The sequence below is a fragment of the Eurosta solidaginis genome, chromosome 5, assembly GCF_040869045.1.
Source record: "Eurosta solidaginis isolate ZX-2024a chromosome 5, ASM4086904v1, whole genome shotgun sequence".
Classification (NCBI taxonomy): domain Eukaryota; kingdom Metazoa; phylum Arthropoda; class Insecta; order Diptera; family Tephritidae; genus Eurosta; species Eurosta solidaginis.
Genome location: NC_090323.1, coordinates 215,152,451 through 215,401,946, shown reverse-complemented (window position 1 = coordinate 215,401,946; position 249,496 = coordinate 215,152,451). Strand labels below are relative to the sequence as shown.

Sequence of the window (249,496 nt, the reverse complement as noted above, 5' to 3'; positions counted from 1 at the left end):
AATCAATTCCTTTGCTGCGGAGGAAAGGAATTGATTTTTTTCCTCAAGTGCATGTAATGGGGAAGCGACGGGTATTGATTACCTAAAGTAATCATTACTAACCTGCTCTGCTCGAGAGAAGAATATTTTGTAGGTTGATATGTAGTAAAATTTTTCCTAAAATTTCATTTTCTTGTTTTTTATTGACGAATTACCGGAACTTAGATGCCACACCTGTTAAATATTTATAACTCTTAGTTAGATATTGTATGTACAAATTAAAAGCTTTTGTGCCATAAAAGTTTGCCGCCTGCACTTGTCTAACCATATTATGTTTTTGCGACAACTCGTAAGCTTTTATAGAACGCATACGAGCTTTGTTATTAATTGTGGTTTTTGTGGTATATAAATTCGAAAAAAAACTAAATAAACTTTATAACTGCGTTGTGAGGATATACTTTTTTACTTTGAGCTTGTTATACTATATCTTATTATATAGATTAAAACGTTATGATATGCGATAATTTTAACCTACACAGTATTTACTTTAGTTGTATTTGGAGTAAAATTTTTTTATATTGTAGGTTGCCATAATTGGCATATTGTTAAAATTGAGAACCTTACTTGAATATTCTACATATGACACAAAATCTCGAATAGATATGGAAATATGTTTTTAGTATTACGGCTGACACTTTGATCCATTTGTACCAAACACCGGCCTTTTCTTTACCATTTGGTCCCTTTTTTCTCGGCAACAAGTAAAAGTAAGAGAAATCCGCCTTGATTGGGACAAATTTTAGCACACTTTTTTTACTAAACTGCTACCTGATGCATACTGGCGTTACAATAGAAGTTCGAAGATATCGAAGACAAAGCACGAGAATAAATAGAGTAGAAAACAGTGCAAGTTACTTTAGGTTAGGTTTAAATGGCTAGTCTGAGTGGACCTCACATAAACAGAACGAGTCCATAGCGTTCCTACAATTGGCTCAACGAGCAAACTGAGAACTGCAAAATAAGTGGAAAAGATGGATTTGATGGTGAATGAGAAAAAACGAAATACCTGCTATCATCAAGCCAAAAGTCAGTGCATTTGCAACCACGCCACTATTGACATCCCGATTTTCGAAATAGTAAAATACTTCATTTATTTGGGAACCAGAATTAATACCAACAACAACATCGGCTTTGAAATGCAACGAAGAATCACTCATGCTTTAGACCGACTAGGCAATTGTAAAGTAGAATTCTCTCTAGGCAAACGAAAATCATGCTCTACAAGTCACTTAACAAACCCATCCTGCAGAAGCAAGGACCATGACAACATCAGATGTGGTGGCTCTGGAAGTGTTTGAGAGAAAAGTTCTTCCAAAGATTTTCAAACCTCTACGCATTAGCGACGGCGAGTACGGAAGAAAATTTAATGATGAGTTTTACGAACTTTGCGCCGACATCAGCGTAGTTTAGCGTATTAATCTTTAACTACTGAGGTGGTGGTAAATTTTACCCCTCGTTGTTTGTTTTCTCTCTTACTATCTTCAATTGAGCGCTATGAATTTCATTCTCTTGGTATCTTCTCTTTGTCTTATTAGTATTATTCAGTTGTGTTTGGACAGTCGTGGGTATTGTATAAGCAGACATATACCAGGGCTGGTGTCAAAATTACCGCTGGTCCGGGTTTACGTATTACATAATTTTACATATAACATAACATCATTTTTGTTTGTTTTCCTTTTTGTGATTATAATGTCATAAATTTGGCTGTGAAAAGTGCCTCTATGTGTTTTTGATTTTTTTTTTACAATTTTTTAAAGTTATGTTTGTGCCTTTTTTTAGTGTTAAGAAAAATGGCTCTGAAACAAAGTCCTTGTTTTGTTAAACTAGCAGTTCGATTACTTTAAATTTATTATTTTATTCATTTAAAAATGTGTTTTATTATTCCATTTAAAAACAAATAATTAAAAAAAAAAATTGTTTCGTTGACAAAAATTATTTATATATTATAAAGGGGTAAAATTTACCCCCACCACAATAACTACGCCCAAATATTTCACCTCAGTAGTTAAAGGCTAAAAGAAGTCGGCTACGCTCGCTAGGATATGTTATGCGAATAAAACATCATGCTCTGGCTAGGTGAGTATTTTTAACGGAATCCGCCTATGGAAGCAGGAAAAGAGGGCGGCCTAGGACCAAGTGTAAAATGATATCAATTCCCTGGGTGTGATTAATTGGCGTTAAACGGTAAAGAACCATTTAATTAAGTAAGTAAGCGTATTTAACTTTTGAAAGCTCAAGTAAATTATTACATAAATATAACTTACCATTTAGTTTTATTAATTTGCTTAAATCAAACAACACTGAAATTCTTTTATAAAGTTAGCACTTTTTATTTTCTTCATTCATTATTTATTTTACTGTGTTGTTGATTTATAATTATTGTTTACAATTATCAATATTATATTTTTTTTTAATTAGACAATAATATCTCAGATTACCGATAACAATATGCACCGACTAAGACAAGAAAATATTGTTTTTTTATTTTTTAATAAAAAAAAAAAAATATTACAATATGCCATTACATGCTTTCTTTTTTTAATACCGAATACATATACGCAAATTAAACTGACTGTTAACAAAATATTTGATATAAATTTTAAATATTCACGTATTATAATCGAATATTTAATTACATATTTTTATTATTCATGCATATATTTGATATATATATATAATAATTGAGTATAAAAAAACTAAGAACATACATATAATTTTTACTTATAAAACATATACTTATAGTTTTTGTGTTACGTAAGGTCTTCCGCAGGCAACTCGGCTCGTCGTCGCATCGTACTTTTACTGATATTGCTCAAATAGTAAGGATGGCGATACGCTTACAGTTCCGCGAACAATGTGACATACGATTGTCAAAGTACGAGTTGCCAAATTTCAAGGCGAATTCACTACCAAGTCGTGCTACCCCATCAGCTGATTGCTTCTTCTTGTTATTTTCCAAACGACGCCTCGGTACAAAAATATGTCAGTTAATATAGATCCATACTAAATTTCTTTTGACTTGAAATTCTTCTGCATGGCGAATCGGGTTGTATAGATTTGCCTTGGCATGTGTTGTGAAAATGTACGGCGATAAAGAAGATTTTAATTTGTTAAATTTGATTATTACAAGAAAAATTAAGCGTTTTACGTTTTATGTATATTAAAGGGGCCTTAATTTCACATAAAAATAGAAGATATTGTTTGGGTCACTTCGGGGCACTTCACACTCAGACGGCTCCAGATGTTACAGTCTTAAATCTATACAAGTGAGACGTTGATTGTTTCAATACGCCAACAGATTTCCAGCCATTAAAGTGCTGTGGGCGTGATTTGTCATGCCCAAGCTTTTCTCTAATATGTGCCATTTACTTTAAATAGGCTGCTAAGCTGGCGCCACGTTACACTTGGTAGGCTGAGCTAGTAATATTTCTATATTTTTTCTCTAAGTTCTCCCAAGTAACGATTAAGGGACAATTTTGGTTGAATGTGAATGGAAGCTAAGAGCCTTTTTCGAACGTCAAACCAACGGATTAAGTGTATCTGTAGGAAGTAAGAAGTTTCGATTTATAGAAACTAAACAAAAGCTCGGTGGTTTAAATGTTTTCTCCATTAGCTGAAAAAGGGATACAGCTCGATACAATTATCTTTCGTTGGTATATTTTATGGGTTTTTCTAGCTGTACCACCGCTGCGTGCTTCCATATTGCAGGAATATCAAAGAAGGACCGACAAACATGCGCCAGGTAGCTAAAGTCCCTTCCACCAATGTCTATTAACTTTGGAATGAATACGATTTAAATGCCCTTAAGTCGTTGGCCTTTTTGATGTCTTTCACAATATATTTGGCTGTGACGTTAATTGAATCAAAATGTGTTTCTGTTTGTGCATCACAAATTGTTAAAGCGTTTGAACTTAGCATCACTGTTTGGCTACAATTTACACGCAAAAGCGAGGAATTTTTCCTCGGCTTTTTATGTAGATCAGAACCAGCCGTGTGATTTTCATGGCAGGTCCTTTATTTAGAGACCCCGTGGACTGAGGGACCTCATTTGCTTGTACTTTTTTTGCAATTGAATAATTCAAGTGCATCCTCTCCGCAAATTTACTGGAGCCGCAATTGTAAGTTAGATTTTCTTAAACTAATAAATTTTCGATGTTCTCACTCAACGAAATAACCTGAACGATTAACTGAGAGGAATAAAGATATGTGGTCAGATGCTTGTGTCTGCATCAGTCGCTGGTTAACGCAGTTCATAAACTCTACTCTGAGGATTGAGATATGAATCAGGATGGCTGTTAGGTAAAAGTCTAGTTGAGGGGTCGACTGCTAATACGATACCAAAAATATCAAGAGAGGTGTCAAAAGACGCGTATATCCCATCAACTGATTGCTTCTTCTTGATATTTTCCATACAACGCTTTGGTTCAACATCAGTGTTTCTAAATAATTTAAAAAAATTATCACCGCTTTTTTTATGTATATTAACAAAAATTACACACTCTTATATACACAAACCTAAATAAATATGATTTGTTTGTCTATATCATTCAACTTATTGTTTTTTTAGTTGCCCTTATGTAGCTGTCATGTCATTATTACTTCTGTTTCCCGTTCTAATTTTTATTATTTCACTACCCAATATTCTGCGCTAACTTAGCTTAAAATTTAATAAATCTACGTATATTTCAATTCTAATTTAATTTATGTTGTTTACTTAATTACTTTTAAGTTTCGTGTTGAGTTTTTTAAATTTGTTTATTTCATTTTATTTATTTTTTATCTCCGTTTTGATTAAGTCAGTTATTTCTGTTATTACTAACTAGTGTTACTTTAAATTATGGATAAATGTGTTTTTTGTATATGCTTAAGTAAGAATGTGTGTGTTTGTATAATTTATAATTTTTTGTTTGTAAAACTTAAAATAAAAAAAAAAAAAATAAAGAAATCAGCTCTAAGCTCATTTAATGTAGTTTAATTTGCATGTTTTGAATTCTACTAATTTGATTAAATTTTTGTCAGAAAATATCATGGATATTTAATTGCCCTTGAAAAATATGCATACATATATCAGCAGCCGAGTGGAAAATCGCGCTATCTCGGTTGATGATTCCCTAAAGTACTTATTCCCTACAAAGGAGCAAAAGTTACCCGATGTAAGAATTTTTTATTTAATTCCATTGATTGGGATATTAACTATAACCTGTCTCATAAGAATAGTCAGAGAACTCTTGTGAATCTCATTTCAGCATGATTCTGCTGAAAATGTGGGTAATCTGCTCTTATTTAAGCACGCAAATTGATTAGTTTTTCTACACATTTAAATTAGGAAAAGTAGTCACTCATACGCTGGAAACTGTAACAGAACTTAATATACCTTTTCAGGCGGTGAACTTAGTTCGGTATTTTATTTTTGCATAGACAGGGTAATTTTCTTTGTTTCTAAAATATTTTGATTTTCAATTTACGGTTACCTCGAAACATAAAAACTCATATTTCAACCAAGAGTTTTGTTAGCCTTCCACGTCTTAATACAGTGTGGCGAATATAAGTAATTCCGGCACACCTCTATGCCGATCACGGTTGCCATGTTTTCATATGGGACCAAAATTCATGGAAAAAAGACCAAATTTGTGTTTTACTTTATTGGTATACAAACAACTTGGCACTTTACTACAGTGTCGTATTTGTTGTTAAATTAAAAATTTTAAGATGTGTCCTTGGTTTCCTATATAAAATTCTAATAAATATAGCCAAAATGAGACACTTTGAACCTATTGGTTTCCTTGGACTCATTGAACACGATTTTTAAGAGGTCGGATCTTTTTAATAGAGCGAATCACTGTTAAAACTATATAAATAACAAAGAGCTACTCTCAGGCTGAGCAGGTGGAACGGGCGTGAAACCGAACTTCACGGATATCTTGAATGAGTTTTCTCTATTTAAAAAACTTATAAACATTTATAGAAAAGGCTGGACATGGCAATAAATTTTGAACGAAGATACTTAAAAAAAGCAAGGGCAATCGTGTTAAATGCAATCTAAATAAAAATTTTATTAAATAATGGCTGCAGGAAAAATTGTTCGAATTTGCTATTATCGTACTAAGACGTTGTTGTTGTTTTTTCAACGAAAAAAAGAAAATTCTTCCTGAATTTGCATTAATTGATATAACTATTAAATAAATACACATTCCTTCCTGAACCAACAAAAAATCTCTCTAAAACTTAAAGTTAGATCCACTCGCAGAACGGAAAGTTATCTCTTTAACTCAGAACTAATTACAAAATTTGTCAAAATTATGTAAGTAAAACTCTTCATTTTAAGTTAACTCTGAGTTGAAAATATAACTTAACTGTCTGCAAGTGGGCCTTAATATTTAATTAAGAAACGCATTTTGAGAGAAATTTCGATTCTTTAGTATTGATCGACACTGTACATAGTATGTGGTTTAGTGTATGTGCTTATGAGTATAATACGTAAGACATTTATCATAAACATAAAAACTATGTTCCTTTGTTATGAATACACGAATGATTTTGTTACGGTTACCTCATCTTTAACTGCATTTCCATACAAGCGTACTCTTATTCTGTTGCTATAGAGGTTATCTAAGATTTTAGTTTCATTATTCATGCACTTAGTTATGTACTAATTTATCTGTATTATTTATATTTCTGTTATATACCGTATCTATGTTTATTTCGCATATGGATGATTTACATCGGGATTTCGCAACAGCCTACTATTCTGACTGTTAGGCATTGTTGTAGCACTTTTATCATGATTGCCTAATATCTTTTCCGTTTCTTGTCGACTATTGGCCATTATACGTCGAATATTGGTGCGCAGGTTGTACGTCAAAGGCGCAGTTACCACGCGTGTTCATGTCAAACTTGGCTGTGTGCATTCATGTGCATTGTTTCAGCCTATGATGCGGCACTCAATTGTCCAGCTGGATAATACTGCAAAGAGTCACAATTGAGGTACTGTTTGCACATTAGTAATGGATTTATAAATATATTTAAAATAAAACAAAACACACTTCTTAAAAAGTTGTATATATAATAAGGATATATCTAGATATATGTGCATATAAGTAAAGATTGTGCATAGGAAGATGTGGTAGAAGAGCCAGCAGATAGGAATTACACTTCGATAACGGAGCGGGTAGTGCTTGGCTTGGCAACCCATAACAAGATCGAAAGGGTGGTGAAGATTTTAATCATGACAGATTCCCTGTTATGCTACAAATTTCGAGCACAACGATCGTTGTGTTGCAAAAAATAATGTAACGAGTTCTGGGGATTTCTAAAAATTATGGACCTTCTGCCTTCTTCGAATCGCTGAACTGTCGAATAAATAACTCCAATACTAAGTATTGCAAAACGGTCTTTATATACACTACTTTGGGAGTAGTACAATTATACTTCAGTATCACATAATTCACAAAAACGTGCTTAAATCAAACTGATTAGTTTTGCGCTGCTTTTATACTCTATGTTTCCTCGTCCTCATATTTCTCAGAAGGTTTAAACGCTTCACCTTCTAGAATAGTTGTATCTTGGTTATTTAGTTATATATGTGAGTGTATGTGTGAGAACAAATCTTAGCTGATAACTACATGTGTGTACGTGATATATGTATCTCTTCACTCTGCTTCCGGTTTTTTTTTTGTTGTGATTATTTACTAACAGCATAGTGATGCTAATATTCGTCATAATATTATTCGATGGGTGCATAAGACTGAATTCCGTACCCCAATTTTGGACAATTGCTTATGTTGTTTTCCTACCAAAGACGGAGCAGATCTGTCATATATATTACCTAGACTACAGGTCCATTAGCTTAACGTAATTACTGATCAAAACGTTTGAGAAACTTCAACATGGATGGACAAGTGCTCTCCACAACACAACATACCTAGACCAAAAACGAGTCGTTGAAAATGGCACTGCATACGGTTATTAAAAATTTAGAAAAAGCCTTGAAATATAAAAATGACGGCTTAGAAGTCTTCTTATACATTGGCGGGGTTTTAAAAAATGCTTCAAAATGGCCGATCATGGATTGCCTTTATTATATTGACGCAGATATAGGCCTAACCAAATAAAGTCATGAAAGCAGTAGACAGGGACACGCTGCAGGGTGGGGTGTTATCACCTCTGCCGTGGACGCTGGCTATCAGCCAAGGACCAAAAAAACTTACGGCGTACGCAGTTGATGTTGCAGTTGTCCTAAGTTGGAAATACCTTGTAACAATTAGCTTTTTGATGGATCGGGCGCTTTGGTCTATACACGACTGGACATCTTATGTCGGGTTGATCGCAAATGCTCTTTTTTAGTAAGAGGTACAAGGTCCCATATTGGCCACCGTTTGGTTCCAAATGAATGGAAGGAGTAGGGTCTAAGTTATACTGTGCTTACCTGGAAATAAACAGATCGTACAAACAGCAAGATCACTGTCCAGTTTTTCAGACGGAAGTAGTAGCCGTGACTACATCAACAGAATGGCTAGACCAAACAAACTTAAACTGCAGCCGCCAAAATTTTTTTGCTGGCACTCAAGTAGCAACTAAGGCGATAATCTGGAACAGAAAATTATATCAAAAAGTATTAAAGCGTAAGAAAATCCTGAAAAGAATCGGCATAGGGAGAAGCATACATCTATATTGTGTCCCAGGACATATGGAGAAAGATGCGAATGAAAAGGCGGAAGTTTGCTACGTAAACGTCCCAATTCGGTTGGGAAGGATTAAGAAAAAGGCTTGTACATAAGCGCGGGCTGCAATGTCCAAGATCATGTGTGAGTCTTTAAACCTTATACAAATTAAGTTACTCCTATCATTAGAGAAGATGACATTACATTAATGACGGGTATTCTGATTGGAGACTTTTTTTGTCGTCACATTTTTTTAAATTGGCCAGTGATAGTAAATTTAGGAAGTGCAGGTTGAAGGACGAAATAATCTAACACATTTTGTGCTTGTGCTTTGCGCTTGCCAGGATAAGGCTTTAACTATTAGGAGCGATATAGCTGTCAGATCTAGTAGCAGCATATCGCAAATGTCCTTGAAAACTGCTTGTATTTACCAAGGGGGAAGGAAATTATATGTAAAATAAGTAATGGTTTTTGATACGGTTTCTCTTCTTTGGTCGTTAGACAAACCTTTGGTAACACTATGGGCTCTTTAAGTCTATATGAGGTCCTCACGGACCGGACAGTTCAATCTAACCTAACCCGTAAAATATATATATACCTTCTCAATAACATATCGACAGCTTTTCTGCAAAAAAGTTAAGTTATGTCGTTGACTTGCTGCTTATGATGAAGTTGAATACTTATAAAATGACGATTGTGTGTGTGCAAATCCTTCAATAATAAATAACTGCCTTTTACTCCTCTTACTTAAAGCTATCTCAATAGGAAAAATACTTTTGGCGCTATTTTACAAGATCATCTAGCGGTCAACATGGAATTGATGGTAGTTAGCATGGAAGCTTTGTTCTGTATACAGAGTTTGGCGTAATTTGGTAATTTTGTACTTCTTTCGTTTGACAAATGACACAAGCTGTTGACTCTATCTAAGACTGGTTAATTTACTATATGATATGGCAGTGAATCCTGTTTCTCATCTATGGAGTACTGAAAAAGTGTATTGCGCTAGACAATAATAAAATATCTTTCAACTGGTGTGCAATTTATTATTTACCTCGCAACCCTGGGGTAAGGAATTGTTAGAGGTTATCACAAAGATATTTTGTGAATGGAATGTAATAGCAAGAGCTTGCAAATTCCTTGGATATATGCCCTCTTTCGAAAAAACCGTAGATACTTTGTATGCATGTATACGACGGATTCGTCAAATAGTTGGCAACAGAATAACTAAGTAGGCTCAATGTGTATATAAAAACTAGTGCCTAGTCATTTCTCGGGCAAAAAATTCAATGGTACTAGTTTCGGAGACGTGCCGGATACATTTTCAGCAAAGGACATCACCAAAATCAGTAGCCCCCCCAAATTTTGGGAAGATATTCTATCAATACGAGAAGAAAGCAATGTTGAATAAAATAAGAAGTAGTAGTAGAAGAGAAAGTGGAAAGGGAAGAAAAAGGAGATGTAAAAGCTGCTGTAGCTGTATGAGTGAAACCACACATATAAAGAAAGAGATACGATGTTGTAGAATTATAAGCAGAAGTAGAAAAAAAGAAGAATAAAAAGAATAATAATAAATTAGTGGTAGAAGGATAAAGGAAAATAAAAGAGAAGGAGAAAAATGATGACAAGAAGAAGTTTCAGGAAAATTGAAATTAATAATTAGAGAAAATAGAGGGAAAGAAGATACTAGGTTGGGTTAGGTTAGGTGGTAACTGCCCTAATAGGGTAATATCACTTGGACAACACGAAGGGCCGTTAGGATACTACATACAAATAACGGTGACGTAGTTATAGCTTCTTAGAGAATCGTCGAGGGTAAATCCTCTGCTATAGCAGGATGGGGTTTCCAGTATATTGAGACGTATCGCATGGATTTCCATTGGAATGTGTACTGTCAACACTCTAATGACCATTGATAGATGAGCCTTAGTGAAACCAGTTATTTAGGCTACCCTGCAAGAGGTGGTATCCGCTCAACGTTTGTTGAGCTTTCTCACCTATGGAAGAGTAAACCACAACGAGTGAGAAAGCGATAAGAAAAGAAGAATACGAAAAAAGAGAGAAAGAAAAAGTGCACATTATAAAAAATATTCCAGAAGTTTGGCGAAGGCAATGGCAACACTCCAGCGTGCCGGCCTACTAACCAAAGGACCTGAGTTTAAGGCACGTGCAGATCAAAAACATAAAATACAAGCAGTTCAAGGGTATTTCCACTATTTATAATGTTCTCAACGAAATAAAGAAGTAGAAGGCGAAATGGGAGAGAGAGGCTCGACCTAGATCTTAGATTTTTGCTTACTTGTAGGCTCATTAGCTATATCATGGCTAAAAATACAACTCAATTTTACAAGCTTTAGCTATTCGAACGAGTTACGTAACAAAGTTTCCTTAACCAATAAGAGTTGTTATTTGTAGCAAACCATATCAAAGTTGGCCACTAAATTGATACCTCATTACCACGCACCTGCTTCAATATGCAAATAGAACTCAAATATTAACCACAGATTGTTGGCTACAATGGCTACTATATGTATGTATGTACATATTATGTGGCACTATCATATCATGTGGAATTATCACTTCTAATTACGTATATATGTGCGAGTGTATGTACGAAAGTGGTAAGTATGTGTTAATATTGTGCAGACGTAGCGGAAATATAAATGGACATCATTCAATAGGACCTATACAGCCTACCACAGCACGGCTATACAGTATACCACAGCTTCTTAATTTATGTATGCAATTGAGCCACATATGATAAGCAGGACTCGTTTCAGGCTAGTAAACTTAGCGATATGCTGCTTCTACGAAGGTTGGGTCAACATTTGTGTTTTTTTTTTTGTAGATTTTGCACAACATTCCTTTGTAATTATCTTTTTCAATTCGGTTTTATCAGTCATCATAAGCGGCAGATATAGCGTTAGCAGCTGCAACAAGGCTTAAACCCTCCGGGCAACTTGAGTGCAGGCCTTATAGTCATAGCAGTATATCGCCATCTAAAATAGGAGGAACGGACTACATGGTCCCGTAGCTGAGCTTCGAGGGACATCTTGGGGCCACAATAGAGACGGAGGGTAGGCGAAGAGTACAGAACATATGTGAGCGCGGCTTAGTTTTTGAAAACCTTTTCTGATAGAAATATTCATAGGTGTGTCCTAAATCAGAAAGGTAGGTAGTTAGCTTCATTGGCCGTCATATGGTTAAAGTTACAAAACATAATTGAGTGGCAACCCCTGTGGCAAACGGTCTAACTGCGTGCATGATGGGTTTGAGAAAGGAGGAGATATAGACGAGAGCACGATCGATTTCCGCAAAATTGATCTCGTTCTTTCTGGTTGGAGATATGAAGCTGTAAAGACGTTCTCGTGAGTTAATTTTTTTATTGTCCACGGTGCATGGTCACCAAGTAACGCGGTCATTGGTAAACGAAAAAAAAAATAATTCTTAAGAAAAAATTTTAATAAAACGGAAAAAAAAAAATAATAAACCGCGGCTATTAAAAGTAATAATTAATCCCTAGTGCTGGAAAGGAGTTCCTCGGCGTTCCTGAAGCAGCGAAATGGACAAATTTCATCAGTCTACGGACAGAACCACGTGCCACCCAAGAGTTCCCTCAGGTTTTAGTTGTTTGGGCGATTTTAAGACTAGCTTTTAAACTAATTTAATGTGAACCTAAAACTAAAAGGCTAATTTAAATTTAACTTAAACTACCCTAAAAGTTGTCTTAACATTACCTTAATGTTACCTAAAAACCTATATTGATATAAGTGTACATAAAAGAAAATGAAAATGTAGAAAAACCTCAACAGCAATAGAAAAAAAAAGCGGAAACAATTAAAAATTTAATATAATTTTCATTAAAAGTTTACAATTATCGAAACAAAAACACTTTAACTTATTTTCCGCTATGAAAGTGAATATATTCCTCGGCATCTAAACATGTGCACAAATGCATATAAGTATATAAATACATGGGTATAGAAGAAAAAAAAAAAATGGAAATTTGACTAAATTAACTTAAGCGAACGAAAGCAAAGGGCATAGGAGTAAAAATACAATAAAGTTTCTTATATAAAATTCGTAATATTGGGTCTTAAAACCAAATACCTATATATTACTTTAAAATATTGCTATTTCAAGGTGATTTCATGAGACGCTCCCTATCAAAAGGAGGTAACTCAGTTTTTTAAAATCCACCATAAAATGATTATTTGGCAACGTCTAAATCTGTAAAGTAAAGTTAGGAGCAATTAACAAGACAAATGTATTTAATATAAAGTTGTTTCTTCTTTCACATCCAAATTAATTTGGTGTTGATTTCTCAAAAGGGGTTATCTTGCAATATACTCCCTAATTATGTTTAAGAGTAAATTACGTTTAAAATTAAACAAGAAACCCTAATTTGGTAGCGCCATGCTTTCCACTAGCAAAGCGAATTGTAGGTATTTTAGTTTTTAATCAACGATTGGTGGGTTCCTTGTAAAAAGATAGAACTTAAAAACAATGTAACTGATAGCAATAATAAAGAAAATATAAAAGAAAATATATATACATATATATATATATATACCTACTTAATTAAATGAGAATTAACTAATGAAAGCTTAGACCTGTTCAAAAAAAAGAGAAAAAAAAAAAAAAAAAAACCCCCCATGAGATAGGGTATTGTCATTTTCTGGTTGCAACGAGAATTTACGCATATACATATATGTGATTAGTAAAAGAAAACGCGCAAAATTCTGATAAGAATTCAAAGTAAAGTTAAAACTTGTGAGAGAAGAGAGAATTTACCTATTCATTTATCTAGCAACGGAACTCACGGGCGCCTGCTGACAACGTTGGAGGTCATGGTAAGTACTCTTTAACTGATTCTCTCTTAATTTTGCTTTTCATTTACAATGCGTTTGTGGAAATAGAGTCGCGTATGGAGGGAAATAAAGTAAAGAAATTTAAGTTTTTGCACATACATAAGAGAGTGCTCGCGATACTCTCCTTCTATTTTATAACTATCGGCATAGTTATAACTATTTGTCGTTGCCACTACTAAAGTTTTTTTTTCTCTTTGAGGTATTTTTTTTTCTTTCTTCGATTCCAATTAGAATTACATACATACATTATAACATATTCATTAGTTCTGTTTCTGTTTAAAATTGTAAATTAGGAATGCATAGCGTAATGCGTATGTATGTAACTTAATTTATAAATGTTGATAAATATCCCGAATGTATTAGGGATGCTCGAAAATGTTAATTTAAAACCTCTGAAATATTGTTCAGCGATTTGACTAAATTTAAAGCAACATTTATATACGTACATATAAAACTTGAATAAATATGTAATTGAATTGTAACATTTTAAAATGAATCGGTGCTAATTTTTTTATTTAAAAAGGATGTGAGGTGATCTAGGTCTTCTTTAGGTATGGTTGGGTTTAGGGATTAACGTCAAAAAAAAAAAAAATATTTCTCATGGTTGGGTAGGAGGAGAGAAAGGAAGCGGCTTTATTGCTTCCCGGGTTCGATCGGCTGCATCACCGGTTTATTCCGTTTCCGGTTGTCTGTCTTATCTTTAGGGATTTTCGGGGTTAAAGTGTTTAGATTTTTTTGCCTGGTTCTATTCAAATATGTGCATGAATTTCTTTTGTGTGTTAGGTTGACCCCTGTACACATGTGACAAGCAAGGACCACCCCAACCCGGCGAGCTCAGACCTGGTTTTAGCTAGCATGCACGCTTCGTCACGTACAGGACCTCGTCAGAGGTAGCTTAGTCTGGTTAACTCCATCACAATAAATGGCGTCCAAGTGTGGGGCCCCTAAGAGGTTTATCTCTTGAGGTCCTTTATAAAATTTGTATTTTTTTTTGGAAATTTGCTCTTGATTTGGAATTTAGTATCAACGATAGCTTTGGCCTATTTACTAACCAATTAAGAAGAACTTCTAGTTTTCAGTTGATTGGAGGTGTTTGGAATTAGGAAGAGTTAACTTAAATTAGTTAATCTAACCTTTCGCAATCTAATCGAATTATTATAAACATATATTTTCTTTTAATTCTGATGTCATGACTTGGAATTGGGGCAACTGGGGTTTCACCGGTTCCGTAACCAGTCAAGCAACAAACTAATGTCGAGGGGGGGTAAAATAAATTCATATAATGTGGAAATATCAGTCAAACACTGCTTTGAGTGTTAATACCGGTTATAAAGAATTTATTTTAATTCAATTTAATAGTTAATTTAAACGGGAATGCTAGATCGAACCAATATTTTCTACGGATGAAGGCTTAACTAGAATCACTCTCACATCCTTTTTTATTCAGATGCGGAAAGCTACTTAGTACAACAATTTATATTTCATTCTTTTACATTAAATTTGCAAAGAGCAGGGTGTAAAATTTAGAGAAGCAAAAAAAAAAAAAAAATTTTTTTTTGATTAGTTGATTTTTTTTGGTTAGAAAATAATAATGGCAGTTCGGCATAGCTCTGATGATTTAGTGAACTTAAATGGTCAGTATGGAATATGTACCATTTGTAACGAGGAAATCTCCGAAGAGAATGGTTGCATGACTCCTTGCCAACATATATTCCATCGAGCTTGCATAACTAGGTGGTTGACTGAAAATAATGCTTGTCCTTTATGTAGGCGCTCGTGTGAAACCGAATCTTTAAAAAGTTTCAACGAGCAAGATCCAACAACAAGTTTAGATGCTTCTACTAGTCAAGGTGCAATACCAAGACGAGAGGGTCCGTTGACAAGGTCTAGGGGTAACGAATTGTCGTCAAATACTCGTATACCGAACCAGGGGAATTGGCGTGGTAGGAATCGTGGAAATCATACACGAAGTCCGCAACCCTCAGGTCAGGGTGTTAATCAAAAGCATATGCGGAGTATGTTAGAAGAGTCCTTCAGGGAATACGAAGAACGTGCATCTAGACAAATACGAGAGGAGATCAGTAGGGCAGTAGCAGACTCTCTTGGAAGTAACTTGAGTAACCTGAATTTGAACGCGTCGCGTCCCGGTACTGAAAACCATCGAGTAGTAGGTGAAAATGGGTTACCTTCTGTTCACGAAAATCGCGAGAACGTGAATGCTGTACGTTTTCGTTCTAATGGGGATACTCTTCCAGTATCTGTAGCTGCGAAGATAGTTTCCGGTTGGAAACTATCATTTGACGGGTCGCTCGATAGCATTACGGTAGATGAGTTTATATATAGGGTTAACGCTTTAACTCGGTCTACTCTTCGTGGGGATTTCAATATATTATGTCAAAACATTCATGTGCTGTTTGAAGGCAAGGCCAAACGCTGGTTCTGGCGTTATCATCGTTCAGCAAACGCACTTGATTGGGCAGACATATGCGATGACATGCGTAGATACTTCAAAGATTTTAGAACAGATTTCGATATATTAGAGACTATTCGTAATAGGAAGCAGAAAAGTGGGGAATCGTTTGAGACCTATCTTGATTCGATTATGAATATAGCAGACGGATTGCGTAGACCTTTAACTGAACACGAGATGGTTGAAACTATTATACGGAATTTACAACCTGACATTCGTTTAGAGCTTTTGCATCTGGATATTCGCACTATATCCGAGCTGCGAAGATCCTGTCGACGACGCGAAAATCTTTTCGCTGAGATGCAAGGAAAATCTCAACAAACGAGGCCGTTTTATGGGCAACGAAGGCAGGTAGCAGAGGTGGAAGAAGTTGAATTAGAAGAAGTTTCGGCTCTCGATAGCAACCATGTTCCCAATTCAGTGGAACCTAGAAAGTGTTGGAACTGTGACGAACTTGGACACGACTATAAAAAGTGTATCAAACCTAGGCGCGTTTTCTGTTACGGCTGCGGGCTGATCGCGTTCTTCTTACCGAATTGTCCTAAATGTAACAGTTCGGAAAACAGAGTGAGGGATGTCGGCAACAGGAGCAGACATCCCAACTGACAATCGGGTGCCGAGAATCGAACATTCCTGTAACCATCCTTAAAAATGATAGACAAGTTTCCAGACCTATTCCACCGTTGTTCCCGATTAAACCACTCCATCAAAGACTTTTAGCTTACCGACAAACACGAGAAGAGATCTTTAAACGTACTCGATCTGCGGAGAGAGCACGTAAGTTTTGGTCGACAATAAAGTCGAAACAAAAGAGTTTAAGTTCCATTTCTCAAATCTTCCAACAAGCAAATGATCTTAGACCATATGCTTCAGTAACTATTTTTAATAAAACCTACCTTGGATTGCTTGATTCAGGAGCGTCAGTTAGTTGTATCGGTGCTGATTTAGCAACTGAGCTGTTAGCTGAAGACAAAGGCGTTAAAAGGATACGGTCATGTGTTCGAACAGCAGACGGTTCTAGACAAGATGTGGCGGGTATAATAAAACTCAACGTGACGTACAAGTCTGAGTCGCATCTGATCGAATTTTATTTAATCCCTTCTCTGGTTCAAAATCTATACCTTGGAATAGACTTTTGGAAGGCATTTAAGATCACAGTAAATGTTATTAGCGAAGTTAGTATAGGTGGATCAGTTCCCAATAGACACGCTTTAAATTGCCAACAGGAATCTATCCTTAACTCTGCTATAGCATGTTTTCCAAGTTTTGAAGTACACGGTCTCGGCAAAACCTCACTGGTGGAGCATGCCATCGATGTTGGTGAATCTAAACCCGTCAAGCAACGGCATTTTCCGATTTCGCCTGCAGTAGAGAAACTGATGTGCGACGAAATCGACCGTATGCTATCGCTTGGGGTTATAGAGGAGTCCAATAGTCCGTGGTCTTCACCAGTGGTTTTAGTTCGTAAACCTGGAAAGGTGCGACTTTGCTTAGACAGTAGAAAGCTTAATGCTCTTACAGTGAAAGACGCGTATCCTCTGCCACACATCGAGGGTATATTGTCCAGGTTACCACGAGCGGAATTCATTTCTAGTCTGGACCTGAAAGATGCCTTCTGGCAAATCCCTCTAGAAATGAATTCTCGCGAAAAAACGGCTTTCACAGTGCCAAATCGACCACTATACCAATACACTGTGATGCCGTTCGGCCTGTGCAATGCACCCCAAACGATGTGTAGGTTGATGGATCGCGTTATCCCATACAATCTTAAAGAGAATGTTTTCGTTTACTTAGACGATCTGCTTCTGCTGTCCGAGAGTTTCGAAGATCACATTAAGTTACTTAGAGAAGTTGCCGCTCACATCCGCAAAGCTGGTCTTACGATAAATATCGCAAAAAGCAAGTTTTGCTTAAACGAGGTGCGCTACCTAGGCTACGTTGTTGGGAAAGGAACACTAAGGACAGACATTGAAAAAGTATCAGCTATAGCAGACTACCCGGTACCAAAAACTGTGAAGCAACTTCGCAGATTTTTGGGCATGGTAGGCTGGTATAGAAGGTTCATTCGCAATTTTGCTGAGGTAACGCATTCCTTGACCGAACTGCTGAAAAAGGCAAAGACTTTTACCTGGTCAGACGAAGCGCAACGGTCTTTTGACGACATTAGAGACAAGCTTACGACTGCACCTTTCTTAGCCAATCCTAACTTTAAAAAACCGTTCATTATTCAATGCGACGCTAGCGATCATGGCGTGGGTGCCGTTCTAGCGCAAGAGAATGATGAAGGCGTAGAGGTACCCATTGCGTATATGTCACAAAAGTTAAATAAGGCTCAACAAAATTATTCCGTGACAGAACGTGAGTGTTTGGCGGCAGTACTGGCTATTAAAAAGTTCCGAGCGTATGTGGAAGGGCAACAATTTACAGTAATAACTGATCATGCGAGTTTGCGCTGGTTGATGAACCAAACCGACTTAAGTGGACGTTTGGCCAGGTGGGCGTTAAAGTTTCAGGGGTTTGATTTCACTATTGAGCACAGGAAAGGCAGTGCTAATGTTGTACCCGACGCTCTTTCACGCGTTCACTGCGAGGATGAGATAGTTGCGGTCATTGAGATAGATTATGCACCAGACATCGATCTAGCTTCAGAAGCGTTTGATGAACCAGAGTATGTTGAACTGAAGGTGAAATTGTTAGAGAATTCAGAAAAGTATCCCGACTTCAAAATCTCAGATAAATTCATTTATCATCGTACTGAGTTCTATTCCGGCGATTCGGTTGAGGAGAATGCTACATGGAAATTGGTTGTTCCGAAATCTCTTCGAACAGAGGTTTTGAAGCAGGCGCATGACATTCCCACTAGCGCACATGGAGGTGTAACTAAAACGGTAGAAAGGGTGCGTCGTTACTTCTATTGGCCCGGTTTATACCGATCAGTGAAAGAATATGTGAACAACTGAAAGGTGTGTAAAATGACTAAGTACCCTACCAATGTTTTACGTCCACCAATGGGAAAGATTAAACCCGTAGAACGGATATTTCAACGCCTATATGTTGATATAATCGGTCCCTTTCCCAGATCGAAAAATGGATTTATAGGCATTCTGGTTGTTTTGGATCACCTATCTAAATTCAGTTTCCTGTGCCCCTTAAAGAAGTTCACGACAAGTGCAATTGTAAGGTTTATGAAGGAGCAAGTCTTTGATGTGTTTGGTGTACCGGAATTTGTGGTAAGCGACAATGGTAGTCAGTTTCGGTCGAAGGAGTTCGATGCGTTTTTGACAAAGTGTGGGGTCAAGCATACGCTGACTGCGGTGTATTCGCCTCAGAGCAACGCTTCAGAGCGCTTGAATCGCTCCATAAATGCGGCCTTGAGGGCGTACATACAAAGCGATCAGCGAGAATGGGACTGCCACCTTAGCAGCATAAATGCGGCACTTCGGAACTCCTTCCACCAATCGATAGGTTATAGTCCTTATTTTGTTTTATTTGGGCAACATATGGTGATGCACGGCGATTCTTATGAACTTTTGAAGAATATTGAAATGACCACTGAGGGCATAGCAGAAACCAATCAAACACGTGCCGACAAACTTTTGGATATTCGAGATATTGTTAGGCAAAACCTGAAAAGAGCACATGATCGCAATGAATATCATTATAACCTACGGTCACGGGAAATAACATACGAATCAGGGCAAGAGATTTTACGTAGGAACTTTGCACAAAGCAATATGGCGAAGCAATTTAATTCAAAGCTTTCGAAAACATTTCTCAGGGCTAGGGTTCGAGAAAAGCTGGGTTCGTCATACTATGTTTTGGAAGACTTAGACGAGAAGATCTTAGGTACATATCATGCGAAGGATATGCAGCCATGCTAATTTACCGCCCTTTTCAGCTCCCGTGCAAAATATATGCTCCACATAGTTTACCCGGAACCTGATTTGTGAGCGCGGCTTAGTTTTTGAAAACCTTTTCTGATAGAAATATTCATAGGTGTGTCCTAAATCAGAAAGGTAGGTAGTTAGCTTCATTGGCCGTCATATGGTTAAAGTTACAAAACATAATTGAGTGGCAACCCCTGTGGCAAACGGTCTAACTGCGTGCATGATGGGTTTGAGAAAGGAGGAGATATAGACGAGAGCACGATCGATTTCCGCAAAATTGATCTCGTTCTTTCTGGTTGGAGATATGAAGCTGTAAAGACGTTCTCGTGAGTTAATTTTTTTATTGTCCACGGTGCATGGTCACCAAGTAACGCGGTCATTGGTAAACGAAAAAAAAATAATTCTTAAGAAAAAATTTTAATAAAACGGAAAAAAAAAATAATAAACCGCGGCTATTAAAAGTAATAATTAATCCCTAGTGCTGGAAAGGAGTTCCTCGGCGGTCCTGAAGCAGCGAAATGGACAAATTTCATCAGTCTACGGACAGAACCACGTGCCACCCAAGAGTTCCCTCAGGTTTTAGTTGTTTGGGCGATTTTAAGACTAGCTTTTAAACTAATTTAATGTGAACCTAAAACTAAAAGGCTAATTTAAATTTAACTTAAACTACCCTAAAAGTTGTCTTAACATTACCTTAATGTTACCTAAAAACCTATATTGATATAAGTGTACATAAAAGAAAATGAAAATGTAGAAAAACCTCAACAGCAATAGAAAAAAAAAGCGGAAACAATTAAAAATTTAATATAATTTTCATTAAAAGTTTACAATTATCGAAACAAAAACACTTTAACTTATTTTCCGCTATGAAAGTGAATATATTCCTCGGCATCTAAACATGTGCACAAATGCATATAAGTATATAAATACATGGGTATAGAAGAAAAAAAAAAAAAATGGAAATTTGACTAAATTAACTTAAGCGAACGAAAGCAAAGGGCATAGGAGTAAAAATACAATAAAGTTTCTTATATAAAATTCGTAATATTGGGTCTTAAAACCAAATACCTATATATTACTTTAAAATATTGCTATTTCAAGGTGATTTCATGAGACGCTCCCTATCAAAAGGAGGTAACTCAGTTTTTTAAAATCCACCATAAAATGATTATTTGGCAACGTCTAAATCTGTAAAGTAAAGTTAGGAGCAATTAACAAGACAAATGTATTTAATATAAAGTTGTTTCTTCTTTCACATCCAAATTAATTTTGTGTTGATTTCTCAAAAGGGGTTATCTTGCAATATACTCCCTAATTTTGTTTAAGAGTAAATTACGTTTAAAATTAAACAAGAAACCCTAATTTGGTAGCGCCATGCTTTCCACTAGCAAAGCGAATTGTAGGTATTTTAGTTTTTAATCAACGATTGGTGGGTTCCTTGTAAAAAGATAGAACTTAAAAACAATGTAACTGATAGCAATAATAAAGAAAATATAAAAGAAAATATATATACATATATATATATATATACCTACTTAATTAAATGAGAATTAACTAATGAAAGCTTAGACCTGTTCAAAAAAAAGAGAAAAAAAAAAAAAAAAAAAAACCCCCATGAGATAGGGTATTGTCATTTTCTGGTTGCAACGAGAATTTACGCATATACATATATGTGATTAGTAAAAGAAAACGCGCAAAATTCTGATAAGAATTCAAAGTAAAGTTAAAACTTGTGAGAGAAGAGAGAATTTACCTATTCATTTATCTAGCAACGGAACTCACGGGCGCCTGCTGACAACGTTGGAGGTCATGGTAAGTACTCTTTAACTGATTCTCTCTTAATTTTGCTTTTCATTTACAATGCGTTTGTGGAAATAGAGTCGCGTATGGAGGGAAATAAAGTAAAGAAATTTAAGTTTTTGCACATACATAAGAGAGTGCTCGCGATACTCTCCTTCTATTTTATAACTATCGGCATAGTTATAACTATTTGTCGTTGCCACTACTAAAGTTTTTTTTTCTCTTTGAGGTATTTTTTTTTCTTTCTTCGATTCCAATTAGAATTACATACATACATTATAACATATTCATTAGTTCTGTTTCTGTTTAAAATTGTAAATTAGGAATGCATAGCGTAATGCGTATGTATGTAACTTAATTTATAAATGTTGATAAATATCCCGAATGTATTAGGGATGCTCGAAAATGTTAATTTAAAACCTCTGAAATATTGTTCAGCGATTTGACTAAATTTAAAGCAACATTTATATACGTACATATAAAACTTGAATAAATATGTAATTGAATTGTAACATTTTAAAATGAATCGGTGCTAATTTTTTTATTTAAAAAGGATGTGAGGTGATCTAGGTCTTCTTTAGGTATGGTTGGGTTTAGGGATTAACGTCAAAAAAAAAAAAAATATTTCTCATGGTTGGGTAGGAGGAGAGAAAGGAAGCGGCTTTATTGCTTCCCGGGTTCGATCGGCTGCATCACCGGTTTATTCCGTTTCCGGTTGTCTGTCTTATCTTTAGGGATTTTCGGGGTTAAAGTGTTTAGATTTTTTTGCCTGGTTCTATTCAAATATGTGCATGAATTTCTTTTGTGTGTTAGGTTGACCCCTGTACACATGTGACAAGCAAGGACCACCCCAACCCGGCGAGCTCAGACCTGGTTTTAGCTAGCATGCACGCTTCGTCACGTACAGGACCTCGTCAGAGGTAGCTTAGTCTGGTTAACTCCATCACACATACTACGCACGTGTGTACCGATTGTTTCCAATCTACGGGTAGAATTGAGTCTGCTGTTTACTATGTCGATTTAGAAATAAATAGATCTTACCTGTTGCCAGATTATTGCAGTATCTTACAGGCAAACATTGTAGCTGTAAAGAAACCAGGGTAAATTTGGGAGGAAGATGCTTAAGCAACAATCGCGTAAATAAATATATTGATATTCAGTGTTTGTTGAAGACGATAATCTCAAACATTATTTCATCAGTAAGTGTCCTGGAATACAAGGAAATATTTGAGAGACTTTGAGCAGATCGGACCGTACATCTTTAGTGGTTTCTTGAATATAAAACAATAGAAAGCAACGAAAAGCCGACTTGACAGAAGAGGTGCAGAACTCCATGGATCGATGGTAGACATCCCAAACTATTTGGGAAAATAGAGATGAGTTAGATATGATCCATCGAGCAGGAATGGCGTGGACAGAAGCGCGGAGCTGCAAAATTTCTTCGTAAGGCTCACAAGAAAAGACTTAAGACTCACAGTGGGTATACTAACTGGACATTTTCTTCTGGCAATACATGCTTAAAAGTTAGGCCTTGTCGGTAACAGCAAATATTGGAAGTGGTGGAATGTATTTCATGTTCGCTTACTGCGCTTATGAGGCCAAGGTTCTAGCTACTAAGGGTGGCAGAGTTGCCCGATCACGAGGCAGCAAACAAGCTGGCTCCTATGATTACTCTTGTATTTGCTAAGAGGACGGAGTTAGTTAGAACATAAATTCTGATACTTCATTGGATGGATACCTTCAGATACAGGTCGAGAACACTTCGATAACAAACCGATAACTTTTCGATAACAAATCGATCACTAGCCGACAACAAGCTGCCAATGTTACACTCCGACAACTCTTCGACAACAAACCGGCAAGACCTTCGTAAAAAATAAAACTTTTTGATGACAATTTAATTTATTTTCGTTAAAAAGTCGTATGATTTTTGATCAAACTTCTATAAAAAATCAGAAATTTTTTTTATAACAAGTCAATTACTCTAATACAAAAAAATCTATAACAAATGGATAAATTTTCTATAAGAAATGAATAACTTTAATACATCTTTTTGAAACCAAACCAAAAACTGAACAAATACGTTTCTTAAGGATAGCAAATTTATAGCAATCCCGTAACAAATCGATAATTAAAAATAACTGATTTTAAGTGGATAGTAAACCGATAGCTTTTCCATAGCGATGTTTATCGATAACAAACCATTAGCAATTTAATAAAGAACCGATAGCACGCCAACCGGTTTCCGTTTTGGATACACCTCTTCCCTCTTCTTTGTCCCACTACTCGCAAGTATTAAACCTACTATTATCCTACGCTTACATTTTGAATTCCCCAATACCGTAAGCAACGATGTTCACACATCAATAATAGGCTAGTATAATATTAGAATAATCTTGATAAAAATAGGAAAAACAATAAATCAGAGCATAGTTGGTCGCAAAATTCATACTAGTTTCGAAAAAGTTCACATGAGTGTAGTTTACTGCAGCTCTCACTGACTTCTAAGTACAATCAATGTATGCGTCATTTACGAAGCTACCTGCATATACAAAATTGTAAATTAACGTGGTCACCAAACGACAGATATGCTCACGTCAGTCATTAGTTGAATGAAGCTTTTGGGCGTGCCCAAGCACCAGACGTGAGTGTTGCTGTTGTCCACTATCCTACTGCTTGTTGGCTGATATTAATGAACGTGATGACTATTCAGCCATGCGAACTAGGAGAACAAATAGGCGCATCGAATTGAAAGTACAAACGTGCATTTCTCTATTCAAAGCACACCACCCTCCATATAAATTTCAATGATTATATTGCACTGAAACATTCAAGCAGAACGTAGTCTTCTTCTTTGTGTGATGTTATTATATATATGTGTGTAAGTTTGTGGACGGATTAGGCTTTACTCTTCGAATAGTCGTTGTTGCACTACCATTGCTAGATTATTGACGAATATGTATCTATGCACGTATGTGAGTTCTATCCTAAATAGATACAGAATGAACTGCCCCAGAATCCCGCTAACTTATGTTGATTACTGATTTGTTTTTATTTGCTATCTTCTACTCATCAGCCTGCCAAACATTTCGTAGGGTGGGCAAATTCCATCTAGAAGAATCGTATTCCGGTAGAGGCAACAAGAGTAGAACAATTGCCGATGGAAGAAGCCTGAAAATGAAGCGGAACGTAGTGTTGACAATCTGATACACACACAGTGGATAATTCATCTTGGAGAAGAAATGGGTATTAAGGAAAACTTGCCTGAGATGCTCATTAAATTTGTGATAGTTAGCGCGAGCACGGAGGTTAGTATCCCCTTCTTCGACTCGGTATACATTGTGACTGCAGAGTAGAATAGTAGTTCAAGTGCTTCTTGGTGAAGTGCTGCCCAGCTTCCGGCGATGTCTAGGAGGGAAACTGGACTTTTGCGAGGGTAAAACCAGGCAGCGGAGTTATGATCAAACATAGTTGATATTAAGATCATCAGAAGAGGCTTCGCAGAGGTAAAGCTTTTCTTCGTGCTTTCTGTAACCAAGAACAGCATAGAGAGCAAAGTTCGAAAAGTGCAGTTCACCATCCATTTCGACGTAGGGTACGCAATATGAAAATGCTCTCTTCCCAGCTTAAAAAGATGACGATAATGTGGACCACATTAAGAAACCCATGAAGTGTTAGAGAAAACATGATGGTAATGTGGAACACAACCAAAAACGCTATCAGGAGTTTGAGAAAAGGTGATGGAAGTTTAAAGAGAAATCAATCAAAGAAGTTTCGAGTATGGGGAAGCTCGTCTGAATGAAGATTTTTTAAGGAATTGCGATAGATCAAGAACAAGAAGCTCCAAAGTTATAATGGATCTGTTTGTAGGCTGTAGTTAAAACCAAAGGAAACCAAAAGAGAATACCGGAGGAGTATAAACCTCCCATGGGCTAATAAATATATGAATTAGAAGCGTCTAATAGTGTTGAGTGGCAATTCTTTATTATTTAACATACAACAACCACTGTCAGAACGAAATCTTCCTTAGTTTAACCGGGCTGTTTTCTTGGACAAAGAGACAGTCTTCAGTAATATTCTGTTAGAAGCATAGACGCAAAAGATCTTTTGTAAACTGGGTAGGGTCGGCTCTGCGATTCAAACTGATAAGCGCTAAACTGGGAGCTTTTGGGCTACAGCACATACGTGAAGACGGTCTCCGCACTGTGATGTTCTGTCAACATTCCTGGCTGTGGGGCTATCCAGAGAGATAAATGGTCATACTTTCAAATGCTGTGAATGTGATAAAGCCCTCATTTTTAAATAAAACGGCATACCAAGTTACCATATAGCTTCTGGAGTTGAGATTCTGATGGGAGCACACGTATGGGCACTGCCGTATAAATATCAATTTAAATCACTACTGTATCAGACAAAAACGGTCTAAATACTTTTTATGACATAGACATCTAAGGCTTCATGGACGGACTTAAAACGGAGTGGTTGGTAGGAATGAAGGTCTTTTCAAAATTGCTTCAATTTCAATATCTATGCCTGAATTCATGAGTGTCACTTTAAAGGATGTATGTTAAGCATAAAGATACAAATACTGTCGGTTAGAATATAGCCACTTTCTCTAATAGCCAGGCGTCTCTCCAGCCTGTCGGATCGTTATAAAATTAATAGCCAGGCGGCTCTCCAGCCTGTCGGATCTTTATAAAATTAGGTATAAGTGGTCAATACAGCGACCGGGTCATGAATTTAGCACGCCAATATAGCTTTTTCCAGATTCGGGTGCCAGGACATCGTAAGATAAGGAAAACAAAATGACCGATGAGTAAACATAGCATGTTCCGCTTGTACTCATCAAGGATTCGATCTGGGTATGCAATCCTTTATTACTTCAAAGAGCAGTTGACCATCATACCAAGAAAAACTCTCTCTAGGAATTCTTAAAATTAATAGAAGGGATATACATTAAGATTAGGTGCGCTATACATGGATAAAAGGGTTGGAACTGCACTCAGTTTACTTCTTTATTTTTTGTTCAATGGGGGCCTACTTAACAGATCAATGTTTACGGAATTGATGAATAACATAACTTATCGTCCTTAAACAAGCTGTTATATGAGAAAAGAAGTTTTATAAGAGTAACGAATTTTAAGCCTATATTAAGCCGGATTTTCGTTTTTCTTGGAGGTTGGGATAACGCTCTTCCCTCAAATGACTCAATAAAATTAGACCTATCCTGCTCATGTATCCACATCACGTGGGATCGCCATTGGGCACAAAGTCACAGAGGAGAAAGGTGATTTAATCATTTCTGTTTCATATGCACATTTCTCTACGCTCCCTTTGGGCACGCATTATTCGCGGCATCATAAGAAACCAGATTTTACTCACAGCAGTCCATCAATGCATGTCTTTGCACATTGGGAAAACTGAATTATAAATGGAAGGCTCTTTCTAAAAACTGTGTATACAGTGGGTCTTTCATTGTGAAAACGAGAGTAATGAAATATTACTTGTTCTGCGTTTTCCATCACGGCGGGACAGTGTGGACAGAAAGGATCCTTCTCTATCATATATTTGTTTAAATCCTTGTGAAAACCGCCAAGCCTGCTTTTAATCTATGTAAAGTAGTAGTGCCGTGCTCCCGCTTATACCATCCTGATTTTTCCCACAATTCTTGTCACTCAAATATTGTTCACGTTACGCTTTTCTTGGCACCTTCAAATGATCCTGCAATTCCAATGTCATACAGAGCGGTTATTTCACTTTAAAGTAGATATGCCGAGATAACCCGCTTCGTCGGACATCGTCAGATAAGCATTTGATATTCGTATAGCAGTAGTACGGTGGATTGCTAGTGTATTATTTGGAGGGTTACGTGCCATAGTGCTGCTGCATATAATATTATCGAATTGGTTGCGTTAGATACAAGCTGATGGTTAGCTTCATTGGGCATTATTCGCCTAAGGCCTCCTCTAGCTTTACACATTCTATCTCCCATCTCCCTTAAGTGCTTCTTAAAAGTTAGTTTTGAGTCAATGTTAACTCCTCAATATTTAAAGATAAGACTTTGAAGTTATTAGAAAATCTGCTATGATTAAAACTTAATCACTCATAGTTCTGTAGATATAAGGTAGGCTACCTTTTTGCTTACAAGTATAGATAAAAATTTGTATGTATTTGTAGACGTGCACTCCATAAATACCACAACAACTAATATGTATTTTTAACTTACCCCAACACGTCCATTATCATATTCTCTGTTCGCTTGAATTGTCAATTTCGCTTTTGAATGCATGCCGTCTGTTAAAGAATTTCTTTGAAGTGAGCCACCACCGGACGCTGAACTCAACATCGAACCATTCGCTTTTTGCGCTGATGATTTGCTACGAAAGCAAAACTCAATGATTGCCACAAAAACAGCCACCAAGAGTCCACCAATCAGTATATAAAATATACCAGCAACATTACTCAACGACAGTTCACTGCCAAATGTCTCCTGATTGTGTTTATTCAGTTTGCATTCCGTTTTGTCATACCACCGCTTATTGCGCAATTTTATCAATTCACCATTTTCTTTCAATGATAGTACAGCCAAATTAATCGGATGTCTATGTGTATGATTGGGTATTTCGGAATATATAAATTACGAATGCAAATACAAAAAAAGGACGAAAATAGAAAACAAAAAGAGCACAAAAAAGTTGATCAATAGATAGTTAGATGATTAGTTGGTTGTTTGATTGCGAGAAATTTGATAGAGATTAGTGGGATCAAAGGAGTTTGTTAGTTAGCCATTTGGATGATTTTGGTGATATTTTTTTTAATTTTAATGTCATGATAACGGTGAAGTTATTTGTTGTGCGCATTACATTGCAAAGATGAAATTGCAGTGATGTTGTTGTAGATATTGTTGTTGTGCATATTTAGTAGTATATCCATAATAATTCAAACGTTAGAAGAAAAAGAGCAAAGATTAAAAATTTACAAATTAGTTAAAGAGCTGAAAACTCTTAATTGAATAGTAGACGGAAAGAGCAGCAACAGAAGCAGAGTTACTAATATTGGCTATAATTTAGAGACATAGGCGTTTTAAGGGGTATTCTGATAATTTTCCTTAGGATTGTTTACATTTTTGAGCTAGTGTGGTATTGAGTAGTCCTATTCCGGAAACTCTAAGTTTGTCTTACCGAAAAATCCAAACAAAATATTTTCTATTAACCTTGCAATTATCGAGAAATATTACAAAGTAATCAAAACAAGTAAGGACGGTATTGTCTTCGGCTGTGCCTAAAGGCGCGTGCATGTCAGAGATGCGATAAGTGATAAGAGCGTCGATAAGAGCAGCGACAAGAGCATAGCGTCAAGCTTTAGTTTTGTGTGGTGTATATAACAGAGCTGCGATAAGAGTGTTAGTTGCATTTGCAATTTAAGTTTTGAAAAGTGAAAAGCTATAATAATATTAATAATGAGTGATTCAGAGGAAGAAAATATGTTGGTTTTGCTGCCTACTGCTGCATATTATCATCTACATAATACTGTAAGGGGAAGACGTCACTTTTCGGCGCATCCTATTAACCAAGCAAGACTAGAACTCGGAGAATTTCACCATCTCTATAGTAGTTTGAGACAGGATCCAAAAAAGTTTTTCGAATATATGAGAATCACAAGCGATACATTCGAATATATTCTCTCTCAAATTTCAGATCGACTGCAGCATAATTTACAAAACTGGCACAAAAGACCAATCTTGCATGAGGAGCAACTGATGCTTACAATGAGGTACGTACGAATAATTTTATTGGAGAAAAATTAAAAAATTCATTGGTAAATAATAAAAAAATATTATAGAAAAAAAAGAAATTATAGAATAGAATATTGTGAATCTAAATCGGATATTCATTGTTTTATGCAATGTCATCACATCTAGCCGTGATGTTTTCAGTGCTACATTCAATATAAATAGGTATAGATTTATTAACTAGTTCATGTGTTAGCTGCAATACTTTCATCCTGTATTCTAGTTTATGGCATGAAGACATATTTTTCAGATGTAGCAATAAACTTTTAAATAAACAAAGATCTTTTTCATCCTCATCTTTTTTTGCTCTCTTTTCTTGCAAAAATCGAATTTTTCCTTTTCCGTTTCAAGCAATGCATTTCCAATACCTTCTTCTAAACGCTTGGCCTTTCCTGGTTTTCGAGAAGAATTTAAAGGTTGGCGTGAAAATGTGGAGCTTCAATTTCTCTCGTTTCTTTTGAAATAGCATGTTGCATTTCACTTTCATCATCATTTAAAATTTCATCCATAAAAAAATTCATAGATTCATCTTCAACTATCGCTGGTTAGTTCCTGGTGGATTTCCTGGCAGCAAACTGAACTTCTCAAAAGGACAGATTATCAAAATACTGCCACGAACCATTGTAAACCGCCAATTGAGCAGAACCAGATTTTGGTTTGGAAACGCTTGCCAACGTAATTCTATATTTGTCACGTATTATTTCCTATTTATTGCGAAATATGTACCTGTACATGCTCAAATGAAAACAAATGGTAAATTTTTGTTGTTACTATTATTATTAATTACTATGTATTATTAAGCTTAAATTGGCATTTTAAGCAACAATTTTACAATAAAAACATGAAAAAATATTTTTGCACTTGTTGTATTGAATTGTTTGGATATCTCTTGCCACGATTTATCCAAAACTAACCTGTTGTGGTGATTTGGATCTTTTTGATCCCAAATTGCAGGTTTTAAAAATACAGAACTTATAAAATATTCTGTGTCCATCATCGGTAATACGAAGAAATTACTGACCTACAATTTCTATGCTCTTATCGATGATAGCGAGCGAAGAGTGAGTTAGCGCGCTGCTCCGACATGCACACTATCTATTATCACTTTCTATTAAAATACTTGCATTAATTTTCTACGCTTCGCTCTTATCAACGCTCTTATCGTTTATCGCATCTCTGACATGCACGCACCCTAAGACTTCACACCTTTCATGAATGGGGTTAAACAATAATCTTATCCCATTCGTAATAACCAAATAATCGGCTGTATAAGATGTGAAATACATAGTGAACAGATGTACATAACTAAGAAATTTTTAAGATAAAGGGAACAGAAATGACAGTTTATATGGGGTATATACTATATATACCACCGATCTCTATAATTTTTTCAAACAAAAATGAATGCCCTATACGTAAGTACGATGAAATTTGAAACATCCAATACTGTTTTCACACAGACGGCTTATTGAATAATAAAGGCAATTTTCTACATTAAGACGCTTATTGAGCTCAATCTTCCCTACAAAATTCGAATCTATTATTATTTCATTAGTAGCTAATCGAATGCCTAATGAAGTCAAAAGCACAATGCAACTCTGTTGGCAGCTTTCCGCTTCCGTTTCCGCTTCTTAGTTTTTGGTGTGTTCAGTGTTTAAAAATGTCATTTGTCAAAGCAAATGTCATTGTCTGCATGGCGGAACGATACAAGGTGGCCGCATCGAACAGCTGATTATAACCTTTTTTATTTGATTTGATACATCAACCACCGGCGCAGTACGATTTTGACATTTGTCCATCGAATTTACAAGTACATGGAATTTTTTTTTGTTTGTAGGTATGTCACCATGCTCCCACCTTGTATCGTTCCGCCATGATTGTCTGTCTCATCCTTCATACTAATCGAGCAGTTATTTCTGTGTGAAAGCAAAAAATTTACGATTTCATTAGCAGGTGAAATGAGATCATTAAGTTTCTGTGTGAGAACAGTATATCTGTTGAAATGGGCAGTAATTACGAAAAGCTTTTTATCTGAAGAATTAGTTGTGGGGGATATATGCTATATATACTACTGATCTCATCCATTTTCTCAGATAATAATATGTGCATATACGAAAGTATATGGTGATAGATGAACATGGCTAAATCAACTCAGCTCTTCATTCGGTATACTTAGTGATGGTTGTATCTATTTTCCTTTAAGGACAGACAATTTTGAGATTCGTGAAGAAGTTAAAATACAATTTCATTTTAACGAAACGTATATAAACTAGCGCTGATATGTGTCTGAAATAAAAGGTATTAGAAATACGGCAATGAAAACTGAAACTCCTGGGACAGATCTAATTTCTTGTCACTGAAATGTGTTTTCGTAAAAACCGTCTGCTCTTTTGCGATTATTTAAGTCGATTTAAATGATCCGGAATTGCGTTCAAATATTCTGCTCATGTATTCATCTCATTTCAGCCGACTGTCACTCATCACATCTCATACGATTTCGAGCATACTTTTCATCGTAGAAAGATCAGATTTGGCACGTTGGAAAAGTACGCACCTCAACTTTATTTCTAAAGCCAAAGACATTTGCAATAATCGAAACCACCGCTGAATTTTACAAGGCTTAGACTATACCCGTGGCAGCAATGCTTGTCAGTTTTTTCCTTACACCGATATAACTTGATTTACTACATAACGGCGGTAGTAGTTTCAGCCCGCGGTGGTCCGTGTAGGATTTGGTTCGGGTGCGGCTGTGGAAGATTTGGTTCTTGTGGTGGCCGTGGTGGGCGAAGTCGTTTTCGTGGGGGCCGTGGTCCTTGTCATGGAGGAAAAGAAGACTCAAAGGAATGGGTTCCCGTAACAAAATTGGGCCGTTTTGTACATGATGGAAAGTCCATCAACTAGAAGAGACCTACTTATATTCTTTGCCAATCAAAGAATTTGAAATCATCGATTTATTTATTGGTACAGCACTTCGAGATGAAGTTTTAAAAATTATGCCTATTCATAAACAGGCACGTACGGGCCAGCGTACGCGTTTCAAGTTACTTGCTGCTATTGCTGACAACGATGGTCATATCGGAATTGAAGTTAAATGTAACAAGGAAGTAGCCACTGCTATACGCGGCGCCATCATTATGGAAAATTGTCCCTCGCACCCGTTCGCCGTGGCTATTTGGGTAATAAGAATGGCAAGCCCCACACACACCTTGCAAAGTTACTGGTAAATGTGGTTCCATATCCGTGCGGTTGAGTCCAGCTACTCGCGGTACTGGTATTTTGACAGCATAAGAAATTGTTAATTATGGCTGCAGTTGCCGATTGCTATACGTCTGCTCGTCGATCAACAGGTACACTCTTCAATTTCGCAGAAGCAACACACGTCGCTATAGCTAAGATTTATGCTTACTTGACACCTGATTTAAGTAAAGAGATGCCATTGAGTGCCACTCCAATTCAAGAATTGGCCGATTTCTGGCTTAAAAGCCAAACACCGTTGGTCGTCAACAAGTCGAAGTCAATAGTTCTAACCTGCTTCGTCAAATTGTATTACCTTGCAAAAGAATAATGATTAATCGTAAAAAAGGCGACTAAAATACCCAAATCGTTTCAATGGGATGCCAGCGCCATTTATAGCATCTCGAACCCAACTTTTAACGTCACCCACTCGTGTCGAATCCTGGTTTTTTTTAGCAGGTGAGGCTCTGGCGACATCAAGGTCCTACGGAATACAATATTTCGGAAAATTTCACTTGGGGTCATCATTTTTGAGACGTTCTTTAATCAATCAAATTAAGAAAGACACAACAAAGAAGACATATATGGGTTATACACGGCGTATACGTGATATTTTTAAAAAATTTATTATTGGAATAGTGAAATTCGATTCGCAAACGTATAAAAATTCAACATTGAATACTCGATAATTTAATTATTCAAATATTTTAAAAAGCTCTTTTACCAATCCCACACACTAAACCTACACTTGTATTCTATATCCTACAATCTATATTCTTCCATCCAGCCTTTAACTGCTTAGAAACACTTTTTTGTAATTGAAAATATTTGTTTCTAAACTTTTGTGCTACTTTGCCCAGGACCTGAGCCTAGGATCCTCGATGTGATAGGTGGAGCACGCTGCCAATATACAACGACGGCCGACCAGAGCTCCATTTGCATTGGAAAATTTTTTATATCGCTGTCACAACAATTTTAATGGGGTTACACTGAAATGACAGCCCTTGGAGTCGCTCCGGTATATAGAACTGGCTGCCTTGGGAAGCGTTTATATCGCCTGTCTGTTGTTTCAGTTGGCTCCGAGTGCGTACGTGACGACGTAAGATTGGGGACTGCACATATTGTGCAACAGTAATTGTTTACCCAGAATAAGAGTCACATTCGTTTCTTACATAACTTCAAATTAAAATTTTCAAAAAAAGAGAACTCTGAACCAAATAAGAAAATTATGAATCTTATTTGTTCCAAAATGCATAAACCGGAAGCTATTCTAACAAGGTTTTAGTAAAGGCATGAGAACGATAACTGAAAGTTTTAGTGAAGAAACTCCAAAAGCGTACATCGGTTTAGCTCATTTCATGCGACTACTTTCATGATGCCTGTTGCTCTTGGCAACACTTTTCTTTTGATGTTGCTGACTGCATGTTAATGTGGTGATGTTATATTGTATGTATAAATTAGGGTGGTCCTTAAAAACCAAATACACTACTTCACTTGTATCTCACATATTTAAACGTCAATTTCATGATTAAATATATAGGTTATGTTGCACGACAGCTGTACTTTTGAAAAATAGCCCATTTTTAACGTTACTATTGCTGTTGTTTTAGCTATAAAACACTTTGAGAAGGTTTTCGACAGTGGTCCCTTGCCGGATATAAATTCAATACTTTTCGGTAACATGCACCATTAAGGTACCAGCCCAACCATCTCGGAAACGATTTGTTACCATCACATTGAACCTCTAAGTCATCTTACATCCCGAACGAAATATTTATGCCTCGTCCAAGAAAACGCTGAATAGATGATACCGGTTCATCGTTCTCCATACAGTTTATACAGCTCGGGTTTTCCAGTGTTTTAGGGTGCACTGTATGGATCTCCATATATCAGTGCCCTGTTCGTACTCTAATAACCATAGTTCATCTAAGTAGTAGTAGTCAGTAAACCCCAACAGCTCCGACGGGCATTTGGAGTCAAGAACAGGCCTGGAATATCTCGATATGTGGCAAAAGCTGGTATCAGCCCAGCATTTGCTTAGCTGGTTCAAGGTCCACCAGTCAAGAAGCACAGAGAGCAAGTTAGCATTGGAATCTCAAAATTTTCACTGGCAGACACCTTCAATACGACAGTGCATTTCCGGGCCAAGAGAGCAACATGAAAATTGCCAAGCGATAGTCTTTTGCTTTTGAGCCTAAATAATTTTTATCAATGAGTTAGATGCCCCAGAAAGTGGAGTCATGCAATCTTCTATAGTCTTCGACCTCACGGTTGCAAAGCTAAGCACTTTGATGACCGCCTTACTATAGATGTAGATATTGGAGTCTCTAACAGTAAAAGTAGTGAATAACAACCCATCAACTGCATCCATTTTAGCGGCGACCTCCGCCTGAAAGAGAAATCATTGATCGGGCAGCCTAAATTTCTAGCTAATACCGAACTCATGGCAGAATATACTCGTTTGAACTAAGCCGCTGTGCAGTAGTCTCTTTTGCAAGGTATGAAATCAAATTCGGTCAGTATGCTTGAGTGCACGTCATCCACAAGCATATATGTATCTCGCATCACGAGGACGGTTTGGCACCTGGCTCATCTATAATTCCCATGATGGCAATCGGATACAGTTTCAGGATTGCATCTAGCGCCAGTGTGAAGAAGTTTCTTGTGCTTTGAAGATAATCGGCTGGATCGCGCTGTATGGTAAGGCCAAGGTAATGTACCACCCTGGGCGAAAGCCACCAGCTTTTGCCATTTGCGCCTCGACAGCAGTACGAAGCAACCTCTAAATTAAGCTTCAGACCCTTGAATATAGCACCAGCAGTGTACCTAAATCGAGGGCGATCTTAATGCAAACTATTGGTGGACGGTACCACGAACTTATTGGGAAAAGTAAAGTTCGCTTGGTATATCGCCGCCATCATTTGAATTAGTAATCTAATATTTAGTATGAGAAAGGATTTAGATGACTGGGAGTGGGTCTGTTAGTAGTAGTGAGAGTGGAAGTGGGAATGGGAGTGGGAGTGAGAGTAAGAGCGAGAGAGAGCGAGTGAGAGTTAGAATGGAAGTCGCCCTTCCATTTAAGTCGAATTAGAAGTGAAAGGTGGAAAAGTGAATAATAGAAGAACGTGAATAGAAGAGGAAAACACGAGGAAAGTTTCGAGCGTGATAAATGGAAGGGATGGCGACTTTTTAAATATAGGCCAACAAATTTTCAAGCAGAACAACGTCTGCCGGGTATGCTAGTTAAAAATATATTTCAAAATAACTTTTGGTTTGCTAATTTCTTCTTAATACCAAAAAGACTTTGTATGAATGATTACTTGTGACTTTATTTTTATATTAACTAAGAATACGGTAGTTCGAAAAAAAGCAAATAATATTTTTGGTAAGCATACAAATTGTTCCTCTTCAGCAGTACAGACTCATCACATTCCAAACATACATACATATGTATGCACATCATCATTTACATCTATATTTGCATACCTTAATGGCGATCCGATTGGCGTTGCGATGCCAAAACCCCTGGTATCGAGATTACGACCGACTTTCATTGTATCGCAAGGCTCACTAGCATTAACGTATTCATTCTTTGGTGATTCCACAAGTAGCGCATATTTGCCTTTTGATGTACGTACACGACGTATGCATTCACCGTATGTACTAACAAAGACATGCTCACGCGAATTCATATACTCCCACATCTTGTTGTGTAAGCCGATTTGGGATCTCTGAAAGAAATGATTTACATGCGTAACAAATTTATACACTTATTTACATATAAAGTGATTCATTATAAATAAATATGTATATTATGTGTAAAATTATAGTTGTAGAGTAAGAGCACTTGTGGTCGGACATGCCGCAATAGTTGGACACTTCAAAATTTTAAATTCAAAATAAGAAAATCGTTGTTTTTGCAACTGCTACTACAATTTTAAAAAATTTCATTGAATCTATGCTACACGAGAAAATGTTGAAACGTAAAACTATGTGCAAATTGCATTTTTGGAAAACGAAATTCAACTGAAGACCATAAAAAACTTTTAATTTTTGGACTGTACATACTTTCGCTCTTTTAGATGAAGACTAAAGTTATTTACTTTTTGTGAAAAATGTTTTTCAAAATTGATTAACTTCGAAGGCGGATTTTGAAAATTGAATGACCACGTCTCTTGAAGAAATTCGCAAAATAAACGTGCTTAAAAAGAAACCAGCGGCTACTTATAATATACCCAAATCAACTTTATTTGACCGAGTTTGTAGCAGATTTACGTAAGATCGATGTAGGAAAGATCCTGTATATTTCCTGTCCTTAAAAGAAGAAAAGTTAAGGCATGGGATTTCTATTACGCAAAAGATGACCTTGTTCAGAAGATTTTTGAAGATAGCTGAAGAAATACCCCATTTAAGGAGCATAAACCAGGCAAAACTTTGCTGTAGTAGCTTTTCAAAAACAAACTTCTTATATTCAGCCATCAAGATAAAAATATAAACAAGGCCAAAACAGTCGTTAGCGAAGCCTCTATTTGGCAATGATTTTATGAATCTAAATAATACCTTCGAATAGCTGGGCAAGAAGACGTCATGCAAGGTCCTTCTCGAATTACAAGCTTATGAGTTTGCCCAAAAATTGGTTAAGTTATTCAGTTCAGTTTCTGAAAAGCTAGCTGATGAAGAATTGAAATTCAGAAACATGTCTTAGTAACCATCACCCACAGCGGGTTGGAGGATCAGAATATACCCGCGGTAGGTATGCCTGTCGTAAGAGGACAAATTTGGCCAAAAACCACATTCAAAGGGCTGTGTAGCGCAACCCTTCAGGTTACCAGCGCAATATATAGCTTCTCCAAACGCAATTGTCAACCTCACCTATCCGCGGCGAATCCGGTTTCACTAACGACGAGGCTCTGGCGACCCCAAGTTCCTCATTGAACTTGGGAGTGGGAAGGGAGGGAATGGCCTGAAGGTTTAATGTGGCCATATAAATCGTTCCCGAGATGGTCGGGCTAGCACCTTTATGGTGCGGTGGTACCGGAGCGTACCGGATCTGTATCCGGCAAAGGACCATCACATCGATAACACTCCCCAAAGCCTTCGGGGAGTAACCTTATCGCTACAACAACATCAACAAAAGTAACCACCACCGTGTGTAAATTTTGTAATTTATCTCTAATATCAATAACCAAAAAAAAAAAAAAAACAAAAAATGGTTGTTTTATATGCGATGCCTTCAAAACACTATTCATGCTATGCAATACTCTTAGGACCACTCAAAATGAATTGGGCACAAACTGTAGGTCAGTGGCAATACAAAGCTAACAATACAGACTTTTGTCCGTTACTTCCAAATGGCTTTCCAAAACTATTCTATCAGTCTACCAGGCGGTAAGGTTGAACTGGCCAGTCCGTGAGGACCTCACATAAGCACAATAAGTTCATAGTGTTACCAGAAGTTTGGTTAACAACCAAACTGATAAAAACTATCAAAACCAAGACTTATGTTATAAAATAATTCCGTTCTCTTGCAAATACTAGAGGTTTTTATAGACCTATGACATTTTCTGCTTCTAGACCTGATAGCAATGCAACGCTAGGGTCTCAGCCTTCCCTTGTGTCCCCCTCGTACCTGCGCTTCCTGCATCTGATATCAGTTTCAAGGCATAACTAAGAAGCATGTGACGGCCGAAGGCAGTGTCCAGTCAGAGTATCTATCATGGACCTTCAGTTACTTATTTTCAATGGTAAGTGTAATTTTTTGATATAAGTTTATAAAGCCTGCATATGACCTTCGAGATTTTCTAGCTCCGCGCCTTTCCTGCTAAGTCGATCATGTAGAACTCCTGTCTTATTTTAATCTCGCTCAATCTGGTTGATGCGACAACGGTATGAACTTCGAGCAATGCGCTCTATTTAGTCAGCGTATCCGCTTTTTAATTTCCATTTATTTCAATATGCCCAGGCACCCAAAAAAGATGTGCATTTCTCCCTATCTCGATTATTTTCAGCGATATAGCCTTAATTGCTGCTTGGCTGTCAACATAAGAATGAAAGGGCTGCAAGATAAGCTATTTTCCTCTTCTGCTTTAGTCAAGGATACTACTTCCACATAAAAAATACTACAGTGATCTGGAAGCATGTAGGATTTGTTAATTTTCAGATCTGAGCAGTCTACCGAAAACCTAGCACTTTTATCGTGGCTCTAGGAGACCAATAGAAGCACAGGTGGGAAGCGTCTTATGAGAAAAAAACGCTCCAAATTTCAAGAGGTAGGTTCACAGTTTGACCTTTTAGGTTATGTAAAAAGTAGCTTGTGTTTTGGAACGTAATCAACGTCGAACTTAATTTGTCGTCTGAGTCATACCATCCTATGACAGTGGAAGCAATGTGTGCCAACTTAAAGTAAGATGCCAGCTTTTACTTTATTATAATTTTTTCATTTTATTAACGTAAATTGCACAATACTGGTATAAAACTGGCAAAAATACAAGTATGTCATTAAAATATATAGTAAATCTGCAAGCATTCGCTTACATATGCATACACTTGCACACACACACACCCACACCCACACATGCTTGCATAGTAAGTTTTTATACTTTGGCCTACAGACACATGGAGTGCTCAACTAAAAATAGCTTTCGTGACGCCATTATTTTTGGCCTAAAAAGAGATGTTGGGTAAGGAATTCCCAAATGCTTTCGTTGGTCAAAAGAGGGAGAATCTTATGAGTGAATTTATGTTAACGGCTTATAACTATGTGTATGGAGGGGGAAATAAATTCCTAGAATTTTCATAAATCGCACAATAATTGTGTGGCAATGGTGGTTAGTGAATTTTACTGATGCTTTTATGAGTAAAAAAAAACATTCGTAGAAAATTCAAATAAATTAATAAATTTCGTGCTACGATGAAATATACGTTGTAAATACTTGCATGCATGCGACTATATGTATTTATATATGCACATATATACATATTATTTAGTGGTTCCAGATGATGACACAAAAATTTCTAAAATATTTCGGCATAACTTGATAAAACCATAAAAAATGTTTAATAGTATTATTGGTACAACATTTTCCCTACCAAAGTAAGATATTTTCTGCGAACAAATTGTAACCAACATTTGTCTTAATCAGTAAAGTTGTAGACAGAGTTTGAGCGATCTCGCGATTTTTGAGGATGAACGTGATCTGTGACTATAACCTTTCAATCACACCAGTTTTTATTGATGACTGTGACTGGGGGCTATGCTTGAGTATGTTGTTGCTATTATTGGTAAGTGTAATTAGGAATGGAAAACAGATGCTGACACAGTCAGTGGGTGGTCCATACTCTTTCTGAAAGACAAGATTGTGAACGATTTAGTTACCTTGGTGTTGCTAACAATTATCGCGAATCAGGACGGCGAAGAAGAAAGTGGTGGATGCAGACTTGTCTGTTTAAAACAGCAAAGTGGAATTAACATTGGTTGTTATGCCATTCTATGTGGATCTAAGATTTTCTATTCCTCTATTTTTAGACACATTTTCAGGTGTCTTTCATGAGTTTTCTCAAAATTGTTATACAGCATTTAATACTATTTCGCGTCAAGGTAGCGAAGTAATACAAAAAAAGTGCTACCAAAGAAACATATTAACATCGCAGAAAAAGCTATTATTTGTTGCATAGAAAAAACCGTTATTTTTGCTCAAGCGATTGATGAGTGAGTGACGTGTAGCGCAATTATTTTTGACAGTCAACATTTACAAATATAGGGAACTAACGGCTATAACAATGCAACACGTTTATATCTACACAACTCTTTCTATTTATTACTGTTATCTACCAGTAGAACATGTCTGCATACATACACATACATGCGTTGTATGGGTGTATATGCTGTTATGAGTGCGCTTCAGTAACCAATAAACCTTTACGTTCATCCATCCAACAAGTAATATGAAAATTTATTTTTTATTTATCAGAATCCCACACAACGAAATTGATCGAAAACGAATATTTCCCATCCGATTTGAAGCCATATGCTAATTTCCGGCTTCTAATATTTATCCCTTGGATGTGTTCAAAACTTCTGCTTTGAAAAGGTTTTAGTTTGAACTAATATGTTCGTCGGATTAAACGAGCATTGAAGTATTGTACTTGGAAATAAGGAACATTGTCATAATTTCAAGAGAAATATCAAAGATTGGCTGGTATCGGCACAAAAAATGCATGCAAAACGTAAGTTAAGCTGCGTATTAGTGGTTTAGGAAAAAAAGCGCAAACTTTCGAAGGAAAGTTGTATTTCAAAGATGCTCGATTTTGGTTGGTTTACTTAAATTGATGTAGATGTTTGAGCTAGATTGCAAAGGAATATTCCTACAAAAGTAAAGCTTCTTATATACTAAGGACAGTTTTCAGCGTTATGCAATTTTATAACTTCCATGAAAATGAAATGGTGTATTTACTTCGTCACGAATATCAAAATTGTAAGTCCTTAAAAGGAAGTAGACAGACCCACCAATAAGTATACCGAAATTATCAGGATGAAGGGCTGAGTTGATTTACCAATGTCCGTTTGTCCACCTGTCTGTTTGTATGAAAACTAGTCCCTCAATTTTTCAGATGTATTGATTTAATTTGGTGAGCGGGTATATTTAGATGTCCGATTAGACATTTGTCGGAACCGGCCGGATCGGACCACTATAGCATTATCCCCCATACAACGGATTTTTCAGAAACGGGGATTTTTGTCATATCTTCCTCAATAAATTAGATTGAAGCGTCGTATATTGCACATATTATTTTCTGAAAAAATGGATGAGATCGGTAGTATATATAGCATATATCCCAGACAACCGATTGTTCTGATAAGAAGTTTTCGTAATTACAGCCCCATTTTAAGAGCTAGAGGCTTCAAATTTCAACGAATGCTGACATATAGAGCATTTATTGTTGTCTGAAAAAATTTTATAGATCGGTGGTGTATATAGCATATATCTTACATAACCGATTTTTCAGAAAAGAAGCTTTTCGTATCTTTCCATTTTAACAGCTAGAAGCTTCAAATTTCAGCAAATGCTTACATATATAAGATGTAACAGAGATTGGCGATATATATATTTTATAACCCATATAAAATGTAATTTCTGCCCCCCTTTTTTGCATCGTCACACAAAGCACCTAAATATTTTTTAGTTTATATTGTAACGAATTTAAGAAAATTCCGCTTATTTGAAACCTTCTGCTAACGTTCGAATCGCTAAGCTGTTGAATAAATCACTCCAATATTCTGTATTGTAAAATGGTCTTTATTAGACTACTTTGTGAGTAGTACAAATATACTTCACAATTATACTTCACTTCGCAACTGATAGCGTGTTTAAATTAGACTGATTCCTCAGCTTGCGCTGCTTTTATACTCTCTGTTGTTTCTTTCGCATATTTCTCCACCTTCACCTTTCACCTTCTAGAACTCTTGTATCACCTGCTTGGTACTCTGCTTTATAAGTGCATGTATATTTGTAGTTTATAGCTATATGCGTGTGTATGTGTGAGTAATTCTTCGGCTGATGAAATCTGCGTGTGTGAGATAGCTCTTTGTCGCTGCTTCGTGTTTTTGTTGTTGCGTGATTATTACTAACAGCTTAGTGATATTAATATTCGTCAAAATAATAAATCAAAACTAAAAACATGAAAATAAAATAATAAAAAAAAAATTTCATGTTAAACGGTTTTATTGAAAACAATACTTACATTAAGTAATAATAATACTTAAAGCTAGAAAACAATTAGGTAGGTCCTAGGTACTAGTCAATACACTCCTCATCAATCTAGGGCGTTGATCAGACAATTAAATAAAAGCGTTGGGCGCGTGAAATTTCTGAAAATGTGAGGCGTAGCATAACCTGATTAAGGTTCAGTTGGTCTTATATATGACTATCAATAGAAATTTATCCTCTGGGGCGTACCACGACATTGCAACATGGAAAATATTCACAGCAAGCCTCAAATTTCATTGGATTAACCATGAAGCATACTCAAAAGCAAAGGGAAAAACAATTCCCTACAACGGGATATGGGACTTAAAATGTAACCGCGGCAGATATGCCTATCGTTAGAGGCGACTAAAATCCTAAAACTATTCAAGTTGTTGTATAGCGGAATCCTTTAAAAGAGATGCCAGTAAAATTTATAGACCCGTCAACCAAATTGTCAATTTCACCAACCTAGCGAATTCCGTTTCTATAACAGGTGAGGCTCTGCGAACCCCAAATTCCTCATGAAACTAGGGATGGGGTGCGGATTGGCCTAGAAAGTTGAATTTGGTTAGTATGACCGAGACGATCCATATCATAATTTAATGGTGCTTGTTACCGCAACTATCGGATCTGCATATGGCACAGGGCCGTTATGGTATCTAACGTTCTCCAAAACCTCATAGAAGTTTCTTTATTGCTACAAAAACAACAACTATAGAAAAATCGATCGACATTCATTCTCTTCTGTCTGGTCAATTATGATTGCTCAACTGAATCGAAGTAGTTTTTCATACTTTTTATACTCCGCGTGCTTTGCACACAGATTATATTAACTTTGATTATATAACGGTTGGTTGTACAGTTATAAAGGAATGGAGATAGATATAGACTTCCATATACGAAAATCATCAGTGTCGAAAAAAAATTTGATTGAGCCATGTCCGTCCGTCCGTCTGTCTGTCCGTTAACACGATAACTTGAGTAAGTATTGAGATATCTTCACCAAATTTGGTACACGAGCTTATCTGGGCCCAGAATAAATTGGTATTGAAAATGAACATTTTGGAAAACAGAAAAAACCTGATTATTTAGTAAATAATCCAACTAGAATGTTGAAATTCGACGTGTGGACTGATATTGAGGCTCTTGATAAAAATTTGAAAACATTTTTTAAAATTGGCGTGGCACCGCCCACTTGTGATAAAATTAATTTTACAAATATTATTAATCAAAAAATCAAAAATCGTTAAACCTATCGCAACAAAATTCGGCAGCGAGGTTGCCTTTAATAAGGAATGCTTTGAAGGAAAATTAATGAAATTGGTTAAGGACCACGCCCGCTTTTATATAAAAGATTTATAAAAGCGTCGTGGATGAATAAAGTAAGCTATATCTTTGCAAAAAAGAGCTTTATATCTATAGAATTTTACTTTTTAAATTGAATTATAACATTAAATTGGAAAACGCTAAAATTTTTGAAAATGGGTGTGGCACCGCCCCTTTTTTCTAAGCAATTTTCTATGTTTCCGGAGCCATAACTCGAAGAAAAATTAACATACAAAAAAAATTAACATATCGTCATGAAACTGTGTACACATATTTTCCTTATAACAGAAAACATTTCCAGTAGAAATGAATGGGAGTGGTATAAGACCACGGCAACTTAGATGTAAAACAAATTTAAAAGGGTGGCAGACTAGAATAATAAGCTATAACTTAGCAAAGAATAGTTTTGATATTTCAATAATCAAGTATAAGAGAAAATGGGGAGATATTTTTTTTTAAATGAGCGGTGCCACGTGTTATGTAGAAAAGTAATTTATATGAAATGAGATGTGCAATTGAAGCTCACGCTAAGTATATAATGTTCAGTTACACCCGAACTTGGACACTTTTACTTGTTTTTTTTGGCAGCAGAAAAATTTTTTAGATAGTCAATGAAGCAAAACAAATTTAGGTAAAAAAGAATTAATTTTGATAACACCGGTAACGCAGCTACTGGAATTTTAAATCCTATATTTTTTTTTTTTTTTTCTAAAATGCGGGCCGTTTTTTCAGTCATTCATCAGCTTGGGCCGAACGACAAACATTCAGGCGTCGTTACTGCACATCGTAATGATAACAAACATATGTACATCCGCATACAAATGCAAATATGTAAATGTGAATAGCTTTATCTATCTTCGTACCAAATGTGCATGCATATTTACCTGCCATTTCACACCCCCAAAATCTCTGTTTTTTCACTTGACTGTAGCCCTTGACTTCTGACAAGAGCATGTGCGCCTACGCTGTCAATTCAATTTGTTATCTGTTGTCGGTCTCAGCTTATCTCCCTTTGACATACGTACATATGCGCTCCTTCTTTTAACAAAATTTTTATACTCAACTGAGCAGGGCTCACAGAGTATATTAATTTTGTTCGCATAACGGTAATCCGTAACGGCATAAACTAATCGAGATAGATATAGACTTCTATATATCAAAATGATCTGGGCGAAAAACGAAATTCATTTAGCCATGTCCGTACGTCCGTCCGTCCGTAAACACGATAACTTGAATAAATTTCGAGGTATCTTAATGAAATTTGGCATGTAGATTCCTGGGCACTCATCTCAGATCGCTATTTAAAATGAACGTAATCGCCCACTTTTTCGATATCGAAAATTTCGAAAAACCGAAAAAGTGCGATAATTCATTACGAAAAATGGGTAAAGCGATGAAACTTGGTAGGTGGCTTGACCTTATGACGCAGAATAGAAAATTAGTAAAATCTTGGACATTGGGCGTGGCTCCGCCCACTTTTAAAATAAGGTAATTTAAAAGTTTTGCAAGCTCTAACTTGGCAGTCGTTGAAGGCATCTTGATGAAATTTGGCAGGAACCTATTACTATATGTACGCAAAATAAAAATTAGCAAAATCGGATTACGAACACGCCCACCTAAAAAAAAAATTCAATATCTTTACTGCATATAAGTAAATTATGTCAACATTCAATTCCAGTAATGATATGAATGAAAAATTTCTGCAGGACGAAATCAAAAGCCCTTGGAGTCATGGCAGGAATACTGTTCGTTGTATTACATATATAAATAAAGTAGCGGTACCCGACAGATGATGTTCTGGGTCACCCTGGTCCACATTTTGGTCGATATCTCGAAAACACCTTCACATATGCAACTAAGGGCCACTCCCTTTTAAAACCCTCATTAATACCTTTAATTTGATACCCATACCGTACAAGCATATTCTAGAGTCACCCCTGCTCCACCTTTATGGCGATATCTCGAAAAGGCGTCTACCAATAGAACTATTGCCCACTCCCCCTCTAAAATACTCTTTAATACCTTCCATTTGATATAAACACACTCCAGGGTTGCGCTAGGTTTTCCGGGTTACCCTAGTTTCATTTTCCTACATGGTGATTTTCCTTTGTTTTATCTCCAAAGCTCTCAGCTGAGTATGTAATGTTCGGTTACACCCGAACTTAGCCTTCCTTACTTGTTATTTTTCATAATTTTAATTGTTCTAAACTGGTATTGATATCAGGCATTTACATACATGGCAACGTGAAATCCATCAAAACAAGCAAGGAAGACTAAGTTCGGGTGTAACCCAACATTACATACTCAGCTGCCAAATTATAGCTTGCAAAACTTTTAAATTACCTTCTTTTAAAAGTGGGCGGTGCCTCGCCCATTGTCCAAAATTTTACTAATTTTCTATTCTGCGTCATAAGGTCAACCCACGTATCAAGTTTCATTGCTGAGTATAAAAATGAATTTATTGCAGTAAATTTTCAAAATAAGTAAATATCATTATAGAAGAAAAAAATTGGATTTATTTTACAAAATGCTTTTAAACGAAGAAAGTGTGAAATTATAGAAAAAATCTACTAAATTTACTTTTAAAGTACGTCTTTCATCTTCAGCATACCCCTTAACAGGGTAAAGAAGGAAGGAACATTTAAGAACCCTAGGTCTGCAAACTTAGCGAACTGTGCGAAATTCCAGAAAGATGTGAAACCCAAAGAGATTGCCAATGCAAAGAAATGAGATGAGTCTTCTTAGAAGACGGGTAAGTGAAATGTTAAAGCTGGCAAAGATCGTGGAAAGCGGAGCGCCATGAATATAGGGATCTGTTTTTAGAATCAACAAGCATGGAATTTCTAGTGTCTCATGGAAAAAGTGCTGTACGGATTCCGAGTGTGCATTGCAACAACGCAGCTAAGGAAGTCATAGATAGAAGAAAAATATTTTAGAGACTAATTAGGAAAGAGAACAGAGAATAATTACGTAGGAGTGAGGAGTCCTTTGAGGAAATTTTCGGATTTTCCAGAGATAAGACAAGAATCGCGCCGTCGGACACCTTCCGATAAGCACTTGCTATTCGTCTAGCAGGAATTCTGTAAGCTGCTTTTATATTTTTGTAATTTTATATTTCAATATTATCAAGTTGGTTACGTTTGACAATAGCTGACGGGTAGCTTCAACTTTTCCCCTAATGTTAGGCACAATTCGCCTTAGGCCTCCACTAAGTTTAAAAACTTTCCCTCACACCGCCATGAAGTGTCACTTAAATATTAGTTATGAGCCAGTGTTTACTCCTAAATAATTCTAGTGAGACTTTGAATTTATATGATTATATCCTTTGGTTAGGGCTAACTAATCCGCATTCCGCTTTGGGCTTACCAAAACTACTTTTGTCTTATTGCTAGCCATATGCATCGATATGTTCGTCAGTCACTCATTTATTTTTCTAACTGCTTGAAGCAAGTCCAGTTTCTTGACCGATTTGCATGCCCCCGGAAAGGTGGATTTGTAATATTCCACCCGTTATGTTCAACCTAACCTAACCATACAAACCAATCTCAAATCCGTTTTAGAAAGAATTTGTAAATGCTAGAAAATTTTTATTTGGAGTTCTATTTACTATTTCGAGTTCCAGTTCTTGAAATGATTGAATATTTTTCTTAGAATTTTGAAATCATTGAAAAAAGCTGAATTTACGAAATTTCAAAAAAAGAAAAAAACATCCCAGAACTCGTTTTGCGCTGCTGCTTTATATATATGTAGATAGATTTAAACAAACATACACTTAAATTTCCTATGCAATGCACCGTACTTACTCTGAAAAAGTCCCAGGTGGAACCATGCAAGAGCGTACCATACTGCACTTCCGTTTGCATAGCTAAATCTTCAGGTGAATTGATTGGTGTCACCATTCGTTCGACAGTGAGAAATGCTGCCAAATTGGCTGTATACAATGAAATAAAAATGAGCGTGAAAAACCACCAAGCGACACCAACAATGCGACCGGATATGGAACCTGGTGATATGTCACACACAACCTTGTTGCATGAAGGCAGCTAAAGCAAACCAAAATGAATTCAAAATGCTAAACTCGTTGACTGCTGCGGTAGCGGAGGAGCCAAGCCCAATAACGCTTCCGGGTATACCACTACCAACAACACCAATATTAGCTGGACTACCCGTTGCGCTGGTTGTACCAGTCATTGGACCTGCTACAGGTACACCACCAATTATGCCAGGAGGCTGTTGATTGGCCAATTGATCGTGATGTGAATGCGAATCAGCTGAAAAAAGGATGAGAAAAAGCAATATGATGACGATGAATATTATGGAAGTACAAATTGTGGTCGAGTGGTAGAAATTGGTTGTGAAATTGGAAGAAAGGCTTAAATTAATTACATATTCATAAAGTAGCAAAACCTATAAATGTAGAGGTGTACACGTATTTAGCCAAAATATGATTGAGCTTACTGAATCTTCTTGTAGCTGCATTATGTCTATGTGTGTATGTGAGTATGCATTTGCTTGATAAAATTCTGTGCTAACAAAGCATTATAAGACTCTATGTGCATATACATACACCCACACACCTTTTGTTCGACATTTCAATCCTCCTATAATCAGAGATTTCATTTAGCTGTTACTTATAAGAATTATTTCGGTTTATCACGGATAACAACCGATATCCAATTACAAAAAAGGGATTTTTCAGTGGGATACGACTATTCTTGAAATTTTTCGGTCGTTCCAGTGAAAAATTTATATTATCAAACATTTTTCTTTTTCCTTAAGTTTCTTTTCAAACTGTTTTTATTACGCTACCGAAGTAGGGTTCGATAATGGAAAGTCTCTCGTATGCCCTAAACTAACTTAATGCACACTTATTTTGTATTAATTGGCGCTTAACCGTCTAAACGGTTATGTCCGTCAAACAAGGCGCGCCAGTCGCTCTTTCACCCCGCCAACCGGCGCCAGTTTGTCACACCAATGGAGTTTAAATCGTTTTCCACCGGGCCTTCCAACGGATTGGGGGCCGCCCTCTACCTCTGCTTCCATAGGCGGGTTCCGATAGAAACACTTTCTTGGCCGGAGCATCGTCTTTCATTCGCATAAAATGGCATAGCCAACGCAGCCCCTGAGTTTTAATTCGCTGAACCAAGTTGATGTCTGCTCGTACAGATCATCGTTAAATCTTCTTCGATACTCGCCATCGCCAACGCGTAGAGGCCCATAAATATTTCGAAGAACTTTTCTTTCGAACACTCCCAAAGCCGCTTCATCTGCTGTTGTCGTGGTCCATGCTTCTGCCCCATATAGCAGGACGGGTACGATAAGTGACTTGTAGAGTATGATTTTCGTACGCCGAGAGTGGACTTTACTTTTCAATTGCCTACCTAGTCCAAAGTAGCATTTATTGGCAAGATTGATTCTTCGCTGGATTTCAGTGCTGATGTTGTTGCTAGTATTGATGCTGGTTCCCAAATAAACGAAGTCTTTTACTATTTCGAAATTATGGCTGCCAACAATAGCGTGGTTGCCAAGGCGTATATACGCTGACTCTTTGCTCGATGACAGCAGGTACTTCGTTTTGTCCTCATTCACCATCAAACCCACATTTACCGCTTCTTTTTCCAGTTTGGAGTAAGCAGAACTAACAGCGCGGGTGTTAAGGCCGATGATATCAATGTCATCATCATATGCCAGTAATTACACGCTTTTATAGAATATTGTTCCAGTGCGGTTAAGTTCTGAAGCTATTATAATTTTCTCCAGCAGAAAATTAAAGAAATCATACGATAGGGGGTCACCCTGTCTGAAACCTCGTTTACGTTCGAACGGCTCGGAGAGGTCCTTCCCAATTCTGACTGAGCTGATGGTGTTGTTCAACGTCAGTAGTTTTAATTAAAAAGTTTAAATATCAGAGGGCTTTTGCGGAACCAGGCTAAGAGTCTCAATGATAAAATAAAAGAGAAGGGAGATCAGAATATACGAGGGTGATATCTGGAACAGATAATTGTACTGAAGATGGCACATCGTTGAAATTGGTTTGTGGTGTTTTAAAAACAGCCATAACAGCAGCAGCAGCACTCAAAACATTCTGATACTGTACAGTGATTTGTTTTCGCTTAGCTGCGCTTTGACTGTGCATTTAGAAACAGTTTGAAATTTACAATATGATGGATATGTTCGGAAATGGGGACCACTGTGTACATAACAATTTGATATCTTATCGCTCAACTCCCTGAGAGGACATCTTATCCAAAAATGTGGACACGTTTTTCTTGCGCATAGATTAGTACTAGGTTGAAAGGTCAAGCACAATATATTTAATAGAAGTTGCAGTACATCGATGCCTTATAATAAAAATAAGAACGTTAGCGAAATATAGACTTTCAAATAAATCAAAGTGAACTAAGCAACTGATTTTGCCATGTCCATCCGCCCGATCGTCCGTTGGTCTCTGAACACGACAACTTGAGTAAATATTCAGTTATCTTAATTTAAGTATTCTTAAATTTTTAAAAAGGGGCTTGGCACCGCCCATGTCTGATTAAATCACTTTTAAAAATATTATTGGTCATCAATTAAAACGGCTTAAGTTGCCATCACAAAGGTTTTGTAAATTGATTAACTTTGTCATAAGAAATGAGTGTGGAATAATTGAAGGAATAAATAGGGGGCCACGCCCACTTTCATATAAAGGATTTTAAAATAGATCTTCTGCTTTGTTAGAAGGAATATTTTTGCGAAAAACGTGAACAAGAAAATTAATAAATACAAATTTTTTCGGAAATGAACGTGTTAGTTACCAAGGATTTTCTCACGTTTTGGGAGCCATACATTGAATACCAATTGACGTATCTACCTACACGACCTATCTACGTACTTCAGTACACATATTTTGCTTATAAGCTAGTATATAAAAGGTGCTTAGAAGGATCATTTTCGAATATAATATTGTATTTACAACAAGAAAATTTTGAGCAGCGCTTCTTTTACGTTTTGAAAGTGATAACTGGAAGAAGAATTTACATATCGATATATTTATTCCTTACATACATACATAATAATCTATCTAATAAAAATGGACCAAGTCGCTTAATAAACATACAAAGTTTTTTTTTGTACTTTGTGTCAAAACTCTGAAGCACTGTATGATGTAAGGTCTCAGCTGATTATTTAATCTTCTTTTTCACCCGAACTAAAACACACTGTAGGATTATCAACTTAGTAAAATATACTTAACTTTTGTAAATTATTTTTATGTTATATTACTTTTAATCTTATTTCAAAATGAAAATTTTCTAATCAGTTATCTTTAAAATTTAAAAAAAGTGAATATAGTAAATAATAAATAGAATAAATTGATTTAAGTATATAGTTCAACACTATATATTTATGGCGATCCTTCCATCGAACCAAAGGAATTGTATAAAAACTATTCTTCGTGTTATTTATTAACAAATTTTGCTTAAAACCCATCCATCCGTGACGACAACATACGAGAAATTCATTCAACAAAATGAAGATCGGGATGGTGTGCGCCTGAACTTGAATGTGTGGCTATCGAGTCGAGTCGATACGGAGCTCTTGGTTGTGCCGCAAACGTGTCTTTGCCTGTCAATTAAGGAACAGCAGGATCTACCGCCTATGCAATATTCGTTGATGTAACACGTCTGTATAGAAGAAACTGGGACATTTCTGGACTAAGAAAACAATGTAGATAATTTGATATCGAAGAAAATTATAAGATATATGTATATGACTCGCTTGCGTTCAAATCAATTAATCAACTTTTTTGGTATACTTATTTGTTTCACGTGTGCTTATTGTGCTTTATTGCTCACAACTACTGAAATTGCTAAAGAAGATCTTATCCTTTACTTCGTATTAATTATATTAGCTGTTACAATTTTATCTCCTAATGTATGGACAACGACATTGTCACGTTAAATTTGGATTTTAAATTCAATATCAATATCAATTTATAATTTTAACTCCAACATCTACCTGCCCTCAACATTTGTTCGTTGTTTAAATCTTTCGTTGAACCAATTTATAAACAAAATATTCAATATATATTTAATACAAATTATTGATAAAATTATTAAACATATACAAAAATGTAATTAATTTTTCTAAATTATAGTTTCGTTAAGTACATTTGAATTATGTACACTGCTTCCCCAGTTCATTTTCAAAAATATTTATACACAATCATTATCATTTTACAACAACTTCATACAAACTCCACAAAACAAATAGATTCATATTTAAATTATAACCTCATTTTCAATTCGAAAATAACAAAAAGCACTACAAAACAAAACAATAACTTTGATTTTTAAAATAAAATCAAAAAATTTTTTACAATTTTAAAAAATCTAAAGATTTCTTAAAATAATTTTTATCGACATATTTTGTAAATATCAGTTATGTCATATTGAAATTAAAATCATATAAAAACTCAATATGAAACACATTAACATGACACGAATCATTGAAAATTTCATATCACCCTCAAACGAATTAAAGAAACAACTTTTCATTTCTTATCAACAACTTGGACATACATTATGCAGAGTACAATATTATATTGAACATATATTCTGCATAATACTAGTTTTTAATTTTTGAGTAATTGTGCGCACAAAGCTGCCATCTACTATCACTCAACCTCATTCTAGATTCTTCAAATACGTCATTATAATTGACAATATTTAACAAACAGCTTTTAAATATTTTTAACCTCAACAACATAGCAATAGCATAACCAAATATTAATATACATAAAATATTATAACAATCAGTAAACAATAACAACACCTAAAAATAAGCTATCAAGTACATCGAATAATCAAAAGATTGAATAACTACATCAATACCAACATAAATTTTAACGCAATTAACATAAAAATACATTTCTCAAAATTCTGACATATAAAAAAATACCATATATCTACAACACAAAATTCAAACATTTTTCAAACTACAACACAAAATTCTTACAGTAATCAATATACACTGTAAATTAACATTAAAAAAAATAGAATAAATTTTTCGTTTCACTGGAGGGGGAGTATATATAGGATTATCAACTTTGTAAAATATACTTAAGTTTTGTAAATTATTTTTATGTTATATTACTTTTAATCTTATTTCAAAATGAAAATTTTCTAATCAGTTATCTTTAAAATTTTCAAAAAGTGAATATAATAAATAATAAATAGAATAAATTGATTTAAGTATATAATTCAACACTATATACACACAAGCTAAGATTTTGCCATGGAATTTTTTTGGCAATAAAAAGAAAAATTAAAAAATTGGTGTTGTTATATCAGCCTACTGACATGTAAGACGGCGGGTTCGAATCGAGCTCAAGGCCTAACAATAATTATTTTATCTTATTATTGTAATGATACATTTTTTTCTTAAATGAAGAAATTCTTTAAATTAGAATAGAGGAAAGAGAAAATTTAGACAATTGCCAAAGCTCGTTGAATAGATCCATTTCGGGAATTGCCAAATTCCTTCATCGGAAACGTTTAGCCGCCGCTGCTATAACCATTCAGCCATCACAGCGATTGTTTGTTTGTCTTCATTATTTCTACTTATATTAAATAAAAACGAGCCGGACCCATGCGCATCTTGCGCAACAAATATAAAAGTCTCATATCAAATATCAACAGAAATCAGCTGTTCTATCAATGAAATAGCTATAAACTTACATGCGCTTGCGCTGCCATCTGGCGAATGTTAGCAACTGCCGGTAATGTTGTGTTAGTTCTAATGAAATATTCACAATAGTGCCATAGTACAAATATATTCCTTTGTGTGCTCACAATCGTTAATTTTTAACAAATTATTTTTATAAAATATAGCTAAACAAAAGAACTATGACTAATAGTGCCAAAAGCTCGCTAATAGCACGAATCCCCACCTTTACAAACAAAACTTTATTTATAGAATTGAATACCAAATAAGAGCGACAAAGGGACCTGTAGATAAAAACAGGAATTATAAATAATATACAAGATATTGAAGTAGTTAAAAATCTTAGCGGTTTGTTCTCAAATCCAATTGGATGTGAAAAAACGAAAAATCAGTCCAGTATAGATCAGAGAAATTTAATTTAATTAAACAAACTTTTTTTGCCTATACTTCTATAAAATTTATTTCAGCTATACCACGCCACTGCACATTTGTATGTGTTTCGGTATGAATACGCCATTGTATTGGTGGTGGTTTACGACGATTAAATTGGGCACCTATGAATGCTTTATATCGTACTTTGAATGCCAAACAAAGTTATGCACTTCATCGTAGCCACATACCAAAGCCGGCTATGCCATGTTATTTGTTGTACGTATATTGTAAAAGGTATGTGGTATGGCATTTTTGGCATCTTCTATTAAACTTAAAATTTTTAGTAGTATTTTCGTCTTACATATTTTATATATGCATGTGCACTCAAAGCGAACATTTGTAGCATAAAAACCCAGTATGGCTTAGTTTGCTATGGATTTTGGGTGCTTTGAACTCAATCAACTTCAGTTCTTCATATATAGTGCTTTGGTGCTGTTTAAAAGCATTTCTTTCCGATTTGAGCATTACTTAACAGATGAATGCAAATTTTATGTACAGTAAGAAGGAAGTGGAATGTAACTGTAAACTGTGAATCTAGTACTGAATATCACAGTGCATTCCACAGGGTGACAAATGCTAGTGCTTGAAAAAATATATTTATATATCAGCACCGCGAGATATGAGCATTGGGGCATTTTTATTTTATAAAAATAAAAATAAATGTTAGGCGCGATAACCTCCGAAGAGATTTTAGGCAGAGTTTTTCTTCCAATTTGCGTCGTGCTCCTTTTAATTACTCCTAAGGATTGGCGGAACGGGATCTATGTGTTTCATGCCGACAATGAACGGCATCTACAACACAGATGAGTTTTCACTGAGAGCTTTTCATGGCAGAAATACACTCGGAGTGCTTGTCAACCACTGCCGAGAGACGACCTCGCTTAGAAAAATTTTCTTCTAATTGAAAAACCTAGTTTCTTAAATTTTGATGTTGCCTCGCCCGGGGCGTGAACCCCGGATCTTTGGTGTGGTAGGCGGAGCATGCTACCATCACACTACGGCGGCCGCCTGTGACTGGTTTTAAATACACTTATCTTCATTTCTATGCTCGTATGTTACCTGCTCGCTTAATTGGCGCTTAACCATTTAAATGGTCATGAGCTTCCAACTGGTCGCGCCAGTCACTTCTTCGCTAAGCTAAATGGCACCAATTGGTAACACCAAGGTAAAATGTGTCCACGTGGTCCTTTCAGCAGAGTGGGGTTGACTTATAATTTTTCTCCCATAGGAGGGTTTTGATAAAAATATTTTCTTAGCCGGAGCATTATCTTTCATTCGTATAACATGGGCTAGCCAGCGCTAGACTATGTTGCTATCTGCGTAAATCTCGTACAGCTCATAGGGAAGTCTTCTCTGGTAATTTCCGTCGCCAATGCGTAGGGGTCCGTAAATCATTCCAATAACTTTTCTCTCAAACATTCCCAGTGCCGCTTCATCTGATGTGGTCGTGGTTCACGTTTCTGCACCATAAAGTAGGATGTATACGAAAAGTGACTTGAAGAGCATGATTTTGACTATCTATTCCAAAGTAGCATTTATTGACAAGAGAGTAATCCTTCGAAATTATGGCTGAAAATAGTGGCTTGGACGCCAAAATGCAAATGCCCTGACTCCTTCCCTAGTGACAGCAGTTATTAAGGTTTGTCCTCTTTCTCCACCCAACCCATCCTTTATCTTTCTTTTTCAAGTTTGATGTAAGCAGAACTTGCGGCGCGGGAATTCAAGCCGATGATACCAATGTTACCAATATAAGCTAGTAATAGCCCGCTTTTATAGAATATTTTTTCAGAGCGGTTAAGTTATGCAGCTTTTGCTATTTTGTCCAGCATCAAATAGGGAGGAATCATCCTTTCCAAAACCTCGTTTAGTTTCGAAGAGGTCCTTGCCAATTCTGACTGAGCTGATGGAGTTGCTCAATCTTATTTTGCACAGCCGTATAAGTTTTGTGGGGAAACCAAATTCAAACATAGCGTATAATTTTCTGATTGACATTGCAGTCATTCTAAATGCTGGTTCCCAGATAGACGAAGCACTTAAGAGCTGCGAGTTTATATTTTACTACAGAGACCTGCCCACCAATCGAGGAATGGGCCGCTCCTTTTTCTAAGGGAACAGCAACTATTTCCTATTTGCAGTAAGGCCTCAACTTTCTTGCCTCTTTATCCAACTCATGGAAGAGCTGACAGCGCATTTGTTATAATCAACTATTTCCTATATTTTGAATAGTTAAAAATTTTGTGTCATTGACGGTAAAATTTTAGCAGCATATTTTTCAAGAGGAAGTGCTAGCCGGAATTTCACTAGAACTATATTTTCTAAGCGTTAAAGTATCTATATTCTAAACCTTTGATGGGTGAAACTTTTCAAGCTCTTGCTGTGACTTATCAAGCTGTGGAACTAAAGTACCGTTTGTCTATTGCACGTGAGTTGTAAAGTCGAAACGCCGTTATAAGCAGAGGTATATACATAGCAACATACATATCAGAGAAATACATTATGCTTCTAACATTTTTGAGAAGCTTTTAAGTTTGTGACTTGCTTACTTGAAAAGCGAAAAAAAAGTTTGCATTGTTATGTGCTTCGTTCAGGGTGCGTAGTCATTTCGTTGTCAAATCGGGATGATTTCCGGAACATTGTGGGATCCTTCGGGAGATGCTACAGTTTAATTTTAAGATATTTTGGGGATCGTTTTGGGTATTTCCCTTGGGTATCTGGCTGTCTTTTTGGATTAACCTCCAGGGCTATTTAGGGTAAGTAATTTCGCGATAACATTTTGGACTATTTCGAGTTTTTCCAGGGTTCATAAAGGCTTATTTTGGGATCATTCCGAAAATATTGACTATTTCGGAGATCTCAAGGAGTCATTTGGAGGTTGTCCAATGATACCTTCGTGATCAATTCGGGCGTCATTTTGGATAATTTCGGAATTAATTTGGTTTCAGTATAGCTTAGAGACTTTTACAGGCCATTTTGCGGTAACCAGGTGGGTTTTAGAAGAGATTTCACAATCTACTCTGTGCCACCGGGACCACTTGGGACTTCCGGACGTCGCTTCATACGTATTTTGAGTCCACACAGAATAAAGTCGGCAGACACTGCCATAAACTAACGCTGTAGCACTAAGCAAAAAAAAAAAAAAAAAACAAGTAAGGAAGGCTAAGTTCGGGTGTAACCGAACATTACATACTCAGTTGAGAGCTGTGGAGACAAAGTAAGAGAAATCACCATGTTGTAAAAGGAACCTAGGGTAACCCTGGAATGTGTTTGTACTAAATGGGTATCAAATGAAAGTTATTAAAGAGTATTTTAAGAGGAAGTGGGCCATAGATCTATAGATGGACGCCATTTAGGGATATCGCCATAAAGGTGGACCAGGCGTGACTCTAAAATTTATTTTGTATGACCCATGTCAAATAAAAGGTATTAATGAGTATTTTAAAAGAGCGTGGGCCTAAGTTCTATAGATGTAGGCCTTTTCGAGATATCGCCATAAAGATGGACCAGGGGTGATTCTAGAATTTGTTTGTACGATATGAGTATCAAATGAAATGTGTTAATGAGTATTTTAAAAGGGAGTGGGCCTTAGTTCTATAGGTGGATGCCTTTTCGAGATATCGCCATAAACGTGGACCAGGGGTGACTCTAGAATATGTTTATACTATATGGGTATCAAATGAAAGGTGTTAATGAGTATTTTAAAAGGGAGTGGGCCTTAGTTCTATAGGTGGATGCCTTTTCGAGATATCGCCATAAAGATGGACCAGGGGTGACTCTAGAATTTGTTTGTACGATATGAGTATCAAATGAAATGTGTTAATGAGTATTTTAAAAGGGAGTGGGCCTTAGTTCTATAGGTGGATGCCTTTTCGAGATATCGCCATAAAGGTGGACCAGGGGTGACTCTAGAATTTGTTTATACGATATGGGTATCAAATGAAAGGTGTTAATGAGTATTTTAAAAGGGAGTGGGCCTTAGTTCTATAGGTGGATGCCTTTTCGAGATATCGCCATAAAGGTGGACCAGGGATGACTCTAGAATTTTTTTGTACGATATGGGCATCAAATGAAAGGTGCTAATGAGTATTTTAAAAAGGCGTGGGCCTTAGTTCTATAGGTGGACGTCTTTTCGAGATGTCGACATGAAGGTGGACCATGGGTGACTCTGGAATTTGTTTGTCCGATATGGGTATCAAATGAAAGGTGTTAATGAGTATTTTTAAAAGGAGTGGGCCTTAGTTCTATATGTGGACGCCTCTTCGAGATATCGCCATAAAGGTGGACCAGGGGTGACTCTAGAATTTGTTTATACGATATGGGTATCAAATGAAAGGTGTTAATGAGTATTTTAAAAGGGAGTGGACCTTAGTTTTATAGGTGGATGCCTTTTCGAGATATCGCCATAAAGGTGGACCAGGGATGACTCTAGAATTTTTTTGTACGATATGGGCATCAAATGAAAGGTGTTAATGAGTATTTTAAAAAGGCGTGGGCCTTAGTTCTATAGGTGGACGCCTTTTCGAGATATCGACATGAAGGTGGACCAAGGGTGACTCTAGAATTTGTTTGTCCGATATGGGTATCAAATGAAAGGTGTTAATGAGTATCTCAAAAACGAGTGGGCCTTAGTTCTATATGTGGAAGCCTTTTCGAGATATCGCCATAAACGTGGACCAGGGGTGACTCTAGAATGTGCTTTTACGATATGAGTATCAAATTAAAGCTATTAATGAGGGTTTTAAAAGGGAGTGACCCTTAGTTGTATATATGAAGGCGTTTTCGAGATATCTACCAAAATGTGGACTAGGGTGATCCAGAACATCATCTGTTGGGTACCGCTAATTTATTTATATATGTAACACCACGTACAGTATTCCTTCCAAGATTCCAAGGGCTTTTGATTTCGCCCTGCAAAACTTTTTTATTTTCTTCTACCTAATATGGTAGGTGTCACACCCATTTTACCAAGTTTTTTCTAAAGTTATATTTTGCGTCAATAGAGCAATACAATTACCATGTTTCATTCCTTTTTTCGTATATGGTATATAATTATGGCATTTTTTTCATTTTTCGTAATTTTCGATATCGAAATAGTGGACGTGGTCATAGTCGGATTTCGGTCATTTTTTACACCAATACAAAGTGAGTTCAGATAAGTACGTGAACTGAGTTTAGTAAAGATATATCGATTTTTGCTCAAGTTATCGTGTTAATGGCCGAGCGGAAGGACAGACAGTCGACTGTGTATAAAAACTGGGCGTGGCTTCAACCGATTTCGCCCTTTTTCACAGAAAAGAGTTATCGTCCTAGGAGCTAAGCCTGTACCAAATTTCACAAGGATTGGTTAATTTTTGTTCGACTTATGGCATTAAAAGCATCCTAGACATATTAAATGAAAAAGGGCGGAGCCACGCCCATTTTGAAATTTTCTTTAATTTTCGTATTTTGTTGCACCATATCATTACTGGAGTTGAATGGTGGCATAATTTACTTACATGCTGTAAAGATATTAACTTTTCTTTTAAAATTTGAATTTAAAAAAAAATTTTTTTAAAAAGTGGGCGTGGTCGTTCTCCGATTTTACTAATTTTTATTAAGCAGACATAAAGTGATAAGAGTAACGTTCCTGCCTAATTTCATCATGATATCTTCAACGACTGCCAAATTACAGCTTGCAAAACTTCTAAATTACCTTCATTTAAAAGTGGGCGGTGCCACGCCCATTGTCCAAAATTTTACTAGTTTTCTATTCTGCGTCATAAGCTCAACTCACCTACCAAGTTTCATCGCTTAGTGCGTATTTGCTAATGAATTATCGCACTTTTTCTATTTTTCGAAATTTTCGATATCGAAAAAGTGGGCGTGGTTATTGTCCGTTATCCTTCATTTTAAATAGCGATCTGAGATGAGTGCCCAGGAACCTACATACCAAATTTCATCAAGATACCTCAAAATTTACTCAAGTTATCGTGTTAACGGACGGACGGAGGGACGGACGGACGGACGGACATGGCTCAATCGAATTTTTTTTCGTACTGATGATTTTGATATATGGAAGTCTATATCTATCTCGATTCCTTTATACCTGTACAACCAACCGTTATGCCATCAAAGTTAATATACTCTGTGAGCTCTGCTCAACTGAGTATAAAAAACACATATCACAAATGCCCACAAATCTGCCGCTAAGAGACTTTTGGAAGTTGCAGCTCTGGACTGCCTCACGGTCAAAGTTTTTAAGCATCGGAAATCCCGTCCGACTTACTGCTTTGGATCGCTAAACATGTTCGATGGCTTCTTTAACCCCTTGGGCGGTAATGGTAATAGGCGACCTCTGATCTACAATGTTGTTTTTATTATAGCAGTCCTTGCCTAAAGCGCTATCGATACCAAATTTAGTATTCTTAGGAACTTTAGCGTTTCTTCCGCATTGTTCTTGTATTTTGAAACTCTCTTGAAAACCTGAATGAAATATGTCATGCAGTTCTCTGGAATATATATAGAGTTGTATGTGCTTATGCACACAACATATACGAAATGCATGTGGGCAAAAGCTTACAGAAATTAAATTAAGGCAGAGCTTTCGTCTGATTGATGTGCTACTATAGCATCACACCACCTACACCAACAAATCGAATTTGTTTTGAAAGTTAGGCAACTCATCGGTGTTTGCTTGGCATGAAGTAAGGATGCACCTACGGACATATTTACGTACATTCATATATAAATATGTGGATAAATTTTTTGTTTTTGGATGTATTCAATTTTTGTGTGAATATTTGCCGAACCATCCACAACACGCTATGTCGCTGTAATTTGTGACTTTGATGTGTAGCAAGATTAGAAGGCGTGAATTGAATGAACGCATCCTAATTGAAAGGATTTGTGATTTGTGGCCAGGATTGCTGTTAAATTGCCAATTGAATTGGGAGACACACGAATACATATACAAACAAGCACACACAAACACATATACACACAATTGGCAAGGACACATGGGACAAGTTTTCATGAGGCATTAAGCTAACGTTGTTTGGAAATAAATTTGACTGTCGATTTGTAAAAAAGAAATGCAAATATAAAGTATAGCAATGGTAAATACGTTTGAGTGCCAAGCTTAGGCACACAAAGTGAGTGGTGATTTGTTCAAAAGGCGTTTAAGGAAATTGGAAATTTAAATAAGAATTAAGTAGGCTGAAACAAGATGTCACAGGGTGAAAATTCTAAAGAATCTAATATCCTCATGGTTGTGGGAACTTCCTCTTACACTGATATGTTAAATTACAGACATAAGGAAATTAAGAAAAACTTAGCTCTAAAAACAAAGCGATAAAGATGTTCCAGTAGAGAACTGGGCACTGCCTTCCGGCATCTCATGTCTTTGAATTAGGCATAATCAGTGATAGCAGATGTAGGAAGTGCGGTTTGGAGGAGAAAATGATTCAGCACGTTTTGTTCTTTTCCCCTGCGTTTGTAATGCCAATAACCCATCTGTAAGGAGTAACACAGCTGTCAGATCTAGCCCAAGTGGCTAAGGCCCTTGAAAGCTTCTAGTATTTGCCAAGGGGACGGAGTTATTCTATAATACAGGTATTGGAGCGGCCTGTTAAACATAACTTTACCTTTACGTAGTGAAGAGAGCATCTATGCAAATTTATAAAACTTCGATAACAAATCGATAACTCCTTTATACTTTTTCGATAACATATTTATAACAAACGGATAAATCTTCTACACAAAACCGTTAACGTCTTGATAACAAGTTATCGCCATATTTCGTTTCGGATTCGGTTTGGGCTTTCCTTTCCTTTACTTTCCTTCCCATTCCTTTTCACTCCCCTCTTTTCCTTGCTTTGCTTTGCCTTGTCTGCTTTACAATACATCACCTTGCCTTGCTTTGCTTTGCCTTGCTGTCTAAGTTAGTTCATATCAGATTTACCACGTATATAGTTCTCACATTACGTTACACTGTATTGACTGGATTTACGTTTACATTCGTTACCGTGAGGAAAGACGTGTAACATAAAACACTTTTTTCATTATCATTATTTGCGACTATTATTACCAGATGCTAAGATGTAGAACAATAACCACTCTTGCTCAAGCTGAGGAGATGCTGAGTTCCCTCAAGCACAATGTTGGCCTAACCCGCAATATTGGGTGCGACCTCACATATCTCGAAAACCTTACTAACTGCTTTACAGTCTGAGGTCAATGTAATACTCACGGCCAGGGCCAATCTTGCCTAGAACAGATGGTCTTAAAGTAGCAAATTGTTTTTGTGTGTGGATTCAACGCACACGCCAAACATAGGCAAATTGTTTCAACGCCCAGCAACGGGAGTGTCAGCCAAGCTGATTAATTCAATACGATAGAGCCTACGAACACTCTCTGAGAAGTAAATCCGTCGGATACACATATCTGTTGCGTTTGCGAGCTAGGGGATGGGCTGCCTTTTCATATTCACTGCGAGTGCCTGGTGGCCGCCTTACTCTTAATCTCTTCGCGATATGTACTTAAAAGCTTGAAAGAGCACTTAGATACAATAAAACCTCTAAATACAGCAATGTGCTGAAATAGTAAAAACAATAGATCTAAATAAAGACGCTTTGCATCGAGGCTTTATAATAATAATAATAATGTACAGCCGATGTTAGTCCTTGCACAGAAGTAGTATGTATGAAGGATGGAGATGCAACAATAGCCCCATTTGCTTCTGGGCGTTTTTAGAGTCGACCAACTTTGAAATCGCTTCTTTGTTGTAACAACACCTTACTTTGTTAAGCTTTAATTTCTGTAAGATGAACTAGTTTTTGGTGCATGTGATAAGAAGTTTTACATGGTGTGCGAACTCTTTTATCCGAGATATAAGTAAAATGCAGACAAATATTTAGGCAATTTTCGATTAGTTATAGGATAACTGTAAACCTCTTAAGAATGATTCAGTGTGTACTATAGGAGTTTATAATTTACTTCAGATCGGAACACTTAAGGGCGAGAACTTTCTAAAATACCCCAATTAATTGACCACGCTCAAGCAAAGCAACAGCTCGGCCATTTACCTCGTATTAGAGTAATACTTTGACAAAATGATGCAAATGATCCACTCGACTTTTCCAAGGTCGCTGAAAGAGTTGCATTGATTACTGTACTACAAAAGCTTATATTAATCACGCCAAAAGTCACAAAATCCAATCAATTCCATAATGCAGTAATTTCCGAAACTCAATAATTAAAAGGAAATCCCCTGTTATGCAAGCTGTAATTTGGCAGTCGTTGAAGATATCATTATGAAATTTGGCAGGAACGTTACTCCTATTACTATATGTATGCTTAATAAAAATTTTAAAAATCGGAGAACGACCACGCCCACTTTAAAAAAAATTTTTTAAGTGTTTTGCGGGGCAGTGTGCATCCGGGGAAGTCGGGCGTGTGCGTTGCAAATAAAAGAGAATAAATACCGAATTAGTAAATCGTAACCACAAGTTTGTTTACAAAATATAATTTTATGGAAAATGTATAAAGGAATTAGCGACGAGCTACAATATGATTATGAAAGTGAAACACTCACAAACTTCCTGGTCGTCAGGAAAGTTAATTACTTCACAATATAAATAGCAATTCCGATTTAATATGGAGTAGTGCAGAACGAAATTAATGGAAATACAAAATGCACTTGACACATTCAAATTTATCAAAGTGATTACTTGCAATCTTACTGCAAGTGCAAGTAGTTAAGATATAAGAAATTAACACTTGGCAATTCAAAGCGTACAATTATAATTTTATTAATTCAAATGCGCACGGATTAGCGCAATTATGATGCGGAAAACTATATATGTCAATTAAATCGACAACTCACTGTGCATTTGGAAAATTCACATTTATGAAAATTAATAATTTGCAAATATTTATTACAATGAAAATCGCACTTAGTAAAAAATGGAAAATATGGGAAATGGGTGGTTTATATTACTCACCTGCGGCTAGCTGCTGGCTTGTGAACGTTCCAAAATAGAAAAGAACAATTTAAAACGAAAAAGGTCCGCACCACCTGCCGATAGCTAACTTTCGTCGAGTTTTTCCCCTTTGAAGTTAGCGCTCGGCAGGGGTGGGCCGTTACCGGTAAATAATAATATCGCCAAAAATGTGCATTAGGGTGGTAGCGAATATTTAGGCTGGTGGCCTAAACATGCCGGCCCCCTTGCGGCGAGCAACTCGAAAGAACAAAACAAAAAAAAAAAAAAACTGATGAGTACGCCAGCAACCGTCCCAAGGCGTGATAACTTGAATAAATTAGATAACTTAAATAAATTAAAATTCCAATGTGATCTCCTGTGAACTACCGGTCTCCACTAATGCAGCCTCTCTGGGCGGAGCTGTGAATAAAAGAGGGAAAAGTTAGTGTTCAAGTACGTGGGGTTGCTTGGCTTAAAATGCACCTTGTGGTATAATTAAAGTTTCGACGAAGCCGAAAATTGTGGCTTGGGTGAGGAGCCCGCTGACAGTCGACGCGGGTGTGCCGCCGACCATAATACTGGCGTAGACGTCGGCGCCCAAAGTGAGCAACACTGCCGACGATCGGTAAAATGTCGGATCGGCCAGCTTCATGAACTGGAATGGGGCCGCTACCGACGGGTCCAGATTTGCCGTGGGGTTTAACCTGGCATAATTTGCTATTACGGTGGCTTGGGTCGTGATCTTTCCCGCTACCCCATACTCCCCTCGGAGAACGACGGTGCATAACGAAAGACGTGCGGTATTTTTACGCTCCATGTGTAGATCCTTGTACAGATTGGCATCGATAATGCTGGTGGGAGCGCAGGCATCTAACAGGGCGCGGACCAGGTGTAAACGGACTCCTGCCTCAATTCGGACTATGGCTGTCGGCGCGATGGCGATCAATGCTCGAGTTATAGTCGATGCCGCTAAATTGTCCCGGAGTCGACCACTTCTGAAGCCAGTGGGGATTTGTTGTTGCCTCACGTGAGCTCGATGGTTGTTGCGCATCTTATTTGGGGCCGCCCTCCCAGTGAACTGTCGTGACAAGCGGGACGGACGCGGTTCCGCGTCGTCACGCTGTTTACCAGTAGGGCGGTGCGATGGGCGGAAAGGACTTGTTTCCGTGCCATCCCAGATTTGTAAGCGTGCGAACGCGCCGCGCATTGGAGAGCGGTTCTCGGGTCTCTCATGACGTAATGGTGGCCGGAATCGCGGCGTTTCTAAGCTGCCCGATTGGGCTACCGCTGCTGCATTGGCCAGCCTCTCTTCTTCCTCGACTTGGTGGGCCCATGATTTCGTTTGCTCCGTGACATGGATGGAGAGGACCCCATCCGAGCTCGCATCGTCGTCGTCGTGCTTGCTTTGAGGTGGCGACGGCTGATCCTCGTCCATATGTAGCGTCGTGTGATGTGGTTCACTGCAACGTCGGCATCGGTCGTAGCTGGGGCATATTTCCAGGCGGTGGAAAGGGGATAGGCAGTTGGGACAATAGCGGTGAATGAGTATTGCACGTAGTCGCTCCTCAGTCGACATACCACGGTAAATTGGGCACAATCGCACTCCGTGCGCTTTGGTGCACAGACGGCAAGCGATGGTGAACGCATTGGGGCGTGCCTCGGTTTTGGAGCGTTTGAATGCAGGAATGTCTGGAAGTGGTAGCGTTTAGTAATATCGCTGAATAGGCTGGTTGGGTGACTAATGGCCGGAGACCAGGGGTCGATTCTGGCTGACATATTGGTTGGCGTACTCGGGATAAGGGATTCATGTGGAATGCATATGGTATCACGGTAAACCCGTGTGTTGTCACGGCTCCTTGTAATTGCCCAACAAAAATTTGGTCATAAAACTTACCCACGCCCATGCAAATGTGACTATGAATATAACCTATGACCGTAAAATGACTAGTCAAATGACGTGGAATGACGAAAGCGTTTTTTTTTCAGGGTGATAGCTGGTGCATACGATGATCCCTTAAGCGACGTCGTGCAGATAAAATGTGCGACAGCTGTAAAATGGCCTTTATTCGCTGCCTTGGAACACTCTTTGTGTTGATTTGGGCCATGTTGTGTGAGAATCACAAATTGTGGTGTTTTTGGTGATTTCAACATAACCCTGGCGGGAATAGCCTACACTATTGAGTGTGGCAATTTGTAGAGCTGTCAGCTGATAACTCTTCCATTCATTGGAGTGAGACGGCTGTGCGGTACTGCCAATTTGGCAGCGTAATGATACATAATGGTCATGTCATGCAATTATTTAGGGAAAACTCACGTCTGAGTTCTAACGCGACATAAAATTTATAGTCTTTTCTAAAAATTTTAATTTCTCCCTTGTTTGTAGTATCTATGGCATTTGTGTCCTTGAGCACCTTCACGACATGAGTTCTGATGCGACCTCAACGCTGATAATTATTTCTGGAAATTTTAATTTTTTTTTTTGGTTTTGGGTTTTCCTTTAATTACTTTATCAATCTTAAAAATTGTATTGTAATCTCCCATTAGCTCTTCCACCCTTAAGTTTACGCTACTAAACAACGTTGAAGGGCTTGGAAATTTTACGGTCTTATATAATTCGAAGTTATTTCTTTATAGTTCACGAAACAGTCTAAACTAAATTGGAGTTGAGAAGAAGGTTTAACTTTTCCAAATGAAAATAATAATGGCAAACTGATTTAAGGAAAATAACTATTTTGCTTATTTTTCTTAATGTTTTTTTGTTTTTAATAAAAGGAAGCCCATGATAAACAAGCCAGAGCGCGCCTTCTTATCTAGGTCTATATTTTCGCGATTATATATGTGTATTCTGATTTTGTTCACGGACTAACACTCGGGAGTGTTGGATCTCATGGATCCGAGTTGTGATACCCTTTGGATCGCGTGCAATGTGCTTACTGCGTAAGAACCGAAAAAAGCAAATGTCATCGAGTGGCAACCTTGTTTCGTTCATTCAAAATGACACTAATTCATGGAAATGAGTATAGATACATTTTGAATGAATTTTCACTATGAAGAAAAACTTATGATGGGTAAGTATAAGTATGCCAGTATCGTTCCCATTTTATAATTTTATAAATTTACTAATTTTTTTATTCTTTTATTTCATTTCAGGTACACAGCTACAAATTAACGATAGCTAACTTTCGTCGAGTTTTTCCCTTTTGCAGTTAGCGCTCGGCAGGTGTGGGCCGTTACCGGTAAATAATATTGCTAAAAATGTGCATTAGGGTGGTAGCGAATATCTAGGCTGGTGGCCTAAACATTAAGTCAAATTTTAACAAAAAATTTAATATCTTTACAGTATATAAGTAAATTATGTCAACATTCAACTCCAGTAATGATATGGTGCAACAAAATGCAAAAATAAAAGAAAATTTCAAAACGGGCGTGGCTCCACCCTTTTTCATTTAATTGGTTTAGGATACTTTAAATGCCATAAGTCGAACAAAAATTGACCAATCCTTGTGAGATTTGGTAGGGGCATAGATTCTATGACGATAACTGTTTTCTGTGAAAATGGGCGAAATCGGTTGAAGCAACGCTCAGTTTTTATACACGGTCGACCGTCTGTCCTTCCGCTCGGCCGTTAACACGATAACTTGGGCAAAAATCTATATATGTTTACTAAACTTAGTTCACGTACTTATCTCAACTCACTTTATCTTGGTTTAAAAAATGGCCAAAATCCGATTATGACCACGCCCACTTTTTCGATATCGAAAATTACGAAAAATGAAAAAAAATTCTATAATTCTATACCAAATATGAAAAAAGAGAAGAAACATGTTAATTGGATTGGTTTATTGACGTAAAATATAACTTTAGAAAAAACTTTGTAAAATGGGTGTGACAACTTCGATATTAAGTAGGAGAAAATTAAATAGTTCTGCAGGGCGAATTCAAGAACCCTTGGAATGTTTGCAGGAATACTGTTCGTGGTATTACATATAAAAATAAAATAGCGGTACCCGACAGATTAGGTTCTGGGTCACCCTGGTCCATATTTTGGTTGATATCTCGAAAAATCCTTCACATATACAACTAAGGGCCACTCCCTTTTAAAATTCTCATTAATACCTTTAATTTAATATCCATATCGTACAAACACATTCTAGAGTCATTCCTGGTTCACCTTAATGGCGATATCTCGTAAAGGCGCCCACCTTTGGAACGCACTCCCTTTTAAAATACTCATTAACACCTTTCATTTGATACCCATATCATACAAACATGTTCCAGTGTTACCCTATGTTCATTTTGATAAATGGTGATTTTCGCTTATTTTGTCTCCAAAGCTCCCAGCTGAGTATATAATATTCGGTTACACCCGAACTTAGCCTTCCTTAATTGTTTAGTCTAAGGTTGTAAGAACTGCACACGTCCTTCGACAGTTTAAAATAAAAAACTTTTAAGTTTTGCAAGCCGTCAAATACAAGCCGTTTGTATTATTTTTCTTGAACGACAACGCCCACTTTTTAAAAAAAGTTGTTTAAGGTTTTAACCATCACAAAATTTTTATTATATTTATGAAATCTAAATGTTACTGATCTCCATTTCGGACTGTCCGTTTCGCTTTGTTATTCGACTTAAGGCAGAAACGCTACGTTCAATAAAGATATTATTATAATTACTTAAGGAAATTTTTAAATGTCCGTATTTCGTTAGCCGAAAAAACAAAAGGCAGTTGATTTACTACTCACACTATTAAACCAATTCCCGCTACGGCACTCAATTTGCATATGCATAGCAATGTTGCGAATAATGTAAAATGTTTAAAAATTGTATTCTTAAATATGTCAAAAACTGATGGGCTAGCTTCATTTTTAATGAATTTTCTGGGATACGCCCCGATATCTCAGATACGTTATTTTTAACAAAAATTAAAAGTTACCTATTTTCTTTTTTTTTTTATTAGTAAAGTCGATATGAAAACGTGATTTTATAAATATACCAGAAATATTTACTTATAAATTTGTATGCTGCTGCCTCTGGTTATACAAATAAACATAAAAACGGCTGCTAAAATAAATGTTTATAAACATTCTTGCTGCAATTCTTATGTACATATATATACCAAAAACATTTTCTAAGTATTTCCATTTGAATAAATATTCAAACTAAGATATTAACTGCAAAGAATTAATTTGTCTTATAAATATTTGCTTAGCCACAATTTTCCCAGAATAATTTTTGGATTTGGTAATATATAAACATACTGAGACGTATTATGCGTAGATCTAATAAGAGAATATATGTTTAAATGTATTAAATAAGCCCGATATGGGGAAACAATTTTTTGTATCAGAAAATGTTGGGGATGAAATATATTAGGCTTTTCACGTTAAGTGTTACCAATCGCAAAACTTGACATTTTCAAATTAAAGTTAGCTTCGTGGAAATAAAGTCATTGAAGGGTTTTATTAAATAAATAAAATAAATACTTGGTGCGATTTACTTCCGAGAAAGCCAAGCTCGTGATCCAATTTGCGTCGTTCTCCTTTTTATTTTTTTCTACAAAATAGATGGACGGGACCTACGAATTTATGCCGACTCCGAACGGCATCTGAAAGGTAGATGAATTTTCACTGAAAAGCTTTTCATGCAAAAATACACACGGAGGATAGAAAATCCTTTTATAATCGAAAAAACTTGTTTCCAAATTTTGATGTTACTTTTCCCGGGAGTTGAATTCAGGACCTTCGTTGTGGTAGGCGGAGCACGCTATTACCACACCATGGCGGTCGCCATATAGTAATAATAAGAGCGACAGAAATATGAATTGGCTGTCTTGATACAGGGCGAATAAATTTAGCTTTTTATACCTTTCATGAACATGAAATGGTATATTAACTTTGGTCCGATGTTTGTAACGTTGAGAAAAATAGAAGATAGACTCACCATTAAGTATACCGAATTGATCAGGGCGACGAATTGAGTTGATATAGCCATGTCCGTCTGTCCGTCCGTTCGTCTGTCCGTCCGTCTGTCCGTCCGTCTGTCCGTCCGTTTGTCTGTTTGAACGCAAACTAGTCCCTCAAATTTTGAGATATCTCAATGAAATTTGGCACAAGGATGTATTTTTGTATTATATTAGATATTTGTCGGATCCGGTAGGATCGGATCACTATAACATATATCTCCCATACAACCGATCATTCAGATAAGACGAGTTTGGTCATTCCTGCCGAAATTTAGAAAGTATACACGTGAAACTCGGTGATATATATTCTAATATATCATAGAAGATATCCTGAAAAAATCACTTTGTTCGGAGCTATATATAGTTATATCCCATACAACCGATCGTTCAGATAGAAAGATTTTTGGCCATTTCTCCCTTAATTTAGAAAGTATAAACGTAAAACTCAGGGATATATTTTAATATATCATAGAAGATTTTCTGAACAAATCACTTTGATCGGAGCTATATATAGTTATATTCCATACAACCGATCGTTCAGATAAAAAATTTTTGGCAATTTCTCCCTTAATTTCCGATATAAAAACGTTAAACTTGGTGATATTTATTCTAATATATCATAGAAGATTTCATGAAAAAATCATTTCGATCGGACCTATATACAATATATATCCCATACAACCGATCGTTCAGATAACTGGGTTTTTTGCTATTTTTTATTTTATATTTATCTTAAAAATCGCTTAGGTATGTACATATATTCACTATATATTTCTTATCTTATACATCCGATTATTTGGAGAATACAAAAGTGGTTGTTATTGTTCAGCCCCATTCATGAAATGTATAAAGTCTTCGGTACAGCCGAAGACAGTCCCGTCCTTACTTGTTTCATTTTCAAATTTTGTAAACTTTTGTTATCAATTTTTTCTCTACAGGAAAACAAAAGTCACATTGTTGGCAATGTCAACTTGTAATGCAGGCTGGATGTGCGAAGGATTGAGGCCCACCGTAAATAAACTGATTGGACGTTATCAGCAGAGTTTTAGGCCTGGTAAATCTACCATCGACCCAGATTTTCACTTTGCGCGTACGAAAAGAAGTTGCCTATACACCCCTGTCTGACTTTGGTTTCCCCGAGAAACCTATGCGGGTATGCAAAACGATGTTGAGCAATACCATCAGCCCAGTCGAGATTGAGAAAGACTTCTCTGGCCCTTTATAAACAAAACAAGGTTTCAGATCGGGCAACCTCTTTCGTGAGATTTCTTTAATTTAATACTGGAAAATATAAAAAAAAAATTTCTATAACAGCACGTTCTACCAATGTTGATATTATCGGCCTGAATACCCACGCCGTAAGTTTTGCTTACTTCAGATTAGAAAAAGAAGCGGAAAAGATAAGTTTGATGCTGAAAGAAAACATAACGATGCATTTTCTGCCAACAAGCAAAGATTAGGCGTATTTTCGCCTTTGACAACCACGCCAATATTCGCAGCAATAATCTTTAATTAGTAAAAGACTTCATTTATTTGGAAACCAGTGTAAGCAAAAACAACAATACCAGCTTTGAAATGCAGCGAAAAATAATTTTTGCCAGTAAGTGCTACTTTGAACTGAGCAGGAAATTAAGAAGCAAAGGTCTCTCGGCGTTCTAAAATCATGCCCTAAACGTCATGTACATATCTTATCCCTATTATACGGATCTATAGATGCTGGCGTCGGTGGGTACCGAAAAAGGTTTCATGATGAACTGTACGAGCTTTACATAAACATCAACATAAAAAATAAATGTAAAGCGCGATAAACTGCGAAGAGATTCTAGGCCGAGCTTCTCTTCCAATTTGCGTCGTGCTGCTTTTTTTAATTTGTTTTCCTACAAATTGTCGGAACGGGCCTACTTGTTTTATGGCGACTCCGAGCGGCATCTGTGAGGCAGTTGTGTTTTCACTGAGAGCTTTCCATGGTAGAAATACAATCGGAGTACTTGCCAAACACTGCCGAGGGGCGACCTCGCTTAGAAAAATTGTCTTCTAATTGAAAAACCTTATTTCTTAAATTTTGATGTTGCTTTGTCCGGGGTGTGAACCCAGGGCATTCGGTGTGCTAGGCGGAGCACGCTACCATCACACCACGGTGGCCGCCAACATCAACATAATCTGTGTAAGACTAGGCCATGTTATGCAATGTGTTGATTCGGCTAAGGGTGTATTTTTATCGAAATCCGCCCACAGAAGCAAAGGAAAAAGACGGCCCCAAGACCGCTGGAAAGACCTGGTGAAAAGCGTTTTTAATTCCCATGGTGTAACGAATTGGCCCCAGTTATCATAGCGTAGTAGCGACTGGAGCGCCTTGTTGGATAACCATAGCCGCTTAATTAGCTAAGCGCCAATTAAGTAATCTTGTAAGTATCATAGCAATCCGTTCATATTTTGGTTATTTGTTACGTATCCTAAATATTCACCAACCTTTGTTGATTTTGAAGATTACACTCATTTTGAGTGGGAACTATTTAAGTGAAAAACTTTTGTAAAAAAAAAAAAATGTTATCTATAAGCACCGGTACCCATTTTGATGTGTTTATTTTGGCGTGAAATAGGTTGATCTTCAATAAAACAGTGTGCTAGTTCTTTAAAAATCTTGGTGGATATAGGTGATTTCATGTCGTCAAAAAGAAGAGGAATAACAAACGCTCCATTATAAAGACGATACATGCAAGATGTCGGCTGCGGTTTGTTTCGACGTGCGCATTTGTTCACCAAATTTCATGGAGATATTTCAAAAATTTTTAGGTCCTTGCGCTCGTGCAAACAAACAGATGGTATGATTTCTTTTCTAGGCCTTTGTAAAATTTTCCTAACAATATTACAACAAAGGATTTAGGCTTTCTATTAGATACAAATCAGACTTACTTTTATAAATTGGATTTTCTCAAGTAAAACAATTTTTTTTTTATTAAGATGTTTGTTCACTTTCTTTTCTTTAAAGGTATATTTGTTGTGCTTTTTTAGTTCATTCAAGAAATCATATCAAGTGATACACATTTCGCACATTTGGCTTTTTGGGTTCATTTCAATTTCATTGCATTCGCAAATATGGGAGTGAGTACTAATTATACCTTTCATGAACATGAAATGGTATATTAACTTTGGTCCGATGTTTGTAACGTTGAGAAATATAGAGGATAGACTCACCATTAAGTATACCGAATTGATCAGGGCGAAGAACTGAGTTGATATAGCCATGTCCATCTGTCCGTCCGTCTGTATGTTTGAACGCAAACTAGTCCCTCAAATTTTGAGATATCGCAATGAAATTTGGCACAAGGATGCATTTTTGTATTATATTAGACATTTGTCGGATCCGGTAGGATCGGACCACTATAACATATATCTCCCATACAACCGATCGTTCAGATAAGACGATTTTGGTCATTTCTGCCACAATTTAGAAATTATAAACGTGAAACTCAGTGATATCTATTCTAATATATCATAGAAGATATCCTGAAAAAATCACTTTTATCGGAGCTATATATAGTATATATCCCATAAAACCGATCATAAAAACCTTAAACGTGGTGATATTTATTTTAATATATCATAGAAGATTTCCTGAAAAAATCACTTTGATCGGAGCTATATGTATATAGTATATACTTATCCCATACAACCGATCGTTCAGATAGAAAGATTTTTGGCCATTTCTCCCTTAGTTTCCAATATAAAAACATTAAACTTGGTGATATATATTCTAATATATCATAGAAGATTTCCTGAAAAAATCATTTCGATAGGAACTATATACAATATATATCCCATACAACCGATCGTTCAGATAAGCGGGTTTTTGCCATTTTTTATTTTATATTTATCTTAAAAATCGTTTAGGTATGTACAACTGTTCACTATATATTTCCTATCTTATACATCCTATTATTTGGAGATTACGAACGGGATACGATTATTGTTCAGCCCCATTCATGAAAGGTATGAAGTCTTCGGTACAGCGGAAGACAGTCCTGTCCTTACTTGTTTTATTTGTGATAAGCATTTCAGATTTCATTTCACTGTTGATTACGTTTTATACTTTCATTTTCACCTTCACTTTCATTTGACTTCCGTTTTTGTCGTTGTTATTATATTATACTAAATGACATGCCTTTGATTAGCTTCACAACTGTTGCCATTTTATGAAACTTCGCAAACCAACAACAACTTGTAGAATTGTATGTGTAACGATGTACATACATTCACGAATGTATGTGTAAATATTTGTGAGTATACCACAAATCTGTTTACCTGAAAGTCTTTGGTAAATATAAGTATGTACCCAGCTAGCATTTTTTGAAAATTTTGATCAAAAAATATTCAAATACCATACCCCAAGATGATTAAAAACGTTCAAATTTAAAAGCATTTTCTGTTCGAAAATTAACGTATCGTCGGGAGAAAAATGTACCATAAATGTGATTATTCTTGAATAATCATTTGTGATTCATATTTCGAAACGCTTTTTATTCATATTTGATATCATTGTAAAATTGAGCTTTAATTGTTTTAGAGTAATATTTGACTACTTTTCAGAGTCATTTTCTGATCATATTCGTGAACATATTTCAATCGTTTTGGTTGAGATTTTTGAATCATTTTTGAATGCGATTATGATGCATTTATTCTTCATATCTCATTCCAAATAGATACCACATAATAATCTTATTTCGTCAGGGGAAGAAATAATGCGGAAGTGAGCTATTTGAACCACAGGTCACTCGCAAACAAACTTGACGTATATACACCTGCGACTACAACATCCAGCATCAGATATGATAGTCAATATCTTAAAATACGATACGGCACGGGATGTTGAAGACATATCCAGGTACATATGTCAAGAGAGTTTCACTTACCTGGTCAAATAGCTCACAAAGTTTGTATTGTCCACCTATTACGGATTATTCGGAAGCCGAAGGTGGAAAAATGGTTGGGGAAATCTTCGGGCACGAGCAGCATTTGCATTACATTGTCTTGAAGAATGTCTTAATAATAAAAATTTTATATATGTACATATTTTTTCTGAACTTCATGATTGAAAAAATGTGTATGTGAAAAAAATAAAGTTTTCAATGAAAAGTAAAGTTTTAACAAGTACAAAACTCATTATTCAGTCAACAAATATAGTCAGAAAACATTCAGAAAGCTGATTGAAAAATTATTATAAATTTTTGATCACCTAAAGTAAACACATTTGATTCAAATATGATTCCAAAATGTGATTGAAAAACTATATTCAGTTTTTGATCATCAAAGGTAAACATATTTAATTATTTTTTTGTTGGTTTTTATGAAATATTAAAATTTAATCACAAAACGACTTCAAAAATGATTCCAAGAAGTGATCGAAAAATGCTTTTGAGTTTTTGATCATCAAAAGTATTCATATTTGATTATTTATTTTGTTCAATTGTATGATAACTCATTATTTAGTCAGAAAGAGTAATCAAATTGTATTTATATGTAGGGAAATTGAAAATTTAATCATCTAAATGCTGAGTGGGTATGCTCTGTTATAAAATAATTCGTTTTCATATTGCTTAAAATACATGAGCAGACTTACATGTGTATAACATACATATTTACAGGTTTTCGTCTTGTTTGGCTTTAATTCGCTTGACTTACGTAAAGACTTTAATGCTAGCTTAAGTTTCATGTGAACGTTATTCGCACTCATATTTGCATTTAATATCTTTATATCAGAGTTAATTTAAAACAGAAATTGCGTGTATATATTTGTGACCTGGCGGAAGAAGCACTAAACCAAATATCTAGGAATCATTCTAGATGTTAAGTTGTCGTTGAAGCTGAGTGAGAGTGTGAAGAAGGCATCGACTGCATTTTATGTGTACATGAGGTCTATCGCCCTCTCTATCTCTCTCATAAGGTATCTACAGCGATTGTTAAGCCTCACCTCTGCCTCCAAATATAAGAGGCCGTATTTCAGCTATAAAAGCCAATAATAACGGGGCTTTTATGGCTGCAGTGTATGTAATTCTGCACATTGCATTTTTATATCTGGTGGCGAAGAAACTAACGTTAACAACTGCAACGAGGCTCAATGCATCGGCGCAGCTTGACGGTCATAACAGCATAGCGTTATCAAACCCTTGACGAACAAATAACAGAGTTACGTACAAGCGCTTCGATGGGTGGTCCCTTTAGCATACAACAGATGTGAAAGGTTGGCGGAAGAGCAATCAAATGGCAGACAAAGCGATATACATATACACCGATGGTTCCAAAGTAATTAGTGGAGTAGGGTCTGCGGTATATTGCGCAGATCAGGAAATATACAAATCCTACAAACTTCCAAACCATTGTTGTACAGAATAGCTGGACGCAAAAACCTTAAACTCTACCAGCGTCAAATTTCTCATTATCTACCTAGCAGCAACTAAGGCTGTAATACCGCATAGCATAACATCAAAAAGTTTGTTAAAGTGTAAGTAATTCCTGAAAAGAATCGGAATAGGTAGAGGCATACACCTATATTGGGTCCCAGCGCATATATGAATAGATGGGAATGAAAAATCGGATGACCTAGCTAAAAGGGTGCACCCAATGAAGCTTGCTCCACAAATATCCTAATAAGATTTGGTGAGATTAAGAGAAGACGAGAGCTGCACATATTTGACCAAGCAGGAAAAGCGTGGAGTTAAGCGCAGTTCTTACAACCTTAGGCTAAAAAAGTTCTTTTATCATTGAAAAGGGGGAACTTTAGGCCTATAATGGGTTTCCTGATTTGACACTTCCATCTAGCGTCACATGCAATAAAACTCCACCTCCTCAGTGATAGAAGATACAGAAATTGCGGGTTGTGAAGGGAAACGATAGATCAAGTCTTGTGATCGTGCCCTGCATTTGCCAGGATAAGAATTAAGCTGTAAGAAGTGGTACAGATGTCAGATCTAGACCAGGTGGTAAAAGTCCTAGAAAGCTTCTAGGGTTTGCCAGAGGACAGAGTTATTCTATGCCATAGATATTGGTTTTTGATAGGATTTTTCAGTTTGGTGGTTAATCAAACTTCTGGTAACAATACAGACTCATCAATCTATTTTATGTCCTTGTGGACAGGCCAGTTCAACATAGGCTTACCTAAACTGGTAGATATAGAAATTATTCAAAATTATAAAACTTTGATAAGAAGGTATTAGGAGTGGCACAGCTATCATTTCTAGAAGCAGAAAGTAGCATAGGCCTCAGAAAATTTCTAATATTTGCCAAAAGGTGTAAGATATTTTATAACATAAACCCTGGTATCTGAAAGGGCTTTTCTGCTTTGTTCTTGATGAAACTATATGTAGCATTATGAAATCACTCAGTCTATGTTGGGTCCTCTCTGATCATCCAGTTCAACTTAACCTCACCAATATATATAAACATTTGGATGCGGTGATATAGTTGTAAGTGGATGGTCTACAAAACAGATATTTCCAAATTTAAATGACAGAAAATCTTTAAAATATTTCTAAGGCAGGACCTCCTCTCAGCATATATTTGCCATAATTCTCGAGAAAAGTTTTTCCATGAAAAGTGTTTAATCAACAAGTAAGGAAGGTTAAGTTCGGGTGTAACCGAACATTATGTACTCAGTTGAGAGCTATGGTGATAAGAAAAGGGAAAATCACCATGTAGGAAAATGAACCGAGGGTAACCCTGGAATGTGTTTGTATGACATGTGTATCAAATGAAAGGTATTAAAGAGTATTTTATGAGGGAGTGGACCATAGTTCTATAGGTGGCCGCCATTTAGGGATATCGCCACAAAGGTGGATCAGGGTTGACTCTAGAATTTGTTTGTACGATATGGGTATCAAATGAAAGGTGTTAATGAGTATTTTAAAAGCGAGTGGTCCTTAGTTTCATAGGTGGACGCCGTTTCGAGATATCGCCATAAAGGTGGACCAGGGGTGACTCTAGAATATGTTTGTACGATATGGGTATCAAATTAAAGGTATTAATAAGGGTTTTAAAAGGGAATGGTGGTAGTTGTATATGTGAATACGTTTTCCAGATGTCGACGAAAATGTGGACCAGGGTGACCCAGAACATCATCTGTTGGATACCGCTAATTTATTTATATATATAATACCACGAACAGTATTCCTGCAAAGATATCAAGGGTTTTTTATTTCGCCCTGCAAAACTTTTTCATTTTCTTCTACTTAATATGGTAGGTGTCACACCCATTTTACAAAGTTTTTTCTAAAGTTATATTTTGCGTCAATAAACCAGTCCAATTACCATGTTTCATCCATTTTGTTCGTATTTGGTTTAATTTTTCGTATTTTCGATATCGAAAAAGTGGGCGTGGTCATAGTCGGATTTCGGCCATTTTTTATACCAATACCAAAGTGAGTTCAGATAAGTACGTGAACTGAGTTTAGTAAAGATATATCGATTTTTGCTCAAGTTAATGAAGAAGGTCTGAGCCACGCCCATTTTGAAATTTTCTTTTATTTTTGTATTTTGTTGCACCATATCATTACTGGAGTTGAATGTTGACATAATCTAATCTAATATATATTATAAATGGCAAAGTTTGGATGTGAAGATGTTTGGATGTTTGGATGTTTGGATGTTTGGATGTTTGTCCAGACGTTTGTCTTTGTGACTCAATCACGCAAGAACGGCTGGACCGATTTGGATGAAATTTTGCACACATATAGCCAATAGTCTAGAAGGATCTACTAACTACATATTTTTTAAAAGGGGCGTGGTCCCCGCCCCCTAGGTTCAGTTATAATTTAATTATTATATTTTTTCGTCTTTGCGACTGAATCACGCCAGAATGGCTATACGGATTTTGATGAAATTTGGGACACAGACAGTAGTCTACTAGCGAAATTTTTTTCGAACATGGAAAGAGGGGTCGGGGTCCCACGACCCCTTCGAGAAATTATTTTTCAATAATTTTTACACATTATAACTTTACGTATACTGGCCTTCACCAATATCACAGACTCAAGGGGTCAAATAAGTCGAGGGCTTACAAAGTAAGCAGTGACACCCTCCGCCCGCACACCCCCCCTTTATCTCCACCTCTGGTGTAAAATCTATAAATTGTTATAACTCAATATAAATTTTCTCCTTAATCAATAGTTTTTGGTATCTGGTACATACAGAACGAGATCTAGACAATTTTGGAGGAACGATCAGTGGTCCTCTCCTCTACTCCCGCCATCCGCCCTCCATCAATTGTTTTTATTAGCACGCTTTTATTAGCTTTACCTGTATGTTTCTATGTAACTTTTTATTCGCTCCAATGCGCCTGCTGCCTTATTAACATGGTTTTATAATTAGCTTCACCTTATTTGTAATCCCGTAAGGGTCATATCGAGACCCTCCGGGATCATTTCTGGATGGTTTTCGGGATCGGTCCGGGATTACGCCGGGGTAATTTCGGGACTTTTTCGGGACTATTTCGGATCATTTTGGGACCCTTCCGGGATCATTTCTGTATAGTTTTCGGGATCCGTCCGGGATCCCGTCGGGGTTATTTTGGGACATTTTCGGGACTATTCCGGAATCATTTCGGGACTATTTCGCGATCATTTGGGGACCCTTCCGGCATCATTTCTGGATGGTTTTCGGGATCCGTCCGGGATCCCGTCGGGGTACTTTCGGGATCATTTGCGTACCTTCGAGAGATAAATTCTTGATGGTTTCCGGGATCATTACGGGACTTTTTCGGGGTCTGTTTGGGTCCTTTCCGTAATCATTCCTGGATGGTTTTAGGGATCCGCCCGAGATCCCGTCGGCGTCATTTTGGGACTTTTGCGGGATCATTTGGGGTCTCTTCCGGCATAATTTCTGGATGGTTTACGGGATCCGTCCGGGATCCCGTCGGCGTCATTTTGGGACTTTTGCGGGATCATTTGGAGTCTCTTCCGGCATCATTTCTGGATGGTTTACGGGATCCGTCCGGGATCCTGTCGGGGTCATTTTGGGACTTTTGCGGGATCATTTGGGGTCTCTTCCGGCATAATTTCTGGATGGTTTACGGGATCCGTCCGGGATCCTGTCGGGGTCATTTTGGGACTTTTGCGGGATCATTTGGGGTCTCTTCCGGCATCATTTATGGATGGCTTACGGGATCCGTCCGGGATCCCGTCGGCGTCATTTTGAGACTTTTGCGGGATCATTTGGGGTCTCTTCCGGCATCATTTCTGGATGGTTTGATGGCTCCGTCCGGGACCCTGTCGGGGTCATTTTGGGACTTTAGCGGGATCATTTGGGGTCTCCTCCGGCATCATTTCTGGATGGTTTACGGGATCCGTCCGGGATCCTGTCGGGGTCATTTTTGGATTTTTGCGGGATAATTTGGGGTCTCTTCCAGCATCATTTCTGGATGGTTTTCGGGATCCGTCCGGGATCCTGTCGGGGTCATTTTGAGACTTTTGCGGGATCATTTGGGGTCTCCTCCGGCGTCATTTCTGGATGGTTTACGGGATCCGTCCGGGATCCTGTCGGGGTCATTTTGGGACTTTTGCGGGATCATTTGGGGTCTCTTCCGGCATCATTTCTCGATGGTTTACGGGATCCGTCCGGGATCCTGTCGCGGTCATTTTGGGACTTTTGCGGGATCATTTGGGGTCTCTTCCGGCATCATTTCTGGATGGTTTACGGGAACCGTCCGGGATCCTGTCGGGGTCATTTTTGGACTTTTGCGGGATCATTTGGGGTCTCTTCCGGCATCATTTCTGGATGGTTTACGGTATCCGTCCGGGACCCTGTCGCGGTCATTTTGGGACTTTTGCGGGATCATTTGGGGTCTCTTCCGGCATCATTTCTGGATGCTTTACGGGATCCGTCCGGGATCCTGCCGCGGTCATTTTGGGACTTTTGCGGGATCATTTGGGGTCTCTTTCGGCATCATTTCTGGATGGTTTACGGGATCCGTCCGGGATCCTGTCGGGGTCATTTTGGCACTTTTGCGGGATCATTTGGGGTCTCTTCTAGCATCATTTCTGGATGGTTTTCGGGATCCGTCCGGGATCCTGTCGGGGTCATTTTGAGACTTTTGCGGGATCATTTGGGGTGTCCTCCGGCATCATTTCGGGATGGTTTACGGGATCCGTCCGGGATCTCGTCGGCGTCATTTTGGGACTTTTGCGGGATCATTTGGGGTCTCTTCCGGCATCATTTCTGGATGGTTTACGGGATCCGTCCGGGATCCTGTCGGGGTCATTTTGGGACTTTTGCGGGATCATTTGGGGTCTCTCCTGGCATCATTTCTGGATGGTTTTCGGGATCCGTCCGGGATCCTGTCGGGGTCATTTTGAGACCTTTGCGGGATCATTTGGGGTCTCTTCCGGCATCATTTCTAGATGGTTTTCGGGATCCATCCGGGATCCCGTCGGAGTCATTTCGGAACTTTTTCTCGACTAATACAGGATCATTTGGGGTCCCTTTCGGCATCATTTCTGGATAGTTTTAGGGATCCGTTCGGGATCCCGACGGGGTCATATCGGGACCATTTGGGGTACCTACCGGCATCATTTCTGGATGGTTTACGGGATGCGTCCGGGACCCTGTCGGGGTAATTTTGGGACTTTAGCGGGATCATTTGTGGTCTCCTCCGGCATCATTTCTGGATGGTTTCCGGATCCGTACGGGATTCCGTCGGCGTAATTTCGGGACTATTAGGGGGTTATTTGGGGACCTTTCCGGCATCATTTCTGGATAGTTTTAGGGATTCGTGCGGGATCCCGACGGGGTCATATCGGGACCATTTGGGGTACCTACCGGCATAATTTCTGGTTGGTTTTCGGGATCCGTCCGGGATCCCGTCGGGATCATTTCGGGACTATTTCGGGATCATTTGGGTACCTACTTTCATTATTTCTGGATGATTTTCGGGATCCGTACGGGATCCCGTCGGGGTCATTTCAGGACTTTTTCGGGATCCGCCCGTGATCCCGGCGGGATCATTTCGGGACTATTTCGGGATCATTTGGGGTACCTAGGTGGATAGTTTTCGGGATTCGTCCGGGATCCCGTCTGGATCATTTCAGGACTTTTTCGGGATCATTTGGGGTATCTTCCGGCCACTTTTCTAGATGGTTTTCGGTATCCGTCCGGGATACCGTCAGGGTAATTTCGGGACTATTTGGGGATAACTTGGGAACCTTTCCGGCATCATTTCTGGATAGTTTCCGGGATCCTTCGGGGATCCCGTCAGGGTCATTTCGGAACCCGCGACTAATGCGGGATCATTTGGGGACCCTTTCGCCATCAATTCCGGATGGTTTTCGTGATCCGTCCGGGATACCGTCAGGGTAATTTCGGGACTATTTGGGGATAACTTGGGAACCTTTCCGGCATCATTTCTGGATAGTTTCCGGGATCCGTCGGGAATCCCGTCAGCATCATTTCGGAACTATAAGGGGATCATTTCATTTTTCATCTTTCTTTAAGGGGATCATTTCACCTTCCAGCATCATTTCTGTATACTTTTGGGGATCCGTCCGGGATCCCGACGGGGTCATTTCTGGCCTATTTCGGGATCATTTTGAGGTACCAACCGGCATCATTTCTGGATGGTCCGGGATCCGTCCGGGATCCCATCGGGGGAATTTCGGGAATTTTTCGGGATCATTTGGGGTCCCTTCCGGCATCATTTCTGGATCGTTTTCGGGATCCGTCCGAGATCCCGTCGGGTTTATTTTTTTACTTTTTCGGGAAAATGTCAGGGAGTTTCGAGACTGTTCTTGGATCATTTGGGGTCCTTCAGGGATAATTTCTGGATGGTTTTCGGGATCCCGTCGGGGTAATTTCGGGACTTTTTCACGACTATTTCGGGGTCAGTTGCCCTTAAAGATCATTTCTGGGTGGTTTTCGGGATCCGTCCGGGATCCCGTCAGGGTTATTTCGCGCCTTTTCGGGACCATTTCGGGATCATTTTGGGACCCTTCCGGGATAATTTCTCTATGATTTTCGGGATTTGCCCGGGATCCCGTCAGAGTTTTTTCAGGACTTTTTCGGACTATATCGGGATCATTTGCGGACCGTTCAGGAATCAAATCTGGATGGTTTTCGGGATCCGTCCGGGATCCCGTCAGGGTCATTTCGGGACTTTTCGTGACTACTTCGGGATTATTTTGGGACCCTTCCGGCATCATTTCTGGATAGTTTTCGAGGGTTGTCCAGGATCCCGTCGGCATCATTTCGTGACTATTTGGTGTCATTTAGGGACACTTCCGGGATCATTTTAGGTCTCTTCGAAACCGGTAATTCAGCACACATGGCCGTGGATTTACGGCAAATTATTCGTAATTAAAATTCCGTATGTTTTATCTTTAATATATTACAGCTTTTTCGTTCTATTTTTAAATGAATCCTGTAACGAACTATTACAACTATAATTAAAATTTTTGTAATATTTTAACCAACTAAATAGCCGAAAAAGCAACACTGCTTTCATTTAAAAACTTCTTTTTGGTTTTAGCTAATTGTAGTTTCACTCCTTTGTTCTATGAGTAGTAATTCTTTCACCCCTGTCATATCAATTAATTTAACTTAGAAACAAAATGTATTTTTTTTAATTCGAAAAAAGTGTATTGTACTATTCATGTAAGCGTGGCCATCAGCTCAGTTAGTTCTTTTTTTTTACTGTATTAAAAAATAAAATACATTGACAGAAAAAACTTTTAAACAGACAACTTGATAAGCAGGCTACCGTGAATAGCACATATATTTTATTTTCTCCTTGCGGACGGGGCCGCGGGTAAAGGCTAGTATATATTATAAATGGCAAAGTTTGGATGTTTGGATGTTTAGATGTTTGGATGTTTGGATGTTTGGATGTTTGGATGTTTGGATGTTTAGATGTTTGTCCAGAAGTTTGTCTTTGTGACTCAATCACGCAAGAACGGCTGGACGGATTTGTATGACATTTGGCATGCATATAGCCAATAGTCTAGAAGGATCTACTAGCTATATATTTTTCAAAAGGGGCGTGGTCTCCGCCCCCTAGGAACAGTTATAATTTAATTATTATATTTTTTTGTCTTTGCGACTGAACAACGCCAAAACGGCTTCACGGATTTTGATGAAATTTGGGACAGAGATAATAGGCTACTGGCGAAATTCTTTTCGAACATGGAAAGGAGGAAGGGGGTCCCACGACCCCTTCGAATAATTACTTTTTAACAATTTTTACACATTATAACTTTACGTATATTGACCTTCACCAATATTACAAACTCAATGGGTGAAATAAGTCGAGGGCTTACAAAGTGAGCAGTGATGCACCGCCCCCCCCTCCCCCCCCCCCCCCCCCTCCTTTCCCACTCGTGCAAAATCTATAAATTATTATAACTCAATGTAAATTTTGTCCTAAAATCAATAATTTTTGGTATCTGGCTCATACAGATCGAGATCTAAACAATTTTGGAAAAACGATCAGTGCTACTCTCCCCCCTCCCGCCATCCGCCTTCCATCAATTGTTTTTATTAGCGCGCTTTTATTAGCTTTACCTGTATGTTTCTTTGTAACTCTTCATTCGCTCCAACGCGCCTGTTGCCTTATTAACATGGTTTTATAATTATCTTCACCCTATTTGTAATCCCGTTTGGGTCATATCGAGACCCTTCCGGGATCATTTCTGGATGGTTTTCGGGATCCATCCGCGATCCCGCCGGGGTCATTTGTGGACTTTTTCGGGACTATTCCGGGATTATTTTGGGACCCTTCCGGGATCATTTGTGTAGTTTCCGGGATACCGTCGGGGTAATTTCGGAACTTTTTCTCCACTAAGACGGGATCATTTGGGGACCCTTTCGGCATCATTTCTGGATGGTTTTCGGGATCCGCCCGGGTCCCGCCGGGGTCATTTCTGGACTTTTTCTCGACTGATACGGGATCATTTGGGGACCCTTTCGGCATCATTTCTCGATGGTTTTCGGGATCCGTCCGGGATCCCGTCGGGGTCATTTCGGAACTTTTTCTCGACTAAGACGGGATCATTTGGGGACCCTTTCGGCATCATTTCTATATAGTTTTCGGGATCCATCAGGGATCCCGTCGGGGTCATTTCTGGACTTTTTCTCGACTAATACGGGATCATTTGTGGTAGCTTCCGGCATCATTGCTAGATGGTTTTCGGGATCCGTCCGGGATCCAATCAGGGTCATTTCGTGACTATTTCGGGATCATTTGGGGTACCTTGCGGCTTCATTTCTAGAGGTTTTCTGGATCCGTCCGGGATCCCGTCGGGGTACTTTCAGTACTTTTTCGCGACTAATACGGGATAATTTGGGGTAGCTTCCGGCATCATTGCTAGATGGTTTTCGCGACCCGTTCGGGATCCCGTCAGGGTAATTTCGGGACTATTTCGGGATCATTTGGGGTACCTTCCGGCTTCATTTCTAAATGGTTTTCGGGATCCGTCCGGGATCCCGTCAGGGTAATTTCGGAACTTTTTCTCGACTAATACGGAATCATTTGGGGTAGCTTCCGTCATCGTTGCACGAGGATTTGGGACACTTTTCCTCTAGCGTTGGCGGTCTGCAGCCCTTGTGCGGTGCATCGAATGGTTCGTCGTGCGATGCTGGGTGCTGCTGAGGGAATGTTTTTTCCCGGGCCAGAACGGGGTTGCCTGGTGGCGGCAGGGGGTGCCGGTATGGCGGATCTGCCAGGCCGGGGTGCCTGGATGGCGAGGTTGGCGCTTGGGGTAGCGTCCCGCCGATGGAGTAGGGAGTGATGTCGCGCTCCACAGATCCGGCATCTGTCGTACGAGCTGCACTCGCTGGTGATGTGAGATAATGCCAAGCAATTCAGGCAAAACTTATGGGCTCATGCAAGCATCCATCTCTGGGGTGGTTTCATTTTTTTGAATATGACGCAGTTCCGAAGAGCGTGCTGACGGGTGCATATGCGGCACCGTCGGTAATCCGTTATTAGTGTCGAGCCGCGTGATTCATTGGCGCGGTTGGGAGCTACGATCTCCGACCGCACTGGTCTTCGTGACGACGACTGATTTGCACGATCCATAGCGATCTGTAATTACAGTTGTAAAAGTATTTTAGTGGAGAGAAATACTGATACAGGGGATTTCAGCTGGCATTATGTTGCAAAATACGACATATTAGTGACAGTGATGTGGTAAGAGTGGACAGAGGTAGTTTGAGAGTAGCTACGAATTCTCCGGGGTTGCCCGAGAGGGTGGGCTTTCAGTCTGAGGGAGGAAACAGAGCTTGACAAGTGGTCGTGTGAGGGTGCCGGTTTGAGTACGAACGTCAACAACACGTATATGGCCGTCAGGACCTGGATGTATTTTTTCAATACGTCCAAGGTGCCATTCAGTCGGGGGAAGTGAGTCGTCGTGAATGCAGACACACTCACCGACCTTGGGTTCGGGTTGTGGATTTTTCCTCTTCTGCCTTTTTTGGAGATCCTTTAGATAGTCTTCCTTCCACCTTTTGCTGAACTGATGATGTAAACTTTTTACCCTGTCCCATCGGTTTATAAGAGATAAATCCGCGTGATCCACTTCAGGGATAGCGAGGATGGGGCTACCTTGGAGAAAGTGGTCGGGGGTCAGCGCGGTATACTCTGTGGGATCTTGGGATAAAGGTGAGATAGGACGAGAGTTTAATACGGCTTCAATTCTTACCAAGAGGGTGGTAAATTCTTCAAATGTGAACTTGTGGGCTCCTGCAGTCCTCTTGAAGTGCAGTTTGAAACTCTTCACTGCAGACTCCCACAAGCCGCCCATGTGGGGAGCTCCGGGCGGAATGAATTTCCAATTAATGCCCTGGGGAGAGTATTTTGCGATTACTTCTTGAGAGGCAGTTTTCATAAAGTCAACAAACTCCTTTTCCGTCGCTCTTTTAGCTCCAATAAACGTTTTGCCGTTGTCACTCAACATTGTGGCAGGATATCCACGACGTCCGACGAAGCGAGCGAATGCTGCGAGAAAGGCATTTGTTGTTAGGTCCGAGCACAGCTCAAGGTGGACAGCTTTTGTCACGAAACAGACAAAAACGGCCACGTAGCCTTTCAGTAAGGTGTGAGACCTTAGCAAGGAGGCTTTTATTTGAAAAGGCCCCGCAAAGTCGACACCGGTAGTGGTGAAAGGCGGAGCGTATGTGCATCGTTCCGGGGGCAAAGCCGCCATGATTTGCGATCGCATTTGCTGCTTGTGGAGGGTACAAGTTTTACACTGATGTATGCATCTCTTTATGAGGGGTTTGAGTCGTGGAATATAGAGATCCTGTCTGAGGAATTGCTGCATGAGACGTATTTCGGCGTGGAGGAGAAGCTCATGGAGGTACTGTATATAGAGGACAGCGAATCTTGATTTTTCTGGGATAATAACGGGATGTTTTTCGTTGTAAGTCAACGTCGAATGAACTAATCTACCATGAACCCTGAGGAGCCCGTTTTCATCGAGGTATGGGTTGAGGGTTAGTAGAGAGCTTCTTTGATCAATGGGTTTTGCATTTTCCAAGCATGCTCTTTCGCGAGGAAAATATCGGGTTTGCGTTAACGTCACAAGTTTATTTTTCCTTTTGCGGAGATCTTCATGAGACAGAGAGGGAGTGTAAGCGGGTTTAATGCCTCGAATTCGGTCCTTGAGATTATTAATGAACCTGAAGGCATATGCCATGACCCTGAGGGCGCGTGGAAAAGAGGAAAATCGATCCAATACATCGGGGTCATCTTCAGCTGAGTATAGTGCTTCGACTCGGCGCATTTCAGGCGGGTTGATGCTGCGGGTAGATGGGTTTGGCCAATCTTCGGGGGGCTGGGTCAGCTACGCAGGGCCATTCCACCACAGCGAAGAATTCTCCAAGTCCATGGGTTTGCATCCTCTAGTGCCCATGTCTGCTGGATTGTCGCGACTGCCTACATGCTTCCAGGAGGCGCCTTCGACGAGATCCATAATTTCAGCTGTTCGATTGGATGCGAAAGTTTTCCAAGCGTGGGGAGGCTTTTCGAGCCATGCTAACACAATTTCCGAGTCAGACCACATGTAAAGATTTTTAAGAGAGAGCTCGAGATGGGATTGTACGACGGCGATTAGTCGGGCAAGGAGTAGAGCTGCACATAGTTCTAGTCTTGGAAGACTGGTAGTGCGAAGAGGGGCAACCTTGCCTTTAGCGACCAGAAGGTGGGACGACGTGGTGGCACCGTGGGTTGTTCGCAGATATATAGTGGCCCAATATGCCTTTTCTGACGCATCGCAGAAACCATGAAGTTCAACCTGCTGGTTCGGCATATAGTCAACCCATCGAGGTATCTTTATATCTGAGATGTTGGGTAAATTTTTTGCGAACTGCGTCCATTTAATGAAGCGGAGGGGCTTCACTGGTTCGTCCCAGCCAGTTCCGTCTATCCATAGCTCTTGGAGTAAAATCTTGGCCTGAATCATAATCGGCGTAAGCCACCCTGCGGGGTCAAAAAGTTTTGCGACCGAGGAGAGAATTTGTCGTTTTTTATTAGCGGACGAGAGGGGTATTGAGTCCACTGTATACGAAAACGTGTCGGTCAGAGCGTTCCAGTGTATGCCGAGAGTTTTGGTGTTGCTTGCTTTCTCGAATTCCAAAAGATTGGTATCTAGCAAGTCCTCTTCTCTGATATTTTTTATTATACTGGGGTGATTGGCCGTTATTTTCCGTAATGGAAATCCTGCTGACGCTAACACTTGGATGACTTGGGAGAGAGATGTTTCAGCAGAGAGAATTTCATGGCTGCCAGAGAGAATGTCATCTACATATGTTTCTTTCGTCAAAACAGGGACGGCTTTGGGGAAAGTTTCCTCTACATCTTTGGCCAGTTGGTGAAGAGTACGTATGGCGAGGTAAGGGGCACAGTTCACACCAAATGTGACTGTTTTCAGACGATAGTCTTTTATGGGGTCGCTCGGAGATGAGCGAAAGACGATCCTCTGATAGTCTCGGTCGTCTTCATGCATTATGATTTGACGATACATTTTTTCTACGTCTCCGTTAAAAACAAATTGGTAGGTACGCCACTTGAGAATCAGAAGCATCAGATTGGGCTGGAGGGTAGGGCCGGTATACAGAACGTCGTTAAGCGCATGTCCAGATGCCGACTTCTTTGAGGCGTTAAACACGACCCGCACCTTTGATGTCTTTTTCTCGGGTTTGACAACTGCGTGATGAGGAAGATAAAATGAGAGGCATTTTCCTCCGTCAAATTTTTCATAGGAGCCGGTTTCCTCCATATGATCGAGGGTGAGGTTTTCTTCTAGAACACTATCATATTGAGACTTTAAATCCCCTTTCTTCTGCAGACTTCTCTCCATTCCAAGAAACTGGCTTAGAGCTGAAGACCGAGAGTGGGATAATGAGATTGACTCTGCGAAGCTGGGTTTAAACGGCAGCCTTACGATATAACGACCGTTATCATCGCGTGAGGTTGTGGCTGCATAGAAATTTTGGCAAAACTCGTCTTCTGGGATTATTTGGGGTTTGGTGGGAACTTCCTCCAATTCCCAGAATTTAAGCAATAGAGAGTTAAGACCTTCGTTCAACACTTCTGACACTTGCATGCAGAAAGCGTTTACCATCACAGGAGCTCTACCACTCAGACTCCATCCAAAAATGGTTTTCTGCGCTAGAAGATGGGGGGAAAGTTTCTCAGCGCCATTTTGGATTATTTGCGGTATTACATCACTGCCTAGGACGAGATCTATTTGCGAGGGGGAGTGACAGTTCGAGTCTGCGAGGTTGAGGTGTGCCCATTTTGCTTAAAGCTCGCTAGTGAGCTTAAGCGAGGGGAGCATTTTAGTTAGCCGGGGTAATACTATTGCCTCTGCACTTATTCTGGTTTTGAAATCGGGGGACACCAAAGTCAGAGAGCACAATTTGTTTGAGGTCTGAACTATCTTGCCGCCCATCCCTGATATTTCAAATCTAGAGGGTTTGAATGGGAGTTTGAGTCTATGTTGGGCTCTGGTAGAGATAAAGGTTCGTTCAGATCCCTGATCGACAAGAGCTCGTAGTTTAAAGATTTCTCCTTTATGCTCTACGGGAACGATAGCCGTGGGTAAAATTATTTCACAATCGTTTTCGGAATAAAACGATTGCACTTGGCTTTTCTGCGAGCATGAAGGGCTTTCATCCAGAGCATTGGCTTGATCGGGAGTATTGCCGGGTGAGACTGTGGAATTCGTGGTCATGGCTTGTAAGGCTGTCCTTTGCAATCGTGAGGGTTGTCTTTTCGGCACTTGAGATGTGTCTTCGTGAAGAACTGAGTTGTGCCGATCTTGACATTGATTGCAAGTTTGAGTACTGGAACAGTCTTTCAATATGTGTGACTGAGAGAGGCAATTGAAACACATATTGTTTTCTCTCATAAACCTTCTGCGATCAGAGGTTGACAGCTTCTTAAATTTGAAGCAACTTATAAGGGGGTGAGATGAGGTTTTACACATAGCGCACTTGTACATTGTTCGCTGCTCTGTCATATAGACTGGGTGTGGGAGGTCGATCTATTTTGAAAGGGATGCAACTGCTGGGGTTTAAATGATGGCCTAGCTTGTGGGGTGGCTTTAAATTTATTTGGTCGCCATTGATCGACTCGCTCTACGACTTCATATCGAGTTGTGAGGAACTGGTCCATTTGTTTTACCTTTTTTTTTATGGCAGAGGTTATGAACCCTGCATCAACAAGCCCCCCAATCCCCACATAAAAGAGCTCTTTTAGGTAGGCATTAGGGTGTGTTTTAAAACTATTCCTTTTTTTTCTCATAACTCCAGCTGGTTAGACAAGAGTTTGGTATTTCTTGGTGACGGAAAGACCCGGGAACATAGTCCCAAAAGGATATTGATCATAGATATTTTTATAATATACGGAATATACATGTACATTGTGATTTTTTTTGGTTTATTATAAAATTTGTATACGTTAGAAATACAGTTTCCATACGTTTATTTTTTCTGCTCCTATAAATCTGTGTAAATTTATATATGTACGTTTTTTTTTTTTTGCGAGATAAAGCAAAAAACCCAGATGTGGTAAATTCAAATTTGCATGTATGTGTATGGAAGTTAAGTGTTTGAAGGAAAATATTGTTTAATTTAAACGAAGCTTGAGTCTTTGTGAGTAAGATTTTTTTTCCTTCGTGTGTAGAGTTGAAGATCATGTTAATTATTAAAATACGTCATTGAATTGAAAAGAGCAGTAGTATGGCTTGCTGATTTCTTTTTGGGCGGGGTGTGAGGATGGCAGGATGAAGAGGTAAGTAGAGGTGGGTGGAGCATGGCATTAGGGTGACCGCAAAAATGAGGTGAGCGGTCCAAGGTTGGGTGGGCTTCTTGGGGTTTGAAGGTGTGTGGGTAAGAATGAACGATGAGGAGATATGAATATGTGTCCGTCTGGCTCTTTGGGGGGGCAGGGTTAAGGACCACTACCCATTGTTACACTGAGCTAGTAAAGGGTACCCCAAAGAGCCGAAAGTAGGTGTACGTGACAATATTTATATGGGACCAGTTAGGAAGTTCTCTTCTTGAAGTAAGAGACTGCTCCCATAACGTGACTGTATTTTCAGGTAGTTTAGAGGTAACCAGATAAATAAGTATGGGGTCCCAGTTATCTGTGGAGACTTGTTGCGTGGCGAGAATTTGAAGGCAATTATTTACCGACGATTGCAACCTTTGAATGTCTTCACTTTTTTCCGTGGTGATCGTTTTTAAGTTCATTAGGGCCCGTATTTGATTATCTACGAGAAATCGTCTGTTCTCGTATCGGGCCTTTAGGGCTTCCCACGCTAAGGCAAAGTTGTCGTCAGTCAAGGGAAATTGGTTGACTATTTGAGCTGCCTTTCCTTGGGTTTTGTATCTGAGGTGATACAATTTTTGCGCTTGGGAGAGTTTGGGATGGTTAATATAAACGGCTGTGAACATGTCACGAAATGAGGGCCATTTTTCATAACCACCATAAAATATTTCGGTATCGCAGGGAGGGATTTTTAGCGAAATACCGGAGTTGTCAGATGGAGCTGGTGTGCCGGTGGGGGGAGCGGGGGCATTTGCTTGTTTAAGCAAGTGAAGCTGGTCTTCGATCTGGGCTTTTGTGTCTTCGTATGCTATGAGACAGGTCCTGTATATGCTATTAGCAGATGTTGGAAAATCTTCGGGCAGGTCCTGATCTGGGTTTCGACAATCTTATCGAAGACGGTTTGGACTCTATTCCAAAATTTGTCTATGTTTGAGTTTTTTACTTTGAGTGAGGACTCCGTGTTGTCTTAGAGCGACGTCGACCTAAACCGAGCACAATATTCCAGAAAATTGTCCGTTTCGGATGTAAATTTTTTGGGGGCAGACGAGATTTTAAATTTTTTAACTCCTTGAGTTTTGGAGTCACCTTTTTTGGTTTCATCGTCACTCATTTTTGAGCTTTGTTTTATGTCGCTTAGAGTTGAGAATTAATAAAATTTAACTAAGAGAGAAAAAACTTTTTTTTTGAATAGAGAGTATTTATTTGCTTTTAACTATGTGTGAGGGAGTTACGTTTATATTCACGTTAAATAGCAAGAGAGAATAATTTTCAAAACCAAAAAAATTTTTTAGTTAAATTTATTTGAGGGGTTTGAGTATGTGTAAAACCTAATAGAGAGAGGGGGACAAATTTCCGAAGTAAAGAGGTTTTAATTAATTTGAAATTTGAGGGTATGACGAGACAAAGTTGACCACTGTGCCGCGGTGCACTGTATTTAATATGTATATATGCGTGAGGGTTAAATATACGTGGGAAAAATACAAATATATATATATGTAAATATGAGTAATTATTTTTTAAGATTTTCACTATCGATATTTTAGTGGACTGTATATATGGGGATACAGAGTGAAATACTAAATTACTCGGGAAAATTTTTTAGCTTTACACAAGAGAGATATATTTTTTAAACGCTAGTGTACGCACTGAACCACTCTTGTACCACTGTATGAGATTTTGTTTCACCGCTTATGTCGCTTTCTTTCTTTTGTTTATCCGTATGTATGTATACGCAAGTATGGAGATTTACAAATGTTTTTTGCGTTTTATATTAATTTAAATTGGGAAAAATCAGAAGTTAGCAGAGGTTGTGCAATATATTTAATTAACGACAAGAGATATTTTAATTTAAAATGAGGAAATTTTAAATTATTAAGAGATTTGTCGCATTAAAATATAAGGGGTGCTTTTAGCAAGTGTGCCCACTGTAGCTAACTGTTTAGTTTTTCTTATTTTGCTTTGCACATATACCGTACTGAGTTTTGCAATAAGGGGTTATTGCTATGTGTATATATATATATATATATATATATATATATACGAAATGGTATGTGCAAATTTAGTGGGAACTTGAGAAAATTTGGCGGGATATGAGGATTATTGGCGGGAAATTGTAATCCTCGAAAATGAAAATTGCCTTGATTTTTCTCGTTTATGTGTATTTTTTCCGTGATTGGGTTGTATTATATCTCATTTAATACTCACGGTTTACGAAAAGGGCGAAGGTACTTGCGTTTTTATTGCGCTGGTTTCCTTAGTGGCGTCGAAGGACTACTGTTTAAGGGGGTAGGCGATATAAATTTTACCTTTTGGTGTATGTGGCTGCTGCGGATGCGGAGGTGATGGCGATGATGTGGTGCTTTGATGGTGGTTGTATGGTGGTTGCGGTGGTTCATATAATAGCTCAAAATCACGGATTTTCTAATCCTGACTGCTATATGTGAACTGGCGTGTCTACACGAGTGCACTGCGAACGACACATTTGGATGGTTATTGATACCAACTAGTTAAAGAGCACGGTTTCACAAATTTGGGGAATATATAATAAACGTTGTATTGTTTGTTTTCAAATTCACAATTTATTTATTAAATTTTAAAAACCAAAGAGCAGGCACACCCGGGATAGCAAATTTCGAATGAATAATAAAATCTGAAAAGAAATGTCAAAACAAAAATTATATATATATGTACATATGGCACCTGTCAACACATCAGTTGGGGTTGCCAGAGGGGCGAAATATGTTCAAGCATTCATTTACAAGTCCATAAGTGCTAATCCTAGTTTAACATGAGTGTTACGTATAATGGTTATACGTATTTTAATTAATTCATGAATAGCTCAAATATAATATAAAGGTATAAAATATGTAATGAAGTACATATTTCCACGTATAATAATTCATAGATATACGTTTAAATTCAAATAGGTTTAATTCAATAAAACATATGCAATAAAACATATGGAAGCGTGTAATAATTAAAAAATCGTTTATAAATTCAGCTCTTAAAATAAAAGGGTTGGTTGTTGGCGACTACGACAGTCGCTCAAACACCTTCTTTTAAAAGTGGGCGGTGCCTCGCCCATTGTCCAGAATTTTACTAATTTTCTATTCTGCATCATAAGTTCAACTCACCTACCAAGTTCCATCGCTTTATACGTCTTTGGTAATGAATTATCGCACTTTTTCCGTTTTTCGAAATTTTCGATATCGAAAAAGTGGGCATGTTTATAGTTCGATATTGTTCATTTTAAATAGCGATCTGAGATGAGTGCTCAGAAACCTACACACCAAATTTCATTAAGATACCTATAAATTTACTCAAGTTATCGTGTTAACGGGCGGACATGGCTCAATCAAATTTTTTTTCGATCCTGATGGTTTTGATATATGGAAGTCTATATCTATCTCGATTCCTTTATAACTGTACAACCAACCGTTATCCAATCAAAGCTAATATACTCTGTGAGCTCTACTAAACTGAGTATAAAAATTGTGTGGCCCTAGAGTAAGTCTTTCGAAGTTCGGTTGGAGAACGTCGTGTTTCAAAGCGTCTCTATCTGAACATAAATTCAATACATTTAGGTCTAAGGAGGAGCGATTGTGATAAAAGTACTGAGATGTTGACATGGAGAGCTTGACATAGTCATAGTAGTCATAGTGTTTTGGGTTTTTTCCTTCAGGTGCGCCAGGCTGAGTGGGCAAAGTTCTTGTACCTATTCCCCAGAAACTTCAATTCACTTATGCTATTATTATTATTACTATGCAGATCTACTAGCGCGGCTTGCTCATTTGTCCCTCCCGCGTTCTCGTTCGTTCACGCTGGTCAACGCGAGCACTTTAGATCAAAGAGGCGTCAATAAAACGATGTGACGTCTGGCTTAACGACAAAGAGACAAAGGGCCTCGTGGGTGTAACTCCGGCTTTTTCGCTTTAAGGCGTGGTTAGGTTTTAAATGACTGCTCACCAAGAGGTGCATGTGCAAGCGAGCGTCCTTCATGGATAAATCGCCTAGCAATATAAATATTTCAGTGTATGAGTGTTTGGAAACCGACACCTGAAAATGTACTTACAATGAAAATTAAATTATAAAGAAAAAAAAAAAAACACTAAAACAAGGCAAGTATGTATGTATGTCAATTAACCTTTTAAGAACAACGACAAAATTTCCATAACAAATCGATAACTCAGTTTAACGAAATTTTGAGAATTATCAAAAAAATTGTGGCCATTTTTTGAAAAAAAAAAAAAAATATACATTTGTGATAAATCGATACTTTTTTGATAATAGATCGATACATTTTTGATAAATAAAGTTTTCGGCAATAAATCAGACCGACTTATAGGGAAAAAATGAGAGACACATTGATAACTACTGTTATCAATAACATATCGATAATTCTTCTATACCTTGTTGAAAAGATTAGTATAACAAAATACTTTATACAAATGTTTTCACATTTAAAAGGAATAAAGGCACTCCTAGTTTAATGATACAAACAGATAGCTCGTCGATAAGAGTTCGATAGCACGTTATAACCCGTCCATAAAAAACTGATAACTTATCGCTAACAAACCGTCTACACTTTGGTTGCAAATTGATAGCACGCCGTCCGGTTTTTGATTTCCTATCTTCCGGCTACGCTAGCTAGGCCATTTTATGCGAATGAAATATAATGTTCCGAATAAGACAGTAAAAAGAAAAAAGGGCCCCACCTCGCTAGCAGAAAAACGATTTAAATTCCCTTGGTGTGACCAAGGTTAAACCGTTAAGCAACAATTAAGTGTGTAAAAAGTAAATTCAATAAACGCAGCTGGCTATACTATGTGACAACACTACAAACAAATATCTCCATGGAATTACCATGAAAAATCTTTTCAAACCTGTACTAATTGAAAGCAAAAGGACGTCTAGTGCTCTCATATCACTGATATTCACTGATCGTAATACTGATATGTATATATGTAAATTACAGACTGTGCCTGCTGTCAAATAATCTGAGCTGTTTTAAATATGTATGTGAAAAGGGCACAATTTTGCAACTTTGAGGTAAACATTGTAGAAGTTGTTTGAAAATAAGATTTAACTTGTTTGATTGTGGTGAAGTGTTCCAGTTTATAACCAAATTCACAAACTGCAAAAATATTCAAATTATTTCATTTCAATTTCAACAGTAATTTCGTATCTATTATGAATCTATATATATTAGAATACTTACATGCTTGTCCCTACCTATTTTAGTATATGTGTGTAAAAGTTTTTACAAACCAACAAATGTGAAAGTATGCGAATTAGATTGTTTGTAGTTCACTTGCTATCAAGCTAAAAATTTCATTTTGCTAATGCAATTTGAAATACTTTGGCCTCGTTTTTTATAGAACTTATACATACATACATATGCACATATGTATTTAAAAATAAATAATGAAGTCTAAGTTCAGGTGCAACCGAACATTACATACCCAGCTGTACACTTGAAATGCTGTTGTTTTTTGTTTTGTGTGCTTAATAGTGTTACAAAGCTGCTTAATAATACATATGGGGTATTCCATCCCATTTCGACCAATTTTGAACCCGACCCCTTTAGAATTGGCTGAGAGTTTTTCTTCTTTTTCTAGCTTACGAAAGACGTTTTTCAGAATTTTTTCAAATTTTTTCATCCAACTCAAAGAAGTTATGAATTTAAAAAAAAAAATCGTTTTTATTTTCAAAATGCTATAACTTTTTCAAAAATTTACCGTTTGGTATCTTTTTTTAAATTTGTTTTTAAATGTACTTTTCGGAAAAAATACAAAAAAAATTTTAATTTTTTATTTGTAATTTTTCAGTTTTTCGAGATTTTTCGAATTTCGCCATTTTTTTTTTCTCATGAAAACTTCAATCAATTCTGCAATCATCCCCACTAATCCCGGAATGGGCCGTTTTTTTTATTTAATTGAAAAAAAAAAAACTTTAAAAATTTTTTTGTATTTTTTCCGAAAATTACATTTAAAAACAAATTAAAAAAAGTCCCAAACGGTCAATTTTTGAAAAAGTTATAGCATTTTGAAAACAAAAACGGTGCCCAACTCAAAATAAGTAATGAATTTAAAACGGTGTTTTTTTCAAAATGCTATAACTTTTTCAAAAATTGACCGTTTGGAATCTTTTTTATTAAACATTTTTTTTAAATGTACTTTTCGGAAAAAATACAAAAAAATTTTTAAAGTTTTTTTTTTCAATTAAATAAAAAAATATAACAGAAAATCGGCCCACTCCGGGATTAGTGGGGATTATTGCAGAATTTAGTGAAGTTTTTTATGAGAAAAAAAAAAAATGGCAAAATTCGAAAAATCTCGAAAAACTGAAAAATTACAAAAAAAAAAAAACTTAAAAAAAACCTTAAAAATTTTTTGTATTTTTTCCGAAAAATACATACAAACAAATTTAGAAAAAAAAAAGATCCCAAACGGTCAATTTTCATTTTGAAAACAAACACGGTGTTTTTTAAAAATTCATAACTTTTTTTGAGTTGGATGAAAAAATTTGAAAAAATTCTGAAAAACGTCTTTCGTAACCTAGAAAAAGAAGAAAAACTTTCAGCCAATTCTAAAAGGGGCCGGGTTCAAAATTGGTCGAAATGGAATGGAATACCCCATATACATATGGTTCTATTATGAGCTAATTTGTTTTCGAGCTATGGCTCCCGAAACATAGAAAAGTGCTTGGTCATACAAGGGGCGGTGTCACTCCCATTGTTTTAAATTTGAAGTTTTTCCTATTTATAGCTAAAAATCCACTTGGGAAATGAAATACCATTGATATAAAGGTCTTTTTTGCAAAGATATAGCTTATTGATTCATCCACGACCCTATTAAAAATCTTTTGTATAAAAGTGGGCGTGGTCCTTAACCGATTTCGTTACCTTTTCTTCAAATCATTCCTTATAGTTTGCCGAATTTTGTTACCATAGATTTTACGATTTTTGATTTTTGATTAATAATATTTATAAAATTGATTTTATCACAAGTAAGCGGTGCCATGCCCATTTGAAAAAATGTTTTAAATTTTTATCAAGAGTCTCAATATCAGTCCACACGTAAAATTACAACATTCTAGGTGTACTAGTTACTAAATAATCAGGTTTTTATTGTTTTCCAAAATGTTATATATATAAAAAGTGGGCGTGGTTATCATCCGATGTCGTTCATTTTCAATACCAATCTATTCTGGGTCCAGATAAGCTCGTGCACCAAATTTGGTGACGATATCTCAATATTTACTCTAGTTATCTTGTTAATGAACAGACGGACGGACGCACAGACGGACGGACATGTCTCAATGAAATTTTTTTCGAAACTGATGATTTTGATATACGGAAGTCTATATCTATCTCGATTCCTTTATATTTGTACAACCAACCGTTACACAATCAAAGTAATAATACCCTGTGTACAAGTACAGCTGGGTATAAATATGTATATCTAATATTATATTATATAATATTATATTATTATATTATATATATATATATATTATATATTATATATATATAATATTATATTGACACACGTTTGGCTTAAATTATAAAGTAGTAAAGTTAGTGTGAAATTGCAAACATTTTATATTCATTCTATCAGACCCGGCAGACGTTGTTCTGCCCTAAATTTGGCCTATCTGCATACATTTTAATAAGCTTTTTCCGTCTAACTCTGCCCTAGCCCTCTACACTTTTTCCTAGTCTTTTTATTCACTCCTCAAAGTAGGCGTTCTAGGTGCGTATGCGTAGTAATTAATAAGCAACTTAGGGTAGTACGAGTTCGTATTGCATTGTAGGCGTATTGAACGATTTTATTTTCAACAAAGTAAACGTTTGAATTTATTTTGAGATATTTTTCATAACTTCACGTAAACTTGTGTTGACAGACAGAACAGCTTCGGCGATGTGCATTGTTGATGGCAATTAATATAGGTAACTAATTTAGGTTGCGATAAGGGTGGATATAAACTAGGGTATACATATTCGGTGTACTGTACGTGGACGCTGGTGCTCAGCTCAGCTCCTAGTGAAGTTTTTCACGAAATATTAAGGGGAGATGTGCATGTAACAGGAATAGGGTCGAGTGAGCTTAAACTCTTTCAATGACCTTGGAGTTTGCAACATTTTCTACTCTGGAAGAAAAAAAAATAGATCCTGCAGAGTTAGTATTTAAAGGTTTATTAAAATTAGTGCATTTGTTAAGAGTTAACATAAGAGGTCATCGACTAACTACTACATAGGTAGAGATGGCAAGATTATTCGCAAATATTGAAATAATCGATTAATTTTGACCAATTAATGATTTCATTGTATCGTAGACTTTCTTTCAATTAATTGCAATTTTAATCGATTAATTGACAAAATAATCGTTTTTACACACATGTTTTCTGTGCTTGGCAGCATTGTTTCTTTGTTTATTCTTACATCACTAAGATTCTTGTTCACTAACATTGCGCAAAATGGCTCCTATCAAAAAAAAAAAAAAACAAGGAAATATTTTATTAAAGAAAAAACAACCTGGGTGTAATTTTTGCAAGAAAAAGTTAAAATTTTCAAACAACACATCAAACATGTTCCAGCATTTAAAATTGAAACATGCAGCTGAAGTTGATAAGTTTTTTAAGGTAAGATAAAATAGGTAATTTCCTTCAAAGAATGGGTGCGTAATTCATTATTTTATAGCATGATTCCAGAACAAACGAGGATGACAGTGAAACCATAGATGAAAATAGTGTGAATACTGTGGTCGATATGACAAATGAATGCGAAGGTAGCACAGATGAAATGCCGAGTAGTAGCGCCAGTCAGCCAAGTAGCCGGCCAAGTCAGTTGAGTAGCACCGCCAGTCAACCATTAATTTTAAAAGCATTTACCAACATTCAAAGCTATTCCTCCGGAACGAAAAACAAGAAAATTACACATGGAATCATGCGCATGATCGTCAAAGATAATTTGCCGTTTACCTTTGTCGAAGGTAGGTTTTGTGTTCATTAATTATTCTATTATTTTATTCTAAGAAATTTAACTTTTATTAAAGGTGCTGGCTTCTTACACTTTATGAAGCAAAATTTCCTACTGCCAGCAAGGAACACGATAAAGACTAAAATTGATAAACTGTATGAAGAGGAAAAAAAAAATGTCTGTCATTGCTTTCAAATCTGCATTGTGTAACACTAACCACTGATATATGGACTAATATAGACATGAAAAGTATGCTGGGAATAACCGTTCATGGGTTGCTTGAAACAAAGCGATTTAATGGAACAATTGGTGTGTATAAATTGAGTAAGTCCCATACAGCTTCTCATATATCTGAGATTTTGTCCGATGCAATGAAAAATATTTCTATTGAGGAAGATAACGTTAAGGCTGTTGTCACATACAATGCAAGAAATATTGTCAGTGCAATCTATGAAAAATTCGGAAAAAAGCGTCATATTCCATGTTTCGCCCATACGCTGAATTTGGTATGTTCGAATTCATTAGATATTTCTGCTGTACAAGGCATTATTTTAAAATGCAAAACAATTGTGAAATAATTCAAACGCAGCGTTAAAGCTAATGACGACATACGAAAGGTGCAAGCAGCCGCTGGCGTACCAGAGGGTAAATTTTTGAAATTTTTACTAGATGTAAATACGCGCCGGAATTCCACGTATTATATGATAGAGCGGTTCATCAAACTTAGCTCCTACGTCAGCCAAATTTTGTTAAATTATCCGGATTCTCCGCCCATGATAACGTCAAGAGAAAAGGATGAACTAATGGAAATATGTACAATTTTAAGACATTTAGAGGCCATGACAGTGCAGATAAGTGGCGAACGACATGGAACTCTCAGCCAAATAATACCTCTAGTTCATTGCGGTCATGAACAAATTTCGAAAATTCACCCATGTCAACCAGCAGCACAAAAACTGAAACAAGAAATTTTAAAGCAATTTGATAAAAGATTTGCGACCATAGAACAGTCTTTCCTCTTAGCTGCACCCACTATCTTGGATCCAAGATTTAAAAGGGTTAATTTTAAGGATCCGGTGGCTTTGGCGTCGGTATTAAGATACATTCATGCTGAAATAACCGAAAAAATGTCAATATGGAAACAGCAAGTGAGTCAGCGGTGGAATCAGGACATGATTTTGACTTATGTGCTCCACACAAAACTCTTGCACACAAAAAAAAAGAGAGCATGTGACGATGTGCAACCTCAAGATGAGCTCACTTTTTATTTAACCTCCCAAGTTTTTCCACTTAAATCGAACGTAGTAGATGCTTGGGATGACAAGAAAACAGTTTATCCCAAACTCTATGAAGTCTCTAAAAATTATTGCCACTTGATTGGAACATAACTGCCTGCGGAACGGTTGCTTTCCAAGGCTGGATCCACCGCAACATTAAAAAGAAACCGTCTATCAACTAAACGGCTGTCAAAACTATTATTTCTACAAACTTGGCTAAAAAAAAAATAAAAGAATTTTTTCAAGCAAATTGTTTTTAATTATTTTAATGCATTTTCGTAGCTTTTTTAAACAGAAGACTCAGTTGTTTTATCATTATATTTTTTAAGTCGGCAATTAATCGATTAATTCTTATTAATTGCAATTAATTGCAATCAATTATTTTACTTTTGCAATTAATCATATAATTAATTAATCGATTATTTTAATTTTTTTGCCATCTCTATACACAGGTAATACTCTTAACAAAAAATGTACAATTTCATTTTTGGTGATCGCTGATTTAAAATATAGCCTTAGCTCCATATTAAAATCAAATACGTTTCAAGTTAAAATAAAAACTATGACACGCCCTTAAATTCTAAACAAACTTTTATACAATTTTTGCTTTTTTTATTGTTGTTATTGTAGCAATGCTTCGCCCCACCTAATAATTGTGACCGATCACAAATTGTCATCAATATCCTCTAACGGCAGTGCAAGGAAACTTACTGTTTCAATAGGGGTGGACTATAATGAAAGGGGTGCTAGAGGCGTTGGTTCCACATTACAATTAAAGAGATGGTTGGTGTCATGTGGGGACACATTGCAAGCGGGGCATAAATTTTGTATATCGGGGTTGATTCTGGATAGGTAAGAGTTTAACCTGTTACAGTATCCAGAACGAAGTTGAGCTAGAGTGACTCGCGTTTCCCTGGGGAATATGCGTTCCTATTCCGCAAGTTTTGAGTACTGGATTCACCGGGCAATTCCTGGCATAAATGTCCGACGGCTGTTTGTGGAGTTCACCAACGACCTGCTTGTGTTTTTTGCTTCATACGGCTGAGTTCTCAGGTACCGTATTTCCTCAAAATGCTTACGGAGATGACTCCATAAGTCTCTAGGCGGAGTTGGCTCATCAATCAGATGGCTGTTGGGATGCCCAAGTGTCTGGGTATTCAACAGGAACTGTTTGGTTAGCATCTCATTTCTCTCCCTGATGGGGAATATTCTTGCCTCATTATGTAGATGGTGTTCCGGGGATATAAGAAGACAGCCCGTGGCGTTTCTGAGAGCAGAATTTTGGCAGGCCTGTAACTTCTGCCAGTGGGTAATTGGTGCTTGTTTTGGCCACTTTTTGGAATACTAAAAGTCTGAATTTTCCAAATAATGATAAAACTTTTTATTTGTATTGATATTATTATTTCGTCGAAATATTTGTTTAGTGGAATAAAAAGAGCAGTGTAGATCAAAAAAAGATGTGCAAATTATCGGGTGGAAAAAGAAGCGGTAAAGATGGGTTTGATGGTGAATGAGGACAAAATGAGGTACCTGCTGTCATCGAGTCAGCGCATACACGCCTTTGCAACCGCGCTACTGTTGGCAGCCATAATTTCGAAATAGTAAAAGACTTCGTTTATTTGGGAACCAGCATCAAAATTAGGAACAACATCAGCACTGAAATCCAGCGAAGAATCAATCTTGCCAATAAATGCTACTTTGGACCAGGTAGGCAATTGAAAAGTAAAGTCCTAACTCGGCGAACGAAAATCATACTATACAAGTCACTTATCATACCCGTTCTGCTATATGGGGCAGAAGCATGGACCATGACAACAGCAGATGAAGCGGCTTTGGGAGTGTTCGAGAGAAAAGTTTTTCGAAAGATTTATGGACCTCTACGCTTTGGCGATGGCGAGTACCGAAGAATATTTAATGATGAGCTGTACGAGCTATATGCAGACATGAACATAGTCCAGCGAATTAACCCGCAGCGGCTGCGCTGGCTAGGCCATGTTATGCGAATGAAAGATGATGCTCCGGCCAAGAAAGTGTTTCTATCGGAACCCTCCTATGGAAGCAGAGGTAGAGGGCGGCCCCCACTCCGTTGGAAGGACCAGATGGAAAACGATTTAAACTCCTTGGTGTGACCAATTGGTGCCGGTTGGCAGAGTGAAGGAGCGACTGGCGCGCCTTGTTGGACGACCATAACCGTTTAGACGGTTAAGCGCCAATTAACTAAGTAAGTAAAAGTTTTCAGACTAAGCATCTAAAATGTATAGGATCACAAAATTTTCCGATGAACTTTTCATTTAAGTAATAAGTACTTATTTTCAGGAAAATTTATTTCTACATAAATAAACTGGCCAAAATTTTTTAGCTAAGTTAAATATATATTTTTTTCATGCACATATTTCATATTTATTTCCATGCACTTAAATTGAAGATTCCATGAGAAAATGAAGCTTCCCAGCAGCGAATGCGGAAGAGAGTTGTGTAAATATTCAGTTTTGCACTGGAAGTTATTGTAATGCTTAACAAAAAAAACGCTGAAGTATGAGGTAATGTATTTTAGGGCCAGATTATGCATAACTCTGTGACACTTTGCATCGCATTCATGGGCAGTCACATTCACCAAGAATTTTACATCAGGTGTGCTGTAAATCACTGCGGTGAATGAATGCTCTTATGTCATAAGAATTCTCGTTTACAAGAAAAATACTATTCGTTGTTTTATACATAATATGCCCCTAAATTAATTTACAAATGGCTGCTATTATTTCAGAATCCCCTATGACGGAATTATGTAAAAGCGCGCTTAAAAAGTGTGCAGAAGGTGGCAATTATCCCAACGAATTAAATTAAATTAAAATAGCTGGCTTTGTTAAAGCTGCCACACGATTAATGATTAAAAATGTTTTTTTTTATAAACGCTTATATTGGCTTCACTTGTATGTATGTTTGTTTTTAACTCTGTAGGCTTTTTTTTTTTGCGGGAGGGCTGAAAAATGGCTAATGCACCATAATTGCTGCCGTCGTAGCAACCGTGTGTCCGTAGATTAAAAAACAGCCCCATTTTGAAACCGTCGCCCACCCCGGTACCACTTTTGCACTACTTCAGGGTGGCTTTCCATATTTCTCATTTCTTAAGAGCCTACTGTTGTCCCTGTGTCCAGGTTCCCGCCATTTGCTCTGACGGTCCATTTAATCGCCACTGCTTCGACTGCGCAATTCTCTTCGCTGCCTCTCAGCATCCATCAGCCTTGTCATGACTATAAATACCATTTTGTTCAGTGCAGTCCAACATTCCTTCCTGTTACACATTTGTGAAACTAAATTTCTCGTGGTATGTTCCTCCCCAAAAACTCTATGCAAGGTGAGTCTTTCCTCGTGAAAACGGGGCAGTGGAATATGACGTGTTCTGCGTTTTCCAACTCCGTGGTTGGAGAAAGGGGATCTTCCTCTATCGTACGCTTCCATAAGTACGCTTCTCTAGGCTAGGCGCGCAAAGGAGAGTTACACCCATCAAGCGGCAATTATTGAAGACTGCATGTGGTTAAATAACTCGCTACAAAACGAGTTGTGCTTAATAACAGAGATACGAAACTTCGTGTTAGGGTTTGTTTTTTAGTTTTGTTAAACTATATTTATGTTATTTAAATAATAGCTGCTATTGCTCATAATTGCTTAATAAATATATATTTTTTCGAGTACGCTCTAACAAAGCGAAATCTTGCATACAATTCTGCCACCCGTGACGATGGAACAACCCATATATATTTCCCTATCTGTGCAGTCAGTTTTAAGAGAACATGAAGCCAATTGTTTTGTATACAACTTTTTATTACTATGTTAAATTGTTGTTATTATTTCAATTTCCGCTAAACAATTTTTATATATTACATATGTATGTACATACAAGGTGTGAGAAAATTTTATCCAAAAATTTGTGTATAAAATTAATGTAGCAGAAATTGTGCTGCTTATAAATGAGAAAAATTTGGCAAAAAACTTATTTTCATATTATTTGCGTGTTTGTTGTTGATTTTCATTTTGTTGTAGTCTTTGTGGTACATAGTTTTAGTTGCTTCAAGTGTACAAACATATACCATATATGAGTTTTGCATATGTGCATGTATATTTCCTTGTATGTATGTATATAGCTTGTACGTGCTTGTATGTTTGCGTAACTTTGGATTCAGTGCAAATTTAAAGTTTTCCACCCCATCAACATTAAACAAACGCCAAGAGCGAAGTGCAATAGTAGCAAAAAGTAATGGCAAAAAAAAACAATAATAACAACTGCAAAGTGTATGTAGAGCAACCAACATCTCCATATAGTAACAATAACTAAAGGATTTACATAAGGGCAAATCCATAAACGCTCACTCTATATTGGAAACAGCGTTTTAGGCTTTTCAAGTCGGAGTCTTATTTCCACCCTTCAAATAGTGCTTTAAGATCAGTTTTAAAAAGTGAGGTGAATAACTGAAAAAATATGTTCTGTGTACTAAAACAATCAGGAAGTTCTTTCATTATAATGCAACATATATTCCCAAGTAAATATTTAACATAACGTCTACATTAGACTGGGTCGATTTATTAACCTATATCGCGCCATCGATTTTTCGTTAGGATTTGGGCTCAGGAAAAAAAAGTTCCACTACGTATACCCAAAAAAATAATTTTTGACCCTGCAAAATTTCAACGATTTTTTATGCATTTTTTCATTTTCAAGGCTCCAAATCATTTTTTATGTATTTTTTTTCATGTCAATTGACAAATGTAAAATTGGTAAATGCAGTTAAAAAAAAAAAAATTTCTTTTACGGAGATTTAGAAGAATTTTGGTCGAAAAATCGATTTTTTTTTTCAGGCTCAAAAAATATTTTTTTGGGTATGTGTAGTGGAACTTTTTTTTTCTGAGCCCAAATCCTAACGAAAAATCGAAGGCGCGATATAGGACCCAGGTTAATCTACATAGATGGATATTTCACTTACCTTCTTTTGATGATAAAATTTGACATAATAGACCTTGGGCTATTCTTAGAAATTTCTAGGGCTTTCAACAATGGCTCTAAACGGGCGATAATAGAAAGTCTTAATAACATTGAAGTACATCAAGCTCTAAACCGGGCACGTAATACATGTTACGTTCCGTGATCGAAACTCATTTGTAAATCACAATAGCTCCGAAATGGTGGATCGGATTAATGACACATGATACCTAGCGATAAGCAGTATTCAAAAGATAAAACAAAAATATTATAACTTTTAGAAATAGTTTGACAGTTGCATAGTTGCCACTTGAGTGAAAACTGTTTTCAGGCACTGACCGTAACACGTAGTATGAGACCAGATGGATCGGCTGCATGTTAAATTCCAGCAATATTACTTCAAAAATAGGACTATGCGAGGCCACAAAATCGATTAACAGAAGCACGCCGCAGTTCGAAGTATTTTCACATGTAATGTGGACGCTGTTAATCTAAAAATAGCTCAGACGATTCGACGAGGGATCCATCAAGTGCCGTTGCAGCTTTCATAAGTGGAAAGTGCCTTCCAACAGTTAACTTTTTGATATAATGTCGAGTTGCCTGCGAACAGAAAGAAGAGGAATATGGTGTTGCTTACTAAGAGGTAAAGGGTCTCAAATTGGACTAGGCATTAGCTTGGAGAGGCGACACATTGTAAAAAATATCTGGGAATAATTTTTGATGGTAATCGGTCGTTAAACTTGAACGTGAAAGAGAGAATGGAAAAGGCCTCGACGGCACTTTGTGGATATAAAAAAATGCTGGGGTATATGTGGGGTCTACCGCCCTGTCTCTCTCTTTTGTTGGGTATTTGCATGGATTTTAAAGCCTTTCCTTTACTATTGAGTATTTGTTTGGTGAACGGTCACAAAAAAAACCTACCTAAAAATTATAGGGGATATGTAAGGTATCAAAGCTTGGCATAACGCGAGCTCTGAAAACAGCTCTGAAAACAGCTCCTCAGCTGCAGTGATGCCATTCTGCACGTTCCATGTGTATATCATAGCAGTAAACAAAGGACATGCGCTTCTATGGGCCTCCTAGAGCTACAATTGACGGTACGTTGGCGCAAGGGGGCTAAAATGACAGATGAGGCCATACAAGTATACACCGATGGTATAAAAGTTGTTACGTGCTGGTTTTCACCGGCGGTGGAGCGAATTTAAACTCTCGGGCCGACCTACTCCCTCACTCCCATCCGCTTGGCATGTCGGGGCCAGCGCCGGTACGCTTGCGTTTTTGCACGAACTAGCTCGCCGGACTGTGGGGTGGTTCTTGCGCCGCCCCCTATCATGCACCGCACCATACAAAAAAATCGTACCGATCTACACTTTTCACACCCCAGGGATGTCTCATCATCTTGGCCCCCCCTTGTCTCTCCTCCGTGCCCGAACCCCTCATCTGACCACCCCTGAAACCCCCGCTTGGCCATAGATGTTAGTTGGTCAACCGCTCTACACCCACCCTTCCTCGGCCGGCTGCGGCGATGCTGCTGATGTTTTGCCGACCCCAAAACTCATCCCTCCTTACCTTTTCAATCCTCACCCGCCCATGTCCCCCCCTGTGTCCGTCCGTCCCCCTCGCATCTGAAATAAGAAGTCAACTATTTTCAATATTAAATTCAACAATGCATTATAAATTTTATTGCCTCACTTCCGAACTACATGCTATTACAGCGGATGTGTACGAAATTCGATATTTGAAATGCGCTTGCCTCTTTGCTTCAATGCAGCTGCGCGTCAATATCAAAGTGTTTAAAAAGAAATTACATCTGAGTGATCTTACACCTATTGACCATCGGGGTCGGTTAACAAATTCTAAAATCTATCGATTGAGACATGTGCTCCTGTACTTATATCTAATGAAAATGAACTCTGGACTCCAACAGCCCGCCTCTTCATGAGCTTGCTTATCCTAAACTATGGGTGTTCGCATATGCGTTTATATTTAGGTGTGACTTGAGCCTTAACTTGGACCTAATGTGTGCATGGGTGTGTATGTTTCTGTAACCCCTGTCGACCAATCTCATATACTGCATTTACGCTCCCTCCCAAGACGAATGGGCTTACTTTCATCATACACGCACATGCATCCACTTGGCTCCACACAAGCATGGCTTTATTAAAAAAAACGATAGTATGTATTGTGGTCAAAGATAGCATTAACGCAAATCGGACATGACCTCTAGGTTATGGCCCCATCTAATCCCTACTCCTCGTTGGGTGGCAGCGGCCCAAAACAGGCTTAAATTACAGCTTATGTTCCCCTCACTTCCCTGGCCTACAAGACGTCTTGGGTTACAGGTGAATGGGACTTGGCCTCATTACGCCAATGATGAGATGTTAGTTCTTTTTTTTGCCTAGTACCCCTCTTGGGAGTCAGGTGATGGCACCACTGACCTGAGGCTCACGCCTCACAATAATCTCAAATTTTATATGGAATCAAAGTTCCTTGGGTGCAACCGGACCAATGCATGCGTAGGCATGCACGTCCTCTCACAATACGTTTAAACTTTCTGTATAATTAAGTTTTTACGTGTAATTGAACTTATGTGTATGTAGGCACGGGTGCCCTCTCAACTTCCCCGCCCCTGCTTACCGCTACCCTGCCTATTCGGGTGCACAACCCGCATACATATATACCCCGCTTCAAACTTGCTCCCCTTACAACATATACTACATCCACTACCCCTCTACGCTTAACCTACGAAACCTGACTCCGATAGGTGCGGGTGGTACATCCACTGTGGCCCTGGTGTGTTTGGGCGTTCTTGGTCGTGGCGGTGATGGGGTTTTATACATGCAGGTGGTAGTGGAAGTCGTGGCGGTAACGGGGCATGTATTGCGTGTCTTCGCCTTGGTGGTTACAGTCGCCGCAACGCGGTGTACAATGGCGATGGCACCGTCGTCATGTAGTGGGCTGTGAAGCCACGCCATGGGTATCGTTATCTTTGCGTGGAGGCCTCCTTTGTGCAGGTGGCACTGCTGCCTGCGCTCTTGTAAGGTGTAGGTGCGTCCGCTCGCTCGCTTACCCCCCGTTGTCAACCGCTAAAATCGCCGGTGTGCCGTCTGTTATCCGCCGAGGACGCCGCCCGACACTTCCACGCTATAAAAATGGTTTCCGTTCGCTTGCGACCCGAAATAATCGCACGGATTCCTGGCTCTCCGCTTCCTGTTCCGGGGAGCCCTTGGTGTACCTGAGATTTGCCGCGTCCTCTATGGGATGCCGCTAGATTCCCGAACGGAATTTTAGTTTGCCGCTGGGTTTACAATGACCGCGCTGCCAGAATTCCACGATGAAAAGGCGGAAATAGCGATGACCGAGAGTTGGCTGTGGTTGCCGCCTGACAGCTGTCATTCTTGACACGGCCCGCAAGTAAAGAGGTTGCCAGATCGTTTCTTGGCTTAACTCCCATAGGGTGACCGCAACAGGGCGAGTGCTGCAGCCGAGCTCCGCTCGGCGATGCCCTCGAAAGGCCGGTCAATCAGTTGGTCCCTTCCTTATAGCCGTATGTCATTTGCATGGTAGACTCCCACGGGTGTCCCGACGGGTCTCCTAGTTCATAGAGGGCATTCCCTTTCGACGCTAGCACCATAGAGCGGAGGTATTTCGGCGCGAGCTTCGCGTTGTACCCTTCTGTGGCGTTACTTAGTTTGAAGTTCCGCCGGTAAACTATCTCTCCTTCTCGGTACCTGACCGGTCGAGCCCTCGTGTTGTATGTTTGCTGTCCCTTCCTATGTGCCTCTTCCAGACTGCGGATCAATCCTACTCGCATCAGGCTCATCCGATCCCCCCTGTGTAGGACCCTCATGTCACTTTCTCGCAACGCTTCCAGTCGCCGTAGGGTTTCGTAGGCTTTTCCATGTTGAATCATCGACTGTCCGAACACCGCTTTGTAAGGGTCAATGCCTATGGCCTCGTGCACCGCGCTTCGCAACGCAAACGCCGCATGCGATACGTGCTTATCCCAGGTGAGTTGATCCGCCCCAATAATATACGTCCTAAGCATGGCCAGCAACGAGCGATTCACCCTCTCCGACGCGTTCGCCTGTGGCGCGTAGGGGGCGGTTTTGACGTGCTTCATCCCGTATGTGGCGAGAAGTCCCACAAAGATGTCCGCCAGGAATTGTCTCCCATTGTCCGAATGCAGGGTTTCTGGAACGCCAAAGGTATGGAATATGTCCTTTTCGAGATAACTTACGACGTCCGACGCCGTCGCCTGTCGCATTGGTTTACAGAAGTCTACATATATCCTCTGGAATGGTCTCTCAGTCACGAAACGGTCGGTCATTGGCGGACGAGACGACTGATTCGGGGCTTTGGAGCACTTGCATAACTCGCACCTCGCAACAAGGTCTCGAACCACTCTCGCCATTCCCTTCCGCCGTTTTCAGGCTCTCTCTCAGCTTCCCCAACTTGCTTCCCATCCTCTCTGCCCAGGCGCGCGCCACTGATCCGAAGCAGCTAATTGACGCGCCGCTGTCCAGCAATCCTTGCATTTTCGTTCCTTCGATCTCCACTTGCACGTATGGCCGCTTATCGTTCGCGTCGCGGATTACGGTCTCCTCGATCGCTTTCGCCTCGCGTCGCTTCTCGCGCGAGCGCCTGCGCATATCGAGAACCTTCCGCCACCTGCGGCTCGTCCCCGCTTCTGACGTCCTAGGATTGCCGTCCTTTTCGCTCGTGGACTCCAACTTCGTCGAAACTCCGAATATTCGACTCCGCGCAGCATCGTACCTGGCTTGCCTTTCGCCAAGTGAAGCATATTGCGACGGTCTGCTCGTAGACTTCGCCTCGTTGTTGTCTTTCAATACTCTATTTTGGTTCGTTAGAAACGTATGGTCTCGTCTGGTTAAAATCGTGATAGGGTTTCCTTCACGGATGTCACTATCGAAATTTGATGCGCCTATTTTTCCGGGGTCAGACGACGCTGGCAGGGTTCCCCGGGTTTCCCGCCGTTCTCCTGGTTTTTTGACTGACAACTCCAGCACAATTGGGCTGATTGCACTTATAGCAAACCATGCCATGAAGTCTACCGTCGCAACCGCGGCCGTTGACTCTTCCCGGTGATTGGGTATCCTTTTCCGCCGCATTGTCGTCCGTCGAGGTCCCCCCGCTCGTCGGCCTGTCCCTTGCGGATCGGTGAAATGCCTCGAGTGTCTCCGACCCCTCTTCGCTGCGTGCGTCCTCCAGCTCGTCCAGGGCCTTCCTGCGGTACGGCTTCGCTTCGTAGTCAGCCAAGTGCTTTTCCGCTTGTCGACATTCCCTCCTAAGGTCCTCCAACGACTCAATACGGCAGCCGAAGACTAAATTTTTGATCCTGGGCTTGAGGTTTCTCCGCATTAGGTTAACCAAACTCAGCTCCGGTAACCTTGTCCTCATCGTCAGCTCTATACCCCGCACCACAGCATAATACTCCTCAAACTTTTCGTTGTATTCCTGCTTGCGCTCGTTCATCGCCTGACGAATTTCTTCATCGCAATCCGCTTTGCGAAAATATTCCACTATCGCCGCTCGGAATGCCTGGACGTTCACAGCGCTGTCATCCGGATGTTCTTCAGTGTACAGCCAATACCACTCCTGCGCGTGGCCATCGAGGAACAGATGAAAATTCGCGTACAAGTCCCGCGACGAGATGTTGTGCTTTTTACGGAGCGTGTCGACTCGGAATAGGAATCGTTCAATTGGTATTGCCTTCGGTCCGCCATCGAACTTCAGGTGCCAATCGCGTATGGTTTTCGTCGCGCTTTTTTCGCAGCGCGCGCCCGCCTCCACTCGACGTTCCGGGGTTGGACGCGCTGATTTTCGACTCGCGCTGTTCAGTTGCGCGCCTCCGCTTTGCTCTTGCTCGTCGGCGCTCGCGCTTGCCGCTCCAGCTTCCGTGTGCAACAGCCAATCGTCGCGCTCTGATTCTCCCCGATCGCGTGCGCCTGTGCCCTCTAGCGTCGACAGTCTGCCCGCCAAACCGTTCATGTCCCTTCTAAGGGTCTGCATGGCATCCTTGACCGCCTCCGTGGTCGAGCGACTCATCTCTAATTGATACTGCACAAACATCATCTCGAACTTCTGCATTAGTGCGCTGCTCATCGCATCGGCGGTTGCGTTGTTGGGGCTGGGATCCACTTTCGGCGCGTGCGTTACAGGGTGCGACTGGTCCTGCTGGTCTCGCGTTCCGGCTTCGTTGTTGTTTTCTTGATTGGAGCCCGCTCCCGTGCCGTCCTCCTTCACTTGCTCCGGTGACCCGTTCTCATTGTCGGTGTTTTCGTCGACCTCGCCACCCGTAGCGGTTCGAAGCCCTGTCCTCTTCTTGGTCATCTCCGTATCCTGCTATGTGCGACGCGCTGTATTTCCCGAATTAACTTCCGACTTACGCAAGAAGACTACGGCGCTCCCTCGAGGTCACTAACGTGTCGATGCGACAAACCCACCGCCGGCTATGGGACTGACCACCTTACCGCTGGCGCGATGTTACCGCTATTCTTTACCCTGGCCCTCGGATCGCCGAACGGCAGACACAAGTACCAACGCTTGAAATTTTATAAAACAAAAAAAAATCCTAAGGTGTATACCGAAGCGTGATTTTATACTTCTCAAAAAAACTCTCAATTTAGGTCGTCCCTCCGGGAAGGTAGACTTCACTTAAGTAATACTGCAGTGTCAACCGTGCTCCGTCAGCTTGGTCAACCAACTCCCCCTAATAAAACTTTACCAACCTAAATGAAATGAAAATCAGGTATATATACGTGATTGTATAAACGTGTTTATGAATATAATGCAAAATGTAATGATATGCAGCAAGTTAAACTAAAACGAAAACAGTGACTCATTCCATTTCAGATACGATGAGCCTGTCCTACCTAACGTCGTCCGTCTAATTCTGTCCCCCCTCTAGCTGTAATCTCCTGTTCCATTCCAGCCCTAGATACTATTAGCTGGCGCTGCACTAACCACCTAAGCTACCTAGTTAGCCTGCCCCCCGATTGGAACCTTCCCGCGAACACTATCGTCCGCTCTAGCACTGGCAAAACGAGTTATTCGCGATCGCGATTCTCAGCGATGAGCCTGTCCTACCTAACGTCGTCCGTCTAATTCTGTCCCCCCTCTAGGTGTAATCTCCTGTTCCATTCCAGCCCTAGATACTATTAGCTGGCGCTGCACTAACCACCTAAGCTACCTAGTTAGCCTGCCCCCCGATTGGAACCTTCCCGCGAACACTATCGTCCGCTCTAGCACTGGCAAAACGAGTTATTCGCGATCGCGATTCTCAGCGAACCAAGCCAGTCCTCTGCCACTGTTGTCCGGATCGAACCTCACCAAAACAAGCTGACAGACGAGCGACTCCATTCACTATACCCTCCCAACCTCGATACTATTGATCAGCTCTACTGGAGCCAAGTCAAGCTACCGACGTTTCGAAAACAAAAATGATCTAAATTTGAATTTGGAAGTCCCCCCTAAAGAAGATGCGAATACCTCTGAAGTGTGTCCGACTATTTTATTTAAGGTCCACCAAGCTGTGGGCCTCACCGTTGGGCGCCATTTCTGTTACGTGCTGTGGCGGTGGAGCGAATTTAAACTCTCGGACCGACCTACTCCCTCGCTCCCATCCGCTTGGCATGTCGGGGCCAGCGCCGGTACGCTTGCGTTTTTGCACGAACTAGCTCGCCGGACTGTGGGGTGGTTCTTGCGCCGCCCCCCATCATGCACCGCACCTCGCAACAAGGTCTCGAACCGCTCTCGCCATTCCCGGCCAAAAGAACTTGCTCTTCAGGCGATACAGGGTCTTCGCCATGCCACCGTGTCCAACCGATCGATCGGAGTGTGCCTCTTCTAAAAGGTGTTGTCTCAATCCCTCGGGCACCCACACTCTCCACACCTATTCCTCTGACTCCTCCATGCATCTCGGCTGCACTCTTTTGTAGACCACACCATCCTTCACGCGCAGATCCGGCAACCGTTCGGAGTTCTGTTCTATGTGGCACTTCAATGATGTATAGGCTTCATTGGCGAACTCGGGCGACGCTAAATCTATGTCGGCTTCCCCTTCCAGCTCGGCAACCTCCTCCATATGCATCCTGCTCAGCGTGTCAGGCACGGTATTTTGCGATCCCTTCCTGTGTTCGATTTTAAAGTCGAACCTTGCAATTATAGGCTCCACCTCGCTAAACGTCCGGATAGGTCCTTTTGCCCCATTAACGACTTCAAGCTCATGTGGTCCGTGATTATGGTAAACGCCAAACCCTCTATGTAAGCTCGAAATTTCTTCACGCTTACAACTGCTGCTAAACACTCAAGCTCGTTAATTGTATAGTTGCGTTGGGCCGAATTCAGCTTTTGCGACATGAAGGCGATAGGTCTTTCGTTGCCTTCTTCATCCTTTTGAAACAGCACGCTGCCAATACCTTGGGTCGACGCATCACACTGGACGTAAAAGTGTTTGGTGAAGTCCGGATTGACCAATACGTCTGTTGATATTAGCGCCGCCTTTAGTTCGTTGAACGCCTCGACCGCTTGCTCCGTCATCGCGAACACTTTTGCCTTGCGCAAGCACTCAGTCATCGGGGCGGCGATGGTGGCGAAATTTGGTATGAATCGCCTATACCACCCACACATGCCCAGAAATCGACGCAATTGTTTTACCGTCGCGGGTATTGGAAATCCGACAATCGATCGCACCTTATCCGGATCCGTCTTCAGCTCTCCTTGCCCCACTATGAAACCGAGGTATTTAAGCTCCTTCTGGCAGAATTTCGACTTTTGCAAATTTATTGTTAGACCTGCATTGGCGAGACATTCGGCCACCTCCGTCAGGTGTATCAGGTGTGTCTGGAAGTCCGAGGAGCATACCAAGAGATCATCTATGTACACAAACACATTCTCTCTCAAACGCGCCGGGATCACTCTATCCATTAACCTACATAGTCGCTGGCTCGCATTACACAACCCAAATGGCATCACCTTGAACTGATAGAGCGGCCTCCCAGGGACCGTGAATGCCGTTTTTTCCCTTGATGATTCCTCCAGTGGGATTTGCCAGAACGCATCCTTAAGATCGATGCCCGAGACGTAGTGAGTTTCCTGTAACCGTGCCAAAATCCCTTCCACGTGCTGCGTTGGCTAAGCGTCCTTTTTGGTGCGCTTATTGAGCTTCCTCATATCCACACACAATCGCTTCTTTCCCGGCTTCTCCACGAGCTCTATAGGTGAACTCCACGCACTGTTGCTTTCCTCGATGACATCCAACCTTAGCATGCAATCGATTTCCTCATACGCGTACTTCTGTTTGACGGGCGACATCGGGTGGTGGCGCTGCTTTATGGGTATAGTATCATCGGATACCTCGATTACGTGTTCCATTAGGTGAGTTCTACCGAGGCCAAGTTCTTGGAATGACGGAAAAAGTCTCTTCACTCGCTCCAGTTCACTATCTTGGGCCGCTGACAGCTCAATCTGCCCCATGGTTGCCTCCGAATTGGAGACCCAGGGGCAGATTGAGCTGTCAGCGGCCCAAGATAGTGAACTGGAGCGAGTGAAGAGACTTTTTCCGTCATTCCAAGAACTTGGCCTCGGTAGAACTCACCTAATGGAACACGTAATCGAGGTATCCGATGATACTATACCCATAAAGCAGCGCCACCACCCGATGTCGCCCGTCAAACAGAAGTACGCGTATGAGGAAATCGATCGCATGCTAAGGTTGGATGTCATCGAGGAAAGCAACAGTGCGTGGAGTTCACTTATAGAGCTCGTGGAGAAGCCGGGAAAGAAGCGATTGTGTGTGGATATGAGGAAGCTCAATGAGCGCACCAAAAATGACGCTTATCCAACGCAGCACGTGGAAGGGATTTTGGCACGGTTACAGGAAACTCACTACGTCTCGGGCATCGATCTTAAGGATGCGTTCTGGCAAATCCCACTGGAGGAATCACCAAGGGAAAAAACGGCATTCACGGTCCCTGGGAGGTCGCTCTATCAGTTCAAGGTGATGCCATTTGGGTTGTGTAATGCGAGCCAGCGACTATGTAGGTTAATGGATAGAGTGATCCCGGCGCGTTTGAGAGAGAATGTGTTTGTGTACATAGATGATCTCTTGGTATGCTCCTCGGACTTCCAGACACACCTGATACACCTGACGGAGGTGGCCGAATGTCTCGCCAATGCAGGTCTGACAATAAATTTGCAAAAGTCGAAATTCTGCCAGAAGGAGCTTAAATACCTCGGTTTCATAGTGGGGCAAGGAGAGCTGAAGACGGATCCGGATAAGGTGCGATCGATTGTCGGATTTCCAATACCCGCGACGGTAAAACAATTGCGTCGATTTCTGGGCATGTGTGGGTGGTATAGGCGATTCATACCAAATTTCGCCACCATCGCCGCCCCGATGACTGAGTGCTTGCGCAAGGCAAAAGTGTTCGCGATGACGGAGCAAGCGGTGGAGGCGTTCAACGAACTAAAGGCGGAGCTAATATCAACAGACGTATTGGTCAATCCAGACTTCACCAAACACTTTTACGTCCAGTGTGATGCGTCGACCCAAGGTATTGGCAGCGTGCTGTTTCAAAAGGATGAAGAAGGCAACGAAAGACCTATCGCCTTCATGTCGCAAAAGCTGAATTCGGCCCAACGCAACTATACAATTACCGAGCTTGAGTGTTTAGCAGCAGTTGTAAGCGTGAAGAAATTTCGAGCTTACATAGAGGGTTTGCCGTTTACCATAATCAGGGACCACATGAGCTTGAAGTGGTTAATGGGCAAAAGGACCTATCCGGACGTTTAGCGAGGTTGAGCCTGAAATTGCAAGGTTTCGACTTTAAAATCGAACACAGGAAGGGATCGCAAAATACCGTGCCTGACACGCTGAGCAGGATGCATATGGAGGAGGTTGCCGAGCTGGAAGGGGAAGCCGACATAGATTTCGCGTCGTCCGAGTTCGCCAATGAAGCCTATACATCATTGAAGTGCCACATAGAACAGAACTCCGAACGGTTGCCGGATCTGCGCGTGAAGGATGGTGTGGTCTACAAAAGAGTGCAGCCGAGATGCATGGAGGAGTCAGAGGAATCGGTGTGGAGAGTGTGGGTGCCCGAGGGATTGAGACAACACCTTTTAGAAGAGGCACACTCCGATCGATCGGTTGGACACGGTGGCATGGCGAAGACCCTGTATCGCCTGAAGAGCAAGTTCTTTTGGCCGGGAATGGCGGGAGCTGTTCGAGACCTTGTTGCGAGGTGCGATGCATGATGTGGGGTGGCGCAAGAACCACCCCACAGTCCGGCGAGCTAGTTCGTACAAAAACGCAAGCGTACCGGCGCTGGCCCCGACATGCCAAGCGGATGGGAGTGAGGGAGTAGGTCGGTCCGAGAGTTTAAATTCGCTCCACCGCCGGTGAAAACCAGCACGTAACAAAGTAATGAAAGGAGTACGGTCTGTGATATACTGCGCTGATCCGGAAATAAGTAGATTCTATAAGCTGCCAGATAATTGTAGTGTTTTTCACTCTGATAGCCAAGCAGCATATAGACAATAGTCTCGCATAGCGCAATCTTCTTCGAGTCTATAAAAGGGTAAGTAATCCCTGAAAAGAATCGCGATAGGGAGAAATATATTCCTATATTGGGCATACTGGGAATACAAAAATATATGGAAATGAAAAAGCGGTTGAGTTTACTAAAAGGTGGGCATAAGCCGACGCCTGCACAGTAGTGATTCCAATTAAAAGAAGGCACGACATATATCGACCAACTAACGAAAGCATGAAACCCATAGTGCGCTGCAAAATGTCGAAAATTATATGCAGGTCTTACAAACTAAGACTAACAAAGTTACTCTTATTATATAACAAGAGAAGACTGCAGGTTCATGATGGGTACTCAGACTGGACTCTGCCTTCTGGCGTCACATAATTTTAAATAAAGATTGGTCAGTGATAGCAGTTTTAGGAAGTCCGGTTTGGAAAATGAAGCGATTGAGTATATTAGCATTAGAAATAAAAACAGTCAGCTGTACTTGTCTAAGAAAGCTTCTAGTATTTTTCAAGTGGACGTAGTTATTTTATAACTAAGGTTTTGGTTTTTGGTAGGGTTTCTCACTTTGGTCGTTAAGCAAACTGCTGATAAAACTATGGGCTCATTAAACCTCCCAGACTCACCTGTTCATCCTTAAACCGATGACTCAAGCTTTTGTTATAACTGTTATATAATATAAACCAAATTCAAGTGAAACATGTAAGGAAGGCTAAGTTCGTGTGTAACCGAACACTATATCCTCAGCTGCCAAATTACAGCTTGCAACACTTTTAAATTACCTTCTTTTAAAAGTGGGCGGTGCCACGCCCATTGTCCAAAATTTTAATAGTTTTATATTCTGCGTCATAAGGTAAACTCCTCTACCAAGTTTCATCGCTTTATCCACCTTTGGTAATGAATTATCGCACTTTTTCGGTTTTTCGAAATTTTCGATATCGAAAAAGTGGGCGAATTTATAGTCCGATTTCGTTCATTTTTAACAGCGATCTGAGACGAGTGCCCAAGAACTTGCGTACCAAATTTTATTAAGATACCTCAGAATTTACTCAAGTTATCGTGTTTACGGACAGACAGACGGACGGGCGGACGGACTTGGCTAAATTAATTTCTTTTTTCATCCAGATCTTTTTGATATATAGAAGTCTACATCTATCTCGAATAATTTATGCCGTTACGGGGTACCGTTACACGAACAAAATTAATATACTCTGTGACCTATGGCCAGCTTAGTGTAAAAATTTTTATCATTCTATCCAACTCAGCAGTGGAAACGCCCATAAACATAACAGTAACTACGACATCCATGCTCTTTGGGTTGCTCATTCATTCATTCGTTCTTTCATTTCTTTAATTTTTGACTATTTGGCAAGTTTTATATTTGGCTAAAATATAGAAAGCTTATAAAGTTTAATGTAGGAAACCGGCGAAAACTTTTGTTGTTAGAAAATTGAACTTCTATGTTTACCAAAGTGTTTGCTTTACCCCTCATTCTTCAATCGAAATCACGTAGTTCCATGTGCTACCCACATGTTCTTATCTATTAGTTAGTTAGATTAATGGTTTGCTTCCTCCTACATCAACTGTCATAAACTAAAAGCAAAACAGTCACCAATTGAACTCTTGCCCCTCTGGCCAAGTGTTCTTGTTTCAATTCTTCAAACAACTTTAGAATTTTCAGATTTTCTCTTTTTGTTTTCTTAATCCGTAGTAACAACTGCATCTTGCCTTTGTTGTGCTACTGCAAGTTCTTACTTTTCTACAGCGAGTTCATCAAACTTTTTCTCTCTCAGCAAAAGCGACATTAGACTAAGCAAATACGCTAAAAGAAAGCTAACCTAGAAATACCAACTTACTTGTAGTAATATGACTTTGTTACATCGTAAAGCAATGAAAAAGCTTCCTTCCATCTTTGTGGTGGCGAGTGGAGTGAAAATGCGAAATATTAAAAACGTTCGCACTCCGGTGTGTGGGAAACTGTAGAAGAGATTTGCAGAAATCTGTCTGCAAACTCAAATACTTTTCGCAGATTTTTTTATTGCCTTTATTCCAAAGTATAATATCAAGTAATTTTTGTGAAAAATTAAAATGTCCCAGCAGCATGTCGACTTTTAGCACAACTCAGCCACTTTTGCATAGTAATGACCCAGCTTTATAACTTTGAATGCGTAGTTATTGTTCTGAAAGTTTGAAAACGCAAAGCATAGTAAGGTTTTGAGTACGAAAGAAAGAAAGTCAAGATAAAAGATATTAATATTGAAACGCACAAATTCCATTAGACTTTAGTAAATAGCAGACACTTGGTCAAATCATCTAACATACGACGGCTAATTTGCATTAGTTGAAAATAGTTTTGTAATATGCAAATATTCACGAAAATATCGCAATCATAATAAAGATATTTAAATATTTTTTGATATCCTCCCCATATACGTCTCTTGTTGGCACACTTATTATAGTAGTACAACTATGTATTTTATATCAAAATCCAGCACAAAATTTCCAAAAATTAGATCTGTGATAGATCAGGCGCTTCTGAATATACATACCTGGACCACTAAAAACGGGTTGACCGCCAACGCGGAGAGGACGCATATGGTTTCGTTTAGCAAGGGGTATAAGGTCAAAAGGTAGACCTAAGCTAGGTGAGTGACTTCATAAACAAATGAGCCAAAATCCCGCATTCTGGAATTGTTGTATTTGTAATCGAATTTGAAAAAAAAAAAGTTGTATGACGTAGCGCTTTTTAAATTTTTCGATTTATTACATTTCCCTCATATTTCGCTACCAGTGTTCGGAGTATTTAAAACTATTACCTGAGTAAACGACTACGCCGGAGTAAAAATAAAATTTTTGTATATATTTTTTCTTCATTTTTCAAAGTGTGTTTTTGTCATGAAATGTCTCTCAGAAAAAAAGTTATCTGCCTTATCAGATGCACATGGAGTCCGCCTAAAATGTGTAGGATGACCAATTAATGAGCCCATTAGCACATCACATTCTAGAAGAAAAGTAGTCTCTATCTCCCCCTTACATATTTCATGCTCTTTCAATGAGAGGCGGTTTAAAGACCAGGGCAGATTACTGTAGGAACGATAATGGCGACTTGGCAACTGACGTAGAGAGTGTGGTGGAAGATGAACCCGATACTCCGATACTCCGATGATGGATAACACTCTTTGGCATCCAACTACGGCGAAGTGAGATTGGCATATCGCAGCTAAAAAATCACAAGGTGCAAAGTAATGACGGGATACCCGCCGGGTTGTTCCAACATGGAGGCGAATAGTTGGTATAAGATAAAGAAGCAAAAAAAGTGGGTCTTGCGGTAAATGTGGACAAGGCGAAGTACTTGCTGTCTTCGTGGCCTTTGTAGCAACGTCACTGCTGACGGATATAAATTCGAGATTGTGAAGGCTTTCGTCTATTTGGGATGAAAATACAATGTCGGCTTAGAAATCAAGCGGAGAATAACCCTTGCCAACAAGTGCTTCTTTAGGCAATTGAAAAATAAAGTCCTCTCTCGACGAACGAAATTCTCGCTCTACAAGTCACTCATCATACCTGTCCTGATGTATGGCTCCGAATCATGGAATGTGTCGAGAGAAGATGAGATGGCTCTTGGAGTATTCGAGAGAAAAGTTCTATGGAAGATTTATAGGCCTATCCGTGATGTCGACGGCGAGTATCGAAGGAGGTATAATGATGAGCTATATGAGCTTTTTGCAGATATGACGATGGTGTAGCGAAGGAAAACAGAAAGCTTCGCTAGCTAGGAAATAGAAGACTTTTGCTGAGTTGTGAGAGACAGTAGAAGGAAGATTTGACCTTGCTTGGTACTCCCAATTGGGGACTTTTATCGCTAAACAGGGTTAACTGACCTTACTGACTCAACGTGCATCAGTTTTATATAAAACTTCAAGAGTGTTGTATGTTGAATTTTGACAAAATCTACAGATCGCGTACGGACACATTTTGTGCTTAAATTTTACTCCTTGTATTCTCATTCCGTACGAAAAGGTACAAAAACTGTGGGTAAAATATGAACAAACATGTCCTAAAATACGAACAATGAATTCACGTCATTTCATCCAATCGTCGTTTGCAAAATATCATCTTTTTATACATATGCAATGAAAATTTCTACAAAAAAAAATTATGTACTAATGCTATTTACTTTTCAACTCGACCCAAATAAACCTTTGAGATAAAAAAGGTAGTAGGGGGTACGAGCGGAACAAAATACTCCGATTGGAATAAAGTCTGAAAACTGCGTCAGCAACGAAACATGTTGTCAAAAGCGTGACGTCACAGCGAGAAAATTTATTTTACGACTAACTATGATTTTTTTGCTTCTCATTTTTTAATGCGGGATCTGTTTATTGGTACATGGAGTGACTCTACAGGAGAAACCTTGCACATAATATCTAGGTATCATTATAGACAGTACGCTGTGGTGGAAACTCTACGTGGAGGAAAGAGTGAGTATGTACGTGGGGTCTGTCGCACTCATTCTAACTTATTGGGTATTTTCAGCGATTGTGAAACTTAACTTATACTATGTTGCTTGGTGGGCAGCCACACAAAAAAGAACCTAGCTCAAAAATATAAAGGGGGTATGTATGCTATTAATACTTAGCATTACGGGAGCCTTGAAAACCACCCATATAGATGCACTGCTCGCCATTCTGCACATTCCACTTGTAGACAGCAGTTAAAACGGCAACGAGACTCAGATTATCTTGGCGGCTTGAAAGCAGACCATGGGGCCATATTTGTAAATTGTTATCAATAGCAGGAAAAGCAGACTATTTTATTCCAAATCTGTGCTTCGAAAGGGCTCTCAGAGCTACAATAAAGGTGATTGGTTGGCGATAGGGTGAACAAAATACGGATGCGGTGTTACGCGTTTACATCGATGGTTCCAAATTAGTGGAAGGAGTAGAGTCGTCTGTGGTATTCTGTGCTCATCCGAATATATATAGATCAAGCTACCAGATTACTGCAGCGCTTTTTAGCGGAAAGTAGTAAGCGTAACCAAAACATTAGTAACACTGGAAGAATAGAGCCCTATAAAATGATCCGCTCTAATGAAATCGCATTCGAAAAAAATAAACGAGATACAGATTTTTTCTTAAGAGGCACTTTGGAAAGTGTGTAAGTAATTTCAGCTGCATTAAATGCAATTCCATCGCAAAACAAACGATGTAGTTTTGCATTAAATACATGATGGTGGTTATAACTTCAAATAAATAAATAATACATGCATACGTACAATAACGGCCAGCAACTAACCCTGTCATCGAGTACCAAGTATCTGGGACTAAAAATTGACAGCAAGTTGAATTGGAAAGTATGCATCGAAGAACGGGTACGGAAGGCCTGCATCGCCTTCTAGGCCTGCAAATCAATGTTTGGCAAGAAATGAGGACTCAAGCCAAGCATGATACTTTGGATGTACGAGGCGGTGGTGCGACCGGTGGTTACCTATGGTTCCATAGTATGGTGGGAAGCTCTAAGTAAGGGCTACAAACTCACCAGCCTGCAAAAAGTCCAGCGCACTGCGTGCGTTTTTGCCATAGGGGCCGGGCGCACTAGCCCCACAGCTGCTTTAGACCCCATTTTGCACCTGCTTCCGATCGACTTGCATATACTTTGTACATCGTCACAAACCGCACTGAGACTTGGAGAGTCTGGCTGTTGAAAGGATACTGGGCATAGTAATATCCTAAAGAAATTTCCGGATGGTACATGTAGTACCGAGACTGATTATTACCCTCGCAAACTGAAGTTTGAGTACGGTTGTAATACCGCCATTCCAAGCAGGAACGAGTGGAAGAGAAATCCGGGCATAAGGGTCGACGACATCCAAATCTACACTGACGGCTCCAAGATGGAATCGGGAGTGAGGGCCGGAGTCTTTTCTGAGTCCCTAGATTTGTCTGCACCATTCAGACTCCCACCGCACTGCAGACTCCCTAGCGATTTGGCAAGCCTTCAAATCACTGGAGAATTGAATGTAGCTGGTAAAGTTTGCATCCTGTCGGATAGCCAAGCAGCGATAAAAGCGCTTTCCTCGCCACACATTAACTCAAAATTAGTGTGGTCTAGTAAGCGACTCATATCCCAGTTATCCACCAATCTAGAACTACGCGTTATCTGTGTCCCGGGTAATAAGGGGATAGATGCCAACGAGAAGGCCGCCGAGCTAGCACACAGGAGCTCATCGAAAATGAACGAGGAAATAACCAGTGTCGAAGTGGCATACCCTTAGAATTAGCCAAGGGGAATATCCAAAGCCTCTACTTGAAGAAAACGCAAACAAAGTGGAATAACATCACCACCTATGTGATATCAAAATCTATTTGGCCAAACTATGATGAAAAAAGGACGAGAAGTCTTCTGAAAAAATTCAGAGCTAACACACGCAAACTGATAGCAGTCTGCACCGGACATTGGGCAGTAGGTACAAATGCGGAAAAGATGGGCATTCCGTATAACGAGTACTGCCGAAGCGGCAAAGATCCAAATTCCAGGGGACAGTAGAACACTTTTTGTGTAAATGCCCAGCTCTGGCTAGAGCCCGGCTAAGGTTCCTTGGGACTCCGTCTCTAGAAGACCTCATAGGATTATTTTTGATAGCAATCTCCAATATTCTTAATTTTATCAACAACTCTGGCTGGTTGTAATACATTGACCGTAACATTCCGTAGGTTTTTAGACGAGTTACATGGCATCAAAACGGCAACCACTTCACCTACCTTTCTACCTACCTACGTACAATAAAGCCACTTATACACTAAAGACTTAAAGCAAATGCTTTTTTACTCACGCAAATTTCCTGCGATAGCGGATCCATAAAACTGAATGCGCCCGGTGCCTGCTTCACTGGTATTCTTAATCATTATCGAAATGCCTAGTGACATGAATGGCTTGCTGAAATCGATGACACGCTCCCGCTCGGCGGTAATAGTCATGGGAGCGATTGCAATATCCGCTTCCTGCGTATGTATGTGGACACGCGCATACACATTCGTACATGCGTCGTTACAACGATGAAGTTGTTCGATTTTATAGATTTTTTCATTGTTGTTGTTTCTAATGTTATTTTATAGTTGTTGTTGTTGTTTTTTGGTCATAGGCACGAATAAAAATTTTTTGCGCAATAAAGTCGTCCAACGATAATCATTTTGTATGTAAAGAGATAAAAACAAGCAGCAATGTCATATAAAGCACCAGGATTGCGTTGATTGTGGCAGTGGTGGTGGGTGATGCAAGAAAAAAAAAAAGAAAAAAAGATGGTTGAAGGAGAAAAAGCAATATAAAGGAAAAATGTTGTGAATGCAAAATGAAAGTGTTCAGGCAATCGGAATAAATTCGTGTGCAAACAATTTGGCAGACGGCCGACACGTGCGTCGTTTGATTGTATGTGTATGTGTGTATTTACTTACCCGTCGCACCAGCTTGCCGACCTTATCATCCCAACTGCCACGAACTGTTGGATTTTCTGAACCATAGGTACCATCTTTGACCAAACGTAATTCATCTATGGAATAAAGGAATCGTATTGATGAGAAGTGGTCAATATCATGTGGAGCAGAAAATAACCGCAAGTAGAGAAAGAAAGAAAGGAGCTTTATGATGTCGCTCTTAGAGATATTCTATAGTGCAATAAATGTACATGCAATTTAAATTCTAAAGGATTAGCAATAATTTACAAAATCACTTTCATGCACTATCACAATCGAGAAGAAGTTGTAAAAAGGCACGCCACCGGGAGCGTCCTATCTCCATTATTCTGGGTTTTGGCAGTAAACGAGCTTCTGGTAAAGCTATGAGGCAATAGCTAACTGTGGTTACGTAAGCGGTTGACCTAGACTGTACAGCCTGAAGATCGATGGAGTAGTGGGAAAATAAACTTTTCTGGGGAATTTCACTGGTTAGATGGTTCACGAGTTGACCGAAGATCAAACAAACACACTAGCAAACTAAAAAATTAGCTTATTTGAAAGCGTGTTTGAATAACTACTTAGTCGCGAAGAAAGTACGACTGCCGTATTTTGCAACACAACGAAAAAGGTTACTAGAACTTTAAATGGCATACTAAGTATTGAACGGTAAACGACTTAAAGCCGTAACGTAAGGTTTTTAGATATAGCTTTTGCTCATAACTAGGTTTAAGTACATTGGAGTCACAAAAAACAAAGAGCTAAATTGGAAATTCAATACTGAAAGAGGAGGAGAGAAGGCGTACGTCGCCTAACACTCGTGTAAAGGTTAATTCAGCAGTAAGTGAGGCCTAAAACCCAAAATTATGACGTGACTAACACAGCCGTCTTGATCCCCATCTTATCGTACTAAGTGATAGTGTGGTGGCTGGCTACAGGACATGCAATACAACATTTAAAAACCAAACAAAGTACAACGGGCTGTCTGTGTACGGATCTGGTCGTAGCAAGTAGACGCGCTGAACGTTGCCCTTAACCAGCTGCAACTGGAGCTCCATATATGCTTTACATCTACTACATTTGCCATTAGAATCAGGAGGTCTGGATGCTGAAGCGAGGAGCAGTGTGGCCACAGAGCGGTATTCTAAGAAGAGTACCTGATGTATATTCGACAACCGATTCTATTTCGCCTAAATTGAACTTCGACAAGAAATTTAAGGAGATGGTACTCTTGAAAATGGATTGGTTAGCTGACATGATATGTAGGGGAAGTTTTACCTCACTATTCACTGATGGCTTCAAAATGGGTGGCCATGTTGGTGCAGTGAGGTTTCTCCGAAATTCATCTTCCAAACGCAGTAAGTATCTTTCAAGCGGAGCTACTGGGAATAGAGAAGGCCTATTGATTTCTGTTGTAGAACTCTGTAACAGGTTTCTGGGTATGCATATTCTAAGATACCAAGCAGCGTGTCTTCTAAGGCCGCCAAAAACCGTAAAAAGATGCTGCGCAACACAGCTAACTCAGTGACCACTACCCATACAAATGTGCCATATGAAAGAAATATATACTGTGATAAAAAAGCGTTTGAACTGATAAAGACCGGTTTATCGTTAGACATCACTGAGGCAACTGTGGTACATCGAACCCAAAAAAAATGATATTCTTACCCATTACAAAAAACACGCTTTACAATACTTGTAATCCGCGGTCTCATCAAAATAGTTTGCTCGGACTACAAACAAAAAGGACTAGAGGATTTACTAAAATTGTCTAGAAAAAAATATTTAGGATGGTAGCCACAACAAAAGCACATTGGCCTTTGGGCTCCGCGCAGAAAAAATGGTAATTCCTTTCAACGACAATTGCAGGAGATGCAACGGAGAAGGTTGTAAGGAAACGGTTACTTATTTTCTCTGCGAGCGTTCAGCGCCACAATTATCAGATACAGGACCCTGGACGTTTTCTTGCTTTCCGATCCAAGTGAGGTATCAAAATAAAAATGCCGCCTAAAGCATAAATCGGCACAGGAACCAACCAATCAAGCTTTTCAAATAAATTCATGTTTATTTATATCAAGTAATTTCAATAACTTAATTAGGTAAGCTTAAATTCGCCCTAATTCCAATAAAATATTCTTTTAAATCTTCCCCAAATACTTTCACATGCACAAGTATTCCTCTCAACCTAAATGGGCTTGTTGTTAATTTTATATAGCAAACAATAAATATAAAAATTTATGGCAAGTGCAACATAAGAACTGCTTATCTTTGTATTATATATAGGCAGCCTGAGTTAATCAAATTTCAAACACTCAACTCTTTGCTAACACACAAACTAACTCATAACATAACATACTTTACAACAAAATATTATAGCTATATATACTCACAATAACCCTCAAAACGGTCATTGCCTTCCAATTGCTCACCACTACTGGGACGTTTTAATATAATATATGGTTCTTCGAGTAATGTTGTAACGATATATGTACGATTATTTTCAATATCAATATGTGGCCGTAGATGCACAAACTTGGCTGAGAGCGGTTGAAAGCCACCATCATCTCTCCGTTCGGCCATTTTTGCCATAGCGCTATTGAACGTCATTTCGACAACGTGTAGTGTATAGTTTACACGTCGGCCATCATCGTTGAATTTGATATCGCCTGTGAGACCTTCGATTTCCACCTGTTGGGCGAGTTGAGTTGATTGAGCGAATAAAACATGTAAAAGGCAAAAAAAAAAGAAAGGAAGCAAAAGGACGAAGAAGGAAAAGGAAGATCATGACATAAAGTAAATAATGGTTTTATTGTCAAAGTAAAGTAGTAAGAACACTATAGTTCGTAGACGAACATGCAAACATATATGAAGATACAAGCACCCATATGTACGTGACATATGTGTGTTATTAAGTGTGTCAGGGCGAGCAAACAAGTAGATTGCTCATTTAGCTGTATGGGTAAAAGTATATGTCCATATGATTGTTTGCCTGTCACTGGCACAAATTACGATTTGTTGGCGTCTTTGTCGATTTAATGATGCATAGCTTAATGGCCGATTAAAATTACCGAGCAGTAGAAAACTTTAATTGCTTCGACAACACGTCGTATACGTAACTAAATATGGACATAAAGCACTATGCAACAATTTTACAGTCATTGATAGTGTTCGGACTTGAAAATTTTACACGTTGGTGGATTTGGGAAATAGTTGATAGATTCCGTTTACGTTTTAAATATCTTCCAAAAGGGAAAACGTTTTACTTAATGACTACGGATAGGTAGGTTGAAGTGTCAGGTGTTGCAATACCAAGCAGGAAAATTCGCAACCTAGAACGTACTAGTAAATGGTTTCCAATAAACCAACTTTCGCTTTTAGAAATTGAGTTTTGTTTGCGAGCGTATTTCTTATTAGGAAACACATATTTTTTTTATTATAATTAGGTATCGATGCACTGCGACTTATATTTAGATCTAGTTTGCTTAACCTTTCTGATGGAAGGAATGCCCATTCACATTCTCTGCGAATGCATCGCTTTGGCAAGGCAGAAACTCTCCCGTGCAGGTGACGTAACTCTTAGTTATTTCGTGACAATTGAGGCACTTAAATGCTTAAAAAGTCTCCACATACTTTAATAGGCTTTGTATGCGGATGATTTTTATGGATTTAAGTCCCTCTATATCACGAAATAACTAAGAGTTACGTCACCTACATGGGAGAGTCTCTGCCTTGCCAAAGCGATACATTTGCAGAGAACGAGAATAGGCCATTCTTCCGTACAAGCGACAGATATGTATTTTAGAGAAAATTAGGTTGGGAATACTAAGGTGATATCGTAAACTACAGTGCCCCTCATAGTACCGAGTGATGACCTCTGTTTAAATGAACGAGTTGTGCTGACGCTATCATTGCTGTAATCATTAATATTTTGGGATTCAGTGTTTTCTGAGCTGCTTTGTTTCCAATTTACTTATGTCTTCCCTCGCGTGCACTTTTTTGAGTTTACGAAAGTGTTCTAGACAATAAAATATTGACCCTACTTGGCCAGGAAGTCTGCATGTTCATTACCATTATGTCTCTGATGGTCAGAAACCTTACCCAACAAAACCTTGTTTTCGGCTTCCAGATACCTTAAGACTACTTTGAACACATTTTTGGCCATCTGCAGTACCAAGTTCTACACTGCTTTGGAAAAGAAGGACGCTGTCTGCAGGGCTATGCTACGTATGGGTCTAGCAACGCGCGGTATGTTGGAACATTATCGGGGGGCGAAGAAGGATAAGACAAGTCTATTTGAAAAAAAAAAGGTGAGACGGAACGGCATTTGTGCCAGAATGCTGGCTGATAAGAATACTACCCGAAAATTATACCGAAAAATCCGGCGGATTAAGGATAATGGCGGCCGCTGACATACAGATTATGCCTTAGTGTGGCCGGAATACTTCTTTATAGCGCTAGCTAGCGAGGGATAAGAAAACCGATACCCCATGCCAATGATGGAAAACACGTGCTAACAACTGAGTATGGCGAAGATTTGGTAAAGAGCATGCACCAACTCTTATGCAGAATATTGTTGGATGAACGCATGCCTACAGATTTGAAGTTAGGTGTGCTCTGCTCAAAAGAAAGGCAATCCGAAAAAAAAATAATAATTTTAGGGCGCGAAGAGATTTTAGGCCGAGCTTCTCTTCCAATTTGCGTCGTGCTCCTTTTTAATTATTTCTACAAATTGCCTGGACGCGACCCACTTTTTTATGCCGACTCCGAACGGCATCTGCAAGGCAGAAATGCACTCGAAGTGCTTGCCAAACACTGCCGAGAAGCGACCCCGCTTAGAAAAATTTTCTTATAATTGAAAACACTAGTTTCTAAAATTTTTGTTGGTGCTTTTCCCGAAAACCACGCCAATTATCGTGAATCGCGTGTATGGTTCTATCTAGCGTAATGATATGACTAAACGTAGCGAAAATAAATCCAAAAGCTTCGCTGGAAGGGTCATGTTATGCGAATTAACGAAGACGATATGGCGACGAAAGTATTTCGGTCGCTACCACAGTTTTGAAAAAGAGGAAAGAAGAGACCTTCGCTGAGTAGGATGAGGCAGGTTGTGGAAGACTTGACCTCTTTTGGTGCTGCGAATCGGCGTTAATTATCGCGAAACAGGGACAACTGAATGCCCAAAATCGCTTAGGCGGTTAAACGCCAAACATGCTAGGCAACAGTGTGAGCACTTTTTAGTTATGTTTTATAATTTAAGCAACTTTTTTGACCGAAATGAAGATCAACAAAAAATATCTCTTTGGGTGAATCGTACTAGATGATGTAGGTCACACGTTAGATCAGCGGTTTACAAAACAAGCAAAGCTTCGAACTTAGACTCAACATTTTCTGTTGTTTGTAGTATGTGTGTTCAAAAAGAATGCAGAGAAGAAGTTTAGCATAAAATTTACGCATGAGTTGTTTACTAGCCAAACTGTCACCGTGCTCGCACTACACGAATGTGAACGCCGAACAGTTTCTCGAAGCTCTTAAGTGCACCACTGCGTTAGAATAATCATTCTGGCACATAAATTCTAGTAGCACTGAGTTCTGGGCATATGTTAATGACATTAATTCCTTTGTTATCTTTTTATTTTCCAAATGCATATACATATGTATATAAATGTAGGTAAGTGTATAGATATAAAAAAGTTTTATATATGTTTGTGCGCCCGGGAAAATTCGATATCCAATTAAATTGTGTGTTCTTGTAGGCAATTAAGCACAGATTTTTCTTTACTTTCTCATTTGGCATCGCGCTCAATTGAACATAAGCGCTTGTGTATATGTATATATATATATATTACCATGACGAAAGGTGCTCATTATTGCTTTTATGTTGTGCGTGATGAGCATGTATGTATATTCATACATGTGTATGAGTGTAGATGTCTGCTTTTTCATAGATGATGTGATGTTAATTTATGTCGTTACTCAAACAAGCAATCCTATGAGGGCAAGTCAAACCAATGTGCACTTAAATGGCACTCAGCCAAGCAGATAAGAGAGGAAATACTTCAAACGAAAGTTATAATATACTCAATATTATAAGTGTGAAATAAGGAACTTAATTCTCAGATTTAAGAAAACTTAAAAATGGACATAAAACAAAGTGGCAGTGATCGAAACTTCTTAGTGAATAGTGAGAAGGGCCGCTTAAACAGAAAAATATTGCAGAGCAACTAGGTTAGGTTAGGTTGAACTGGCCGGTCAATAAAGACCTCACATAGACTGAATATGTCCATAGTATTACCAGAGTTTGTCTGAAGATCAAACTGGAAAACCCCATTTAGGTGCCAGGACATATGTTATAGAATATATCCATCCTCTTGGCAAACACTAACAGTTTTCCAGGACCCAGCTTAATTGCTGCCTCGTTATCTGGCAAATCTGCCGCCCTTAATAGCTGGAGCCTTGAGCTGGCGAGCGCAGGACATGAACACAGAACGTACGCAACCGTTTCTTCCTGCAGCTAACACATCCTACACTTGCTGTTACTGACGAAACCTAACTTATAAGCATGTGATGCCAGAAGGCAGTGTCCAGTCAGTATGCCCATTGGGAGCCTTAAGTCTTCTCTCTTCAGAAATATGAGCCACTTTGTGAGTCTAGTATTAGGATTTGCACATAATCTTAGAAATTTTGCAGCCCCCCGCTTTTGTCCACGCCTTTCTTGCTTGATGTATCATATGACACTCCTGTCCCTTTTGATTTCTCCCAAAGGATTGGGACGTCTATCGTCGACTCAGCGAGTGTTGCACCCTCCTTTGCCAACTCATCGACCTTTTCGTTACCTTCTATCACTTTATCACCGGGAACCCAGTAAAGATATATGGTCAGGCCTGAGCAACGTTGTTTCAATGATTCTTTACATTCCAGAACACTTCTTTATGAAGTACTGTGTGAGATTATGGCCTTAATCACAGCCTGACTATCAAAATTGACGCGAATGAAGCTTAAGCACATTTGCTCCAGAATTTCTGCTGCTTTCTTCACTGCTATAATTTCCGCTTGAAAACGCTACAGTAATCTGGCAGCCTGTAGGATCTACTTATTTCGGGGTCGACACAGTAAACCGCAGACCCTACCCCTTCCATTAATTTGAAGCCATCCGTATACACGTGTATAGCTTGTTCTACCATTTATGCACCCCCAACCCTCCGACTCAATTGTGGTAACAATATCTCTTTCGTAACTCAGGCACGGATCATATATTTTATTTGCCTGATATTAGATGGCGCTATACTGCTGTGACCATAGGGACTGCACTTAAGCTGCCCCGAGGACCTAAGCCTCGTTGCCGTTGCTAATGCAATATTTTTGGACGTTAGGTTAGAATGGCATGCAGTGCTTCTGTCGGGGTAGCTTCTAAGGCTCCCGTTATACTAATTATTGATACTATGCATAACCTCTCAAGTTTTTTGGTATACGGACTTTTTCGTGTGACTGTCCACTAAACAAGAACCCCATAGTAAAGTATGGGTTTGCCAATTGCTGTAAATACCCAGTAAGAGAGTGATAGGCTCAGGTGTATCCTAGCATCCACTTGCAACCATAGAGTGCCGCGGATGCTTTCTTCGTTCTTTCTTCCACATGGAGTTTCCACGACAACTTACTATCTAGTATAATTCCTAGATACTTTGTGCTATATTTTTCTTGCAGGGTTACCCCTCCGTGATTCGGCTTAGTGCAAATAGGGACCTTACATTTCGCAGTAAAAAATACTAGATCGGTTTTTTCCGCGTCGGCAGTTAACCTGACTCCAGATGGCCAGGCATGCACATCCCGCAATTCCTGATCTGCAGAGCAACTAATATCTACTAGAAAATTTGATTTATTTCAAAAGTTTTGTAAAATTCCTGGAAAACGTCTGATTGACTGAAAGTGTTAACATCGTTATAACAATTTGTTTGAGGACCAAACGGAAAGATAGCAGGAATTAAGTAATAGAAAAATTCCCCCTTTTGGCAAAAACTAGAAATTTTACAGTTTCTAGCTTAAATATTGTCTCGATATCTGGCAACCCTTCCACCCTCAGTAGCTGAAGCCTTGATATGGGATCGCAGGACATGAACGCATAACGGCATCAACCATTTTTACCTGCAGCTCGAACTTCCTACATTTACTGTTACGAGCAAGCACAGAGGCTGCTTAGGATGGCAGCGGCCGAGCTACTAATAGGTCTTTAAACCATCATGACTAGCCCTATCTATAAGGCAAAGGAGGCGTGTCTCAGAAAAGAACATACTGGTGCAAAGTCTAGGACTTCGACAGGCAAAGCCACTGATATGAAGATACAACTCAAAGCGTTATAAAGTCATGACTAACTTTCCAAAAAGCAGCCTTGGAATTTTAGCAGGCATATGCACAGGTCACTGCAGACTAAAGAACCACATGCATAACAATATACCCAATGCGGTGTAATAGCCACTGCCGGTTTTGTGACAACGAGCATAAGACTGCGGAATATATTTTGCTTTAATGCGATGCAATCCGAGAAGAGGAATAAGGATCCTTTTATTGCTAAACTTAGAAAAAAGACACATACTTTTTCTTAAGTCGAGCACCATTCTGCATTTCCTCAGAGAAATCAGATTGCATGAGGTGCTCTGCAGAGAATGAGAACACAACAGACCAATTGATCACAGTGTTTGTCTTCACAACAATTTATCTATCTATCTTAGTTGTACACTCGTATAATGAACCCAAGATATAACGAATAATGAATGACTTATGGAACTTCTTCAAATTAAGTGAGACGACTGAACGAGAATCGGGTTTTGAGTAGCTTTACACAAGGCATTGGTACTTAGACACTTTATAAACTGAAAAATGAAAAAAAGTGTTAAATTTGTTACTTGCGCTTGAAATCTGACACATAATTTACTGTGCACATAACTATTGTCAGTGCATGTGTTCATTTTACTCTGTGGAATATCCTCCGCGGCCACATGCTCTAAACTTTGACACCATCACCTTTACAAAAAGCACTTCGTTCAAAGTAAACAATGCGCCTCAATAAACTTAATAGTTTCGTTCGTGCTTTTCTTCTATATAACCCATACTTATACGCCCAAGCACAGTTAGTATTTTACCTTCGCGTGTAATGTGTTCTGTTCACTTTACCATTAAAAGGGTTTAAAAGCATAGAGTTAGTCTTCCAGCTGTTTAACTGACAGATAACCCTTGCCATGCTTTTCACTAAATATTTACCAACTTCATTTATGTGTAGATTTGTTTGTTCGTTTGTGGATAGATGTTAGCGAGTAAATAAATGGACACACCTATATTCCACGGATGTAGAACACAATCTCGACTATCAAAATCCCGAAAAATATAATCCTTAAAGACATATCAAATCATGTATATTGGAACGATTTTCCGTCATCCCTTGTCAAATTTGATTTTGAGACAAACCGGTTTCGGCGTGGGCCCTCATCAGTGTAGATTTACGTTCTGATCTGTTGTTGCCGTTTGTCCTGTATTTATAGTTCGTAGGTACATAAGCAGGTATTGTCAAAATTGATGCTTGTGTATATTTAGTTATGTGTATATGCTGTGTGTTCAATCAGAACCGAGGGTGGTTTACTAATCGATTTGTGTGGCTGACTGGCGTAGGTACAAATCCGTGACTTTAGGCGTTTAACCTTCTTTGCGGGTTTGTTGTTTTGGCGTGTTAATTGTTTTGTTTTTATTAGTTGTTGTGTGTTTGTCTGTTGTACCTGTGTGATTAAGTTGTTTCCTGTAAACAAGTTTTAAAGGCTCGAATATTGTCTCAGAAATTGTGTTTATCTGTTCGTTTATTATTCTACCGTCGAATGTTTTCTGCTTGCAGATTTCCTTGTTTGCGAGTACATTGAGACGTCGGCCTTTTGCTTGTATGTGAAGAATCCTAACTGTTTTATTGATATTTGCTGGGGAACATTCATTCTCGACCATGTTTGTCGCGAAGTTAAACTCGGGTATAATGTTTGGATTCCGTATTTTTTTGTTGTAATCTCTAATATGTTCTCTGAACCTCGTTCTTATTTCCCGTTTATATTCCTGTTTGTCCTATGTAACTATGCTGGCATCCGCAGGTAAGCTTGTATACGCCGTGGCTGCTAAACGGATCCTAGAAGTTACTGTTAGTTCTTAGTTTTCGCCATAGATCTTTCGCGAATCACATGGTCGAGAATGAATGATCCCCCGCATACATCAATAAAACAGTTAGGGTTCTTCACATACAAGCAAAAGGCCGACGTCTCAATGTACTCGAAAACAAGGAAATCTGCAAACAGAAAACATTCGACGGTAGAAAAATAAACGAACAGATAAACACAATTTCTGACACAACATTCGAGCCTTTAAAACTTGTTTACAAGAAACAAAGGGTTCACACAGGTACAACAGACAAACACACAACAACTTATAAACACAAAACAATTAACACACCAAAACAACAAGCCCACAAAGAAGATCAAACAACTAAATTTACGGATTTTTTACCTACCCCAGTCAGCCACACAAATCGATTAGTAAACCACCTTCGGTTCTGAATGGACACACAGCACATACACATAACTAAATATACACAAGCATCAATTTTGATAGGTGAGAACAGATCACAACGTAAATTTACACTGATGATGGCACAATGCCGAAACCGGTTTGTCTCAAAACCAAATTTGACAAGGGATGACGGAAAATCGTTCCAATATACATCAGTTATCCTCCCTGTCGGAAAATCAACAAAACAATATAAGTCACATATCAAATCCCAACACTACCCAATTTATAAACCCTACACGACCGAATCCAATTTCGGCTACGCTATTTACAGTGTTTCTATGCAGAACGCTTTTCTGCGCAATGTGTAATACTGGAATTTAAGTAAATTTGTCTGCATTGTGCATTGCCAAGCTTTGAGGACCATTATCAGGATTTGTTGTATCTTGATGGGCATATTTAACCATAGTGATTATATGAATGTGGTGGTGCATGCACATTGAGCTCTTTTACATGTTTACCTTTCTCAAATAGCGCGAAATTTTATCACCATGCTCCCATGGGTTAACCCAACCCTTGAATGTATTACAATCGAGCGCTCATGGTGTATTGCAGGCATGCTTAACGAACGAAACGATATCATTTCGTTACGATAATCAACGCTAATAAACGGAACGAAGTCACTTCGTTTCGTTTATTAACGTTAAGATCGTCAAATTAACGTTAATTTGACGTTCTTAACGTTAATAAACGAAACGAAGTGACTTCGTTTCGTTTATTAGCGTTGATTATCGTAACGAAATGATATCGTTTCGTTCGTTAAGCATGCCTGGTGTATTGCCACCTCCATTGTTGCCACCTTCATTTCCTCCACCACCACCAATGCCGATACCAGCGCCACCGACCCCACTACCACCAATTCCACTACCCATGCCACCGGAGTTGCCAACACCCATCATACCCATTGTGCTGCCATAAGTGTTTGTTTACTACGCCGTTGTATGTTGTTGCGAAATTGATCGGGTTTCTTGCGTAATATTTTGTTGAAGGCTTCGACTAGAATGAATACAGCATCGTACATTAGGGCAGCTTGCGCCTGTGGGGATGTTACAAGAGAATAAAAATATGTGGGTATGTGTGGTAAAATAGAATTAAATATAGTATTTAGCAGAAGCGTATTTTTGATATTGCTGTGTGTGTGTGTTGTCGTTGTTGTTACTTTATTTTGTTTTTTTGGTTGATGTACCGGAAAAGGAAGGATATGTTAACATTTAATGAGGAAAATGTTTGGCGCTTTTGTTATATCTAGGAAATGACTTCTAATGTATATTGGTTTGTAGGTGTATATTTTTGTATTTGATAGTGTTAATGTAGGTGTATTCACCTGCTGTTATTATATTTAAAGTGTTTATTTGTATTTGGTTAAGGGAGTGAACGAATTTTTTATGAAGCTCCTGGTCAGCTTTGCGGCATTTGTGTCTGTTTCGCGCTACGCGTCTAATTGTTTTTTAATATCAGCTTATTCATTGTTTACTTTTACATGCAAATACGTTTAAGTACCTGATTATGTAGGTACTTATGCCAGTATGTGCATTTATCGTGCGTTCAGTGGCCCTGTCAGAAGGGATATGCTTTAGGGGACTTTTATCTTAACAATGGGATAAAGTTTGATATTTAAATATTTTTGCTTACCGTATGGCGGAATCAAAAATTCAAGAGTAATGAAAGAGTAAACGTAAGGGTAATATTTGGCAGTGGCTTGACACATGTGAAAATTCAGAATGTAAGCGGTGGGTAATATAGGAAATTATCGGAAAGTTATCGATCTTGATTTCGCGTCCATACCCATCGGTGATGAGTGAAATCAAGAAAAGAACGTTGGAAAAACTTTGCAGTTTGGGTACAGGGGTGTGGCCTTGGGGTAAATACGAGAACATTGATCTACTACTCTTAACGAGGAAATACAAACTACCCACCTTTGAAATGCCAGGGCTAAATGGGTAGCAACTAACCCGTACACTCAGAAAAAAACTTCTCCCGATTGCAGATAAATGGACATGGCCGTGCGTGGAAGTGCCATTTAATAATAGCACTTTAGAAATTTTGTCCTCATTCGCATGGCCAAATTTCTTTCTCCATTTGAACAATTTTTCCTCATTTTGAAGAAATTTTGGCCATGCAAATGAGGATAAAATTTCTTAAGTGCCATTTCATTAAAGTTTTTTCTGAGAGTACATATCTGAGACTGACAACCGGTTTTAAAATCATAGCACTCAAGGTCATGTTCGGTAAGAAATGGGATCTTAAATCGAGGTGCGATCAGTAATGACGCATTTCTCCATAGTGTGGTCGGGAGCTCTTAGTAGGAACTACAATCTCATCGACCTACAGAAAGTTCAGCGCATAACGTGCGTTGGTGCCAGAGGAGCCTACCTACCACACCTGCCCCATTGTAGCTTAAGACCCCATCTTAAACCTGCTTCCCATTGGTATGCACATATTATGTACATCGGCACAAACCTTAGACTAAGGAAATCTTGGTGCTTTGAGATACACAGAAAGGGTATAGCAGTTGCCTTCCGTTTTCTTCCTACCGGAACTTTGAACTTTTGAACTCCAAAACAGACTTTAAGCGTCAGGGGCGGAGATAAAAATATCACCCCAAGTGGGAGTGATTGGAAAAAGGACACGGTTCCAGCTAATAAAGCCACACTTATCTACACCGATAGCTCTGAAGTGGACTCAGATGTGGGGGGCTGGAATATGTGGTAGCTGCACCATGCACTAGCTCATAGCACAGCCTTGGAGATAGCTTAGGGGAAATTCCGAATTTTTCGTTGAATAAAGCTCAAAAAAGGAGGAGCACCATGGGCTGTGTAATTTCATGAAATATATGGCCAGGATTTCAGATGACTATACCGCATAATGACCACTGTAGGAATTATAAAGACGTCACTGACAAAGAGAACGTTGAGCATTTTCTAGGTAAATGCGCGGTTCTAGCTAAAACACGTTTAAATTCCTTCGGTAGGCCATCTTCGAAAAATCTTGGTAGATAATTGACGAATTGTTTTGATGTTAGTAGGTTCAACCGAGTTTTATGGCATCAAAATGGCTTTTCGTTAGCTACATGGACGCCCCGGGTCGCAGATCTTATAGCAATACTTTTCTATTTATGATCTATCAAAACCTTGTCGACTCGGTTTTAGAAAATTATCATAAATATATTTTCGAAAAACAAATGCTTTATTGTAAAACAATATAGATTATTTATTTTGAAAACTGGCGACATGCTATCAAAAAATTATCCAATTTTTATCCAGCAGCTATTGATTTTTAACAAAAAATTATCGATTGGAAATCCAAAAGATATCGATTTTGTATTTGTTTCATCGGCTTGCTTTGAAATATATACCAAAAAAACTGTATAATAAAGTCGATGACACATTTTAAACCTATCCTCAAAAAGTCTATAAGAAATCAATAATGAGTCGCTGAGTCGGTGATAACAAAGCGATAACTCGACGATAACTATTCGCTACTCATAGCATTCCGATAATAAGAAAATATCTTATCGGCATCGGTTGTTAAGGTTGAACTTCTAAACCAATTTTTAGTTCTGCATTACAATTTTTCCCACAAATGAGCGAATGTGCATTTTAGATACGTGGTTAGCTGGGAACCACCTTGCCTTGTATAGTTTTAGGAAATTTAAATAAATGTGTTAGAAGGAAATTGAATTGAAAGAAGAAATTGAAACAGTATGCTAAAATTTAATCGGTTGGGGATGGAGAGGATGACGCGAGGTTAAGTAAATAGGGTCCCAATGACCCAGGAAAAGGGGGCCGCCAAGGCAGAAAAATCGAGCGGTCCTAGGCAGGGTGGACTACTTGCGAGGGCGTGCGTTAAGGGCCCGGACCTCTCGCCCTGAGTTAGCTGGGGGACATTCCACCTTGATTGCGCAAAGGGGTGGATTCACCTTCTAACAGGTGTACGTGACAATTATTATTAATATGGTATATGTCATATGCCGATTGCGAATGTAATGTGCTACGAAAGATGAATATTCAGAGCTGTTTTTCTTTACAATCTAAGGCCTTTCCAAATAGCTGTGGAACTGCCTACCAGATAAAAAAATTTTGTAAAATATTTTGATATTGTCAATTTGCTCGATCACATGAGTTAGGCGATCATTTGTAGGTTAGGCCATAATATAGCCACTAAACCAAGGCAAGCTCCACGTGAGCTATATTTTTCATCATTTTCGCATCATCGTACCATTATCTACATCCACTTTAGTTGAAAGATCATTTTCAGACAAGCAGTCATATAATAATAATTAAATGATGCTAAACCACTTAGGCCACACTGCCAGAACTCACGCTGTCCTGAGTACTTAAGTTTCTTCAAAGTTCTCAAATCAATGCCACTAAAGATACGAGTAGAAGATACAGCAATGAAATGCCGTTGCTTGGGTTGTTTCACATCTTCCGCTATGCTTATCGTTGATAATATTATTTTTTAATAAAAGTTATTTTTTGTCAGTCTTGCAGTAAAATAGGACCACAAAGGGGCAGCTAACCTTGACAAGCACAATGACTGCCAAATGAGAGAGTGAAATCTATGAGCTCCACTTGCTTATCTGCGTTACATATTTTGGACAAAAAAATATCTCCATTAAAAAAAAAAAAAAATGTAAGGCGAGTTAACCTCCGAAGAGATCTAAGGCCGAGTTTCTCTTCCAATTTTCGTAGTGCTCCTCTTGATTTTCCCTTCAAATTGGCCGGACGGAACCTACATGTTTTATGCCGACTCCGAACGGCATCTGCAAGGCAGATGAGTTTTCACTGAGAGCTTTTCATAGCAGAAATACATCCGAAGCGTTTGCCAAACACTGCCGAGGGGCCATTCTGCTTAGAAAAAATTTCTTCTAATTGAAAAATTTTATTTCTTAAATTTTGATGTTGCTTTGCGCGGGGTGTGAACCCAGGGCATACGGTGTGGTAGGCGGATCACGCTACCATCACACCACGACGGCCGCCTATATATCTCCATTACGATATCTGCATTCACTGTGCTTAGCATCTCAACATAAACATGAATACCACGTGCTTTTGTAGACAATCTCTGGCTCTTTATTTCTGCGAAAATAGCAGTGCAGATATGTCTTCGTGCACTGGCATACATACAAATTATGTATATGCTAATATACTTAATTTACATGTATCCCAAATTACGCTATATTGTAGTGAACATTACATTCTCCTATACTCCATATAGAATATCAATAGCACATACTGCATTTGAGAAGTCTTAAACCAAAACGCAAAAACTCACTCAAAAAACAGATTTTCAAACTATACTTGTGATAACACAGCAGATATGGAAGAACATACGAGTAGCAAAAAAATTTAAATTTAGCGGACAACTAGATTTGAAGCTAAGACCAATAGTATTTTGTATATATTGCGTTTTGGTTTGAAAAAAAAAAATTATTGCGTTATGGTTTAGAATTAATTGGATTTTGTGTACTTTGGTATGAATATTATTGGCTATTTATAGAATTGGCAGTTGTTTCTATTATTCTAGTGAGCTTGGAAAAAATGATGGAATCATGTCTATCATTTTTGACATATTAGTACTCCAATAAGAAGTACATGGTTCAACTCTAACCCTGCTTGTGAATCGTCCATTAAGAAATTTTGATACGATTTCTAAGAAAGTTCTTGCCCATAATTGTCCCATGGAGTACTCTGAAGGAAAATTCCGAGCTAAAGTATACGACCCTGGCTTAGGGCATCGCAGTGCAAATTTTACCACTTTTTATACGTATGAGAATCAGTTATAGCGCACCCGTGTACCCCTAAAATACGCTCAAGGTACTTTCCAAATAATCTTTAAGGATAACTCTGTAACTTATTTTCATTCATATCAATAAAACAAAATTTTCTACTAAAAAATTTAAACATTTTATGAAACTATTGCGTTTTGCTATGAAATATATTTTTTAGAATGTTCCAGCATGGTTAGATTTTCTTTTTTTTTTTCTTTGCAAAGGTAACTACACAAGTCTACGAAAGTGAAATTAAATCCCATCCAAATCTCAAAAATATAAGGGGTGCACTCAGTAGCGGATCGTTAGCTTGGTTGTGTGGGGGGGGTGGGGGGGGGGGGGGGGGGGGGGGGGTGGTAACAAAAGTTTCATAAATTTTGTTTTATTTTTATAAAAGCCGTATTCATGTATAAATTGCCGTGCATCGTTAAATGCCAAAAATTAAGTATTGAACATTTGAATATTTGTTTTCTTTGGATATTTCATTTTTGTTCTGTAAAGTATTTGAAAAATAAAATTTCTCGACCTTTGGGGGGGGGAATGTCCCCTACCCACCATGAATCATTTTTTGACGTTCACTCTTTAAACACTTTAGCTCCCGGATGGAGCATAATACGCGGATCATATGCGATTTAAAAATCGTTAGGTGTGTCATCAAAGTCAAATGCTTACTGAAAGCTAAAAATATGTACAATAAAAAGGGAGCTCACACACCTAGCACGTAGCGAAGAAATTTTCACGTTGTATTTATTTATTTTGCTTTTTTTTACGTCAATATGTAAAACCCCTGTTTAGTACTTTGGCGTGGAGCGCACGTAAACACAAAGTAGAATTTTGTTATGTGTTCACTTTTATCGGTGTGGTAAATCGATATTATCACAACATTTGCTATGCCAAAATATACAAATAATAATATATTAATAACAAAAGAAATATGATGATATTAGTAATCAAATTCAAAAAAGTTGGGAGGGTCAGTGAACAAATAAAAAAATAATAATTTAAAACAAACTTGCCGTTATATCCAAATTATTCAAGAAATTCGCACCTTAGGGTCAGATTATATACGACGGTGTGACAACTTTGGGTCGCAGTCAGTCACGTTCACTGTTACCACTGTATAATACCAAAAAATTTCATAAAGACATTCAGCTTTCCTGTCATTCACTCAAGTGAATGAATGCTCTTATATGATAGAATTTTCTGATCACACGTGGAAAAATGTTTCATTGTGTCACACATAATTCGCCCAGTAATAACAAAATTTTTCACTTTGATAGATTTAATGATTATCCTATTGCAGAATATGATTTATACATTTTAGCATATTGTAACGAATTTGCTGCAAATCCTTTTTTTGCCCTTTTGCTAAGTTCGTATCACTAAACTGTTGAATTGAATAAATAACTCCAATATTGAATAATGGAAAAATGGCCTTTATTAAAGTACTTCACAACAACACTTATACTTTGCAATTAGCTGGCTTAGTAACCAAACTGATAGCTCAAATGAAACTGACTTTCAAAATAATACTGCTATTGCTCGCTGGATATCGTCTTAATCGAAACTGCTTGACAACTCAAATCAAACTGAATTCCAGCGCCTCTACAATTGTCGCCTTTTATACTCTTTGATTTCAACCTTCGTATTTTCCAGGCGCTTCCAGAATCTACTAGTCCAGCAGCTCTCAAACTTCTCAGCTGTAACTACAATTGCACAATTTTATAGTTTTTCTCATTGCATACTTATAGGAGTATCTCAGATATATGCATGTGTGTGTGCATTGACTCTCCGCTTCTCGTATACGTACATGGTACATATGTGTAGACGCAATTATTGTTTCGTTTATGTAGATACATAATGATTGATCTATGGATGTGAATTCACGTCACTGCTTAGCATCGGCTTAGAGATGGAAGCACTCCTTAATTTTGCTAATACTCGTAACAATATCTTAGAAAATTCTCTAAAATTTTGCATCTTCTGTTATCGTTCGAATAATTTAACTGCCGAATAAATAACTCAAGTGTTCCGTATGAACATAATGTTCCTTATTTACAGCAATACTATGGAGGTAGAGCTGCACAATTAAAACTAGTTGCGTACTTCACTTAAAATGCGTTACAATTACTGACTTACTCTCTCTCAGACTGTGCTGCATATAAACCCTCCAAATTTAATCCTTTTTGCTATCTGATTATTTTCTGAATTTTGACTTCTGAATTTTGACTTCTAAAATTTGACCTCTGAATTTTACTTCTGATTTTTTTTCAGCTCAACGTCGAAAGAAGGCGTTATATCCATTCGAGTTATGGAATATGTATAATATCATCAAATTGGGGGAAGCTGGAACAAATAATTCTATCGAACGGTGGCACAACGCCATTCGACCCTCCAGGGGGTTACAATATTCCCGCGGTAGGTATGCCTGTCGTAAGAGGCGACTAAAATACCGGATTCAAGGGGTTTGTGTAGCAAAGCCCTTTTAGGTTACCAGCGCAATACATAGTTTCTACAAACCCAATTGTCAACCTCGCCTATCCGTGGCGAATCCTGTTTCATTTACAGCCGAGGCTCTAGCGACCCAGAACTCCTAATGGATATAGGGGTGTGAGAGCGGGATGGCCTAGAAGATCGTATGTGGTCATAACAAATCGTTCCCGAAATGGTCGGGCTTGGTATCGGAACGTACCGGATCCGCATCCGGCAAAGCACCGTCAACTCGATAACGCTCTCCAAGGCCTTCGAGGAGTGTTCTTATCGCTACAACAACAAACGCCATTCGAAGAGCCTAAAATATATGTCTCCACTACTAAGCACAATTCGTTTTATAGCGAGTTATTTAACAACTGTCGCGAGTCTTCAATAATTGCCGCTAGATGGGTCTAACTTTCATTTGCGCGCCTAGTCTAGCCTAGAGTAACAAACAAGCGTATATATAATTAAAGCTAACATAAGCGTATTAACAAAAATGCAGTAATTTTCTGATGGAGACGAGCTATATCGGAAACGCGAGAAAAAATATAAAGGCTTCGACCAGCGTTTGTTTAATAAAATTTTAAATTCATTGGAAAAAGATAAACGCGAAAACGATTTAATTAATTTCATGCTTGCCATTGCACACTATTTAAAATTTAAATTGTATTGTGAGCACAGCTCACAAGTATATTAACTTTTTTCGCATAATGGTAATCCGTAGCGGTATAAACTAATCGAGATAGATATAGACTTCTATATATCAAAATGATCTGGGTGAAAAAAGAAATTCATTTAGCTATGTCCGTCCGTCCGTCCGTCTGTCCGCTCGTCTGTAAACACGATAACTTGAGTATATTTTGAGGTATCTTGATGAAATTAGGTAAGTAGGTTCCTGGGCGCTCATCTCAGATTGCTATTTAAAACGAACGAAATCGGACTACAACCACACCCACTTTTTTGATATCGAAAATTTCGAAAAACCGAAAAAGTGCGATAATTCATTAACACAGACGGATAAAGCGACGAATCTTGGTAGGTGCGTTGACCTTATGACGCAAGATAGAAAATTAGAAGAATTTTGGACAATGGGCGTGGCACCGCCCACTTTAAAAGAAGGTAATTTAAAAGTGTTGCAAGCTGTAATTTGGCAGTCGTTGAAGATATCATAATGAAATTTGGTAGGCGCGTTACTCCTATTACTATATGTGTGCTAAATAAAAATTAACAAAATCGGAGAACGACCACGTTCACTTTAAAAAAAATTTTTTTTTTTTAAGTCAAATGTTAACATAAAATTTAATATCTTTACAATATAAAAACAAATTATGTCAACATTCGACTCCAGTAATGATATGGTGCAACAAAATACAAAATAAAATAAAATTTGAAAATGAGCGTAACCCCGCCCTTTTTCATTTAATTCGTCTATAATACTTTTAATTCCATAAGTCGAACAAAAATTTACCAATCCTTGTGAAATTTTGGTAGGGGCATAGATTCTATGACGATAACTGTTTTCTGTGAAAATGGGCGAAATCGATTGAGGCCACGCCCAGTGTTTATACACATTCGACCGTCTGTCCTTCCGCTCGGCCGTTAACACGAAAACTTGCGCAAAAAACAATATATCTTAACTGAACTTAGTTCACGTACTTATCTGAAGTCACTTTGTCTTGGTGTAAAATATGGCCGAAATCCGACTATGACCACGCCCACTTTTCCGATATCGAAAATTACGAAAAATGAAAAAAATGCCATAATTCTGAACCAAATATGAAAAAAAAGATGAAACATGGTAATTGGATTGGTTTTTTGACGCAAAGTATAACTTTAGAAAAAACTTTGTAAAATGGGTGTGACACCTACCATATTAAGTAGAAGAAAATGAAAAAGTTCTGCAGGGCGAAATCAAAAGCCCTTGGAACCTTGGCAGGAATATTGTTCGTGGTATGATACATATAAATAAATTAGCGGTACCCGAAAGAAGATGTTCCGGGTCAACCTGGTCCACATTTTGGTCGATATCTCGAAAACGCCTTCACATATACAACTAAGAGCTACTCCCTTTTAAAACCCTCATTAATACTTTTAATTTGATACCCATATCGTACAAATTCATTCTAGGGTCACCCCTAGTCCACACTTATTGCGATATCTCGAAAACGCGCCCACCTATAGAACTAAGGCCCACTACGTTTTAAATAATCATTAACACCTTTCATTTGATACACATGTCATACAAACACATTCCAGGATTACCCTAGGTTCATTTTTCTAAATGGTGATTTTGCCTTATTTTGTCTCCAAAGCTCTCAGCTGAGTATTTAATGTTCGGTTACACCCGAACTTAACTTTCCTTACTTGTTTTAACATAATACCTTCCAAATTTATAAACGTTTCTAAATTTTCAGAAAATTTTTATGTTGGTTTCTGTCGCCTGATTACTTGCTGAATTTTGGCTTTTGAAGCTTGACTTCTGAGATTTGACTTCTGGGTTTTGACCTCTGAATTTTGTCTTGCTGAAAAAAGGGATCAGACTTATGTTTTCTGAAAAAATGTGTTTCTGAATTTTTGTTTTCTGAATTTATGGGGGCATCAGTTATTCAGTTTGGACGTGAAGAAAATTTCTGGTAATACTTTGGACTCATTTAGTCTATATGAGATGCTCATGGACCAGCTAGTTCAACTTAGCCTTACCACACCTACGCATATCTAACAATTTATTCTTTACCTAATTTAGGTTTCTATTCATATTGTTATTTTTGCCAAGCGTACTAAAATTAGGACGAAGTTGTGTAAATATCCACGAAATAATCAATTCTGAATTTGTTGTTTTCATATGTATAATGAAAACAAAATTGTCTTTATATGAGAAAGTATTTAGCCAAAAATATTATCTAGTTTACATTAGGCTTGTGGTTAAAAGCCTTAGTGTAGTTTTTGTGTAAATATGTGTTAGTGTGTGTAAGTATACGAAAGCTTTTTTAAATATTTAAATATATTTTTTATATACCGAGATTGATTCTTTGCCGGCACCAATTGATGTCGTTGGATCCAAACTATTCCAACTGTAATAGAAATCATTCACAAACCGACGTTTAGTGTCAACAATACGAAAGCCGGTTATATTGATAGCACCAAATTCGATTTTTTCACTCTCCCAACGATCATCCATTATCTATTAAAAAATTGAAAAAAAAAAAAAAATCCAATCAAAATGCGATTTTGAATGTAAAATAAAAGTTTCTACAAAAAAGTAAAAAAAAATATAATTTAATATCCAGTAGTTAATGTTGCTAGAAATTTTTTAGGTAAAGGTCATAGTTCTCATCTATCCCCTGTAGCGAAAATGGTAGACACTAGGTAACAGCACTTAAAAATTCTATATTAAATAGCGATAGAGCGTGTTTCAAGGAACTAATTTACAGGGCCGACATTGATCCTTGTGAATTGACTTATAGAACGGTATGGGCTGAATTATCTAAAGGTGCAGAAACCAGAGATACCCACATGCGCGTTACTAATGAGAAGAATTGTTGGAACTCTTTTTCCGACACAAGCTAACTGGACTTATAAAAATGGGAAACTCGAAGTTACGGCAATCTCACGAAAAACAGGGAAGTAGGTAATGAATGCAACATATGTTGCCTACAATTAGTTTTCACAACTCCACTGGCGGCGCCACTCAGGAATTTGTTCTAAAGCCAACGCTATGAAATGTGTTGTATTGCTGTGAGCTATAAATCGCCTTTCAAGGGGACACGAAAATTGTCGACTACGCATATGATATTGTCGACGTAGCTGGGGTCAAGAAACTAGATCTGCGCCAAGAATTATGCAATGACGCCACTGATATGGTTAGTAATAAGACAGAAGTAGTTTTCAAATGTAAACCGATTTCTAACAAATTTTTAAGCAGCACTTTAGGGAGGTAGGAGACAAATGCGCAAGATTGGTGGCTTGCACTAAACTAACTTTCAGCTATTTTCCAACGTATCTAGCTCGATAATATCCTATGAAGCTCCAGTGTGGCACGAATCTAAAATGACCCATAAAAAGGATATACTAGCTGTTTACCGAATTAGTGCTATACGAAAAGCAAGTGCTTATCGGACGGTGTCCGAAGAAGCGATTGCTGTTTCATCTTGTAGGATCACTGCTGATCTGTTGTCAAGGGAAGTAGCCGATCTTTATGACAATTAAGTGGGCGAACCACTGAAGATGTCAAGAAAAGCACAAGGTAGCAAAAGTTATGCGTGGAAACGAGGAAAGAGCGATGTATGCTTTTGTTAGTTCTGCATGGAACGGTGTGAGTGTAAGCATGGCGAACTAAACTTCTATCTCACGCAGATATTGAGCGGGCACAGGAGTCTTAACATAAGCGTAGAAGGGAGTAAGAATTTTTCCACACATAGTATTTATGGAAACTTGCTGAAATTTTTCGCCAGCTTCTAATATAATAGGAAACAATTTGTGTCAGTTGGAGGCCTTATGTCGTCTATGACTATCGACGCTTGGTTACTTACTGCGGTCTCTTATTATTTCTTTACTTTTTTTAATGATTTTCTTTCGGATTTTGACAGTTATTTTAATGTTTGCAGATGAAGTCAAGTTAGCTTTAGCAGACGCTTAAGTAAGTTACTTTTTATTTTTTTGTTAAGAAGTCCATTGAAATATTGGTCGAGAGTGAGGGTTAGTGAAAGTGCGAGTGAGAGGGGAAGTGGGAGCTGGAGTTGGAGTGGAAGTTGGAATGAGAGTGGGTATATTGGTGGATTGGGAATGGAAGTTGGAGAGGGAGTGAGGGGAGAATGGGAGTGGGAGTGAGAGTTGTAGTGGTAGTTGCAGAGGGGTGGAAGTGGGAGTGGGAGGGAGATAAATGGAAAAAGGGATGGACAAGAATAAGAAAAACGGAGAAGATAATGGTATGTAGAGAGCAGAGGAGAAGCGAGGCTCACCTTTTTTATGAAGGCAAACCAATTTTTGGAACAGAAAAAATTCTTCCGGGTAAACTAGTAGTAAATAAAAGTCCTAAAATCATGAATGCTAAGTATGTGATGTATATTCAATCAACATAAGCTTCGTATGCCATATATATTGTTACTTTCAAAACTCAGCATGATTCTTTGGCAATAGCTAAAGGAAAAGTTGGCGCGTAACATTCAAAGCAATGGCAACACGTACAATATGGATAATTGGTTATTAATGTGGTTTCAAATATCAAAACCGCTGAACAAACCAAAAAAGCCACACAAATCGCTTTGTGGGCGCCTTCACAAATAAAACTGACGAGCTATAAAAACTGATGATGAGGCCAATATATATAAGTTTATATGTAGATTTGTTTGTATAACTTTATTACAAATATACTGTCACATGTGAGAGTGCCAAGTTTTATTTTCGTTTGCGTATTTGTAGCTTTATATATTTATGCATACATTTATATGAGTATGTTATTATGTTTGTTAGTGGTAGTATGGCTCCACACATACACCTTCGTTCATTTGTGGTTTGGCAGTCATGCACAACGATTTATTTTCTTGGCTTTAAATGCTAAAGCGTGTCTTCTCTCAATAATGAACTCATGTAGTAACACACATACATACATTTACATATATACAAAGATAAAAATTGATTGCATGCAATGTTTAAACATATATACACATATACATAAACGCAAGTACCTCCATATAACGAAATTGTACTTACCAAACCGCTTAGCAAATAATGATACGTTCGACGTCCCAACGATATATCGCGTACATCTTGTATAAGTATCTGTTTGGCCATTTCCGTTGAATAATCAAGTACGATGTATTTATTGGTGAAACGTCCTATATCCTCAAGTGTATGCAGGAAATCGATGGCCATTGTTATATTCGCAATACGTTTTACCATTTCAACTTGAAATTATTCGTTCCCGGGCTTAAGTCCTTGATAAATTTGTTGTAGTCGTAACAGTCCTGAAAATGTGAAGATTGAATTTAGAAAATAGGTTATTCGAATTTACACTATATAATACGAAATGTGTATGTGTATAAGGCACCTACTTAATATTTGACCAGTTTAAAATGGGTTAGGTTGCCAGTGATTTTTGGACTTTAAACTCATTCAAATAGAAAATACTACAAAAGCGAAACATACTGTTGCAGGATAAGGAAGGCACGTAGATTTTTTTTTATAAAAATAGATGTTTAGAATGTGTGAAGGCTAATGCGAGTTGAAAAAGGAAGAGACGCCTTTGCAGGAAGAAAAATTAGAGGTAGTTAGGCGATAATACAAGGAGTCTGAGCTGCTAACCATCACGGATGACACCCACAGGTTTTACAAAAAATATTTGGCTAAGAGGGGAATGTTTTGAGTCCGTGGCAAAGCCCTGTAAGAACGAAAATAGCGACCTTGATACTGATGTCCAGAGAGTACTTAGGTTATAAAGGGAAACTTCTCTCCTAAATAAAGAAAATGAAGGCAGCAATATGCCGCCCAGGGGTGATAAACGCGATTCCGCAATCGATTATTAAGAAACTGATATTCCTCAACCCGATTTTGATGAAGTCAGTTTAGTATTAACTAAATCCAAATATGAACAAGGCCGCTGGCTCTACTGGATTACCTGCAAAGCTATTCATACGGCGGGGAGGAGTTAATTAAGCGCATGCATCTAACTATTTGCAAAATATGGTCAGACGAGCGCATGCCTGGCGATTGGAATCCAATTCTTCTTTGCCAAGTCCACAAGAAAGGAGATCCTGCAAATTGCGCCAGCTATCGCGGAATCAGCCATACGTTTATGGCATATAAGGTCTTATCAAAGGTATTGTGCGGACGTTTAAACCCCGCCGTAAATCGGTGTGTTGGACTTTAGCAGTGAGGCTTCAGACCTGGTAAATCTATCACCGACCAGACTTTCACAATGCGCACAAATCTTGGAAAAAACGCGAGAAAAAATAATTGACACGCATCACTTCTTCGCAAATTTTAAAGCCTTCTTCGACAGCGTGACGAATTTAGTTTCCTCGAAAAACTTAAACGGCTGTGGAAAATTACATTGAGCAACAACAGCATGTTAGTTAGAATTGGGAAATACATCCCCGAAGTTACAGAAAAGGTTACCCCTATCATGCGATTCATTTAGTTTGATTCTAGCTGCAGAACTTAATCGCTCTGGAATAATATTCTATGCAGTTACTGGCGTACGCTGATGACATCGATACCATCGGCCCGAGCACCCGCGGTATAAACTCTGCTTACTCTATTTTGGGGGAAAAGATGGAATACCTGGTGTCACTAAGCCGTAAAAATAAATTTTGAATTGCCACCCGTCAACAAAGTATCTTCGAGAAACCTTAAAAACACTAAATGGGACCTGTGTAGGAAGTTGTACGAGCTATCCAATCCTGAGTGATACTAACTCGAAAGGGAGCAATGTGGATACGTGTTTCGCTTGCAAGACTCTATCACTATCGATAAAAACTGTACCGCGTAGAGCGTGAAAACGTAGTTGTGAGCTGCTTATAATTTAACACTTGATGCTTGTATGCAGGTCTCTTCTTCTGTCTTTGGGATAGGTCCACTAGTGGGATATTCGCGGTGGCTGTGGTTTCATCTCGCATGGTTGATTTTTTCCTTACATATTGAAGAGTTCACTTCTGGAGAAGTTTACAATGAAACAGACTAAATGAGCTATGCAATCTCTTCTGCGTTAAAGCTGGCAATAAATCATTCTCTTTAGAGTAATGCTGCGTCTTCAACTTTCGGAGTAGACAATGAAGTATCCTCTTCATAGTAGTGCAGTCTTCTGTGCTAAAAAGTTGGTAATAAAGTTTTGCCTTTGTCTTCGCAAAACGGTAAAGCAGCCTCGTTACTTATTCTAACCCAATCTAAATTTTTCAATGACTAATCTTAGAAGGTCAAAGGGAATGTTGGCCACGTTCCTCAGTTGTGCCCCCAGTGTATACCTTTTGAGTTAATGGCTGAGTTATATGGTTGACTAAATGTCGGCTTTGCAGATGTATATTGATTATGGTTAACAGTTGATAATTTTGAAATGTTTTTAACTGCATTAGGTTATGCTAAATCGCGCATGTGTGTATGTGGGCAATAGATGAGGTTTTTTGTCGGAGACTTGCACAGACATTTATACAACCCGATAGATAAGGTTTCAATTATATCCCTTAATTTTGACGAAGGTTATTATGGTGATTATAAAACGTTGTTCACATCCATTAATACTTGAATTAACATTGTGGAATTGTATCTTTATCTGACTGTATTACGCTGAGTGGTCAGAAAATGATGAAATATGCTTGAAAAATAGTGGAAATGGATCTCAAGATGGAGTAGTCCTGCACCCGGATTCCATTATCCTTAAAATTGTAAGGAGCTTTGATTGAATCCATATCTTGTGATTGTACACGCGATTACAAGCTAATTTGGTATCACTGATTGGGATACGAAGCGCTTTGGTCAGGGAACAGAGAGCCGATAGTTGGGCCAGTGATCATGCAATAAGATCAGTGTGTTTGGTAACACGAGGTTGAGCCTAAAATTGTAGATAATTACGTTAAAGGCATATATATATAATTCGGACGGTTCGGAATTAAGCTAAGCCGAACGACTTTCTTAATCTATTTCATGGTTTTGATAAAATTTAAACTTGAAATATGTTCAGACGGCGTGAACTTGTACTTGATTATTTAACCTCTTGTATGTGACTACGTAAAAAACGTTAACTATTCAACTTTGACATTCACCAAATAATATGAAACATATTTTTTGAAATCAAATATGACCGCGCTTGCCAACAAAACTAAAATCATGCACATCAATAAACTAACGTTTTATTGATTCGATTGAAGTAAATTCTCCTTCAATTCAATGACAACATGAATTTAATTACATACAAAAATATTTGCAAAAATAAAAAATTGAATTTTAAAATCATATCGACGGTCCTAAATTCATCATCAATTTTTCCCGTTATACCAAATCATATTGTAACGAATTTACTAAAATTCCTCTTATTTGCAAACTTCTGCTAACGTTCGAATCACTAAACTGTTGAATAAATAACTACAATATTCGATAATGCAAAACGGTCTTTACTAGACTACTTTAAAAATAAAACTTCTACTGCTCGAGAGATGGCGTGCTTAAATCAAACTGAATACTAAATGCTCAGCTTTACCTCCTTTCATACTCTGTGATTTCTCGTTCGCATTCTTCTAAGCATTTCTATTTCTAGAATTTACTTCTCGTTAACAAGCTATAAATTTCTAAGCTCTAGCTACAGATGCACGATTTTATAACTTCCCGCAGGGCTCATGCGCGTGTATGTGTGAGTGATACTTGCACAACTGATTGCATACTTTTGGGATCATGTGTTTGTGCGTTACTCTCCGCTGCTTGTAGGGACATACGGGTAGACATAATGATTGAATTGTTGATGTGCATACAAGTCACTGCTTAGTATCGGCTTAGAGATGATAGTATCCCTTAGTGTTGCTAATATTCATCACAATATTTTATAGCAAAACATTTATTTATTTTCAAGCTTTTATTTTATTTTAATAATCAGCGGATATGATGCAATATCAATAAAACAATAGACTAAATGAGAAAAGTACGTATCTATGTATTTATTTGAGTACGGCTGTTGGTAAAATATAATTAACGGAAGAGCTTTTCACTAAATGGTAAATATGGAGCAAAAATTGCTATCAAATGGGATTGGTGTTTAAAAGAAAATAAAATAAACAAAACAAATAAAGAAGTAAAAATCCAATTAATAAGTGTAAGGAACAAGACAATTTTAAGACGCACATATATATGTATTGTTGTATACATACAACAAAATAATTTAAAAAAAATTTTAAGTTAAACGGTTTTTTTGAAAACAATACTTACATGAAGTAATAATAATACTAGTATTGTTTTCAATACAACCGTTTATCTTAAAATTTTCTTTTTTAATTATTTTATTTTCAAGTTTGTAGTCTTTATTTAATTGCCTACTATTTCTCGTTCTATTTAGTTCATTTAGTGACTCATTATTACACGGACTCTTTCCTAACAATTTGTTACAATCTAAGGCCTCAATACATAATCCTTACAAAGACTTTACTCGACTCTGTGCTACGTATGCATGTCCCTCCTCGAACTCCAAAATATTTAGATGTCAGTTCTATCAGACTATCTGTAATATTTGTTCCAAATATGAGCCAAATCGGACCACAAATACGATTATTTTGAATATCTCGATCCTTGCGCCACCTAGCGGCGCTTTTTTTCATAGGTCGCTTTGTATTCATGTATGTATTATATGTTCCAAATATGAACCAAATCGGACGACAAATAAAATTTTTTGAATTTTTATTTTGAATATTTCGATCTATGCGCCACCTATCGGATTTTTTCGTATTATTGTATTGCCATCGGGTTCTGAACTATATTCCAAGCTTCAAGCTTGTAGCTTATCGGGAAGTTACTTAAATTTCAATAACAATTCGTGCCAGCCAGCAAGCCTGTCAAGTCAAGCTAAATAAAACCGTTTAAAAATGCAGGTTGTATTGGACTACACTGCGTATACGCAACCGCTGGAAGCTGTGTGATGAAGAAGAAATTTGAAATGCACTTAGCTGCTTATACAACAACGTAACGGCGAATTGCATAAGAAACAACCAGATAAAAACACAGCAGATAGTAAATTTGCAGCCAATTTAGTCAACACGCAACATTTACAATTATACTTTGATATGGAATCATTGAGATGGCTCAGGAACAAAGCAAAATATGCCAATTCCTGCTTGAGTCAAAGTCAAGTGCTGATTGACGTAGCTGATCACCAAGATTAAATTGAACGTGCGAAATGTGTGGCAGTATGGATATGTGATAAATTGTTAGAAAAATACAGAATGGTAATGCAAAATAAATAAAATACTTAGCGAAAGAAATATGTTTAAAAGAGTGAGGGAAATATTAACATTTGTAATAATGCCAACGATTCAGAACTAAGAATGAATACTAAAACTCGGTGGCATATAAAATAACAGATATAAATACCTGAAAAATTATTGAACCCAGCAGGCTTACAACCCACAAAAACAACTGGTACGATGAGTAATGTCGCGCTGCCTCGAAAAAGATGGACTATGCTATACGGCCACCCTGTAGAATGTTATTATTTGGCGAAGAAGGATATAGGGCAGAATGACGTGAGTGCGAGTAGCTTTAGATGCTGCCTGGTATAAATAATACATGAAAGTTCTACTGAAAAATCAGGCAGATGTCGGAATGTTTCAAGGTCTGGGAGGATTCCTAAAGAAATGACAATGGCGAGCCTGGTAATTGGAGGGAAAAATATGCATTCGATCTGAAGGAAACACTTTTCCCCATTGTAAGATAACGAAGGAGAATATGAACCCGATACCACAATCGCCGATGATGGAGAACACATTCCGCAAACCCGATTATGACAAAGTGCGATAGACAATATACCGATATCATAACGAGGTTTTCAAACATGGAGGCGAAGAGTTTGTAAAGAGCATGTATGAGCTGCTATGCAAAATATGGTAGGATGAACGCATGCCTGTGGATTGGAATTGAAATGTGCTCTGCCAAATCTGCAAGAAAAGTGATCCTATCAACCGTGTCAATTACCGCGGAATCAGCCTGCTTAATATCGTGTAGAAAGTTCTGTTAGACGTGCTGTTTGAAAGAAAGAAGCCCATTGTCAATGAACTTAACAGACCTTATCAGTGCTGCTTCAGACCTGGTGCGATGCGCGAGATCCTGGAGAAGGCTCGCGATAAGATAATTGACACTCACCATCTTTTTTCATCTTCAACACAGTTTTCGTCGGGAGAAGATGAGATGGCTCTTGGAGTGTTCAAGAGAAAGTTCTCCAAAAATTTATCGTCGTTGTCATGGCCTTGGGAGAGGCACGTGGAGGAAAATTTCAAAATCTCTTAAGCGGAAGTTTATGAGCGGAAGATGATGAGGGTGAGAATGTAAACGTGGTCCTTCTCTTAAGAGGCGCCTAAAGGCCACAGATCCAAAAGTTGGAGGCGTAAAAAAACATTTCTGAGGAAGTCGGATAAGTACCAAAACGTGATGGTACCGGATATCCGAGATGAAATTTTATAATCACATGCTGAAAATTTTCCTATCGTGAATATATATTTTGACAGTTGTTGCTGTCCATAAATCATCACATCCTTTTAGTAATTATGCGATTACTATCAGGAAGAAATCACTTACAAAAATAAATACGCTGTACGGTATGTTAACTCGGAACATTTGGTAGGGTTGTTGGGCTATCTGCCAGTTATCGCTGTAAATCGGGATGGTAATGATAAGATACCCGTGTCACCTAATTTTTCTTATCCGAAAGAGGAATGACAATCTACTTATGGGTTCCTTCGTTAGTGAATACAAGTTTGATCCCTATCGATGCTGCAGTTGTAGCAAGTTATCCCAGAGCAAGAATGATGGGCGTAGATATTGCCAAAGCAATCAAAGGGGTTAGTTTTAAAAGTCAAAATAAAATAATGAGTCGATTTCTGAAAAAACTTTGACGCTCAATCCCATAAAATGCTATTAAAAGTTGCCGAAAATCAGCGGGTACCCAAAAAGATTTAATACTGAGCCGGACGAGCTTTACGCAGAAATCAACATAGTTCAGCGAATAAAAATGCAGCGGCTACGCAGGCTAGGCCATCTTTTGCTAATGAAAGACGACTTTTCGTCTAAGAAAGTATTTTTATCTGTACCCGCTTATGGAAGCAAAGGAAGAGTGCGGCCCAATTTCGGTGGAAGAACCAGGTGGAAAACGATTTAAATTCCCTTGTTGTGACCAATGTGTGGGGCGCCTTGTTGGATGCTTATAACCGCTTAAATGGTTAAACGCCAATTAAATAAGTATGTTAGGCTAATGGCTAAATAATGTTGTTGTTCAAGTAATAAACCAAATTTTGGTTTTATGTGCAGGTTACAATACACCTGATTGACCGAGAATAGATTGGTTGAATAAATTTTTCTGATGGGTGCAAAACTTTTACAAACATTTCAAGAGTAGCATTTCTGTAGGAGAGAATAAATCAAGCTTGTTATCCTTATACAAAAATTCAATCCAAATTGTTAATATAATGAAGATTTTTCCAGGATCACCCAAAATAAAAATGTAGAACAGACCAAGTAATAACGATAAAGGTTTGTGATAAATGATTTAATTCAAGTAGTTAATAGTTGAGTATTGATTACAATTTATGAAATATACAAGACGTATCAAAAAGAAACGTGTTCACCACCTTAGCGAGCAAAAAAACGGAAGAAGAATTACAGAATCCGCCATATTTTTAATTATGACATAGAAAACGAAAAGTAGTTGCCACATTGTAAGATACAATTTAATTGCTAAAAGTGATAACCTCAACACTCCCTCTCGCTTTTACAATTAAACGTATGTTAGGATAGAACAAACTTATTGACAAGTTGAAGAAACGTTTCTTTGCTTAGTGGCTTGGTGAATATATCGGCTAGTTGTTCCTTTGTTTCCATATACTGAACATCGATTTCGCCCTGAGCTTGCATGTTGCATGTATAAAAATATTGAATGTCAATGTGTTTTGTTCGCCTTGCCGACGAGGGACTTTTAACCAAAGTTATAATACGTTGGTTGTCTGAATACAATATTGTAGGTGATTGCTGTTCATGCCCACACTCATACATAAGCTCCCTAAGCCACTTCGACACTTTTGCTGCTGCACATAACGAAACGAACTCGGCCTCTGTAGTTGACGTAGCAGTGATTGTTTGTTTTCGTGAGCTCCATGCAATTGGACCACCATTTAAGAAAGAAGCCCATCAAGAAATAGATCGCCTTGTATCTAGGTCACCCCCCCAATCAGCGTCAGAATACATCATCAACTGCAAATGCTCAGAATACAAATTAAAACATATGCCATGGCCTGATGTACCTTTCAAATATAATATAATATAAAATAATTCTTTTTACGCCTTGCCAATGCGTTTCGGAAGGCCTCTCGGGATATCTGCTTAACACGCACACGCTGTAAGCAATGTCTGGTCTGGTACACACGATTTAGTTCATTAGTGACCCGATGGCTTCACGGTATGGTATTTTAGGGTTCTGTTCAGTTGCGTCATCCTTTGAAAAATATCTTCCAACTTCAGCTGGTGTTGAAACAGGACAACATTGCATATGATTAAAACGTTCCAGTACCTTTTCTGCATACACCTTTTGATGCAACTTCAACATGTGATTGTGTTTATTCACTTCAATTTGAAAGCCAACAAAAAACTCTGCCTCGTTGTATGTTATCTCGAACTCAAGATGTAGGTTATGTAACAACTTCTCCATTGTTTTTTTATCGCTGCCACATATTAGCCCGTCTTCAACGTAGAGTAATAGGAACATGATGTCCTTTTCGGTTTGGTAGATGAATACACATGGATCAACCCGTGACTGATTAAACCCAAACTTCAGTAGAAACTTTGCAATGCACTTGTTCCATTGCCTTGAAGCTTGCTTGAGGCCATACAAGCTTTTTTTTTAACAAGCAAACTCGATCATCTGTGACAAAACCATACGATTGTTCCATGTATATGACTTCGTCTAAATTCCCATGTAGAAAAGCAGTTTTGACGTCGAATTGAACCATATCCAAACCACGAGCTGCTGCAACGGCTATAACCATTCTTACTGATTCATGTTTGACAACGGGAGCAAAACCCTCTTCATAGTCGACGCCATATTTTTGAGAGCATCCTCTTACCACTAATAGGGCCTTAAATTTGTCTATCTCTACATTGCTTTTAAACTTTTTCTTAAAAACCCAACGATTTGTGATAACGTGCATATCACTCATACGTGGTACCAAAATCCATGTATTATTTGCTCTCAAAGTTTGAATTTCACTTTTGATCGCTTTAGTCCATTTGTCGCAGTCTTCACTTGACAAAGCTTCTTCTAATGATGAAGGTTCTATAGATGCTATGCATAATTCAGCAACCACTGTGTTAGCAGTTTGCCTTTTAGTCTTTGTTACACTTCTCGTATTATATGGACTTCTCATTAATGTTTGTTGCTTTTCATTTTCTAGCGAGTTTCTTCGTTCAGGTGATGTGGATGATACTGTGGGTTTTGTGCCCACTCCCCCTGACACTGTACTATCATCCATTTTCTTTTAACATACTTCGTTGATTGTTGTAGGTGTTTCATTAAAAATAACATCGCGCCGGATTAAGACCCTTCTGGTCTCAGGATCATATACACTATAAGCTTTGCTCTCTTCATTGTAGCCAACTAAAATACCCTTAAAAGCATTTCTCTCCCATTTTGTACGCTGTTCTTTCGGTATTTGAACATACACGTCACCACCAAAAACCCGAAGATGTGTCACTGGCGGTTTCTCACCAAACCACAATTCATATGGGGTACGCCAACCAGTAACGTTCGAAGCTGTTCTATTTTTTAAATAAACTGCTGTATGTGTAGCATCAGCCCATAAATGCAAAGGTAGCTGCCTACTGTGAAGCATTGATTTTGCATTTTTGGATTTTGGTTCTGTTTTGCCTTTCGATAACACCATTTTGTTCGGGCGCTCTTGGCGTAGTAACTTCGTGTTTTATGCTGTTTTTCAGGAGCAATTGATTAATGTGTTCATTACAAAACTCTAAACCACCATCTGAACGTATGCGCTGTACAGAATGTCCGTCTGATCGAACGTCTACCAAGAACTGCGATAGTTTTTTATAAACATCTGTTTTATTTTTCAAAAAATAAACAAAACCATAACGCGAGTAGTCATCTTTCAAAAGAAGAAAATAATTGCACCCACCAGCCGATGGAATACACATTTTTCCACATAGGTCCATGTGAAAAACTTCTCCGGGTACTTGGCCACGTTTCGCACCGCTTTTTGGAAAAGATTGTCTGTGCTGTTTTCCGTATGCGCAGCGTTCACAAAATACATTGGTTGTTTGTATATCGGTTAGATTCAGCCCATCTACCACACTCCCCTCACACATTTTTTGAAGTGTATTAAAGTTCACGTGACCCAATCTCTCATGCCATAACATTGCAGTCTCAGATGTTAGAACATTTGCAGCTGATGCCACCTCTGGTTTCAAGTCCATACGATACAAGCCGCTCTCAATTTGACCTTTGCTAATTACATTCATAAAGTAAACGTGTTTACCACCAGATTCGAATACTACACTTGTACCACCTCTGGTTGCTTTAGATATTGAAATGAAATTTTTGTCTAAATCTGGAACTAGTAAAACGTCCTTGATTATGTGCAAGCAGTTCATGTAGCCACGTACCTCGATATCGCCTTTCCCTTCAACTTTGAGACGCCTGCCGTCGCCAACTTTTACATATACGTTGCTCACTTTGTTATTAAAATTCGTTAAGAGTTCTTTCGGAAATGACATGTGATCCGTTGCACCAGAATCTGCATAGACAACATTCTCAACTTTATTTGCATTTTTTGATGCGTTCAAAATAAATAAATATGAGCTTTGACGATCAGCTGTTTCTTTTGTTTGCCCTTTCCTGTCATTTGTGTTACTTTCAAGTAATAGATTTTGAGACTCATTTCTCCTCTATTACGTTTTGTTGATGTTTTTGACGTTTTCGACATTCGCAAGCCCAATGGCCAGGCTTATGTCAATAGTTGCAATTGCCTTTTCGCTTTGCATTATTGTTGTTCTTACCTTTATTTGCTGAACAGTTGTTGTTGTTGCCTCTAAATTTACTTGCTGAGTAGACCGAATTGCTCACATTGTTGGTGTCTACATTTGTTCGGGAATTCATGAGACTTTCTTCGTTTACTAGATGCTCTGTTAACCGCTCAATATTTTGGCTTTCACGTGGAACTGCTTACCAGGCTGTGCGTACATGATCAAATCTAGCTGGCAAACTGCTTAAGATTTTTGCAATTACCATAGGCTGCTTCTGCTCTAACTCTATATCTTTAAGTCGTTGTGCTACGGATGTAATATCTGCGATGTAATCGAAAATTGGCTGTTCATCGCTCATTTTAGCACTCATAAATTTTTCTAAGAGAACCTGCGCTGAATGCTCGCTTTTTTCGGCATGGACAGCTTTTATTTTAGACCACATTTCGGCTGCTGTAGAGCATTCTGTAAGATACTTTAATTGTTCAAGTTCGATACCTCCATTGATGAAGGCTTGCGCTTCTGCATCCTTTTCGTCCCATTTTGTGGCATTTGAGTCCGTTCGCTTTTCCGCTCCCAGGATATATTTCTTTAGCTTATTTTAAGCCATGTATATTTCCATTTGTCTACGCCATAGTTGGTAGTTCTGCCCATTAAAACGATGAATGTGATACACCTTCGATTCACTCATATTTGTATCAGTAATGTCTTCACCCTCGGCTTGAATAGACCTATCACCGTCGGTTAAACTCTCTGTAAGCTCCGTTCCAACTGCAGAATCTATATGGGAAGATGGTTCTTTACTTTCCATCTGAAAATGTTATGCGTTTTGTGCAGTTAGGATCCTGGGCCCATAACCTGTTAATATAATGAAGATTTTTCCAGGATCACCAAAATAAAAACGTAGAACAGACCAAGTAATAACGACAAAGGTTTGTGATAAATGATTTAATTCAAGTAGTTAATAGATGAGTATTGATTACAATTTATGAAATATACAAGACGTATCAAAAAGAAACGTTTTCACCTTAGCGAGATCTTTTAGAGAGAGAGATAACAAAAAAACGGAAGAAGAATTACAGAATCCGCCATATTTTTAATTATGACATACAGAAAACGAAATGTAGTTGCCACACTGTAAGATACAATTTAGTTACTAAAAGTGATAACCTCAACACAAATATTTCAAACATTTTCCAAATATGTAAAAACGATGCATTAGCAAATAATCCGAGGTTTTGAGAAAACTTTTCTCAAAAAAATTTGTTTCAAAATAGGAATTAAATTATATTTTGTAATACATAAGTTGCCTATTCTAGTAATGGTTGATGTTAGAGAAAATTAACAAAAATTATACATGGCAATGGTTATTAGGACATATTTCGCTTCTTCGTAAGCTAGCTTCTCCGGAGCTAAGTATTGATTGCGAAATTTCTAACAATTGAGTGCCTTTTTGCACTCAGCCAAATGAATGCCCAGCTGTACGCTTCACAATTGGTCTCCAAGTAAAACTTCTTTTTTTGTTGCTATTTCTGTATACACCAATAAATGATTGCCAAATCCTTTCTTAGCTAAATCATTTCTTAGCTGTCAACTACGATAATGACACTTCAATCGCTGTTCCTATCGGATATATATCTGTATTTCACTTCTCGTAAGCGCTCGATAATACTATTATTATATTTTCTCTGAAGTTATGTATATGGGATGGTGCCACATGACGGTATCCGTGGACCTGTTAGTCGTATATATATCCTGTTCACTATATTTCCGCAAAAGCGTTGGATGTAACTCTGTAGTCTATAAATGCCTCCATTGTTTTTATAGAAAACTATTTTAAACTAATAATAGTGGAAGTCTTTACCAGAAAATAGCCTTTTTTGCCTATTTAACTTAGGGAAAAGATTTTCTCTTCTCCTGAACTTGTGGTATATTATTCCTTTTAGAAGAGGTTGTAAGCCCTGGCGTTCTGCAGAAATATTGAGTGGACATAAGCTATTTTTAAAATTTTAAATCGCTCAAACACTTTATTGCCCATTTGATATTTTTGTCGAATTTTAGTACATTAGGATTGATTTTTTTCCCTTTACGCTCTTTCTAAAAATTTATCGCAGTGCCACATTTTTAAAAAAGCTGCATTCGAGATCCCTTATTACTGAAACATAGGTACATAGTATTTCAATATAATACACTATTCATAGATAAAATTCCATCCAACTCGTTTCAACCATTTCGTGTGTGCGAATATAAGATGGTTGCTCTTTCACAGTTTTAAGATTAAAAAGGAACCAAAATACTTGTAATAATCCCTTTTCAATAGTTTAATCCACATAATATGGGGATTTTTGTATCGTACCTGCTTTTTGCAAAAAATAAAATCAATCAGATTAAAAAAAAGCAACACTCACACACGGTAAAAAACCGTCAGCATAGCTCTCCACCACTTGATTGCTTTTCATTTGTAACACCCTGCTTCAAATATTACTTTCTTGTCTAGATTTATTTAACAAAAGCAAATGTTAAATGAAAAGTCAGGAATTTTTTTTGCTTTAGCCAACTCTTTAATATGAATTTAGGGTTAACTTCTATCAACTAAAAATTTACCGCAAAAATACGTTAAAAAAATCTCCTAACAACAATTTATATTGATTTAAAATCATGTGATTTGGCTGACTTAGCTTTGCTTGCTTCACGCTTTAATTGGCCAGCAATCGAAAGCCATGGCTAGTCTGTGTATACATACAGACATGCTTGATTATCATTGTAAAAGCAAATACTTAGATACACAGACAGATTTAGGTCTAAATGTTTTTTCGCTGTGAATGCGTAATCTCTGTTGGGACTTAACCATGAATTGTGGGTTAGATTTAAATAGAAAATTTTGCACAGCAGAAAAAACGAAAACAAAAATAAAATTAAACCATAGCTATAGGCAATATAATCAAGTTGGATGTAAAAGTTATTCGTTTTTATATGTGTGTGTATGTTTGACACGAATGCTGTTTAGAACAAAAAAACAGATGGGTAGTGTTTACGAACAAGAGATAGCAGTCAGGGCCAAAACAAAAGTCAGCTTGTCAAATAAGTTAGGTAGTTGCGCTAAAAACTTTTCAACGTATATACATAAATAATGATTGTTTCGCTTACAAATAAGAAAAGCTACCATTTACAGCTAAATGCAGGCAACTGTATTGTTTTGTGTAAGAATATTCAAAAATTTACCAAACCATGTTATTGCTATTTGAGGACTCTAAAACAAAAAATATCTTTTAGCATGCAGAAAACTAACAACAACAATAATTTTACCCAACTGTACTTGTACACAGGGCATTATTATAACTTTGATTGGATAACTTTTGGTTGCACAGTTATAAAGGAATAGATATAGATATAGACTGCCTAATATGAAAATCATCAGTATCGCACAAAAATTTGATTAGGCCATGTCCGTCCCTCCATCCGTACGTCTGTCATCTCTGAATATGATAACTTGAGCAAAAATTAATATTTCTTCACCAAATTCGGTGCACGGGCTTATCGAGACCCAGAATAGATAGGTATTTAAAATGGATGAAATCGGACGATAACCACGCCCACGCCATTACGATGTATACAAATGCTCACGGAGAGGTTTAACCATCGCCCAAGAATTGCTTTCCTTGGTACGAATTGATGATGTGAGGAGACAACCCGTAGCCTTGTTTTCATCCTGCGTCTGCTCTGACGGGCTAGTGGATATAGCCCCAATTACGTCTTACACATTACATCCGAGTACTCAGAAAAATCACAAAAAACAAGCAACAAATCCTTCTGCAATGCCACACAAATACATTCGTTCGTTCCACTCTAGGTTTGCTTATACAAAAATGCGGCCGCCGAAGAGTGAAGGTAGCACGCTAAGCCTACCACACTAAGTAACCTGGGTTGCGTAAGAAACAAGATTTCTTGAGCGAGGTGTCCCCTCGGCGGTGATTTGACAAGCACTAAGAGTGTATTTCTGCCATGAAAATCTTTACAGTGAAAACTTATTTGGCTAGCAGATACCGTTCGAAATTATCGAAAAACGTCTAGGTGATATCTCGCTAATACGTAGGAAAAATTTTAAGCAGCATGAAGAAAAATGGAAGAGAGTATCGGCCTTAAATCTCTTCGGGATTTATGGCGCCTTGTATTTATTTATTTAAAGAACCATGTTAGTAAATAATCCAGACTCAGATTAGATCTTAACTTTGCTACAAACGAATCATCCCGGATGTATTCCAACGTAACCCTAACCTTATTGCTATTATCCCAACGCGTTTTCCACCTTTAAATAATCAGACCCTAAAAGTTCCCTTTCTACATGAATGCTGTAATGATATTTGAATCCGGGGTAGCTACAGTCGGGTTTGCTTGCTTACAATCAACCCAATTTTATTTCAAACGCTGAAAATCTCATTTACAATTTAACAAAAGAATATTAGATATTAAAAGTATTTCATGAAATAGCAGAACAAGTGTAATTATGTGAAACTATTTCACATTTCCTCCCTTCTTCCGGAAACAAAAGCTTTTAATTGCGATAAATGGCCAGTCTGAAATTTCGACTCAGTTTCCTTCTTCAATTTCACAATTACAGGTGAAACAAACCCAGTTACTGTAAACGGGCCATCATACTTAGGTGCAAGCTTGGCGGAAAAATTCTCTACTGCATTCGAAATATGATGTTGCCGAAGTAATACTTGATCTCCAATTTTTGGTTTCCATTCACGATGTCGAAAGTTATATGATTTGGCTTGCGTTTCTGCTGCTTGTTCCAAATTTCTACAAACAATTTGGAATATCTCTTTAAGTCGAGTTACTTTTTCATTAATTGTTTCCATATAAGATGGAAACGGCTGTACGTTTTGATCATAAATAGAGGCTGGCAGTCGTGGCTCTCTACCTTGAACAATAAACGCAGGACTATATCCTGCGGAGTTTGAAACCGCAGTATTGATGGCCAACATAAATTCGGGGAGAAGTTCATCCAAAGTCTTATCTACACCGTGAGTAAATTGCGCAATCATTGTTTTGATTGTTCTATTAGCCCTCACTGTTGGATTTTCTTGGGGCATATATGGAGCTGTATACCGTTGACGAACGCCTAGTTCCACTAAAAATTGCTTGAATTTACGACTAGTGAATTGAGTACCATTGTCGGATAAAAAAGTTTTTGGAACTCCAAATCGTGAAAGTATACGTTCTCGAAATGCCTTACACAAGTTGCTTGTGGTTGGAGAACGTAAAGGAACCAATTCTACCCATTTCGAAAATTTGTCAAAAAATACCAAAAGTGTCGAATTACCATGTTTAGATCGGGGTAAGGGACCGATAAATTCAGCACATAATACCTCCCATGGTTCTTTAGGTATCTCCGAATGCATCATTCCCGCAGGACGTTGTTGTGATATTTTATATTTTTGACATGATTCACATTGCTGAACATAACGCTTTATATCACGATGCATACCTGGCCAATAATATCGATTTTTGAGCCGAATAATTGTTTTCCTTATTCCCATGTGACCTGCTGTAGGATTGTCGTGATTTTCCTTCAGAACTCGAATCCGATCAGGTTTATCAACGCATAATTTCCATGGAATGCAATCGTCATCAACTGTCCGAGCAGAGAAACGTCGATAAAATTTTCCATCTTCGATACAAAATCTCGGATTTGCTTGCCCATTTTCACGAACTTCTTTCATTTTCTTCTTCAACCAACTACACTGTTGATCATCAGATGTTAAACACAAATCTTCTATTGGTTGCCGTGACAACGCGTCAGCGACTGTATTTAGCTTACCTCGCCTATAATGCACATCAAATTGATACTGCTGTAACTCTAAGGCCCAACGTGCAACTCGGCCGGAAGGACTTTGAATAGAGTTCAACCATTTTAATGCTAAATGGTCCGTTACAACTATAAAGCGGTATCCTTCAAGATAATGCCTCATTTTCCTGATAGCCCATATAATAGCCAAGCATTCCTTCTCCGTTGCAGAAAACTTTAATTCAACGTTGCTCAAATGTCGACTGGCGTATGCAATAACTTGTTCTTTTCCATCAATGTTTTGTGTTAAAACAGCTCCTAAATCATAGTCGCTGGCATCAGTTTGCAGAATGAATTTCTGAGTGAAGTCAGGACATGCCAAAACTGGTGCTTCTGTGAGTTTGTTTTTAAGGTCATCAAAAGCCTTTTGATGTTCCTCCTTCCATTCCCACTTTGACTCTTTCCGCAATAAATGATTAAGGGGGTGAGCAATTTTAGCATAATCTGGTACAAATCTTCGATACCATGAAGTGATACCAATAAACCGACGTAATTCTCGAATATTTTCCGGTACATTCAAGTTTGTTATAGCATCAATCTTTTCAGGATCCGTATGAACTTCATCTTCACTAATCATATGACCAAGATATTTAGTTTTCCTAGTGAAAAATTAACATTTGTCGACGTTAGTTCTCAAATTAGCTGCTCGTAGCCTGCGAAATACTTCCACCAACATAGCTTTATGCTCTTCGAACGTTTTACCAGTGACAATGATATCGTCCAAGTAAGCGAAAACAAAAGGCTCAAGATCAGCACCGATTACATTGTCCAATGCTCGCTGAAAGGTGGCCGGAGCTGAATGTAAACCAAAAGGCATTACACGCCACTGAAAAAGTCCACGACCAGGTACAGTAAATGCAGTAAAGTGTTTACTATTTTCATCCATCGGTATTTGCCAGTATCCATCCTTAAGATCAATGCTACTAAAGTATTTTGCATTACGCAGTCGATCAAGGATGTGCTGAATTCGTTGTAAAGGGTATGCATCTGGAATAGACTTTGCATTAAGCTGTCTATAATCGATACACATTCGCCATTGTCCGTTTTTTTTTAACCAACACAATGGGTGCACTAAATGGGCTCTGCGAAGGTTCTATACAACACTTTTCAAGTAATTCGTCCACTTTTCCATTAATTATACTTTGCATTGCAGGATTTCTTGGAAAATATCGCTGCTTTATTGGCCGATCATCTTTCATAACAATTTTGTGGGTTGTAACATTCGATGGTCCCTGTACTTTTTCAAACTTTATTAACTCGTCTTGCAAAAAATCTTTAATCAATGCCTCTTCTGAAATATCATCTGTCAATGTATACTGTTGATATTTCATTTGCTTACTTATCGTATCAAATGAAGATAGTTGTAGTTTGGCATTACCAATGCATATGTAAGTATCCATTCTTTTCAAAAAATCCATACCAAGGATGATGTCATCTATAACCGAATCCATAACCATCAATTGAAAATTTCGTAACATTTTATTACATTGCAAATCCGCATCTAAAACAAATTTTATTTGTTCAGTAATACCATTAGCCATCCGAATTTTTATATTGAATGGTTTAAGTTTGTGATTTAAATTAAAGCGAGTAATAAACCGTTGACTGATAAAACTGCGTGAAGATCCTGTATCAACAGTGGCTTCAGTTTTAATTTGTTCAACTTGAATAATAGTTGTTATTTTTTTGTTACTATATTGGAGAGTGCCTATTGCTGTATCTGGGACTCCGATTCCCCTCCATTCAATCGAAGTTTGACAAGGTTTCCCGAATCTTTTCTGCAACAATCCATGGTTTTTATGTTACGACGACCACAATCCCAACAGAAATATATTTGTGGTTGCCTACAATCCTTTGCATAATGGCCTTGACCACCACAGCGATGACATACGTTCCGCAAAAAAGTTGGTTGATGTTGTAAAGAATCAACAGGTTCCTTTACGTATTCAGATTGATTAGTTTTTATAACTCGCCGATTTTGATTAATCATTATTTCTTCAAAGTCTTCAGCCAAATATGTAAGTTGCGTTAGAGAACCAAAGTCGCTTCTCTTGATATAGAGTTGATAATCAGGCTTACAATTGCGATAGATTCGTTCCAATTTTCTGTCCTCAGGAATGCCCGCATGTCGCATCAAATCACTTAAACTTAACATATAATCCTTGAAAAGTTCATTTGGGTTTTGACGACGAGTTCTAATTTGTTCATCTAAAGTCTCAAAATAACGTGGTGGAAGAAAGAATTTCAAGAAATCGTCCTTAAAATTTTCCCAAAATAGCCAGTTTCGCTTGCAATTACGATACCAGAGCAAACCCTTATCTTTGAGTAGTTCCGGCATCGTCTACACCACCATATCCTGTGGCAGTGCAAAAACTTCAATCAATTCCTCAACTCGTTCAATAAAAGAGATAGGATTCTTCGTACCATCAAACTTGATTGACCATTTGCGTACTTGGTCAATAACTGATAAATATGGAATATGTCTGTTAGCTATTAAGTTGATTTTCTCCGCTTCGACAGGGATCGCAGAAGCATTTTCACGTTGTCGATGTTCCTCGTTCGATAATTCCTCTAAATGTTGTTGCTCCACTTCGATGTCTCTGGCTGGAATTGAAATTAGATCCTCTGCAATTTGTTGTTCGTGAGAAGTTCCTTCTGAATATTGTCTCTGAAATTCTTTCAATTGCCGTCGAGTTTCATCAGTATGTTCATAGTAGGTGACAAATGCCGATAAACGCTTGCGCATTTCGGCAACGCTACCACAATCTTGAATTTCAAAATTTTGTAGGATACCCACAATTTCGTCCCTATGTAAATTATAAATCCAGCCAGTCCTTATTTCCACGTTGGGCGCCATTTGTAATGATATTTGAATCCGGGGTAGCTACAGTCGGGTTTGCTTGCTTACAATCAACCCAATTTTATTTCAAACGCTGAAAATCTCATTTACAATTTAACAAAAGAATATTAGATATTAAAAGTATTTCATGAAATAGCAGAACAAGTGTAATTATGTGAAAATATTTCACAATGCATTTATCCAATCATCCTGTAGCAACGGCTTGCTCATACCCCTTTTCAACCTGAAAGTGATAGCTTGCTTTATCAGATCAAGAGGGTTCGTTCATTAATATTTGCATCGTCATACTGATAAAACTCGTCAACAACGTACACCTTTGTATACACAGTATTTGCTTAAGACCATGAGTAGTAGTAACCATTCAATACCATATGGCAGCCCCATATGTAGAACAGCTAAAAAGGAGCCACACACTAAGCAAACGTTTTTCTCTCATACACTCCAAGAGTGGGATGAAATTCATCTTCTTCCCAATCGCCAGCTTCACGTACTTCACCTGAGATTCATATCTGATGCTAATCCACATTTTCGAACAACTGGTGAACGACTTCGGTACAATCTGCACTTAAGCAACATTGTCACGGGTTTTCGCACCGAGTTGTTTACACCAACATGAGCAGCCGAATTAACTACTACGAGCTCAACGTTGGCGCGATGCTCACTCGCAAGCAATGAGACCACAAGTGGACCCTCCTTGGCAACCTTGAAACATTGCCACCTTCACAGTTTCATTCACCCTAACAAAAAAAGCTCGCCTGCTTGAAAAATTTTTACGCCAGAGAATATTTTCTGACAAACAAGCTCCTCTAACTGATTGATGACGCTGTCCCAGCGCAAAAAATCAAAATATGTTATACAAAATATCAAATTTAAATTTCATTTATTTGAAATCTTTTAATTTTTATAAGATTGTTTCATTCACCAATTAAAACTTAATTTCAAAATAAAGTCTCTTACATTTATTAGCATTTCCGATAAGCTCATTGCAATTATCTGCTTGAGCATAGATTAGAAATGTTCTACATGGTAGGTGTAATTGTTGTTGGATATGTATTTAACAAGCACACATTTGAATTTATTTGTATCCTTGTATTTAAAAATGCTATTTGCGCCCGAAAGCAGATTTCCGTTGTAATTGACTTCTATAAGCTCTATGTAAATTTTTCAACACGTACATGCACACATGCCAATAGCAGAATCATTTTTATTTTCGTTTCGCCTTTTTCTTTTACTTTTACTTTTATTTCAAATTTAATCTTTCCTTCTGCAGTCGTTAGCAAAATTTTAATGGAACATTTTCTTTGTGAAAACAATTTAACTTTTTTTCGTTTGTTTGCTAATCTTCTTACGAGCACACACAACACCGATTTATTCAATACAGTTCGAAGTACATATGTGACTATAGCTTCTGCTGCTGTTGGGAGCTGCCGCTGTTCGGTGCTCGTTGCAAATCCATTTTGAGGATTGTGCTGCAGCCAGCAACTGTAGAAACAATAACAATAATATCAACTGTTAAACAGACAAAAGAGGAGCAAAAAAAATTTAATTAAAGTAAAATTGTAAAAATTCTAGAGGACTACGTTTATATAAACTTATAATAAATTATATGACAATATTTCTCTGAAAACACAATTGTCATCAATATTCTCAACACAAGTCCGAGGAGACTTGCATTCTCAACAGGTTTGGATCAGAAAGATAAGGGTGTAAGAGGATTTGGTTCCTCGTTGCAATTAGAAAGATGTTTGGTGCCATGTGAGGACACGTTAGAAGCAGGACATAAATTAGGTATATCGCGGTTGATTCTCGTTAAGTAAGTGTACTACCTATTACAGTATCCAGATCGACAAAGATCAGGCCATTGTCTAGCTACTAATATTTATATCAAACTATCGTCACTTTTTCGTCGAAGTTATGCAGAGCACATTTCGGTATTAAACGTAGCAAGTAATAAAACCAAAGAAGTTGCTTGGCCTAAAATGTTTAGTATAATAATTATGCTTTTTAAGGCAAGTGATGTGTGTACCTTGTTTGGAAACAAAGCGTGTGTACCAACTATTTGTGAAGTTCGATGTGTAAACATGAAATTGTACATCCGGATACAATTTTTTTTTAGTTAATGAGAGCTCGCATTTACATTATTTTAATTTATTTTATTTTATTTTAATTTGTTTTATTTATTTATTCATTTTTTATTTTACTTTATTTTATTTTATTTCAATTTATTTTATAATATTATATTATATTATATTTTATTTTATTTTGGTTTACTTTATTTTATTTTATCTTATTTTATTTTACTTTGTTTTATTTTATCTTATCTTATCTTATTTTATTTTTATTTTTTTTTGTTACTTTTTTTATTTGATTTGATTTTATTTTGTTCTATCTTATTTTATTTTATTTCATATTTTGTTTATTTTATTATACCCAGCTGAGCAGAGCTCACAGAGTATATTAATTTTGTTCGCATAACGGTACCCCGTAACGGCATAAACTAATCGAGTTAGATTTAGATTTTATATATCAAAATGATCTGGGCGAAAAAAGAAATTCATTTAGCCATGTCCGTCCGTCCATCCGTCTGTCCTTAAAAACGATAACTAGAGTAAATTTTGAGGTATCTTAACGAAATTTGTTATATAAGTTCATGGGCACTAATCTCAGACCACTATTTAAAATGAACGAAATCGGACTATAACCACGCCCACTTTTTCGATAACGAAAACCCGAAAAAGTTCGATAATTCATTACAAAAGACAGATAAAGCGATGAAATTTGGTAGGTGGGTTGACCTTATGACGCAGAATAGAAAATTAGTAAAATTCTGGACAATGGGCGTTGCACCGTCCACTTTTAAAAGAAGATAATTTAAAAGTTTTGCACGCTGTAATTTGGCTGTTGGGTATATAATGTTGGGTTACACCCGAACTTATCTTTCCTTACTTGTTTTGTTTAGTTTGAATAAACGTTGTTTTGTTTTATTTTATTTCACTCAATATTACTATATTGAATTTTATTTTATTTATTATTGCAATTATTTTTATCACTTTTATAAAATACATGTGAATTTAACCAGAAACTGTACAAAGATATAACAATCAACAAAACCATTTAAAAAATACATTTTTACTTAAACCTGTACACTCAAGAACGTGATTGGTTTTTGTAAACATTTGCTCCCTCTTTATCTTCAAGAAAACAGCAGTGCACTCGTACGCATGTAAATTGTGTATATGCTAAACTCAAATTTTTATGTAGGAGACGTGATTAGCTTGAGGACCTGTCATATCAACTCGACCATGTCCATTGTTACCACATCACGCTTTAGTATAGCGATCATTACCCTTACATTCCCTGTTACTCCATGCAGCCTTTTCTATTACTCTAACAGCTTCAACTACGCTTGCGCTGCTATTCTTCATATATCTCCCATGTGGTGACGCCTACGCTTACGCATACACCTTACTTTTACATTAAGAATACTTGTATAGCGTTCGAAAAGATGTTTACATATCAAAAAATCTTAAACTGAAGAACACTACATAACAACCTAAAAGTTGCAGTTCGTTTGATATTTAACGGGCTACAATACTGCATTATTTATTTTGTTATTTGATAGAAAGCGAGTTCTTATAAACGTAGTGAAAACTAGAAACATGCACATAAAAGTACATGCATTTACATATATATGAGTATTTTAGCGTTTGTGGTAGATGCTACAGCTCTAGATTGGCCCCAAAACACTTAAAAGCTTCTATCTTTCTGCTTTCATAGCGAACACAATTTCGATGTGCTACTCGTTTCATCCTTCTTCCTTTACTGTGTCATGCTTACTACTGACTTGGCTCGATTGCTTGACGGTGATGTTTTTTTTTCTATTCCTACATTTAATGCTGGTTTTTAGTATACTATTTTTGTTGTTTACTCAACACAGTACAACGATAGTTTTTATTTGTTTTGTTTTTATATTTAAACTTCTTATTTCTTGTGGTTTTTCCAAAGTGATTGTAGGAAGACTACCCTGAATTGCTTCTGGCGACCTAACTAGACTATTTCCGAGCAAATTTTGTTGCTTTTTTTAGTTGAGTGTTGATTATAATAGTGTTGGGGCTGCAACTGTTGTCAATGTTGTTATTCATATTGATGCGTTTCGTGGTACCCCCAGGGCTTTTTCTTTTGGTTTTGCTGTTGTTGATGTTGTTTTTATCAGTGTTGCTTCCTTCAAATAATCTCGAGTTCTTATTGTTGTTATTATATCACTTATTGGAAACGGTAGCACTTCAAATACCATCTTTTCGTACTAATGTTATTTTTTGCTTCTCTCATTCGCTGTGATATGTTTGATGAGATTTATGCTGACTGCTTAAGTTTGTATTCCCAAATGCACTTCACTTGCTTCACCAAACTCCAATGCAATAATTTTGGTTTCCTCTCATTTCATGATTTACAGTAACTTTTTTCAAGTTTCCTTCGTGGCTATTTTATTTGTGCTCAAACATAAGCTGTTGTTTAGCAGGTCCGTATCCAAAGAATATTGAAATATTTGTTGGTAGAGATTTTCAAATACTTAGTATGTGCATGAGAAATCAAAAGAAACGTAGTAAGCGTTTGCTGATAGACGTAAGCAAAATCTACTTTTGGTAAAATAACTTACTGCTGATTGGAATCTTTTAGTACTTTTAGTGATTAAATGAAAGAGTCAACACAGCAAAATATTATATCAAGCGAACTCTAGCCTTTGTTTTAAGAAGAACAATGAAAATGATTGAGTAGCAAGGACTTGTAAAATTCGATGTGTAAACATAAAGGTGTACATCTGGCTACTAATTTTTTTAAGTTAGTTGGAGCTCTCTTAGTGGTTGAAGTTAAACCACAACGCAGGTGGCATTACCAGAAACAAATCGCTTCGGGCTTTTTGAAAAGGTTTCCTGACTTCATATCCTTAACAAACGATACTGTCAATTTATTTTTTTATTATCGGTTCATTATTAATAACGAACTATTATCGCCTAGTTCTAGATTTGTTGGCAGCTTTCTATTGATTTGTTGTCAGCTTGTCATTTCCTTCTTATCGATTTCTTGTCGGCTTGTCGCCGGTGGGTTACATATGTGTCATCAATTTTATATTGATGTTGTATCGGTAACTGTTTCATATAAATCGATAAGTTGTCTTTAATAAATCGATAAAAAATTGGTAAAACTCGGATAAGAAATCGATTACTTTTATATAAAAAATCGATATATTCTTGATAACAAAATCGACAACTTAAAAAAAAATGATAACAAATGGGTAAATAGTTTCCTAAAACAAACTGAAATACTTTTAATAACTTGTACGTAACTAATCCATAACATTCTCATAACAAAGCGAAACATTTTTAATAGCGTTCTAAAAGGAAGTAAGGAGCAATCCGATAACACTTTGATAAAATATAGCTGATAAATATATAGTTTTTCGTGAACAAACCGAAAACTCGCCAAAAACAATTGTTTATTTTATTTTATATGTATTTATTAAATTTTTATTTTACGATTCAAGGTTCGATTCGAGCTCAAGGCCAGAAATAATTTGTTTCTAATGATAATTATTGTTATTTTTAAATTTTTCTAAATTTGAAAAATTGCATTTGCTTTTGGAATAGTAAGTAGAAAATATGTCGGGCAACCTGCCATAGCTGCGCAGATAGATGCATTTGGAAGGGTGCTAAGCCTTCATCATGCGTACGCTTTAGGCACGCTGCGCTAACCGTTTAGCTATATATTATTGCTCTGGCCTTGAGCTCGAATCGAACTTTCAATCATTTATCAATAGACAGATAAAAACAAAAACAATTTTTATTTTATTTAATATTATCTTATTTTTTTCTATATTATTTAATTTTATTTTGTTGTATTAAATTTTTTTTATAATATTTTATTTTATTTTATTTTATTTATTTTATTTAGCATAATATAATTTAATTCAAATTAATTTAATTTTATTTAATTAAAATTTTTTTTATTTTATTTTATTTTATTTTATTATATATGTTTTTAAATTTTTTCTTTTTGTTTTCCTTTATTTCTTTATAGTTATATTTTATTTTATTTTATTACATTTTTTTTCATTTCTTTTTATTTTGTTTTATTTTATTTTTTTTTATTTTTTTTTAATTTTATTTCATTAATTTTAACTAAACATGTTTTATTGTATTATGTTTTTTTTGCTTTATTTTATTTGTTTTATTTTATTTTATATTGATATATTTTATTTGATTATTTAAATTTTTATTTTATTTTCCTTACTTCCTTTTATTTCTTTGCTTGCAGTTGCATATTTCACGACAATCTAACTAGATACAGTAAGAATATGTTACAAACAACAAGAAGCAAATTTCAACTTAAACCAGAACCAACAACCATGTGCTTTGGTTCACAAAACAACAGTGTCTATATCACTTCACACACTGGCATGCACAAAAATTGTGTATATGTTAAGGGACTAAAATTTTTATTTAGGTTACATGTGATTTTGCTCATATCACGTTAATTGTTCCTATATTACGCTACGGTGTAGTGAATATTACGTTTATGTTTTCTATTCTTCATACAGCATACCACTACCACATACTAAGCCTGCATTTACATTCTGCATATATCACTTACAAAGAATACGCTTTAGTAAGTCCTGTATTCGTGGCGCTTGCAAGATCAAAGCTTCTTTGATTAAGGGAGGAAGAGTTGCCAGATTCAGCTAGGTTCTAGAAAACTTAATTTATTTGCCAAGAGGACGGAGTTATACCTTTTTTGGAGTTTTTCTCTCTGGTCGTCAAAAAAATACTGGTAAAACTTTGTTTATGTGAGGTTTTTATTGACCGGCCAGTTCAACCAAACTGACTTATGAAATATAAAATATTACTGGCTTTGTTTGTTTCGGTATATATTAATCCAGCATATATGCATTTTTTTCAACGCATGTAAGAACAATAAATATACGAATGCTCTGCTCATTAAGAGACTTATTAAATTTAACATTATTACAACACATAAACTTATGCGTATGGTATCAACAAAACATATTGTATACATAACAATACTTTTGCAATTCATATTATTTCACTTCTGGTTCTAAATATTAATCACTAGCTATTAGTTTACTGATTGCTGTTTGTAATCTCGTTGTGACAAATATAGGGGGAGTGTTGAAATTTCAAACTGTCATTTGTCGTTTGTCAATTTTAATTGAATACGTTAAGCTCGAGTATATGTGTGTACATATACACACATAAAGATAAGTTTATGGGTATAGATCGCTTCGATGCTGACATGCTTACGTTCACATAAAATGCTTGTGACCATTTAAGCTTTTATTTGTATAAGATAGACAGCCATGCCACTTAATTGGGTCTATATTTACAAAATGCATCATTCAAGTTGATAGAGTCACTATGTGCATTTATATTCACGTTGGCGGCCACCGTGGTGTGATGGTAGCGTGCTCCGCCTACCACACCGAATGCTCTGGGTTCAAACCCAGTGCAAAGCAACATCAACATTTTAGAAATAAGGTTTTTCAATTAGAAGAAAAGTTTTCTAAGCGGGGTCGCCCCTCGGCAGTGTTTGGCAAGCACTCCGAGTGTATTTCTGCCATGAAAAACTCTCAGTGAAAACTCATGTGCCTCGCAGATGCCGTTCGGAGTCGGCATAAAAGAAGTAGGTCCCGTCCGGCCAATTTGTAGGAAAAATTAAAAAAGATCACGACGCAAATTGGAAGAGAATCTCGGCCTAAAATCTCTTCGGAGGATATCGCGCCTTACATTTATTTTTTATTTATATTCACGTTCATACAAACTTACATATATATTTACCTATAAACATAAATATAGCTTTTGTTACATTAACCTATATGTTTCAGCCATTTAATAGTATTTGCTTACACTTTACATGCATATTTTAGCAAACAAGCAAAAGGTTATAGTACAATTCATATTTCTGTAAATACATATGTAAATATGTATATTAAGGTGGTTCTTAGAAATCCATTAAAGATTTTTTTTCAATCTTATTTCTTCTTTGATAAAACCAAGAAAAAAAATTAGATCTTAGTTTTGGTTATTTTGTTGTTGTAGCAATACAGACACTTTTCGAATGCTGTGCCGTGTGTTATCGATGTTGATGGACTTCTGCTGAAAAGGTCCAGAACGTTCCGGTAACAAGCACCATTACGGTACAAACCCGATCATATCGGGAGTGAAAATTGATCAAGTTGACGACTTAAATATAATTTTCAGTTTCAATGTGGTTGGACCAGAGTGTCATAGGTGCAAGAGGCGCTGATTTCACTTTGTAAAGTAGTAGAGGTTGTAATTACATTTCTCGTGGTTAATTCTTTATAAATAAGAATTAACTTTCATATAGCCGGAAATTTACGTTTGTAGAAAGTGTTGAAAAAAGTCAAGCAAAATTTAGATTTCCCAAACAGCTGACACAAAAGCTTCCTAGGTTTTTGTAACAATTCTAATTCGATTTAGTGCAAAAAATCATTCAAGTTTGTATTTACCTGACTCTAAGACCCTACCTCTCTGCCGCTAGTCTACATTTGTAGATATCATATAAAGTACATGAAAAGTTTCATTATATTGATGACTTGAACTTGTCGAAAACAAATTGCTTCATTTGTTATTATATAATTTTACTCAAGTCTTGCCCCAGAAAAGACACCTTGTCGATAGTGTTATGGCTGAAATGACTTTGTGTCTTAGAGCTTTTGAGTCATTCATCGAAGCCGAAGACCAAAATAAGCGGAAATTCAAGGAGCTTTGATTGTAGTGACTTCAGTCATATCAGAACATTGGAGAAGGATATAGGTCGGAAAGATTAAGGGAGCTCTTCCACAATACTGTGCAGCATTAAGGATTGTGTAGCGATTAGAAGCGCTGGCCGATCCAACAGACTTAGAGATAGAGTGCTTAGCATTGGCCGTGAGGCGATAGAAGTACGCCGAAGTTAGGTCAAGAGATTTTCTACGAAAAACTCTTCGTACAGCATTAAGTATGAGGAGGAAGAAGCTTTAGACAGCAGAATTAAACAAACAGGTATTACTATCGGAATGCTAAAAGATCAGTGTTTTTTACGATTTGTGCATTTTCAAGCGAGAAACAACTAATTCATTCTACTCGTTGTCCATATTCTGAGCTAAGAGCTAAAAAGAGGAGTAAAATTCGGGCTAAGAACCAAAATGGCAAGGTAAAATGGGGCTCACCTTTTTTCTGTAGTCTAACAGGCACCGAAAAACTTGGCCTTACAAATATTTTTTCTTAAACATCATGCTTGAATTACAATTAGTAGCATACTTGCTACAAATGTAGACTTCCGGCAGCCTAGGAAAGTTTTATATCCAGGTTATGTGAAGGTTAAATCTATATATCCAGATCGATGGTTGAGTTAAAGTACTACGTGTCTCTCATTTGTTTTCTTTTAGCGCGAGTTGCGGGTATGGGGTACTGACCGCCTCCTTGTGAATTAGGACCTTTTATACATTATATTGTATTCTTATGGTGTTATCCGTACTAAGAATCTTGAAAAACGCAATTAAACCGTTCCGGTTCCTTTGGGAGAAAAATGTGTATGCGATATTTCTGCTCTTGATATTACAGCTTGAAGGGGAAATACTGAAAGAACCTCCCTAACATACATATACATATGCAAACTTTTGTACATGTAACTCCATATATGCATATACTTATTAATTTAGCTATCCATACGCACTCTCAAATTGATATCCTTATGGTGCCATCGTTTATTATGGAAGATAATGACAACATACAAAAACAACGATCCAGCGGAGCCTTAATTCTTTCGGTCGAACTTTTGGTGTTTTGAGAAAGAGGTCTCTGTTATTTTTTTTTCCTTATGCACGTATTTATTAGCGCTTAAATTTTGTAAGACCCGATAAGCCCACAACTTTATACGCCCTTATTTCTCCGTGCAGATATTAAGCTCAAACGCATATGCACGTAAAAACAGGAAACTTGTAAAGTAATCAGTTTTTGTAAGTGAAATATATTGATAAAGCTAGCGCATGTTTACTAATAGAAGATCAGTCCCTTGAATCAGCTGCACTGAATCAGCTCTTGAAGTTTATGTGCTTTCTTCTCTAAACAGTATCAGAGTAATAACGGAATGAGTGCATAACAATACCCCGTCTGACAGCATTTTTTGAGACACAACATTTTAAGCTCAGGATTAAGAACGTAGATTCAGAAAAATTTGCTATAATAATTATCTGATTGAAAAATGCAGTAAGAATATAAAAAATAAACATTTAACAAGAAAGGAAGTCTAAGTTCGGGTGAAACCGAACATTACATACTCAGCTGTACATTTGAAATGCTGTTGTTGTTCGTTTTGTGTGCTTAATAGTGTTACAAGCCTGCGCAATAATACATATACATATGGTTCTATTCTGAACTAATTTTTCTTCGAGCTATGGCTCCCGAAACATAGTGTGACGCACTTTGCCTTTGGTTTTGCCGGGGTTGGCCTCAGTCCGTCCAGGGTTCCTGAAATTAAAAATCCCTACCGGTCCTTCTAAATGAATAACCCTGTTCAGTTCATGTGAAAAAACGTTATAAATATTTTAAATTTTTTGAGTTAGGCTCTTTTGACCATTAACTGTGAAGTGCAAATAAAATAATTTATTCCACTTTTCCAACCCTGGGTTATTTTATTTGCACTTCACAGTTAATGGTCAAAAGAGCCTAACTCAATAAATTTAAATTAATATAAAATTGACCGGAAAACCTCTAAAAAAGTTATAAATGTCATTAAGAGACTTATTAAATTTAACATTATTACAACACATAAACTTATGCGTATGGTATCAACAAAACATATTGTATACATAACAATACTTTTGCAATTCATATTATTTCACTTCTGGTTCTAAATATTAATCACTAGCTATTAGTTTACTGATTGCTGTTTGTAATCTCGTTGTGACAAATATAGGGGGAGTGTTGAAATTTCAAACTGTCATTTGTCGTTTGTCAATTTTAATTGAATACGTTAAGCTCGAGTATATGTGTGTACATACACACACATATAAATAAGTTTATGGGTATAGATCGCTTCGATGCTGACATGCTTACGTTTACATAAAATGCTTGTGACCATTTAAGCTTTTATTTGTATAAGATAGACAGTCATGCCACTTAATTGGGTCTATATTTACAAAACGCATCATTCAAGTTGATAGAGTCACTATGTGCATTTATATCCACGTTGGCGGCCACCGTGGTGTGATGGTAGCGTGCTCCGCCTACCACACCGAATGCTCTGGGTTCAAACCCCGGTCAAAGCAACATCAACATTTTAGAAATAAGGTTTTTCAATTAGAAGAAAAGTTTTCTAAGCGGGGTCGCCCCTCGGCAGTGTTTGGCAAGCACTCCGAGTGTATTTCTGCCATGAAAAACTCTCAGTGAAAACTCATGTGCCTCGCAGATGCCGTTCGGAGTCGGCATAAAAGAAGTAGGTCCCGTCCGGCCAATTTGTAGGAAAAATGAAAAAGGAGCACGGCGCAAATTGGAAGAGAAGCTCGGCCTAAAATCTCTTCGGAGGATATCGCGCCTTACATTTATTTTTTATTTATATTCACGTTCATACAAACTTACATATATATTTACCTATAAACATAAATATAGCTTTTGTTGCATTAACCTATATATTTCAGCCATTTAATAGTATTTGCTTACACTTTACATGCATATTTTAGCAAACAAGCAAAAGGTTATAGTACAATTCATATTTCTGTAAATACATATGTAAATATGTATATTAAGGTAGTTCTTAGAAATCCATTAAAGATTTTTTTTTCAATCTTATTTCTTCTTTGATAAAACCAAGAAAAAAAATTAGATCTTAGTTTTGGTTATTTTGTTGTTGTAGCAATACAGACACTTTTCGAATGCTGTGCCGTGTGTTATCGATGTTGATGGACTTCTGCTGAAAAGGTCCAGAACGTTCCGGTTACAAGCACCATTACGGTACAAACCCGATCATATCGGGAGTGAAAATTGATCAAGTTGACGACTTGAATATAATTTTCAGTTTCAATGTGGTTGGACCAGAGTGTCATAGGTGCAAGAGGTGCTGATTTCACTTTGTAAAGTGGTAGAGATCGTAATTACATTTGTCGTGGTTAATTCTTTATAAATAAGAATTAACTTTCATATAGCCGGAAATTTACGTTTGTAGAAAGTGTTGAAAAAAGTCAAGCAAAATTTAGATTTCCCAAACAGCTGACACAAAAGCTTCCTAGGTTTTTGTAACAATTCTAATTCGATTTAGGGCAAAAAATCATTCAAGTTTGTATTTACCTGACTCTAAGACCCTACCTCTCTGCCGCTAGTCTACATTTGTAGATATCATATAAAGTACATGAAAAGTTTCATTATATTGATGACTTGAACTTGTCGAAAACAAATTGCTTCATTTGTTATTATATAATTTTACTCAAGTCTTGCCCCAGAAAAGACACCTTGTCGATAGTGTTATGGCTGAAATGACTTTGTGTCTTAGAGCTTTTGAGTCATTCTACGAAAAACTCTTCGTACAGCATTAAGTATGAGGAGGAAGAAGCTTTAGACAGCAGAATTAAACAAACAGGTATTACTATCGGAATGCTAAAAGATCAGTGTTTTTTTACGATTTGTGCTTTTTCAAGCGAGAAACAACTAATTCATTCTACTCGTTGTCCATATTCTGAGCTAAGAGCTAAAAAGAGGAGTAAAATTCGGGCTAAGAACCAAAATGGCAAGGTAAAATGGGGCTCACCTTTTTTCTGTAGTCTAATAGGCAGCGAAAAACTTGGCCTTACAAATATTTTTTCTTAAACATCATGCTTGAATTACAATTAGTAGCATACTTGCTACAAATGTAGACTTCCGGCAGCCTAGGAAAGTTTTATATCCAGGTTATGTGAAGGTTAAATCTATATATCCAGATCGATGGTTGAGTTAAAGTACTACGTGTCTCTCATTTGTTTTCTTTTAGCGCGAGTTGCGGGTATGGGGTACTGACCGCCTCCTTGTGAATTAGGACCTTTTATACATTATATTGTATTCTTATGGTGTTATCCGTACTAAGAATCTTGAAAAACGCAATTAAACCGTTCCGGTTCCTTTGGGAGAAAAATGTGTATGCGATATTTCTGCTCTTGATATTACAGCTTGAAGGGGAAATACTGAAAGAACCTCCCTAACATACATATACATATGCAAACTTTTGTACATGTAACTCCATATATGCATATACCTATCAATTTAGCTATCCATACGCACTCTCAAATTGATATCCTTATGGTGCCATCGTTTATTATGGAAGATAATGACAACATACAAAAACAACGATCCAGCGGAGCTTTAATTCTTTCGGTCGAACTTTTGGTGGTTTGAGAAAGAGGTCTCTGTTATTTTTTTTTGTCTGATGCACGTATTTATTAGCGCTTAAATTTTGTAAGACGCGATAAGCCCACAACTTTATTCGCCCTTATTTCTCCGTGCAAATATTTAGCTCAAACGCATATGCACGTAAAAAGAGGAAACTTGCAAAGTAATCAGTTTTTGTAAGTGAAATATACTGAAAAAGCTAGCGCATGTATACTAATAGAAGACCAGTCCCTTGAATTAGCTGCACTGAATCAGCTCTTGAAGTTTATGTGCTTTCTTCTCTAAACAGTATCAGAGTAATAACGGAATGAGTGCATAACAATACCACCTGACAGCATTTTTTGAGGCACAACATTTTAAGCTCAGGATTAAGAACGTAGATTCAGAAAAATTTGCTATAATAATTATCTGATTGAAAAATGCAGTAAGAATATAAAAAATAAACATTTAACAAGAAAGGAAGTCTAAGTTCGGGTGAAACCGAACATTACATACTCAGCTGTACATTTGAAATGCTGTTGTTGTTCGTTTTGTGTGCTTAATAGTGTTACAAGCCTGCGCAATAATACATATACATATGGTTCTATTCTGAACTAATTTTTCTTCGAGCTATGGCTCCCGAAACATAGTGTGACGCACTTTGCCTTTGGTTTTGCCGGGGTTGGCCTCAGTCCGTCCAGGGTTCCTGAAATTAAAAATCCTTACCGGTCCTTCTAAATGAATAACCCTGTTCAGTTCATGTGAAAAAACGTTATAAATATTTTAAATTTTTTGAGTTAGGCTCTTTTGACCATTAACTGTGAAGTGCAAATAAAATAATTTATTCCACTTTTCCAACCCTGGGTTATTTTATTTGCACTTCACAGTTAATGGTCAAAAGAGCCTAACTCAAAAAATTTAAATTAATATAAAATTGACCGGAAAACCTCTAAAAAAGTTATAAATATTTGTTTTATAAAAATTCTATTTCTACTCCTAACTTATTCCCTTGCTGCTCGTAAGAGGTGACTGAGGTAATAAAACCCTCGGACAAGCTCTGCGGTAGAATGGAGTAAAGAAGCCTCCAGACGCATATACTTTAGTACAAATGAAGTCAAAACCTTCAGGTGTACTCCTGGTCGGTAGTCATAAAACCTACCGACTCGTATGCCTGTCTCCTAATCTCTCAAGTTTAATGCGAATTCGGTGCCCTTATATACTAATTTTTGCACGCAGGCAAGCGGTTATTTTATAATAACAATTTCTAAATAATAATATTTAAAATATATTACCACAGTTATTCCGGTGAATATTTCTTTCCATAAATATTCACGCACCATAATACTCCTTGTTGAATACAATGTATTTGTATTTGCCCGCATATAGTGCTTTCCAGCCTTTGCTTTGACTATTGTGTGTTTGTACATTTGTTTGTTGTCACCTGATTCTAACGTTGCATTTGCTTTGTTCAATGCTTTTGCCTTCTTTTGTACGGCGTGCGTTGGTGTTTTGTATGCTAGTGCGTAAGTATATGTAGCAAAATTCCAATTAGTAGCGGCGCTTATTTTTGACGACTTGCTGCTGATCTCCGTTCAATTAAGCTATTATGAATGTTGTATTTGTACCTGGGTGCATTGGATTTGGCGTGTGGAAAGGGTTGGTTGACCGATACATCTTTATGTTTTGTGCGTATCCACTTCTCCTCCAAATATTCAGTGCATGTTAGGGTTATCCTATATTTGAAACTTATGTAGGCGGGAATGTAAATATTTCGCTTGCGTGCAAAAGTGCGCAAGTCTAATTTGTCCTTGAATTTAGTATTTCAATATACAACACAATATATATATTTTGGTGCATACTTCGTAAGGGTAAATGTACATTTCGAGTACTTAATAGGAAATGTATAAGTTATAAATTCATATATTGTTATAAATTCAAGGTTATAAAATTCAAATATTATATTACAAAATGTATGATCGACAATGTATACGTATATATGTATATGTTGTGAAGCCACAAAGCCCTCGGCTTTTGGGTCCTCACAATAGAAAATTTTTTAGTCATAAAAGGGGCGGTGCCACGCCCATTTTTTAAAATTTGAAAATTTTCCTATATAATGTTATAAATCCACTTGGAAAATGAAATACCATTGATATAAAGCTCTTTTTTTCAAAGATAAAGCTTATTTTATTGGTCCACGACACTTCTAAAGATTTCTTATATATAAAAGTGGGCGTGGCCATTAACCGATTTAGTTAATTTTTTTCAAAGTTTAACGATTTTTGATTTATGATTATTAATATATGTAAAATTGATTTTATCAGAAGTTGGCGGTGTCACGCCCATTTGAAAACAATACTTTAAATTTTTATCGAGTCTCAATATCAGTCCATACGTCAAATTTCAACACTCTAGGTGTATCATTTACTAAATAATAAGGTTTTTTGTGTTTCCCAAAATGTTATATATATAAAAAGTGGGCGTGGTTATCATCCGATTCCGCTCATTTTCAATACCAATCTATTTGGTATCCAGATAAGCTCGTATACTAAATTTGGTGAATATATCTCAATATTTACTAAAGTTATCGTGTTAACGGACAGACAGAAATACGGACGGACGGACGGACATGGCTCAATCAAATTTTTTTCCGATATCGATGATTTTGATATATGGAAGTCTATATCTATCTCGATTCCTTTTTGCATGTACAACCAACTGTTATCCAATTAAAGTTATAATACCCTGTGTACAACTAAAGCTGGGTATAAAAATTTCAGAGGCATGGCGGCCGCCTTAGTGTAGTTGTAGCGGGCTCTTCTATCATACCGAAGGCCTCGGAAAAGCAACATCAAAATATTAAGAAAAAGGTTGTTCCATGATTAAAACATATTCCTAAACAAAAGTTTACTACGCGCAATCGGAAGGAAAGGTGCGAGATGCAATCTTAGTAAGGATACAACTACACTCATACATGCTGTCTTATTACACTACCGAGGAACGCGCGGTGGTGGTGTTCGAGCGAAAGAAAAAAGCTACTGTGAAGGAACATGAGGAATCCAATAGCTTCCTATTAAAACGCTTATAACTTACTACAACACAGCTTGCCCCCTAAGGATATTCAGAGCAAAGCAAAGCGGTCATGGTGATGCAATGAACTGAGTACGCTTAGAGGAGAGGTAGAAAAAAAGTGTTTGTGCTGAGAAAGGGTTCGGAAAGCTAGGCGAAACTCTTGATAAATGAACCTCACCGAAAAATGTTCGTAGTGCTCCAGCAAAACAGCGCGGTTGAGCAAAGTGAAAACCAGGGGAAATATAGTTTGGGTTATAATAAAAAAAGAGCACGGAAAATTGTCACGTAGTATTGAAGAATCCTTTAAAGCGTTTCTTGACGTATATTCCAATCGGGAGATGATGCAGAACAGCCAGCAGACAACAGTTACAATTCGAAAGTGAACGATATCTAGGTCGCATGGACGGTGAAGTAACTTAAATCACCCGACCCAGATGGTTTATTCCCTTCGATGCTACAAAATCGAGTACAGCAATACTAAATCATGTACCCAACTCTTGGAGAACTGCTTGCGTCGTCATCCTTACAAAGGCGGAGAAAATCAGTCATGTGTATCCCAAAGACAACAAACTCATTACATACTTACTTAATTGGCGCTTAACCGTTTAAGCGATTATGGCCGTCCAACAAGGGTGCCAGTCGCTCCTTCTCTCTGCCAACCGGGCCAATTGGTCACACCAAGGGAGTTTAATTCGTTTTCCACCTGGTCCTTCCAGTGGAGTGGTGGCCGCCCTCTACCTTTGCTTCCATAGGCGGGTTCCGATAGAAAGACTTTCTTGGCCGTAACGTCATCTTTCATTCGCATAACATGGCCTAGCCAACGCAACCGCTGCGTTTTAATTCGCTGGACTATGTTGATGTCTGCACAGAGCTCATATAGCTCATCGTTAAGTTCTCTTCGGTACTCGCCATCGCCATTGCGTAGCGGTCCATAAATGTTCCGAAGAACTTTTCTCTCGAAAACTCCCAGAGCCGTTTCATCTGATGTTGTCACGGTCCATGTTTCTGCACCATATAGCAGCGCAGGAACGATAAATGAACTGTAGAGTATGATTTTCATTTGCCGAGAGAGGACTTTACTTTTTAATTACCTACCTAGTCCAAAGTAGCTTTTATTGGGAAGAGCGATTCTTCGCTGGATTTCAGAGCTGATGTTGTTGCTAGTGGTGATGTTGGTTCCCAAATAAACGAAGTCTTTTACTATTTCGAAATTATGGCTGCCAACAGAAACGTGGTTGCCAAGGCGCATATGCGCTGACTATTTGCTCAATGACAGCAGGTACATCGTTTTGTCCTCATTCACCATCAAACCTATAATTATCGCTTCTTTTTCCAGTTTGGAGTAATCAGAATAAATGCGCGGGTATATAAGCTGATGATATCAATGTCGTCAGCATACGCCAGTAATTGCACGCTTTTATAGAATATTATTCCAGAGCGGTTAAGTTCTGCAGCTAGTATAATTTTTCCCAGCATCAAATTAAAGAAACCGCACGATTGGGGGTCACCCTGTTTGAAACCTCGTCTAGTTTCGAACGGCTCGGAAAGGTCCTTCCCAATTCTGACTGAGCTGATGATGTTGCTCAACGTAATTTTGCACAGCCGTATAAGTTTTGAGGGGAAAACAAATTTAGACATAGCGGCATATAGGCATCTATTTTCGTGCTGTCGAAGGCGGCGTTAAAATAGACGAAAGGGTGATGTGTGTCGATTCTTTTTTCGCGGATTTGGGGCAATGTGAAAATCTGGCCAATGGTAGATTTGCCACGTCTCAAGCCGCACTGGCAAGGTCCAATCAATTGATTCACGGTGGACTTCAATTTTCCGCACAATACACTTGAAAGTACCTTATATGCGATATTAAAAAGGCTGATTCCGCGATAGTTGATGCAATTTGCAGTATGCTCTTCTTGCGTACTGGGCAAAGAACACTTAGGCATGCACTCGTCCGCCCATATTTTGCGAAGAAGCTGATGCATGTGCCTTACCAACTCCTCGCCGCCGTATTTAAATAGCCCCGCAGGCAATCCATCAGCGCCCGTGGCCTTGTTGTGTTTCGTGTTCGTATCGTTATCTCTGTGCGGTAAATCGTAGTCTCCGTTTAGGAGAGTAGAGAAATTTTGCCTCCATAATCTGAGTACTCTCTGGACATCAGTTACAAGATCGCAGTTTTCGTTCTTACAGGAGTTTGCCCCAGTCTTAAAACCTTTCCTCTGTCACCGAATTTGTTGGTAAAATTTCTGGCGTTGTTCCTGATGGTTAGCAGCTCAAGCTCCTCGCACTCACGCCTTTCTGCCTCTGCTTTTTTCTTCTGAAAAGGCGTCTCGCGGTAGTGTTCATGTTGGATACAAATACAACCCTGCAAGTTATCATACTATCATATACACACATGAACACTGAACGTTTTTGACATTTGAAAGAATGTTGGTCGAGAACGCGTTTTGCACATCTTTTATATCATAACCTTTATACTTTTCATTTTTTATAATTATTGTAATTAGTTAACTTAATAAAGTGTGAATTGAATTCTAAATGGTAGAAACACAACATCTGGCGACGAGGTAAAGTTACGTAAGTAATATTCGTTTGCAAAGACAACTAATCAAGCTTTGCAATAATACGAGTACAAAAGCAATGGAGGAACAAATGAAAGCATTTTTCAAGCTAATGCAGCAGCAGCGCGAGCAAGAGAGCACATCCATGCAAAACTTTATCAAGCAACTCCTAGGAGGTAACCAAGCAGCGGGAAGCGTAAAGCCTCCAGAAAACTCTATAGAATTTCGTATCGAGGCACTTTCCACAAGTATTTCTGAATTTTCTTTCAACCCCGAAGATAACCTCACATTCGACATGTGGTATGCACGATATGAAGATTTATTCGAAGTTGACGCAACAAATCTCGATGACGTAGCAAAATTCCGCCTACTTTTGCGCAAACTTAGCACGTCAGAACATACCAAATACGTTAGTTTTATTTTGCCGAAACACCCACGAAATCTAACCTTCAAAGAAACCGTGGAAACACTTACCAAATTGTTTATTCTACAGAAATCTTTGTTCAACATTCGATACTAATGCTTACAGCTAACGAAAGACATGAACATAGATTTTACGACGTATGCAGGTAAAGTAAATAAAGAATGCGAGAAATTTCAGCTCAACAAATTAACATTGGATCAGTTTAAATGCTTAATTTTCATTATGGGTGTCCCATGACGATTTCGAAATAAGAACCAAATTGTTGACACGCCTAGATAGTGACGATACTCTTACACTCGAAAAGTTATCAGCTAAATGCAAGCGGCTGTTGAACCTAAACGCAGATACAGCATTAGTTGAAACAAAAAGAGAAATAACGGCAGTCAACAAAGTGCAAGCGTCCAAGACAAACAACAAGAGGGTCCCAAAATCACCGTGTTGGTTTTGTGGGGGCATGCATTACGCATCTGAATGCTCATTCAGCAAACACAAATGCAAACAGTGCAATCACAAGGAGCACAAAGAAGGCTATTGTGAGTCGGCTAAACCACTCAAACATCAAAAGCACAAATCGTCAAACTACAAGTACGAGGGAAAGCCTAAGAAAAAAAGTCAAGGCGAAGAGAAAAAAATCACCAGCATATTCGCTACGAAGAAAATCAATGTGAATAATAGAAAATACATTCGCGTACACATAAACGAGTTCCCAATTGATCTGCAATTTGACACAGCGTCAGACATAACAATAATATCGGAAAATATTTTCAAACAGCTTCACGTGAGCAATACAACAAAGCCCAGTAACACAGATCGTAGCGCAACTGGCAAATTACCATTATCAGCACAATTTACATGTTCAGCAAAATTCAAAAGGAAGAAAACAACTGCAACATGCTATGTCACGCCCGTAAAAAACTTAAACGTTCTAGGTCTAGACTGGATCGCAGCTTTGGAGCTCGACAAGGAGCCAATAAATTCACTTTGCAATAAAGTCATCGATGAAAGTGTTAAAACCGATAACAATATAAAACATCTCAAAAATTTATTTCCATATGTTTTCGACGAGAGTCTTGGGTTGTGTATGAAAGCAAAAGCACATCTGGCTATCAAGCCAAACCAGCAACCGATTTTTCGACCTAAACGACCAGTCGCTTACGCCATACAAGGACTAGTTGAAGCGGAACTCCAACGGCTTCAAGACATAAATGTCATCACACCAGTCAATAATTCAGACTGGGCTGCGCCCATCGTGGTAACCAGGAAAGCAAATGGAAGCGTACGATTATGGGGCGATTTTTCAACAGGGCTTAACAACGCGTTAGAAATGCATCAGTATCCACTACCATTACCGGATGATCTATTCGCACGGTTAGCTAAAGCGAAGGTTTTCAGCCACATCGATCTTTCAGACGCATTTCTACAAGTTGAAATCAACGATAATTCTAAACATCTACTCACTATAAATACGCATTTAGGACTTTTTCGATACAAACGAATGGTATTCGGTGTTAAATCGTTTCCGACAATATTCCAGCAAATTATGGACAAAATGTTAGCGGGACTGAATGGAGTAGCGGCACACATCGACGACATTTTCGTAGCAGGTGTAAGTCAAGACGATCACGATAGAAAATTACACAATGTATTGAAACGCATACAAGAGTTCGGATTCAAACTTAAGTTCGATAAATGCAAATTTTATGCAAATCAAATAAAATACCTTGGGTTTATTATAAATGAAGAGTGCATACATCCAGATCCAGCACGCATATCAGCTATAACACAGATGCCCGAACAAAACAATTTATCGGAATTACGATCATTTTTAGGTGCAATCAATTTTTATGGTAAATTTATAAAGCACTTACGTACCTATCGAGGACCTTTAGATAGTCTCCTGAAGGCAAACGTTAAATGGGTATGGACACAAAAACACCGCGACTGTTTTAACCAGCTCAAAAGTATTTTATCTTCGAATCTTTTGTTGACACATTTTGACCCAAAACTGGACATAATTGTGGCGGCAGATGCATCAAACTACGGCCTCGGAGCATGTATCTTACACGAGTATCCCGATGGTTCAGTAAAGGCAATATGCCATGCGTCACGATCGCTAACTGAAGCAGAGAGAGCGTACAGCCAAATCGAAAAAGAGGGTCTCGCTCTAGTTTTTGCGCTCACCAAATTCCATAAAATGATTTTTGGACGCAAATTCAAACTACAGACGGATCACAAACCTTTACTGGCTATCTTCGGTAACAAAAAAGGTGTCGCTGTACATCAAGCGAACAGATTGCAGCGATGGGCAATAAAACTATTAGCTTATGACTTCGACATAAGCTACGTATCCACAAACAACTTTGGTCACGCAGACGTTTTATCCCGGCTAATGAATAAAACTATTACACCGTCAGAAGATTATGTCATAGCTTCAATCCGCCTGGAAAATGAAGTTCGCCAAATACTTTCAGATTCTATGGCAAAGTTACCCATTACTCATAAAATGGTTTCGTATGAGTCGCTCAAAGACTCAACACTACAAACAGTCATGGATTTTGTAAACGACGGTTGGCCAAATACTATAGAAGGCACGGGTGAATTAAAAAAATTTTTTTATCGTAAAGACAATCTCAGCGTGGTTGAAGGAAGCCTCATGTTTGGAAACCGTATAGTCGTACCAGCAAAACTGCGAAGGAGAGTGTTGAAACAAATACATAAAGGACACCCAGGCATCGAACGCACAAAATCGGTAGCAAGAAGTTTCGTGTACTGGCCCAATATCGATGATGACATTGTCTCCCTGGTACGAAACTGCAGCAGGTGTGCATCAGCAGCAAAACGACCGACTAAGACACTTCTAAATGCATGGCCTACTCCTTCAGAAGCTTGGGAACGACTACATGTTGACTACGCAGGTCCATTAGATAATAACTACTTTCTTATCATTGTAGACGCGTACTCAAAGTGGCCTGAGATAATTCAAACAACAAGCATTTCTAGCACCAAAACAATCGAAATGCTGAAAGAAGTTTTCTGCAGACTGGGCATACCAAAATGCATCGTTTTGGACAACGGATCGCAATTTGTAAGCACGCAATTTGAAAGATTCCTGGAAACAAATGGAATCGAACATCTTCGATCCAGCCCGTATTATCCTATGTCCAACGGACAAGCGGAGCGATTCGTGGACACATTTAAAAGAGTGTTAAAGAAATTAAAAGGAGAGGGAAATACAGTCCAAAATTTACAATCATTTCTCCAGGTTTACCGATCGACCCCGAACAAAAACACACCAAACCAGACATCACCAGCTGAGGCTTTATTCGGTCGCAACATACGAATTCCGTTAAACCCGATATTGCCCAGCAATTCCAAAAAAGCTGGACCGCAAACAAGCATACAAAAACAAAATATGCAAAAGCAATTTAATAAGAAACATGGTGCTAAACATTCTGATTTTGTACCACAGCAACCGGTTTACGTCACTATATATCATCATAACAAGTTTGAGTGGGAGCCCGCCCAAATCATAGAAAGAGTTGGTGCGGTCATGTACAACTTGAGATTGAGAAACGGGAGAGTTATCCGTGCACATGCAAACCAAATCCGCAAACGGGGAAATGAAGATATACCTTCAGAAGAGCCGACGAATAAGTGCTCACTAGCGGAAGCATTTGGGTTATACGAGGACGAACCACATAAAGATGGTGGTGCAACGGATTCTAACGAAAATGCAGTGAATGCAACAGAAAGGCAAAGGCAACCACTACCTACACCCTCTACTGAGGTCGATTCACTCTCAAGCGCAACACCTAGAAGGACCGGCCGTCTACGTAAACCTGTGCAGAGATACTCACCGAACTGAGAAGCCTCTTAGAAGGAAATCATCACTCAACAGGGGAGGTGTTGGATACAAATACAACCCTGCAAGTTATCATGCTATCATATACACACATGAACACTGAACGTTTTTGACAGTTGAAAGAATGTTGGTCGAGAACGCGTTTTGCACATCTTTTATATCATAACCTTTAAACTTTTCATTTTTTATAATTATTGTAATTAGTTAACTTAATAAAGTGTAAATTGAATTCTAAATGGTAGAAACACAACAGTTCACACACCCCTCTTGTTGCGCTCGCTTGTAACGTAGCCCTGTAGGCAGCGTCTCTTCCTCAGGATGCAATGCGACATTCTTCATCGTACCAGTTGTTTTTTCGTGGCCGCCGCACAGTGGCGCCTTTTGAGTTTTTTTTTTTTCAATAATCATAACTTTTGAGCCAACGAAGATATTTTAAAAATTTAAAATGCAAATGAAAGTTAATTATTTGAAGTTTTATCGCGTGAAAGCTCCAAATGTCACAGGTACAGGGTGCTTCAAAAAAATTCGTCAAACTCGAAAATTTTTAGAAAAATGCAAAAACAAAATGTTTTTAGTAAAAAATAAAAAATATAAAATGAGATTTGTCTTATAATGACGTATTTAAGCATTAAATAAGATAAAATAATGATTTTGATAAGATAGCGTGGCACTTCCCACTTATGATAAAAAGTTGTATCTAAGTAGTCACGTAATCAATAACTACCAAAATCAATAGACGTGTTATTTCTTTTAAATGGCAATACTCTTATAAAACTAAAATGTCCGTTTTTGTTGCCACAATAACAAGGTGCCTCAAAATTCATCGTAAAATTTTACATGTTTTTTTTAATTTACAAGCCAAATAGGTATTTTATTAAGAACTAAAAGTTATTGAAAGTGGTTCAATGAAATTTTATTTGAGCTCAAGATTAATCAGCCAACGAATTTTTGAAATGGGGAATGGCACTGCCCATTTATGCTAAAAAGTTTGATCTTAGTAACCGCTTTACCAATTTGTACCAAACTCGATAGACGTATTGATTTCTATAAAAATTTAATACTCGTTTGAAGGCGAAATGCCTAAGATATAAAATAAATTTGATAAACTTTAAAGAAATGCAATAACGAAAAGTATATATTTATAAATTACTAAATTAACTAATTCTTTTATTTGAAATAAAAAATTATCTTGTACATAGATATCTTATTTTTCAATAAAGTAACACAATTTATTAGTAACTCTGTTTTTCATTGTTGTGATAAGAAATGAGAAACTTATTTTATCCTAACATAGTCATCTTCACTGGAACACATATCTAACAAAGCAACCATTTCTGAGCTATACGCATCTGTAAGATCTTTTTGTGTTCTTACATACCTCATAGATGTTGAAAAGGTATTCGTTTTGTCTAACTCGTGATACTTTGCAGGTGTTCATACATCTATATCTTTTGTAGTCCTTGTTCTTAGATTCTTGAGCTTCTTCAGATAATTCTCCTAATGGTAAGCACCGGTACTCTATTAAATCTTTTCCATGTGCTAAAATTTTATGTACCGTTGGTGTAAGTTTCTTCTCAGGACACTTTTGATGCAGCATCTCTGCAGTTTTAGATGCATATTCTCCAAATTTGGATCCACTAACTGGTTCATGGCAGTTTAAAATATTTAAAGTTACTCCCAATCTTTTAATAATATCTCTATCAACTCCTGTTATCCGTTCAGACACTGCATCGTTTTCAAAAAATTTCTTGAGGAGTTACCATCATTTGTATTTCCGTATGCATACTTCGGACAGTGAACTCTAAGGCCAATTTATTTATAGAATGCATCCTGAATTATTTTTTTCTCCTGTTTTGTTTCTCCTTACATGCTGTATTGTCGTCGAAAACTTCTCCTTGTTGTGGTAGTGTATAAGCCAGCTTCAAAACAAATTCCACACATCTTATCCTAGCATGCAAAGGAGATATTCCATACTCATAATTTAGTTCGTCAGTTATTGAATCATCAAGATTTTCAAAGTCCTTTTATTTTTTCTTCGTTAAACCGAGATGTATAAAGAGCGCCAAAGCTTTTTCGGGAGTGTATTGCCTAGGTAGCGCATTTTGTGGTGTGGGAATGCTGTTTTTGATCCTCATCAGTCGCACTGGACTTGCTACCGCAACTGCTTCTGTTTTATGAGACTTCACGTTTTCTTCGTCTTTTTTATATTTAATAGCCAGTGCTTCTGAAAGATGAGTCGTGGCCGCAGCTTTTGTGGTATCAAACAGATTCCTTTTCCTTGCGTAGGTAGACCACTCTTCTATGGGTTTTGTTGGTCTCCCTCTAGTTGGATTGGTTGACGTGCTAGGCGTTTCTTCGTCCAAAAAAGTTTTTTCAGCTAGCCACTTTTCATGCTTACTTAGAAATTTTGAATTGTTATGATAGACGCCCTTCCATTTTCTTTCTATCATAATGTATTGTAAACAAATTTTTCTTCCAGGCCTTCCTTTTCTTTAATGCTTGTTTCACTCGCTAATTCTCTCATAATAGCCTCAATGAAGTCCCGTCTTGACTTTGTAGATTTAAACACCGCAAATAATTTCGAGTTTTCTAGATACATATTAGAGTTGGCTTCGAGTGTATCTGACTAAATATTAAACTGTGAACTATATTTAAAAATACTATTCACTTTATTTAAGTAAACAGAATACTTAGTTCCTTAATCTCCAAAAGATGAATGATAATGTGCATTGTATGATGGATAGCTTTATATACCTACTCAAATTATTAAAATTAATTTCAATTATACAATTCGTAACTAAAAACACGTATGTTGTTAACAAAGTTCCAATAACAAAAACGACCTTACGGCCGTACTGAATTAAATATACCTGCTCAGGAACGTATTTATGCCCAAGATGGTTTAACTTCATTTGATGTAAAAAGTGAAGTTGTAGCTGGACGCAGGTAGACTTTATGAATTTAGGTAACTGAATATTTCACAAATAACTACTATTAATTTGACGAGCACATATTTTACATTTTTTTTATTTTTTCCATCAAAGTTTTAAAAAGAGCCTAAAAATAGGCATCTCGAAAAAGAGGTATGTCCGCCAACTTTTACCAAAAAAAAAAAACAATTTTTTTTTTTGTTTCAATCCTAAACTAAATTATCTTTAAAAGATATACAAGAAAACGACAACCGGCCGCATTATTTACTCACAAAACCATTTTAAATACAACGAAAAAGAAGAAACATTTCAAATTTTTCCCAATGTTTAAAATTTGTCAAATTTGAGCGGCTCTAACTGGTAAACTGTAATTTTCTATAAAAAAAAGTTGCATATTCTTGATCCTAGGAAAATTTTCTATTAGAAACATGTATTAGATTTTGCGGACGCTTTCATGATTTTTTTGATTTTTGCCATGCTTTAACGGCAGAGGCGCCACTGTGCGCCGGTAACCAATTTTTTCCTCGGCGGCAGTACGAGGTGCTTTGGAGATATGCTCCCACTGCTCCTGTATTTGTTTTGGGTTGAGTTGTGCTCTCAGAGAGTCTGTTGAGATTGCAGCCTTTCGAAGTCTAGCTTTCCTTGTGTTTTTTGTTCCTTGGTTTTAGCCGCGCTGAGGCGGGTGCGTATTTTGGCTGCGACGAGATAATTGTCCGAGCCTATGGTAGGTCCTCGGATCGTGCACACATCTAAAACACTGGAGGCATGTCGTCCGTCTATCACAACGTGATCGATCAGGGGAAAGCCATGTAGCTTGATGTATCTTTTTATGCATGCACTTCGTGCTGGATATGATCATGTTTCGAGCAACGGCAAAGTCAATCAGCCTCAGTCCATTAGGAGCAGTTTCATTGTGTAGGCTGAACTCTCCGACTGTAGGGCCAAAACATCTTCTTTGCCCTCCCTGGGGATAAAGTCGCCAAGCACCAGGGACGGAAAATAATAATAATTATTTTTTTCGGAGTCGAAAAAGTCCTGGTCAAAAATTGTCCTAGTTTGAGTTTGAGTTTGAGTTCTCAAGTATCCCTATAGCAATATCATGTCGAATAATGCATCCTTTTTATTTTTCGAACTTTTTCATAAAATTCCACATAAAAAAGTAAAATCTGTATTTTTATTTTTTGAGTCCGATAGAACTAGTTAAACTTGGACCTTTAAAAACAAAAGTCCCGAAATAAAAGTTAAATCAAGACTTTTTTTGTTTAAGTCCGAAATAAAAGTCCCGCTTGATAACAAAGAAACGGCTTATCCGAATTAAAAAAAAATTAATTTCGGATAAGCCGTTCTTTTGTTATCAAGCGGGACTCTTATTTTGGCCTTAAAAAAAAAATCTTGATTTAACTTTTATTTCGTGACTTTTATTTTTAAAAGTCCCAGTTTAACTAGTTCTATCGGACTCAAAAAATAAAAATCCGAAAATAATTTTTATCTTGATCCAAATATATTTAAAGACCAAAATTAATAGTTTTTCAAGGATTTATATTATAAAAGGAATAACAGTTTCAGCCCCTTCCAAGCACCACTTTTATATCACGGCGGGGGCAGCGCTCGTATATGCGTTCTAATTGTTCATAAAAAGCGTCTTTCACCTCATTGTCTTTCTCCTCTGAATTATATATTAAAAAATTTTGCTTTTTTCGTATAGCGGCGAGACGCTCGTCCACAGGCGTGAACGCCAGCAATTGGCAACAAAGTCCCTCTCCCACCACGAATCCGACGCCGAAACTGCGCTTATTCGTATGGCCACTCCAATAGATGTCACAATTTTTAATCTTATTTCTTCCTTGCTGCTTCCAACGCATTTCTTGGATTGCGGTGATATCAGATTTTGCCTTGACGATGACATCAACCAGTCGGGCATCTGCACCGATCCCATTCAAGGAGCGGACGTTCCAGGTGCATGCCTTCAATTCATTGTCCTTCACACGTTTGCCATGGTCGTCATCAATAGAGAGTGTTATTTTTATCCGAGGCTTGTTGTTGCTTTTCATTTGAGTATGGTTTGACGTGGCGGTTCCCAAGCTCAGCGGGGGTGAAAATATTACTTGCACGTTTATATTGCGAGCCACTTGCTCCAAGATAGACGCCCGCTTGCAGCCGTACCTAGTGCAATCATGGATGAAATACTGTTCCCCAGAATACAATATGCGTACACCGAAGGCAAGTTGGAGACACAGTTCTACATAGGGTAGCTAAAAGCAAGAAAATCCTTGGAATACAGCAAGTACCCCCAAGGATATTTCTTAGAAAATGCCGGGGCTTTCCACAATGTCTCTAGGTTGGCGATCATGGTGGGGCTTGGATACATTGAAATATACCTAGCCATAAACAGATGGATTGAATGCATTGTTAATTGCAGGAAGATAGTTTCTTGACGCTGACCATCAGGCAACTGCTCAGCCGGTTCGAAGGGTCTCCTTAAATCTTACGGCATATGTAGATAATATTACAGTTGTTATGGAAAGTCTTCCAAGATTTTTGATACCTTACATCTAATGTTGAGTTAGGCGCCAATGTAGAGAAAACGGATAAGGTCTTGTTTACTTGTATGTTTAGCTCTTGCATTAGCCCAGGCCTAAGCTAAGTGCTGTGTATGTGGGGTCCATCGCCTTCTTGGTTTTGCTGGATATTTACAGCAATTGTTAAGCACATCCCTTATCATGTAGTCTTTGTTTGGTGGACGGCCACTCAAAATATAACGTACCCCAACAATTTAGAAGAGGCATGTAAGCTAACAATGCTTACAAATATGTCATGACTATGTCATTTTGCTCACTGCAGTCCAGAATTCTTTCATGTTGCCCATTTGTAATACTAAATTTCTCGTGGTAGGTTCCTCCCCAATAATTTTATAAAATGTGAGTCTTTCCTCGTGAAAACGAGGGCAGTGGAAAAATACGTGTTCTGCTTTTGTAACTCCGTGGTACACATTAGGCAAAGAGGATCTTTCTCTATCCTACGCTTCCATAAATACTCTTTCAGTTCAGTTCGCCGTGCAAGTCCACTGGAATTTGACGGGTAGCTTCACTCGGACCACCAGTGTTATGCATTATTCGCAAAAGTGCTCCACTAACTTTGGTAATTTTCTCTCCCATCGCTCTGAAGTGCTCTTTGAAAGTTAACTTGGAGTCAACCTGCATTCCTAAGTATTTTAAAGAATCCCCTGAAGTGATTTTATGATCCTCAACAGTTAGGACTAACTCGTTCACCGACCGTTTGGAGTTACTTATACCCTTCTGTCTTTTGGGTAACCAACTCCAGTCCCGTGTTGGTCAACCATTCCTTTATTCTTCCTACGCAATATCATCAGAATATCCAACAATTTGCCTGTTTTCTGGTAGATCAATCTTTAGCAGCCCGTCATAGATTGCTTACATGTCTAGAAGCAGCGAGTAGCATAGGTCTTTGAAAGCTCCTACTATCTGTCAAGAGGAAGGAGTTATTCTGTAACATATATCCTTGCTTCTAATAGGGTTTATTAATTTGGCTGGTGAGCATAAAAGTAAGTCCAAAATGTTACCAGAACCCTCCTTAAGATCCTCGTGGACCCGCCTGCTCAACTTAACCTAGACCAACTTATCTTGCCGAGTTTTCAAATTTCTATAAAACTTCTTTATAAAAATTATTATATTTATAATCATAAATTTCCAGCTGGGTTTTAACAGTTTAATATGATTTATGGCGTAACCCAAAAAAATCTGGCACAAATCAAGAAACAATATAAAAACCTATACATTTATATTTCTGTGACAAGCGGTTGTAAGTATATATATGTATTTATGGTTATGTAGATATGTATTTTATGAATTTTCGCTATCCATTCGAATGTTGTTATTTGAGTGCTATGGTTAAAAAGTCCAAATCCAACCGCTACGGTTCGTTGATTGCTCGTTGACAGCGGATTCTGATTTGGTTGTGGTTGCTGGTGTGGATTTGTTATTATTTATGTATATACTTGTACATATTTGATACACATACAAATGTACAAATGTTTAATCCTTAACCCTAAAACGGCCGACGATTTTTACAACACGTTTTGGCCGACGCAGTCACCCCGGTGACTGCCAGAAAAAGAACAAAAGTGTTCAACCCGTTACAGTTGTCTATGACCAGGGTTAGGGGATCAGAATATACCCGCGGTAGGTATGCCTGTCGAAAGAGGCGACTAAAATACCAGATTCAAGGGGCTGTGTAGCGCAACCTTTCAGGTTGCCAGCGCAATATATAGCTTCCCCAAACCCAATTGTCAACCTCACCTATCCGCGGCGAATCCTGTTTTACTAACAGACGAGGCTCTGGCGACCTCAAGCTCCTAATGGAACTTAGTGGTAGGGAGGGAGGGAATGGCCTGAAGGTTTAATGTGGCCACATAAATCGTTCCCGATATGGTTGGGCTAGCACCTTAATGGTGATATGGTACCGGAGCGTAACGGATTTGTATCCGGCAAAGGACCATCACATCGATAACACTCCCCAAAGCCTTCGGGAAGCAACCCCCTCGCTACAACAACAACAACAACAAAAACAACACTAAAATTATAAAATCTTATTTTATATTTTTATACTCAGCTGAGCAGAGCTCACAGAGTATATTAACTTTGTTCGCATAACGGTAATCCGAAACGGCATAAACTAATCGATATAGATATAGACTCCTATATATCAAAATGATCTGGGCGAAAAAATAAATTCATTTAGCAATGTCCGTCCGTCTGTCCGTCCGTCCGTAAACACGATAACTTGAGTAAATTTTGAGCTATCTTGATGAAATTTGGTACGTAGGTTCCTGGGCGCTCATCTCAGATCACTATTTAAAATGAACGAAATCGGACTACAACCACGCCCACTTTTTCGATATAAAAAATTTGGAAAAATGAAAAAGTGCGATAATTCATTACCAAAGACGGATAAAGCGATGAAACTTGGTAGATGCGTTGACCTTTTGACGCAAAATAGAAAATTAGTAAAATTTTGGACAACGGACGTGGCAGTGCCCACTTTTAAAAGAAGGAAATTTAAAAGTTTTGCAAGCTGTAATTTGCAGAATTTAAAGCTATCATGATGAAATTTGGTAGGCGCGTTACACCTACTACTATATGTGTGCTAAATAAAAATTTGCGAAATCGGATGACGAACACGCCCACTTTTTAAAAAAAAATTTTGTTTGGGTCAAATTTTAACAAAAAATTTAATATCTTTACAGTATATAAGTAAATTATGTCTACATTCAACTCCAATAATGATATGGTGCAACAAAATACAAAAATAAAAGAAAATTTCAAAATGGGCGTGACTCCCCCTTCTTCATTAAATTCGTCTAGAATACTTTTGAGACCATAAGTCGAACAATAATTTACCAATCTTTGTGAAATTTGGTAATGGTATAGCTTCCATGCTGGTAACTGTTTTCTGTGAAAATCGCAATCGGTTGAAGCCACGCCCAGTTTTTATACGCAGTCGACAGACTTTCCTTCCGCTCGGCCGTTAACACGATAACTTTGGCAAAAATCGATATATCTTTACTAAACTTATTTCACGTACTAATCTGAACTCACTATATATTGGTGTAAAAAATAGCCGAAATCCGACTATGACCACGCCCACTTTTTCGATATCGAAAATTACGAAAATTAAAAAAAATGCCATAATTCTGTACCAAATATGAAAAAAGAGATGAAAAATGGTAATTGGATTGGTTTATTGACGCAAAATATAACTTTAGAAAAAGCTTTGTAAAATGAATGTGTCAACTACCATATTAAGTAGAAGAAAATGAAAAAGTTCTGCAGGACGAAATCAAAAGCCCTTGGAATCTTGGCAGGAATATTCCTCGTGGTACTAAATATATAAATATATTAGCGGTAGCCGACAGATGATGTTCTGGGTCACCCTGATCCACATTTTGATTGATATCTCGAAAACGCCTTCACATATACAACTAAGGGCCACTCACTTTTAAAACCTTCATTAATATCTTTAATTTGATACCCATATCGTACAAACACATTCTAGAGTCACCTCTGGTCCACCTTTATGGCGTTATCTCGTAAAGACGTCCACCCGTAAAACTAAGGTCCACTTCCTTTTAAAATACTCATTAACACCTTTCACTGGATACCCCTATCATATAACACACATTCTAGAGTCACCCCTGGTCCACCCTTATGGCGATATTTCCAAAAGGCGTCCACCTATAGAACTAAGGCGCACGCTCTTCTAAAATACTCTTTAATACCTTCCATTTGAAACCCATGTCATACAAACATATTCCATCGTTACCCTAGGTTCATTTTTCTAAATGGTGATTTTCCCTTATTTTGTCTCCAGAGCTCTCAGCTGGGTATGTAATGTTTGGTTACACCCGATTAAATAGTCACCCCGGTGACTCGTCGACCAAAATGTGTTGTAAAATAGTTGCAAATGACTTAAATTATAAAACATTTCTTTGTATTTTTTCGAATTAAAATATATTATGTTAAAGAGGCTACCGAAAATAGGTTGCAAAATTTAATAAAAAAGTCTATTTTGAGGGGAGGATATGAAAATGTCACCCTGGTGACTCGTCGGCCGTTTTAGGGTTAATGGCTTTATTATAAAATGTATAAATAACAAAGTTCAACAACCTCATTGTTCTGTCGCTGTTGCTTCGGGTAAGTTCCCCCCAATTTGGCTTTCATTGAGTACAATGCTAACGCTAGTATTATTAATTCCTTTTCTAGTTTCTTGTTTTTGTTTTGAGGGGTTTTTGTTTTGTTTTTATTTCGAACATTATATTTCGTTGTTATAACCAGTTTGTTTATGCAAGTTTTATCGCCATGTTTTGTTTATGTTAACAATTTTTGTGAGGTATAACTGATAGGGTTTTCCTTGAATGGGATGTAAAATAGTAAAGTTGTACATTTTGTGAGCTGTAAATATCTTTGCTATGCAGTGTGCGTTTAAATATTTCTTACTATCACACAAATCGTCCAGATGGATAAAATATATAAATGTACATTCCAATAAAGGCATAAATGTGTATTTTGAAGTGTTCAAAATGTTGTGTTCTATATTGTGTTCTTTTCATGTCTGTCTGCATCACATGATTGACAATATCATAACACAACAGCTTACAACGAAGATAAAAACTATGTTTATCTACAAATTATTGGAATAGAAAATAGTTATATCAGAGTTGTGTGTTGAATAAATTAACACCATCAAACAGAGATTGCAAATAACAATAAACTGAAAACGATATTATATATACCTGAAGTTTCTTTATTGTATTCAAATGATGTTGCATTTAAACCATAGAGGCGAAGTCAATATTACAAAACAAAGTCGCTTTTCATAATAATACATACGCTTATATTCCAAGGTATTGATTTTTGATTTTTTCGTATATTTTGAAATATTTAAAGAATAGTCAGGCATCCTACTGCCGGAATGAATATAGTGACCTAGTAACTTGCGGACAGCGTGTGTTTAAGTTGTGGAGGGAACACTTATTTTCAGTGCTAGCTAGAGCGGCAGAAGACAGATCCGATAGCTCAATTGTGAATTATAGAAAATTTGTTCCGGCACCCGACTTTAATGAAGTGAGAATGGCAATATCCAGGCTTAAAAAAATTACAAGGTGTTAGGTAATGACGGAATACCCGACGAGCTGTTCAAACACTGAAACGTAGAGTTGGTAAAGAAAAGAGGGCATGCATCAACTCTTATGTAAAATATGATCGGATGAGCGCATGCCACCAGATTGAAACTTAAGTCTACTCTGCACAATCTACAAGAAAATTGAATCTGCAAAACACGCCAATAACTGAGGAATCAGTCTGCATAAGATTTAGTGTAGAGTTCTGTTTGGCAAGCTGTGTGAAAGAAAACAACAAACTGATTATGTCTACCTTATCAGTGCAGCTTAAGGCCTAGTTAAACCACTTTTGATGCTATCTTCACGTTGCGTAGGTTCCTGGAGAAGACTCGCAATAAAAGAATAGACGCTCTCCGTCTTGAAAGCAGACTTGGCAGCGCGAAAAAAGCTGCTGCAAGAAAAACATCTGCATAAGAATTAAACAGGAAGTCTCCGATCCATTAAAAACCATTTGAGGCGATTTATTTAACATAACGCTGTAGAAGATAAGTCGAGCAGCAGAGCTAAACCGCAATGGAGGAATCTAATATAAAAGCGTAAAATTACAGACAAATGATAAAGATATTGATATTATTCGCTTTCAAAAGCGCGCTACAAGTTCTGCCCTCTCTGGATATAATAAAGAAGCAAACAAATAATTCTCTTGATAAATGAGGAAGAAAGGGATTACTTGCTGTCATCAAAAAAAAAAAAAAAAAAAAAATCGGCCGATTCGAGATTTGGCGGCCACGTCACTGTTGACGAATATAATATCGAAACTCTTAAGGATTTCACCTAACGTGGAGCCAGATATAACAACAAAAATGAATTCCAGCTTAGAAATCAAACGGTAAATACTATTTGCCAAAAAATGCTACTTTGGACTGAGTAGGCAATTGAAAGTATGGTCCTATCTCGACAAACCAAATTAGCCCTTTACAGGTCGCCCATCACGCCTGTACTGAGCAGGGAGGGAGTCCAGAGAAATAAGATGGCTCAGGAAGTGGTCGAAAGAAAAGTTCTCCGAAAGACCTTTGGTGCTGTCCGTGATGCCACTGGCGATTATCGATGGAGATACAATAACGAGCTGTATGAGCTTTACGCAGATATGACGATAGTAAACGAAGATGCTTCGGCCAAGAAAGAATTTCAATCGACGCCTCAGTTTGGAAAAAAATTAAGAGAAAGACCTACACAGATTCGACCTCCTTGGCGCTTCCGATTGGCATCAATAATCGCAATAGAGGGATAGCTTGCGTAACTTGTTACGAAACGGTCAAAATCTCTTGAGCGGTTAAACTTCAATTTACATTCAAATGATATGTTCGGAATTAATTTGCACACAAATTGTAATTGTTTTCGGAAATATTTCAGGAAACTATAATAATTGGTTGCTGGTCAGTATATTTTTAAATTTTATTAAAAATTGCTATCAAATTTACTGGCAAATATTTCTAGACCTGTTCTATTCTTGAATTGATTTTGGGAACTATTTGAAATAATTGTGGCATGCGGCAGCCATGGTGTAATGGTAGACTGCTCCATACAGCACCGGATGTCCTGGATTTAATAAAAATTCGGAAAGAAGTTCTTATAACGATTTCGCCCCTATGCAGCGGATTGGCAAACACTCTAAGTATATTTCTGCCATGGTACATTTCTGAGTGAAAATTCATCTGCCTTGCAGCTGTCATTCAGAGTTTCCAAGAAGGCCCCTTCCCTGAAAGAAGCACCACATGAAATGAAAACGAAGCTTATCCTGAATCTCCTCGAAGGAAAGTTTCGTCAATCGTTTTGTAATCTTATCTTTTGTTTTTTATTTGTCATGACATTTAAATTATTTCGAAAGGTATTTTGGTCGTTTATAGTTGCGGTTCTGCCCAAAACTTTGGTTTGCCTACATTTAACACTGCAGCCCTCTTCCTAAAATCGCTCTCTAGCCTTTCCTTGTCTTTCTATCTTCCATATCTCATTTTTATTCCTGTCCTTCATTTATCTGTCTGTCTCTAAAAAATTCTCACATTTCTCCTTCCTCACACTTCCATTCCCACTTCCATTGATACTGCTAGTCCTACTCAAACTGCCACTCCCATTTCCATTATCAATCTCATTACCGTTTGCACTCCCATTCTCACTCCCACTTCAACTACCATTCCCCCTCTCACTCCCACAGAGGCTCAAATTACCATTCCCAAACTCACCTATATACCCACTTCCATCCCAACTCAGACGCTCACTTCCATATTCACATTTTAACTGCCGTTGATATTAAATTTTCGCATTATTTAAATTTTTTGAAATTTTCGTTGGATTTCGCTCATTTTCATAATTTATTAAGTAATCTTTTCTAGGTTGAAATAAAACACAATAAAAAATTTCGTAAAGACATCCGAGTTTTCAATCAAGTTATTCTGTCTACAGACGGATGGTCGAGCAGACGATATCGGCTCAATCAAAATATTTTTTGATGCCGATAAATTTTATATAAGTAAGTCTTTATCTATCTTATTTCCTTTACGCCATTGCGTACTATTGTTATACAATCAAAGTTATAACACCATTCTCTGGAAGTAAGTGTATAAAAATATGAGGCACAATATAACTACTAAGATATTTAGGCCGATCTTCTCTACTAATGTGCGTGGTTATAATTTTAAATTATCTTTTAAAAATTTGCGGGTCTTGAACGGTAAGGCAAATGCATTTCGCAGTGTTTTCAAACGACTTCGCTAAGAAACGAATTTTCCAAAATATCTTGATTTTATTTTAGTTTTTCCGGGAATCGAACCCAGGTTATTCGTTGTGGTAAGTGAGCAAGCTATTATCACACTACTCTTTCAAAGCCACTCTAATATAAAAAATTAAAAAAAAAATAAAAAAAAAAAAACAAGTAAGGACGGGACTTTCTTCGGCTGTGCCGAAGACTTCATACCATTCATGAATGGGGCTGAACAATAATCTTATCCCGTTCGTAGTCTCCAAATAATCGGATGCATAAGATAAGAAATACATAGATGTACATACCTAAACGATCTTTAAGATAAATATAAAATAAAAAATGGCAAAAAAACTCTTATCTGAACGATCGGTTATATGGGATATATATTATATATAGCTCCGATCGAAATGATTTTACTGGAAATCTTCTATGATATATTAGAATAAATGTCACCAAGTTTAACGTTTTTATATTGGAAATTAAGGGAGATATGGCTAAGAATCTTTCTATCTGAAAGACGGGTTGTATGGGATATATACTATATATAGCTCCGTCCAAAGTGATTTTTTCAGAAAATTTTCTATGATATATTAAAATATATACCACCGAGTTTCAGGTTTATACTTTCTAAATTAAGGGAGAAATGGCCAAAAATCTTTCTATCTGAAAGATCGGTTGTATGGGATATAACTATATATAGCTCCGATCAAAGTAATTTTTTCAGGATATCTTCTATGATATATTAGCATATATATCACCGAGTTTCACGTTCATACTTTCTAAATTCCGGCAGGAATGGCCAAAATTGTCTTATCTTATGTGATATATATGTTATAGTGGTCCGATCCTACGGGATACAACAAGTGTCTAATATAATACAAAAATACATCCTTGTACCAAATTTCATTGAGATATCTCAAAATTTTAGGGACTTGTTTGCATTCAAAAAGACAGACAGACCGACAGATGGACATGGCTATATCAACTCAGTTCGTCGCCCTGTTCAATTCGGTATACTTAATGGTGAGTCTATCTTCTATATTTCTCAACGTTACAAATATCGGACGTAAGTTAATGTACCATTGCATGTTCATGAAAGGTATAACAGATAAATATTTCCCATTAACAGCGATAACATCTCTGCTGCTACGTACGTTGATGCGTTTGTTAGAAAATTTTTACCACACAAGCAAACAAAAATTTATTTATTGCGCTTAATGAATTGTAAATGATGGTGTGAAAAATAATTTCCGGCATTAATGTTACATATGCACATGTATCTATAACAACGAAAGATATAAATAACTGTGCAACAAAAGAAGCCACCAACTATGCGGTTGAAAACACGCGATCATAAAATCATTGACGTCGAAATTCGTAAACCAGCTTCGAAACAAAATGAGGCATGGAAGCTGGCTATGTGTTGGTGAATTTATACATGCGTATGACATATAAATACAAATATGAGCTGGAGTGCCGTTTTATGTTTGCATTTTTGTCGACATGGTGCTATAGGCGAGGGGAGTAAAACAAAGCTCAATGAATTGTGTTACATTACGAACGTGATAAAAATACAATCAACAATGTGGGAATGTGGGTATTCCCTCGGGCCGGGGCACTAAAGTATTTTTTTTTTAATTCAGGAGGGTCTTTAGTTGTTACATGTGCAAATTTTAAGCCGAATTTATAAAGAATCGAATATTGATAATGAGTTTTTGCCTGGACCTGAGGAGACAATAAAAATATCAAAACAAAAATGTGTTTCTCAGGGGGCCCGCGATTTAGAGGTACTGAGTCATTTGTTTCTTCAGGAGAGTTTTTGGTTGTTCCATGCACAATTTTTAAGCCGAATTTCAAAAGCAACGTATATTGATAAAATTTTTTGCCTGAGTCTGAGGAGACAATAAATGCATCAAAAAAAATGCATGTTTACATGAATCCGAAATCGTGAAATTTTCGTGGTGACACTGATGAAGGTTCATCTTCAAAAAGTCTTCCAACAATACCACCAACTCTGTAGCAAAGTCCAGATTATTTAAATATCTTCGATATTGGTACCGTGAATAATGAGTTTTTGCGATCTGAAGAAGTCAACGAAATAAATATGCTTACACCAAATGTAAGTCAGTTAATACTGCATTGTATAAGGTGGTGATTAATAAAGGGAAAGTACTGAAACGCTGGTCCCCCGGGGGGTGAGGGGTTAGATTATACCCGTAGTAGGTATGGCTGTCGTAAGAGGCAACTACAATACCAAATAGATTCAAGGGGTTGTTTAGCGCAACCCTTTTAAGAAGTTGCCAGCGCAATATGTAGTTTCACCAACCCAATCGTCAACCTCACCTATAATCCTGTTTCATTTTCATCTAAGAGGTGGGAGGGCGGCATGGCCTAGGAGGTCGCATGTGGTCATACCAAATAGTTCCCGAGATGGTCGGGCTTGGTACCGGAACGTAACGGATTTGCATCCGGCAAACATCGATACCCAAGGCCTTCGGCGAGTGTCCTTATCGCTACAACAACAACAACGCTGAAATTCGGGGAATCCCCTCTAGGTATTGTTTTGAACATTCCCGGGGTTTTCAACAATATTCCGAAACGAGCAGTCATCGATAATATCAACTCGATTAAAGTACGTATATCCTTAACAAAATGAATTGGCTTCATGTTACGCTCTAGAGTGATCTCATCGCAATCGGGTCCATGTAAGGACACACAATCTGCAAACAGAAGAACCCCGTAGTGTGGGGTATCATCATCAACGTGGTGGATGTTTTTCAACAACCAACTAAGCAGGCCGTTCGACAGAGCACCAATCAAACTAAGGGCATATGCAAATGATATTTCAGTCATCGTAAGTATGTAAGACTAACCGCCAATGACGTAAAACCTAATCTAGTGTTATTTACAAGGAAGCATAAAGTCCCTTATTGGAACAAACCAAAGCTTGGAGGGGTAAACCTAAAGGATAAGTACAGCACAAAAAATGTTGAAATCATACATACTGGATAGACTATAATTTGCACTGGAAAATTTAGTTGGAAGAGAGAGCACCGATAGCCCCCATGGCATGGTATGCATACAAGGAGATGACAAACTGCACGTTGAGTCTATTGCCCAAATTCTTCTAATAGCTTTTTTTTGGCAAGCGTAAAGCCCATACTGCAATACGAGGTCCGAGTTTGGTAGACAGCCACATAAAAACTACGTATATCAGAGAACTCGGCGGGTATGCAGATTATGAATGATTAGAATAACGGGCGCACTAAAAATTACGCACTCAGCAGCATTTCATGTGATTTTGCAAATCTAAGATGGAGACCGCATGGTCAAAATTATAGCACTAGTAACTAAAAAAGGCTTAAACCTCGGCACAGTGCGAATGCAGACCGTATGGCCAAGCAGTATTGATCTATTTCTTTTGGGGCGAACGGGAAACATTGTCTCGTGTCTGTACATATCCTCTAAAATTAACCGAAAGGATCGGGTCTACTATTTGCTGTATCTTTCCAGAAATAAATAGTTCTTACAAGCTGTCAGATCACTGCAGTGTCTCTCAGTAGGATTTTGTAGCCATGAATAAAGCAGAAGCTGCGTTCGTGCAATGTATATTATTGTATCTGTTGAGTAGAAAAAAGTCACTTCATAACCAGCCTTCGACAGTTAGTAGTGCCAGTGTTCCTGCTATCACCGTTACCATGTTTAAAGTCATTTTTAAATAAGCTTTCACGCTCAAAGCTAATTGTGCATGATGAAAATTTCGCAACGCACCCTACATTTCAAGAGCGTGGTTTTACTAAAACCTAATCAATTATACGAAAGCACATCCGTACTACTTAGAGATAAGCCGGGTCCCGGTGCGTGTACGTAATATTTTTTTTTATTATTTGATAAAAAATTACTATACATACAAACAAACGAGCTTATTGAAACCAGACCTGTTAAATAATGATTACTAATGATTAGCCGTTCCATTGATTATTTTCTTTAAACACCATTTAATGATTACTTGCCATTATTTTATATTTTAATTGATTAAAAAAATAGTAATCAAAAAAATAATAATAATCAAAATTAATGAAAAAATACTTTTTTGATTACTTTTGATTATTTTTGATTTTTTCGCTTATTTTTGATTTTATTTGATTGTTTTTGATTACTTTTGATTATTTTTGATTTTCAATATTCGGAAAAAATCATGCACAAAAATTGTTAATACGACCCAGAGCACGGGGAAAATGTGTCAATAAAATACGACACTATGGCAGCATTGCCATCAAACAAGTCCAATTATCACATTAATTTTGCAACAGATGTCGCAGTGTTGTTGAAGACGAAAAAAAAAATCGCTGTGGTAGCTGAATGGTTATAACAGCGGCACCTAAATTTGCCGATGAAGGAATTTAGCTGTTCCCGAAATGGATCTATACAACGAGCTTTGGCAGTTGTCTAAATTTTTTCTTTTATTCTAATTTCATAACAATAATAATGATAAAATAATTATTGTTAGGCCTTGAGCTCGATTCCAACCCGCGACCGAAAAAAATCATTAATATTTTTAATTTTTTCATAATGGTAATCAATTATTATTTGATTTTTTCGGAAAACATTTATTTCTCAATTGATTAAAAAAATAATCAAAAAAATAAAAAAAACTATCAAAAGTAATCAAAAAAGGTTTCTTTGATTACTTTTGGTTGTTTGTGATTTTTTCGATAATTTTATTTTATAATTTTTTTTTTTTATTACCTTTCACTATTTTTGATTTTTTTCTAATGGTGATTAAATAGTATCTAATTGTTTTTTTCGGAAAACAATTAAAATAATCATTGGCCATTAAAATAGGTATCTAATTAATTGATTACTAATGCTTACTCAAATTTAGCAGGTCTGGTTGAAACAAATTTTTCTTGAATTTTTAACTGAAACTATGCGAAACAAAATGTTCTCGATAGAAAACCAAAACAACAAACGACAAGACACTATGAAAATTCCGAACTTCCTACTTAAAGCTTTTTGAATTTTTGTGAGAATGCCGTTTAGAAGATCTATAAATTTTAGTCTTATAAAGCCCGAAGCATAGTTCTCCAACACTCGTATTGTTCTTGAAAATTTGTTTTATATTTTCTTCCATACTGTTAGTCTATATGGGAGGAAATCTGAAACACCCTTCGAAAAAACTTATTACAGACCAATACGAATTTCGAGAAACCTATTACTTGCACTTTTTTTTAGACTAAACCTGATTGGGCTATAAAACTACATAATCAAAGATATTGAGAAAACTCTAAATATATTCGAATTTTCTTAATATTTTCTTTTTCAATTTTGAAATTTTTTCGAAAACATTTTTAAAATAAGTTATTGGTTAAGCGAGGATTGCCATATTGGTGATTGTATGAAAGCATTTTTTTTTTTTGAGATTGCTTTGCATAGTTTAAATTTCCAGATTCAAACTTATTATCAAATATCAATTGTATTACCGGAGGAGTTGGAGACAAAAGAAACGCTTTCAATACCGCTAGATAGACAGACATGCTGGTCGCCTTAGGGCAGCGATTCGAAATATTTTGAGTTCAGGGAAACGGCTCTCTTCGTTTCTCTTCTCTGAACGTGGTAGCCCGCCGCTTGCTCGCCGAGCAAATTGAGTTTCCGCTTCCTTTCTTTTCATGTCTGTTTTATCGCTTGTGTCCACTGAAATTTCCAAGGCCTCTCTCTATTTCTCTGCTCAGTAGAATTTAAAAAAAATTTTGAGAAAGGAACAGCCCAACCCAGCAGAGCTGGTAATAAATTGGTAACGCTCCCATAATATATTGATAGCTTTTATAAAACGAATCAATTTTTTATAAAAAATTTACTACTTTTCGATAGTATCTACTTTGATAAACAAAAAATTTACAACAAATTAATAAAATACCGACGAATCATCGATACAAGAACTTTTAATACAGCGTGCCGTCCCCACACATGTGCAACGTACCGCCAGTTTGGTTGTCAGACTTAAAGAAAACTGCAAAAGGCAGTGGCAACGAGTAGTCGCATTTATTGAATGAAGGGAAGTACTGCTAGCACAACAACAACATTCCCACACAGTATGCCTTCACTTACATTCCATAGTTCCCCATACAGCATACCGCTCACGCATATGTCTGCACTTACTTACTTACACTTATTTAAATTCTGTATACCCCACTTTCAAACATAACGTTTCCACCTACATCTACCATACGATGAAATTCTTGATTCCTTCATACCGTAAGCAAATGCGTTTAAAAACTCAAAAATTTTCCATTTTCAGTTCCAATTCAAAATTTGCATCGTTGCCTATACATAGGTATTTAATATACCTTAAAGTACACTCAAATTAATTTAATCCTAAAAGGTGGTACTTTTGGATGTGAACCGAATATGTGTGTATTTAGTACGCTCTATTGTGCATGTGCATGTATGCACGTATAAAAGTCTGTTTGAAGTTTTACCAAAAAACTCGATTCCTTCTTATGTGGTGTTTCACATTTCTGTTTTAATTTATCTCGTAGGGTATGCATTAGGGCGGGTCGATTTAAAAATCGCTCATTGCTCTGTGAAAATCGTATTCTAGGGATCAAAATAAGAAACTTTGCGCGAGAAGGAACCATACCTCTAACCCGAATTCTGATGTCCCCCTTTTGGGTCGTAGGGGCAAATTTTGAAAAATCCCACTTTGAATTGTCTATGTTTTTTCTTTTTGAAGTTTATTTTTCGTTTTAGAAATTTATTTATTCAGTCACAGAGCAATGGGCGATTTTTTTGCCTCCCCACAAATCGACCCGGCCTAGTATGCATGTTACGCAACCGGAAATAAGCTTACAATGCTTTTAGCATCAGCTTATACGTTTTACTTTTAAATTTTGCTAATATTGTGGAATTAAGCTGCATTAAGTTAAGAGGTTTTATTTTGTTTTTGTTGATTGGTTAAATTCTCTTTTCAAAACATGCTTATGTTCGTAAACTGTTGCTTCTTTACTTCATATTGTACATCCTGCAATACAAATTTATCACATAAGGAGCGGAAAATTGGCAGGGTGTTGGATAAAATAAGTGAAATACGCATTAAATTTACCTGGAAATCAAAACAGATGTTTCAATTTAAGCCGAGATTATTTAAATATTATGGCACCGCTCTGCGTTTTTTCTTCAATGTACAAAATTGAAAATCAATTTGTCTTCTTGTCAGGGATAACTTTTTAAGGAGCGACCTCCTTTTGAAAAAAATATTCTGAAGTATTGTGATGTTGCTTTTTCCGGGGCTTGAAAGTTCGAGTTGGCCAGAACTAAGATTTCCTTACATGTTATTTTTTCAAGTTCCTTCAATCTTACTTTATTTTTTTTTCTTTACCTTCTTCTTCGCCTTTTCATAAGCATCATTTTCTGTTATTCTTCGTTATTTGATTTGGGTGATGTTCACCCACTGTGTAGGTTTCCTTGTTTACTCATAACAACTAAAATATGCAGCCTCCCAATTTACATATTAAAAATTATATCCAAGAAAATCCTCCACCATAAAAGCACAAACTTAGAAGAAAGTCTAATTTCCTTAGTTCTTCTTCCTTTTTTTATTGAAAATAATTGACCTGAATCACAAAAAAGAAACTACGCCCTTTTTTCAACGTGATATAAGTCATTTTAGTTTTTAATAATTATTGAATATGTGACTATGCGGGGTTAAATGATGAGTTTGTTATTATTGATAATCTTGCATATAAAATTGCTTAAGTTACAAAGAATAATAACTGTGTTTTTTCACATCTATATACGTTTACGCTTAAGCTTTATATGGACTGCTAAGCGACAAACTTTAAATACACCTCTGAAATTGCTACGCATAAAATTAGTACTACTAAATTTCAATATGCATTATAATCAGATGTAACTGAAATATGTGTCTAGGTTTCACCCTCCGCACTAATTCTATGTATTCTATGCGCGTCCACTATTTATCACAACTGCTTCAGTTATGCATATGTTATACACAGAAATACAACAGAGCGTTGTGTCTCCGCTTTTCGGTACACCATGTGCTGTAGCTAGTTGTTTAAGCTCTGCCGCTAGATGGGTCTCCTAAGCATTATCTAAGCGAGGATAGGCGTTTTTTTCACGCGCAAACGAAACGTATACGCATGTAAAAAAAAAAACACGGCTATTATTGCATTACGTACAAGATTAGTTTAAGGACTACACTCAGGATGAACACTTAGTTGCAATGAGGAAAATCGTTTTTTAAAGAATTTTTTTTTTTTTCAAATTGAGAAAGAGTGTGTGAGAATTTCTAAATTTTTTATCAAATTTTTTGTTTAAATTTTAGAGCAAATTGTTTTTTTAAATTTTTTCAATCAAAATAATTTCGTTGCAAATTTCTCACAATATTGTGGTGAACATTAGAAGTTTCACTTTAACTAGTAATAAATGAAGGAGAGCAAAAACAGCAAGACAAACAGATCAAATAGAAAACATCCACACATACGTGCACACAGATTATAATTAGTCAGACATATGCACACATGAAAAAGATAGGAAGGGAGAATATGAGATAAAGAGAATAAAGAGATGAATTTATATCAGTGGTCGGAAAAAATTAAAATGTAAATTTATTAGTGAGAGCGAGAGCATGGGAATTAAATAAAAATTGCAACATCCAGAGGATGCATTTATACCAAAAATTTTGAAAAATTTAATTTTTGATTCAGAAATAATTTGAAATATTCCTTGAAATATAAAAAAAATTCACTCGCTTAAAAAATAATATTTTCGAAACTAATACATATGGCGCAACCGGGGGTATACAAAATGTTTAAGAAATATGTAGCTGTCTTAAAAAACAAACACACAAAGATACATTCATGTCAATTTGTTTACTATTTCGCTAAGGTTTTTAAAAATTCTATATTAGTTTAGTGGCGGCGGTTGACAGAGGGAAGAAGCGACTAGCGCGCCTTGTTGGACGGCCAAAATCGTTTAAACGGCTAAACGCCATTTATATAAGTAAGTAGTTTTTTGCAATGCAGAAGTTCAAATTTTGTTTCCTCAGAAAAAAGCAATACAGATTGAAATTGTTACAACTTTTGTTAAATAATTTAAAAAACTCATATTGTATGGAATATTTATTTAATATAACATACCCGAAAAGGTAAAAACCCAAACCTAAATATGTTTGGAAGATGAGCAACGTATAGAAAGGCCGTCATACGAGTTGCGTTTCCGCAACGTACTATTTCTCACAGAGAACCTTCACATTTGTGTGACAGCCGTGCGCAGTGTTTGTTCGTTGCTGTCACGCTAACGACCATTGTAAATTTTACCAAGTAGCGCAACTAACAGCTGATCGGTGAAAATTCGCACATTCACACGCACAGTTCTCGACTCAATTTCAAAAACAAATTTTAGATTATTTAACTCAATTTTTAAAGTGAGATAATCCTTACGAATTTATGTATATAGAATATATAAGGCGTTTTTGTTGTTATTAAAACAATAGTTTTATTTATAATAAAGCTTTTAATATTTTTTTTTTTAACTTTGAAAAAACTCTGAACACCATTCCTTCAGTATATGACATTCGACTGCCTAGTCCACTGCCTTCCACTCTATTCGCAACATAACCTCTATTTAAGCTGCCAAACTATATAGTAAACTATGCTAACGATTGACGATGGAGAGCTATGGCGCGCCGATCACTGCTTTATATAAAACTCAGTTTTATGTACATATGTACAATCGCATTCAATATGAGATACAACAAGTAAGGAAGGCTAAGTTCGGGTGTAACCGAACATTACATACTCAGTTGAGAGCTGTGGAGACAAAGTAAGGGAAAATCACCATGTTGTAAAAAGAACCTAGGGTAACCCTGGAATGTGGTTGTATGGCATGTGTATCAAATGAAAGGCATTAAAGAGTATTTTATGAGGGAGAGGGCCATAGTTCCATAGGTGGACGCCGTTTTGAGATATCGCCATAAAGGTGGACCAGGGGTGACCACAGAATTTGTTTGTACGATATGGGTATCAAATAAAAGGGGTTAATAAGTATTTTATAAGGGAATGGGCCTTAGTGCTATAGGTGGACGCCTTTTCGGGATATTGCCATAAACGTGGACCAGGGGTGACACTAGAATGCGTTTGTACAATATGGGTATCAAATGAAAGGGGTTAATAAGCATTTTATAAGGGAATGGGCCTTAGTGCTATAGGTGGACGCCTTTTCGGGATATTGCCATAAACGTGGACCAGGGGTGACTCTAGAATGCGTTTGTACAATATGGGTATCAAATGAAAGGTGCTAATGAGTATTTTAAAAGGGCGTGGGCCTTAAGGGCGAATTAATGGTGACTTATAACCATAAATCCATAACCAGATAAAACAGCTGATCGAACCTACCTTATGGAAATCAATGCAATCGGTTAATGGTGCCATACCATAACGCTAACTCGATTACATTGATTTCCATAATGTAGGTGTGATCAGCTGTTTTATCTGGTTATGGCTTTAGGGTTATATGTCACCATTAATTCGCCTTTTAGTTCTATAGGTGGACGCCTTTTCGAGATATCGCCATAAAGGTGGACCAGGGGTGACACTAGAATTTGTTTGTACGATATGGGTATCAAATGAAAGGTGTTAATGAGTATTTTAAAAGGGCGTGGGCCTTAGTTCTATAGGTGGACGCCTTTTCGAGATATCGCCATAAAGGTGGACCAGGGGTGACTCTAAAATGTGTTTGTACGATATGGGTATCAAATGAAAGGTGTTAATGAATATTTTAAAAAGGAGTGGGCATTAGTTCTATATGTGGACGCGTTTTCGAGATATTGCCATAAAGGTGTACCAAGGGTGAATCTAGAATTTGTTTGTACGATATGGGTATCAAGTGAAAGGTGTTAATGAGTGTTTAAAAGGGCGTGCGCCTTAGTTCTATAGGTGGACGCCTTTTCGAGATATCGCCATAAAGGTGGACCAGGGGTGACTCTAAAATGTGTTTGTACGATATGGGTATCAAATGAAAGGTGTTAATGAGTATTTTAAAAGGGCGTGGGCCTTAGTTCTATAGGTGGACGCCTTTTCGAGATATCGCCATAAAGGTGGACCAGGGGTGACTCTAGAATGCGTTTGTACAATATGGGTATCAAATGAAAGGTGTTAATGAGTATTTTAAAAGGGCGTGGGCCTTAGTTCTATAGGTGGACGCCTTTTCGAGATATCGCCATAAAGGTGGACCAGGGGTGACTCTAAAATGTGTTTGTACGATATGGGTATCAAATGAAAGGTGTTAATGAATATTTTAAAAAGGAGTGGGCATTAGTTCTATATGTGGACGCGTTTTCGAGATATTGCCATAAAGGTGTACCAAGGGTGAATCTAGAATTTGTTTGTACGATATGGGTATCAAGTGAAAGGTGTTAATGAGTGTTTAAAAGGGCGTGCGCCTTAGTTCTATAGGTGGACGCCTTTTCGAGATATCGCCATAAAGGTGGACCAGGGGTGACTCTAAAATGTGTTTGTACGATATGGGTATCAAATGAAAGGTGTTAATGAATATTTTAAAAGGGCGTGGGCCTTAGTTCTATAGGTGGACGCCTTTTCGAGATAACGCCATAAAGGTGTACCAGGGGTGACTCTAGAATTTGTTTGTATGATATGGGTATCAAATTAAAGGTATTAATGAGGGTTTTAAAAGGGAGTGGCCCTTAGTTTTATAGGTGAAGGCGTTTTCGAGATATCGCCATAAAGGTGGACCAGGGGTGACACTAGAATTTGTTTGTACGATATGGGTATCAAATGAAAGGTGTTAATGGGTATTTTGAAAGGGCGTGGGCCTTAGTTCTATAGGTGGACGCCTTTTCGAGATATGGCCATAAAGGTGTACCAGGGGTGACTCTAGAATTTGTTTGTACGATATGGGTATCAAATGAAAGGTGTTAATGAGTATTTTAAAAGGGCGTGGGCCTTAGTTCTATATGTGGACGCCTTTTCGAGATATCGCCATAAAGGTGGACCAGGGGTGACTCTAAAATGTGTTTGTACGATATGGGTATCAAATGAAAGGTGTTAATGAATATTTTAAAAGGGCGTGGGCCTTAGTTCTATAGGTGGACGCCTTTTCGAGATATCGTCATAAACGTGGACCAGGGGTGACTCTAGAATGTGTTTGTACGATATGGGTATCAAATTAAAGGTATTAATGAGGGTTTTAAAAGGGAGTGGCCCTTAGTTTTATATGTGAAGGCGTTTTCGAGATATCGACCAAAATGTGGACCAGGGTGATCCAGAGCATCATCTGTCGGGTACCGCTAATTTATTTATATGTAATACCACGAACAGTATTCTTTCCAAGATCCCAAGAGCTTTTGATTTCGCCCCGCACAACTTTTTTATTTTCTTCTACTTAATATGGTAGGTGTCACACCCATTTTACCAAGTTTTTTTCTAAAGTTATATTTTGCGTCAACAGACCAATACAATTAACATATTTCATCCTTTTTTTCGTATTGGTATATAATTATGGCATTTTATTCATTTTTCGTAATGTTCGATATCGAAAAAGTGGGCGTGGTCATAGTCGGATTTCCGCCTTTTTTTAGATCAATACAAAGTTAGTTCAGATTAGTACGTGAACTGAGTTTTGTAAAGACATATCGATTTTGCTCAAGTTATCGTGTTAACGGCCGAGCGGAAGGACAGACGGTCGAATGTGTATAAAAACTGGGCCTGGCTTCGACCGATTTCGCCCTTATTCGCAGAAAACAGTTATCGTCCTAGAAGCTAAGCCTTTACCAAATTTCACAAGGATTGGTAAATTTTTGCTCGACTTATGGCATTAAAAGTATCCTAGACAAATTAAACGAAAAAGAGCGGAGCCACGCCCGTTTTGAAATTTTCTTTTATTTTTGCATTTTGCTGCACCATATCATTACCGGAGTTGAATGTTGACATAATTTACTTATATACTGTAAAGATATTAACTTTTCTTTTAAAATTGGATTAAAAAAAATTTTTTTTTAAAAAGTGGGCGTGGTCGTTCTCCGATTTTGCTACTTTTTATTAAGCAGACATATAGTAATAAGGGTAACGTTCCTGCCAAATTTCATCATGATAGCTTCAACGACTGCCAAATTACAGCTTGCAAAACTTCTAAATTACCTTCTTTTAAAAGTGGGCGGTGCCGCGCCCGTTGTCCAAAATTTTACTAGGTTTCTATTCTGCGTCATAAGTTCAACTCACCTACCAAATTTCATCGCTTAATCCGTATTTGGTAATGAATTATAGCACTTTTTCAATTTTTCGAAATTTTCGATATCGAAAAAGTGGGCGTGGTTATTGTCCGATATCGTTCATTTTAAATAGCGATCTGAGATGAGTGCCCAGAAACCTACGTACCAAATTTCATCAAGATACCTCAAAATTTACTCAAGTTATCGTGTTAATGGACAGACGGACGGACGGACGGACATGGCTCAATCGAATTTTTTTTCGATACTGATGATTTTGATATATGGAAGTCTATATCTATCTCGATTCCTTTAAACATTTACAACCAACCGTTATCCAATCAAAGTTAATATACTCTGTGAGCTCTGCTCAACTGAGTATAAAAACGAGAAAAAAATAAGCAACTATTCGAGAAGGTTATTCTTGAAAGATTTAAACCGAGAAATGGGCGACAAAGTAACTGATATTATAAAAGCTGAGGTGAAAGCTAAGGAATAAAAAAAATGTAAAGCGCGATAATCTCCGAAGAGATTTTTAGGCCCAGCTTCTCTTCCAATTTGCGTCGTGCTCCTCTTGATTTTCCCTACAAATTGGCCGGACGGGACCCACATGTTTTATGCCGACTACGAACGGCATCTGCAAGGCAGCTGAGTTTTCACTGAGAGCTTTTCATGGCAGAAATACAATCGTAGCGCTTGCCAAACTCTGCCGAAGGGCGACCCCGCTTAAAAAAATTTTCTTCTAATTGAAAAACCTTATTTCTAAAATTTTGATGTTGCTTTGCCCGGGGTCTGAACCCAGGGCATACGGTGTGGTAGGCGGAGCACGCTATCATCACACCACGGTGGGCGCCTGCCTTTATATAAATGGATAAAAATTAGCGAAAAGTGTCTCCTTATATAAAGGCGTATTCTTGCTCAACTTTGATTTTTAAATTTCGACATAGAAATTGCAAAAATATTTATGAGAAATAAGAATTAAAAGTGGAGCGCAATTGATTGACTAAAATTTTTTTTTTCCTACCAACTTTCCAATCCAAGTAATGTGCGCTCCACATTTATATTTTTACTTCTCGTAAATATTTTTGCAATTTCTATGCCGAAATTTAACCCAGATAACCCTAAAAGTTACTCAGGCGAAAACTTTTTATTTTTTTTTGGAAATGTCTGTTTAAAATCGCTGTAGAAAGAGACTCTGATACTTAAAAAAAAATTGTTTTTTTTTATTATTTTAGAGGTGCCCTATATATAAGATATTAGGAATATGAGGGATAAAGACATATTTTTATTTATTGGAATTGCAGTTTACAAAACACTTGGTATGTACTTCAATATTGCATTTTACACATCTTGTAGTGGTTTTTTTGATGGCAATATCCACATCGGATTTGTTTTTCCTGTGTCTCTACAAGATGCTCCATACGGTCATGGCGAATCTCGGCTTATTTACAGCAACCTGCATGGCCCTTTTGGTAGGTTGATTGCTTTCGATGGATAGTCAGCAGCATGGTAGCCACTGCACGGCTAAAGCTCAGTTGGTCATAACTTCCGCCCGTTCGCGATATGTGATCCAAGCGTTTTGGAGCACCATATCAATGCAGTGGGCTAGCAAAGGCAGGTGCCATTTTTTGCCCCTGATTGGGGTCCTATACAAGATAATATTTTGGTCAGAACAGTCCACTCCTCCCATGTTAGAGTTATACATGTAAATCGAATGCGATTGTGCTACATATATATTCTTTTTTTCTTTTTGGGTGTAAGGCTTCTTCATATTAACGGGAGAAATTGCTACGAAATTTGATATAAATCATACAACGTTGTTGCCATTCCATTTCCCAACAATAGTATTTCGGTCTCTAATCTTAGCGTAGTCATGGCTTCCGAGGCTGTCCTCTTGACTGAATGCATTTCCTTAACAGTAGCATTTTCCATAAATTTCTTATCTAGTAGGTGAAATAAGGGCCTCACTTTTGCTAACTTAACGTCGGGGTCTAAAATGTCATTATCACTTACATGACAGTTGCTGAAAATGTGATCAAATCTGTATCTGGATATGGCTTCGGATATTAATGAGTTGCGGGTATCTATCCCTTACGTTTTCCCAGTATAACAAAAGCATTACGGAATGACCTCATTTATAGTGCAACTACGTAAGTTAGTTTATTATCAGTTATTGGATTAGCAAAATCTTGTTATTAGGCTTTTGAGAAGAAATTGACAAATTGACATGACACAAAGTCATGAAAGAAAATTGCGAAAGTTTTCTCCTACCAAGAGATACCAGAAAAACAAAGCAAAAAAAGGTCACCAGATGACCTTAACGTAATAGAAGGGTTAAAACACCGAAGATTATTTAGATCTGCATATAAATGACAACGCGAATTTCTGCAAGATGGACGCAACTCAACACGCAAATCAGACAGGCAAATTAGTTAAAACGCCCTTCATGTGGCAGCTAGTGTCATCGAGAAATCATTGAACTAAAAGAGCACACCTTTGCAGCTTTCGTTAACATTGAGGGGAGCTTCTAAAACGTTCAAATGGAGGCCATCTGCAGGCTACTTTTACGATATAAAACCTAAGCCTCTATAGTTTTATGGATGGATTCTATGCTCTTAGGGAGGAGTTCTATCGCCTCTTCTTTGGTTACTGATAATTAATTCAATTTTGGAAAACTGTAGGGTGAAAGGATCAAGCGTAGTCGCATACGACAATAACGAAGTGATTCTAATCACAGGCAAATTCCTGCCAACGATTATGAAAGCTCAATGGGCAGGGAAAAAAGGACTTGGTGTAAACCCAACAAAAACGGGACTAGTCGCTTTTATAAGAAAAACTTAAATTCTCCTCCGGGGCTGAACGGAAATGGTAAGTTGGTAAAATTCTTGTCTGAAACCAAATATGTTGACATGAAACTTTACTCCTTATTCAGCTGGAAAATTAACCTTGAGATGAGATCAAAAAAAGCTCTGGCAACAAAAGGGATTTTGGGAGGAACTGGGGATTTTCACCGCATTTTTTTCCATGGAATGTAAGACTCATTAATTTGAAAGGTAATAACATATAGAGCTCGCGTCTGGTGGTCATTGCTAGGAAAGAAAAGAAGTCAACATAGGGTTGAAGTATGCCAGTGGGCAACGCACCTCAGAAAGAGTTAAACATGATTTTGCACTTGAAGATTATATGTTGCGAGCCCTCACAACTATTGGTTGCGTAGCCTTAAAGTTCTTAACCCGGCCTTGTTCATGCACTCATATTTGTCTTAAAATCAATAAATGTTTGCCTTAAAACCGAAAATGGTAAATTTATATGAAAAAATCTGAATGTATATATATTCTCAACTTCTTGTACTATTTGCACACATTTACACAAATCCTACCTAAAATTCAGTGTGTGGTCATCATATGTAAAAGATTTATATAAGATCTTAAAGATTATTTGTGGCTTATGAGTATTTAAAAATTTTTTTGTAAACAAATATTCATTGTCTTTTTAGACTTCTTTTTGCTTTACTAAAATCATTTTTCTTTTTTTAAGTATTCCTATATAGTAACTTGGACAAGAGACAAGGTAGTCACACCCTCCAAATTGTTAAAGCTTTTAGAATATTCGTGATAAATGCATGTCTGTCGTAAGAGACAAGGCAATTACAATTACAAAAACAGACCCAAAGGCTCAAGAAGTCAAAAAATCTTTTCCGAAGCCAGTCGGTCTGGTACCACACGGTGTCACAAACTCATAACTCGCAAAAAGACTTTTCACATCCGCAACACTCCCCCTAATTTTCTAGAAGTGTTTTTGCGGTTACTTTAATAAAAAAACCAGCAACCACAAGTTATTCACAACCCGAACCCTACTATTTTTAGGAAAACGAGTTTTCCTAGTTTGCAATTATTATATTATTATACTACTAGTTTTCGAATTAAACCAGGTTTATTCGCGATGAAGAAAAAGAAATAAACAACAAGTAAGGAAGGCTAAGTTCGGGTGTAACCGAACATAACATACTCAGTTGAGAGCTATGGAGACAAAATAAGGAAAATCAATCTGGGGTAACCCTGGAATGTGGTTGTATAACATGTGTATCAAATGAAAGGTATTAAAGAGTATTTTAAGAGAGAGTAGGCCATAGTTCTATGGATGAACGCCATTTAGGGATATCGCCATAAAGGTAGACCAGGGCTGACTCTAGAATTTGTTTGTACGATATGGGTATCAAATGAAAGGTGTTACTGAGCATTTTAAGAGGGAGTGGGCCTTAGGTCTATCGGTGGACGCCTTTTCGAGATGTCCCCATTAAGGTGGACCAGGGGTGATTCTATAATGTGTTTGTACGATATGGGTATCAAATGAAAGCTGTTAATGAGTATTTTGAAAAGGAGTGATCCTTAGTTCCATAGGTGGACGCCGTTTCGAGATATCGCCATAAAGGTGGACCAGGGGTGTCTCTAGAATGTGTTTGTACGATATGGGAATCAAATGAAAGGTGTTACTGAGCATTTTAAGAGGGAGTGGGCATTAGGTCTATAGGTGGACGCCTTTTCGAGATATCGCCATTAGGGTGGGCCAGGGGTGACTCTAGAATGTTTGTACGGTATGGGTATCAAACGAAAGGTGTTACTGAGCATTTTAAGAGGGAGTGGGCATGAGGTCTATAGGTGGACGCCTTTTCGAGATATCGTCATTAGGGTGGGCCAGGGGTGACTCTAGAATGTGTTTGTACGATATGTGCATCAAACGAAAGGTGTTACTGAGCATTTTAAGAGGGAGTGGGCATTAGGTCTATAGGTGGACGCCCTTTCGAGATATCGCCATTAGGGTGGGCCAGGGGTGACTCTAGAATGTTTGTACGATATGGGTATCAAACGAAAGGTGTTACTGAGCATTTTAAGAGGGAGTGGGCATTAGGTCTATAGGTGGACGCCTTTTCGAGATATCGCCATTAGGGTGGGCCAGGGGTGACTCTAGAATGTGTTTGTACGATATGGGTATCAAATGAAAGGTGGTAAGGAGTATTTTAAAAGGGAGTAATCCTTAGTTCTATAGGTGGACGCCTTTTTGAGATATCGCCATAAAGGTGGACCAAGGGTGACTCTAGAATGTTTGTACGATATGGGTATCAAACGAAAGGTGTTACTGAGCATTTTAAGATGGAGTGGGCATTAGGTCTATAGGTGGACGCCTTTTCGAGATATCGCCATTAGGGTGGGCCAGGGTGACTCTAGAATGTGTTTGTACGATATGGGTATCAAATGAAAGGTGGTAATGAGTATTTTAAAAGGGAGTAATCCTTAGTTCTATAGGTGGACGCCTTTTCGAGATATCGCCATAAAGCTGGACCAAGGGTGACTCTAGAATGTTTGTACGGTATGGGTATCAAACGAAAGGTGTTACTGAGCATTTTAAGAGGGAGTGGGCATTAGGTCTATATGTGGACGCCTTTTCGAGATATCGCCATTAGGGTGGGCCAGGGTGACTCTAGAATATGTTTGTACGATATGGGTATCAAATGAAAGGTGGTAATGAGTATTTTAAAAGGGAGTAATCCTTAGTTCTATAGGTGGACGCCTTTTCGAGATATCGCCATTAGGGTGGGCCAGGTGTGACTCTAGAATGTTTGTACGATATGGGTATCAAACGAAAGGTGTTACTGAGCATTTTAAGAGGGAGTGGGCATTAGGTCTATAGGTGGACGCCTTTTCGAGATATCGCCATTAGGGTGGGACAGGGGTGACTCTAGAATGTTTGTACGATATGGGTATCAAAGGAAAGGTGTTACTGAGCATTTTAAGAGGGAGTGGACATTAGGTCTATAGGTGGACGCCTTTTCGAGATATCGCCATTAGGGTGGGCCAGGGGTGACTCTAGAATGTTTGTACGATATGGGTATCAAACGAAAGGTGTTACTGAGCATTTTAAGAGGGAGTGGACATTAGGTCTATAGGTGGACGCCTTTTCGAGATATCGCCATTAGGGTGGGCCAGGGTGACTCTAGAATGTGTTTTGTACGATATGGGTATCAAATGAAAGGTGGTAATGAGTATTTTAAAAGGGAGTAATCCTTAGTTCTATAGGTGGACGCCTTTTCGAAATATCGCCATTAGGGTGGGCCAGGTATGACTCTAGAATGTTTGTACGATATGGGTATCAAACGAAAGCTGTTACTGAGCATTTTAAGAAGGAGTGGGCATTAGGTCTATAGGTGGACGCCTTTTCGAGATATCACCATTAGGGTGGGCCAGGGGTGACTCTAGAATGTTTGTACGATATGGGTATCAAACGAAAGGTGTTACTGAGCATTTTAAGAGGGAGTGGACACTAGGTCTATAGGTGGACGCCTTTTCGAGATATCGCCATTAGGGTGGGCCAGGGGTGACTCTAGAATGTTTGTACGATATGGGTATCAAACGAAAGGTGTTACTGAGCATTTTAAGAGGGAGGGGTCATTAGGTCTATAGGTGGACGCCTTTTCGAGATATCGCCATTAGGGTGGGACAGGGGTGACTCTGGTATGTTTTTGTACGATATGGATATCAAATTAAAGGTATTAATGAGTGTTTTAAAAGCGAGTGGCCCTTAGATGTATATGTGAAGGCGTTCTCGCGATATCGACCAAAATGTGGACCAGGTGATCCAGAAAATCATCTGTCGGGTACTGCTAATTTATTTATATATGCAATACCACTAACAGTATTCCTGCCAAGATTCCAAGGGCTGTTGATTTCGCCTTGTAGAACTTTTTCATTTTCTTCTACTTAATATGGTAGGTGTCACACCCATTTTACAAAGTTTTTTCTAAAGTTATATTTTGCGTCAATAAACCAATCCAGTTACCATGTTTCATCACTTTTTTCGTATTTGGTATAGAATTATGGCATTTTTTTCATTTGTCGTAATTTTCGATGTCGATAAAGTGGGCGTGGTTATGGTCAGATTTCGCCCATTTTTTATACCAAGAAAAAGTGAGATCAGGTAAGTACGTGGGCTAAGTTTAGTAAAGATAGATCGGATTTTGCTCAAGTTATTGTGTTAATGGCCGAGCGGAAGGACAGACGGTGGACTGTGTATAAAAACTGGGCGTGGCTTCCACCGATTTCGCCCATTTTTACAGAGAACAGTTACCGTCATAGAATCTATGCTCTTACCAAATTTGAGAAGGATTGGTAAATTTTTGTTCGACTTATGGCAATAAAAGTATTCTAGACAAACTAAATGAAAATGGGCGGAGCCACGCCCATTTTAAAATTTTCTTTTATTTTTGTATTTTGTTGCATCATATCATTACTGGAGTTGAATTTTGACTTAATTTACTTATATACAGTAAAGATATTAAATTTTTTGTTAAAATTTGAATTTAAAAAATTTTTTTTTAAAAAGTGGGCGTGTTCTTCATCCAATTTTGCTAATTTTTATTTAGCACATATAGAGTAATAGTAGTATCGTTCCTGCCAAATTTCATCATGATATCTTCAACGACTGCCAAATTACAGCTTGCAAAACTTTTAAATTACCTTCTTGTAAAAGTGGGCGGTGCCACTCCCATTGTCCAAACTCTTACTAATTTTCTATTCTGCGTCATAACGTTAACCCATCTACCAAGTTTCGTCGCTTTATCTGTCTTTTGTAATGAGTTATCGCACTTTTTCGGTTTTTCGAAATTTTCGATATCGAAAAAGTGGGCGTGGTTATAGTCCGATATCGTTCATTTTAAACAGCGATCTGAGATGAGTGCTCAGGAACCTACATACCAAATTTCATCAAGATACCTCAAAATTTACTCAAGTTATCGTGTTAAAGGACGGACGGACGGACGGACGGACGGACATGGCTCAATCAAATTTTTTTTCGATCCTGATTATTTTGATATATGGAAGTCTATATCTATCTCGATTCCTTTATATATGTACAACCAACCGTTATCCAATCAAACTTAATATACTCTGTGAGCTCTGCTCAACTGAGTATAAAAATAATATAAACCATGTAAATAAAAACATATCCGTATCACCTGAAAGGAAGGGCACCGCTGCGTATACGTAACTTTTTTGAAATTATTTACGTGCAAAAATCCTGCGACCATTCACTGAACTTTTTGGGTACAGCTGGGGTTAGGTTAGGTTAGGTGGTAGCTGCCCTGATAAGGGAATCTCACTTGGACAACATGAAGGTCCGTTGTGATACCACATACAATAAACTAACGGTGACGTAGATATAGCTACTTAGAGAATCGTTAGGTAGCAACAATAAAGTGCCGAATGATACCGATCTCAACCTTGGATAAATTCTCGGGAGATCCAAGTGAGTCGTTACCCAAGTACTTTCGCCTAGTTCTGGCAAAAGCTGTGGAATCAAGAATAAAGTGATTTGATGATTCCACCTCATCATCCTCCATACATCTGCAGTAGGATGATGTTTCTAGTGTATTGAGACGTATCGCATTGATACCCATGGGACAGTGCCCTGTCAAAACCCCAGTTACCATTGAGCCTTAGTGAACTCAATTATTTCGACAGATCTCCTGCCATCCACTACCGGCAAGAAAGATCTTGCTACCCTGCAAGAGGTGGTGTCCGCCCTACGTTTGCTGAACTGACTCGAGGCCCAGCTATGGAGGAGCAAACCACAAGTGGCCAGCGGAATCCCGAAATCCCTACAGCTATCTTCATCCGGTTAAGTTGTACCGATGCGGACTAAGAGATCCGCTCGTCAGTTGCCCGGGATATCACTATGCTCCGGGACCCAAATAATCTTAATTATAAAATATTTCGAGGCAAGCGCAAGCGAGGTCAGGCATTCCCAGACCACCCTCGATCGCACTGTAGTTGACTCAAGGCTTTGATAGCCGCTTGGCTATCAGCGTAGATCTTAAATTCCCTAACCGTAATAGCACTGGATAGCATTTCATCCACCACATCTTTAAAGATCTCACAGAGACTGAATATGTCCGTAGTATTACCAGAATTTGTTTGACGGAAGAACCCAAATCAGGTGCCAGGACTTATATTATAAAATATATCCGTACTCTTGGCAAATACTAGAAGTTTTCTAGGACCGAGCTTAATTGCTGCTTAAGGTATGGTAACTCTGTCTGAGGGTCTTGGCTGGGGTCTTGATCTGGGGAGTGCAGGACACGAACAAAGAACGTGTTCAACGGTTCCTTCCTACAGCTCGCACTTCCCACGTCTACTGTTACTTGTTACTGAAAGGCCTAAATTATAAACATGTGACACCAGAAGGCAGCGTCCAGTCAGTATGCCCATAGTGAGCCTTAAGTCTTCTCTCTGAGCCACTTCGCAAGTTATATATCATTGGCTTTGCACATGATCTTGAAAATTTGGCAGTCCTGCGCATTTTTCCACGTCTTTCCTACTTGGTGGATCATATGCAGCTCCTGGATATCGATTTATTGAGTAAGACGCTGCAGTAATCTGGCATGGGTTCAATCAATTGGGTGAAATAAAAGGAAAGATAAGATGGAATTGAAAGGAATTATTTAAAAAAAAATCCCTAAACCGAGCCTTTAGCATTAGTAACATATGCTCCATGCTCGGGTAGTAAAAGGACTTGTCCAACAATGCCCGTAGAGGTACGAATACGAGACACCAAACAATACCCGCTAGGGTAGAGTGGAAAAGGGATCTGTCTAACATTATCCGTAGGGGTATAAAAAGGGTTCTTGTGACACTACTTCAGGCATAAACAGATACAATTGGTCTCTCCATACGACATGCTCAAACAAATCGGGTCACTACAACGCATATAACGACGTCACCCACGGTTCATCCTAGACTTATCGTTTTTTTTTCAGTGTTGGTATAAAAGAGTTAAACATTTACAAACACAAAAAGTGATGCTATTATTGGCGTGATAAACAAATGAGTTACTTATTTTATATGTCATAGAATATTTTTGACATTTTGTTAATCCCTTACTGGTTTGGAGATAGCTTACCAATTTCGGCAGTGTCCAGAATTCTAGGCTGAATACCTATGTTCTTGAAAATAATCAATGGCTTTTAGTCTTCAAAAGGAAAGAAAAGTTCGTAAAAAATACCTTCCACTGGAGGTACCGGAGTGCCTGGAGCCAAACTCAGAGTCTAACCCGCCATTATAGATCCGGAAATGTCAGAGCCTGAAAGCTTGGACAATATTTGAGATAAGTAAACTCAGTCTTAAGGCCTTATGTGTTAACGCAATGCTGGCTTAATCTTATGGAATTTAAAGATCGTTTGTATCTTCAGCCACCTTCTGTAAACACTCCCAGTATAATATTTTCGTATGAGATGTGTTTTGGGGAATCGTGATTTTGTTTCATCAAAAAAAAAAGCGGCACACTCTAATTGCTTTATAATATATGTTACTTCTATGAGTAAAACACCCTACTAAATAAATAACTTACTATTATTGACAGCATTAGTTTGAAATTTATATATGATACTGAAGCACCATAATTCAGTTTTTTAACTCGCGTCTATTTATGGTATATTTTTAGTGGCACAGACATATAACTATTACATCAGCAGAAACATGTAGATTTACAGCAACATAGATAAACGCATGTTACACTATAAACTTCATTCACTAATTCTTAAATAAAAAAATGCATGCACTTTCAAATTTATTATATTTCAGCGGAAAACGTAACGAAAGTATCAAATTTTCCACTAAGGGTTTTGATTGCTTATGCGCTAAGAATACGAAATAACACGTTAAAAGGGTTCATAAAAGCGAACATAGTCTTTGCTTAACTACTAGGTCAAATGTGAAAATAAATTGCTAATTGTAACGGAAATTAGCTAAATTTAAACTGATCAGCTCTTAAATTGAGCACGGAATGCGTAAAGGTAAAGGTAAAGATAAAGCTAAAGGTAAAGTTAAAGGTAAAGGTAAAGGTAAAGGTAAAGGTAAAGGTAAAGGTAAAGGTAAAGGTAAAGGTAAAGGTAAAGGTAAAGGTAAAGGTAAAGGTAAAGGTAAAGGTGAAGCTAAAGGTAAAGGTAAAGGTAAAGGTAAAGGTAAAGGTAAAGGTAAAGGTAAAGGTAAAGGTAAAGGTTAAGGTAAAGGTAAAGGTAAAGGTAAAAGTAAAGGTAAAGATCAAGGTTAAGGTAAAGGTAAAGGTAAAGGTAATGGCAAAGGTAAAGGTAAAGGTAAAGGTAAAGGTAAAGGTAAAGGTAAAGGTAAAGGTATAGGTAAAGGTAAAGGTAAAGGTAAAGTAAAGGTAAAGGTAAAGGTAAAGGTAAAGGTAAAGGTAAAGGAAAAGGTAAATGTAAAGGTAAAGGTAAAGGTAAAGGTAAAGGTAAAGGTAAAGTTAAAGGTAAAGGTAAAGGTAAAGATAAAGGTAAAGGTAAAGGTAAAGTAAAGGTAAAGGTAAAGGTAAAGGTAAAGGAAAAGGTAAATGTAAAGGTAAAGGTAAAGGTAAAGGTAAAGGTAAAGGTAAAAGTAAAGGTAAAGGTAAAGGTAAAGGTAAAGGTAAAGGTGAAGGTAAAGGTAGAGGTAATGGCAAAGGTAAAGGTAAAGGTAAAGGTAAAGGTAAAGGTAAAGGTAAAGGTAAAGGTATAGGTAAAGGTAAAGGTAAAGGTAAAGTAAAGGTAAAGGTAAAGGTAAAGGTAAAGGAAAAGGTAAATGTAAAGGTAAAGGTAAAGGTAAAGGTAAAGGTAAAGTTAAAGGTAAAGGTAAAGGTAAAGATAAAGGTAAAGGTAAAGGTAAAGGTAAAGTAAAGGTAAAGGTAAAGGTAAAGGTAAAGGTAAAGGAAAAGGTAAATGTAAAGGTAAAGGTAAAGGTAAAGGTAAAGGTAAAGGTAAAGGTAAAGGTAAAGGTAAAGGTAAAGGTGAAGGTAAAGGTAGAGGTAAAGGTAAAGGTATAGGTAAAGGTAAATTGAAGGGTAAAAGAAAAGAAAAGAAAAGAAAAGAAAAGAAAAGAAAAGAAAAGAAAAGAAAAGAAAAGAAAAGGAAAGAAAAGAAAAGAAAATGAAAGGAAAGAAAAAAAGAAAAGAAAGAATAGAAAAGAAAAAAAGAAAAGAAAAGAAAAGAAAAGAAAAGAAAAGAAAAGAAAAGAAAAGAAAAGAAAGAAAAGCAAAGGAAAACTAAAGAGAATACGAAAAAACGATAGTAAAGCAAAAATAGCAAAAAGGGAAAACAGAAGCGAAAGAAAAAATGTAAAAAATCAAGAATAAACAATAAAAGGAAGAACAGTTGCAAGGAGATCCAATTTAAAAGGCGGAGCGTAAAGGTTATAGAAAATGTAAATGCAAATATAATAAAAAAAATATGGCAAAAAAAAAAAAAATGAAAAAATCTGGAGCTAACGTGCTGCGCATATTACACCGATCATTGATTCAAGTCCCGAACAAAACAACACCCAAATTTTGTTGACGAAAAAAAAAGATTTTCTAAACTGGATCGCCTCTCTGCAGTGATTTTGATAACATTCCGAGCGTGCTTCTGCCAATTTCTTGCAAAAAATTAGATGCTAATTGGAACAGAAGCTTGGATTAAATCTCGTTTGAGATAAATAGTGCAAAGTATTATTTTTTTTTGTACCCTTTAGAATGTGGCCAGTTCACAAAATTTCCAACACAATGGCCATTTCACTAAATGTTACATAGTTTGCTGAGTGAATGCAACACAAAGTCTAAACGGATATTTAGTATCCCTATTTTTTACGAAACAGACTATTTTCTGGAACTGAAAAAAGAGAACCAAAATATAAAAAAAAGCTGCGTGAACCACAGTGCTACTTAAAAAAAAAAAATAAAATAAAATAAAATAAAAAGCTGGAAAAAGATTGCGATCAAAATGCAATATGAGAAAAGTTGGCTTAGCGCGTGAATCACGTGCATTCTACACAAAAAAAAAAAAAAAACTGTTTTACCAAATGCTGTGCACATTTCAAACCTTTTTTCACAATTTATTATTATCCAGCATAATATTAAACATGCACCAGCGAGCAGCAATGAGACGTTTCGTGTAAATGCTTAAGCTAGCTGAAGCAGTTGTATTACCTCTTTCGGGGATACATGCTCAGCTAAACACTTGTATATACATATTTATACTTGTACTCTGGCTGCCATGTTAGCTATGGCATTTGCTGTTGGCATCGTTGCTGTTGGCGCTATTGGTGGGCGTAATGACGTTTGTCAGACGGATGAAATTGGTGAAATTGTTCAAACGTCAGGCTTCGTTGCATGCAACATAGACATGATATTATATAAAATATATATTAACCCTTTCAATACTACACTACAAGTAGCTGTGTTACACATATTAGCACTGGTACAGAAAGTTTTGCAAAATAATGATAAAGGATGCTTTGAATAAATATTTCTTGAATGAGTGTTTTTTAAAAAAAAATATTAGGTTTTCAAATCAAGCCTTCAACAACGAAAGAAATGAAGTTTTTGTACATATGGACGACTCATTCCAGTGTTAGTTACAAAAAGGTGGCCAAAGTCCCAGGATAATCCTAAAACACAACCCGCAGAATGGTTTTGTGGTGGTTTAGCCAAGAAGTGGTCGCCGAAAGCGATCAGCAGACACCCAGTTTGATAATAATGTTCTATTAAGAAAAACCGATCCATGTCAAGAAAGATGTTGGTAAAATAGCTAAAACTACACATGAGTAATACATACGAATCAAGCAGAAAAATTGTACTAAAACGTGAAAAATGAAAAAGTTTTCAAAACGAAGTGAAAAACAGATGTCAAAAGTATTTCCCTTGAACGTAAGCTCCGTGAGGCCAAATTGGCAAACAAAACTCTACAGGTGATTCTGGACGACGAAACAAATTTGAAAATGGCCAGGAGAACGTTGTCAGTTACCCAGTTCTTCTGCTTGCAGCCTGCAGACGACATTTCTGATTGGAAAAGTCATCCAGATGGAAAACGTTGGCAGAAAAGTCGTAAGTCCATGCTGCTCTTTACGATGGGTAATACCAACAAAGAAAATTTCAGGAAAGGATGTCTTTAAACACGCTTTCTACGTCGTTGTAATTATCCAACTATAATTTGGCCGAACTTGGCTCATGCACATTACCCTCGTAACACCCAAAAGTGATTCGAGGATGATAAAGCACATTATGTTAACAAAAACTTGAATTCATTCATAGGGCCTCACTGGTGTTTAACTGAGCGATATTGCACTCGGATATAAGCAAACTTTTGGAAAATAGGGAAATTAATAAACACCATTACAGAAGTAAAAAGATAGTGGCGAACAGCATCTCCAAAGGGGAAAAAACCGTTACACAAAACTTGAAGTCGGGTGTGTCCAGAAAAACTCGGTCATACGGACAGCAACAAATGATTTGATGAAATTTCTTTACCTGTCTTTACCTTCAACTGTTAGCATTTTATGAGAATTTTTAAATTTACGGAACTTTCTGTATCAGTCTTTAATGCAAATTTTTCCAAAAGGCCGTACTACCCAACTTGGTAAAGACACTTTGAAAAATGGATTTTGTTTTGCGAAACTAAGTTCCAGCGGTTTTCTTGCAAGTAGTTGATTGGCACTCATTTTCCCATTGGTATCAGTTATTTATAGATAATGACTGTTATCTAATATTTCAACACCAATCAAATATCATTTTTATGTAGTCTTGAATAAGGTTAAAATATTACCTTTTCACTCGTCGCACATGATCCCATTACACAGTAGTAGTTACGAAAAAAAAAATTGTTAAAGTTAATAAGCTGATTGAACTAACCAAAGACGGCCGATCGTGAAAATACTCATAAGGATCATTGGAACGCTTCCTAATTCAAATTATGAAAATTTTTTATATTTGCATTGGGATGCCTAAGCCCTTTCTTTGCTCCTTCATTCCGCCAGGCTGACTCGCGTTAAAATAGTGCAAGTGTTAGAATATAGGTAGAAATTGGATCATTGAAAATTGATTGCGATCTCAGCCATTCGACATAAAACTTTCTTTGTGTTTTTTCCCCTGGATTGAGGCATGCAGTTTGGCATAAACGTTGTAACGAGCCGAGTCTATGTAAGATCCCTTAATCGTGCATGCTTTTAAAACACTAGAGGCATGACTTCCTATCTGTCCATCATAACGTGGTCGAACTGGTGCCATTTATATCGATCAGGGGACAGTCATGACACAAATAAAAACAGCAGCTCCAAAATGCAGCGCAGAATCACTCTTGTCAATAAATGCTATTTTGGACTTGGTGGGCAATTGAAAAGTGAAGTCCTCTTCCGACAAACGGGAACCATGCTCTACAAGTCACTTATTAAACCCGTTCTGTTATATGGTGCAAAAGAATGGACCATAACAACATCAGGTTAAGCAGCACTGGTTGTGTTCGAGAGAAAAAAGTTTCGAAAGATTTATGTAGCTCAAAAAGTTGGTGCCGGCGAGTACCGAAGAAAATCGATTGATGAGCTGTATGACCTTTACGCAGACATCAACATATTCCATCGAATTAATACACAGCGGCAGTGCTGGCTAAGCCATGTTATCCATGTTTTGTATGAAAGTTGGCCCTCCTACTAAGAAAGCGTATTAGTCGGCAAAAGTCTTTGAAAGCAGAGGAAAATGGCGGGAGCTTCTCCACTGAAAGGACCAGGTTGAAAACGATTTGAATTCCCTTGGTGTGACCAATTAGCGCCAGTTAGCAGATAGATGAAGCGACTGGCGTACCTTGTTGGACGGTCATAACCGTTTAAGCGGTTAAGCGCCAATCAAGTAGCTAAGTAAGAATTGTAGCTTGGCGTATATCGTTGTGCTAAAACCTAGTGCTGGCTATGACTATGTTTCGTGCACCGGCGAAGTCAATCAACATCAGCCCATTAGCGGAAATTTTGTAATGCAAGCTAAATTTTCCGAACTTCGGCAAAAACAACTTCTCTGTCCACCTTGGCGCTAAAGTCGCCAAGCAAAACGTTTTTGTAATGACGGGGCAGCGCTCGTGTAGGCGCTCTAGGTGCTTGCAGAATGCATCCTTCACCTCGTCGTCCTTCTTCTCCTTCATGATGTATGGGAGCAGATGAACGAGATATTTTAATTTTATGCGGATAATTGCGAGACATTTGCCTACAGGCGTGAACGTCAATATTTGGCGAAAATCTAGTAACTGCAGCCGAAAAAAGAATATTTCATATTTTGTGCATATTTAATGCCTAGAAAACTTAAGTCGAGTTTCAATATATGATTGCATACTCAGTTTAAAAAACCAAAAACCTTTGTTCATTTCTGGAACTGAAACTATTTAAAATCTCTTCACAATAAGCGTTTTATTATCATACCATTTATTTTTTGTCTACTAAGCTACCGGTATCAGAAAGACATTTAAAGTTGTCCCTAAAGAACATTGGGAGCTAACTAATTCTGATCCTTAAATCTGCCTGGTAACATTGTTGTCGGCTAAAAGAAAAATGCTTTGAAAATATAATTTTTTTAAACCCCTTTTTTTAAATGTTAAAATAAATATTCTGGTTTATGTGATAGGCACTCGTATAGTTGAACGTGAAATCTACTGCTTCACAATGCCGAATACGATGGTAAATATATACGCCTAAATATTTAATAAAATGTATATTTATACTTACATATGTATTAGTATAAATGTAGGTTTGTAAAAAAGCATCGCATTTCCGCATAAACCAAGCTTTCATATAGTAGCTGGCAACATTGAAAACTACAGGAGCTCTGAACTGATTCGTAGGTATGGAGTAAGAGTTGCTAAATGCTTAGTTTCACACTACAATTGTCACATTATATTATAATGCAAATTGTTATGAAATTATACTTACAAATTCACTTACTTTAGTGGGAAACTAACGAAACATGAGCAGTGAACGTGCTTTCCTCTATACAAGCACAGCACATTGTAGTTATTACAAAAACAAAGTGCTGACTACATGCATTTGCTCTGCTAGGGAGCAAGAAATCTTAGAATGCGTAAGCTAAAACTAATAATTCCCTTCGGCTAATATGGATATATACATCAAATGTATTATAATTCTACAAGATAAAAATATTTTGACAGAGACATTTTGACGCTTTTGTAACATAAAGTATTTCTTTCCACCCTTACCCCATTTTATCAGCATCAAACAAGATGGAGTTGTGGTAAGTAAAAATAAATGAAATAAAGTTTATATTCTGCAAATGTCTAAGCTAGTATAAATTATTAATAATGTAATGAATTTTGGGGAATTCCTGACTATTTTGCAGCTTCTGTTAACGTTGGAATCTCTGAGCTGCCGAGTAAATTACTCAAATATTTCTATAGCGAAACGTTCTTTACGTAGGCTACTTTGGGAGTAGTACCCTACAATTAAAATTATCGCATACTTCACTAATAGCGTATTTAAATTAAAAGCTGATTGATTATTGTTGCTTTATAATCTCTATTGTCTTGTTCTCATATCTCTCCAAGGGTCTATAATCTTCACGAACATCCTTATCGAAAAACTGCTTATTTATTTCTCCTTTATGTATAGGGTATTCACTTCTGCTCTTAGATGCTGCCTACATGTATGTATGTGAAATATTCTCTTTATTGTTAGCTTCGGTATTTACATGTATGTGTGGCTGCTTGCTTTGATACTATCGTCCATTTATTTAGTTGCAGCATAGTGATGAACCGAGTGCTAATATTCGCCACAATATATTACTTTGCAGTTAGATTGTGCATACTTTAGTAGAAAAAAGAAGAAATTTTTACCGACTAACTACACCATACCGGTATGTGCAGATCTATCTTTAATAGTACTATAAAGAACGATGATTTGTATGCATGCTTGTATGTCTTCAATAGGCTCCGGAACTTTTGCACTGATTTTTTTTATTAATTTTCGTCTATTTGCTAGGTCTGTGAATATATTGTTATCATTATGTCATACCGCTGGATACCTTCGGTCTTGAGGCCAAAACATCAATCCAATAAAATTAAAGCTGTTGATGCGGGATTTAATACAAATCAACTTTCTATTGTCATATCTCAAACCATTTACGGAATAAGGATTCAAATGTAGGCTAGTTGTACCCTGATTGAGTTTAAGCGATTTAGGTATCGAATTAACCTTCACGGCGCACATAGGTAGATTTTCAAGGTTTAGGCGGTCAAAAATATTTTGGTTGCCTATATCTTCTTAAAACTGTTTAACAAATGAAAAATTATAATAGTTTGTGTAATTAATCGGTTATATTAAAAATATAGATATTACACTGTGTAACACTAAAACAAGACTATTTTTATAATCAGTTGAGCAGAGCTCACAGAGTATATTAAGTTTGATTGGATAACGGTTGATTGTACAGGTATAAAAGAATCGAGATAGATATAGACTTCCATATATCAAAATCATCAGGATCGAAAAAAAATTTGATTGAGCCATGTCCGTTCGTCCGTCCGTCCGTTAACACGATAACTTGAGTAAATTTTGAGGTAGCTTGATGAAATTTGGCATGTAGGTTCTTGAGCACTTATCTCAGAACGCTATTTAAAATGAACGATATCGGAATATAATCACGCCCACTTTTTCGATATCTAAAATTTCGAAAAACCGAAAAAGTGCAATAATTCATTACCAAAGACAGATAAAGCGATGAAACTTGGTAGGTGAGTTGAACATATAACGCAGAATAGAAAACTTGTAAAATTTTGGACAATGGGCGTGGCACCGCCCACTTTTAAAAGAAGGTAATTTAAAATTTTGCAAGCTAAAATTTGGCAGTCGTTGAAGGAATCATGATGAAATTTGGCAGGAGCGTTACTGCTATTACTATATGTACGCTTAATAAAAATTAGCAAAATCGGAGAAGGACCATGCCTACTTTAAAACAATTTTTTTTTTTAAGTAAAATTTTAACAAAAAATTTAATATCTTTACAGTTTATAAGTAAATTATGTCAACATTCAACTCCAGTAATGATATGGTGCAACAAAATATAAAAATAAAAGAAAGTTTCAAAATGGGCGTGGCTCCGCCCTTTTTTATTTAATTTGTCTAGGATACTTTTAATGCCATAAGTCGAACAAAAATTTACCAATCCTTTTGAAATTTGGCATAGCTTTTATGACGTTAACTATTTTCTGTGAAAATGGGCGAAATCGGTTGAAGCCACGCCCAGTTTTTATACACAATTGTCCGTCTGTCCTTCCGCATGGCCGTTAACACAATAACTTGAGCAAAAATCGACATATCTTTACTGAACTTAGTTCACGTACTTATCTGAACCCACTTTATCTTGGTATAAAAAATGAAGGAAATCCGACTATGACCACGCCCACTTTTTCGATATCGAAAATTACGAAAAATGAAAAAAATTCCATAATTCTATACCAAATACGAAAAAAGGTATGAAACATGGTAATTGGATTGATTTATTGACGCGAAATATAACTTTAGAAAAAGCTTTGTAAAATGGTTGTGACACCTACCATATTAATAGAAGAAAATGAAAAAGTTCTGCAGGGCGAAATAAAAAACCCTTGAAATCTTGGCAGATATTAGATATATAAATAAATTAGCGGTATCCAACAGATGATGTTCTGGGTCACCTTGGTCCACATTTTGGTCGATATCTGGAACGCCTTCACATATACAACTACCACCACTCCCTTTTAAAACCCTCATTAATACCGTTATTTTGATACCCATATCGTACAAACAATGCTAGGGTCACCCCTGGTCCACCTTTATGGCGATATCTCGAAACGGCTTCCACCTATGGAACTAAGGATCACTCCCTTCTAAACAACTCATTAACACCTTTCTCTTGATACCCATATTGTACAAACAAATTCTAGGGTCACCCCTGGTCCACCTTTATGGCGATATCTCGAAACGGCGTCCACCTATGTAACTAAGGATCACTCCCTTTTAAAATACTCATTAGCACCGTTTTTTTGATACACATATTGTACAAACAAATTCTAGAGTCAACGCTGATCCACCTTTATGGCGATATCCCTAAATGGCGTCCACCTATAGAACTATGGCCCACTCCCTCATAAAATACTCTTTAATGCCTTTCATTTGATACACATGTCATACAAACACATTCCAGGGTTTCCCTCGGTTCATTTTCCTACATGGTTATTTTCCCTTATGTTGTCACCATAGCTCTCAACTGAGTATGTAATGTTCGGTTACACCCGAACTTAACCTTCCTTACTTTTTCTTGTTATAAGCAAGAAGTATAATAATTTAGTTCTGTCTTTATATAGGGTAAATTTTTAATTGGTTTTATGAAAAACTATAATATTTTGTGTAACTAATCGGTTATATTAGAATAGATAATTACACTGTGTAACACTAAAAAATACCTTCGCAGTGAGGCTATTTTTCATGTTGTACAGCAACAAGGGTGCATCAAACCCTCTATCTAACCCCCTACCTGCAAGTATCTGCAGCTAAATTTAATGTAGTTGGCAAGCTAATTGTGCCAAGTACCTTGTTCAAAACTAATTTTCACTTGGACGGTCTTGGAAACATAACAAAACTGGGTTTGAATACTAAAAATCAAAAAAAAAAAAAAAAATTCTTAACATCCTAAATAAAATAGGTTTTTTTTTTATCAATTTACGACTTTTAAAAATCACAGGCACCATTACTGATGTTAGCATTTACCTGAAATATCAGAATCCATCACAATTACTCAATTCAATTGTCTTAAAACTTAAAATAGTCACGTTAAAACATGCGATTTCACAATGTTAAAAAAAACAACCATAACACGCGTTTAAGAAATAGCTAAATTTCGATTACTTCACAGCTAACGCCTGGTATGCGATGTATGGAAAGGGGTAGAATTATTGTTCCGCTGTCTATTCTTAAGCTGCGCGAGTGCTTTTTTTTAGTAATTGTGGCAACTTTCAGAAATTCAATTATGGCCGCCTAAATGTCTAAAATCTACCTACGTGCAGCGGCAGTATTTACATTTATAATGTAATTAATTGAATATTCAAATAGCTGCAACTTCTACAATTTGAGCCCGATTCTGCAGCCGTTTGGACTCAGTGACTAACTTTTGCTCTTCTATACAAAATAAAAAATATAATGTAAGTTTTATAATGTTTTTTGCTATTTATAGGGGTTTAGTCGTTTTTTGTACATAAAGAGGCAGTATTTTGTATGCAAATATAGGGTGATTTAGGTAAACGCTTAGGATAAACTGCATACCTTTTTTGAAACAGAGCTAAGTCATAGAGCATTCCTTAGTTAAAAAAAAATATTGCAAACATTTTTATTTGTACGAGTGCTTTGCACATAGATTACATTAACTTTGATAGGATAACGGTTGGTTGTACAGGTGTAAAGGAATCGAGATAGATATAGACTTCCACATATCAAAATCATCAGTACCGAAAAAAAATTTGATTTAGCCATGCCCGTCCGTCCCTCTGTCCGGCCGTTAACACGATAACTTGAGTAAATATTGAGATATCTGCACCAAATTTTGTATACAAATTTGTATGGACCCAGAATAGATTGGTATTGAAACTGAGCTAAATCGGATTAAAGCACGTTCACTTTTTATAAATAAAACATTTTGGAAAACACAAAGAACCTGATTATTTAGTAAATAATACACATAGAATGTTGAACTTTGACATGTGGACTGATATTGATACTTTTGATAAAAATTTGAAAAAAAAATTTAAAATGCGCGTGGCACCGCCCACTTGTGATAAAATCAATTTTACAAATATTATTTATCATAAATCAAAAATCGTTAAACCTATCGTAACAAAGTTCGGCAGAGAGGTTGCCTTTACTATAAGCAATTCTTTGAAGAAATATTAACGAAATAGGTTGAGGACCACGCCCACTTTTATGTAAAAGATTCTTAAAAGGGTCGTATATGAAAATAGTAAGCTAAACCTTAGCGAAAAAGAGCTTTGTTTCAATAGAATTTTTTAAAATGGGTGTGGCACCGCCTCTTTTATGACTAAGCAATTTTCTATGTTTCGGGAGCCAAAACTCGAAGAAAAATTAATATATCGTAATGAAATTGTATACACATATTTCCTTATAGCAGAAAATATTTCTAGTAAAAATGGACGGGATCGGTTAAAGACCACTGCAACTTAGATCCAAAACAAGTTTATAAGGGTCGTAGACTAGAATTATAAGCTATAACTTAGCAAAAAATAGTTTTGTATCAATGGTACTTTACTTATCAAATTTTATTCTTAGAGGAAATGTGGAGAAATTTTTTTTAAACGGGCGGTGCCACGTGTTATGTAGAAAAGTATCTGAAAACTTATTAATCTAAAACTTAGACACCTTTATTTGTTGGTTTTGTTCTATTTATAGAACTTCAAAGAATTAACCAATATTATCTATTTATATGAGTTAAATGGGGATTGCTCTAATTACTTTTAAATGTATGAAAAATTGATTGGAATCAATTTTTAATTTGCGCATGGTTGGTAGGTAGGAGAAAAATGCAAAATCGGCAAAAAGCGCTCCCGCATTTCTTCGCATTCGATAGCACTTTATCGCCAAAGACGATGGATATTTTTTCATTGTTCGAAGTCGGACTTAAGGGGGACATAACTGTTGACCAAGGTTTAGCTACACCGCGAAGGAGGTTACAAGTCTTGAGGCGAGCCCGCCATTTCACCCCCCGCTTGTGTTTGTTTACAAGCTGTCCAATATGCAGGTTAATGTGCCTTAGTTGAGAGTCGCAAGGATGCAGCTGTCTTATAAGGTCACGTTATCTCGCTAAAATTGCGGGCTCCATTGGAAAATATGACCAGATTTCCGTTATTCTTCCAGCTTCAATAAAACTGTGGATTCAATAACCTTGTGTCAAACATGTTTCCCTTGAGGGCACTGAAAAATTTTATGAAAGTGTGTTTCTGTGATGATATGAATTCCGCTGATCGTTCAAGCGATGCCAATGTTATCATCGGCTACAAGCTGACCAGGCTTACATTTACGATGGAGGTGTTTGCAAGGCTAAGACAATTTCCCTATAATTCGTGTTAAGGCGTCTTCGTTTATTGTGCGGAATGCCGTGTCGTCTATTTAATCTGCCAATATCGCGGCTCTACTATAAACTTTTATATTAGAATGCTCGTGGTGGGCACTGAAACCACAAAAAGCAATGGGATTTTCAACAGTGAGGAGGCCACTGTTGTCAGGGTAATATTCACTGTGACAGATACGCACCGTCTGAACGGACAGATTTAGCTTGACGTTCCAAGATATTTTCTCTGCGGCCGATGTCGGGATAAAATAGATTTTATTGCACAGAGTGGTGTGTGATAAAAGCGAGTCCTCCTCTTTTACCTCCTGCACGATCTTTACTCTGCGCATTATAGCCCGATTTGGTCTAAAAAGCAGATTCAACAGTGAGTTAAGTATCTTGGATCGCAGCTATGCGGATCTTGTGCCGCTTTATGAAGTCGACTATCTCTGTGATCTTTGTAGCAAACCCACAATAATTTAACTGGAGTGTTATCAGAAAATTGTTGTTACTTAGGCGCAAGAGACAGCTCATTGTACCTGGGTTGTATAATTTCCATTCCAATCGATTTTGGGTCTAGGTACGCCAGTATACCAAATTCATCATCATTGATTCCCCTTGCTTGATTACTCGCACCCGCTATCCAATTGAAGTTTTAGTGTATTTGAATTCAAGTAAACGCTGGTTATAAAATGAGACAGCAGAAACATAAAAATATTTCCACTCAGACCATAATTTATTAAAATTAATTTATTATTCACAACATCTTAGTAATTGTGCAAAATTCTTAACGGTTAAGAGTTATCGAAAACTACTAATGGTGAGTTGAAAGTATACTAATACAGCAAATCGCACAGCTGGATTATGTCCGCGAATTCTTCGGCCAGCAAATTATTACTACCGATACTGGCTAATTAGAGGTAGAAAGCATGCGACACTTCACATATCGAAATAAAAGATTCATGTTTGCTTTACATTTATTGTCATATGGTCAAATTCGAATAAGCAACTGCAAAGCAAACGCTGAATTTTTATACGCTGTAAGGAAGTAAATGTCTGTACCTTAAATTTTATTAAACAAGCAGCTGACCTCTTTTCTGATATTCGACATACATAAACTACTCTTATATGCTACATATATAATTTAACTACTTTTGCTTCTACAAATATTTTACATTTCACATCTCCCTTATGTTTATATTTAACTGCTTAACTGTGTATTTTTGTCCAATTACTCTAAGACCAAAATACCTTGCAACGCATAGTCTACATATATATTATGATGTAAATATGACGCCGATGGCCGTTGACATAAAAATGAAAAAAAAAAAAAAAAAAATACACCCGCCACCAAAAAGGCATACACATAAATCAACTCAAATAACAATCAATAAGTTTGCTCCTTATAAAAAGCTTATTTCATATAGCCTCAAGGCTTATGACATCAGACCTAAATTCTATATTCTTTATACAACTCCTTTTTCTCCTATTCTTTTATCATCAAACCTAAGGTTTATCTGAAGAGCAATGATATGCCTATACTAAAAAAAAGCTTACATTTGGAAGTATTATAAACCATTTGGTAGATTGGAACAACCTAAATATAAGGTCTATGGATCAAATAAAATCAGGCTTTCATAAGACAGTACATCGAGCAATATTTCCTGATTATAAGGCTTATAAATCAAGTAGAAGAGAGGAAAGAATAGATCTCAATAAGTTAACCCTGTTAGTAGCCCAAATGCGTATTCAAAGTAAGGCTTGCATGGGACTTATAAAAGAAAACATCTGACTTCAAATTCCTTGATTCATCTTTTAATCACCTATTTAAAAATTTTATTTGTGTAAAGATAATATATTATCGCACTAGTAATATTAAAAACACCTTTTGAAGACTCGTTGTTAATGCTTCTGCCATCTCAGAATGCGAACAACAAAGATAAAAATATTCTCTTCAAAAACTCATATGCCAAATGAAATTTCCCAGACATCGTATGGAGTTGAATGTATAGAGCCAATGTGCAGAAACATAACATATTCTATATTGTTATGATACATTTTTTCTTTAAATGAAAAAATTTTTAAATTAGAATAGATGAAAGAAATAATTTTAGACAACTGCCAAAGCTAGTTGTATAGATCCATTTTGGGAATTGCTTTATTCCTTCATCTTCGCTTAATTCCGAACTCGCAATCTTAGAAGTCAGTAGGTCGATATAACAACAAAAATTCAAATTTCATAATTTTATACAATGCTGTGCGTATGATAGCACTTTTCTGGAGAGACCCGACATCAAGCTTTGTATAACTCTTTTATCTAGTTTCAACGACACTGTTCGCCACAGTTTTTGAATTTCCGTTACGGAGAGTTTTGCTTCTATCAGAGCGCATCATTGCTCAATTGGCCACAACTTAGGCACATTGCGTGGAATTAAGTTTTTCTTATATAATGTATATTGTTATCTTCAAGCCATTTTTGATGGAAACGATCGTAATGCTCTGGAGTCAAGTTCGTCAAAAATATATATTGACCATTATGGCGACGTAAGAATGGCAAAATGTGTTTTTGAACACTCTTTCACGTTAATTTCTGCATATATAGCTCATATCATAAAGAACTGCTTGGATTTATTTCCGAGTTCGCAAATTGCTTGCCGCTTCAGAACCCTTGCGGATCTGTTTATCCGAATTAGGTATAGAACGTAAATTTTCCACTGGGCGTCAGCTGATTCATTTAGGGCTATTTCTTGACTATTCATTCACTAGGCCTCTTTGAAGTGCAAAATCGTTCTTTGAATGTATGGGACCAATGTGCATACACATAAAATCTTGTATAATACTGATAGTCAGTGACTAAGCGCTTTCTTAAAGTAGTATAATTATTTATAATTCTATTTCTTATAAGTAAATTCATCTTATTAAATGAAACAAATCTTTAAAATAAAACAAAGGAATAAAAATATTACGAAAGCTTATCAATTAGAGCTAGGTTATATTTATTATGCATCCTTTAAGTTTAGGCAACAATTATCTAATTATTAGTGTTTTGGTTACACACGTTTGTAACATAAATATGCCTAAAACAAGGCGTTGTTATAAGGTTTATCTGTAAGGTATATAACCAGTATTCATTATTGCTTACAATCGCTTATGCGATTTTTGCTGGGTATATATATGTATATATGAGAGTGCAAATTCGTATTGCGTAGGAAATAGTACAAAACTCTCACGCTTCACAGTTGACGCTTGCAGCAAGTCAACCAAACAAACACGGTAACATACAACGATACAATCAACCAGTCAAGTCACTCAGTCAGACCGGCAACCTAGGAAAAAGGCGAGCGACCCAAACCAAGTGAGCGCATGAAAAGCAAAATTCCACAAAAAAAAAAAAAATTAGGTTGGTATTTCCGCTTGCATTCCTTCAAAAACGAGAATGACGAATGACGAATTGTAGCTGTAAAAGAATGCATGCTGAATTGAACGAAAAAAAAAACAAAAAACACGCACATACACTCACGCACACATACAAGTTTGAACTACAAACAATTGTTGAAAAGTACAGTACCAGCATGCAAATAGCTAACATACTATAACTGTAAAAGGCAGCACAACAAAGAAGCAGTGGCACATACTCATGCATACATATGTTTGTATACACGTGCATATGTATCTAGCATGCAAAGTGTCAGACGCGGACGGTTTTACTCGCGCATGGTTGGTTTGAAATGCCTGCATCATCGTTGCAAAAATTCTCTTTGTCAAATAGTTTTTTGATTTGCGTCAAGTGTTTGCATGTGGTTAGTGTTAGTACGTACGTACATACGTACTTAAATATGTTATTTAACATGCGTGGATGTTTATATATATTATGGTGCATACAAACGATTTTAATCAAATACAAACGCTGAGAAAATTCAAGGAATCAAATTTGCTGTAGAATAAATTGGAAAGAAATAAAAATTCAAAAACTTCTGAAGTTTATTATGATGAGAAAAATTATATTTTCAAAATAAAGCTGGCACAATGCACTGCAATGGGAAGGTGTCAAACATTACTCTGAAGACTTTTAATTTTTGATTTCTTGGATATAGTGCAATAATACGACAAGTACTGGTTGTCGTAAAGTCTCCAGAAGAAATACCTAGTTAACCATAAAAATGTTTTTTTTGTTTTTAACAAACTTTGCTTTTAAATTTGGTGACAAGGGAAGGTGGAGTGTTTAAATGAGAAATGTTTTATTTTTACTCACGTTGTGGGGGAACACATAGGAAAAGTTATCGATTTGTTATCAAAAGAGGCGTGTGCTATCTATGAAGTAAGGAACAACTTATTTATTTGTCTTCGAAATGTTATTTCCCATCTGAATTTTCTATGGACAGCGCTGCTACTAAATCTCTACTCAAATGCGACTAAAATACCCAATTGATTAATGCGGTTATGTAGCGCAACCATTCGAAGGAGATGCCAGCGCAATTTATAGCTTCTCCAGTTGAATTAACAACCACACTAAAGCGTGGAAAAACTTGTTTTTTAGCAGTCGAAGCTCAAGCGACCGCTCATGGAGCTAGGACGGGATGGCCCAGTAGGTTCAATTCGGTCATATCAAATTGTTGCCTAGATGATCTGGCATATACCCTAATGTTGCTTGCTACCAGAACGTGACGTATCTATATTCGGCAAAAGATAACACTCGCCAATACCTTCGGGGAGTGTCTTTATTGCTACAATAACAAAAACATCAAAAAAAATAATGAGTAAAGCATTTTTTATCGATGTGTTATTCGTACGTTTTCAAAAAAAAAATAGGGTTATACTAAGCGATTTATTCTCAAAATGTTATCAAAAGGTTTCCGAAATGTATCGATTTTCCAACGTAAAGTTATTGGAGCATTACCAATTTGTTATCGCAAATTTATCGATTTTTTATTGAAAATTTGTCGATTTGGTATCAAAAGCTTCTCGCCTTGTTATCAAAAATTTGTCGTTGTATTTCCATATCGTTGATTTCTTATTGGAGTGTTTATTATCGGCATTCTATCGATTCGTTATCGACAACTTATCGGTTGGTTATGAGAGATATCCTTGTATAATTTCAATATAGGACTGCAGATGTGTCCTCGATAAGAGTACGGTAATAAACCGAAAACTCGACAATAACAAGCCGACAAGAAACCGGCAAATATCGATAATAATCCAATCATAAAACAACAACTTGTCGGTTTCTGTTGTTACCGATGGGAATCCAACCAAGTGCTTTTTTAATTCACTTGGTTTTCCTATTATACGTAAAAAATATGCTCATACGACATGTCATCCGCTAACTTAAAAATCATCATAATCAATTGGCACCTAAGCATCAATCTACTTTAGCCGTTATGTGACAGTCATGCTCATTATCTCTATTTTGAAATTACTTACCCAAAATGGTAACACCGTAGCTATCCTAACTCAGTAGATTTCTCCGTCTCCATCTGCTTCAAAATACGAGTTTCAAAATGAATACCGAATGGTATTGAATCCTTCGAGTAAAATGTTATAGTCAAGCATCACGGGAATCATCATATCTTGGAGAACTTTTAAGTCGAATGTAGCATTAGCAAAAATATAGTAAAGCATCCTATATGGTTGCGGCTTTAGTGGTACTTGACAGGCGCACGCAGTGGCAACACCCATGTCAGGTACAACTGCAGCCAACGCCACACAAAACAACATGTAGATAAGATAGATAAAAGAAACGAGTGACATTACAATTTTGGCCTTCTTTGACATCACGCACAGTCCTTGCTAAAATAAATTAAAACCAAGTGGAAAAATGTTGTTGTTTCTTTCTTCCTATCTCGGAAGCAGTGAGTATTTGATGTTCTGGAGGAGAAGGCCCCCTCGGCGGATATAATTACCTAAACCCAAAGTAGCAACAATTTGGTGGCGGCGCCCTCCAATTTTCCCTCCAAAAGCAAGCAGCATTTAAGAAGGTAACGTCACCTAGCGGACAGAAAGAAGGCTTCCATTGTGGAACGCCACACGAATAATCAAAGAGTATAGCATCTTTTTTCGATGTCGTCAATGTTTTTCTTCTTTTCCTTGTAGTAGTGCTTCGCCTCATCCAATGAATGCTAACGAAGATATTCTATAGTAGAAGTCTCGCACTTCAAATAGAGTTGGACCAAGTGAACATAGGTGTTCGAGGCGTCGGTTATTCAACATTATAGTTGATAAGATGGTTTGTGTACATACAAGAGGGCTGGTACAAAAAGTTCCGAAAATCGAAAAACGCTCATAACGTGTTAACTATTACTCTGTTTACATAATGTATTTATATCAATGACTGGTGAAGAAATTTAATAATAAGATCGCGGGTTCGAAACGAGCTCAAGGCTTAACAATAATTATTTTAAATGTTTAAATTATAATAGAAGAAAGAAAACAATTTTAGATAACTGCCAAAGCTCGTTGTATAGCTCCATTTTGGGAAATGCTTAATTCCTTCATCTTTGATTCGAACCCGCGATCTTACAAATCAGTAGGCCGATATAACAACAGAAATTGAAATTTAATAATTTTATAAAATGATGTCCGTATGACCGAACTTTTTTGGAGAGACCCGACATCAATCTTTGTATAACTCTTGTATCCACTTTAAACGACACTGTTCGAAACAGCTTTTGAATTACCGTAACGGTTTTTGTTGCTTATCTCATCTCAAACGTTTTGCCTTCATCAGAACCCGTTATTGCTCAATTGGCCGCACCTCAGGCACGTTGGGTGGATTTAAGTTTTTCCTTATATAACGCACATTGTTATCTTAAAACCATTTTTGTTTAAACGGGCGTAATGTTCTGGAGCCAAGTCTGTCAAAAATATAGATTGACCATTATGGCGACGTAAGAATGGCAAAGGGTGTTTTTAACACTCTTTCACGTTAATTTCTGCATTTATATCTCCCATCGCACAGTGATCGGTTTCATAGGCCAAAAATAAAAAAAATCAAAGTGAAAAG

The 249,496-nt window shown here is 37.7% G+C and overlaps 1 protein-coding gene and 1 pseudogene across 1 annotated transcript; one reads left to right on the top strand and one right to left on the bottom strand.

Moving 5' to 3' along the window:
* Positions 1 to 6,613: 6,613 nt before the first annotated feature.
* On the bottom strand, positions 6,614 to 150,179 carry GluRIB (Glutamate receptor IB). Its single transcript, XM_067792013.1, is given in 15 exon segments — positions 6,614 to 7,026; positions 27,951 to 28,326; positions 36,237 to 36,481; positions 47,626 to 47,844; positions 47,846 to 48,093; positions 111,852 to 112,779; positions 124,810 to 124,869; positions 124,871 to 124,978; positions 125,429 to 125,523; positions 127,816 to 128,113; positions 136,474 to 136,550; positions 136,782 to 136,914; positions 136,917 to 137,048; positions 147,277 to 147,441; positions 149,970 to 150,179. Coding segments are annotated over 15 exon segments (3,372 nt in total). The 5' UTR covers positions 150,159 to 150,179; the 3' UTR covers positions 6,614 to 6,927.
* Positions 29,184 to 33,081, top strand: LOC137252972 (small ribosomal subunit protein uS5 pseudogene; annotated as a pseudogene).
* Positions 150,180 to 249,496: the final 99,317 nt, after the last annotated feature.